At 41.3% G+C, this 288358-nt stretch overlaps 2 protein-coding genes across 10 annotated transcripts; one reads left to right on the top strand and one right to left on the bottom strand.

The window, feature by feature from the left end:
* Positions 1-98328: 98328 nt before the first annotated feature.
* LOC121332756 (aldo-keto reductase family 1 member B10-like) lies at positions 98329-106181 on the top strand. Its single transcript, XM_041398504.1, has 10 exons — positions 98329-98496; positions 99172-99339; positions 100350-100466; positions 101121-101198; positions 101659-101781; positions 103010-103116; positions 103323-103404; positions 104346-104429; positions 105263-105345; positions 105688-106181. The coding sequence occupies exons 1-10, from the start codon at positions 98428-98430 to the stop codon at positions 105728-105730; spliced, it is 954 nt and encodes a 317-aa protein (XP_041254438.1). The 5' UTR covers positions 98329-98427; the 3' UTR covers positions 105731-106181.
* Positions 106182-106914: 733 nt separating this feature from the next.
* On the bottom strand, positions 106915-281704 carry CALD1 (caldesmon 1). Of its 9 annotated transcripts, XM_041398500.1 has the most exons (18): positions 281529-281696; positions 244648-244732; positions 209578-209671; positions 190446-190557; positions 135125-135271; positions 133542-134144; positions 133235-133457; positions 132547-132621; positions 127886-128013; positions 123252-123501; positions 121383-121523; positions 114904-114947; positions 114728-114806; positions 113281-113409; positions 112218-112313; positions 109940-110020; positions 109675-109708; positions 106915-108593 (listed from the first exon to the last, which is right to left on the bottom strand). In XM_041398500.1, exons 4-18 carry the CDS (start codon positions 190514-190516, stop codon positions 108562-108564), a joined length of 2133 nt encoding a protein of 710 aa, XP_041254434.1. In that variant the 5' UTR covers positions 190517-190557; positions 209578-209671; positions 244648-244732; positions 281529-281696; the 3' UTR covers positions 106915-108561. The 9 variants fall into 9 exon arrangements, with proteins under 9 accessions (XP_041254434.1, XP_041254429.1, XP_041254432.1 ...); XM_041398495.1 differs by having other exon boundaries at positions 133235-134144; positions 281529-281697; XM_041398498.1 differs by having other exon boundaries at positions 106915-108590; positions 133235-134144.
* Positions 281705-288358: the final 6654 nt, after the last annotated feature.

Genomic DNA, 288358 nt, shown 5'->3' with positions numbered 1-288358 from the left:
AAATCACTTCCTTGCCAAGTGAAAAAAACACACTTTTCAAGAACTTACCACAGGAATTCCTAAATCAAGTTCTTTGCAACATAAGATTTCTTTTTTTCCCCACATATTCCACCCAGTGTTGAGCAAATAACTATCACCACAGCAGTAGCACTTGGCACACCTCAAATGTTGACCTCTACACAGAAAAAAAGTCTAACAGAAAAACTCACTGTTGCTTGTTACTTCTCTTTTTATTTGAAGAATTTTCCTGTGATGGCAGCGTGCACACATTTACACCACTGCATTAGAAAGGGTGACTGTTCCACTCACAATAATGAGAAGTTATATTAAAAAGGGCTGAAGAAAAGGGTAACTGCATAATTAGCATTTCTTAGCACTATATGTGGAAAGGTAAGGAGATGAAGACAGAGAAATAATTATATCCTTACTTTTAATGGCAGCTATTTCTGGTAAATAGGAAATCCAGAAGCACATCAACCCTTTCATCTCCAACCCCTAGCTTTGTTTCTTCTCCTCTAACAATTCCTCCTTGCCCATAGGAAATCAGCTCACCACCCTGAAAAGATCACCTTGTCCAAGGCCTAGCACGATTCCATATTCAAGCAGGGCAAGAGAAATGAATTTTTGAATACAGGATATTGAATCTATGCTTTGTAGCTTTTTCACTGTGATCACAGTCACCCCAATGTTGTTCTCCTGTCCTCAGAGGATGTTTGCCCCAAGAAAAATCTTCTCCCAGATGCAATGCTGCAAATAGAGAATAGAAAATACAACCAAGAACTGCTGTTATAGCTGGCAGTGCTGGAAATCACACAAAATTAGAGGCACAGGTTCATTATAACAACAAGAACGGTGGTTGCCCTAAGGAATGGCTGATTTATTTATTTTTATTTACTTGCATAAAATTATTTAGTACATTAAGTACTGCACTGATGGTTTGCAGGGACAGTTCCTCAGCTGCAGGGAATTGTTCTCTCTTCAAGCCCCACTAAGAAACATTAAGAAATGCATCTAGGAAATGAAAGATCAGCAGTCTGGTCTGGGCTGTGCTACAAAACTTCTGTCTCTGTTGGCACCAAGCTCTGACTGCTCATTTGGAAACCCTTATGGGTATTCCTGAGCCTGAATTTATTCACGGGGCTGACTTGCTTGGTTCAAGTGCACCTCAAGCCACATCCTCTGGCATCTTCTGCTATTTATTTCAAACTCCCTCTCTGCGCTGTGATAAAAGCCATGGGAGCTCACCCTGGAAGGCGAGCAGGGGCTGAGCAGAGCCTGCTCTGGTGGGGCCAGCCTGTCTCAGTGAGCAGACCATAATAGGAGAGTTTATAGTGTGCTTCCACCCTCCCAGCCACGCAGCTGGGTCACCAGAGGTGAAGGTAAATGGGAAAGTGTCTGGGCTGTGGCTCCCCTGGCATCTCCTTTCGGTACACAGGGCCTTGAACGTTTCACTAGGCAATAAAAGAATGTTAAACAGTCCCCTCCTCTCCCTCCTCAAGGTCAGCTGGTGGTTTCATAACCCCTTGAATCCCACAGAAAACTGCATTGTTTCCACCATGCCCATGTATTTAACCTAATTTAATCCCTCTAAACAGAGTGAAATGTTTAAATGGTTAATAAAGGGGACCTAACTTTTTGGGGGGAAAAAAAAGACCCAATACGTTGTGGTGAACAGCACAAGAGCCCTGGCCTCATTTTTCTCTATGATTTTGCTAAAATCGCTTCAGCCCTCTGAGCCTGTTTTTTATTTCTAAATGGGGCAAAGGACAAATTTTCCTTATTTGAAATACACATGGGAAATGCTCTTGATGACAGGTTAGAGGTATTGAGCAGAGCCACTCAGCAGAGATAAGAACTTCAAAGAGAAATGGTGGATGATAACTGGAAGAGTGACAAATATCTAGAATTTCAAACTTTTATCTGCGAGAAGTCGTGTTTACCAGATGTATTTCCAGACAATAACAATTTTAGTTTTAGAATACCATTAGAATAACAACAGCAACAAAAAAAGAAAAGTAGAACATTTTGAACTTAAGATACTCACTCCCAAGGATCTTAATGAACTTGGAATTTTTTTTCTCCCAAGCTTTTCTCATAGAGAAAACTATGCAACCATGGTTGCATCTTTTAAAAGAGTAGAATATCATGGCAAATTCTTTGATGTGTGATGGAATAGAATTTACAAGAATTCCTGTCATCTTGAATATTTTCTAAAGGAAACAGCAGGAAGAATTATGACTTTAAGAAGATGCTGACATAATCAGCTTTCTCTCTCTTTTGAATTTCAAAACAACTATGAACAGACACTCTGGGGCCAGCATATAACTCCTGAGAGGCTTAGAGTGCTGAACACACAGAATTTGACCAGAAACATGTTATTGGTCAATGCAAAATGCAATTTTGATGGGTTGGTGTGAGTTTCAGCTGTCTATCAATGCAAGGTTCATATACCAATCATGCTTGTGTCTATGTGGCACCAAGGTGGCTAAAGGAACAGTTGATGATGTTTCTTTTCCAGTGTCCCTTTGCTGGAATTTTATTATTGTCAGAGAATGGTTTAAAACTGTGGAAAGTCATTGGGGAATAAACAAAGTTTCAAACTTTGCTGCTGGAATGTGCGTCTGCCATGAGGTGATCTCAAACCCTAGGTCTGAATATCCCTAAAATCTGGATCCTTTGCAGATCTAAACTCTGTATTGAGCTCCAGGTGGAGCAATACTGATATTTGATTCACCAGCCAGCAAACATGTAAACTAAACAGAGTTCCAAGTCCAGGTCAGAAAATTTCCACACTCCCCACTTAACCAAGCCCTTCTCTGTCTAAGCAGCCCTGAAGATTGTTTTGCATCGTTGAAGCAGCACAAAACAGCTCAGAGATAAAATGGACTTGGTGCAGGGACTGGGGTCAACAGGTCAGTTTCCAGTCTGAAGAAAAAAACTCTGGAAGGAAGGAGAGAAGAAATGGCAAGCCCTGAAGAAAGTAACTGGTCAAGAGAAAGGCTGGGTTGTGGGAACAACCTAAAATGGCTTTTCCTTTGGGATCTCAGCTGCAGTGACATTGCTGGCTGCTCCAGAGGGCTCAATGTGTTTGGGTCACGGAGCTGCCTTCTGGAAAACAACAGCTGGAACCAGAGAGCAGGATGAGACACGGGGAGGGAGAAGGTCCTAAACATCCTGCTTGCCACTTTCCAGAGGGAGGCAATGCAGTGCAGCTCAGCAGAACACATAAATTCAATTGGTAATTTCAGAGACCAGCATATCAGAGTAGATTAAGGTAAAAAGTTTCACTCTGTGTGTTATCAGTAAAAAGAGAATGGAGCACTGCACAGGTGGACTGGATGAAAAGGGGATGGAGAAGAGAACAGTCAAACACTCTTGGAAGAAAAGGGGAAAGAAAACCGACACTTCTTGATAAACAGTCTCAGGACTCAAGATGCCTTTGTTTGTTTTTTTTGCCAAAATATGTTAAATGAAGTAGAGCAGTCTTTTCCCCCCACAATGATAATTTTTTTTAAATGCAGAAAAGCCCATTTACATTCCCACATGCCCTTATGCTGAGTGCTTTCAGAGCCAGTTCTCAGCAAAGAATACACTGGAACAATCTATCCCTGGTACGCACCCAAAGTTAATAAAGCAGACCAAAAGAAGAGACTTTTTCCATTTGATGCAATCTGAAATATGTAAAATAACCTATTGGAGAAAATGAAAAGAGAGGAAAGACCTTCACTTTAGATAGTCCATTTAGATTCCCTGAACAAATATTTGAATATTTTCCAGTGTATCTTCAGGATTTATTAACTTAGAATGAGTAATAAAATAAAATTGAGGGACAAAATAATACTCTGCATAATATTTTTTTTTAAATTATGTTACTTGAGAAAGCAAACTTACAGATATATTCACTGACATTTGACTAGTCAATGCATTTTGAAGATTCAGAATATCACTTCCAAATTTAATAGGGTTTTCAACATGTAAAGTGAAAAAAATATATTTAAATCTTCCTGAGGCACAGCATGTTGATGGGATATTAAAAAGAATATACTTAGTTCAAAAAAGGTGCTACACAAAATTGTGGTGCAAAGTTTATGGCCCCACAGTCCCAGCTGATTTTACCTGGATTTCCACAGTCCCACAAGAAGACAATGCTACATTTCCTGTCATCATCAGATCAGACTACAGTGGGGAAACGTTCATGAACTTCAAATTTCCAGTTTTGTTCTGGGATGCTCCTGCCATCAGCTGTCCCCATCTTGGATCTGACCAGCACTACCATCTAGTGGCACCACAACCTCCAAACCCTGCAGAGCACTCACACCCAGGTCCAAGCTCCAGGGTGTGCAGCACTGTTCCCTCTGTTGTCAGCTGGCCCAGGGACATCATTTGTGGATGATGGACAAAGATGATCCACATCTGGATGTGGACAAAGCCCACAGTGCCATCCCTTCCAGCACATCCTAGGAATAAGGTAGGTGGTTATCTTCCCAGAAGGAAGTGAAAGTGATATTTTTATCCAAAAGAGTGATATATGGCATCTAAACAGCAGGTGGTCCTCTAACAGGCCCACAAAACCTTCCAACATCCTGTGCAGGGAAATCACCGCCTTCTACATGCAAAGTATTCAATGCTGGAGAGCACAGATTGTGTGAAAAGGGAGGAAATGGTAAGAGGGAATTGCATCACTCTCCAATAGGTAAGTAAACAAATAAATAAATTTGGCAAGAAGCAAAAGAAATAATTGATTTAAAAGTAAACCAAGTAAGGTCCTCTAAGGGTGCATTAAACACTAAAATGCTACTCTGTTAAAGCTGGGAGGGTAGAATCTTGAGAACAAAATCTGAGCCAGAAACAAGGCTTTTTGCAACTCAAAATGAAAACCCCTCTAGCCAAGTGAGGAAATCCATGTGTGGGAACCCAGAGAAAATTCTGAATACAGGTACATGTCTGAGATCCACAAGCTCTCCACAGCACAAGAACACAAAGCTGCCTCCAAGAGCTCCTTAACAGATATTGATTCCTGCCAGGAGAAATGCAGGCTCAGAGCCCTCTGCTACTCCCCAGGAAAGCTGCTCTCCTCTCTAAAGAGGCTCTGAGCCTTAGAAATACAGATTTAGATGGGGAAATGCACAGGCCAAGTGACACAAATGGATCCACAGGGAAGGAGTGCACCCTGCAAACAAGTGAGAGATAAACGGCACCCCACTGATCCACACCATAACTGAGATGCATGAGCAAGAAAACACACCTCAGGGACTGCTGCCACTGAGAGATCCTCCCCAATGGTTGAGAAAGAAGCCAGATAATCCACTGCCAGCACTGCTTACATGTGGAGCAGAAAAAATCACTGGTACTTAATTCCATTGGCCTTTTGCTGCCATTCCCAATACCTTCCCTAAGATCCAGCTTTAGCACTGCGAGCCCCTTCCTCTGGATGGTTTTTTTTGGTCATCACACAGCTTCCCAGCACCCCAGCAGTGGGGAATTTCCACAAGCTGGAGATCTTCAGCAAGGTAACATAGTCTGAGCTGGCCAGAGAAGTTGTTCTCAAAGGCACCACAGACACATTTAACACAGTTATTTGGTTGGATTTAATCAGCTCACAGAAGGCTGGAATTCTGCATCACAATTCATCTTAATAATTAGAGCAAGGCACCCATTTTTCTAGGAATACAGCAAAATGTCACAGAGCCAGCCACTGCATGATGAGATAGATAAAAGCCCCTACACACATTTCAAAGAGCATCCAAGAGGATGTGAAGGTCACAAAGATAATTTGTTCCACAGCTGGGAAGGAGATCTGGTTATCTCAAGTTGTGACAAACTCCACAAATCAGGTTAAGTAAGGGCAGCATTAAAAATAAGCTGAGATAATTCCAGCTGAGCAGTAGGGCATAACCTAAGCTTGTCCTGACCTCTTGCTTTTTAAAAGAAGAGTATGCAAACAGAAGATAAAGCAAATTAAGGTACAAAATACATCTCTAAACAACTGAGCTGGTTTAAGTCTGCACTGAAAACTGAGCTGGACTTTATGTACCTACTGGACATCAAAAGAAGGAACATTTTCTCTGGAGACAGAGCCAGAAAAGGAGATAAGAACCCACAACAAACTGGCTTTGGAAGAGGAATGGGAAGGATTTTAGGATAGCAAAAGGCTGCTGGTTGTTATCTCACCAGTTTCCAAGGGTCATGTCAAAACCAGTATCACTGATGCTTGCTACTTGAGGCAATGCTCACCTCAGTGAGGGCAGTTCCCTTGTTCAACCCCAAAAACAGAGGGCTGGTAATTGATATTACCATCTGGAAATACCATTGACATTGTCATCTGGTGTGGTGTAGATGACTGGTCAAACTGCAGCCTGCCTTTTTCTCCTGGCAGCTTCAAAAAGAGCAGCTGCCTTAACAGGGTCTCCATATACACAACTCATGCCGCATATCTGCAATCTCACTCTTCCAAGACATTTTACTCTGTGGTTTCTACAGTGCCAAGAGCCCAGAGAACAGTTCTGCTAATGAGACAGCCTGCAAAGTTTTCTGGAGAGCTGGGAAATGGTGACAAACCCAGGGAAATGAGGGGTTGCCACACACCTACAAAGGAAGTCAGGCTCATCAATCTTTTGCTATCAAAACACTCTCTCAGACATACAAATCTCTTTGCATACTTTTGTGAAGCTGTTTCAGTGAAGCATGATAAATGCTAGAGAGAATTTAAGAATTTAAGGATAACAGCAGGGACTAGGTGGTGAATTCAGATAGTTCACAGAGACCCCGCTGTAGCTTTTTTTGGTCTTTTTGCCTTCCCAGGATCAAGGAACACCTTATGGTGTTGCAGGCACTGCAGATACAACCACTTTCAAAGTACATGTTTCTATTTCACCCTATCATAAAATCTTAGACTGGCCTGGAGTGGAAGACACTTTAAAGCCATCCTTTCCAACCTCCTTGCCATGGGTGGGGACGCCTTCCACTGGACCATCCAAGCCTGACCTTGAACACTTTCGGGGATGGAGCATCCACAGCTTCCCTTGGCAACATGTTCCAGAGCCTCGCCATCCCGACAGTAAAGATTTTTTTGTCCTAATATCTGATCTAAACCTACTCTCTTCCAGCCATTCCCCCTTCTCCTGTCACTACGTGCTGTTGTAGTTCCTCTCCATTTTTCCTTTCCATTTTTCCTTGATATACTGGAAAGCCACAATGAAGTCATCACCCCTTTGCTTTGCTTTGGCTGGGGTTTACTGTTGATATCAGGAAAAAAACCCTCACCTTAGCATCTGCTGAGGTTTAACATTTACTAAGAAGCAGAATCTGCAGCACATTCAGCAGCAACAACCCTCCCTGCAGAGAGACACACATTAAAGCACCTGGGTTTTCCTTGGAGGTTTCAGCATCCAGCTGAGGATCAAACTCCACCTTTAAGATGTGATGAATTCCCCTGAAATGCAGCCTGGCTTCTGGGCAGAAATGATCTGCAGTTCTGCAATTTTGGGGACTAGACACTGGAGAGATAACTCCAGACAAGCCAGCTAAGGGGATTCCAGTGCATTCCCATTCAGAAGGAAGAGAGAAAAAGATAAATAATTGAAATACAGAGAAACAAGAGAGTGCTGCTGAGCAATAGTGACATTCAAGTGCTTTACACAGCATTTAGCAATACATACAATTTTTGCACATAAATATATATTAATATACAGTATTCAAATTATGAACTTATGCACACACATACATTTAAATGGTTGGCAAGATAATATTGGGAAAATTTCCCATTCATCCTCCCCCCAAAGGTTAATCTAATTCCCACAGATTTTTCACATATGTCATGTACATGAAGATTGAAGTATCACTGTGCTTGCAGCATGTTTGAATAGTTTTGGGAAAAAAAAAAAAGATTGCTGGAGAGTCAGGTATTTTCTAACCTTGGGGAAAACTAGTATTTTATACAAGATCTCCAATGCTGTGTCTATTACCACATCAAAAAGAAGCAATTTAAGACTTTTTTTTTTTTTTTAATAAGCCATGGCTGTTAAAACAAATGGAGTAATCATGAAGAGCTAGAATCACATTTTTGCTACATGTAGGTATGCACAAAGCAAAACTTTGTTAATTCAGCACTACCCTGGCAGCCTGCAGGATACAGAACAACTTCTGTCCCTCTGCGTCCTGACACTGGGTCCTTCTCGAGTTGTTAAAGAAACACGAGGAGGAAAACACAGAGCCAAATGCTCCCCAGCAATTCCCTCATGCATCAACAGCTGGAGTCAAGCTGAAGGAGGAAATTGCTGTGTTGTTTTAGGATGTGTGGTGAGAACACCTCAGGGCATCTCCAGGGTGCTGCTGAAGGATCCATCTGAGTGGGGAGGAGAGAGAACTCAGTGTGCAGGAGGAGGAGGACCCTGCACACAGGCAGCACTCATCAGTGGTGCCTCAGGTTTGAGCTTTTGTATTTTTCAGAATCTGTGCTGCTTTAGTGTGCGGTTCTGGGCTTCATATGAGGGGATGGTGAGCTCTCTGCACAGAGCAGGGAGAAAAAATTCCTGCTCCAGCTGGGCACCAAGGACAAATGATCCAAATCTCAGCCCAACAGCACAAACAGCGTGGGCTGAAGGGACAAAAACAAGCAGGATGGGATTTCATAACCTAAAGCTATAATTAGACAATGAACTCCAATATGCACATGGACCAGGACTTATAAAAGTGAGAGACCCCGTGACTGGGTGTCCAATTTTGGGACCAGTTGGGTTCATCTTGGGTGCAGCCCTGGCTGGGCTCCTGTGCTGCTCAAGGTGGATCCATTGAGGAAATCCTTTTAATAAATCCCTGCTTTATTCTTTAACTCTGTCCAGCCTCTGCTCTAGGTCAGCCCTCACAAGGAATCACCAGTCCTGAAAGAGCAGAATCCTCCACTCCTCCCCTCAAATCTGCTCCACTGTTCATGGAAGGCAGGACAAGGGGTATGAGGGTGGAGAGATGGACAGTGTCTTAGGTATTCTGTGGTTTCCGTGACCTTCAGAAGACTTACACAAAATTGAATGTGACATAGGCATTTGCAGTATTACTTATTCCCCATGCAGCCTAGGCTCTGGGCTCGTTTGGAATAGCATCCTTGGAAGGAAGAGATTGAAGCTGCCTAAAACCTACAATTATTTCTTTTCAAGTACACCCAAATGAATTGTTGAGCAAATCATCCATCCCTGACTCACCTCCATAGACACACACCAAGTTCCTGCCTCCACATAAAAAGGCAGCAGGATCCTCAATGATTAAATCACTCAAGCAAAGAACATTTCCACAATTTTCATTTGGAATCTCATTCTTGACAGTCAGTCTCTATTTTCCTTTTCCACTGCTTCATCCCATCCTGCCAAGGCTCACCCTTCAGACCACATCAGTCTCCTCTTCACTGCTGTTCTCAGATACTTTTGCCTTAATCACCACCTCTGCCAGATGGCCGAGAGCAGTCCTGATCACACAGAGCTCCCACTCCCTTTACCAACCACTGTGGAGAAGGCAAGTTTCTTTTTCTAACAAAAGTCCTCTATAATTTTAGCCTGAATATGAGCAGATTTAATTTTCTGCTCCTACAACTGAGGACTCCCTGGGAGGAGAAATGCAGTCTTTTCCCTCTGAGTCAGCATGTAATTACACGTGGTCCAGACAAGGCCTGCAGCATCTTCACAGTTATTTTTGTCCCAGAAAAGGATTAGGCTGAATGCAGCATCATATATTCTATGAGAGACAAAGGCGCTGAGCCAAAAAAGCACTGAAATAGAAGCCTCTGGCTACCCTGAGCTCTGACTCCCCTTGAAACTCAATGTTAATTCCTTAATGAGCAATAAACCCAACTGCTTCCACCACTGCAATGGAACCAGACTCCTAAACAGTTAAATCTTGTGTTTTCACGGGTGCTGAATTCATAAAAATAAAACAAACCATCCACTCCCCTGTCCCCTCACACTGAAATGATTAACCAGAGAGAAGAATGCTTGTATACAAAGTACATTTTGTGCTGCTCATGGATTTGGGCACAGATTTCAAGCAGTTCAGTCTGGGAATAGGGTCTCAAAAGTAAGTCAAAAGCTATAGCAAGAGATTATTAAAAGCAAATTGATAAGTGAGGAAAAATAATTATGGATTGCTTGAATTAGGAGAACTCTTATGATTCCTATATTCTCTTTTGTTTAGAAACTTTTCCATCTTCCACTTTTTCAACTTTTCCCTACATTTTCAATTTACAATCAGTGTTACATCCTCTCACGTGTTCAAAAATACTTTTCAGTTCTTAATATAACTCTGTTTCAAAAACTGGAGCTGGCCACTGGTATCAAGAACACAAAATCAACTTACCGCCAGTCTGGTGTTTACAACTGGCATGGCTAGAAAATCACTGTGTTTGTGTGTTTAAGTTACATCCTCGCTTAAAATAACAGCAGTGCAAAATTGAAATAAATCACATTTCCTCTACAAAATGGTTGGGGATCTGAACTGCTACTGGGGACATTCAGCTGTCAGGAGGACATCTGAGGATTTGACAACAGGAACAAAACTCAGCCCTGGAAAATAATAATATATGTATATTATGGGTCATAATTCAGGGCTATCTGCTCAAGCAGCAGTTTCATGAAGAAAAATCTATATGCTAAGCTGGTCATTGGTGAAGGAAATGTTTCTTATCTCATTACTGCTGCCAGGCTTTCACTGCCCAGAGGCTGCCCAGGTGAAGAAGGACCTCTCCTCTCAGGAGATCCAGCTGCACATGGGCTCCTGTGCAGCAGCTTCAGCAGGATCATGCTTCATCCTGTACTTTTTCAAATTATCACAGAAGGTGTTATCAATCTCAGGCCTGATAGCTTATTATTAGCTTTAGTTCTGGCCCACAGCAACACTCCTTTTGGAAAAAGGTTATGGATGGGAGTTTAGAACATGTTTCAAATCTAGTTTGAATTGAAATTCTAGATTCAAGAATCCACAACAGAGCAGTGGAGTGAAAGAATAATCCTCTCTAATGCGAAGATTTGTGCAAGAAAAGAAAATTATTCATTGAAAAGCCATGACAATGTGGTGTTTGGTGGCTTCTGTTGCTGCCAGTAGGAATCAGTAAAGTGTTCAAGGAGTTAAAACTCTCACAAGCCCTCTTTGCTGCTTCTTGTTGCCACTTTGCAGTGAGAGCTCTGAACTGAGAGCAAGAAAGGTCCAAAGCAGCTTTACAGAGTCATAGCTGAGTCACCAGTTTTCCCCAGAAAATAAGGAGCTATGCAGCCTAGGATGGGCTGGGAAATGCTGTTTGAATGCCATAAAATGTGCTTATACCAGGAGATAACCCACATAAACAGGACAAAATCCAGGCTGCCCTCTCTGGATGCTGGGAATCCATTCAACCACAACAGTTCTGTGGCAGCAGAGGCTCAGTACCCCCCTGAGGGTTGATCACTTATCCAAACTTTTCAACAATTGTGGAATACTAAACCAAAAACACTGTTCTATCCCACTCATTGTCATTTAATTCTGATTTCCACATTTCTAAACCCACTACAGCCAGAACTGCCACATCACTTTGATTTTTTATGCATTTTCTGCATGAAACATAACACAAGCCTTCTCACACAAAGTATTTATTAGTGATGCCAGGCTGATGGGGAGCTAAAATATTTTATCCTGTGCAGAAAACCAATCATGTTTTTGGCTAGGGACTTCCAGAAATTTGAGACTTGCCACAATTTTCTGCCACTATCAGCAGAACTATCAGCCAGTTTTTCTTTGCAAGACAACACAAAGAAAATGCAATTGTCACCATTTTCAAAAAAAGGCTAAAATCGATCATTCCTCCTCAGAATTTCAAACCAGATGTTTGGCTTAGCTCCCTTAATTCAATTAAATGTACAATATAACCAAGAGTACTGTTTCAGTCTATCCAAAACAGGCTGTACCATCAGAAATATAAGAGATATCATCTCTACTGCACAGCCACTGCAGCCTTCAGGGCAGCTCTCCCCCAGCTCCTCTAGATAAAAAAGGGGTGAGGATCAAAACATTTAGCACTCAGTGCTCCTCTGCAATAAAACTCCCAAAACAAAGTTCTCTGACTTCAAAACTAGTTAATAAATTTGCCACTTTAATAAGTTTGGCCACTTTTGTAGCCTCGGGTGAAGAGCACTCTGACACACTGAGCTCTGATCATTAGGGAATTAGCTCTGATTATTATTAGGGAATCTCTGATTATTTTCTCTCTCTGCCTATGGTTTGTCACACAAGGAGCCTCTCCTAGGCAGACTAAGATGTGTGAAGCTACCAGGTAGACTTAATATCTGAATCTAAGCAATCTGGAAGAGCTCCCTGAAATCAAAGCAGAGAATCTCAGAAACATGGGCATGAAAATCACATTTTGGTGATTTTCAAGGCAGAGGGATCTCATGATATGAATTTCAGCTCTTCTTAATGTCTCAAGCAGCTACAGATCAAAGTGCATTCAAAGTGCTTCAAACTGCATCCTGCAGTTCCAGTGGCTGGTCCTGACTTTGATGGAACTGAAAAATGTCAAAATTTGCTTTAAACCACCTTTTAAAGGTCAGTGGCATACCAATGACTTCACATTAATCACCACAAATCATCATGTGTCATCTTAATTCTAACATCTTCAAGGAGACTGTTGCAAAACTGCAATTGTAATTTATTCTTAAACTTTCTGAAGGGAGTTTTTGAGGAGATAAGTGCAATTTAAAAAGCTTGTTGATAAGGAGAAACATTAATTCCTTCCAGTTATTTGCAAAGAAATTATTATCCTCTGGGTACAGCAGGTGCTAAACAGGGGCAGGAATTTATTTTTCCTGTATACACCCACACCATCTGCCCAGAGCACAGTGGAACATTTCCATTAATTTCCCTGTAGGAGCTTTGCCACTACAACTGACACTGAAGTCACAGAAGTAATTTTGCATACATTTGATGCAGAAGTGGTAGAAATCAGGTGTATATTTTCATATCTTGTCTAACTGAAGCAATGCAGAAGGTCAGAGAGAGAAACTGAAGAAATAATGTTATGGATAGAGGAGGGAGGAGGAGGAGTTGTTTTAATAAGAGATGGAAAGACCAGACTTTGATCATACTGACAGACTTTGTCATACTGACAAATTACACAATCAGAGGTAGAAAAGCTGTCAAATAGCCCTTCATGCAAAATAAACAATCTCTGGACTAACAAATTCAACAGGCATTTAGAAAATGCCATCTCTGATGACCCACCTCAGTGACATGTAATTCAGCATCAGCTCTCCCCAGACTAGCCTCAAAATGAAGCTGTTTTTTAACACACCACCCTGTGCAAGCCTATAGTTTGTATTCCCATTATGGTCAGGAGATAATGGTGTATTTTGCTCTTGATGAGATATGCCACTCACATTTAATTTCAGCTCCAGCAACTAAATGCGTCAGTGGCTTACAACAGTAGTAACTAAAGTTTTATAAATGGCTCACTCTGTGGGCTCCTCCTTTTCCTCCAGGAGCATTGCTTCCTCCACTGCAGCTGCTGCCAGCACCCAGCCTAAACCCTGCAACAAACAATATCACTCCAACTGTAACCAACAGAATAAAAAAAAAACAAAAAACAAACCCAAACAAACAGCCACCACCTCACTGAGAACACAGAAGAAATAAATAAATTAATTTTCCAGCTCAGAGGCGAACTCATGCATTATTCCATGGCAGAAATAAAACACCTGAGTGGTCTGACAATACATACTGCCAAGGCAGGCACACATGCCAGATGGAAGAGGCAGAGAAAAGCAGTTTTAGAAATACGAAGCTTCTGTAATCAAGGAGAAAACCAGAGAAATCCAAAGGGTGGAAAGCAAAAAAAAAAAAAGAAAACTGGCACTAAATAGTAAATTCTAATGTAAACACTATTTGGCTTCTTTCATTTACTAGCATCTCTTTGAAATGTACTGATGCAAGGACACATCAGTCCTGGTCTGGTGGAAGGGCAGGAAGGTCTCTGAGGCTCTTTCCTGGCACTGCACAGTTTGCTGCAGTCCCCACACGTCAAACTGGGGGTGACATTAATGAAGAATCTGCTCTGCCCATCCTTCTCCACACTCACCTCACTAACTCTGCACCCACAAAGCTGCTTGGCTGCAAGGCAGTAAGGCTGGATACAAGTTTAAGTGAATAGCAATCACTGGTTTAAAAAATAGCTTAAATTATAAATGCTAACAAGCAGCAGATAGTTGAGTTAGAGTAGATGGAGGAATGTCCAAAACTGAATTTCTGAACTTTCTGACAGAAACCTAATACTGCAGCCTGGCTGCAACAAGTGCAGGCTCTTGCAGATTATCATGACTAAACAAAAGTGACACATCCCAAATCCTGTTAAAGAAAGAGACAGAACCACCAATTAGGGTGCTGACAACACATGGTGCTTCTTCACACACACTGTTTTGGATGGGAACAGTCAGGCATTTATAGTTTCAGCAAGGAGGCCAAAAAGAAGAGTTCCCACAGAGGAACCATGACCTTGGAGGGAAGAAGAGAGCCCAGAAACAGGAAGGTGAAGGTGCCATCTGGAGGAAGAAGTGGTGGAAGATCCAGGAGATCAGTGAGCGTTTGGGGAGGCCATGGGGAGTTGCCCAGCAGCACCAAAGGCTGGCACCATGAGTTTCTGTCAGCCTTCCCTGACCTACAACAACCTCACTGCTCCCTCTACCCTAGAGATCTCCAGCATACCAAGAGGGGAGAGGTGAACCTACAGAGGAAACACTCAGCAGAATAAAAAAAAACCAAAATCCCACACATTGCCCCATCATCTCTGGGGTTAGGAGCAGCAAACAGCAGATCTCCAGGTGGAATTTGTGTATTTGTGTATTTTGCTAAAAGTGGCTGAGGAACTTCAAACAGAAAATGCATCCTCTTTTTGTCCTTCCCTCCTGTTCCCCAGTGAGTCTGTAGCCTGTAATGGTCACTGTCAGTGTAATCCTGGGGAAAGGTGACATGTCCAGTCAAGGTGCCACAACACAGCTGTGAGAGGGCACTAACAGGAATGTGGACAGCTCTCAGTGTTGGAATGCCTCATCTCCAGCTCCAGAGCCAGAGCAACATACTTGGAAAGAGAAGACATGATCCAAAATCTCTCAGATGGGACCAGTTCCCAGCCCTCTGTCAGCTCAGATGGAAAAAAATAATAAACAAACACCAAAACTCAAAATGCATCTGCAGTGAACCGTCTGGTTACTGGTCACTTTGTCTGACACAATTTACATGGCATCCATAAACTGCTGCTTGTTCTGCCACGTTCCAAGACACCAAACTTACAACAAGCAAAAACCTTTTGATTTCCATGGAAACCCTGCAAGGAGAAGGGCTGCAGGACTGTGCCTCAGTTTACTGCTCAGGATGCACAAGCCAGGCTGCACGGAGGTTACCAGAGAGCACCCAGAGCACAATGAGCTTGTGGAACCCCTCATTTCCCAGGGAAGGAGCTTCCCAGATCCCTCACACCACGAAAGAGAGCATTAGGCAGAGAATAAGATCCTGTTTTCTGAATTAAAATATCACTGCCCACCTCCCAATCTCAAGATCCATTCACAGTGTCCATCTGCTGTAGGTTGGCCCATGGCCACAGCCTGCACTCCACAGTTTGGCTCAGGGCTCCTGAGCCACAACTTGGCCAGCTTCTGAGCCTCCCTTGGCTTGCTTTTCAACACAAATAAATCATTTATCCCCAAAACAAAAGCATATTACACTATCTGGCGTTCTGAAGAAGTTGAGCTACTGTGCATACACTACATTCTCTTGGCATAAGTTAACAGGGTGACAACAATAATGCTGAGCAATGAGATAGGCTGCACCTTGCTGGGAAGCAGGTCAGAAAAAAACTCACTTCAAAGCATATTTCTTCCTGAATGCAAGGTCACCTATTTAAAGAAAATGGCATTTGAATATTAAGAGATTATGAGTTAATGTGACTTTAAGATTACAGGCAATATACTAAGCCTGCAAAACACAGTTTTATAGATCCATTAGAGTTTTCTTCACTAAAACCTACTTTAGAAACTTTCTGAAGATATAAGGTTAGATTTTAAATTTAGCGTTGTTCTACAACTGTGGTTGCTTGCAAACTGAACTTGGGTATCATAACCCATTATTTATATCCTCAGTCAAAAAGCAAAAATGAAATATGGTCAGCTGAATTTCTTAATAATTCAGAACACATTTTTATATGGATTCCACAGGATTAATAAGTTCATAATTTCACAGGAGGTGCCAACTTGTTTGCAGGCAGTCCTGCTTTAACAGAAACAGAAATATTTTTATTGTTTTGTGTGCTTGTTTTTTAGGGAAGCTGTAACAGTCAGCAGGGAATTTAAATCCATCCGAATTCTTACCTAGACCAAATTTTGGAGAACCAGAGTCAATTCTTGGGATATCAGCTATAAATAAGCTGCTAAATAGAGTACAGTCATGGATTGACTCAAGACAAAGAAGTACTTTCTGATTTCCTCCCACCCAACTCATTGCATCACAGTAAGAGGGAGAGGGAGTAAAAAAGGAGTGTTAGAAATCACAGGTTTGCAGCAAGAACTCTCTCTTATTTAACAGTACACACATCCCCACGTCCTGGGACTCTCATGCTGATGCTCAGGCAGAGAGCATTGTCAATTTGTTTGTCTCTATTTCACTGACAATTCCTGTGCTGGCAATAGTGTAAACAGCAACAAAAATTTCTTTCAATATATGCCCACTAACACAAATTTCTAGGAGACAGAAATTTGCTGCTCAGCAGAATTCTGAATCAATGCATTAGATTTCCCAGGGCATTTACATCATGTGAGCTGAAGTATTAACAGAACAATAAATTTTGCGGAATGCCTTCAAGGGACAAGCTGCAATTTGACCACTGTTGCAAATAAAGGAATTGGCACTAGGACTTTAAGCCCTGTGCCATGACAAGGAGGGGAGAGCAGCTAAGAGCAGCCATCCTGATGGATTAAGAATCATTCATACTGTGAGTTAAATGTTATAAAACAACATTTGAGTCATTTAGAAGAAAATTTTAAAACCTCTAATGGGAGACTTTAAACCAAATCCCAACAAGAACAACAAAAAGCCAAGCTCATTCCAATTTTTTCTTTCCAATAACTGAATCAGGGCAAACTACTAACTCCTGGCATAATTCCATTTTATGGTCCATGCACTAATTTGTACTCTAAAACGAGATGAGGAAGAATGAAAGGAGGTTTTCTGCAAGCTGTTAGCTTTGCACTGTCAGAGTGATAATGGCATTGTCCTGTCCAGCTGCAGACACAGGAGATGATTTCCAGTTCTCCCTCAGTGCTTCCTTTAACTCAGCAGCCCAAAATATTAACGCTCACTCAAGCTTCAAACACAGGCAATGGCAAGGATACCACTGACTTTGGGGAGTGACTGAACCCTTAGAAAGGTACTCACTGCAGGAGAGTAAGACAGAAATCATAAATTCCCAGAAATTCTAAATTCTAAGACAGAAATTCTAAATTCCTGCTACATGGAGTTCCTCGGAGCTCATCATAAATTCAAACACTTCTGGAAGTGCTCAACTGCAATCCATCTAGGCTCCATTAAACAAGGGATTAATGGGAGTCAGCTGCTGGGAAGGTGTAGAAAGCTGCTCCTGTGAGCAGAGCTTCTGAAGGGGAGATAACAATTTTGCTGATTTACCTGAACTGTGGCCCTGATGCTCTTTGATGTCTCTGCTCTCTAAATACATGAAAGCTCTGGTCTTTTCCTGAAGGTGAAAATATGTGCTGTTGAGGCAATTATCTGTAAAACTTATTGGGCAACAAGTTCTTTCTCATTTTTTTGGTCCCAAACTGGACTGTTGCTGTCTCATGCATTATTTTAATGATTTCCTTAAAAACTGCTATGATCTTACCTTTTGATTTTTCTTCATTTTTAGCCAAGTATGACTAATTTAGCACCTCTTGTTCTAGAGCAGACAGGAAAACGTGTCACCTACGTAAGCTTGACAATTAGCTAGAAAAACTTATTCTCCTAAATTAAAAATAAATCCTGAGTTTTAACCTAGTTCCTGGTGATCACTGAATACTTGCAGCTAAGCCAACCAAGTCTGTAGTGTTTATAACAGCACCATCTCCTATAAAAAATTGTTTATCACACTATTTTGTGCGAGACAGCATTCAAGAGCAGTTGCATGAAAATATCTATGCCTTTAGCATTTCTTGCACTCAAAATTTTCAGGGCATATAGTTATTTTGGGGAGGGAGCAAAAGAAGGTGGGAGGTGCATACTCTTTATATCTTTAAGCAGATAGAGATAGATAGATAGATAGATTAGATAGATATCTAGGCAGGCTTAGAGGATGTGTTCATTCCCCATCAGACATCAGAGCATCACATAGGCACCCTCCCCCTGAAAGGCATCTCTGTAAAAAAGACTCCCCCAGATCCAAGCTCTTGTTTGATTTATAAATGCGGTACTCAGTTCATAATAAAACACTTCCTATCTATGTGTAAGTATTTCTCAAATTTTCCAAGGTAAATACCAAGTAGTTTGATCTGTCCTCCCCTAACATGTGCTGTCCCCTCAACGTTCAGATGTTAAGCCTTTTCTAAAAACACATCACACTTTCTGGATGTCTTTCTAAAATATAATGCAACCAGAAGCTACAAGCTGGATACAGCTATTAGTGGCTGAATTCTTTGCTTTGGGTTATGCAGAATATCTAATTAAATTATTATAATGGCCACTTTTGGCCTTAAAACAAAAATAATACAAAACAGCACAACATATAACATTTAATTCCCCTTTTCCCTTTCCAAAGACCTCAGGACTAAATTCTTGTCTGCAGAACAAAACCTAACAGAATATGCTGTGGTTACAGCAACCCATTCCAGCTAAGTAATCTCATTTGTTTCATCCCCGTAGTGATTGCAGAGCATTTCTGGGAAGCAGAGCTCTTGGCTTGGCTCACAAATCAGGACCCACAAATGCCATTCTTCCCATGGCATGAAGCTCTGTGGTGCCCAGGGTGTGCAGAAATTGATGCTGCAGGCTGTAACTCCACCTCACCTTCTACAGGGGGACATGAGCCAGCATGGGCTGCTTTGTCTGCTTTGAAAGCCAGCTGCTTTCAAGGCTAAGCTCAGCCATGATATAAAAACAGGGTGCCCCAATGTGTGGAATTATTGGCATCTGACCCCATTGATTCAGAATGCTGAACAAGTGCTTTATCAAACTATAATATATTACATTAATACTATACTATATTAAAAAGGTAATATACTATACTAAATTACATACTAAAGAAAACTCGTGACTGTCTCCCAACAGCCAGGACACAGCTTTGAGTGATTGGCCAAGGAAACAAAACAATCCTCAGCAGAATCCAATTGCCAAATCACTTCAGGTAAGCAATCTTCCTAACACACTCCACATGTGCAAAAAAACAACAGGAGCAGCAAGCAGAGCTAAGAATTGTTTTTTCTTTTTCTCTCTGTGCTTCTCCAGGAAAAAAACACCTGGGAGAGGGAATTATGTCTCTCTCTGTTCAGAGAATGTGAATGGCACACCATGACACAGCCAGGTATTCTGGGAGGAGAGCATAGAGTGTAAAACTTTGGAAGGGGACACCTGGGAGAAAGGGCAGCTCTTCTTTCCTGACAGCCCTGCTGAAATGATGTGTAAAAGGCTGCTACATTCACCTGCTCTCCTCACTGTATTTTCTTGGTTTAGTTTTCATTAAGTCTGCTCATAGACTCAGAAACTTCCTCTGCCTGGCATTATTTGTCATCAACAGAATCATTCTTGCACAGGCTGTGCTACCTGGGTATCAAAATGGAATATTGTGCCTTAGTGCACACTCTGTGCACATTGCATCCCAGCCATAAGCAGGAAGCCAAGTTTACAGAGCAAGGCAAAATTTAGCCCTTGTGCAATGCAACTGGATGTCTTGATTCAAATAGCCAGATTTGGATTGGGTAAAGGAGATCAAACAATGCCCAAAATCCTCCATCTTTTCTCCTATCTACCTCCATACTAAAACCCAAAAATTCTAGTTTATTTCTATGATAAACTACACTACTATTTATTTCACACACTCGAAGATTCCAATTCATCCCAAAGTCTTGGAAGCTTTCTCCAGAGATGAAGGTTAAAAGCAGTGTTCTCCTGGGGATGATGACTTCTCAGGACAGGCAGAGAAATATTCCCTGTGCCCTGGGTTCCAACAGGCAGAAATCAATTAAAATTTACTTTCTGGCCCAAAGCTTCCTAAAGACAAAACCTCATTGATGCATTTGTCTCTTGATACAATTGAAAAGTGCACTGAGCAATTGTAGTGCTGGAATAAAGCTAAAAAAATCTCTCTGAGAACTCCTCACTTACTCCAGACACTGCAGTTACTAATCAATGCCAGTTTGATCTCACACTAATATCCCAGTTGATCCTCATGATTTCAGTTGCTGCAGTCTCCAGTTACAAATCTCTGGTGCTCACACAGTGGCTGCAGAGACACAAGATTAATAACAGTGGAGGATAAAGTCAGAGGTGGCCATTTATTCTAATTTGTCTTGCCACGTGGGTAATAAAACCCTTCTTGCCAAAATTAAATGTGCATAGAAGTATGTTTTATATATCTTGCAGCTAAGTTTTCCTTTGCTAAGTCTTATGATCCAAACCAACCCACACAGAGCACATTTATTACTAACATTTGTACCACAGGATGAATTTCCTTCCTTAAACTGGATGCTGACTAAAGGAATTGCAGGGGAAGTTAGGAGTTGAAATGTTACTTTTTGTAGCACCTTTGGACCCAACACAGCCCTTTGACTGACAAACACAGACAATTCTTAACTCACTTTGGTCCTTGGCACTGAGAAAAAAAAAAAAGAATCTGTCAGGTTTATGTAGTCAGGAGAATAGATTTATGTTACAAGTGTTCATAAAGAAAAAGCTCTGCTTGCCATCCTTCCCTCTGTTTCCCTTTCCTGTTTCAGGATTTCCCAAGCCATATAAAATGTATTGGAGAATGCACTTGCCTTTTACATGCCAAGGTGCTGTTGGACTCTAGGCCTGATCAAACCAAAGATGATCAACTCACAGCCTCAGAGAGGGGAATGAAGATATTTTTCTTTGAATCACAGTGGGACAGATCAAGGAACTTTGATCTCTTGGAGAAAAGTAGTGATGCAGAATACAACATCCAAGACCAGTAGGAAAATTAAGTGGGCACCTGGAGAGAAAATAGAATTTAAAAAGGTACCTGTTAAGCATTCCTTGTGTTAGCTAGTCACATGAAAAGAAAGGAAAAAATAGAATATATGATTAGAAAGGAGAAAGCTTGGATATAAAGTCCTTCAAGGTGTCTACAGATTAGCAGCAGCAGATCAAGTTGCCCTTTTACATCAAGCAGAGTTTGTTTGCTCAGCTCTGACACACAGGATTAGTTCTGTGCCAGAATAAGAAATGGTTAAGTTGCCTTTCATCTGAAGTTTCCCAGTTGATTTGCAGTACATACATTAGGTTAAGTCTCTGCTTGCAGATCATCTGGCTGGTCACCGATCTCTGGTAGTTGCATGGCTCCTATGGCATACGTTGATAATTTGTTTATTTGGCCCTTCCAAAGAGTGCTGGCATACTCAGACCAGCCTAACCCCAGGTCTCTGTATATAATCTCTGTTTACTGGGTCAGTTGCCAAGATAGCAACTAGAAAGAGAAGCCATCTGCTGCCAGGGAGTCTAAAAAGTTTAACTTTTTCCAAGGTCACTGATGAGAAAAAAGCCCAGTTCTCTGGTGCTGAACCTGTTGATGTTTGCAAAGTCCTAGGAATGCCTGAAGCTAAGCAGATAGCTCAGGACTGATCCATCCTTTTCCTCTTCTCTTTCACAAAATCCAGGGCTTGGCAAGAGGGACTTTGTTATTTTTCCCCACACCCTTTTAATTTTCACATGCTTCTCTGGTTCTTGGCTCTGGCTGGGACCAGGAGCAAGGGCAGGATGCTCTCATCTTTCCAGCCTGACTAGAAAAGGGAAATATTAGAAATCTAATGAAAAGCATGTCCTCTGGAGATTTCCAGCCCAGTTTGGCAGATGCAGCAGTAACTCAGATAATCAGCAAGACTTCTGGGTGCTTACTTGATGGGAAATATTTGGTTGTTCTGCAACACTACTTAAAGCATGCATGGAATAGGGTGGTTGCTGTGGATTAATGGAATCTCTCAACCTAAAATCTGTATTTTCAGCTCAGTTTTATGAGGTGTTAGTACTCAACATACCGATGTCCTCACCACTCACCAGCATCACTTATTTTCTAAATGATCTGACCCCTGGAGAGGTGCACTCAAGTAAGTTTATTTTGCTTAAACAGCCCCAGCACTGAGAGAAATTGCTCTTTAATTTGCAATCACAAAAAGGCTGTTCATCAGCAGGCATTTTTAGTCTATCCAGCTTGTGCTTTGCCACAGCTTCCCACTTCCCTGTCCCTTTTCCTCTTGCCAGCTCGAGCAGCATGGCTGGAATGTGCACGAGAGGCTTCTCCAGACACTTCCCCCTGGTGGAGGTGTCCAGGTCCAAGAGCTCAGAGGTCATTGCACAGCCTGTGGCTGCAGAGGGCTCCCAGTAAAACCAGCACCAAATGCACTGGAGAATTTTGTCCTTATTTAGTGAAAAGGTCTTGGACACATGATGAACTGATAAACTCAATTAGATGTGTAGCAAATAGTCCCAGGCATTTGCCAGGCTTTATTTAACACCCTTAGTTAGGCTTTTTTTGTTAAAGCTGAGCCAGTCTAAAGCCTTCTGTGTTGGGATGCTGTGCAAAATCAGCTCTAAGGAGAGGAAATCCATACAAAGTATTTCTAAATGGGTACCAGGCGATCCACGATTATTTAAATGGATTTTTAAACACATTCTTGCATGACATAATTAACTGTTCTTGTTATTCTGTTATGCTACAGTAGCCAGCCATATGGTAGCTCGCACATTTTTGGAATGGGATGTTTTAGTTACTATTATTTTCAATCCTTTTTTAATCTAGTGCAGAACATACATTACATGATAAATTACCAATATATTGCCTTAATAAATTGACATTTAGATCTAGCCAACACAGAGTAATTTTCCTAATTAAATGTCAATATGTGCCCCAGAGTACAGCTCTTCAGCATTGCAAATGTCACAAATTAGCAAACAGGCAGAACCATCTACAACTCTGTTTCCCCAGACACCAAGGAGAAATTCTGCTGTTCATCTCCCATGACAAAAATAGGGAGAGAGAGGGGAGAGCCAGCAGGTGTTAGGTGACCCACCAGAGGAACAGCAGCAGCCACGGGGCCCAATTCCTGCAGCACTGCACAAACACTCACTTCTCCTTCATTATTCCCTGCTGGAAAATTTACAGCACACAGTGAGGGCAGCTAAAACTTGAATAGCAGCATGTTGTTAAGAGGATGTCACCTCTGAGCTCAGACACTGAGATGGTCCAGCACTAATGATCCTTAACTATAGCCAGCAATCTTAATCCTAGCGGGTTTGAATGAATCCTTTGGTAATGTTTCAAGTCGTTTTGTCAAAGCAAGTTTCGTAGCAAAGAAAGAAACCTTCTCTTCTCCCTCCTCTGAGAAAGAGAAGGGATTTTGCTAACAGGATTCAGTCACCCTGTAGAGGGGAATCCATCAAATGCTGTGCAAGTAAAACCTGCTATTTCTCTAACACACTTTGTGGAAACAATTCTAGTCCCTCATCTTATAAAGATGATCTGATCTCTGTCCCCTTGGGGCCATTCAGCTCCAGCAGTTTCTCCAGCTGTTCTCTTTGTAACTCTTGGTCTTGAGCCCCTTGAATCCCATTTTAATTCCAGTTCAAGATGATCTATCAGCCCCACAGAAATGAATCAATAAAGATGCATTCTGTTGACAGCCCTAATCAAGTAAATTGATACAGTGACTTACTGCTTACCCTGTTGTGATATTGGACAGATTTTTCACTGCCATTACTGCTGAGTTTCTGCTGGTTTGGGTTTTTTTTTTTTTCTCTGTCTTCATCATACCTGTAAAACACTATTTAATTTTTAATTAAAAAGACTTGCATAAGAATAATTTTAAGAAAATGTAATTTCACGCTGTGGCTGCAGGCAGTTTGCAAGTTGTCCACGTCTCCAGACTGATTCTGAGGAAAACCAGGAGCCTGAAGTCATGCAGAAATCACAAACTTCGGGAGAAATGTGCCCTTGAGGGATTCCCAAGGGCTGTAGCTGCAAACCCACTCTGCAGTGCCACCTCGTGACAGCCAAGGGCTGCTCGGGCAAGTCTGGCTTCTTGGGCTCAAATCCAGCACAGCCGTGGCTCTGCAAAGCCATGCAGGGATATTTGCTGTGGACATTTCTAATAAAACCTCTTTTTTTGCCTATTTTGAAGAGACAGGTCTTAAAGCTCTACAAGGAAAGGTCCCACCTCATTGCAGTATCCTGCTAGGGCATTCAGAGTTATCCTGAATGGTTATTGGATGTTACTAATTAACAAAAATGAATTTGGGGGAGTCACCTTTGACTGTGTCTGCCTCCCCAAAAGGTCTACTCCAATGGACATCTCTTCAGAATCTTTCCTCAGCTGTTGCCTGGTCCTGCAGAAGCTGAGTTCTCCAGCCTCATTCTTCCAGAAACAGTTCATCTGCAAGCTCTGTGTCCATCAGACACATCAGTTTACAGAAAACAGGTTTTCTTATATTCCAGGAGCCTGCTGGTCTTTGCAGAGCACACAAAACATTGAGCTTTGTTTGAGAAAGAGGCAGAAGATAATGTTATTCCTCTTTCCTCGTGCAAATCCTGAATTCTCCCTGTACCCTCTTTAAACATTTTTTCTCTTAGTTATTTGCTGACACAAAGAATGAGCATGACTTTCACCCAGTGTTTAGAGAACTCACTTGGTGCATAGGAGGGTTGTGATGTAGTTTCACTAAATAATTAACCCAAAATAGTGACAGCAGAAGTCTGAGAGAACCACCCACACAAGGCAGGATTTCAATCATTTTCCTCAGATCTAATTCAAGATAGAAAAGAAAAAATCACTTCTCTAGCTCTCATGTAGAAGCAATTTTTCTTCATTCTTTTAAATGAAGCTATTCAAATCCATCAGAGTGGCTAAAACTAAAGAACAACCCAATTCACAAGTCAGGGAGAAAAAAGCACCTAATCTTCCAAATATCCATGAACACAACGACCCCTATCCAATTTCTTGTACTAAAACAGTAGTGATCAACTGTTAAAATTAATCCCTATTTTTGTAGGGAGCTAAAATGCACACCTAATTCTGGGCTGCAAATTCTGCTAGACAGCCCAAATAATTAAGGAGTGACCATCACAACGCTTCACCATTTTTGTTACATTTGTTCCCCAGCTACAGAGATGATCTAGTAATATTTTCTAACCACACAGGAGTATAATGAAACTCACATTCTTGCTCTAGCAATTAAAGGACTTGAAGATTTCATTAAATGACACTGTCTAAAGGCAAGTTGCTCTGCAATGTACGAAATCAAAATTGGATTTTATTAGGAATTATCTTCGGTGGGAAAAAAGTATATGGGAGAAGTGCTTTAGTGCTTATTTGGAATACAATAGCAGCAAAATAATCATGGTTTGTCCTTTGGAAGGCCTTTCTTGGGAAAATCATGCTACACAATGAGACTGAATATAAAATACATTTGGGGATAAATACTCATTTCCTCATTAGGATTTCAGTAGTTTCAGGAAATAAAATTATTATTGATTAAGTAGACTGATATAGTTTAATAGCTTCTCTTTTCAAGAACAAAAGCCATCTAACTCTTCCTTTGTCATAATTCTTTGAATAAACGTTAGCCATCTGTACTCTGGAGAGAGGGAGATCCATGAGTGTGATTAAAACACTCTTAAAATACAGTAAAATAAGAACTGCAGGCCTGACACTATTGCTGCAGGAAATAGAACAATTCTGCTGAAAACTTTATACCACGTCAAGGGCTGCTTACTGGAAGTCATCAGTGCAAATTATTTCTGGCTCAGAATCATCCCAGAATTTCCCATTCTAAATATTCCCAAAATTCTCAAATCCCGGAATTCCCAAATCCCAGAATTCCTGAATCCCAAAATTCCTCAATCCTGGAATCTCCCCAGCCCAAATATTCATCCCAGAATTTCCCATTCTAAATATTCCCAAAATTCTCAAATCCCAGAATTCCCAAATCCCGGAATTCCCATATCCCAGAATTCCCGAATCCCAAAATTCCTCAATCCTGGAATCTCCCCGGCCCAAATATTCCCAAAATTCCTGAATCCCAGAATTCCCATACCCCAGAATTCCCAAACCCCAGAATTCCCAAATTCCAGAATTCCCAAAATTCCCAAAACCAAAATTCCCAAATCCTGGAAGTCCCAAATACCAGAAATTGAATTCCCAAACCCCAGAATTCCCAAAATTCCCAAATCCTGGAATTCCCAAATACCAGAAATCGGGATCCCAAATATTCCTGGGAATCCCCAAAACCTGGAATTCTCCATCCCAAATATTCCCAAAATTCCCAAATCCTGGAATTCCCGAATCCCAAAATTCCCAAATCCAAGAATTCCCAAAATTCCTGAATTCCAAAATTCCAAATCCCAGAATTCCCAAATCCTGGAATTCCCAAATCCCAGAAACCGGGATCCCAAATATTCCCGGGAATTCCCCAATCCCAGAATTTCCCATCCCAAATATTCCCAAATCCCAGAATTCCCAATCCTGGAATTCCCCAATCCCAGAATTCCCAAAATTTCCAAATCTTGGAATTCCATATCCCAAATATTCCCAGGAATTCCCAAATCCCAGAATTCCTAAATCCCAGAAATTGGGATCCCAAAGATTCCTGGGAACTACCAAATCCTGGTAGAAGGCAAGCAAGTAGCCAGGACAGGAAAAAACAAACCTTTCCTTTACTCCTATAAAACATCCAGGGGAATCACAGAAAAAAACAATTTTTTTTGGTCAATGAAATTTTGGATGTAAGAGAGACAATCACGGCAGAAACATTTCCTCTTGAGCAGGTGAAAATGTAAAAGTTGTGAGGCTTGCCTCGCAGGTTTTAGATTTAGTTACCTTGAACATAAAACATGACTCAGTCCCCAGATTTGTGTCCACCTAGGTAGGTCCTGACATTATTCGCATCTTAAATTCCACTCATCATGAGAGTGTGGCAGTCTTAAGCCAGCACAATCTCACAGCAGAGTGGAGCTGGATAAAGCAGCCACGATTTGTGGTGCTCACTGGGGGCAGCCAAAACCAGCTTGCTGAGCAGCACAACATAAACAGCCTTTAAATCTTCTTTACTAATAATAAGTGGGCAAAGGCAAAGCTGGGCGAAATTTATCTGCCTTCTTTTTGGTTTATAGCAAAAGAAAACTCAACTCACTCTCTGGGCAATGTTGGCAACCTGAGAACTGCACGTGTAAACAAACAGAGCACAAACAGCTACACAATTCCATCTCTTAAAAAAAAATGGAAACTATGACATTCACATCAGTATGCCTGAGAGAAAATTCTGCTGCAGGTGAGCTTGTGTCAAACCAGCTCAGGTTGGACTCAAACAGTCCAGCAGCAACACCCTAAAGACAATAAAACTGATTCCAGCATCTCAGAGCCCCCCAGCACTGCTTCAACTCCGTCTGCTGCTCTGTGGAATTTCCCTCCACCTGTGGAAGAAATTCCAGATTCCTCCAGCTGAATCCTAAAGGGGACCATGTGCCTGCCCATTGCTCATCCGAGCTTGTGGAGGCTCATCAGGGTTTCCCCATCAAGGACAAATGATCCCTAACAGATCTGCAGAAATCTCTAACAAAACTTCTGTAAATAATGCCAATAAGATAACCATGTATGCATTCTGTTATCATTTTGATATTACTGAAAATTTTAATATAGTTAAAGTTATAGGAAGGTTAATCCTATATTTAAAAAACAGCAATCTACATCAATCCTATTAATTATTTCATTTAATACTTTTATTTTAGACTACTTCTGAGAAGATTTCAGTGGAAAAATGAAAGGCAGTTGGCAAAAAATATTACCTTTTTTTTTCAGAAGCAGAAAATAGCCTTGCTTATCCATATTGACAATCCAGACTTCCATAAAACCATGTAATAATGTGGAAAGTTGTCATCTTGTCATAATATCAGCAAACAAAAGAGATGTTAATCCTCTTTGCAGTCCTTTCTTGTCATTTTTTTTCAGCAAAGAAAGGAGAACTGGAAAAACGAGCAAGGTTTTAATTTGATATCACCAGGTTTAAATTTCAATAATTGATTTAGCCACACCTAAATCCAAAGATTTACAGTTAGGAATCTCTTAGAGGACACACCTAAGGGATTTCCAGCCCAAAATCGAAATTGGCAAACTCAATATTGAGTTGCCACCCTTCAGAACACCAAGACCTCTGAAAAAAACTAGTAGGGAGCAATAGAAGTACAGCAGGATATATTTATTAACACATTCAAATAGGCCCATTCTGTAGATAACTTCAAGGAAAATGGCAATGAAATGTTTTCACCCACACTTTGCCACAGAGAGAAGCTTTGGTGCCCAGATTTCAGAAAAGATTTTTCTAAAAACACACTCTCAATCTGCAATATCTGGTTTCAGCTCATTTCAAAACCAGAAGCCAAATGAATGCAGCAGGTTTGTCTGGAGAACTTCTGCAGCTTTTGCATTCCTTTAATTCACTTGGACTAAGCTTCGATACACATAATTTTTTTTATGTTTTCTTAAGCATTAGGCTTTTGCATATAAGGTTTTCTACTTCATTTGCAAGGTCAGAAAAAACATTTGAACAAACTTTTTACTAATGCCACAAGTAATCTGAAAGTCACCAAAAATAAGGGGAAAAACACTGTGGAAAACAGAAAGGAAGGAAAGAACATTACAGCCATTAGGAAAGCCTAAAAAACAGGAAGAGTAGCAAGCCTGTTTTACCTGAAGATTGAAAATATAAAAACACATTCAAGGGATTCAAGGATATTCAGATTGTGGCTGCTTGAAGGACACCAGCCTCAGGAAAGGTATAATTGCTTTGCACAAAAGCTGACATTAAAACTAATCTTGTATTTTCCCATCTCCCCCTCTCATAAATCCCTAAATTCTTTCCTTTCTTTAAAATAATAATGATGACAAAAAGACTTCCCAAGCACAGCCACGTGCAAAGTATCACAATTTCCATCTGAAACAGCACTGGCTGATCAGCAAACTGGAAAGGCTCACCTCTGGCTGGGAAAAAGCAGATTTTCTGTGCAATCACATTTCTTTTCCGCCAGAATTCAGTGGGGTGGGGATTGCCAGCAGCTCTCTCCTGTCTGGGCTGTGGGAGATCAGCTGTCCCTGGAAGGAGATGCTTTTCTGCCAGTGACCAAGGTGACAATAATGACACAGAGGATGCACACCACGTGGCCCAGTTTTCCATGCCAGTGTCCCAGCTTTCCTTGCTCCCAGAAATCTGAAATCTGCTGGGCTCTGCCTCAAACCCTGCCATGCTCACTCCTGCTGCCACAGGATTTGATAATGGTTTTTTTTTCCTTCACTTTCCCCACACTGAGACCCAGGTATTTCCCATTTATTTCTCCTTCTGCCTGTGCTGGAAAAAGCTCTGCTACTCCCCTTGTTTTTCCCAGAGAGAAAAAACAAATATAACAACAAATACAAATGGGATTTCATTTTAAAGGCCTCTCACTGGGGACCAGCCTTATTGCCTTAACACCTTTTCAAAAGTTTTGCACATCCAGAGAAGATTCTTCCTTGGCTCCAAATGCACACGTTTCATTAGCAGGGTCTGTTTGCAGCAAAATTGACATTTCCGAGTGCAGATCCTCACTGTAAAGCAGGGTCAAAGCTTACACTAGAGGAGTTAAAAGCTACACAAGAGGAATTAAAAAGAACCTCTTTATTCCCAAAAATAATAATTTAAAAAATTAATAATAAAAACTTTTTCCTTTAAACAAGTCATCTTTAAAACAATACCCCATAAATTAACATAACCCATAAACACAACTATTAAAAAGTACAAAAATAGAAGAAACTTCATAATTACAGATTTCCCCAAAAAACTACTACTCATTAAAAAAACACCACAAAAAACCTATATTTTCATATAAAGAAGTCTCTATAACATTTACAAAAAAAAACCTTCTCTCCCTAAATTAACTAAAAAAACCCTATTCTAAAAATAATGAACTGAATAAAATTTTAAGTTTTATTTCTTTACATTAACAATAAGAAAAAGTAGGAGGAAGTAAAAGTCAAAATGGGAGAAAGAGCAATTCTTTGGAGGTGGTTCTTGGTTTGTTTCATGGATTTCAAGAAAAGCAGGAATTATAGTTACTCTTTTTTCTCTTTTCAGTTGTCCAAATAATAATTTAAATCACTTAAAATACTTATGAAATGCCCATATTATATATATTATATGTATTTATATGTTTTATTATATACATTTCAATATATTATATATTAACATTTTTTTTCTGTTTTAATTTTGGCTGAGACCTCTTGATAGCATCCTGTTTAAGCAGAGAAAGGATTTTGTTTTGAGACTTCTGAGTTCAGTGACATTTTTGAGGTCTGTGCTCCTTCTCAAGTTATGCTCCAAAGAATGTCTAGGTTTTGGTGGTGAGAGTGTGAAGTTTGAAAATATGAACAAACAGCTGAGGAGAAAAGGAGAGGCGGGAGGATTAGCTATAGAAATGATTCTGCTAAATGAGAGCCTGCTGCAGTCCAGGGAATTGAAAATTACCATGGAAAAACAAGCTATAGGAGAGCTAAAAAACAACTTTGAAAAAATTTTGTTTACTGGAATAGAAACTCTTAAGAATAAGAGGTAAAAACTCCTCAGGAGAAAAATTAAAAATGTACAGGCTTGCTCTGAGTTAGAAGAAAGTAAAGTGCAGGAGCTGTGAGTTCCAGAGAAAAAGGTAATTCTGTATTACTGTAGCTTCAAGCTGAGTCTCTTTTTCCAAGTCTTTGTGCTCTTAAAGCCTCAGCCCTCCTGCATCTCTGCTTTTGGTTATTTTTCACTGGTGCTCCAAATCTCTGAATTAACTGGTGAAATCAGGGAGGACAGGCCAGCACCAGCTCAGCAGAGTACCGTGGTAATTTCCTGATTCGCTCTTTTTAGACACAAAAATGCCATCACCAACACCCACTAAAGATTTCAGATCTACTGAACCTCTGTCCAGCTGTAATCAGAGGCACATTGAAAGAGAACTCAACATCTCACTAGGTAGGACACTGCCACCTCCTCACAGTGCAATAAACCAGCACCCAGCCCAAGAGAAAGAATAATCCCTGTTTCCTCTCTCCCTCCCTATCAGGTATTATATATCTAGATATATAGATATATAATATAGATAAATATAAAATATTTATATCATACATATAATATTATATAATCTATAATATATCATTATATAAGATATAATATATACAATTATATATACTATTATATACCATAATATATAATATATAAAAATATGTAATATATATATAATACATTATACATAATATATGTAAAAATATAATATATATTAATAGTACTAGTAGTACTATATATTACATATCGATATAGTATATCTAATAATATATAATATAGATTATATATTATATAGAATATATTATATACAAAAATATGTAATTCATATATAATACATTATATATAACATATAAAAATATATATTAATTGTACAAGTAGTACTATATATATTATATATAGTACTAGTAGTACTATACTAATAGTATGATATATATTAATAGTACATATTATATATAAATATATACAAAATATATATAAAATATATATATTATATATATATATATATCACTGTAACTCCCTTCAATATGTATTTGGCCAAGGAATCAAAAAAAAAAACCTCCCAAAAAATCAGTTTTCTCTCCTCCTGATTTCTCAGTTAAGAAAGAGCTTGGAGTGTTTGCCCTATTTCCTGCATCAGGGCTTTAAGAGCTTTTAGGACATGATCCAGAAGTGCATCAACATAACAGAAACAAAATGCCCACAGTCCTGAAGATGCTGACTTCTAAAAGAATAGCAACAGAGGTGACAGGGGGTTATTTACCTTGTCAGGAAAGCTGCACAAAATTCACACACTCCTTTGGTGCTGGTGGGGCTTCAGAGGCACCCAGCAGCCAAGCATATAATGTGTGTTCTGTGAGGAGCCAGGAACTTTCATTTCTATTCCAAAACTCACTTCTCCAAATTACAGAAAGCAGTGCCAAAGCAGGAATTACTTTGGCTCCAAATGTTAAGCTTATTAACTGTGGTATTAAACAGCATATGAAATGTGTGCAATGAGATTTACCACACAGCTCTTCAAATCACGAGAGCTTCTGGGAAGAGAAGTAACCCTCTCTCAAAATTATTCCCTTTTACAGTTCAGCCCAGAAATTCCAAAAAAGTTTCTATGGGATTCATCTTTGGATATAAAAATATATGGTTTTTGTAAGGCTATGCCAGAAAACAAAGACTTTCTGATTGAAGGAAAGACATTAATAAGATGGTTTAGAGTAGCTGTCTGTTACCTTTGTTGCAGACATCATTCCAAATTTAATCATTACAGTTCTTTCCTGAGAAATAATCCTTGATAAGTAATTATGGCTGTAAGAAAAAGATGTCACCTTACTTCTCCATATATATCTCAAATAGGATAAACCCAATGTTTAAAAAAAACCAAATAGGTGTGGCAAATTGTACAGGAATTTAAATAAAAAGGAAATAAAGCATTAAATTAAATAAATAAAAATGTTCATGCTTACATTTAGATCTTCTTCCAAGCCAAGGAAGAGGGTATAACCCCTAAATCCAAAGATAATCATGGTGAAACTTCAGTGACCTGAAATTTAGAAAATGCACCCAAAGACTGAGCCTGTTTCTATTCCAGGCATAAGACAAGACAGAGGTGATAAAGAGAGTAGCATCTTTTCACTTTGTTTGGCTTGCTTTACTTTTTAGGGATTCTGGAAACTTACTCTGCTAAGGTTTGGTACTTATTTACTGCTGGAAATGCAATTTACTTTGATGGGCAGAAGCTCTCCATACCTCCAGACTTCACAACAGCCACATAAACCTAGAAAAGTTTAAGGTTTGGCCCCATATGAAAAAAAACAAAAAAAAAAACCAAAAACAAAAAAACCCAAAACTAAACAACCAAAAAACCAAACCAACATAAACACCCCAATCAACCCAAACCAATAAACATCAAAAAAACTCTTGGTAGCCAGCTCTAGAGCATAATTGTCTAGTGATGGATTTCCTGCAGGCATTAATGTCCCACCAGCAGGAGCAAAGCCATCCCTCAGCGCTCTGGTTGGATTTTAGACCAACAGGAAGCTCAGTCCCTCAATTCCTGCATCAGCTGGGGCAGAGGCAGCGTTTCATCCCTGGACCTGTTTGCAACATGTCTGGAGAAAGGAAATAGGAGAGTCAGGAAGTTTTACAGGAGCTGGAAAATAGAAAGGAAAAGAAGTCATAGAAAACAGAGAGGAAGAACCCAAAGCACAGCCACAGTGCAATCAAAAAATGAAATAAATCCAACCCACCAAACCACTACATCCTTTAAGAAAAAGCAAATTTTTCCAAGTGCAGAAGAACTGAAGTAAGTCAAGTACAACGCTTGTGATTTGGAGTATGAAATTTACTACAGGCACTACAGCGCTGTGTAAAATGAAATCAGCATTGTCAGTAGTAAAATCCAACATGCATTTTGAACACAAAATTATGATAGTACTACTGGGCAGCCAGAGAAGCACTTGCCTTCTGTGAGGAATTTCATGAAATAAATTTAATTTCCTTGTAACTGAAAAAAGAAAGAAGTTGGAAGTTCATGATAACTACAGCTAGTCTCAATGCATGATGATTTTTTATATTTTTTATCTGAAAATATTTTAGTGCATGTGTGTATACCTAGGGCTGCAGGGCCCTCATGGGGTTAGATGCAGCAAGGATAGAAATAATGCCCCATTAGACACCAAAGACATTCTTCATCTCAGCACCTAAGAGCATTCTGGTTTAGAAATTACCAAATTATCAGTCCACATTGTCCTAAACTCCCCCTTTATCAAGTCATCACTGGATAAACCTACTGGAGTCAATGGAAATATTCTATCTGTTAAATTTCAGTTTATGGCTTTGACTTTGGTAGACAACCTTTTTTCTTGTGTCTTGAAGAAAATTGGCTCCAAAATTCATGCTTCCTTTTTTACTGGGTTGTTACATGCAGTTATTGATTTGCAATTACGACACTGAGATTTTTTTTTCTGCTGTAAATATATTCCCAGTAGCAAGTTGGGAAAGATCCACTTTAAAAGTTCACTTCTGGTCAGAAGATTGACATTGTGGAAATTTCTGGGTCTGGTGGAATCTTCAATTCTGAATTGCACGGAGTGAATCAAGTATTTATTTCTGATTCACTGCTGGGCCCTGGCCAGAACAGCAGAGATATCTAACACTGGGAATCATTATTAGGGCTGTCAGCAAAAGTCAGGCTGAATAATTCTTATTGAAGAGTGACACAGGAGGTGGAAGGAACACCTCTGGCATTTCAAATCCTGGATGGTTTAGGCTGCTAGAGATTGTCCTACACAATCCTGCTTGCAAGGCAAAAGACTGATTCACATAGGAGAACAAATAGAGCCTTTCACAGCCATTTCCACAGGGATGTTTTCTAACTCTTTCCACTGGGCAGCCCAGGACTGGCAGAAGTTTTAACTGATAGAGCCTTTCACAGCCATTTCCACAGGGATGTTTTCTAACTCTCTTTCCACTGGGCAGCGCAGGACTGGCAGAAGTTTTAACTGGCTGCCCAGGGAGATTTCCCAGCCTGTAACTGCTTGTGGCACTAATGAGTTTGGTCTTTGGGGAAGAAATCCAAATTTCTGATTGTTCAGCATGAATTTGCAAAGGTAAATGGGATGGCTCCCTCTTTTGTAAAAGGCAAAAAGAAATTTGAGTGATAGCTGCAAGTAACAACATTTTGATAAAGGTTAAAATATAAATCTGTTTTTTTTTCTTTCCAGACACAAAATGTTTGTAAATGATTGATAACTTGCATCATAATACTTTTGCTCCACTTGAAGCAAGTTCAAATTCAAGTTGGCATTTTTTTACCAAGACTCAATAATTAGGATTGTAAATGATTGATAACTTGCATCATAATACTTTTGCTCCACTTGAAGCCAGTTCAAATTCAAGTTGGTATTTTTTTTACCAAGAATGTGACTCATTAATTAGGGAAGGAGACTGGAAGTCAGAGAATCTTGCTGTAAATGATGCCAGATTCACAAATACACGTATCTTGATTTACCCAAGTTATGTTGCCTTTCTGGAATGATTCAAAGGGATAGGTATAGCAGTGGCTGTGAATGCTTACAAATATTTAAATATATGTTTACTAGACATATAAAACAGTCCTGCATATTTCTACAGACTAGTTTGCATTATTTCAGTGTGATATTAAAAAATCCTGTTCTGTAGATTAGTGACATCTTTGTTGCAACTGGCAAAAGAAAAAAAAAAAAGAAGAAGAAGAAGAAAACATATAGAAAGAAAAAGGAAACAACAACAAAAATACAACCAGGTTCAGAATAACTTTGGTCCAGAACAAGCCAGAATAAAGCCAAGGGTAAATTTTGTTTCAAATCATAAACTCTCATTTGACCTGCATTAGGATTTCAATGCTCAACCCTCACTACTTCAAATTCTGTCTGAAGCAGAGTGTGTGCTCAAAGCAGACCTGCACTGAGAATTAATCAGCCATCTCCAGACCCCAAACCAGTTTTGTTCACATTCTGCAGATGCCATCACAAGACCCAGGTACTTGGATACTGTCTGGAATTGCAGACAACTGTGCTTTAAACTGGTATTTGGAGTTTGAATTCTGCCACCAGCTGAGGATGTCCCAGCCTGGCCATCACAGCTGTGGGCAGGCAGGGACTGTGCTCCTTCCCAGGTTCCAGAGTTGGTCACTGGTATACTTGAAATATCCTGATTACTCAAGTGATTTTATCTCAGACTCTTGTATAATTAAAATATTTTAGGGGATAAGTTAAAAAAAAAAAAAAGAACAATGCAACAGAAGTTGGATAAAAGTCATATGTGTGGGGAGTCTAGATTGCAAAGGTCAAAATATTTTAAAGACATCAGTATAACAAATAACTTTTTTACAATGCTTTCAATCTACATTGAAATTTTTTTGGTCATTGTTACAATTTAATGAGCTTACCCAAATGTCAGTGAAGTCAGAGGGACTTTTTATTTACATTCACAGGCTTTGGATTCAGCCAACAGCTTGACAAGTACTCTGGGACAATTTGGGTGAAATCATCTGTATAAATGAAAGCTTAAGCACCTCTAATGAAGCAATACGGATTTCTGATTATATATCCCTGGAGGTGCAGCCACTTTTGTATTTACCAAAAAATGTTGTCAGGAAATAGAATAATTCTATTATTTCTGAAGCAGCTTTATCATAAATAGAAAACTGCAGTCACAGGTTTGGGGAGGAGGGAGACACTAAGTGACAGGTATCAGCACTGAAGGGCTTTGCTCAGCTCACTTTCTCAGATGAAAATACACTTGTGCAAATATAATATCCAGTAGCTTCCAGTGTGGTTGTGTTCCATTGTCAAAGGACTAACATGTTCCATAAATCTAAGCATGTTTTCATTATAAAATGATTTGGTGAGATTTGCTGAAGTTCTAAGACCCACAGAATTCAGTAGATCAACAACATCTTCACTTTGTATTGCCACTTGCAGTGAAAAAAATCAATTCCAAATTAAAAAAAAAAAAAAAGACCAAAAAAAGATAACTAGATAAAGAAATCATAGTTTCTATGACATGTTTTAACTGTGTTTCCTCTGATATTCATCCTTTCCCACAACTTAGAGGATCAGATCAGTAGAGGTTCTCATGTAGGAAGGCGCCACAGAGAGAATTACTTCCAATGTTCTCTGTCAACAGGCTCTGTGTCTCCTCAGTGCTAAATCAAACACACTAATGTGCACTTTCCCCACAGCAAACTCCACAAAAAACTCGGAGTTTCAGGTTGAGCAGAGCTGAATTGCAGAGAGTGATCCCAGGTTAAATTCCCATTAATGCACTGGAAGTGGATTAGGAGATCAAAGCAGCTGCTGCCAAAACCCATCCTGTGTGCATCTCAGGAGCTTTCCCCCAGAGCAGCTCCAGAGTGGGCTCTGAACCACAGCTCTGAACCACTCTGTGCATGCAGTTCAAAGGATAATTATGCTCTGAACCTCTGTTTTCTTGGACAGGAGGCTCTCAGTGGATCAGGGTGGGAAGCGTCATTCGGCCTTTGTCAGTCACAGAGAACGCAGCAAACTGCTCAGCCCCTGGCAGAGTCATCTGTTTAAGGCCTCACAGACATATGCAAGAAGCGTAATTCGGCCTTTGTCAGTCACAGAGAACGCAGCAAGCTGCTCAGCCCCTGGCAGAGTTTAAGGCCTCACAGACATATGCAGACCTCACTTCTGTTCCTGATTTTGCTCCTGTTCTATTTCTTTCCATCCCTACAAAATGAAAAAAACCAAAACAAAACAAGAAAAATAACAGCAATGAAGAGAGCTCGAAAGCAGAACATTCAGTATGTGCACAGAGAATCCTACTATACCAGTATGACTAAAAACATACCTGAAAAACTAGTAGGGTTTTTTTTTCTAATAAAATACTTCATTAGATACAAAAAAATATTTATTTTTAGAGCATACAAAATAGATTCCATGGGTTACCTGTATATTTGGAAATGCTTCTTAAACCACCAAGAATTAAATAAGGTATCAGCCCTGGGCAAAATTCTCAGGTCTGGAGAAACTCAGGCCACAGATCTGAGGGATCACATGAAATTCACTTTTTAATCTGCTGGCAAAAAGAGTTATTTATCCCACAAAAAATACCCTCAACGTTTGATGACAAAAGTAATTAAGTCAGGTAGTGACTTAATAATCCCAGTTACCACCACTTCCTCAGTACCCTGAAAATTCCAGAATTAAGACACTTCTAGGCCAATATGGAAAAAGAATGACCTTTTCCCAGTTCTTTGGCTTGGCTTTCTTTTCCTCCAGCAAGCAGAGGCATTTTGGTCTGCTTTTTCTGGAGAACAACTTCCTAACACTTCTCACATCCTCTTCCTCCTAAGGATTCCTACCCTCATTCTGCTCAGCTGGAGCAGCAAATCAGTCCCTGGTCCTCCCTCTTTAGAATTTCCATCACCTTTAAATTGTTTCAAAGAAATGCTGAATGTACAGTGAAATGTGTTTAGTCACATTTGGTGGAGACATTATCTAGATTAAGGATTTTTGCTTCCCATCTACCTCAGCAATTTTATCTGTGGCTTACCAGCCAATATTTGAAATTATGTGGAAGGAGCTGATCTTTCCAGCTGAAGACCAGATGGTGAATTCTCAAAACACCCCATGCTGAACAGAAGATGGAGAGGGATATTCAGGTAGCTTTTCCTGGCTAAAAAAAAAATCTGGAATTTTCTTTTTCTGGTCACCTCAGGCAGCACTGGCCCCACTGCCCCACCAGTGCTGTGCTCAGCTGAGACACGAGTGAACTTGAAAACAGAGCTCAGTAAACCCCAGCAATTCATTGGAAAACACTCCAGGGAATTTACAGACAATGTATGGCAACAAATCTTGTTTTCTTGCTAAGGGCAAAGCTTAACTATTCCTTCCCAGAATTTTGTGCCCTAAAGCATAACCATGCATGGCTACAGACACTGATTCAAGCTAATCCCAAGCAGTTTGGAAAAATAAGGGAATAAATAACAGGAAAAGAGCAGTGATTTTTGACTGCTTTCCTTTAACATCTGTTTTGCAGATTCTTTTTCTTGCCAGTGCTTTTAAACTTTTTTACCTATGAAGAGGGTTTTATATAGGTGAACTCAAATTCAAGGAGTTCAGGAGAGCAGAAGGGAAACACTGCACCAAGGAACTGGATATTATCAGACAGAGTTCAATAAATCAGGTCACCATCATTTTATAAAAGGTGCTCTTACCCTCAATATTTGGAATTTAGATCCGTTTGCTTTGATTATTGGAAGCTGGCCTCTGACCAAATACATTTTAAAGTGATTTTTTTTTTTTTTCTCCACATGAGCAGCAAGATAACCAAGGTCAGCTGCAGGTAATGCAAAGGGCAGTCACCTGTTGGGGCCAGCAGCAGGGACATGGCTCTGGTGCCCACTTTGTCCCAATAAAAATTGTATTTTAGCTGGACAACACAGAAAATTGCCTGAAACGTAGTAGAATTTTGTCTCACATGGCACCACATCCTAATAAAATCAGTATAAATTCAGACAGTATCTCTGCAATCACTCTGCAATCTGATGTGTTTTTCGGAACTTAAATCTGTGTTATTATTCATATTCTCCTTGCATAGCAAGAAATTGCTGCAGGTACATCAGAGCACAAAATCCAGCCACAGAAGGGACAGAAGGGTTTCAGGGACAAGGTTTCAAGCAACAAATCTACCCAACAAAAACAGAATGCTGAATGTTGATAGCTCTGCACTGAAGAGGTTTCTATTCATTCCTTTTCTATTAAGCAAGACTCCTTTTGTTTCCAATGAAAACCAATTGTTACCATAGCTGTGTAACACAACTGGAGAATGCAGAGGGCCTTGCCTTTCTCCATTTACAAATTAGTTATGTTCAGCTTTATTCCTAGCCAAGGTCAATAACACACCTCAAGGCAACAAAAAAAAGGCAAGTTAATCAGGGAGTGTAACATTTAAATCTACTTTACAAGGAAAGGGAAAGTCAAGGCAGAGGCACACAGCACACTCCTGCTGCCACCAGATTTCCCAAGGACGGCAGCATGATCCATCCCTGTCCTTTGTCAAAAATTTTGGCCAGAATCCCACCCTCTGCCCTGGTTTCCACACCAGAGGCTCAAGCAGAAGTGAGGATGAGGGAGCTGCACCCAGAGAACGCAGCCCAAGTCAGGGAGAAGCTCAGGGGGGAAGGGGAGAGCTCTGTGGGCTCTTTCAGGTCATGGAGGTGCTGTAAGCAAAGTTTCTAGAAACCCTAACTCTGGGTGGGCACACAGGTGTTAAGAGCAGGCAGACAGGGAGACAGATCTCTTTCATGACTCATTTTCTGTCTGCCTTGCTGGCAACGCCCTGTTGTGTTTCCAAAGATGCAAAGCATCCTCATGGATATGAGTGAGTGTATGATAAAAGATGAGTTGCTTTTAAAATCCTATAGATATCAGAATGTTGAGATTTAACGTCTTTTTTTTTTTTTTTTTATACTGGGAAATCTAATAAGAAGGCACGGAATTGAAGACAGGGCCCATACCCTACTTAGCTGGTGAAAGAAGTTAAATATATTTTTTTATATATTCCCTCCTTTTTATCCCAATACAAGGGTCACACTGACAATTCTGTGCCTGAAAAAATGCTTTTCATTCTTAACTCCTCAGCTTATAGTCAAATTCTAAAGCAAGACCAGGCAATCATTTAAAGAAATCCAAACTAATTTTTTTAAAAGATCAAAATCCCTAATTATGTTTCTATTATAATGCAGGGAAAACTGCTGAAAGGGGCAAAGGAAGCAATGAGAGAAGAGGAAGAGGCAAAACATAAGCACATTTCCCCTACCATTGGAAAGGTGACTGTGCTCTGAGAAGTTAGGATGCTGCACATGAATGTCAGAAGATTGTTGGGATTAGGCTTTATCATGACAAGAGAGCCCCTCAAAGTGTGCAACTGGCTCAAGATGTCACAGGAAACCACAGCATGCACCTGGACTGAGGTGTTCAAGTGGAAGCCAAGCAAATTGCAGCTTCCACACCACGGTTATGAGACTGAACCCAAGGTTTTTTGCTGAAATTTGAATAACCGTGTTACATTTGCTTAGAACTCAATCTCCATCCTTCGTTCTTGTTAACAAGTAGCTGCCTCTCAATGTTTTCTCTGTATTTTGGTGACTAATTTGTTTTGAATGCTCTCTCCAGTCCCAGTATTTAATGGAAAAAATGTGATTCTGCAAATTTCCTGCGAGAGGTCCTCAAAGTCAAAAGCTCTCTTGTCACAGCACCATCACAGAAGCTCCTCCACTGAATGTTTCAATGCCATTTCAATAAACATCTCGAAATCATTCAAATTCCCACAAACCATGCACTTCCCAAGCAGTTTTCCCTGGAGCTGTCATACAGAGGGCAGTAACACCACTGCTGGCTGACACCCAGAGGCTCAGGTCATCATCTCCCTCATCAAAGCTTATGTTTCACCTGAAGGTAACAACATCCTTCAATTTTACATTCTGCTTAAAGATAGATTCTGGGCAGACACTGCTGAAAAACAAGATTAAGAAGCAGAAGGCCAAAGAGCAGGGCAAACAAGAGCACCCTACACCCTGCAAACTAAACAGCAGCACAGGGATACTAAAGCAACATTCTGTGCTTATCATCACAGCAACTGCAAAAAGAAAATCCTGGGCTGGTCTAAACCAGGCTGCCGTGGTCTAAACCAGAGAGGTTCAACATGGACATCCAGCAGAATTAAATGAAAAAATGATAAAGGTGATGGTTTAGATAAGACAATGAACAAATCAACCTCCATTCAGAATTTCTCTATTTACAGCATGTAAGATAAACTGTGAGGATCACAGAGCAAAGTGACCCAGGGAGTTCCTTGCCCAGCAGAATAATTTATTTTTTTTTTCTCACATTCACTCTCCATCCCCAGAGCACAACAGCAACTTTTCTGTAAGTTTGGATTTTTCTTTGCAGCTGCAGAGATGAGGAGGATAAAGATTTCACACCATTTTCACAAAAGAGAACAATTTTCTTAGTATTTTTCTTTTAGGAAAAATACAAGCATCCACACACATGCATTGTAAATTACATGTGAACTAAATAAAGAAACTGTTCAAATGGTTCTTGTTATGGAAGCCAAATATAACAAATGCTGAAAGCCTCTGTAGCTAGAGGAGATAAAATGCATTGTAAACCACTGAGACAACAATAAGGAAGCCACAATATTTTGTACAAATTACGACTTAGAAAAAAACTCTCCCCATCTTATACAAGTAATCTACAAGAAAGGTAAAAAAATGCAAGAAAATGGAAATTAAAAAAAAAACACACAAAGAAAAAAAAAACAAATATGGAAATATTACTAAGCTGCACACTATCAATACGAGTGAATGGATTAACAGCAGTAATCCTAAAGACTGGGAAAAGAAATTAATTTTTCTCCCTCACAAACTCCTCTCCTGACATTTCACTTGTCCATCAGATAAAGTGATTTGCAGCATTCCCTCATTCATCTGGAGTCTGCTGAATGACCTATTGACAGAGTACTACTCCCAAAGAGCAGACAGCAAAGGAGTAGTGCTGAGCAATTTCCCAGATAAATGGCTTTTCACGACTTCCAGGTAACAGTGTCACAACTCAGGCACCTTTGAGTAATGACCTTGAGCCATCTGAAATTTCTGCAGGAAGGCAGGGCCACAGAGATTGGATACCAGGAAAAACTTCTTCACAGAAAAGGTTATCAAACACAGGAACAGGCTGCCAGGAAAGCAGCTGATTCACCATCCTTGGAGGTAATTAAAAGATGTGTCGATGTGGCATCTGGGGACATGGCTAGTGGTGGGTTTGACAGTAAAAGCTGGGCTCAATGACCTAAAAATGGTCTTTTCAGCCTAAATGATCCTGTGATTCTATAGAAATAGAAAGAGCAGGTTGCAAAGTGAAAGGCAGGATGAGAAATGCATTGCTCAGAGTTTCTCTAGAAGAAATGTCACTTTTTGAGAGCAAAGGTAGCTAGCATCCCTGTGGAATAAAGTGAGGTGATGAGTGTGAGGAAGAAAGAAAATTGATATGGCAGTTTCACCCTCAGGAGAACAAAGGGTGGTTGTAAAGATAAGTAAACGTATCTTCTGTGAATAACATGGGTTTTTATGTGCTATAAACCACTCAACATGCACATATTTCTGGAATCCAGTAGCAAGATGAACTGCAGCATCATGAATTGCAGCTTTTAAGCTCATCTTTGGTATTTTTGCAGCAAGGGACCAAGACAGGTCTGACCAGGACCAGAGTGATCACTTTCCACAGAACATTTCCTCATTGGCATCACAGTTTTGCCCTTTAGAGATTGCCAGTGAGAGCTCCTTCTGCTGCAGAGTGGTGGCTTAGCATCACACCTGCAGGAACACTTTGGGAAGGGCAGTGCAGAATCTGGGAATGCCAAAAGTTCTTCTCTGTGGGGAATTTGCTGTTGCAGAGTAGCAGACATAGACCATGGAGTTCTGTGTGTTTTTTCTTGGGCGTGTTCTAGGTCTGTTATGAAGGTTGCTTTGCTTGTACTCAGGGATTTGTAAGAAGTCCAGCACAAATTCTCGTTCTGGGCAGGTTTCTTTCAATACACAGCCTTCTCTAGTAAAGTTGTGAAGGCTTAATGGATTTCCATACAAGGACCAGAGAAAAATGGTGTTTAAGAGCTGTAAGACTACATGGACTTCATTCATACTGAAGCACTTCCTCATAAAGTGCAAGCAGCTCTCTCAAAAGCATGCTTCTTCCTCTGGAAAAGTAGCCCTTATGGGGAAAAATCACCTTCAGAATAGAATTTGATGACTCTTCTACAGATGCAGGTGTATCTGAGCCTCAACTATGACTTGATACCTCTCATTATGGTTGATGAATTTAATAACAGCAGTTGCACCAGCTGCAATTCTTCTTTATAGGTAGTTATCTATACTTACTCTTGACAAAAAACCCATTATTCAGCATAGAGATAAAATCAGAAACGCTCCTTTCTTCTTTAGTCTGAGGAAGAGGTTCCAGGGCATTGCAGCAAATTAATCCTGCAGTTTTACCTCCAGTTTTAGAAGGGATTTAAAATCAAAGTGCCAGTGAGAGGCACACCCATGTGAAGGCAGAAAGAAGGGATTTAAACAGAACCTGCTAGATTTTAAAGCACTGATTAGTTCAATAACAGGCAAGTCTAAACCTTGCACGCACTCCTGCAGAGTTCCAGGGGAGAATAGCTTAAGTATTTTCAAGAAACTATAGTTTAGCAGTTTAATGCTTTGCTTTCTCATCTCAAAGGATCACAGGCATCAGGCTGTGAGCTTCAAGCCTTGGTGTTTAAGTAGAAGCAGCTACCAAAAGCCAGATTTGAATCTGAATTTGAGTATAGAATCATTTTCAATAGCAGCATTCAATCTCAAAATATATTATTAACAAATGAGCTAGGAGTAGATTTTGTTCCATAATTAAAGTACATGAAGTGTTACACCCAACTGCCTCTTACCGAAACCATGACAGAACCAGACTTGACTGTTGGTGCAACTGCTCCAGCAATCACCAAAAAAATCACCAAAAAATATGACATATTTTAGATTTAAATGTCATTCTGATTCCAACTCTAGAGTGGTTTATTTCCAAGTTGCTCTCCTACAGCTGCATGCCATCTCTCAGCTAGCAATAGCTACACAGAAAGTGGATTCCAGCTGGCCAGACCAAGAAGGCCCTTCCAGCAAAGGCTGAACATGTTCAGTAAAGATGTGGATCCTATTAGTAAAAGTATCTGTGTTGGCAAATTTAGAAGATTTGGTCCAAGGGAAAGGAAGTGCTCTTATGCAGAGCATAAGACTCTTGGACTCTTAAGAGTCCAAGCTATCAGTTGTAGATAGAAGAACTTACCTGACATTCATCAAGCTATGCAGCAGCAGTGTCCACAATCATGTTGTTGATATTTGCCAGTTATTAGTTCCAATTCCTGTTTCCCCCATCCTCCTAATCTTTGCTACCCTTCTGCTTACCAATTCTGCAACAAATCAGATGAGAATATTTATTAAGACATCCTTTTATAACACCAAAAACCTTACAGAACCAGCTCACCTCCTTGTGGTTGCATACAGGCTGCTGGAAACAGATGAAAAAAGAATTTGAATTTCAAGGGTGTCAGTGTTACCTATGATAATAGACAGGTAAGCCAAAAGCTACCATGTAACATACTTGTCCAAATCTTCACCTTTTCTTTAACTAGAAAACAGCTACAAGCTTTTTTATTTTTTTTTTTTTTAATAATTTCTCCCTTTCTACCTGTGGCTACATGTCCTGTTCCTGACTCTACAGTCTCCCTTATGCTATCAGTGATCAATTTGGTGGTCTTCCCACTAAGATTTTTATCTTATATGTGACCTGGTCTTCCCCAAAATCTATCATTTTACAGCATGGAAAAAGCAGCTAGCAGTGAGGGCCCAGCACAGTGCACTTATGGGTTTCCAATAGTATCTCTTCTTGTCACACAAAGGGAACTTTTCTTCCCCAAGGGTCCTCAGATCTCAGACCACCAACACCAAGACCAAAGCCAGCCCACACAAAGGGAACTTTTCTTCCCCAAGGGTCCTCAGATCACAGACCACCAACACTAAGACCAAAGCCAGCTAGTTCACAAGCCCACAAGTATCACAGCCACTACCAGAAAACACACTTGGATAACTTTTCCATTTGCAGTGTTTGACTTGCATTCATTGCCATCAACATGAGATGAAGGAAATTACCTTATCAGGCCTTTGTTGAAGAACTGGCAGATTCTCCTGCCTGCTTAACAAAAGCTAACTGTGCTTGATCTCCTTAGTAACCGTAGCAAACAAATATGCTCAGAAAGGGGGGGACAATCTACTAACATGGAATCAGGTTCAGTTTATTTCTACACTGTCGACACATTTTAATGCTAACCAAGTCACAGCTGGGCAACAGCAGCTATAAATCTATATCCTGGTGCTGTGCAGTGCCATTCTCCTGACTTTCCCTCTTCTTGGAGCTTAATATCTGTTCAGAAGAACTTCCACAGAGCATTAGAACTCATCTCTGCATCTCAGCTGGACATTTTCACCCTGTTTCCAAGCAGGCTGCCTAATCCAAGCCACGACCAGGCCTTAGCCCTTCTCCTCCCTCTCAAACACTTGCTGTGGAAAAAGCATCAGCCACATCTGCCAAAAACAGCATTATCTGAGACAGAGTGCTGCTGACCCCACCCTTGACACTGCACATCTGAGAAGGGGTCCATCAGATCCACACTATGAACATTGTTTACTGAATGTTGTGTGTTCTGTACTTCAGCCAGTGTTACACAACCAAGGACAGCCAACAACTACCAAATTAACAGCAGAGCCTTGGGTGCAAAGCACTGTTTTTATGGACAGAGATTTCTGTCAGGGATAGTTTGCATGCTCCATGGGCTCGTGAGAGTAGAAACTCAAGAGCTCCTTATGGAATTATTGTGGGGCAGGTTTGAGAAGTTCATCTGACTACCTAAAATACAGCAGTGCTTTCCTGTGCAGAGAAGGACAAGGCAGCAAACAAACACTGAGCAGTCTGCACCCATGGCAAGAGGCATTCAATAGCACTTCCCTGATCAATCTGCCCCCCATTTTCAGATGAAAGCCTGTGCTTTTCTTTTCCAGTGTAATTCCTCTGAAAAAAAAAAAAAGGTGAAGTTGCAAACTGCAGCCCTTCCTGAAGGGATCTAAAATCACCCAGTTGGGGCACAAGCCATGCAACTTCTTTTCAGCATGGGCACACTTTGAGAAGTTATTTTTAAGGAAGCAGCATCAGTTTTATAACTTTAACTTGTGGTACTTTCCTCCAAGTGGTGGGCTCTTACCTCCCCTTTTATTTTCACTTCTGCCATTGAAACATCTTTTCACAAGTTCAAGATAAATAAAGAAGCCAAGTCACATAGAGAAGATGACATTTTACAAGAAACACCAACACTCACATTCAGCTAAAAGCCAAGCTCTATCCCCAGCTAAAGGGAAATAAATTGAGAAAAGACAATTTCCCAAAGTTACCAAGCATTGTTCTGGCTGAAGCTTTTCAACAATGTGACAGCTACATCAGATACACAGACCACTGAACACAGCTTAGAAACAAAAACTGTTCCTACAGCTTCAATGAAACTAACTCCAAACTCTTGGTGCATCAGTCTGATGTTTTGTTTTGTTTCTAACTACTAATTCAGTTTATATACCCTTCCCAATGACTGACAGAGATAAATTGAAGCCACCTCTTGTTCTAAGCAAAAAGAGAAAGTAATTGGAATCTCTTTGTAGACTTCATGGCTTAGAGAGAAGCATTTCACTGTGTCTGATTGTAATTAATACCTCTGATTCTTCAATTAGCAGAAACATGTCAATAGGATGACTTCACTTGGAAATCAACATTTTGATAGTTAACAATTGTGAAAGAAGGACTTTAAATCCAGCTGGTTACTCTTGATCCTGCATTGGGGTAGTTGAAGGAGGGGTAGGGAAGACAGGGGAAAACAAAAATAAATAAGCAAATAAAATAAAAATAATAATAAAGAACCCCAAACATGGAACAAGTTTTAAGTCTAACTTGAGTGTTCTTCCAGGAAGAAAACCCAGCCTAATGATAAGTCTGTCCTGCTTACTTGCAAATGGGCCATATCACAGCTTTATGTACCCTGGGGAAATCCTGCTGCCTTGTTTTTTTTCCTCATTGTAAAAGTAGATACAATAGTGCTGACTTGACTTGTGAGCTTTGAGTAGAGATAAAACTATTTCTAAATGTAGACAAGCTCTTCAACTTTGATCACAGACTTTAGGGCAAAATGTTAAAGCTTTTAGTTGGAGCCAAGAGCACTAGAAGCAAGGTGGTAAAAAAAACCCAAAACAAAAGACAAAACTCTAATGGCATCTCAAATGGCCAAACTTTAAACATCTAACCAGCTTCTCCTCTCACTCAGAAAGTGAGAGAACTCTGTTTTTTTAAACTATTTTTATTCAGAAATGAAGAAACAAAGATGAGGAGGAATAGACAGGAGAAATATCTCAGCCCTGGCACTCAGAGCATTCTGAGCACTCTTTGTAAGTGACACCCTCCCATCATCCCTGTTGATTCAAGTGATTATGCATGGTGATGTGACACAGAAGAAAGCAGGGTTTTGGAAGGGACTGTACACCACAGCTCAACAATCCACCAGCCCACGCAGCTGGAGCAAAATTAGGAATTAATCAGCCCAGTTAAGTCTCCTGAGGAGCACAATGACCCTGGCTCTGTTGTGCACAGGCTCTTCCACATGCCTCTGTGATTACCATCCAAAACACACAACATTTAACATGCAAACCTAAAGGAGCACAAACGTGTCTCTGATGTTCCACAATCCAGGAGCTGGGTGCAGTCCAGCATGGACAGCAAGCCCTGTGCAAATGCAAATTAAGTGCTGGCTTGAAAGTTCCCCTCTCTGGCCTTTCATCCACGTTTTGGTGGGAGCAAATTGCTGTGCTTGCAATGGTGGCACTGAAGCAGTTCAGATTCCCTGGTGCTCCCTCTGTATCCAAGCTCCTCAGCTGGGCTTTGCACATGGAATCTCACTGGTGTTCCTGGCCTCTGGAACACCTTAATTTGCCACGGCTTTCCCACAGGTGTCTAATGAAAATCACCACAGACCCAAGGAAGTTTTAAAGTGCATCTCTACCTGTCTCCACCCTGACAGCCCTGGAACCACAGCACAGACACCTTCCTCTCCAAACCCAGCGCTCAAGTCACATTGCCAGTCCATGCACATCCCTGTCTGTGAAAAGGACCAGAATTTATGGCAACCTTCCAATCTGGGCTGGATCAATGCCTGACTCATCCCAAACACACAAATCCTCCTCCTCCTCTTCTCCCACAGCCGGAGATTTTGGACAATAGACCTTAATTCAGCAAGACATCCACAGAAAAGGGGAAGGTGTTGCCTGTATTCCCCACAGCCACCCAGATGCCAGGATGAGTTTTGGGGGCACTCCTTGCCCCCAGGCTCCTCTAGAAGAGTGAGGCACCAGATACAGCTCCTGCAGAGGTTCCTGTAGGTATCCTACAGATACCTCCTGCAGGGGTTCCTGCCCTCCCCATTCCCACCTCTGGTAGCCCCAAAATTCCACCATGGGTCACCACTGATGGCAGAGTGGATCAGGAGAGAGGGCACTGTGCAAGAAAACACATTCAGAGATATTTTGGGCAGAAAACAGAGTGCCTTTTACAAAATCTGGCATCAAATATAGTGAAAAGCAATTGTGCAACAAAACACATTCAGAGATATTTTGGGCAGAAAACAGAGCACCTTTTACATGGGTCTTTCAAAATCTGGCATCAAACATAGTGAAGAGCAATCATCGTTGTTACACACAACATTATGTATAAGTTCAAGAGGCATATAATGTTAGAGAGATTTTTAGGGGATTATTTAATGCCCTTCATAAGTTTTTACTCTTGGTTAGAAAAGTTATCATTGACCTTCAAAACAAATAAAAATATGCTTCTGATCCTTGTTTGAATTGAAAAAATAGCTTGAAATCTGAGGGGTTCTGGGCAAAAGACTCAACACCTCTGTGAAAAAAGACAAACAGCCTAGGTATGAAGTCCTGTTTCCTATCTCCTGCCTGGCTCCCCAGTAAATTACTTCAAAGAATGGGAGCCTAATTTATCCTCACTTAAAGTCACACCCATTCCTGAAGGAATTATTTTATTCCCATTGCCCATTTGAAAAATCAGAATGTACTGCACTGCCTAAAAATGATCTATACTTGCAGCTTAAGAAAACAGGTTTTGAAACAGATCTAAATTAGGTTTAACCATCTCTCACACATCCCAGCCTGAAGGAGCACCCTAGCAACAACCTTCAGCATTTTGCAAACATTTGCTACTAATTATGGGTTCTCAGAACAATAATACAAGGCCCCATGCTTTACAGAAAGAGGCCAAAAGCAGCCTCTAAAGTAAGCCTTAGCCTTTAATTTAAACCAGTGCCATACAAATTCTCAAATATACATTGCAAGAGCTTCCCAAAACACCACTCTGATTAATGGCTCCAGAAACTTGTAAAAGCTCAGCTGTCAAGCATTAAAATGTAGGCTGAGAAAAAGCTCATGTAGAGCAGCTAAATAAAAAAATCCTTTGAGACAGCTTTTCCCTGCACCTTGAGCAATGGCAACACAACAGAGCAGCCCACACAGGAGAGATCCCAAGAGCTGTAGGTCTTGCTCAAGGGCTCCCATACCTGCTCAAGCCATTAATCAGACCCTGGGATAGGCCAGGCTGCCCCATCCACCCCCATCTCTGACCTCCCAGCCAGCCTTCCATGGCTCATGCATTCACATCACCAGGCACTCCCTAAAAGCTCCTCTGTTACTGCCGGAGCTCCTTCCAGCCTTCAAGTGCTCTTCTGCTGCCCTTGACCCTAAGCAGGAGACAGGCACAGAAGCAGCACTATCCTCTCCAGGCCCCTCTTGTTCTCATTCTCAGGTCATCTTGCCTCAACAAGTGGCCAAGCAGTGTCCAGCCCATCTGCTCCAGGTGACACCACTTGGCCAAGATGGTGTTCTGAGGTTCTTGCAACCTTAACCCTTCTGTGATTCACTTCAGCTGGGCTTGAGAGAGACATTTACCACGGAAAGCTCAGCCATAACCCCTGTAAAGATGTTCTGACAGAAACCCCTTTAGCATGAGACTCTGGAAGATGCAGCATCTGCTCAGGATGCACCTGGGTCTTAAGAGAAATTAGCATCTGATGGGGCTGCTCCTTGCTGAGAAAATAAGGGGTCAATTGTTGTGGTTATTTTTTATTTATTTTCATTATCTGTTCGACGTTTAGCTCTGTGAGTGGTGTTTAACACTCACTATTTAGCAATTCCTGGGTAATTTGTGGCCACAGCCTCTGTGATGCATTTTGGATTTTCTCTATGACAGGAAAAGGAAGGTGTTATGAAACTGTTCTGTTTGTCTTTAATGCAAGAATTGCGTTGACTCACAAAATTCAAAAGCCGAATGACAGAAGAGAGTAAACACAACAGATTAAATAAATAATAGACAAATAAATAAACAATAAATTAAATAAACAATAGATCAAATTACTGGCATTGACTACCACATATTCCAATGATTCAAATGATGGCAGAATTGCTTTTACTCATAGAAACTGAGAATATGAGAAATATCAAGGAATAAAAAGAGCTTTATAGTTTGCTGAAGCCGGAGTTTCCTTCCATGGTGGAAAGGAAAACGAAAACAGCAGCATGGTTTTAGCATGCAATACATTGGGGAAAGAATGTCCCTGCAGTGAACCAGCTACTTTGTCCTGTGAGACTGAAGCCTGTTCATACTCTGCAAAACTGTTCCTACAGCAGACAAAACTGCCCCCAAATTTCCCTGGGTCTGACAGCTGATTTACTGCCAAACATCCTCCACGTCTCGCAAAATTCCCGTCTGCCCACACTGTGGAAAGGGGAGATTAAAGCCTTTCTCTCCCACTCCCCTGGCTACTTTATAAACTTATTGGAAATCCACTGTCTGTGTGAGGGAGGAGAAGAAACAAGGCGCCAGTGGCCTCCTAGAGACACAGGTTTTGATATCCTTATAAAAAAAAGCCCAGGGGTTTTTCAATGTTTCATCAAAACACTGAACCTGCAGCTGCTGGATCACAGTCCTGTTGTGTCTTATGGTTTTATTTGGAGGATTTGGGTAGAGGTGAAGCAAAGAAAAAAAAACCACCATTGCTGTATCTGTTCTTCCCCCAGGCATAAAAAAAAACCCGAACAACAATCCTTGAGAAAAAAAAACCACTGCTGTATCTGTTCTTCCCCCAGGCATAAAAAAACTCAAACAAAAAACCCTCGGATGTGAGTCTTCTGGAAGTTTGGGAAAAGCTAAACTCCAAGTGCTGCAGTTCTGGACAGTCCTCACCTAAAACTTGCATTATATTGGATACTCAGAGGTCTGGGTTATCATGAGATCACATAGATATTGAATTAAAAACTGCTGGATTTGAAAAATTTTATAGTGATGGCAAAATAATGGTTTGGGTTTTTTTCCTTGTGCTTCAGGGGGGGAAATGTGTTCCAACAAAAGTAGGCTTCTACCCAAAGGCATCTCAAGATTCCACTAAATTATGGGTTTGGTTTATGAAACAGAGGAGTCTTTTTGAATGGCAAGGACTTTTGCTTCCACAATATGTCACAAAACCAGAATATACATTATACAACAAAGTCCCTTGCTGAATTGTTTGGAAATGGCAGGTTTGTGTAACTCTCTGAAAAAACCTGGTGATAAACTTCTTGCATTATTATCCTTGCGACAGACATAAAATTGGCCTTTTAAATGAAAATTTTTATAAATTTCAGCAGTAAGTGTACTATGTACTATGATTTTACCATTAAAGGCTGAGATGACACAGCTGCTACAACGTTGAACAATCCAACTAAAAATATGAAAGGGGACAAAGTTTGCCATCAGATCTGAAATTAATGATAAACATACCTTTTACCAATGCATTATTTAAAACATACGTGGTGGTGCTAATTTTTGGGAATACCCTAGTAATTGTTTGAAATTTTGGCTTTTGAGGGGCTGAAACAACAGCAGGGCTTCCGCTACCCAGTCTGCTCTGCTGCTCACCCACATGGCCACCTGGGATTCACAAAGAGCTCCTTGTCCATCTCTGCCATCTTTCATCCTCTGTGTTTGAGAAGACAGCGCTTCCACACAGGTCAATATTCAAGCTGTGAGGCTTCCTGTTGTTTGTGGCTCTTTGCAAGTCTCCCCCAGCAGTTCCAGGGCTTTTCCTAATTAACCCAGCCCCAGCCTCAACCCCTGCAGCAAGCACTGGCATGTTTTCCTGGTGTGATTCATGCCTGGCTGGTTTGCAGAGGACATTAAGACTGGAGCTACAGACCATAATACTGAAGCCAACTGCAGAGCAGGACAGGTGCCGTTAAATTATCGGGAGCATGAGTCAATAAAGAGGGATGGGACACTCCTGGCTCTAACATCCCCCTAGGAGGGAATGAAAATAAACAGCCCACAATGGATGACAGATAAAAGCAAGTGAAGGCACTGAATTATTTAAAGGGAATGGTTTCCTATCTGCTTTCCTTCTTACTCTCTTAAGTTTTGAAGCTGTTCATTCCCAGAGGTAATGGCTCCTGTTGCAGTAATGCAGCAGGTAAAGAGGAGAGGTTCTTCTGTTTGAAACAACTGAGTGCTCTTTTCTCTTGCCAGCCAGGGCTTAGGGTGCAAATCAGGGCTCGTGTGTTTTCTGGGTCAAGTCCTGGCTTTCAGTCTCTCTCAAGCCTTCTCTTGCCAGCCAGGGCTTAGGGTGCAAATCAGGGCTCATGTGTGTTTTCTGGGTCAAGTGCTGGCTTTCAGTCTCTCTCAAGCTACAGAAAAGTTTACATTTCACCCCTTGCACTGATGGAGAGCCATTGTGCTAAGGAGGTGCACTGTCAGAAGCATGAGAAGAGCATGAAACAGCAGCACCTATTACCTATTTTTGGGTCTAATTACCACCCATTACCATGTCCTTTCTGCCTTCTTTTACAAAGAGTTTTTACCTGAAGAAGGGCCAGTGGGGTCAGCAGATGACTCATGTAACTCTACTATGGGACGTAGGGCACATCCCAAAGCTTCTAAACATTCAAAGGTCTACTATTTTAATTATAAAACTGTTTTGACAACTATTTTACAACTCTGTGGGAGCTCAGCCCTACGGCAAGGCTCTCTCTCCTAGTTTTGATGCCCACACAGCAGCCACTTTGCTTAGAATTGCGTGGCATTCAGGTGTGCATCAGAGTGGGGAAATAAAACTTGTTAATCCTACAGAAGTTCAGCACCAGCAGTCAACAACTGAGGTAAGCAAGAAAAAATAAGCAAAACCCTTGGACCTTGGTAAAAATGCACAGTGGAGCACTTTTTCCTTTGGAGTGCACATGCTATTCCATATTTTCCACAGGTTTTCCATTGCTGGAAATACCTACCTGGCTTGGCCAGTGGTTGAAGTCTGCAGGTAGATAAAGATCCTTGATATTGTCAGGTCAATGCATCAAAACCTGCTCTTCTTTATTTACTGGGAGAAAGTTACCTGTAAATAAACATCTTTTGGTCAGAACTTTTCCCTCAACAACATATATTTATGTTCAGAGAGAGGCCTTAAACAAAAATATATTTCCACAAAGTTTTTTTTTTCAAAGTTTCTGCAGCAAAGGTTTTAGTCTTACTAGCTGGAGTATTTTGAAACTTATTTTATGTAACAATGACAGGATAAAAGGAAATTTCTCAATATTATTAATTAATGTGAAGTTACTGTAATATTTTGTTGCGTGAAGTTATCTCAATGTTTTGCTTAATATTTAAAATTTGAAAAAAGGAGTTTGGGTTTGGAGTTTTTTTCCTGCCTGTTGGAAACTTTAAGTTATCTATACTTTGAGTAATTTACATGAAGTGATTTTGTCAAGGCAGGGAGACCATGGAGGTCTGTATCCATGGGGGATTTCCAGATTCCAGAAGCAGCCTTCGACCTACCAGCTCACAGACACTAGAATTTAACAACTCCTTAGAGCCCTTAGTTAAAAGGGAGAGTAAACAAGGCTTATAAATATGTACTTATTTCCATTTTTGGCCCCCTCAACAGCTTCTATGTTTTTGTGCTACTATTTACTATGTATTTATTTCCCCCTGTGGAGCTCCTCAACTCGTTTCAAACATGCTTTTCTTCATCACAAATATTTAAACAAACGATCTGCCATATCAGAATCCCTAATAAACCATCCATCACCAGTGCTTAGTGTTACTTTGACAAGTGAAATTCAAATAAATGGCAATACGAAAAACTTACAGGTAAAATGAGTCTCCTGTAGATCTCCTGCCAGTTCCAGCTGCAGCTACAAAGCTGGATTTGTTCTCTCTGTGAGGAACCACCCCACACCATAAATCTGCAGCATTCCCAGGTGGATCACAGGGGAACAGGAGCACTTTGTGAGCACCAGGCTTCCATCAGCTTCAGTCCCACGGCTCAGAGGTGCCGTCTTCCAGCATCTCTGACAACTTTTTCTGAGCTGTAGCAAGACACAAAGGAAAACTGAATATAAAAGTCAAAGGTTTCCAAATATAAGTGAGGTGAAGACGCTCAAGTGCTTTTTTAAAACAGCAGGACAGGCAGACACAAAAAATGACCTTTTCAGTGTATCCCCTGTGGATGCCAGATTATTCTTCTCTGCATTTTCCTTATAGTCAGACTTGAAGAATAAGGCAAGATGGATTATACAAGAACCTTTTGGTGTTAACTCCTCGTGCCTCTTTGTCTCCAGCATGCAGAGGTAACAGGACACCAGGGGGAGATTAAAGAGCCATCAGTCTGAGCAAATGCACCTAAAACACAAAGGGATGATGAAACATGGGAATGTCAGCACAGATTCAGAGTTTGGTGCTCAGGCAACAGAGTGGGGGAGCAGCAGGGGCCATGCCTCACTCCTTGGTCACTGTTCTCCAAGGAATTCCAGCAAAGGGGCTGCTCTGTGGGGAATTTGCAGGACCTGCAGGCGCATGGAAAGGCCTGACCGCACAGACCCCTTTGTAAGAGGGGGCTCTTGGAGACAGTTTTGCACCCTCTGTGCAAAAGCAATTCCACCAACTCCCAAGCAGAAATGACCCAGCTGAAGGTATTCCAGAGAAAATAACAGCGGCCAGATATTTTTATATAAAATATCTAGTGGTAAAAATAAAAGTAAAATCAAAGAGCAGATTGCCAGAGGTGTGCATTGCCATGTCTTCACAGGGGCAAAAGAGCTCAGAGAAGTCATGCAAAATAAATCTCTGTCCTGACAGAACAGCAAAGGACTTCAAAGCAGAACTGGCAACACACAGAGTGGGTACAAAAGGAGATGAAAAATAAAAGAAAGGTTGAAAGTGGTGCAAAAGTTTGAAAATCAAAAAGGGGAGAATGCGCTGAACAACAATGCAAGCCTGGAAAAAAACAGTTGAATTTAGGTCTCTGAATGATGGGGATGAAGAATTATCTTACAAAGCTCTGTACCACAAACTCGATGAAAAATTAGGTCCTATCTTTGTATTTTCTCAGGATCTCTCTGGGTTTGGGAAATAAAGTTGATCTGTGACAGGTGTGAAAAAAGAAAGTACAATCTTCCTCTTAGTCACAATAATGGGTTTGGGAAATAAAGTTGATCTGTGACAGGTGTGAAAAAAGAAAGTAGAGACAATCTTCCTCTTAGTCACAACAAAGAGCCATTAGACAGGAGGACCTGCTACACATAATGGTCTCTATTTAGTGTGAGGAACTGTTTGTAGATTTGGGGGTTTTATTGAGTTGAGTGTGGATTTTGTTGTTTTGGTTTTTTAAAGGTGAATTTTTTACCAAAAAAGCCCACAAAACCATAAATTTTAATGGCCAAAGGGATGTAAGTAAATAAATTTAAATAAGGTTAAATAGAGAAATTTGGCTTGATGGATTCCACAAAAAAAATCAAGCTCATGTGATCTTCCTGTGAAAAGGAAATCTGTTTAATGGCTTTATAGACTTAAGCAAATTAGAAATTTGCTGAGTTATGCCTCTCTTGAACCAGCACTTCCCTTCTCTCACCCCTTGCTCACTAATGGCAAAATGTTTAAAACTGCAGTAAACTGAGACACTCTTGAGCACAGAGTTGTCATTCCCGCAAAATGCAACAATAAATTCGAATTCTCTTTAAACAAGTCATAACAGAGCCACTAACACAAAGTACAAATCATAAAAGGAGTGAGGATAAAACCATCTGCAAATGTCTTTGCGTGCTGCAATGCCTTTCCAAGGGTTCAGGCCAGACTGAAGAGTGATAACATCCACTTAGAGCCGTGTCAAACTGCTGAACACACAGCCCAGACCCAACCTGCCAGCAATCCAAGGGAAGGCTGTGTTTTATTCTGGCTGGACCATTGCTGTGTTTTATTCTGGCTCACATAAACATCAAGCACTCAAGCAAGATTCCACAATACATTTCCACACATTTCCACACATTTAATCCACAGGTAAAATAATGAAGGTAACAGTGCAGCAGCTAAAAAACCACTTTAACCAGGCACAGGCAGCTGAGGGCTCGAATGGTGGGAGAAATCCAAGCAGAACTGGTTGGTTCCAACAAAACTCTTTACAGTCGGAAAGGTCTCTGTTATTAATTTCAGGATTTCAGAACAAAAAAGCCGTGGATATTTGTGCAGTGCATCCTGGAAAGAACATCTAACAGCATTTACAGGATCAGCAGGTGCATACATAGAACAATTTGGCTAAAAACCATAAAGACTCCTAAACACCAGATAAAGATTTTTGTGGGAATGTCAAATTGAAATTTCACCTTGCTTGTCTACTGCTTTTTCCAAGAGAAAGAAGACTCCAACTACTCCAGCATTTTTTTTTTCTCCTCTAGCATGGATCCATCATCATGCACACACTTTTCCCTCCCCTCCCTGTTCCATGTCTCCTCTGGGGCTTAAGCATCTGAAATGCTTTTATAAATCCACCTCTACTCTGATATTCAGTTATGGAGTTCATTGTTTAGAAATAACCACCAAAATCCATTTTTTGATGGCCAAGTTTTTTTTTGTTTGGCTGTTTTGTTGGGGTTTTTTTGGGTTTGTTTTTTTTTTTGGTGGGTTTGCTATTGTTGTTTGGGTGGTTTTGTCTGTTTTGGGTTTTTTGTTTTGTTTGGGGGTTTTTTGCATTTTTTTTTTTTTGACATCTAATTCATCCATTTGCTTAGGAGAGTCAAAAAAGTACAAATGTCTTTCTTGGAATCACAATTATATTCCCCAAAATAAAATATATTTCAGAGCACCCAAGATGCTTTCCTGTGACATGTGTAAAGGGTTGGGGTACCAAGTACTTGGTTGGAGATGCGAATTCTGAGGGACCTTCTCCTAGTTTGGCTATCTCATTTCTACTTTACTTTTTCATTTTTCTCCCTTGTAAGAGGAGAAAACACAGTCCCAGCCCCAGGGCTGGTGTGATTAGGAACGTTAATAATGTTCAGCCTAACTACAAAGGTAAAGTCTGAGTTTGTATGGCATTCTGAGGATGTCAGACATCAGTTTTACATTCAGGACAAATGTATTTATATCTGCAACCACTAACTAGGACTATCCTGAGCCATTTGCCCCAATGAATATATCACAAATTCAATTTCATTACATAGATAATGCCTCGTGCCTGCAAAACAGAGGTAAACCATAATCCATGGCTGAAAAATACATGGTGGTAGTGATGGGGCTTGGAGAGGAAGCTCATTGGGTTGCATTAAAAGATGCATTATTAAATTAGCATCCCTAGCAATCCATTTCAGTGCACTGGGCAGATTTGTAAACCATTTTACTGCATTTGAGACTTAATCTTCACATCTGTTTTGTTGTACACGTTAGCTGTGAGATAAAGCATTGGAAGAGTGATTATGGAGAGTTTGTGCCAAAAGCAGGGTCTGCTGCCTGCAGAACCATAAAACCACAAACCATGCCTGCCCCTTTCCCTCTGGAAAGCTCATCCTGCACTCACTGGTTCAGTTTCCAGATGTCATGGCCATCAGTTCAGTTGTTATTCCCTGCTCTCCTCCACCCTGGCCCTGCCTGAATGGTGCTTTTTTTAACACTGTCAGAGGATTTCTTGTGGATGCACTTCCCACAGGCTCCCTGCACAACAGCTGTTCCCTGAGATGTTCAGTAGTATTGATGCCTTGTGAGGGCTGACCTAGAACAGAGGCTGGACAGAGCTAAAGAATAAAGCAGGGATTTATTCCAAGGATCTCCTCCATGGAACCACCTTGGGCAGCACAGGAGCCCAGCCAGGGCTGCACCCAAGATGAACCAAAATGGTCCCAAAATGCACGAGCGCTCACGGGGTCTCTCACTTTTATAAGCTCTGCTCCATTTGCATATTGGAGTTAATTACTCAATTACAGCTTTAGCCTATGAAGTCCCATCTTTCTTGTTCTCTCTCTCCAGCCCATGTTGTTTGTGCTCTTGGGCCTGAGATTTGGATCATTTGTCCTTGGTGCCCAGCTGGAGCAGGAATTGTTTTGTCTCCCTGCTCTGTGCACAGAGCACACCATCCCTCATATGAAGATCAGACCCACACACTAAAGCAGCACAGAATGTGAAAAATATAAAAGCTCAAACCTGAGGCATCAGTACAGACACAGATGAATCTTCACTCTGAACAGCACTGACCTGGTCATTTCACTCAGTAATGTCAGCTCAGCTGGGTTCACACCACTTTTCTCTGCAGCCATGGGTGATGGGATGGGGAGGCACTGGTGGCAGTGCAGCACAGAAACTCACCATGCTCCACTGAGGGAAAGGTCAGCTTTCAGCCTTGCAGGGGCTTCTGAGAGCAGCAGCAAAGTTAAAACAAAATCCGGCGGTTTTTAACAATAAAGCTGAGTGAAAACGTGCATTTGAGCAGAATTTGGGGTGACCATCCATAAAGAGGGTCAGACACACAACTACAGCAATCCACATGGATGTGGGCAGCTCCCAGACTCATCAAATGGTGACATTCCACCTCTCCTCACCCTTCTCTTAACTGGCAATTCCCACTCTCAGAGGGGCACAGCCAAAAAGTTGCTTCAAGTCCTAAGACTGCATTGAAAAGTCAGGTTTCTATGCACCAGAATAACTTTTTAAATACTTGGGACAGACCCAAGTCAAAGAAGGCTGGTGCCTTATTTACCTCACCCCTGTGGAATTCTGAAGTCCACCGAGGTTATTTATAGACAAATATTCATTTTTCTATTGTTCAGCATTTTTGCAATCCAAGTGTTCTCTGGTAGTATCCCAGCTTCCAAAATCCTAAGTGCCATCCTCACAGTTAGATTTCTTGACAAACACAACCATGTAATTTCGTGGTGGCAGTTATTCCAAAGTATTTTAAGGACCAGAAAATGTGGGAAAGACATAAAATAAATAGTATATCACAGAATAATAATAATAATATGAATCACACAGCACATTTTTTTTAATGTTAGCAATGTGTAAATGATCCAGCTTAAAGTTTAGCTGAGGCTGCTGCAATCTCTTCCTTTTAACTGATCTGGAGTTCCACCAAGAATAACATGTCCTGACTGTAAGTCAAGGTGAGACAACTTATGTAAAGCCCTAGATGTTATTCCTGTCCATGATTCTCCTTTTCTGCTTTTCATCCCCTGCCCTTTTGGATCCTGGGATTTGTTCTGGCCGAGGAAAAGTTGTCTTTTCCCACAGCCTGCACTACTTGGGTGGGGACTGCAGTGTCCTTGCCAAGTAGCCTGAACTCTGGGGGTTTGCTCCAAGTGCACCAAAGCTTTCCAAGAGAATATCACCTCACCACGAAGCTGTTTCCAGAGCTCTGTAACACCAGAAGATAAAGGATTCTCACACAACTTCAGCTCCTAAATATGATTTGAAACAAGCTTTGTTCCAGAAGCCAGACCATCTCAATTTAGAATATTCTCAGCAATTCAGTCACTTGTTTTTCAGCAATTCAGTCACTTGTTTTAAACTTAAGCTTGTTAGAAAACAAGGCAACTTAAAATATCAGTATTTGGAGTTGGTGGATGAACAAATACATCAGGAAAAGAGGAAGTGGTCCTAACACTTGCTTAAAGAACATTTGTCTTTGCACCATGGCTGGAAATACAACACAGAACTGTAATCTTTAATGATAAAAAAAGGTTACAGTCTTGCAGGATGCTCTTCCATAATTTGATTTTGTGAAACCCATGCTCTAAGACTCACCTGCTTTCTTTCTTAGTGCACAGCACCCAGCACTGCTGGACAGGGGCTGGTGTCCCCCTGTTCCATCTTCACTGCTTCCCCACATGAGCTGCAGACCAAAACCAAACCCTGGCTCCTGGCAGCCCTTAGAGGTATAATCTTCTGGGCATTTTGAAAGTCAGAACACCTACAAAAGATAACTGAGGGACGCTTGAATCAGGAGACAAGGAGGTGAAAGAAACCTTCAGCTAATTCACCTCTGGCACCTCTGATACCAACCATAATATCTCTTAATTGATGCTCAAGAAAAAAAAGTCAGTTCAGTCACTTGTTTTAAACTTAAGCTTGTTAGAAAACAAGGCAACTTAAAATATCAGTATTTGGAGTTGGTGGATGAACAAATACATCAGGAAAAGAGGAAGTGGTCCTAACACTTGCTTAAAGAACATTTGTCTTTGCACCATGGCTGGAAATACAACACAGAACTGTAATCTTTAATGATAAAAAAGGTTACAGTCTTGCAGGATGCTCTTCCATAATTTGATTTTGTGAAACCCATGCTCTAAGACTCACCTGCTTTCTTTCTTAGTGCATAGCACTTTCTTAGTGTCCAGCACTGCTGGACAGGGGCTGGTGTCCCCCTGTTCCATCTTCACTGCTTCCCCACATGAGCTGCAGACCAAAACCAAACCCTGGCTCCTGGCAGCCCTTAGAGGTATAATCTTCTGAGCATTTTGAAAGTCAGAACACCTACAAAAGATAACTGATGGACGCTTGAATCAGGAGACAAGGAGGTGAAAGAAACCTTCAGCTAATTCACCTCTGGCACCTCTGATACCAACCATAATATCTCTTAATTGATGCTCAAGAAAAAAAAGTCAGAGATGCTTGAAATAAATCATAGACTTTTTCTAAAGTTTACCCTGTAACTTTTTGTTAAATATTCAGCCTTAATGCTGACCTTATTCTTGTCCTTGGTCTCCATTACTATGAGGACTTGGCTCTCTTTTACCTAATTACTTGCAAATAGACACTACAAGCTGAAAATTATCAGCTATCAGAAGATTAAATGAAAAATACAATAATTGTCTATTTTATACTCTCTTCCTCTTGTTGCTGTGATAATGTTTTATTGGCAACCTTTTACCAGTAGAGAAATTAAAAAGAGCTTGTGGCAGGATCTCAGCTGTGGAATAAAGGGAGAGAAATGTCCCTGGAAGCAGCAGGCTCTGCATGCTTCAAATTACTCAGAGACACCCAAAGGGAGTGGAGGAGCTTCTTCTGACACCAAGGAACACAATCCACGCTGGAGGAATTATAACTGATCCTACTGCTCCTGCAAACAAGAGGGGAGCTGATGAATGGAGCTGGAGCTCAGCAGCAGGCAGGATTTATTTTCTAGCATAGTAATATGTCAGATGAAAAAGCCAGGCAGACTCTGGGACCTATTACAGTGCCAAATGTCACAGACAAGCTGAGTAAACAGGGTCAGAGCAGGCATTTCTGGAGATAAAGACTCCTCTCCCTCAACTTGTATATAGTGCCAGAGTGGGGTGGATCCAGAGCTGCTCTGCCTGCCTTGGGACAGCAAAACCTCCCACGTCTGCTCTTCCCACACCCTTAGTGGGTCCAACAGGCTGCTTCTCAAAACTCCCATCACAAAATCCAACCTCTCAGTAAAGCACAAGCAAAGCTCACCAAGTGCTCACAGAATCTCTTCATTGTTCCTGCCTCCAGTGTTAGGACAACTTCTTTTCTCTACCCTCTTTACTTTTCTGTGAGTGAAACAGAGAGGCCCAGATGAACACTGAATGTCTTTTGAACTGGGAGGTGGAGAGAGAATTTAATTTTTAAGAAAGGATTAAAAATATTACATAGAAAAATTACATAGAATTAAAAATATTACATATTTTATTTGAACCTTGAGGTTCCACAGGATATTTTGTAGAACAAGATAAAGATACAGGAAAGCAAGCTAAATTTGCTTAGATGATTATACTAATTAGTGAACATAGTGGGATAAATAGCACATGTAACAAATATCTGAACACCATAAAATGGCAAATCTAAAGTATAAAGGAAAAATACCTTAACTGTTGACTTTTTAATTTTACCTTATTTGCTGGGTCTATTTCTAACATGAGCAGCTCTGAGTTACTCATTCAAGACAGTCATACATTACTAAAATATTCTTTGTTTTGCTTTTTACTCTTTTGTCAAACCTAAAGCATGAAAATCTTTTTGTTCCAGCTGAGAGCTTCATTTTTACTGTTCACAGCTGAGCACAATGTCATGGGCACATATTTCCCCAGAACCAAAAGAAGGATCTAGTAACACCTGCAGCTCTTCATGGAGCAAATCAAAACATGAAGAGCACAGATGGAGATGCTTCTCTGTACATCCACAGCACCAAACAAATTCGAGCCTGTTTTGGTTGGCTCAGTGCTCTTGAAATAAAAAGCAGCTCTAAATTCAGATCTCAAGTTACAGACAAGCATTCAAAGATGCTCAGACTGTGACGAAGTTTAATTTTCTGCAGGGAAGGTAAGGTGGGAAATAGGGTTTCTGGAAAGAAAGGAAGTCATGAATGCTGAATTAAAGATGTGAGTCGGGGAGAGCAAGAAAGGAACCTTAAACCCAGCATCATGATGGATTGCCAGTCTGGATTACACACCCAGAGTATCTGAAATGCTGCACAGTATCAGGGACACGGGGAAAACCAAACCAAGGGGCTGGGGGATGAGCCCTGCTGCAATCTGAGCACGGAGAACGTGGAAAACAGGCTCCCAGGAAGGTGTGGGATCATTTTGAGCATGACAAAGAACATAAGTACTCCAAACTAGTTACTGCAGGCAACTCCCTGATAAGAATGAATATCCCACTGCATTTTTGGAAGGATTTATCCCTTTGCCAAGTGAGATGCACACAGGTGCAGGAGGGGAATTCAGATGATCGAACTGCAGCTGTGCAGACTTAGTTAAGCAGACCCCACCTGACAGCAACCAGCTTGCACAGGTTTTTATCTGCAGGACAGGGCTCAGCCACCTGCCCCGAGGAGAGGTGAATCACCTTGGGGCAGGGAGTTCTCATGGCTCTTTTGCCTGCCAGAGCAGGCTGCATGGGTGGGTGAGATGCACCGTGGAGAGGTCTCAAAGCACTTGCACTGTCATGTCCCATTAATCCGAGCACTAACTGGGTGGCACCAGCAGCATCAGAAGCCAGGGTGGGCAGGACCTTTTGTTTTCCTCTCCAGGAAAACAGGAGCCACCTCCCACCCCAGTCAGTGTAGCTGTCAGCTGCAGAAACCCAGAATTATAGCTGGCTTAAAATAACCCCCCTCCTCTCAGGAGCTGGTGCAGCATCATTCCCCACTCAAAAGCTGCTCAGCAGCTTTGGGAAAAGAGCAAGGCCTATTTGCATCAACTTTCAGAATGCAGTTTATATAATGCCTCACCAGCCTTTTTGAGAGCAAGGACAGCAGCTGTGGAAGTTCTGGAAGTGTTTTGCAGCATGCATCAGGTTGGGAACAAGCATAAGGGAAAGCTCCTCTTTCAAGAACTCTCTCCTTCCTTTCTGCCACAGTGACCATGTCAGCTGAAATCAAATTAGGAAGGTGTGAGCCAGCTCCCACAGGTGGGGATGTTCAGATCTGAGATGATGATGGGCAGTTGCAGAGCTAAAGTACACCTACAAAATCAGAAAAAAGATTCATGCAGCAGCATCCATCCATTTGGCTTACTCTGATCCAGGCTGCTGTCTGGGATGTCTTTAATTTGTAATCCTCATTAGAGATTGCAAGGAAAAAAAATAAAAGAGAAAAAAGGAGAAAAAGAGACAAGGCAATCTTCCCCCAAAGAAGCACAGAAACAACCCAACCCATCACTTCAATCCTTTCTACACAACTTACTGCAAGTCTGAACTTCTTTGGGTTTTAAATAGAGAAAAAAAAAAAAAAAGGAGAAGAAAAAGAATCAGTATGTTTCCATATAGCTGTCTTTTGCTCCTGTCTCCATTCTGTTCTCCGCTGAAAGGCTTGGAAGATGTGCCAAAATAACACAAAATTCCTGTTCTTCCTCCCATGCTCCCAGCAAGACAGGAAACACCAGGGCCTCATGAGAATATTTTTTAAAAAACAACTGTGGCTGATCCTGCACTGAGCTCCATGGAAACAACAATGGAACTCATTGCTGGACTGTAGCCTAAATGTGGGGTTTAGCTCCATTTTTTTTTTTTGAGTTTGTTCTCATTTTGTCCAAAACAGCCTACACATCTCTGGTACAGCTCTGCTGATCCATCAGGAGCTAAGCTGAGCTCTCCAACTTCTTTTTAAAGAAGATACCAAGCAGCCATGAAATGGTAATGACTTGGAGTACTTAGCCCAGTAACCCACAGGAGGAAATGCAGGTAAAACCTTGTTGACTAATGCTGCATTATGTAAAGCCAGGATCAGATAAGTGCTGATATTTTTTTCTATGCTTGCCATGATGAATAAAAGCACACAAAGCTTTATTTCACAATATAAATGAGGTTGTGTTGAACAATTCCTGTAGCTGTTTTAAAAATTACGCAGCTGAAAAAGAATTGTCAATCAATTTTACAGGGAACAATGAATGCTAAACCTCATACAAGACTGTTTCTGTACTGGTCTTATTTTCCTAGCATAGAGTGCATTATTTTGATCCACATATCAGATGGTATCTTTATGCCCCGTTCTTTGAATGATTTCATCCTTTGTGCACAAAGCCACGAGACAATCCTGAAAGACCTTTTCAATTTGTTGATCTGAAAGAGTGTTTGAATACTGGAGAAGCCCAGCTATTTTATATCCTTGACTTCATTATTTTTACAAAGTACAGCTACATGTGTTCCACTTTAGCCAATAAGGATGCCATTGAAAAGTATAAATATGCCACTCAGTATGCAGGGCTTTTTTCCCTGGCTGCAACAAGATGTTCTGCCAACTAATTCACATTTGCATGACATTGTAATATTTCCATTAGTATGGCTGATAAAAGTTTTGAAGGTCTGGACATTTTGGCAACCTTCAACGTTTTTTAAGAAACTTCTGCCCTACCTCTTCTTGAGGAAAGGAAACAACAAAAGAGCCAAACTAAAGACCTAAACCAAATCATCATGACTTAGAAAAATGATGGGTTTAGCTTAAGTTTTATATTTGTTTTAGGTAAGAAAGCAATTCCATTTTTAACGTTCCACTGTTTTAAATGTTTTGAAGAAACTGGCATCACAAGCAAAACAGACATTGAGAAAAGTTGGGCACAAAGCCAGAACTGGTCACACTTGTGAGTCAATGCAGTTCAGAATTCTCCCATGCACAAAGACATGAGTCAAACACTGAAAGCAGCCAAAGGCCAGAAGGATGAGATAAAGGATAGCAAGGAGATAACTTTGAACAGTTCCTACTTTATAAATCTTAGGAGCAGTTGGCAGACCTTGTCCAGAGAAACCCAACCTTGGATGAGCAAACAGGAACCACAAAAAGGAGTCGACTCCCTCAAACAGCAAGAGGCCAAAGCACCAGAAATTCATGCAACACAGGAAGCAATAAATAAGGAAATAGACATTTCTGATGGAAAGTAAGCAGCTAATCAGGATGCTAAAGCCTCTGCTGCTCTAAAAGCAGGGGTCAAAGAAATCACACAGGGTCACGGGTACCAGAGCACTGCTCTGTCTGCATCCTCAGGCTCAGGTGAAGTGCAAGGCCCCCTCATCTCACCTGAGATGGGCTCACAAATCCTGGAAGAGGGAAGTTATTTTTTTCTTCTTTCCATAAATAAAGCCAACTAAAATACAAAGCTTTAATAAATATGGCTAAAATAATAAATTCAGATCAAGAATATTGGACAAGAACCCAGGCAAAGAACACCAAAACCTCCTTTCTCCTCACTCAGAGCTTAAGACCCTGCTGCTGGGGGCAAGGGGAAAGAACACAACCCCTAACAACCTCACAAGTTTCCTGTTGTGAGGCAACATTAACTACCTCCTTTAATAGAGATTGAGGCACTCAACTCCACAATTAATTAGCTCATCAACATCTTGCAATCAGTAGTGTGCAGCATAAACAATTCCAGCCCTGCTCCACTCAAAGCTAACTTAATTCTGATGAGTATTTTGTGCATCACTGATTGTAAGTGTGAGCTGTTTTAAGAACTGATAATTGAAGTCTCACTAAGTGATAGAGCTGGAGCATTAATTTTTCTGGAGTGTTTCACAGGGGTAATATTTGTGGCTTCTAGAACCATCCTAAAGATGAGGAATTCAACCTATCCTCTCAAGACAGTATTTCATGCAACATGGTAAGAAATACACATTCACAAAGTCTTTAGTTAAAGTCTGAGCACACAGTGCTGCAGGACACTCATTACCTGTAAATTCTTGTGCCCATCTACTGCCCCATGTAACACAGCAGAGCAACTCAACCAACTCAACCAGGCCCTATGTAAGGAAATAGAGCCCGAAGACATGTTCCAATTTAAGAACTTTAATGTTCTGAAAAGTTCCCTGACCAGTGGAAGAAAGCTGCTTTTACTTCTTTTGCACTTGGTCTTCAGTGCAGACCTGGCACCCGTTGGAACTCCTCAGTTTTCACTGGGATCATCCCAGGGATTACACTGCTGTTGCTGCATTAAATCCTTTCTCAAGGAGCAGGAAAAAAGGTCTTGAGTTTACTTGGTTAAAAGCAGCACTCTCAGAAGGAGCAGACTCCAGCAGATCTCTAATTTGTGGCCATGCAAAAGCTCTGGTAACCAGGGAGCAGCTCAGAGGCCCACGTTCATCCCCCCACTGCAGGGCAACACGATGCTCCTGTTAATCTGAGTCCATTAAACCTTTGGGTTTACACTTCCTCATGATTTTGCCACTAATTTGTTCACACTGTTTTATGAATTGAAAACAAGCCTTCAAGGGACCTTTCCAAATGTCTTCACACGTCCATACCATTAACTCGGGCCAAGAATAGTTCCAGCCTAACTAAACACAGCCTTTAACATCTCCAACAGCAGTGGGTGAGAAAGAGCTACGCCTAATGAGCCTCAGCCCACCAGAACATATGTTTGTCAGTACTGCAGATTGATGCCAGGATTTATTATGTAAATTATTACACAACCATTTCTTGAGTCTCCGGTGCTAATGACTTGCTGTGAAAATAGATCACAAGCAGAAAAAGAAAACCAAGAGAGAAACCACATTATTCATATCTGAATGGTTTTACTTCTGCCATCCATTCCCCAGCCAGAGCAATTCTTGAGATAAATCATTTAATCCACTAGAGACTGTCAATGAGTTCCTGTGTTTGTGTCAGCAAAGGGGCCTAATAATAGTACAGACAGTGTGGTACACACTGAGAACCAGAAAGGGAAACAAAAGGACCTCTGACTCAAAAGATCATCTCACTTTGTACCCTTTGGACTCCACAAGGATGTTTGCACAGCTCATTAAAGATCTAAATTTTTTTACAGATGCTGGTGCCATCCATCCACGGCCTCTAACATGGCCTGATGTTTCAATGACAGCTGTTCAGAAACCTTCCATTTAAAGGTACAAATTCTGCATTATTTTGAAACTATTTGCCAGAAATAAAGGGTTAAAAATGTATGCTCACAGCATGCCAACATGAACCACGGAAAGAATATTTTATGGTGCCTCAGCTCCTTGCTGTGGAGCTCACCCTTTCCAAAACACCAGTCAAAATTCCACATAAGTGAGCATTTACAACCAAAACCCTCTTTCTATTGTTTTGATTTCTATATCTGGTCCAAGTCCCACCTGCTTTTTCCTTAGTTAAAAAAAAACAAAACAGATTCATTCTGACCTCTGTCAGAAAGAAACATATTTCCAGTTAACAAGCTACCTTTCAAAAACATCCACGCTGCAGTCTTAAAAGTGATTGACAGATGAGCAGTTCCCAGTCCTCTGCTGACTAATTTTAGACACTTAACTGCTGTCACCCGAAGTACTCTAGGAAACAGCAAGGCACCTCCTGACAGCAGCTGAGATCATGGGGCACAAGCTGCTCATTTCTCTCTCTGACTACAGGGGAGACAGCACAATTATTTTCTTAACTGAAGTGCATTAATTACATACCTGAAGTTATCCAGGCTTATGCAGACATAACATTTACAGAGAATCACGGCACCTAAAGCACTTCTGTGGAGAGCTCCTTCTTTTTGAGAGGTTTTTAAGCCCCTGTTATATCTTAAGGTACCTCATTCCCACTGAATTAACTGGGAGCTGGTGAATGTTACTTAATGAAGATATTTCCCCAAAGCACCTGTGAAAACAATTCCTCTGGTTTTCACCTGCTTGGGAGTCTGGGCACAGCAACAGAGAGAACAGCTAGCAGCTTATGGGAGGAGGAATAGCTGGAGAAGAGAGAAAATTGAGTTACCTTGTAGGCATTTCCAGCACAACCTGGAGAGTCCTGCTGGTTTTGTGACTGATGTAATTCATGAAGGGCAAGAAGGCAGCAGCAGCTGTGGATGCCACAGAGGGGCACAAGGCAATAACAGCAAGCAGAGTCTCCCTCCGTGGGATGCACCACTTTAACCCTTCATTAAAGAGTCCTAAGCAAGGGCTTATGCATTTATTTGCAAGATAAAATCAGCCTTTTTGCAAAAAAAGAAGCTGTTACAGTCCAAACAAAACTTCTGTTGAAGGAGGAGAAAAACTTTTGTTCTCAGAGGAGAAAAGCAGCACACACACATGAAATTGGCCAGGCTTATTTAAGCCTGCTAAAATAGAGTTGAGGGTTTACCAGAGCAGATCTGATAACATCCCATATGTAATTAAAAAAAGGAAAACAAATACATCCTACTGTATCTAGCACATCTCCATTGCTGTGTGTTTTGGGAAAAAGTGCAACCTCCTCCTCCCTGCTGAAATGGGCCATTTAAACCAATAATAAAATATCAGCTGGGTTTTAATGTTCATTTCCACATTAATAAGAAGCATAATACAAAATACAGAGCGGTGTAGGCAAACAAAATTAGGAAGGAACATCCAGCTCCACAGTTCCTACAGCTTCCAGCATGCAAATAATAAGATGCAATACCAACTTAATCATGCAGTCCCAGCCCACACTTTCTCATTAATGACTTCAGAAAAAAGTGTTACCCCATTGGTGTGAACTTCAAATACACCTCCACATGATCTGATCCTTAGCTCTAAAATGCCCAGGGTTCCAAATGCCAGACCCTTCCCTTCAGATACAGCTGACAGAATTTAATCTTTTGCTTTAATACTAGGACACACTACAAAGCAACGTGCAACCTAATGTGAAAGGCTGACTTGACAACCTTGGGTCACTGCTGCCAATATTTACTTGTGAAAGTGACAGATAGAGGTTTTCCATGGAGGAAAGCCAATTCTTCATGAAATAATTGGTCACAAAGTGTAACATAATCCATTTAATTTTTCTAAGACACAGCAAAATATGTTGCATTGGGCATGCTCCTAAATGGGGTGAATGGTGGAATGGCTATACCCTTCTAGCTTAAATTATATTTAATTATGTTCTTTATTCTGGCTGAGCCAAATGCCTGCATTCAGCCATGAAAAATGCTACATAAGCTTCCTGATCCTGCAGCTGCAGGTGAATGTGGTTTGTACAAGCTGAGGTAATATTGGAAACTGGTGTCAGCACTTAGCTGCAGAAAAAATAGCACTTCAGTGCAAGGCTGTTCATTGTATTAAATAAAGGCTGGATTTTAAGAAAGCTGTGGTCCATTTTCTTCATTATAACGTATCTGGTAGCTGGGCCTGCAAATAAAAAAGCTTTAAACAATCTCTGGCCCAGAGCAGATTATTGCTTCTACAGCAAAAATTAATAATATCTAATAATCCCTGCAAGTCTCTTAAATTCCCTGGACCTAACAGCTTCCCTCCATGAAACAGATATGACAAGTATTACCCCCACAAAAGTCACCATGATGATGAAAAATATTTCTTCTATCTAACCCTTCCTTCAAGGAAAAGAAAGTCCTTAAAAAAAGATTTAAAACCTGATGGATACATGAGCTTAATATAAGCTCAGGCACGTTTTCCCTCGTTACAGAAGACACGAAACACATGCTCATATGGGACACAGTAGGGCCTTCTGGCTCTCTGCTGGAAATTAGAGGATTTTTAGCTCTTTGTCGAGGCTTGCGGTGGCCTCTAGTGGTGTCCGTGGGAATGGGACACTTCCCTCTCCCGGCTGCCGGGACATCCGAATGAGATCCATGATCCCAAAGCATCCCTGCCCTGAGTTCTCCCATTCTCTCAAACGGGAAAGGTGTGAAAGAGCTGATCAGGAAAATCAGGAAAGCTCTTCCACAGCTTACACTTTGGGATGACAAACACAGGCTCTTTGAGTGTGAGGAAATAACTTAATTTGCCCTCTATTTCTTTGCAACAAGCTCAGCAAATCCTTACTTTATATTTCTAAACTTTTTATCCCGGTGCCTCGAATTAGTCCTTTTCCTTAGAGTTTCCCCCAAAGTCTCCAGGGTCTATGGTCTTTAACATGTGCCTGAATTCACCCTCATTCCAGGGATAAAGAAATCTGAGGATGGTCTTTCCTGACCAGAGAAACAGAGACACAGATGAATTCCCAAAACTATTGGGACACAGTCTGACCATGCTGCAATAATGAGCAATGATAAGGATAGTTTTAGGATCTGATTTGCTCCCAGGTGAAATGTTTTTGAGCTTAAGCTGTCTTTTAAATATTCCTCAGGTTCATTTCAGAAGCAAAACACTACCCTCTGCTGAGAGAAGTACACACATTTTTCCTCACACCATGTGAGGAAACATTTCTGCATGCCCTCTCAGGCCTCAGTGACTTCTTTGCCAGATGTCATTTATTATTTCTCTCTTATCTGCCTTGAAATCATCCTCACAAAAAGAATTAATCACCGAAACCCAAGTCTCTGCTGTACCACTGCAAACATCTTTTAATGGTTTTGCTTTTTCTCCTTCCTCACCTCGGACCTGCAGCAGTGTGAGAGGCTCTAAAACCAGCAGGAATTTGTGGCTGCCATGGCAGTGTTCACTTCAGCCACCACATTATTTAGTGGCTCTGAGACAGTTTATTCCCAAGGCACTTGCTAGCAGAAATCAGGATCACGGAATGCTTGGCAGAGGTGTTTGAACTAGGTGTGCTGGGGGGGAGCCTAATGAAAGGTGAATCTGTCCAAAACACACAGAGCTTTTTTTTTAAAAAAAAAAAACAAAACTCTTATTTCTTCAAGGGCTTGTCAGAGGTGTTTGAACTAGGTGTGCTGGGGGGGAGCCTAATGAAAGGTGAATCTGTCCAAAACACACAGAGCTTTTTTTTTAAAAAAAAAAAAAAACTCTTATTTCTTCAAGGGCTTGCACAGAACTCATTCCGTTTGGCTTTTCATTTCATCTCAAACATAAAACATTGAACAGACAATTTAATAATGATATGCTGTCTTTCAGCAGCTCAGCTGGGCTCCCAGGAGAGGCCAGAAGCCTCTGTGGAGGAACCCAGAGATCAGCATTGAAGTGAGGACTTTGTGACCTGGGAAACTGAGTCACAGATGGCAGAGCACACAGATAGGACGTGGCAAGGTCAGAAATAAATTCCAATTTTCCCAGTTCCTAGGATCCCATCCTAATCCCTGAACACATTCCTTTCCTTGGGAGGGTTATTTCATTGCGAACCCTTAAATCCCACCACCGGTTCTCATCTTCCTCTGGCCGAATGATATCACATGTTGCTTTCATTATTGCTTTGTGCTATCCTTTGGCTCTCCTGCTCCACTCCAGCTCACTTGGCTTGGCCCACGATCTTTCCAGAAGCACAGTGCAAGTATTAACTCTGTTCTATGCAAAGCTTGCCCAAATTTGTGGCAAGGAAAAGGCTGCAGAAGAACTGTATCGTGTGACTCCCAAATGAAACCAGCTGCCTATGATTCCCATGACTGTAACTTTAGACCAAATTCTGTGAGTTGGAAAGCCAATCTTTGGCCACCCTTTGACAAAGGGAGAGTTTGTAATTATTTTTATTTACATTTTGCACTGTTAGCATGGAAATTTGATTGCAAATGTGACCTGTTGTCATCTCCTCTCGCTCAGCCAATTTTGCTGCTGAGCTAATTACAACGGTGTGGAAAATTTGCCTTAATGGGTTGTTACATTGTAGCTGTCAGGTCTCCTAATAAGAGAGCAAAATTCAGTGGTACCACCTCCCATAGGTCATTGACAGCAATTGCAAAGCTCTCCTGCATTCTTTGCCCAGACTTCTGCCAAACTCCATGCTACCACAGACCATCCCTGTCTGGTACCCACAATGACTGATCTAAAATTAAATTTGAGTTATTAGGTATAATATTGGACCAGAGAAGGATATTGGCATCATGGGATCTCTGAGAGTAGATGGGGGTCGCTGTTGTTACAATCTTATCTACAAATATTGTGTGTCTTCCAAACAGCAGCTCTCACTCTCAATAAGAGAGTTAATGCAGGAACTGTCCCAGGAAACATTATTGGCCAGAAGCCTGTAAGGTGTAAATGAATAACTTAATTCTTCGTTTGGTTGTTAAAGCACATTGTTTTCTCTTGAGCCTGCATATTAATTAGCTCTCTTTCAGATGCTAGAGTGCCTTATTTCACCTCAAGCATTTCAAAACTTCCTTCTCCAAGCTTCTTTATTCTTGTGGGGAGGCAGAGATGAGAAGAAATGGGTATTTTCCTCATTTTTCCCCACCTTACTTTCTGTACACTTACTCTGTTCTTACTCATTTGTGAAATGCAAAATCTTGTTCTGGTTCTGATTATGATCTGAGCTGTTGTAAAAATTGTTTTTGGAGATCCATAGGATAAGAAAATCCATCCAGTTATCAGTGAAAGATCTCTCTTTGAGGAGTCCCACTGAAATGTAAGATCATACAATTGCATTTTTTCTCCTAACACTGCAAGAATAAACAGCTGTGACATTGCACAACGATGTGCTTGTCTTTTTTGAAGAAACTTTCTCAAGGGCTTCTCAGGCCTCAGGTGTGAGGGGTCTGGGTTCCTTCTGCCTGAGGTCTTGCAAGGACTACATCTGAAAGTAAAATGACACTGGTCCCAAAAATCACACTATTTCCCAAAGTCAGGCTCTTGCAGTGTGAAGGTGAAGACATGAAATCAGCTACAACAGAGCCCTACCTAGAGGCTTTAACCAAAATGAAAATGTCAGCACATAGGAGTGCATCTCTTAAGGCCTTGAGCACCAAAACCAAGCTGTGATTCCCATCTCTTACCTCACTGCAAATGGTCTGTGTCTACTGCTCATCTGATCTGCATGGGCTTCTATTTTTTTGTGCTTTTTCACTTCTCACCTTTTCAAAAGCCAGAGTTCAGAGACCCACCCAGCCAATGCTCAAAATGCCTTCTGCAACCCAGTGAGAGAGAGGTAACATGAATGAGGCAGCAGACAGAAATAACAGGTGCCATGAGATACCTTCTTCCTTCTTTGGAATACTGTGCAGTAAAGTATCAGCCACTGATATTATGGGAAATGTGAACATCCAAAAATAGAAGGTGGTGGAAGCAGAGTGACACCTCAGTGCCAGGCCTGAATTGCTGTGGTCCGTTCACAGCCAGCACCTTGAGGCTCAGAGTAAATCCTGCAATATATTTCCTTCTAAAAGGAATTTGTGGACAGGAAGAAAGCTGGCTAGTGGTATGAACTCATTGTAAAACAAATACATGCACAAATCCTGGTACTCTTTGAAGGGTAATAGATTCAAATTGACTTCCATCCAATTATTTCTTCATTTTCAGAGGGCACAGTGGAATGAAAGTATTCAGAGGAATGAAAGTAGTGAAGATTTATCTTAACCCTGCCAGATCTGCGTAAGAGAATTTGGTTTATAGCTTAAGGCAAAAACACAGTTATTTGTAGAACCTTTGGCTTCCTGGCTGCATATCCCACAGGCTGTGAGCATCCCACATCCTCATCTGGTTCTAAGTCTCCAGTTCAGCAGATCTCCAGCAGAACATACCAGAGAAAGTGAAAAACTCTCAGTTCCCCAGCAAGCAAGGCATGCAACAAGCTCACCATCTCCTCTGGTAACTTGAAAGTGCAGAAGATGTCCTTGGCATTCCCAGAATAATTGTTAGCCTTTAATTTCCAGAAAAATAAATCCAGGAATAAAAACATCTAAGTTGAGAACAACAGCAACAATGCCCAGATGTGAAAATCCTAGATCCTATGCCCACAGATTTTGCCTTTCAGAGAAAACTCAGAAGAAATTTCCCAACTCTTCATGGTTCTACAGATTTCATTTTCTTGCTTAGCTTTGCCAAAGTTTTAGGGTTTGAATGCCAGCACATGACTCTCTGAAATATGCTATGTTATGAAAGTCACCCTTGTAGTTCTAAATTAATATATGCACATATTTCTTAGATATATATTTACCTAAGTATCAAGCTGATAAATATGCTAATAAATAAGCTTATAAACATGTAAAAAAGTCCTGGAGAGTGTAAATTATAGCATGCTTCTGGCAGAGTCAGCAATCATTTGCTTTGCCTATTGATTTTCAGCCCCTTGCTTTCTCTTATATACTCACTGCTTCTAAAAGCTTGCTTGCATTATTATCAGCACTGATGGCTGTTATACTAGCCCTTGCAGACTAAAGCCTCTTACATCTTGTGTGTAACAGACAGAAATGCTCTGTGATTGGTTTTAGAGGTGTCTCTGAGCTCTTGACGTGACCATAATCCCACTGAGCCACGTGGGCTCAGCCAAGACCCAGCTCAGAAAACCCTTCCCACTGACTCTGTGCCCCATGCAAGGGACAGGGGCAAAATCTTGGCAGGATTTTGGCAGCTCACAGTACCTAGAATACACAGGGCTCACAGATTATTGTTAAGGCAACTTCCCATATAATTCTGCAACTTCCCATATGATTCTTCCCATGTGAATCATGATTCTGTGATCTTCTGACTACAACATTTTCAATCATTTAAGCTTGATTACACTTAAAATTAATTTTCTTCACATATAATTTTATTTTAGTCTTGAAAAAAAAAAAATATCATAGCAATTCCTTTAGTTAAGCAATCAACACTAAAGTGGCTGAAGCAAAGGTATTTTTTATGGAAAATTTGCAATGAATAAACAGTTTGAAAACACCTTCCCTCTTTCCTGCCAGCTTTTCACCTGGGATTGTTTTCTACTGTGGAGCCACCTTCACTTTATCCCATTGGATATGTCAGGTCAGACCCAAAACAGCCAGGGAGACTTTTGCAAAAATGAAATAAAGAGAATAGAGGCAGGCACAGAACAGGTAAATGCTGGTGTAATCCAAAAGGCAGAGCTTCAGGAATAAAATGTAGCCTGAAAATATTTCTGGTCTTGGTGGACACAGCCATTAAAAGGTTCCCAACACTGTTACAATATTTCATAGGGAAAAAGAAGTTCCCAACAGATCTGAAGTTTCGCTCCTGTGTCTAACTCTAGACACTACTCTTGGATTCTCTTGCAAACAGCTCGCTCCTCAGAGCCTGCCATTTTGTGTTTTCAGTCCTGCATTTTTATTATTCCCATTTTATCCTTTCAATAAAGTTAATAAATAGTAACGTTTAAGAGTACAATAAATTTTTCCCTCACTTCAGTTAGTGTCTCTTTAGCCAATCTCTATATACAAACTTTCTATAACCAATGCAACATGAATGGAAGCTTTTATCCTTTCAGTGTGCCCATTTGAACAGCAGAAATTTTAAACCCAGTAAGACTCTTTATAAAGGTCTGGGAGTTCTTTTTTTCTGTTTTAGAACAAATGCAGAAATTTGCTCCACTCTTTTCAGAGTCACTGTGACCAGGCTCAACATTTCTGGTCTGTCAGGCTGCAGGAGCTGATCCAGTTACTAGGATAATTTACTCTGTAAATAGACCTAATTTCTAAGCCTTAACTCACCTTTGACACAGCAGATTAAGTGCTAGCAAGTGCCAAGCCATGTGGTGCTGTGCTTTGCTGCTCCTCACAGCAGAAGCATTTATTTTAACTTGTACAACATTCAGAGTGATGATTACAGGAGGAAGCTTCTTATTATATGGAATTACAGGCTGATGATCCAGACTGACCCTACCTTTGTCTACATGAAAAGAAATCGAGTTCAACTTGGACTGGGTCACACTCCAAGCACTCAGAGGGAGCATTTGACCAATATTGACCACAATAATTCTTAGTCTGCCCCTTCTGACCTTGCCCCAGGTATCCCAGCCACAGTAACATCTCAGAAGAGACAAATATACCAGTTTAACAGTTTCATCTAGCAATTTGCTGCAAATCATTTAACATTCTCAAGCTACAGTGAGGCTGAGAGCCTGCAAGGCTTTGAACATTTTATTGCCCTGCATCCAACACCGTGTTGGTTGTGATTAAAAAGACTCATTTAACTTGAAAATTAAAATATTTATGAATGATATGCTACCTCATTAAAATGATAAACAAGAGTGACAAAATAAGCCTCTTTCACTGCTCTTGTCTGTAAGTGAAATAAGCTGGAAAAAGGATGAGGCTCTGGTTGAAACTTCAAGGCACCTGAAGGCCTCCACTGTCTTAATAAGGCCAAGTATTTTCTCATTTCCAATTTCTTCCTTTATTATTTTTTCCTACTTCCCTTTGAGCACACAAAACTAATAAGCATTTATTTTTATCACAGAGAAATAAAGTAGCACTGCTGAAATCTGCAAGAGCAAGTGGGCATGGAAATGTGGGGTTTTTTTCTTTTTTTTTAATAAAAGCTCTTTTTTAATAAAAGCTTTAATAAAGATGTATGTATAAGCCTTGAAGCTCTTCAATAAGAGGTCTGTAGCATCATGCAGGCTCAGGCTCAACTTCCCCTGAAGCTGGCAAACTATTTCACAGGAAACAATCTTGTGCTGGTCCCAAGGCAACGAACAATATTGTCTAATATATCTTTTCTATCTTCAACCTCTGTGATTAGGTTCTTAATTATATCAGTTGGAGACTATTAGGAACACAGGAGAGTGGATATGCAGATCCCAGCTATTTTTTCCTCCTGGTGCAAGAGGTGGGGGACACACTGCCAGCCTTTCCCAGTGGGTGCTGGGGAAGGGAAAGCTCCCAGGGTCCCCATCCACTCTGCCATGCCCAGCCAGAGCCCCTGAGCTGCAGCAAAAATGCCTCAATTGCAGGCTCTGCTATAGGAATGTGGCAGCCAAGGCCTTGGTGGCCAACAGGTCCTGCTTCTGCCAAAGGTGTGAGCACCCAGGAGCCATGGATCCATTAAATTATTTAGGTTGGAAAAGACATCTGAGATCACAGAGTGTGATTTACCCCAGCACTGCCAAGCCCAGCACTAAACCAAGCCCCCAAGTGCCCCATGTACACTCATTTTAAATCCCTCCATGGCTGGGGACTCCACCACTTCCCCAAACAACCTGTTCCAGTGCTTGACAACAGCTTCTGTGAGGAAGTTTTTCCTAATATCCAACCTAAACTTCCCCTGGTGCTACGCTTGTAGCATTTCCTCTTGTCCTGCTTCTTTTTACTTGGGAAAAGAAACCAACTCTTAGTTGCAGAATGCAGTGAATGTGTTCTAGGAAGAGTATCTCGAAAATAATTTTGGAGCCAGTCATTGATATTTTTTCAAAGTAAATGAATCAATACTGGTAGCAAGAGATTTCTGTTTCAAAAGGCAAGACCTGATAAATTGCAAGCACCAGTCAATAAAATGAACTAGGCTAGTCAACCAGACAGAGAAACCTGGGGATCTGAATGCCTGCCTGCAATTTCTGCAAGTTCATAAAAGGCACATAAACTCATAAATTCACAGCAAGTTCATAAAAGGCTTTATAACACACGCTGCCTGTGAGAGCAAGAAAGCTCTTTCCCTCCTCCTCCTCCCAAACCATCCCTCATGCTCCAGCCTCTCAAAGGGATTCAGACCTCACTGGTGTCACCAGCTCAGGCACAGGTATCCTCAGCACAAGGAGCAATTCTGGCTTCAAGCCAGAGGAAAAGCTGGAATAAAATTTTGTTTCCCTTGTTCATGGCTTCGACACGCTCTACTCAAAATGGAACTCCAGAAAATTCAACTTACATTGGGTTTTTTTAGAAATGCCTTATTTGTGTTTGTATCCAAAATTGTGCTCAGAGTTGATTTACACTGTAATAAAGAAGTAATTTTCCTCTGGCAAGTATTGCAGCTACTTAGATATTCCACTGACAGCATTGCTTTAATGAAAGCAGAAACAGTAAGAAAAACAGACAAACAAACAATTTTCTCTGCCTGTTGAACTGTGACAACTGTTTTACCTCTGATCAACCTTCATTAACAGGGGAAACAACTTTATCCAACAACTATTTACAATAAAGGCAGTTCCAAGTTTGTGAAGATCAGCACTTTGAATTTAATTGCAGAGACTTTTTAGTACAAAAAAAAAATTAAAAAATTAAAAGTTGTGTGCTGCAAGACACATCCAGTTAAGGAATAAGCTGATCATTATTTACCAGAATAAATATTTTGTTTTAAGGCTAAGTCACAATTAACACCAGTATAAAGAGTACAACACACAGATTTGCAGATTTGGGAGGCCAGGCTGGAGCTGTGGAATAGAAACATCTGCTGAAAGGATGTCTCCTTTCATGAATCACTCTGACAAAACAGAGAGTTCTACAGCCTTTTACTGTCATTCTTTTCAGGTTGCAGGCATGCTCAGAGGGGCAGGGTATATGAAACTGAGACAATGATGAAAATGGATTTTAGTAGCAACCAGCCCAGACAAACAGCCACATTTGGGTTCAGGTATAACCAGAAATCTGCAATTCAGTACTTGAACAAAAGTTAAATATAAGGTATTGCTGTTAGAGCCTGATAAAAACCCTGGAAAAGTTACAGAAAATTTAATTTCTGAGACTCAGGCATATAACATGTCACAACACATCTCCCCCACTTTCTCCTTTGTGTCTCAGTTTTATCATTGTTACCAAAATAGCAAAGCTGCAGAGTTCTTCAAACCTGGATTTAATCCTCTCTTTTGACACTTACAGAAACTGAGCCAAATGTGAGCACTTCAGAGTACTGGCCAACAGGATAGAAGGCACAAAACCTCCAAAAAAATCTCGTGATTCTCCAGGTACTTAGTGCCACTTGGAAGTCCAAGAGGGAAAATGTACCAGCAAGAAAATGACAACCACTAAAACACAAAAGCTGGGAACAGAAGCTCTCATACATTATATAATATATATACATTATATAAATGGCATAATAAGCAGCCACAGTAATTATAGGCCCTGAAATGTATAGAAAATATTATTTGTAGGTATCACACTATAATTTACTTTTCTCCTTAAAATCCAGATTGGATGCAAAGAAATCAGGTACTCACATAACCCTAATCTTTACATGATCATCATGTTATTGCTACAGATTGTACATAAAAACTCAAGTATACTTAACTACAGGCCTTAGGAATAAAGTGGGGGGGAGAGAAATAATTAAACAAAAAAGAAGCTGCCTATGTCTTTTATCTACCTTGATCTATGCAACAATTAAAAGCCTTGTGAAATTTTACGAGCACAGAAAGCTTGCCTACCTTATGATTTTGGGATTTCCACAGCTGGATTTGGGGGGATTTTTTTTTAAACACAGTGGGTCACAGCACAGAGATTGGATTTTTGGGGGGGGGGGATTTTTTTTTTTTAAATACAGTGGGTCAGCACAGAGTATAGGAAAGTTACAGCCATTTTAGAGGGGGAAAAAAACCAAGCCACTGAGTTATCAGTATCCTGATGGTATCAGCTGAACTCACTTTGTCTGATGAAGGTAAGTCTCCATATGCTCCAACAGGAAGTGTAAGAAAGGCAGGTGAGGCTGAGTGGAGTCATTAAGTCATCCACAGGGTCCTGGCTCAAATATCTCCAATGTTCCTTTCTCCCCACATTTTGCTTATCTTAAGATAATTGCAAAGAAACAAGCAGTGTATTGTCTTCCTGAAATGCAAAATTTGTCCTGTGTTCAGCAGTGAAATCCAGGTGTTGTCCTGGGCCAGGAGTTCAATTTAGTGTCACAGTTGGAAAGGAACACATTTCCACTTGTGCTGCATCAAAAACAACCGTGACAGGAGTCACTTTTACAGCCCTGGTGACTCGCAGCAAAGGATGCATAAATTGAGGTAATCTGGCTGTTCAGGGCCACAGCAACCAAATGCAAGGAAAACTGTGCCCACTGGACACCCAAGCAAGTGATTTATGTTTAGAAACATTCAGCTTTTCAAATAAATTTGAGCTAAAAAGCAGCTAATTTCTCAGGTGTTGTCAGGAGTGCAGAGAGAAGGAGAACTTGAATGTGCCAGAAAAGAGGAGAGGTCACTGGCTGCTTTGAGCAGAAGGACAAGGATTTGACTCCTCCAGAATCAAGTTCTACCAAGCATGGACCTCTCACAGGCAGGCTCATGGCATGACCATAACCTACTGTTATGTTTTTTTTTAATTTATATGTGGTAGAGTACCTGCCCTTGAGAGTTTAAAATGGGGAGCTAGATAATAACAACAGGAAAATAGAGGGGAACAAAACCCAACAAACAAACAGAAACCCCCAAACTACTGTACGCAGTTCTGGCATTGCTGCTTTGAATTAAATCAGGGGAAAAGTGCTACACAAATTATCATTGTGGGCAGAAACAGAAGGCTGACTCCATGACCAAAGCATTGGTTTGATGCCACACCATATAAATCTCAATTTAACCGTGTTTGTCTATAAAGGTAAAAGAAGCAGTGAGTCCAGAAGCAAATGGGACTTTAGAGGAGATGAATGCAAGCAGCAGGAGAAGGAAAGGGAGAGGAGATGCAGAGTGAGCCAGGGGCAGTGTGGTAAAAGGTAAGAAAGCCATGCAGCTCATGGGAGCTGACTGCAAGTGCAGGGAAGAAACAAACTAATTCTAAAGGCACCTCGTCCAGCCAGCTGAAAAGCTCTTCATATCTGCTTTGGATGCCCCATTGGGAAATCCTCTACACATAAATTTCCTTTGGCTGGAGAGTCCTTTCCAGTTGTAGCTGTGGCAGCTTTCAAAAAAAGCTTCTGGAGAAAAAAATAAAACCAAAAAAAAAAAAAAAAAAAAACAAACAAAAAACCACAGAAGCTAATCATCTCATGGGACATAAAGCAGCAAGGAAGAGCCACACACAGCTGTGGGTCCAGGCACCTGCCCACCCTGATCACCTTCATGTAGGCAGCACCCTACATGAAGGTGATCAGATTGAATTTTGATATTCAGATGAAATTATCAAGCTCACAGGACAAAGAAATGCTCTGTATCTAGCCATTAGCAAACCAGACCAACAGTTCATTCAGCACTGGGTGCAGTTTCCTCAGAGCAGTTACAGGCTGCACCTCCCACAGAATGCTATTACTTAACAGAAATTACAGATCACAAATCATCCTGTTTGCTTTGCTTGCAATCTTCACAGCAGTATGCAATTAAGAGCATGAAGTAAAAGCAAAAATCAACAGGAAAACACGATGCTACAAAACCAGAGTGAAAGTAGCCTGTTGTAAGTGGCAAGGAAAAGGTTTGTGCTCCTAGCCAAACATCTCTGTTCCCAAGGATGTTATAAAATCAACCCTTCCCTCAAATTAAACTTGAATATTTTTGAGGGGGAGTCTCCTGTGTAAAATTAAAATGTTTTGCATGGAAACTCTAGGCAGAGCTGTATTATCATGGGTCTAGAGGTCAAGAAAGACTCTTACTGACTTCAGCTAGTCAAGAATCATTTTCTTCCTCATTTTTCTTATCCACCTGCCACACCAATAGTCATCACCCCTGCAAATAGCTGGTAGTTGTGTGGGGTAGTACAACAGAGGTTGTCATCTTCAGAAACGAAAATGCACAGATTTTTCTCTACTCTCTGTGGACCTGATTGCAGCCTGTAAAGATTTGGATGAGATGAAAAAAAAAAAAATAATCACATTGTGGCACATATTATGAGTTCTTATAGGAGTGTTGGAGAAACCTGACATGATTTTCAATAGAGAAGTTAGCATTAGAGAAACTATTCTGAAGCTGACAATTTTAAGGAAGACTAAATAAATATTACAAGGCTACTTTATGCCATTGGGTCAAATAAATATGAATTAGCCAAGAGAGAAGATTTGTAGTGATATGATTAGGATTTGAAAATCCATCAGAAAGATGGGAAAGGAAGAGAAAAAAAATAGCAATTTCTAAAGTTTCCATAAATTAAAAATCAAAAATCTTCCTTTGTGACTATGAGGAGGAATCAACTACCAAGGCCATAGGAGCCAGTGAAATGGCAAATGCAATAACGTATTTACAGCTAAGGTACAACAGCAGAGTAACAAGCACAGCTGTGATGGTGTGCTCAGAACTTCAGAATCACATTAAAAGGGACTCCATGCCCAAAATGAAACACCAGTGTCTAACACACCTGACTGTATGGATGTCTTCCAGCATTTATAATAAAACACTTGGAAGCAGTCAGGTGTTTTATCTCAGCACGTTTTCCTGTCATCTCATCTGGGTCAAATTAGCAATTGGCTTTGTTTGCAAATCAGCAGCACAGGAGAAAAGAATTCCACACATAAACCCAACAATGTGAAATAAAAGAGACAGTAAAATAACAAAGCTATTATAAAAATAATATAAAATATTATAAAAATAACAAAGCTTTAATGAATCTGAATACAGCATTTGGGGACAATAATTATTTATGGAGAAGAGAGAGGAGCTTCTGCTCAAGAAGTCAGCAAAATAACATTTGTAACGCTCTGATAAAACACGAAGAACCGTGTAGTCTTCTTTCAGCCTGCTGGAGTGTAAAAGAGCAACATTCATAAAAGTCATTAGAATTTCAGAAGTGGATAGTTAAGGAGACTTGTAAGTGATTTTTTTTTTTTTTCCAGTTGGTGTAAGATGTTAAGAGCAAAATAGAAGTTCTGTAAGTTTCTGTCTCCACAGAAATTCAGCCAGAATCATACAAAGAAAAACATCAGAGAGTTTGTGATGCCAGCCTACAGCAGCAGCTCAGGAGAGACAAATTCTTCTCAGCCTTTCCAGAACACACAGCTGAGATCTCCCATTCAGGTGGATCTTCTGACTACCAAGGAGATCAATCATCAAGACACTGAGCAAATCTAAGTATTCAGATCATTTGCAGTAGGCACATTGTGCTTATTCTCATTGCCTTTTGGTATTCTGGTTCTTGGTCTTTTTCCCTGCTGCACAAGAAGTGACTAAGCAAATGGCTTCTCTTTTACACTTTGGAATTTCTAGAGTGAAAGGGAGAAAGATGATTGCTCTTTTAATAACAGAAATCTATTTTTAAGATGTGGTGAATGTTCAAAGCCCAACAGCCATGAGCTTCTGTTATTCAGAGAGGACACGAAGTACCTGCACAGGTAATGGGGGTTGCCTCCAATAGCTCAAGTTTTCTTAATATTTTTTTAAGAAAACATCTCAGTGGGTACTAGTACTACTTCTGCTGGGGGGGAAAAAAAAATCAATCAGTGTGACACTTAAAAATAAACATCCCAAATGTCCTTAGTTAAAGGCACTACAAAGAGCTTATCTCCATGGAGTTATAAAATATGTTTCATTCTAGAGAGTTAATTCAGTGTAAAAATTCAGCAAAAATTAAAGCCTGTGTTGTTTTTATGTGAGCTATTTAGTTAGGATAACATCTATAAAGGACTGACTGAAGTGAAAACTACCATCTGCTCTGCATTAGCATCTTACCACCCAGTCTTTCTGAAGTTACTTTTTTCTTTTTTGAAGTTACTTAGCAAATCCAGCGCCAAAGGATTTTTCTCTCTCCCTGCTCTAATCCAGTTTACTTCCTCCCTGTCAAATCTGTCAGGCAGTGAAGGGTTGGTACATTTCTGTGCATGTTTTAGTTCAGCTGGTCATGGCAACTGAGCAGACACCTACCCACTTTTGGGCTACTCCCTTTTTGAAAGAGCTGCTGGGAAAAAAAAAAAATACTTTGCTCAGAAGCTGTCCTCACATCAACTTTGAATTAGCTCTTCCTCCCTCCCTGGCATCAATTGCTCCATTGGTTTTGTTTTTCTCTGTATTTTTTCAAAAATAAAGGCTCCTTTGGTAATACAAACTGAGTTTCCCCATGTCTGCTCCAGTTTAATTCCACTTGGAGTCCACTTTTCCGAGCACAGTTGACTGGCATGTAATGTTTCAGATAAGGGCTTGCTGCACTTTGCAAAGGCAGTATAATCCCTCAAACTTTAATGAAAATGCCCCACCCAACACATCACAGCTTTCATTTAAAGCAAAAATGTATCAGTGAGCACTGTCCGTAGGGCAAAACTCACATGAGAGCCTTCCAAATTAGCAAAGACTTGAGGTGGTGCAGCCTACAATTCTTCTTTGACTAATTTCATATTTTTACATTTAGGGAAAAGGAACTGAAACCAAATCTAATTTTTTAAATTTTTTTTTTTTTTTTTGAGTATTCATTTCCTCTAAAGCTTTCCTAGGCAAAAGTCAAATTGCACCAGGGTTGACACATTATGGACACCAACACGGGCACTGGGACATAACTGAGGAACAACACGGTTTTTGGGCATTAAGAAGGACCAAAATGCCCCAGGACTGGGCTGGTTTGAACCACCTTGGATGCTGCAGTCAAGGAGTGAGGGAAATTTCTGGGTGTGTTCCAGTGCATACTCAACACAGTGGAAATATTTGTCCTGATTTTCACAGGGGTTCAGTCAGGCCCAGGGGAAACTGAAACTCAGAAAAGCCTCACAACAAACACAATGCAGGTGTTTAGGAGCTGTTCTGTTTCAGCTTCAGATACCTGTGAATCTGTTTTTCAATAAGTATTTCAGAGAACATCCTGGATTCTAAAGTTAAACAAAAATGAAAGTTTTGAAAAATATTATTGTAGCTCTGATGAGAAACCCCCTTAAATCCTTTTTTTAATTTTGTGAAGATTTGAATATCCTGATATTGTTAAAGTTTGTGGGATTGTTTTGTGTGAGAAGCACCTTACAAGGATTTCAACTCCTTTTTATAAGGAGTTATTAGTTCACTTAAATAGCCAGGAAAGACTTCTGTATTTAGAAAAGGCAAAATCTTCCTTTCTCTCTCCCTGCCTGTCTCCAAAAATAAATCAGGAATTTGGTTCTCCTCTATACTCAGTTATTTTCTGCAGAAAGAAATCTAATATTTAATATTTAATTTAAGATGGTGCCTTCTTGAGTGAGAATTTGACAAAAGCTCTCATCTGTATTTGCAAAGAACTGCAAAAAGATAATGCCTGGATGCTTTTCACCAAAACAGCATGAAATGGTACCAAAAGAAATGTTTAATTTTATCCCATGTGTGCTGAATTCCCAAAGGACAGTGGAGAATACACTTCCCTCTGCTGATCAGGTCACTGTGGTGATCTTCTCCCAGATTTAACTGGAGCTCACACTGGGGATGACTCAATGCTAATCTGAAGCTGCTGAAAGGATTTCAGGTTCTTAGGGCTTTCAATACAATTTTTTTCACAAACAATGAAAGCTATTTACAAAAAAAGGGAGAAAAAAAAGGAAAAAAGAAATAAGAGAGGAGAGGAAGAATTAAAAAAGAGTTTAACAATCCACATTGCTCCAAGCCTGTGGTTACAGCTGCCATGGAGAACTCCAGGGCTCCAGTGGCAGCAGCACCTGCCTTTCCATAAAGTTGTCCCTCACCATCTATAAAAAAATCCCTTCCCTTCACAAACACAAACACTCCCCGTATTTTGAAATGGTACCAAAAGAAATGTTTAATTTTATCCCATGTGTGCTGAATTCCCAAAGGACAGTGGAGAATACACTTCCCTCTGCTGATCAGGTCACTGTGGTGATCTTCTCCCAGATTTAACTGGAAGCTCACACTGGGGATGACTCAATGCTAATCTGAAGCTACTGAAAGGATTTCAGGTTCTTAGGGCTTTCAATACAATTTTTTTCACAAACAATGAAAGCTATTTACAAAAAAAAGGGGGGAAAAAAGGAAAAAAGAAAAATGAGAGGAGAGAAAGAAGAAAAAAAGAGAGGAGAGGAAGAAGAAAAAAAGAGTTTAACAATCCACATTGCTCCAAGCCTGTGGTTACAGCTGCCATGGAGAACTCCAGGGCTCCAGTGGCAGCAGCACCTGCCTTTCCATAAAGTTGTCCCTCACCATCTATAAAAAAATCCCTTCCCTTCACAAACACAAACACTCCCCGTATTTTCAAATGGTAAATTCATTGCAGGAACACCACTGGAAGTACCAGAAACTTTCCAGGTTTTATAAATAATTTCTTGCAATGAGAGATTTGTTGCCTAATAAAGTCCGTTGGAGGCAGCATGGTTGGAATGGATTATTATTACTTAATTAATAATGCAAATTAAGACCTTTATTTTCCTCTGCCTTTCTTCAGCAATCCCTCACAGGTCTAGTTTTTATTTTAGAATTCTTATTTATCCCTGTTCCCTATTCCACTTTTGATGGATGTCAAATTGCCTAATTCATATGAACCTCTATCAGTTTCTTTAACTAAAGTAAGTTTTTAATAGAAAAATGAAAGAATCAAAGACATCAGCAAAAAGGACTAAAATTAGTGGGCTTTTTGTTCTCTCACCAAAGCTCTCTGTCAATTCTCATGCCCTAGGATACATGGAAAATAAAATTAACACTGCAGCCAGATTTCTAAAAGTGTGAGCTGATAATAAAGAATGTAATGACAATATCTGGAAACAATAAATTGCCCTACATACAGAGAATATTACCCAAGGGTGCATATAACCCCCCTGGCTTCCTTCTTACCACTCTGAGCTTAACAAAATATTACTTATTGCACTGTCAAAATAATTGCACATTAAACTTCTCCACTAAGGCCAGGCTGGCCTTAAAATTCTGGCCTGGAGCTGTGTCCAGCTGAGCTCTCAGCATCCCAGCATCTCACAGGTCCGTGCCAGGTCTGCTTGTGGCACCACTCCCCTGCCACCCACACCTGGGGCACAAAGAAAAGAAAGCCCTGGCTGCTCAGGGGGGTGATTCTCCCCCATCCATGCATATAAATAAATCTCAAGGCACTGTTTTGTCTTTCATCAGCTCTGTCTGGGCTCTACAGAGGCTCTCTCATGCACTCTTGTGTATTTTTAATTAATTAACAAGGGAGGCTGCAGAGTAATTCCCTGATCCTGAGGCCTCCATCACCCAATGTGCCATGGACTGCAATAAGCTCCAGCACCAGTGTTTTCCCTTGCCCTGCATGCCCCTTGAGGAACTGAACATTTTTGGAGCTGGGAGCCCCCACCTTTCCCGTCGCCATCATATTTTCTGGAAAAATCTCTTGCCCAGGATTCTTCTCCTGAGAAGCCTCAGAGATAAATGAAAACAATGATTTGCTGATTTGCTTCTCCTGTGTTTTGCTGCTTTGGAATGTGGTTGGAAATTGTTTACCAACAGGTGATTGTTTCATTGGTTTCATGTGAATTGTTTTGACTTAATGACCAATCACAGGCTGTGCTGGGACTCTGGAAGGAGTCAGAACTTGTCATTATTATTATCTTTGAGCCTTCTGTCTGTATCCTTTCTGTATAGTTTAGTATAGCATTCTTTAATGTAATACAATATGCTAAAATAACAAATTAGCCTTCTAAGAACATGGAGTCAGATTCATCAATTCCTCCCTTCGAGGGGGACCCCAGAAACTGCCACACTTTCCCACCCAAGGAAAGGCCACCCTGCTGCACAAAGAGCAGGCAGCTCCTCACACACTTCTCTCTAAATTATTAAAATATAAATATCATTGCTTTATAACAGAGCTGCAGATGGGAACATAATAGGCCCCAAGCCTTTAATCTTTCCTTTGTGAAAAGTAGCACTTCTCTTCCCTACCAAATTATATAATGATGCTGTGTTCTTCCTTGCAGGTCTAAACCTTGCAATTCCTGGAATCAAAGAAGACAACAACATTATCATTATGATGTTAATACAGCTCCTGCAATGCTGCCCTAATAATACCTTTAAATCAAACAACTTACTTACAATTAATCATTTTCATCTTAGACAACTGCATGCTCAGACTTAATCAGAGCTATTAAAAATCTCCAAATACAAATTACACTATCTAAGCAACTCATTTTGAAACTCCTGACCAAAAGACTTGCGCTGGGTAGGAATCAGAGGCAAGATGAAATTTTCCTACTGTCTTTCAGCAGGATCAAGGCCAAGGCTCCAGGAAGGTTTTCTGTTCTCTCCAGTATCACCATCATCTGCAGCCACAGAGAACATGAGGATCTGTGCTGGACCTTGGCACAATTTTGCCTCTTGACCTCCTTGGTTGATTTTGTATTTTTTGGTTGATTATTTTTTGGTTGGATTTTTTCCCCATCAACCCGAAGATGAGATAAAAGCAGATCAATGCAAAACAAGTTTTTGATACAGCCAGAAAACTAATGAGACTTGCTTAAAATGAGCCTCACAAAGAACTTTGACCAAATACAGAGACCTAAATTTAAATGCACATTCATTCCTACACAAAAGCTAATAATGCAAATCCTACCAATCTGGAAGGCTGCTGCACCTCCAGCAATACTGTAACCCAGCCCTGTCACAGCTGGTATGAAGACTATGAATTAAAAACAAAACACAAATTAACAGAAATAAACAATCTGAAAAAAAAATAAAAATCCTTGTTATGAAACATGGGAAGTTAAACAAGTTAGACAAGTTTTACCACCACACTCTAACAACTTTTCGCCCCTCCCTTGACAGGTATTTTAAGTTTGAGGGATTATTTCCCTAATAACACTGCTCTAATTGAGTGGTAGTGAAGCATTTGTTTTGATTTGCAGAACAGAATGGTTTTCTTTGAAAGCAGAAAAGCTTTATCTGAGAAATCCCTACACTTTAAAAGCAGTTTTTTTGCCTAAACATTGCTGTCACACTTTCTCCCATTGAAGACCTCTGCTAAATCACTGAAAATAAATGAAGTGAAATAATAATAATGTCTCAGATATTTTATTCTGTTGTTCTAGATAGTGCTGGAATCATGTGAAAATAAAATGTAACCAAAGTCAGGTAGTTTATCATTTACCTCCACTGTTTCCATGATATGAAAGAAACCACTTAAAGCTGGAAGCAAGAATTCCATCAGAAACCGTTAGCCAGAAGAAATATCCAGATTAAAATCAAACAGAAAGCAGAAAAACGGAGATGATGAAGAGGAAAGCATCCTGTTAGGGAAAGAGAGAAGATGACAAGGGACCAAATTGCACTGGGCTAGAGAGAATTGCTGGGCACTAGGTTCAGCTATTGAAGAACAAAACACTTCTGCCAATCAAATGGCAACTAATTTCAGTAATAAATGCTTTTATCTCCATTTTTGTTACAATGACATTTCTAGAGACAATCTTGGTGCTGATGAAGAGTTGCTACAAGTTACCAAAGAAGAAAAATGCACCAGGATGAATGAAATAATTCTTCTTCTTCTAAGCAAAGTGGAGATTTTGCACCCTCTGCAGGTCCAGGAAGATATAAAGAATCTAGAAATATACCCATCCTGTAGCAAAAATGCATTTTATACCTTATTTATTCTTATAAATGCATTTTATACTTTATTTATTATTATTTCAGTGCTGCATTGCTGTGGCAATGTCAGTTTCCCCCTTTAAGGCATCCCTGAGTGTTGTCCTCCCCAAACCAAGCCACACAGGATATTTCCTTTTCCCTTTATGCTTTGACTCCAGCTCAGAGCACTGCCCTGCCAGCTGGGCCCAGGGCACTTGCAGTGACCACGAGCCTTCTTTAGACAATGTTCTTTTCTTCCCCACTTGGAAATACTAGAAGGAAGGGGTTTTAAATGACCAAAGCCTATGGTACACATGGCCTCACCTAAACATGATGCCCTTGTACTCCACTGTGTATTGGTTTTTTTCTTCATGTTCTAGTTCAGATTCTTTGTGCTTCTCTGCATGAGACACTTTTGACCACACACAGACTGAAAAAACAGCAGCCATCACCCAATTCCTTGTAGAAACAAGATGATTTCAGGCAAAGCACACCTAAGGGTCACTTAGGGAAAAAAAAAAAAAAAGAAAACAAGAAGAGGGGCCAATTTTAAGTTTATATATATCAGTTTAATAATGTAATGAAAGTTCACTGTGTAAGCATCATCTAACCTAATACACTGTCACAAAATATCAATATAAATAGATATAAGGAATTCAATCAGTGGACTTTGAACTTTATTTCCTCAAAAGCAAGTAGTCCTCTAAAATATTAAAAGAGAAAAATCTTGACAGTGCCTGAGGAAAAAAAAAAAGAAGAAGAAAATAAAGAATGCTGTATTTAAGATGAAAGTGAGTTTGATGGATTTGGTAAATCCAGTTATATATTACTGGGCACCCTTATCTGATGCAGCTGCTCGAGTACATGTCCCACTGCAGCAAATATAAACAAAGCCAGCAATTGATGATTAAAATTTGTGATGAAAAGACATATTGGACTAGTCTCAAGTATATTCCAGGGAAAGACTCTACACCACTCTTCCTGATGACTTCAACATGTGTTTGAAGCAGGCAGCTGCTTTCAATTGCTTTTGAAACCTCCATTGACGTCAATAAGAAAACAATGTCAGCAAAAGATCTATGATAAAATAAGATGAGCTTTAAGAGCAACTGTGCTTTTAGTTATTTATTTTTAAAGTACTTTGTTGCTTCCAGTGGGACTCAGATGAAAAACACATTTACATTTACGAGTATGACTCCCCTGCTTTTCCTGCCTCTCTCCCTTCTGGAGCCCTCGTTTCTCATGTCTCATTTCACACCCTGCACCTCCTAGACAGAAACCTTCCCTAAGCCTTCCCCTGGTTTCCCTACCAGTTACAATTTCACTTTCCTTCCAATTTACTAAAGATCTGCCATAAATTTGTTCTCCTAAAGCATTGTTATCAGGCTTTACAGAATATCAGCCTAAGAACTAAGAAAACTTAGAAAAGAATATGCACTAAGTTTAAACACTGCAATTTAATTTTCACAATCAAAAGACCTACAAGTATAATATTTCTTATTAAAAGTCCACAGCTGACATCCAGGTAATGCTAATATTCAATGGGGGGGTCACATAAATACATTAGGGAGGTTGGAACATATCTCCAGCTAAAGAAATATTTTCAAGATTATGCCAAAACTGAAGGATGAATGGCAGTGTAACCTGCCCACAATTAGGGAAAGGTGGGGCCTGACATCTTCATTCTTTTATAACAGCAGACAGTTTTTCAAGGTTTCTTACAATTTTAACAGTGAAAAGGAGAAAAATAAAACACTTTTTTTTTCTTTTTATTTAAAACATGGTTAAGTTGGCTGTTTTTCCTAAAGGTATTTAAAAGGTGCACTCTGTGTCACAGGATTGTTAGCATAGTCCAGCTTTGCTGATAATTTAATTTTCTGATCAGCAGTAAATAAAATTGTCACTTCACCTGCCCTGAACTGGTTTCAGCACATGGTTGTCTTCTCTTGCCAAGGAAGTTACAAAATTCCATTTGGAAACTGATCTGCAGCCACTTACAGAACCCCTCCTTTTCACCCCTATGCACCAACCATACTGACAACTCTGCTGTAAGATACAAATAGATACGTGAGGAAAAAAAAAAAATTTAACTCTGAGTGTAGCAGTGTAATAAAAACAAACAACTCTGTTTACATAAATGTGGTTACTCGCCATTTCTGCATGTGTGAGTCAGCACAGGCAGCTGGGACTGCCACAAACTCAGAACTAAAACACAGAGAACGTTAATTTCTGTCACTTCACGCAGCAGGGGATGCCTGAAGCAGCACCTGGGCAGAGGGACAAGACAAAAAGCCAAAAGACAAAAAGACAGAAAGGCAAAAGACAAAAGGGGGAAATGCAGAAAGGTAAAAAGGCAAAAGGCAGAAAGACAAAGGCACTGTTAAACTCTGTCCATGCTGGAGGACCACTGGCCTGCTGTTCACACAGGTTTATCAAGAGTTATACCCACTGCAGGGTTACCTGAGCATTTTTACAACATTTTTACAGTCTTCTGCTTTTAGCTCACCCCTCCCAACATGAATATACCTCCTTCTTGCCACAAGAGCACCTATTTCAATAAGGCCATTAAATAAAAGGCTGACAATTCTCTTTGTAGCAGCACTGAGCCATCATCCATCCCATTTAAAAATCGACCATTCCCAGTTAGTAAATGTCAATATCTTCTCAGGGAGCCTGTTGGATGCCACCCTGGTGTATCTGTGAGTTCAGATTCACAAACAAGGGCCTCTATCAACACTTCAGAGTGCAGAGAGCTGGGCTGCTGCCAGACCAGTACATTTCCTCATCCATCACACCCTTCCTACACTCTCCTGGTGAGCAGCCACCCCCGCTTCCTTTGTATGGCTAATCTCAGGTGATCTGAGTTGTCACCGTTCTTATCTGGATCAAAGGTGTTGTCTCGGCTCTTTTCAAAAAACTGCAGTGGAAGAGATCCAAGATTCAGGGTTTGGGGAAAGGCCCTAGAATAAAGGAACAAGCAGCAATCAGACTGTACAGCTGGTGAACTGGAGAAAGCCCTTACAGGATTTAACTCAAGGCTCTTCTGAACACAGTTAAAGTGCGTGCTTATGGAGGTGGCAAATGAATGTCTTAGGCTGCTTAAAGGCATTAGTGAAAGCAGGTTTTAACATAAATTTGTAAAGATGTAATTTAACAGAGTTCAGTGGCAAGACCAACTCCATCACTTACCACACAGGTGAAGCATACAAAGGAAAATTGCATTAGAACCAGTTCAGAATAATTTACATGGAAACCAGAGATGCAGAAAAGGTGCAAAGGGTAATGCTGCAAAAGGGTAAGGTGCAAAAGGGTTTAACAGTACTTAGCCATTGACTAATTTAATATTTATAAAGTGATTAAATAGGATTTATTACAATTACTAGAATGACCTAGTTACAGATTCAAGATAGCACCATTGCTATTGTACTGGAGAGGGTATTTGAATTAATTCACAGAGATATCTATATCTATCTGTACAAAGCTACCTGTTAAAAATTCCCCTTGAGTGCAGGGGAATACTCACATTTGATGCCTTTGCATCTCTCAGTGGGTGGAGGAATGGAGTTATCAGCCCAAGCTCTGTCATCAGCTTTTGGCAACAGCCCTCCAAGGATCACAAACTTGAGGGCTCATGAGCTCCGAGAGAATTCCCACTCACAGCGAGGTGCTGGCATAGCCCACTGTGGTCCAGGAATGCTCAAAAGGCCTCACTTAGGACCTCACAGGAATTCCAAAGGTTGTAGAGCAACCCCAGGGAGAGGGGAGCAAGTGCACCACCATACTGGAGAAACAGGACATAGCTCAGGATTCGGTGGACACAGCCCTGGTGATTCTTTCCAAGGAATTTCTAACCCTGCTCTCAAAGCTTTGGTGAAAAGTTTCACTTCAGTGTAACTAAAATTGGTTTCTTGCAACCACTCCAAAGGCAGCTGTTGCAGGGAAGTGATCTCAGTAAGTACTGAAAGTCCACAGCTTGCTGATACATTTGTGTACTGTCCATTGCACTCACCGAGGGGGAACCAATCAAAGCATTCTGCAAATGTTCCTCACACAAAAACTTTCTTCACTGCTGATGTACCACTTCCTACTGATGTTGTCAGATCCATGAGCATGATGTTGTGCAAATAAGACAGATAGAATTGTCCCAGTAAGAGCAGAACTCTCCTGCTCTAAGTCACTGGGGCTTGTTTACTTTTGTTTTTAGAGACAGGCTGAGAGCATTCACAAACACACTGAAGACTGTGACAGGGTATAGCACAAAAGGGAAAAAATTTGGGTGCCAAAGGCATCCTCCAAGAAGGTCCCCTGCAAAATGGTCATCTCTTGCACAGTGCCAGCTACACCTTGCACAGCAATGCCACTTTCACCCTGCCCACACCCACAGGCTGCAGTTTGGGGGGGGCACAGGGCTGGGTGCCCCGGGGGGGCTGCCCAGGGCATGACAGGGAAGTGACTCAGCCAAAGCACTTAATTAATTAATTAATTAAGGGATTAACTCCTCCCTCCTTTTAGGAGAGACTGAGAGAGCTGAGGATCCTTAGCCTGGAGAGCAGAAAGTTCAAGGGGGGGGTCTTGTCAATGAATATAAATCCCTGAAGGGAAGGAGCAAAGAGAACAGAGCCAGGCTCTTTTCAGTGCTGCCCAGAGCCAGGACGAGAGTCAATGGGCACAAAGTGAGACAGAGGAAGGTCCCTCTACCATTACAAAACACTTGTCCACTCCAAAGGTGACTGAGCATTGGCAGAGTTTGCCCAGAGGTGTTGTGGTGTCTCCATCTGGACACAGCTCTGAGCAGCCTGATTTCCCTGCTTGAGCAGGGAAGAGGTTCAAGATGAATTTTAGAGGTCCCTTCCCATCTCAGCATTCTGTGGCTCTATGCTCTCTCAATCTTCACCCATTGCATATCCTGAAAAGATGCCCAGTATGCTTCCTTTAGACTCACAGGAAAAAAAGAAAAACACCCCCACATTTTTACTGAAATGTAAATAGCAATGCTTACCTTCTTAACAGTTAAAAAAAATCACATTTGTTGTTTCAGTATTGTTGCAATGAATACATTGCCACGTTTTGTCAGCTATGCAGGAGTACACACTTGTGACAGGCTCCTTAGCATTAGTTCAGGAAAATAATGCAAATTGTTTCCCCAAGGAACCCTATCAGCCAGGTTGGGACTTTCTGCCTAAAAACTTTCATCTATAACAGCTGGACCTGATGGTCTTGGAGATCTTTTCCAACCTTAACGGTTCCATGATTCAGTCTAGACAAAACACTCCCATTGGACTGCCCACATGAGAGATTTGCAGTTTTTGCCTTTCAGCAGAATCACGAATGGGCACCATTGCTCTCTGGAAAAGTCACTCCCAAGGAGGGACAGCTCCGAATCAGACACTAGTACATTTCCAATCAGGTGGTAGCGACCCGTGGGTGTGATTAACAAGGTTATGGACAAGTCACCACCTGAACCTGCAGGCTCTGACTCATTAAAGATCATGGCAGGGTGCCCCAGTGAGTTGCCAGGCTCTGCCGAAAGTGAAATCACAGTGACTCAGCTAAAAAGTTCTGGTGAACGGGTCCCAGCCACCACCCATACCGCATCCAGCAAATAATAGCAGTTGGAAAATAATTAAAGCCTTTTAAACCCTCATAAAATCAGGTTTTATGTGGCTTTGAATGATGAGTTGCCTTCCTCGATGCAGATAAAGAAATCAGAACAAAAATGCTGGAACAGAAAAGCCTGTACACGTAACAGAGTCTTTCCAGCAATTCTCCTCTGCCAGCCCGTGCTGCGGCTGAGTTGCCAAAATCTCTCCCTGCTCCTCCCTGGCCTGCAGGAAGTTCACTCCAAAATCATTAATGTCTTCAAATAAAGATTTATAGGGAGGAAAATTGTTGATGCCTCTGTTAAACAAATGGAAAAAAAAAAAAAAACCAAAAAAACCAAAAAACCAAAAAAACCCACAAACAATTATGTGGGGTTTATACCTTCCACACCAAGATTTATTGCAATTAAAGCAATAAATAGCAATTAATAGCTCGATCTCAGCATTTCCTAGGCTAATCTGAACATAATTTTAATCAGTTCCTATTGCTGTAGCACCCAAGTGCCTTTAATAAAAAATTAAGTAATATGGATATGACACAGGCTTGCTATAAAATCTTTTCAATGCAATTGGAGATTAGTGTAAGAAGAATAGTGTGGTCCTTTCTGGCCTTAAAAACAATGTATCATTACTAAATTTATAAAATCTCAACAGACTTTTCTCTTTTCTTTCCTTTATTTTTTAATATCTTTCTTTTCCATCAGATTCATCACATCTCTCACAGTAGCTTTGCCTTTTTCTCGTTTTGGGTGGGGTTGTATGATCTATGTGTTTTTTCATGTTTATTTTCAATAGAAAACACCACCTCTCACTGCTCTAATTTGACCATACTGGAATTATCAGCCACTTTGAAAAATCTGATTCCCTGCTTCTCTGTCTCTACTTCATATCAGTTTGGGTTTTTTTTCCCATTCTGGAATGTGTGATGACATCCAAGGCAACAAAAGATGAAAATAAAGCTTGGTTAAGCCAATGGCTTAGAAACCAGGCCAGGGAAACCAGGAAGAGATTTTGTTTATATTTAAACCCAGAACACACATTTGCTAGCCAGCTGAAAATACTGTCCCTTAAAAGCAGTTTAAATAATGAAAATGCACAAAAATTTTAACACATCACATCCAACAACACAGTTAGTGGCTCAATAATTCATGGTTGTTCTATATTTTGGTAGGCAAACATTAAAATCTAAGTATAAAATATTTAATTCTCACTTACAGCATACAAGTCACAAGAAGACACCAGTGGAACTTCCACAGCATTTAAATTGGTGGTCAGGGATCAGCAGGGAGCAAGTAGGAGTTTATAGCAATATAAGGAAAAGGAAAAAAGTAGACTCAAGCAGCAAAGCATCCTTGCTGTGACACCTAAACACAAAGTGTCTGTGACATATGAGATGCCTAAGGTAGGGTGTTGAACTTACATCACCTTCATGGTGTGAAGCATCTTTTCTTCCAGAGAGCTGCCAGCCAAGCAGCCCTGTCCCTCCAGGCCCTGCCTCTTGATTTCTGAGGCACTGCACTCACACAGAGTCTCCTGCCACCTTTAAATATCACTTTTTGTGGAAGAGGTTTTACAGCGACTTCCGTGAGCCAGAGAGAAGTTTGATAAGAGGATCCATGTTTACCCCTGGAAGAATTTTCCAAAAAGTTCGTTGACACAGAAACCAAGAAAGAAGGAAGGATAAATAAGAGAAAGTTGCAACTGCCTGTTCCAATAATCACTTTGTCTCTCGTGACCAATGAGTAAAGTGTAAACTTCTGAGTTTTGTAAGAATGTATAAAAATGGGTTTGAAGCCTTCTGAAAATGGGAGTGTTGCTTTGTATTGTGACTGTCCCAACTATGACAACTTTTTACCCTATGCAAAAACCAGGGGGGTGATTGGACTAAAGCACCCCGTGTTGACAAGCTGTAATCACAAATCCCTTGTGCAGCATCTGACACTCTACCAGCGCTGGGTGAAATTTTAATTGGGTGAAATTTTAACTGGGGGTCAGGGAAGAGATTCCTTCACACACTCTGATGGTCCAGCAGGGAGCCCAGCCCTCTGCAAAGACAGGGAATGCAGAAATGAGATAAAAGGCAAGGACACGTTCAGTTTTAATGAATTCCTCTCTGAACAACAGGCGAGCCTAATATTTTTGAGGAAAAATATGAAAAATTCAGTCCATTTGCCACCACTGGAGAAAATCCTCCAATGGGCACCCATTGCCTCGGGCAGAAATTCTCCTGGCAGCCAACAGGCTCTGCCAGCTGCGGTACCATAGAGCAATTAGGGTTGGAAAAGACTCCAAAGTCATCGAGTCCAACCGGTCCGCACCACATCAGCCACCAACCCACGTCCCCGGGTGCCACATCCATCCATCCATCCATCCATCCATCCATCCATCCATCCATCCATCCATCCATCCATCCATCCATCCATCCACCTTTTGAGAGCTTCCAGGGGTGGGGATCCCGGCCCAGCACAGCAGAACGCGTGCAAAGCGCCAGGCCGGCTGCCGATACATGGGCTCTGGCTTTGCTGAGGCATTTCCAGCGAAGATCAGCTCGATCAGCACCGAGCGCTCCCGGCTGACGGGCATCGCGTGTGTGTGACGGGGCGGGGAGGAGCCAGGCGGGGTCGGGCCGGCTCCGAGCCTTATAGCGGCCCCGGGCAGCGGGCTCCGAGCGACGGACGGACCGACGGACACCGGCAGCATGGCCATCCCCTGCGTGGAGCTCAGCAACAAGATGAAGATACCCGCCCTGGGGCTGGGCACCTGGCAGGTACCGGAGCAGGAGGAAGGCGGGGAGGGACGGTGGGGATCCGGGGGGAGATGCCGAGATGAGAAATAGAGTTGAAAACAAGGAAATAGAGAAGAGCCCCCTCTAATAGCGGGATCCGTGCCCTGCGTGGGCAGGATGGCGGCCGCTTGTGTAACCGGGCGGGATGCCAGGAGCGGGGGGGCGCCGGGAGCAACAGGCAAGGGGGAAAAGGCAAAAAAAATATATATAAATTAGGGGCTGGGGAAGGTGGAAGGAGGCACAGAATAAAAGAGGGGAAGCGAAAGAAAGCGACCAAAAAGAGCGAGCAGCGGGTGGCAGCGCCGGGATGGGGTCGCGGTCTGGGGGGTCTGGGTACCCCACCCTGGCGGGGAGGATTTTGGGGAAGGTGATGTGGCGAAACTGCTTGGGCAACGCAGGGAGCAAAGAGGGGAAATGACAGTGGAGATTGCGCTGCTGGCAGTGTCGGAGGTCTTGCAGAAAAACTCCTTTCTGCTGCGTGCGCGTTCCCTGCAGAAACGCCGCTCTGCCTGGAAACTCCGCCGGCTTTCAATCAAAGGCAGGTGATGAGCAAACTCCAGGAGCAGCTGGAAAAGGGGACTGTGAGGAGCTGTCACAGCACTGTGACCTGCCAGGGGGACATGGCAGAGCTCATGGTTGGCTTCTGTTTGCTTTCAGGCTCCTCCGGGAAAGGTGGAAGAAGTGGTAAAATTTGCTATCGATGCCGGCTATCGCCACTTCGACTGTGCCTACTTCTACCAGAATGAAAATGAAATAGGGAACGCAGTCCAGCAGAAGATCAAGGAGGGAGCTGTGAAGCGGGAGGACCTGTTCATTGTCACTAAGGTACAAGGGTGCAAGATTATTGGGGCATTTAGCTTTTCTTGCAGAGAAACCCTTGTTGTAGCTATAAAGTAACATAGGGACCTACTCCCTTCTCTGACATTCACTTCGTGGTTTTCTTGTTGTGTCCTAAAAGTCCTGTATTTGCAATTTGGACTCGGCTTTATCAGGAACTGCTGACAACTTAGGAAAGATATCACAGCTATTAGATTAATTATTATTAATCTAATAATTTCCTGACATCGATTAAGTCAGTTATACCGGATGTTCAATTGGACATACCCAAGATAAAGGGGGGAAAAAAAAAAGGCAAGAGAGTTGTCTGGATTCATCAGTGCTAAGCAAGATATTTGAAAACTCTGTCATGTACAAATAGTAATCCTGAAAGAGAACAGAAATCAAAGCATTTTATAGGTGTTTTCTTCATTCATTATCTCGTCCACTTATCCCAGATGTGCTCCTTAACAAAAAGCAGCTAATAAATTTGGGGGTTTTCACCAGCAAAACCAGAAAACTTTGAGATTAACTAAGATTTCCCACATTAAACTTTGTTTTTTTTAAAGAACATGGTTTCTTTTAATAATACTTGTTCTTCTATTTAAACAACTTGAATTTTGATTTCAAAAATGAAGTAAAATTGACAACCATTCTCCATGTGGACAGTTAAAAGGAACAGAAAGAAGGTATCTATGGCTCAATAGTCAAAAGTTAGGCTAAAAAAAAAAATTGTAACACTAACAGCTTTGCTGTGTCAGATGCACTTGCCAGATTGTTACATTTGTACCTGAGAATACCTTCTCATAAGTGGGAATCCTGACTCCACCTTCATGACTGTTGGCTTTGTGGTATGTTTGGCCTGCCCTAACAGTGAAATATTACCTCCTCATCTTCAGCATGTACTGACTTCAGCGGGGAGGGAGTTTTCCTCCCAGACCTCCCAGTGAGAAGCTTTGTCCCCTGGCCTGCCCTGTGGGAGCTGTGAAGTGACAGTGGGGCTTGTTCTCTCCCCACAGCTGTGGAACACGTTCCATGAGAAGCCCCTGGTTAAGGTAGGATTCAAGAAGAGCCTTGCTGCACTCCAGCTGGACTACCTGGACCTCTACCTCATGCATTTCCCCATGGGGTTCAAGGTACTCCTGCTCTCCACACCTTTCCTCCTTACAACACACTGCATCCTCTCACCTTTGCTGTGGCCATCACACAGCTGGGATATGGGGTTCATTTGGCTCTTCTTCATCCCTGTGGCAGCAAGAATTTGGTCACTAAAGCAGTGGTGTGTTTTAGCACAGGGGTCTGGCTTTTCATGCCTTTTGGAAGGAGATGTAGGTGTGAGACCCCTGGGTCTTCTGGGAACCAGCACAGGATGGTGGTTACAGCATGGACATCTAGGTTTTTGGGGATGTTGGCTTGGCCTGAAGTAACCAGCAGTGAAAAATGAAGCATAGCACAGAAGGAATGTGTTTCTTCCCCCAGTCTACATCTGTACAAAATAAATAAGAAACTAGAATAAAGGGGCTGTGGAGTGTCAGTTCCCTCCTCTCCAGGTCTGCCAAAGTTACATAATTATTACTAATCCCCACACTCTTTGCATGCAGGGACTGATTTTGCTAAATATGGCCCTCGTCCAAAGAGAATATTAATGGACAAGCATAATTTTTAGTTATGCAAGGTGTTTGAACAACCTGCTAACTTGCTGCCTGCAAATGCAGTCCAAAGTGCTGGCACTCTGTAGGAAATTCAACACTTAAAAAAAAATCTGTGTATTATCTGCCTTGATTTGACAGGCTGGTGAAGAGCTGCATCCTCTGGATGACAAGGGTCACAGTATTCCCAGTGACACAGATTTTCTGGACACGTGGGAGGTAAGCCAGTAGCTGCTCTTCAGAGAAAGTATCAGCTCTAAAGATGGAGCAGAGATCTGTGTGCAAAATGAAATTGAGGGATATGTTGGGGTATGAAGGACAGCCACACAAAATTGTATTTCAGCCTATTTGTATCTCTTGTTTAGGGGAGCAAGAAGGGGATGGTTTTAGTAAGGCTAAAGGGAAGGAATCTACCAGCACTGTAGCTATTGTTTCTAAAATATTTGGATACACACAATGGTAGGACCAACCCTTCAGGTTAATCTAGGTGTGGCTGTTAATTTACTGGGTGTTCATACAGTTAGGATTCTATTTTCTTTCATGAACTGAGATACTTTTATGTAATCTAATCTAGCCTGAGTTGTTTGTTCATTTGTCACAAGCTTGAGAGAAATAAAATAATGTAGTTTGACAGTAATACCACTAACTCACACCCACCTTGGTTGTCCTTACTCATTAGGCCATGGAGGAGCTGGTGGATGCTGGCCTGGTAAAAGCCATTGGTGTGTCCAACTTTAACCATGAGCAGATTGAAAGAATCTTGAACAAGCCAGGACTGAAGCACAAGCCTGTAATGAACCAGGTGAGAATTTTGTTCCCCCTCCTCAGCTAACCTTGCAGTCTGGAATCGTAGAATAGATGAGGATTGGAATCATAGAAGGGATGAGGATTGGAATCCATACTTTAAGGATTGTCTAGATCCCCTTTCCATGAGGCTGGAACCTTCCACTTAAGAAGCATTCCTAAATATATTTAGAATGTGTGTATGTATATGTATATATAACCAGAGTATACCTAAATTCATATAACATATAATATAGATGTTCTATATAAATAATATGTCATATATATTTAGAGTAATCTTAAATATATTCAGCAAAATCCCCACTGGGAGTTTCTGCACCAGCATGGAACTATACAGGGATGCACAGCATTTACTAATTTTTTAACATAAAATAAACCACTCAGCTTCATTATAGAAAGGAGGTTGAAGAGTACAATTACATAACAAATTCTCACCACATACCTCATGAATGTAATCACAGGACAGCAGCAGCTTGGGGAGCTTCTGATTTTCTTCCACATGCAACTTTTTGCACGCAGCCGAGGGTGCTGAATGCCCACCTCTTCCAGATGGGGAGTATCCAGGGGAATCCCCACACTAGCTCAGGTGAAAGTTAACTACTGCACACGTTTTTCATGTCACCATGCATGGTAGAGAAGCTCCAGTGTTCAGAGACAGCTGGGTATGTGCACAGGGCCATGTGAAGAGCACAGACACAGCCCTGTGCTCATGCCATGGCTTGTGGCAGCTGAGCAGCATCCCCAATGAGCTCCTGTTGCTTTCAGGATGTCTCACCCAAACATCTAATTGCAACATCAGCTTGCTTCCTTAGGTTAGCTCAGATCCTCTCCCCAAGCTCCTTCAGGAATGAAAGAGGCTCCTTGAGGCAAGGAGAGGTTGAATGCATCAGAGCAGAAAATGAACTTGAGGCATTCTGAGCTGCCCCTCTGACGATGCAATCCTGCCCTGCAGTAGTCCAGGAAGGCTCATTTCCCACATTCCACACAGATAACACTTCCACTCATCTATTTTTTGTTTTCTGTGGGTAACATGTAGCATGAGAAAGCTCTGTTCTCTGCTAGGCCTCTAGATACTGCTGTGACATTAACAACTTTTTCATAAAATAGATCTGAATCATGACACTTGAAGTCTTCACATTTTCTTTGACCCAAGAGGATTTAAAATGTAATGCTCTGCAGCTCAGAGAAGTCTGCCTCTTTTATCAGCCATCTTTCTGTGCCTGCAGGTGGAATGTCATCCATACCTGACCCAGGAGAAGCTGGTCAAGTACTGCAAATCCAAAGGGCTGGCTGTGACTGCATACAGCCCCCTGGGCTCTCCTAACCGCCCATGGTAAGAGAGCACTGCAGCCTTTCTGCACACAAAACACTGCAGTTGAACTAGAACGATTATTTATTATTATTATTGTTATTATTAGTGGTAAATGATACAGTTAAAATGAGAAGTTCTGTTGTCTTGATGCAGATGATGTCACACGATGTAGGGCTCCTACAGGGAAGCCATCACCTTTCTACGACCACCATCTCTTTTTTTAACAGGGCTAAGCCAGGGGAACCCACACTGATGGATGACCCCAAGATTAAAGACATTGCAGCTAGACATAATAAAAGCCCTGCCCAGGTAAGTTGCCAGAGCAAACCATTCCTCCTCCTCAGATGTCTTACAGGCCAGTCCTAACAGATGTTACTTTCTCTACAGATACGTTATAATGGGACTGAACTTGACTCTTCATTCTGCCCAAGTGTCTTAACAGCATTCATAAAAATTATCAGCTATTTTCAATGAGGTCTTGAGTGCCAAATTTTGGGTTGGACTGATCAGCAATCATGCTTACCTTAGGTGTTCACCTTCCTAAATTGCTATTCCTTCTTCCAGCTAAGTTATTTTTCAGAAGAGTCCTGTAACTTGGAGACATATTTGATTGCCTCCAATCTGCTTGTGTTCACAGAGAATTATTGAAAGCCGCTTGAATATTTTTTTTTCTCTATTACTTCGTTAGTCACACAAATTAGTGGTTGCCTGGGGTGTGCAGAACCTGCACTCCAAACAAAGCCACATGTTCACATGCAATCAAAGACAATCATATTTTAAGACAGGAGAGCAGGATGAAAAGATTGTATGCAACAGTTGGGGTTTTTGAGGGGTGGGAACTTTTAAATTCTGTAAACACATTTTTCCTTTGATGGACTTCCAAAAGTTTAACCTTCCTGAGTACTTACCTGTGAGCCCAAAATAATCTGTAGTGTTATTATGCTCATGGAGTCTGAGCACTCACGTAATACAAGCCAGAGCATCATAATTTTTTTTTTCCTTACAACAAAAACAAATCCTGCAAAAGCCACAATGTAGAAACAACATAGGCTTGAAAAAAATTAGGGTTTGCCAGTCTTCTGTCAAATACACGAGCGAATCCTGGCATATCAAACTCCTGTGTGCAAAGTGGTAATCTTCCCAAAAGTGAAAAATAAGTTGTAGAATAAAAGAAAAAAAAAATCCACAAAATGTGTTTGAATAGATTTCCTGGGACCTCAGCGTTCATGCTCCTCCTTGTTCTTTCCTAGGTCCTGATCCGCTTTCTGGTCCAAAGAGGCATCATTGTCATTCCCAAGTCTGACAAGCCACACCGTGTTGAGGAGAACATGAAGGTGAAGTTCCCTTGGGAAATGCTGCTGCCTGGTTTTGTGCAGGATGGGCACCCACACCCACAGCCCCTCTGTGTTTCCAAGCAGCACCTGAGGCACTGGAAGTGGGGTACAGAGATTTGAAAATCTGGGGAGAAGCATTTTGTGCCTGCTAGGAGAGAAATGGTTACACCGGGGCTGTCTGAGCCCTGCTGCTGCAGAAAGGGAGCCCCAGGTTTGGACTTGCCCTTGGGGAAAAGGTTAGTAAGTCCTTAGGGTGTAAAGGAACAAGCTGAGAACAAACACCAGACCTGTTAGAGTTTGTCTCACTGTGAGGCTGTGGCTCCCCTTGGCAGTGAAGTTCAGCTGGATGTTTGCTCATAAGGTGTGGCACCTTATACAATACCCCTGGTATTGCTTTCAATCCATGGTGGGAGGGTTTGGAGTTATTTTTCCTATGAACCCCTAGCAAGAACTCTTCAGATGATCAACTGTGAGGCAGCTATTTGCAGCTGATACCCAGTAGCCCTCTCTCGTAGCAGAAAATTTACCTCCAGTTCCAGTATTTGTGACACATCCTGAGCACTAATAATCTCTGTGAGCATTACAACACAAAGGGCAGTGTGCTGGGATTCAGCCACCCAGAAATTTAAGACCTTGCTCTGAACAGCACCTCAGAAACAAAACTGTCTTAATCACTTCAAGGGTTCTTACTTGCCTGAGAATGAAGAGGATTGCTTAACTGTGCTTGATGCATTCCTACCTCAAGTCCTAAGTGCATGAAGCACACTTAGGAAATAACTACTCACAAACCTAACTAAAAAGCGCCTTTTTTTTTTCCCCTCTTTCCCTGCTAGGTGTTTGACTTTGAACTGTCCGAAAAGGAGATGGATGTCATCCTCAGCTTTAACAGGAACTGGAGGGCAGTTCCAGTGATCCAGTACGTTCCTTATTATCCTTACTGTCCATTCGTCCTCTTTCTGTCTGTATTTTCACAAACCCCAACTTGAAAACACACATGACCCAAACCAAAACTTTCAACTTGAATGAGGCATCTCCTGGATCTTCAGGAGAGAGGTTCATTTGGAGTGTTCCCTCCAGCATATTGCTGTTCCAGGGGCTTTCTCCAGTGTTCAGCTCAATGACAGCTGCAGAACCTGAGTACCCTGGCAGTAGGGGAGGGGGACTGCAACAGGGAAATCCTGCTCAGGATACTTTCTGCACTGCTTGAATAACAAGAGTTTTCTCTTTCTCTTGAGTAACAAGGTCTTTCTCTTTTCAGAGCTGTCAACCACAAGGACTACCCATTCAAAGCAGAGTATTAAATGCAGGACCTCCATTTAACTCCTTCCAGATTAGATGTGCTCTGCAGCTTGATCTTAATTTCTTCTTCTGCACTTGATAATCATTATGAGCAGTTATTTTTTCCTGTTTTAAGGAGGAGACCACTAACTGATATAAGAATGCAGCAATAAGGGTGGGGTTTTGTAAAGGTGATTAGCAGAAATCTGGTTTTTATTAGTAGTAAAAAGACAATGTCTTTTCCTTTTTATCTGGTCTTTCTTAATTAGAGACATGCTTAAAAAAAAAAAAAAAAACAAACAGGGACTTAGATGGAGTATTTTATATGTTACTCCCAGTGTAGTCAGTCATACTGGCTCATGAGTCACTGTCAAAGAATGCTCTAATTACATTGCTTTTTATATATTTGTGATTTTCATAACGTGTTTCTAATGCTTTAACATTTTATATGAATAAAGTTTATTAACCACAAAAGTTGATCAGTGTCCTTAAATCTTTTTATATAGTTTTTCTAAAGTCTGGGGTTTTACAAATTTTAACACAGAATGCTTTAACATTTTATATGAATAAAGTTTATTAACCACAAAAGTTGATCAGTGTAGTCCTTAAATTGTTTTATATAGTGAGGTTTTACAAATTTTAATACAGATAGAAATAAGTTTCTATAATTTCTGTACAAGGACAGGACATACAGATCACTTTGTGGCTTATTCTTCAAAACAGGATTTAGCTCTAGCTAGGACCTAAAGAACAAAGCTGTAACTTCCTCTGAACACCTAGAAACTGAACTCCTGTGTGATTTGTGGGGAAAGTCGAAGGCAGCATCATGGCAGGGATAACTCACAGTAAAACCCAGCCAGCTGAACATAGGGGCTGCCTCCAACATCAGACTGGGAGTCTCAAACATAAACTTAGATTTTTGCAGCTCTGCTGGCAGCACCCAGAATATTACACTCAGACACGGGCTGGTTTTATCTAAGGAAAGCACGGGGAAAACTTCTTCAAAATCACCAAAGCCCCTGGGACAGCCTCACAGTTAATTGCTCTAAAATATTTTCAGACAGATTTTTCTAGGCCAAAGCCAAGCTGGTTTGTGGCATCAGGAGGGCCATCCTGAGGGGTTCTTCACTTTGTCTCACAGGGACTTAGCACAGCTCTTATCTCTCTTACAACAACTGGTCCATTCCTGCTCATTAACAAACGGGGCTGCTGCTGGAAATATTCCATTTATTGCAGATGCAGTTCCAGAATACATTGTTTGAACAAACTGTTTTTATTGCAGCTATCAGATGTACTTGAAAGACTCAGAGGAGCGCTTACAAAACCCCCAAACAAAAACCACGACAACCCACAGACAATGTCAGGCACAGCTTCAGCCCCTGCAGACAACTTTGAGCATCTCTGCATGTAAACAAGATGTCTCAGCCAAGCAGGGGAGCCCAGCTTTGGGCTGGAATAGAACCTTTAGGAAGAAGCCAGATGCTGTAAGACATGGAAGTGGTAATAAGGGAGGTCCTGGGCGTTCTGGTGCTCAACAAAGCTGTTAACAACGTGCTCGGGGCTGCTTGAGTTGCTCAGTTTATGCCACCCATACACTGTAGGATGTAAATGCCAAACTGCAGGGCACGTAAATCCAAACCAAGCTGACGTCCCAAAGCCATGTGTTTACTATATACAAATGAAAACGTCTGTAAATAAGATATTCAGGGGAGAGAGGTAAAAAGAAGCATCGCAAAGACAGATGTTTACTTCATTTTTGGTGGACCTGGTGTAGGGCACTGATGGATGGCAAGATTTAGTGTGCAGTCATTTGAAACAAGCTCCAACTCTGTTTACATTTTTTTCTTTTTAATTATGGTAGTTTTATATAAATTAAACTACAATGTTTTATACAAGTGACCTATTTTTGACCCTCTATACCCTTACCTTTTCCTCTTTTAAAAACTATACTTTCTTTTTAATTACCCATTACTGGGCAACTGACATTTAAATTTTTTTTATACTTATCTCACCATACCTTTAATGACAATTATGAAATCTTACTATAGAAAAGTGTGTGATTTTGTCTTTATTTTTTTAAGCTGTGATATTGGCTAATTATGTATGTTTATTGCTAAATATAATACTCTAGCACATATTAAAGCATTCTACCATTAGTAGTGCCTTTAGGCTAACCTTTGTAAAGCTATGTGTGTATATATATAGATTGCATTCAATTACTAGTCACTAACAACAAAAAGAAATATCAGTACCGCTGTCAGCTAACATAATCATCCAAATTTAGGTATTAACTTAAACTAGAATGGAAAAATTGATACCTAAAAAAAAGTATAAAACAAAAAAAAAATTAAAACACGTTATTGATGCAGTATTTCTCATGACATGGGCAACTTACAGAAAATATTACATTGTCAACTAAAGATATTTCTTCCATGCCTTAGTCTAAAGTGCAGAAAGAAAAAGACTTCTGTATTACAAAAGTAACCATTGGTTTTATAGGTTTACTGCACACCTTTCCCAAGCAACTTCACTTTACATGTGTTTTGGGTTGACCTCTAATGCCAGCTGAAATCACTGTTCAGATACATATTTATGACTTTCAGTAGGAGAGTCTATATATTTCACAGCATGGGTTTCTTTCGGAATAAAGGCTCTTGTGCAAAGGCAGTACTATTCTGATGAATGTCTAGACTGATTATTAAATACAGTGCTAATATACATGGTTTTAACTGGGATAATGCAAAAAAAAAAAGACATTTTGGTAAATAAACATAAATATAAAAAGAACAATTTAGCACTTTTTCCTTATTTTTTTTTCCCCCAAACTGATTGGTCCAGCGTCTTTAGTGGCCTTCTACGGTTCTTTCTCAAATTGTCTCAAACCTGCTGAGAAAGAGACAGATTAAATATGGCTTGAAGCAGCCCAAACACATCTCTAGAACAGAAAAGGCACAGCCCTCTAGGTCAACACGTAAGAAGGCAGCACACGAGCTGGGTGCTGCTCTACTTCTACTGGGGGTGCTCTGAGGGGGTCCCCAGGAGGACAAAAATCAGGATTTCATTCCCTGAGGAGAGGCTCAGCAGTGTCCAAACCCCTCTGCTGGGACTGCTGCTGTGGGTGGGGAGCACCTTCCGTGGGAGCATGGTGCACTAACCCTGAGCCAGCCCAAAAACCCCTCTCCTGACACTTGGGTTTGAAAAAGGACAAGAGGAGCAAAACAATTCTGCTTTGCACAGCTCTCGACCAACAAGGAAAGTTCACAGGCAAAACATACACCTGGATTTACAGAATGTGTGGGCACACATTCAAGTGTAGAAAACCAAGAATTTTTCTCTATTTGACCATTTCACTCTTAGCAAAGAATTGGTGATGTTGAAAAGCATCCTTAAAGCTATTAAACTGATCAATGATCTTCCATTCTTCCCCACTGGTTCTTAGCCAAACAATTAGTTTAATTGGCTTTATTTGGAGTGCTTTAGGTTAAAATAAAAATAAAAAGCTAAGAGGGCTATTTTGCTGATTTTTTTTCTGTAAAATTAGGTCATGTTTCACCAACCAGTGGTTTCAAAATGACAATAGCAAAACTATTTTTGCCTTGAAAAGACACCAGTGCACAGCTCCAGCAAAAGCAGTTTCTCAGCCATTCATGGTTCAATGATATTTTAATGGAGTTTTTGAAAGGCAAAGGCAAGAAGGGGTTTCTGCATCAACGTGAACAGCTGCTGAATTTTAATACACAGGTACACCTACGCAAAAATGTGGCAATGTTTCTGTATAATTATAGGTATTACAATGTTTGCATTGTATTATATGTACATCATCAAATGTTGTATGTATTATTTTATTAAATATGCATATAATCGTGTATGTTACCATTATATGCATAGCATGATTATATTATAAATATGTAATAATATGTATTAAATTATAGAAAAAGGTGCAATATATGATTATGGCATTACTTACCATTAGTCTCTGATTTTTTTCCTGTAGCTGATACCTGTTTGAAAAAGCAACAACACATAATTAAAATCCCATATAGGAGAAAATTGCTATTTATAACAGGGAAAAAAAAATATCAACAGATGTCCACACATAACACAGCTCTGACAAACAGGAAAATAAAAGTGGTACACTACTTTCTGAACCTCATTGTGCTTTCTTTTATAGATAAAAAGGTGGGTTAGTAACAGAATATTATCCTCTAAACTCTGCCCAGAAGTGTTCTTACCTTAGAAGCAGCAGCTGGCTTCTCCACTGACTGCTTCTCCCAGAGATTACGTTTGCCAGATACATCTCCTGGTCTTAAATCCTGCATTTTTAATGTCAGAGAACAGAAACCAACATGAGTTCAGGTTTATTTTCACTTGTTAAAGAAAAAGTTAGAAAGCAGCTTCCTCACAAGAGAAGCTGAGGAACATCCACCAGCAGTAAATATTAAATTTTCTATCAGTTATAAAAAATTATATTTCACAAAATAACTCGACACATATCCATGTTTTAAGACAAAAGCCAATCATGTTGCATCAATTTCATATGGACAGACTGGTCTTAACTCAGTATGTTCAACTTAGGAAGTGTAGTGAAAAGTTACTGCACCCTTGGATTTTTACAAAAAAACCAAATCCAATTTTTTGCGGAAAAAATTCCACATTTTTTAGGGAAAGTATTTCTGCTAGGGAGGAATTCAAAAGTAGCTTTTCTTGGTTATTTTAGATCAAAATAAAAATATTTTATTTAAAAGAATATGTAAAAAACAGAGTTGGAGTTTTCATACAACAGAAGAACAGATCCTGCTCTACATCCTTAAATACAGATTTCAGCACTTATCACTGTACTCCTTCATACCATTTAAATTTCCATTGCATCCTTTGCAGACTTAGGATATGTCAATCACCAACTTGATAAAAAAAAAATCCAAAACAAAAACCCCCCACCTACCCAAAAAAACCAACCAAAACAAACCAGATGAGGTAAAGTGATTAAAGAAAAGTAGAAATCTCTGAAAATGAATGTATTATTGAGACTTTAATCAAAACTCCATAAAAAATGTCAATTAGCTTCTTGGGGAAAAGGAGGGCTGCAAGTGAAAATGGCATCTGCTGGGCAGCTGGATTGATATCCACCTCTGTGCTTGGCAAACAAGAGACTCAAACAATTTTGGACATAAGTACTCTCCTTTTCAGGAAGAATTCAAGTCCTGCATGGCTTCCAGGATTTTGTACTGGCCATCTGTAGGGAGGTAAGTTTTCTGCAAGTGAGAATTTCTACCTGTGAAATTCATTTCCATAATCCTGAAATTACTTGGGATCTGTGACTTCAGTTCACTGTAAAACTGAAATCTTTGCTGTGCCCTGAATTCAATATTCTTCCAAAACCCACAAAAATTTTGATGGTCACAAAAACTTTGAACATTTCTTTACTTTGGTGGAATGTGATGGGGGTGAGAAGTTATTTGCTTAAATAAGAAATTCTAGGCTTCCCTTTGATTTATCATGACAGAAATAAAATCACACATTATAGACGTATATAAGACTTCATAGTCAATTATAAACATGTTTACCTGACCAACTTAGCAAAGAGACCCCCAAAGAAGAAGAATAGGAGGAGGGCACGTTCCTTCAAGCAGAGACATTGAAAGAAGAAAGAATCTATTGAGAAAGAGGGAAATTAAGACATAGATAGAAACAGCTGGCTGAGGGAAAAACAAGAGATTAGTTTTACATTGTCTAAAAGATGCAACTTAAAAGAAAAGAGAGAAAAATCTGGTGGCAGATTCTGTAGTGGACAGTGCTGCAAATTTCAAACTCCTCTTTAGGACAAACAGGAGTGTGAAATGAGAAAGTGTTTTTCACTTTTTATAAAAGGCAGGTGAACTGGCAGAAAAACACTGCACAAGGATACAGGAAGAAACCAGTTCTTTACCAAATTCTGAAGTTGAATCATTAACATCACAAACAATTTTCCAATGTGGATATTTATGTCCCTCATCCTTTCCCTTCCCCACCCCACAGTTACCTCTTCCTGCTGCTTCCCACATTCCCAGTTTATTACCTCAACAGCATTTTCTGCTCTGATCCTTGCTGAACTAATGGGCAGACTAAAGGCCCTTCATTAGGAGTTACATTTAGGCTCATAAAGACCTAAATTATATCAGTAGTGTTTTAAAACATACTTGGAAGATTTTTACAGGGCAGGAGCCAAACTCCAAGTGTCTGTAAGTGTGCAGTCTGGGCTCTGTGGCTGGTCATTTCTAAATTAATGGTAAGCCTTTCACAGGTGGTAAATTAAAGCCATCCTCTGCCAGAGAAGTGCTCCTCTGAGCTTTAAGGTGAGGACTGCCCTGTTTCCTCTCCCCATTTTCTGACCACAAGGATTCAGCAGCCAGGGGGCTGTGAGCTGCCAAGAGGACACAAGGCAGAGTTCCTCCAAAGGCTGGTGGAAGAAGCACCCCCTGCCCCAGGAGAGAGCCCACCTACTGAAGAGATAGTTGTTCCAAGTTTACTTACAGAAGGTTTTGGAGCAGGGGATTTGTTGCCCTCGGGGGTCTTGGTCAACCACTCGTTGATACGACTGGAGACACCAACCTTCAGTCCAGCAGTTTCCTGCAAAATGATAAAATGCAACCAGAAGAGTTTCAGAATGGCTTTTGCTCTGTTTGCCACGGCTTAGATTTAAAAGCAAAGCCAAGCCTGGGTTTAACAGAGAGGTCCTCACTGAGCCTATAGCTTGCTCAGAGACATCCTGTGTGCCCTGAAGGTTTTGTCCCTGTGAATTACACAGTGCTGCTGCCCTCTAGTTTTCGAAAATTATATACATGGACTGACAAAAACATTGCCACTTTACTGCCACCCCAGCAATAAATGTCAGACATAATTATGCTGCTTCTACCACAAGCCCAAACTCCAAAAATCTTCAGCTTAATAGAAGAGACATCAGTTTGAATCTGCTTTTTTTTCTCTTGTTAAACTAATTTTTTTTCAAAAGAGGTACACAATAGAGAAGTGGCCTAAAATTTAAAACAGTAAATCTTTAAAAGGCTAGAACAAATTAGTAAAATTTAATTGCTATCTGTAACAACCCACTTCAATACATGGCTCATCTTTTTGCCTATGATAAATGCCCAGCAACTCGCATCAATTTATAGAAAGAAAATGTTGCCTTAAGGATTTACACAGAAAATATAAAGGTCTCACAAATACTTCTATGAAATATCTAAAAAATATCATCACTATCCTGCCTATTCAAAGCTCTTCTGCTCTCCAAAAGAATTTTGCCCTACTCAAAGAATTTCTTTGTACTCTGCTTGAATGACCCAGATGTATTTTTCTAAGATATCTGATGTGGCTCTGGAATGTCTCATAACTGAGCTCAGTAGGTCACTAAATTCTTCCATTATACTCAATATTGCAGCCACACCATCTTGTGGCTTTCTGAGGCCTTCAGGATCCTTTGGGATATTCTTCACCAGTGATGCCAACAGGAACAGGCAGGCTTACTCCCAGGAACACGAATGCAAGGCCAGGTCCTGAGCACAATTCTTTATAATCACTAGGATAATTAAACACATACCTTATTTGGTGTTCCTGTCCCAGAAGGTGATGAGAAAACATTCCCTTTCTCCCACATGCTCTTGATATTGCGGACGCCCTCGGCTGGAACGTGAAGGTCGGAAGCTTTAGGTCTTGAAGCCTTCGTGCCCTGGGGAAAAATTTGGGACCAGTTGGTGTTTGGCACTGAGAGCTGGATTTGCAGGGTGGTTTGACTCTGGGGAATGCAGCATTCCTGTGTGGCTCTAGCAATGACCATGCAAAGATGAGAAGGAGCACCCAGCTCAAGAGGTGCCACTGAGACTCTCTCCCCTTCTCCATTTGCAGTTTCACCCTTGGTACAACCGGCTGTAAAACTGGCACTCCCTTATTTTTGTATTGATTACCTTTCTAAAACCCATGGAAAGCCTTAGCTCTGCACACAATTGCTCCAAGAGTTTAAAATCTTAGCTTATGCCTGGCTCCTGGAAGCCTGATCTAGGGGAGTCCCTTTGCAGAGGCAGGGCTATTCTGTCCTTCAGCATCAGACTGCTCCATCTGCCCCAGACAACTGAACCTCAGCATTCCAGGGGTAAATCTCAGCAATTGCATTATGCTTGAAACAAAGTGTTCTTTCGAAGAGTGGAGAATTGAGTGGGAGTTTTTGGGTGATTTTTTGGGCCAAATGTGTCTTTTACATGGTTACCAAAACCACTGGCCAAATTCGTCCTCTTTCTTCTTTTCAAAATTCTTGCACATTTTACATATCATAGATTGGATAAGAATAAGAACCTGTATGAGTGATGCTTTGCCTCTCTAATTGCAAAGCAAGGCAGATTTGGCAACTTGTGGACAAATCAGAAACTCAGCAAAGGAAATATTTCAAGTCAGATGGCAGCTGGATACAGTGGTATCAATTTCCTATTTTACCTTGGACTAATGGACAGAAAAAGCCCTCAGTTCTGGCTCTTAGGCACAGCTGTCAAAATCACCTGGGGTCAAGTTCTGCATTTTAAAGTGATTTTGATTTCCCTTTTGTCACTGCTTCACTAGCTCTCTGCAGAGTGTGTCTTTGCCAAGGAATTTCACTGTGGGGTGGCAGCCAGCAGGACAAAGCCAGCTCCTTGTTCTCCTAAATAAGCTGCTAGGCCAGCTCTGCTCAGGATGACCATCAGCTCTGTGCTGACCGGTCTCTAATCAGCCAAGCAGAGGATGTGACTGTCACTGAAGGTGCTTTGAACCCTCCAAAGCCACTGCCAGCTCACAAAACGGTAAATTGCAGCATGAAAGGGAAGACCCAAATCTGAGGTTTTGTTTAGATGCATCTCTAGATGTTGGCTACAGATGTGCCTCAAGCATTTTGTTCTTGAAGTCTCATTAAAGAAGAGTTTGTGATCAAAAAACCCTGCAATCCTCGAACAGCAAAACAAAGGCTGATTAAAGGCCCCAAAGCCATTAGTAACTAGATCCATTTACTGGAATTAACTTACCCCAATTGCACTAGTGTATTGCTCAAGTTTACTGTCAATCTTTGAGACAACTGCTGTTGTCTGGGTGGGCTTCATTCCACTGTAGGAAGTAGGGAAAAAAAAAAAAAAGCAAAAATTATTATTCCCTCCACTTAAACACTGCTGTTTGAACTGAACTTACTGTTTCTTTGCTTTACCTCTTTTGAGCAGATTTGTTCAAAAATTCTGTCCGCTCCTCTATCTAGAAAAGAGAGGAACAAAAGCTTTAAACTTTTTAATTTAAAGTTAATCAAGAGTCAGCCTGTGCACAGCCAGCCTGAAATGTCATTTTAAATGTCAAAAAAATCAATCTGAAAAAGATGCATTCCAACAGAAATTTCACAGACACACACAAGGGTTTTATAGACAGGAGCCCGTTATGCTACAGATTCATAAAAGTGGATATATTTTCTGCACGAATGTTTGCATCCTACACATTTCTTCAGTGCCTCATACGTAACAAGAGAATAAAAGAACAACACAGAAAGAAGAAAAGGGGAGAAGTCTAACTCAAGGAAGGGATTGATAGGCACAAAAACTTATGTCATCTTCACATCTCCCACACAAGAGCAAGTATGTGTCTCTTGAGAGAGACAGCAGATTTAATAAAGTTTTTCTGAGCTGAGAGATCAGACTAGGCCAGGTTTGGAGCTCAGCCACAAAGCCTCCCTTACACATGTCTTTGGAGGACATGATCAATTTAAATTTGAGCTCCAAAAACCCCACCAGTGTAAACCCTGCTCATGTTCAGGCAGGGTCACTGCTGAATCAGTATCTACCTGTTATTATACGAGCTGTATGTGACATTGCATCATTATTTTCTACTCTGTAAATAGGAAAATATTGTGACATCTCCATGGAGGAAGACTCATGAAATTCTCATATGGATTCTGTCAAATCTCTCAATACTTTGAAAACAAAAAACTCCATCCCTGAATAAAGTTTTAAAACATTTCCCTTTTGGGGGTCTGGAGATGGGGAGTGTGTGCACCTATTTGTATTCAGGGTCAAGAAATATTTTCATCAAACTAAATACTTTCATCAAACTTGCATCTAAAATGCAAGTCTTATCAACATTGCATTGTTCCACTTCTCATGCCAGGCTCCACGGTTTCACTTAGAAGTAAAATACATGCAAGAAGCTCCAGGGGATTGAAATTATTATTAATCAGCCTGGCTGGATTCCTGGGGATTCCCCAGTCTCTGCAGGGGCTCTCCATTTTCAATTTAGTTTAACCGTGACTGCTCTGGCATTCATGCCTTTAAAACAAGGCAACGACAGCCATTCCTTTAAATGGTTCTCTTCAGTGCCTTCAGCATCCAAGGCTTTCCCAGGACACCAAGTCCCACAGCAATCCCATCAAAGGGCATGCACAGTTTATTTCTCAAGCCCTTGCAAGCAGGCAGTTCACTCGAGTGCAGAATTTGCCAAAGGAGCTCACTGGAGGAGCTCCAGCTACCACCCAGCCAGCTCAAAGGCACCTCTGAAGCTCTAAAACATACATACAATTTACAGAGTCATTTCCATCGCCAGTTTCAGCTGCCAAAACACGAGCTAAAAGCAGTCCTGAGTGCAAAGATGGGCTTTGCCAGGACAAATCCCCTGTTTCAGTGGAAGGATGTCACAAGGTGGCAGCAAAAGACCGGCAGGAGCAGGAGCCCTGCACACCCACAGGGAAAGGGTACAGCTCTTCCCAGAGGGGGTTCAGCTGGCAATGCCACAAAACAAGCAGTAAATGGTTCAAAAGTGACCAAACAGACCAGGGATGGCCACTTGAAACACATCACCTCACTTCTGCTATGGTACAGTACAAGTTTCCCCCAGTGCTGATTTCTGGGTCATAACCAGCAATGCAGCAAAATGATGAGTTATTCCAGCAAGAGTCTCCAGTTTATCCCCAGATAAACATCAGTGAAACCCTGGTGGGCAGCAAGGACAAACCGTATGGACTCTCTCAAAGAACCAGGACCAAAGGCAACCGCCTAATAATTAATTTACAGGATCTTCACACTGTTTTATGTGCAGGCAGGAGGGATGCTTCTGCAAAGCAGGAAAAACAGGCTCGAGTGGGCACTGGTGGAAGAGGTGGGAAGGAAGAGGAACATTTTTCTTGTGGCTATAGTAAAAAGGCAAAAGTGGGGTTGTTCTTTACCCACTGGTAACAGATTCTCACAGCACCAGGTGTGGAATCAGGAAAAAGTCAGGGGCTGTTCAGAAGAGGAAAATGGAAAAGCAAAACCAGAAAATAAACAGGAAAGAGTTAGGAAGAAACCCACAGCGCTGAGCAAGGCCCTCTGGCTAGGGAAGAGGGTGCATGGCATGAAGGGATAAAATATTTCTGCACATTTATGTGAGGATTTATTCTAGAATAAATCCTCAAAAGATAGCAGAAGCAGACATTGAATACACCCAGAGCAAACAAACCTGTACACACGTGTATTCAACATAGAAGTCAAACACATTTAGACTGCACAGCAACAGCTAAAGGTCATTTACCCACTGCACATCACACAAACTCCATGCAAAGAATTTAAAACGTACGGCACATACAGTGAACAGTATGACAAAATAGATCTGTAAAAGAAACAGGCAAAGCAAGGTGATTAACATAAAATTCAAGATGTTTTCTCAGTTTTCAGGAAAGAAGAGTAATCTTTTTACTGCATTCATCTTACCAGGATCTTGTTAAATAGCTTGGACTATATTTTGTGACTATGGAGTACTTTCAGAACACACACATACTCAAAAAAGTGAACCTGCCAGCCTCTAATTAAATTATGACCAGAAAAAATGAGTTAACACACAATATTAGACCATGACTTGGGAAACAAAAACTATTGGATATTCCCAGTAAAATCTGTTTCATATAAAGGTATTACATTGATTCATAGGAGTTTTAAACTGTGTATTGGATATTATGCAACAGAAACTTGTCAACGGACCTATCTTCAAAACAAATATGTCAAGGAGGAAGTGGAATAAAAAACAAACACAGAAAACCCTGTATTTTTATTTTGCCTCATATCCAACATGTGGAAGGACCTAGTGGAAATCCACTGGAGCAGTAGTTCCTCGGAGAGGCTTCTCCTCATCCTCCCTGAGTGGCTCACACAGTCTCTTGCTTCATTAAGCACAATTATGCTTTTTCCTGCTGTCAGCAGCACCTGAGCAGAGGGTGCCAATTTAGCTCAGTTTACCTACCAGGCTCCAGTGCTGCCATCACCATCAAAGATGGGGGAGAACAAATGTCACATATCCTGTTCTTAACCTTCTGTTTTCCCTCTGCCTCAAGAATAGCTCATCTAGGGAGAACTGATTGTGTGGAGTCTAATTCTTTCCAGTCACTGCCCCAGCTGTCAGGTACTGAGAGCAATAATGAGATAGGACAAGACAGGTCTTTAAAGAAAAATACGTTTCTGGAAAGTCCTGTCTTCTGGGTTAGCTGTCAGCCTTGCAGAGAGTGCTGCCTGCCACATCAGCCCCTGTTTTCCAGGAGACATTTTCTCCAAAGACAGGGATATTCCAGCCTCCAGCCATTGCTCCCTTCCCTCAACACCTAACTCCTTTTACATTTCTCTAGTGGTGCTGTTCATCCCCAAGAGGAGACTTAGTACTGTTCTCTCCTGATTAACCCAGAGAATAGAACACAAGGACTCAGTAACCTTCCTTTGCAAAGAAAATATGAGGAATGAACTTGTCTGAAAAGCAAAATGATCAAAGATTTTCCAGGAAATGTCATTCTTTGAATGCATCATGTTTTGCATTAACTAAATTAGGGAAAGGACAGATGAGAGAGCAGATGGGAGAGCAGCAGAGCTTGTTCCAGGCTTTGTCCTTATTTTACAAAAATAGCAATATACAGGACAGAGGTTGAACAGAAGTTTAGTACCCCTGCAGCCCACAGGGTGTCCACCCAACCCTCAGAAATCCAAGCTGCTTCTGTCCCTGAGCTAGGGATGAACTTGGCCTGCATTTACTTGGCATGTTTTCTTTTCACTGTCCCCTCAGAAGGAACCAACCCTCGAGCTGTCACTGCGAGGACTCCACACTGAGGTAGCTCTGCTGAAGTGTTGTCTTAGGTTTGAGGGAAACACTGTATTTACACTTTATTTAAAACAACAGGAGCTGTCAACACTGTGATTTTTTTAGAGGCCAGACTAGACAACCACGGCAGGTTTTTCTAAATATAAGCAGATCTGTATCTTTTGTCCATGCTCATGTATGCACATTTACATTTGGGCATCCATGAGCTGTGTCATACGTGAAGAGGAGCTGCACAACTTTGTCTCTCAGTTCTGAGTCTGCAAGCCAAGCTAGTCCATGGCTTCCTGATGGACAGATGCAGCATCCATGGGACAGCAATATGCCTCACTGCTGCTCAGTTAAGCTCCCTTCTTTCCTTTGCTCTTGCAGTTCCCTTGGCAAACAGCACACCCTACTTTCCTCATACTAGCCACTTCTATGAACTTCTTCTTCTTCCCAAAAGCTTATCACATCAGGAAGGACAGGGAAGGACTAAAAAAGGTGCTTTGCCAGATTGCAACCCAGGAGAAGTCAGAATGTGCACATGTATCATATGTTATTTTTACACTGAGCCTCCCTTTTTTCACTATTAATTCCAACCACCCACCCACAACTGTGCATTTGGGATTCTCACATGACTCATGGCAGATCTGAGATGAGACATCCATCACGGGAGAAAACCTGTGCCAGATGCTTTACAAATCAAAAGATAACTTGTGCAGTGCAGAGCAGACAGCCAGAAATCTGCATGCCAACCAGCTGAGACCAGCCTGGGAAGTCAGTCCAAATCAAAGGTAACAAAACAGACTCTCTTCCAATAACTGGATTTTGACATCAAGTTTCACATCAAGGTAATAAACTGAGAGTAATAAACTCTCCCCTCAACTCTTGACCACAGAAAGCCAAGAAACAGTTTGGGGTGTGAACTTCTACAACATTACACATCTACACTGGCCACCCAGAGACACTGGGCTGGAATCTCTAGAGTATCACCAATTTCTCAGAGAGAGAAACAGAGAAAGAGGAAAAAATGTGCAGAGCTCCATATATCAGGGTTTGTAGCAAACAACTTCTACCTAACAAGACACAAAACCCAGCATAAAAAAAAAATTGTACCTTGGATCCTAACATTTTAAAAATGTCAGCTTTCCTCTGAAAATACACTTAGAATAGTGTAGCATCAGTACAAAAGGTATCTGAAAGCTTTCAGCCTCCTGCCAAGTCCAGTGTTTTTTCACACTTTCCCCAAAACTAGGATCTGTATCCTTTTTACTTTTTGTTTTCAAGCACAATTTCCTCCATTTTGAGCCTTCTGTGAATTACAGCTCCAAATGTATGTCATAAAAGGCATCTCAATAAACAGAAGAAAAGGAAGCCCTCCCAGGAGGGCTGGGAAGAAGCTGTACATTTATAGTGTCTGTTATAGACATCATCTTTAGCAACCAAAATGGCAAGACCAGGTTTCACTAATGGAGTAAGTCATGAAGTTTTGCAGTCTTTGTTTACAACTGTGTGCGTTCTCTCCCAGTATTTCTGTTTCAAATGTTCAAAAACATTTGGACTCAGTATTTGCTAGAACTGGACCCAAAACAGACCCAAATCTCCAGATTGGATCAAAGCGTAGCTAAAAAGCTAATTTTGTCCAAATGCAATTTTTCACTCACCAGTTAAAGTTTTAATCTCATAGAGATCCAATGCATGGTTTAATGAGCTCCTACCTGGTTCTTTTCTCTCCTATTTCCCACTAAGAGCCTTTTTGACAAATGTTTTGGATTTTTAAATGATTAATGACACAAAATGAAAAAAGGAAAAGATCTTTGAAAACATTTATAGATCTGCAGTTTGAGCTTGAGCTGAGAAAGCAACTGGACTGAATTCTCAAACAACACTCCCAATAATTTCAGTGGGGCCAGGATTCCTCTTCCATGCTGAAAGACAATTTAATTGATTTATCACACTTCTAATATAAAATAGGCCACAGAAGACCATTTAGAAATCCTGCAGCAATACAAGGGTGAGGTTTGTAATTTTTGTTATGTAAGAATATGAAATCCAGCCCAGTACTTCTAGATGTTATTTTTAGGGGGATTAGACATAAGCTAGAATTCCCACACAGGTCAGTCACAATTAATGATGATTAGGCTGAATATGCTTAAGGACAAAGTAATCTGGCAAGCAAGAAAATAACTGTGGATGTGGAAGGAGTGAGAAAACATTTGTGACTTAATGCTCTTAGGAGATCTTTTCCAACCTAAATGATTCTGTGATTCTACTCCAGTTCACAAAGCATTCCTATAATAAATTTAAAACAACGCATTATTACTGCTCTAAGTTTCAAAAATAATTTTCTCTTGGAGGTGAGGATCCTTTTTGGAGATTCTTCCTCAAGAAGAGACAACTGCCAGTCTATTTCTATTTCTAGGATGGAACTCTAATTTTCAGTCATCCCAAGGAATGAAGTCTTTCAGCTAGAGGTTTCAGGCTAAGTCTATCAAAGCACTTTCCTGGGTTTGATTACAAGTATTTCAACATTGTTTCGATGTTGGACTGTTGGTTTGGACTACAAACCCCACTACTTTTTATGTGCTGTATAGATGCTAGTGGGGAGGTTACCTTGAGAGATGAACCTTTAGGACTGAAACATTTAAATGGCTTCTTGTCTTCAGACACACCATCTTCTGGCATCTTTTGGCGTTTCTCAGCAGCTTCAGCCCTTCTTCTTTCGATTTCTTCCTTCATCCTCCTCTTTTCCTCCTTGAAAAATATCAATGTTTATTCGTTCTTTCAGAATCTACATCACCAACACAGGGCTGTGCAGCCCTGTAAACATTTACAGATTTTCTGAGAACAGTTTTTTATGCCAGTTGAAATAGTTCAGTGATCTGCCTGAAATGTATAAAGGTGTTAATGCCAATCCATAACAGAGTTAAGGATGCCAGGGAAACAATTAATATGTGCTGCTCTAGTGTCTCCTCAGAGTAAAGCCATCAAATTTATTGTCCTAGGGTTCCACTTAAACAGAGAAAAAAGGCTCAAGCTCAGTTTCTCTGTATTCTCATGTATCACATTGGTATTGTTCTGTCCCTCTACTCTGACACTTATTGTGCCAAGGTTAATATTTAACATGGAAGAATCAATAGGTGGCCAAGAAACCCAAGATTAAACGCTTGCAGATCTCTCTCCAGAGGTGAGTTTTGCTTCACGAGCTACAAGTCAAACCAGAAGCCCTCAAAGCAGCACCAGTGTGAGCACTGGTCACTGGGGCCTGACCAGCAAGGTATGGTGCAATCTTGGCATCTGCTGAGTTCTGCTGCAAGGAGCTCAGTACATTAAAGGAATTGGCCTTCAGCTGCCAGATACTATCAGTATTATTCATTTACCATTTGTTTTCCAAACAACTAGGATTCCTAAATGATGCACCAGAGACTTGGAAATCCTATTTGCAGAGTCCCTTGGCAGAGGAAGTACAAGAAAACAGATGTGTTGGATACTCAATATTTAAATAGACAAGAATATCTCCCTAATGAGATCTAGCCCGTTGTAACTATATATAACATTAGCATTCCAGCCCATCTGCAGCAGATAAATTTTGACATGCACTTTGTAATTCAATCTGTATAATGTAAAAAAAAAAAAAAAATTCTGTGGCTATAGCACTGCCCCAAGATTCTGAATCCACAAGAAGATAAGAAATTTGCAACTATCACAGAGGAAATCCTGACTTGTGAAAACAGATTTTAGAGCCCTGTCTGTCCTAAGGCTAGAATTAGAACATTTTCTCATACCCTGGATGATGCAGTGTGTTTTTACTCCTAATGGTATGTTCTATTATTGCCCAAGTTAATGGTTTGGTCCAAATTATACTCCCCCACCCCACTTTCAACCTACCCTGAGTTCCTCTTCAATCCTACCTTGTTCCTACCCCCCTGGTTGCAATCCCCCTTAGTAAGACCTCCCATTATTCCATGTGACCCAACCCCCTCCTCCATGTCCATGTGGGGTCCATGTGGCTCTTCCCTCATTGGAAGATGCTTTTGGGAACCCTGCCCTTTACCCCTCCCCAGAATATCTCAGATTAGCTGCTGATTTATCCCCCCCACCTTGAACCACCCTCGTTTGAAAACCCCTACACATCTCTGTTCTGTGTCTTTGGTCCCTGACCCTTCCATAGAATGAATCCTTTTGCAAACCATACTAAAATCCTCTCCCTTGTCCTTGCTCCTGCTCTTGAGGATTATCAACCTGTGCTGCAGAGATAAAGCCCTACAGCTGTATCCCAGACTGTGCTGCTTTCTGGGATCAGCCCACTCTTGGCATGGAGCTGGAGGCTGGCTGGGGAAAAATCCAGCACTGCATCACCTGGATGCTGTTTTACCTGAGGTCTTCACTAGACAAAGAGCTGTTGACTAATGCGAGGAGAGTGGAAGTAAAACAGTAAAAATGGAATAAACCCAAGTGCAACACCCCATTCTTCACACTCACCTCCTCTCTGATTTTTCTCTCAGCCTCCTCCTGCTTCTTCTTCTGCTCCTCTTCCTCCAGGATTTTCCGGCGCTCCTCCCGCCTTTTCTTCAGCTCGTCCAGCTCCGCCGCCGCCTCCTGCTGCTTCTCCTTCAGCTTCTCCAGCTCCTCGCTCTCGTTCTCGCCCCGGCGGCGCCGCTGATCCTCCAACCTCTTCAGCGCCTCGGCCGCCGGCTTCGCCTCCTCCGCGGCCGCCTTGACACCCGAGCGCCTGGGGAGGCAAAGAAAGGGAAAATGGTGCCATGGGGCTTTCCAGAGCCCCATGGCACCATTTTTCCTTTTTTTCCAGAGCCACCTGCTGCCTCGTGCTCAGCAGCACAGCAAGGTGCTGCCTTCTTTTTGTTCCTTGCAAGCTATGGCTGGCCCAAAATGTTTCCATCGGGAAAACGGAGAAACGGGAAAAAACGCATAGAGCTCCATGTATCAGGTTTAGTAGCAAACTTCTACCTAACAAGGCACAAAACGCGGCATAAAAATAAAAAAAAGCGGCACCTTGGATGCCTAGCAACATTTTTAAAATGTCAGCTTTCCTCTGAAAATACACTTAGAATAGTGTACCTGTACAAAAGTACTTTTGTACTTTTTGTACTGAAAGCTTTCAGCCTCCTGCCAAGTCCAGTGTTTTCTCACACTTTCCCCAAAACTAGGATCTATATCCTTTTTCCTTTGTGTTTTCAAGCACAATTTCCTCCATCCTGAGCCTTCTGTGAGTCAAGCTGCTGTTGGGCTGGGATATTACAAGGAGCACCTCTCCCATCCTTGCCAGTCAGGAAGGTGTCTCTCCCAGATGCACTGTGCCTGAGGACTTGTGCCACCCCTATTTTATGTTCTGGGTCATAAAGGTTGCACTAATCCTTTGCTTTCCAAGGCAAATATTTTTATAAACACTCTAGAAAAAGACAAGCATCTTTGGGGATAGAACAATTTACTTGACTTGGGGAAAACAGGAGGAAATAAGAGAGGAGAGGGAGTTTCCCAGTTTCAACAGTGTTTCCAAAAATCCCCAAAACTAAAAAGATTCTTATCTCAGCTGTAACACCCATCACTCTAATTCCACCAGCATGTATGAACAGAAAGGTTCATCAGGTCTTTTGCTTACATTTTCTGGGTAAAATATGATTTCTTAGTAAGGAACTGGAAATTATTAATGGTAACTTTCCACGGGAGAAAAACAGGAGTTTTCCAAGCAACTGTAATACATGTGGCAGAAAGAAAGAAAGAAAGCCAAAAAAAAAAAAACCCAAAAAAACGCCCAAATCTAAAGAATTTGCATAGGTGAAGTGCATGCTTCCAAGAGAGTCAGATAGCATCATCTTGTTAAATAATTACCACACCAGTGTTTAGACAAATGTCTGCTCCTTAAGTGTGTTTAATATTTCTGCTGACAAGGAGATAGATACCTAAGATTTCTAAGTGTGCTATTGACAAAAAGACAGAAGATTAATGTATTTATGGAATTTAAAAAAAAAAAAAAAGCAAACAACTTTTTTGTATTGTTGGCATCTAAAAAAAAAAGGATACAAATGACTTCATTAATGCAACCAGAGTGTTGCAGAGCATAATGCCACAAAACAGTAAAAATCAAAGATTCCAACAGTAACTGTTAGAGAGATGACAACATAAAAAACAATCTCCATATAAATTTGCAATCCAGTCAATCAGGTGCAATCCTGCAAAGATGCTCTTCATTGAGACAGAAGTCTCATGCAGATGGAGTCAGCCACATAAAAGAGGACGTAGGACCAGAGCTAAATTATATGCAATTTCAATATTGTAATAAAATCTACTAACACAGAGTTCTCTGCCCCCACATGAACTTACCAAATTGAAAGAAATTTAGTTCTAGCATGGCATGCATGATTTAGGAATTGTATCACTAAAAAAACATATGACAAGTTAATTTAAGTGGCCACAAACAAGGTAGTGATCAGGTGGTGATGCCAAATTACAGTAAGGAGCTCCTGCTTTTTTAAATAAAAAACACATATACAATTGACCAAGTATTGTGAGAATACATTGGAAATTTAATTTGAAATTTCATTTAGCCTTTCAAAAACAAGGTGAAGAGCAATACCTGAGGTGTGATTTTGAGTGGGTGTCCAGCCTGGAATACGTCTGGTTCAGTTTGCAGAAGTACTGAGAACCCAAAATATTCCACAAGCCTCTACAAGGCACTATGTAATTTCCAAAGGTCCAATGCACCTAGTGCTGCACAGGACAAAAGAAATCCCTGGCTATCTTAAGGCTTTTCTGTTTCATTGCAAGGTTGTAGCCCCTCCAGCAAACAAACTCAGGAACCTCAATATTTTTTTCCTTTGCCTCTTGTTCTCTAAATCTGTGCTGCCAACCCACCAAGACCTGCAAGCTTTGGGCCCAAGGAAGATGGAAGAAATCACCTCAGACAGACAAAATTATTCCCCTGGCAAGGGCAAACATTTGGCCTTCAGAATGAAGAGAATGAAGAAAGTTTGCCAAGATTTTGCTGAGGAGGAGCCACTCTGTTCCCCATCAGCACAGAAGGAAGGTTGGCCCTCTGTGCACTCAGCCTCAAGGAAATCAGCAGCTACACAGCTTCCAGCTGACTGAGCCAGTGGCAGAACCTAGTCTGAACATTCTTGCTTGTAGACCTTGGGTGATTGCTTTGGCCTCCTTAAAAAGAAGGATATTTAAAGTTTTGAACTTGCTTTACTCTTATGTTGCTCATAGGTCTGCCCTGGCTGGTTCTGCACAATCCAAAATAGCAAACAATACACTGGCAGTCATTATCCTTATTTTCCTCCACATCCAACTCCTCTGTTTTCAACAGATTCTGGGAAATCTCTGTTCTCTGCTGTCAACATTGGGAAGTTAGCATTGAGGGTTTGGGTGGAAAAAGAGTTTTGTGAGCACCTCTTTGGTGTTAAGAAATGAAGCTGGTTGCCAGATTTCAGACAAGGAGGAAAAAGAGAGAAGTGCCCTGTGGGAGCCAAAAACGTCAGAACAATGTGAAAAAACATGTCACATCATATTTAGGACTTTTGCAATCCCGTATGAGAATAGGGAGGAAGGCAGGTGGGAGGGGAGATGGGAAGGGGAAGCCATAAAATGGGATTTTATTCTGTGTTTCTCTTACTGACTGACGTAGACCAAAAGAGAGATAACATTTTTCTTTAGCCTCCACTACCCTATTATGTTCTCAGTTCTCACCACTGAAAGTTAGCCAAGTTATATTCTTTCTAAATAGAATCTAATGTGTGTATTTAAAAAAAAAAAAAAGAACAAAGGGCAGTTCCAGACAGAGCCCAACACTGTGGAGGCAGTTCATTAGAAAATAAGCCAAATTCATACCTAACAACCCAACAAACACTGGCACCTCTGCTGATGTTACCAACCCAAATCTTCTACTCAGCTGATAAAAGGTTGTTGAGTAGGCTTCTTCACAATGTTATGAAACAAGAAGAAAAATAGAAGTAGAAAAAAAAAGGAGTGGAAACTCAAATCTACATTTTGCCACTAATGCTTGTCTCCCACAGGAAGCAAAGAAATGAAAACACATCAAAAATATTTTTAGAAAATCATTCTCGTTATTGATGATGTGACCCAAGTTTTGAGCAAGGCCAATTTCCTGCTGTTCCATCTCCATCACTGTCTGTCTTTTGGCCTTAGTTCAGGGTGTCTCCAGGGTCTTTTGAACTGCATCTTATTTTGAGAAAGTTTGTTTTTCCCGGCAGAATCATGAGGGGAATGCTAAGATACAATAGCAAATCCCATCTGCCATGCTCAGATTTCTCAAAGTGCCTGGAGAGCTTAACCTTTCCTTTGCCTGTGTCATCATAAAAATGGAAGAGAGATGCAGAAGGAGAAGAATTTTCATTTCTAACCTACTCATTCCTAGTTTCCTGTGAAAGGAAGAACTTAATTTCTATTTCATGTATCCCATGCTTTTAGCAGGCAGGATCCTTTTAAATTAAATTATCACTAAAGCTGTTACCTTGAAAATTGTTACCTTCTTTGAATTTCCCAACAGAACCACAAGCCAAATATTTCCTTTAAAAGAAAAATCAAAATCAAACTGTGACACAGATTATAAAAAGGAAGGGGGGAAAAAATTTATTTTGGCTAGGAGAGGTTTTTACCTAACTGGAAAAACACTTTGCTACAGAAGGCATTAATTTCAATGTTTGCTTTGAAATCAAGAGAGCAGCTCTTTCTAGAGTTACCAACTGGACTGTGCTTTAGTCTGCTAATTAAAGATAGGTGGGTAATTGGAAATAGGTTACTACAGTAAAAGTTGAGATCGGGCTAAAAAATTAGAGAACACAAAATCTAGGGTTTTGTCACTATTGGCCTCTGTGTAGATATTAGAAATTAGTAAGGAAGCAAAGTTCCAGAGGAGCAAAACCAAGCCTCTTGTCTCTCCTGGGGGAGCAAGTCCATTTCCAGCTGCTTTCAGGATTTCGTGTTGCTCCTGCAGCAGAGTGGGGACAGCTCAGAAACTGCAAAGCCACAACCCAGTGGTTGATGGTGCCATCAACCATCATCCACTCATCTGCCACAAGCAGAGAGCCAGAGATGGCCCCTGATCTGCTGTAGCCCAGCTCTCACTTGGTACTCACCCAAAAGCATTCTCAGTGGGTTTAAGTTTGGAGGCAGGGGGCTCACGTTCTCCGTTCTGCGCCTTTTGTTCGGGAACGCCCTTCTTACGATCCCAGGCACCTTTCATTTCTTCTTTGTCATCTTTTACCTGCTCAGAACACAGCACAAATCACAGAACAAAACACAAGACACACCAAAGGAAAAAAAAAAAAGTCAGAATGAGGCATTCTAAATAACAGCTGAGAAATACAAATTCCTTGGCAAGATTGGGAAGTGTCTTCAAACTGCTTTGTGTTGTAGGGCAGAAGTGGCCTGCAAAGCTCTAAACTGTGATCAACTGGCACTTTGCTGTCCTGACCTGAATTCCACATCAAAGCATCTTGAAAATAATGTTATCAGTCTTCTGTGAAAGTTGTCTGTGGCCGTGGGACTATGCCACCACAGTGCTCCACTCTGCAACTGCACCCCCAACTCTTCCTCCCATTGCAGCACCATTCCCCTCTTGCTTCTTAAGCTTGTGGGTTGCAAACTCTCTGGGACTTGCCAGCACATTTTTGGTACCAGGTTTAGGGCATTGGTGCAATAAAAATAACACATAACCTCCAACAAATGCCAAGCTTGTTTGACAAAGTTTATGCTCTTTTCAGTGTCACAGCAGAGGGATACTTCAATACTGCAAGAATAATGGCCAAAACACAAAATCATTTTGATATCAGAGCAAAACTTTGACAAAAAGGACAGTCCTTCCTGGAGTTGCTCATGGGTAGAATTATCAGACATGAATATTTAAACCTGTGAAGAATGAAATGCTCTGGAAAACACGAGTAAAAATTCCCTTTATCCTTAAGAAGTTATGTCTTATGATTCTTAATAGTAATCAAGAATATTTTGTGCATAAATTTCATTTTCCAGTATTTCTTCAGAGTTATGAGATTGAAATATTTATCAATACCACAAATGGCCTGACCCCAGCCTGCTGAGTCATGGCTAGATGCTGGTAAAAGGAGAAACTGATTTAAGTTATGCTTCCTCAGGTAGAAATATTCTCTGTTAGTTAAGACTACCAGCCAAAACAAACTTTCAACAGCAGCAGATGAAACGTTTACCTCCAAAGTATTTATTTGCTTTCCCCAGCTCTGTGCTGAAGGAAGGTTCTAGCTGGCAAGCAAAAAATACCTTCTGTGTAGAATTCAAATGGAGACCTTTAGAAAATAAACACTTTGGAAGCCTGTTGCAATCCCATTTGCTAACTAGAAAGATAAAGAACTTCTGTAACTGTCCTGTCTGCAACACAGCTGCTCTTAAAGGTGTCTTAGGATGCACCCTGAAATGAAAAAGTAGAACACAGCTTCACAGCCCAAATCAAAAGAAATTTCTGTTCTTCCTCATCAAAGAGGAAGAACACCCATCCATCTCAGCTCCTGGAGAAGCAAAATCTTGACCTACAAAGGATGAGTTCAGAGTTCAAAGCCAAGATCCTCCTAAGGCTGGTACAGAGTGAAGCCCCAGAGTCAGAGCCTGACTTCACCTGAGGGCAGTTTGCTGCTCAGAGAAACTGAGCAATGGGTGCCACCATGGTGGCACACATTAGAAGTGAGCACAGGATGCTTAAACCATTTCAGCAAATTTGCTGCTGCTGTGGGAAGTTGGGCACAACCACAGAGGCATTTGTCTCTGCTCTGAGAGCAGACTTTCCCACCCTCTCCTGCCAACAAGGCCTGGCAGCAGCTCCCTGAGGGACAAGAGGGGAGCTCAGCTTCCATGGCCCTGCATTCTTTGGCCATGATGCTGCAAGAGAGGGCCTCAAGGAATGGTCCTGCTGGGCTGGAACCAGCAGGGCTGTTCATTTATCCTGCTGAATGCCATCAGACAGCATCATCTTCTGGGTTTTCCCAAATCAAATTGGTGATCATGTTCACAGCAGCAATCTCCCAACCCTTCAGCCCCAGTCAGGGTGATGCTGAAACAGGCTGTGTTGATTGGTGCAAGATTTCTTGTGCCAGGATGTCTGTCCTGGGGTTTTGAGAGCATAAGATTTCCTTAGCTGAGATTTTCATCAAGACCTTCCTAAGTCTTATTTAAAAAGCCAACACTTCCAGCTGCCTTATGGATTCAGGTCCACTGGGGAGGGTTGTATCTCTTACATCTTAATTGAAATCACCGAGAAAACTAATATTAAAACAATATCATTTAAAAATTAACAGGTTAGGAAATAGCATTTCAGAAGCCAGTATGATTTATGATAATGTGTCTGTGTTTGAGAAAACCATTAACACAGCTTGGCCTCTTCATTCAAAAAGATGGTAAAACAAGATATTACAGAAACATTTCACATCTTTTGGGCTCAATCCTTCTCCTGCTAATTTTTATACCAAAGCAGAGAAAGAAAAGTTTCTGCTTCTTTGCTAATCAATCTCATTCCAAAGGCAGGCAACAAAATAAGTTCTTTGCCTTGTCTGACTGCTTCCTTAAATTACAGACTAATTCAGCTTCTGCTGAATTCAAAAAGGACTCCACTTGGAGCAGGCAGGTGATATTACCTGAAATGAAATAGCTCACATGTTCTCACATATGATAAATCTCACAAATCTTCATATCAAGCTAGAACATGACCAAAGGCATGGTTAACAAATTTCCAGCATTATGTATTTATATTTGTATCTCTTTCCGTACTGCCTGTTTTCTGTTTGATTTTTATGCTATTATTTGAGAGCTGAGATTTCTGAATCTTGAGTTTGAACACCTCCAGACTGAAGCAAACCAATTACTGAGGCTGGGGCCCATCTGGCAGATCTAATTCCTTACTTGGGCTCAGTTATTTGGGGAGTTAAAAACCGTGGGCATCTGGGTCTGGGGTCCCCTGTAGAGTCAACTGCCACCCCCAAACACCATGAGAAAAGCAATGCTGCATCATGTCTAGCCAAACTGGAAGCAGGAAATACCAGGAGTCTCACATCATGAGAAAACTTGGTCATATGAACTTCTCAGGTCACTTTTAAGAACGAAAAACTGTGCAGGAGTTCAGAAAAAGAGACAATTTTTTTTTCTTGCCAAATTAATCAAAACCTGAACTCTGAGGTCCAAAGCAAAAGCAAAACCTGATTATATAGATACATTCTGTTCCCCCAGGGTCTTGTTCATGGAACGCTGGCATCCTCTGAGCTGCATGCACACTCAGAAGGAGAGACCTCACTGAATTTGTATGTCCTGGAAAGGGGGGGAAGAAGCTGAGATGGGAACCTGATCTTGCCTGATCATCAATTTTTGTTCACAAGTAAAGAAGCAACAACTGAGGTTTTCAAGACATTTTGAATGCTCAGGATGAGTATTCAGCATTGCACTAGAAGTGGGATTCTATTAAGTTGTCTCAGCTTCAGCATCCAAAGATGGAAACACTAAAATCACAAGTAACTTTTATAAGTCTTGCCAATTTCCTGGAATAATCTAGCCCAGTGGGTAGGGTTTAAAAGCATGATGAGAGCTCCAGGGAGAGCTGGCCGAGCTCTACATAACAAGCAGCACAACTGTGTCTCAAGTTCCCACAAATCAAAGTTTGTGGCCAGCTACAGACTCCTCTTTACATTGACTTGCAGTATTCAAAGACTGCATGCAAAAGTGAATAGTGGAAATTGGTTATTCCTTCTTCATATAATCCATCCCTCTTTTTTTTTTTTTTTTTTTTGTGCAGCTGTTTCCTCACTGCTCTCTGAGGGTGAGCTAAGCATGTTCCAAGCTCATCTGCTAACTAAGGACCCTGGAATGGACCCTCCACAACCCTCAATGGTCCCAGTCCACCAGGCAGGCAGAATTCTGTGCTGTGGCTCCCTTTAAACCACACAGACCTGCCTGAACCCAAGTGAGTCCAAATTTCCAAGGCTCTGACCATCTCTGAGCAGTCTCCCCTAATGAGAATCAGGGTCTGTTTTGTGAGCTGCAGCATTGAACCAAAACCCCTGCACAGCACCGAGTGTGGCACCCTGTGTCCAGCTGCACCCTGAAGAGTAAATGGTCCCCAAATCTTCTTTACTTACCATACAGTAAAACACCATGGCACCAGCTCCTGTGTTTACAGTGGAAATGCAATGCAGTAATTTTGGTGGATTTTCTCTTTAAAACAAAAGGAGAATCTTGGGTATGCACAGTTTACATCATGGGGTGTTGCAGCTTGCAGGGGAATTATTAGTTAAGGCAGTCTGCTGGCCAAAGGGCCTAGATTATTATTATCATTATGATGATTATTATTAATTATCATGATAAGGATGATGATCATGATGATGATTATTATTATTAGAGTAGGTTTTGTTCATAGGGAAAAAGTTCACAGTAAAGTGAGAGGAAACCAGAGAAGGATGATTAGTTGATACTGTCCTCAAAAATTCATCCCCAGAGGGAAAACCATTACTTGTGTTGTTGACTGAACTGAGTTTCCTGAAATATTTGTTTTAAGACAAACAGGAATTGGTCCTAAAGCCCCAAAAGAACAAACTACTTAAGAATTTGCTTAATTTTAAGCACTTAAGGAGCTTCATCCCTATTTATTTCAGCAGGGTTACCCATATTCTTGAAGTGGAGCACAAGCTTAAGTACTTTGCTGAAGAATCAACATTCACTTATAGGTGCCTTATTTGTTTTCATACCTCCAGTTTCCCTATCACATCTAAATCAGTGGTTTATGAGTTACCTGATCTTGTATGGAGGTAGCTTGGAGCTTCTCTTCTGGCAGCTTTTCCTTTTTAGCTTCCTCCTTTTCTTCCTCCTTTGGTTTTTTGGGTTTTCAATAATTTATTTTTTAAGACAAAAACATCGCACCTGCTTGCATTTTTTGTTTCTCCACGCTGTGTTCACGCACCAATCCAGTGTGCAGCCACAACTCCACCTCTGTGTGAAGCTGTGCCCCTTCCACCCTGCCCAAATCCTCCCAAATCCCCCCCTTTTGGCCTTTCTCCCTGGCATGGCATCATGCTCACGTGTCCCAGTACAGAGCCCTTTCTTGTGATTGCATTTAGCACACAGCATTCCTCACACACTTCAACAGGTGCTCATAATATTTGCTGCCAAGATGTGCCTGCCTCCACCTCATGTGTTACTGCATTAGGCCAGTTTTTATAGCAGCTGAGGGGGAAAAAGGCAGCAAAAGCACATGCAGAGGTCTGAACATGCAAGGTTTTCTTTGAACGATGGAGTGGGGTCAGGCCTGTTGTGCACTGAATTATTGGTAAGCAGGAGGGATTTCTTTTTGGAAATTGCACAAGTGTTAGTAACTTCAGTACAGGACTAGATCTGTGAGGAAATTCCAATTCAATCTGTTGTTGCATTACATTTCACACAAACCACAGGTGTCTTATTTTGGTGCAAAATGTTTACTGTACCTGTTTTTTTATGACAGCTGCTTGAGGTTTTTCGTCTTCTACTTTCTTCTCTTTTACCTGTATATCTTCTATTTTCTGTTCTTCCATCTTTTGTTTTTCCTTTAATTTCTCTGCTTCTAGCTTAGCCTTTTCCTCAGCTGCCCTCTTTTCCTCTTCTGCCTTCGCCCTCTCCTCAGCTGCCCTCTTTTCCTCCTCTGCTTTCTGTTTTTCCTCAGCTGCCCTCCTCTCCTCTTCTGCTTTAGCCCTCTCTCTTTCCTCAGCTGCCCTCCTCTCCTCTTCTGCCTTAGCCCTCTCCTCAGCTGCCCTCTTTTCTTCCTCTGCTTTTAACCTCTCCCTTTCTTCTGCTTCCTTCCTTTCTTCCTCAGCCTTTTCCTCATCCCTAAGCTTCTCTTTATCTACAGCATCAGTTACACTTTGTGTCCCTTCTGGCACAGCATTTGCATCATTCTCTGCTTTGTGTTCCTCTGCATTTACAGTTACTGCCTCTTCTTTATCAGTGGATTTTTCTGCTGTCACATCTACCTGATTTTCCTCTATGGGGAGCTCCTTTGGTTTCTCCTCCTGGGCCTCCTCCTTGTCTTTTTCTTCTTTTTTCCCCTCTTCTTCCCCATCTTGCCTCCAGTTGTTCCTTTGGTAGGATTTGGTAACTGTTTCTGTCTCCTCAGTCTCATAGCGTCCTCGGCGCGTCTCAGCCTTTTCCTCTTTGCCCGTGGTCTCATTTTCTTCCACATTGTTTACTTCTCTCCTGCTGGGCACTGACAAGCTCCCATCTGTGATCGTGGGGTCAAGTTCCTTTTGGCGTTCCAGGGCTTCCTGCAGACGTTTCTGGCGTCTCTCCTCCCGCCTTGCCAGCCTCTCCAACAGTGCAGCTTCATCATCTGTGGAGCGCTTGCTTTCCTCTCCTGCCACACTGTGTAAAAGAGACAGGTTTGCATTTTAAAAAAATTCTTTCTAACAACATGTGCACTTCACTCTTCCTAGGAAAAAAGCTTGTATCATCATTCCACGGCTGGAAAACACAACAGGTTACAGACTTGAAAATTTAGCTGCTGTTTTGCTGTCTATATCCACTCTTCATAAATAAATTGCTTCTTGTGCTCAGTACCTCTTAGCACTTGCCATCACAATTTTGCTTTTTTCTATCAGTTGTGTTATGGCCACTGGAAATCTGGGTATAGTATTTATATTATTATTCATGTGAAACTAAACAAATGATGGACAGATAGGAAGGCAGCTCTGGACAGACAGAGAGGCCATTCAGCTTGTGACAAGTGGGTGGTGATAGGAGTGATATGGTGTAATGCTTTAGGGGCTGAAGGGGCACTGCTGGACTGATGCTTGGACTTGATGATCCTAAAGGTCTCTTCCAACTTGGATGTTGTATGATTCCAAGTGTCACCGCCTTCCATGAGCTTTTCTCTTCTTTATACCTGCCTGACACTGGCAATGCCAGGTGAGTGCTTGCTCTAGAGCTCATACCCAGAACTTTGCAGGTGTGTTGCAGCCACAGTTTGAGAACTGGGTGTCCCCCAGTGCTTTGCCCCACAGTGCCATGACCCCTGTGAGCAGAACAAGAGATGTGGTGTTTTGTGAGGCCAGATGCACCCACGCCTGAGAGAATCTGAGAGCCCCCATGAGCCACAGCTGAATTACCCCACAGACAGCCTTGAGGACACCTGGATATGTGCCATGAGCCAGATGTGTGATGCTCCCATCCTACCATGTAGACACAGCCAGGCTGATCCTCACTGTGTGAGGTCCTTCAGTTTAAGGATGGCCAAACCCAGCACTTCAAATTCAAGCACCAAACAAACCTCTTCCAGACAGACACTTCTCTACTCTGAACAAAAACGACCCTTGGCTTGTCAGTAAACAACATCAGACATTTACCTGTTCTGGGCATTGACCTCGGATTTCTCTGTTCCTTCTCCTGAGAGATCTCCTTCCTCCTTCTGCCGCAGCCTCTCCTGCCGAGCCCGCCGGCGCCGTTCCCTGGCGGCTTCTTCGTCATCATCATCGTTCCTCTGGTAGGACAGCCTGCAACAGGGAGAGGGAAACATTGGTGCTATGGCATACTGGACACTGAAAAAAATCACAAAAAGCAGTTTTCTAGAGCACAGTAAGCATGGCTACAGCGGCTGCTCCACATGCTGTCGTGAAAATGAACCGTGAAATTGAAATGCGTCATTTCCAACCCTGGTTTTCTTTTGGTTCTCAGAAGCAGAAGAGAACTTGAGAAAATAGTCCCTGTGAAGGCAGCAACAACACCACACTATCATCTGGCTTATAGAAAACACCAAATCCATAAAAGCCCAGCTCTGTAGCTGAACAAACATCCTCCTAGCTGCACCACGATCCTGTCGGAGCAATCACAGCAGCATTTGAGCAGACTTGATCAAGCCCACGTAACTGAAATTGGACTCAGCAAAGCAGCTTTTCATTAGTCTCCTCTAAATATCACATGCTGAAAATGGTGACAGTATTCCACATTTTAAAGACTAGAAAGCAGGGAGACACAAGTATGACAACAGCTCTCAGTGGTCGGTTCTGAGTGCCAAACATCTGACACCCACAAAATTTTTGTGGGCCCAGAGCCGTGCCAGGCCAAATCACACAAGATTCTCTGCTGTGATGAAAGCCTACAGCTGAGAACCCATTGTATTCATCTACCCCAACAGATGATTACATTCAGTTTCATCCTGCTTGAAAAGGAAAGCAAGGCCTTAAAATCCTAATAATCCCGTGTCCCATTCAAATCTTTGCTGAGGTTATTGCTGTGTGAGATAAAGGGAGAGGCCTGCATTCCTCTTATCTTTTTGAGCAGGGAAAGTGAATTAGGAAGCCAGCATGTGCCAGACCCAGTCAGGACATTCATTTACTTTGCTTCTGGCAGTGGTCTGACACACCATGGTTAAGAAGTCTCCCTTCTTTATATAGTCACATATTTGCGTTAACAGTGCAGCCATGAACATGGGAAAAAACAGAGTTCTGCACCGACTAAAACCAAGTACAAATAATGTTCATATTGCAAATATTTAAATATTAAAAGCAACTAAATTTTGATTTAGCCATCAGTCAGACTCTTTGGGGCCAAGCCTCTCCCATCACCATGTTGTGATACTATTTCTCTCCTTTGCTGAAAGAAGGATGAAAGCATAGGTTCAGCAGGGGTTCAGTTACCCCAATTTCACTTTAAGAATTTAAGGTGTAAAACATGGCTGAGCCACTTGCCAGACCTAGAACAGTATTTTCTTCCTCAGTGCACCAAAGAATTTAATTTGCTACTTTCATGCTCTGCTTCAAGAGGTTTTTCTTTATAGAAAAAAACTCTTCTAAAGAGAGTGCAAACCATGAGCAACATGGCCAAGAGGAATCACAGTGGAGGATGAGGAAGAAAGGAAGGACCTGAATTAAAAGCACTAAAGGTGTGATGAAAGGAAGGCAAGGAAAAACACTTCCTGCCATTTGCAAGCAACTTCAAGGGGTATCAAGAATTCATTTAGGTCTAGAAAAGAAAGAATATGAATACAATAATAAATCAATAGGGTCTTTAATTTCCATAAGAAAGAGACTCCGGAATAAAACCGCACTAGCAAACTGACCATGGACACCCCCCCTTTTTAGTAAGATGTTGGCTGCAAGAAGCCTATGATCTTTTCAACTCTGAAGTCCAGCTGTAAGGGCACAGGAGAGGACACACTGCTCCTAGCCTGTGGCAGCTGGACCATGGCCACAACTGAGTCAATACTCAGTGTCTATAGCTCAGGACTTGTCTTTGCACTGAGACCACACAAAGATGAAGAAGTTCATTCCACTCTCTGTACCCACACAGAACACCCCTAACACAGCAAGGAGAACAACTGCTTTTAAAAGTCTCTTTAAAATGCCTTTTTTAAACCACCAGTTGCTCAGCAAACCAAAAAAGGAAATAAAAAGAATACCCTAAGCAAAAATTCCCACAAAATCTTATCCATTAAACAGCTATGTATTTCCTGTCCTTGGACACTTATCACATAGATCATCTGTTAAGAAAGCTCAAAATGTTTCTTATTATGATTCTAAACACATCCATTGCCTTACTGCATATCACAGCACTTTCTGACAGCAAGCAATACAACAGGTATTCCATTCATGAGAATCACCTTAACTATTCATTTCTGTTCACCAGCACTCATGCAATCTGCCCGGTAATCAGGGAACAGTCATAAGACACAACGAGTTGCAGTTTTTTAAGGAGATTTCTTTCTTGTTTTCCTTACAACTGTGTTACACTGCTTTCAGTGTAAGGGGTGACCCTCATTCTCCCACTGCTACAGATCTCTGTAGCAACCCACCATGAGCAAAATCAATCTGGGAGCTCTTCAGAGCTTATCTTCCAATTGCTTCCATCTTTTGACATCCTTCAGACTAAGAGTAAATAAATAATAAAAAAAAGGTCTCCAAGATTTCAACTCTTTTTATCAGACAGATGGAAATCTGATGATCCACGCTGGCCCGTGTTGTTTCTCCACCCTTGGAGAACAGCCTTGCTGACCAACACACCCTAAATTTTAGAAACTAAATTAAACCGAGCTTATATCCATTTGTCACCTTCCACATGGCTTTGCAGGAAAACATCTCTCCACAACCAGCTGTTCCAGCTGTCTCAGGCAGTGAGACCACAACACAGCACAATCTCCAAGAGGTGTGCCAAGCCTGCTGATACAACTCTCCTGTGGAATAATCAGATCAGAAAATATTCTGATTTGGAAGGGACCCACAAGGATCATCAAGTGCAACTCTCAAGGACTGAAATCCCAGAGCTGAAGAACTCAACAACAAATCTCATTAGTATCTGAGTAAGTCTGAAAATGTTGCCCTCAGATTGAATGGGGGGGGGACTTTGTGTGAAAAAGAAATCTGCTGGATTGGGAATACAGGAGATGTGGCCATCTGCTTCAGACTTTTTTCAGAGAAATACAGCACTCTGTATTTTACACCAAACACTGAATTTATGTAAAGTTATAACCCAGCAAGAAACCTGGTAATAGCTGGGATGATCATGGGGCTGAAACCATTTCATACAAGCCAGCTTTAACTGGTTTCCACTTGAAACCTCAAATCAGCCCAAGCATTATCTAAGGCACTTTGGGTTTGGAGCTCCTTGCCCAGTACTAGTACATTATTATTACTGTCTGAATTATGACAGCACTGAAATTTCCTGATCAAGCTCATGGGCTTCTACACTAGGCAATTTATGAAGATAGGGCAAAATCTGGTCCCCAATCTAAACAGTGTGTATTCTGATTAAAGAGAAACCTTATAATTTGTAGCACAATCTGCCCTCAGTGAGTCATAAATAAACCTGATGAATCTAAATTCTTTTTTCATTTTTCACAGGAATAGGAAAAAAAACCTGCCTACTTTTAGCTGGATCCCACTACTCCATTCTAGAGGAGGCAAGGAGAAAGAATTGCTGTGGATCTGAACTCTGACTCCATTTCAAGAGTCAAATACATGAAAAAATTCCAAACAGAACAAAAGCCTTTAAGTTTTTTAAGCAGGCAGCTCATATCTGCCTCTTCTTCCTTCCATGGTTCACCCAAATGTCAGTCTGGTTTTTATGCCTGCAGAAACACCTTGCATTCTTAGCAGTGCCCTGACAACATGGACTCAATTAGACACAATTGCACCTATTCAGCAAGCTCTTTCCCACACTACTTTGTTATCCTGAAGCCTTTACATGTATTACAGATTGATTTTTGCCTGTGGCCCACCCCAAGAAATGAGATCATCCTTCCTGTACCAAAATGCTGCACCTCCAACTTGCAGCCTAACCTACTTCTAAGACCTCTGCCCTTTATTATGTAAGAGCACAGCAGCTGAAGTGATATCTGCTGATTTGTGACTCCAAATTTATGTCAGATGGAGGATGTCAGTAAAATGTCCTCAATGACAGATTTCGCTGCCAGACTCAGCCTATAAAAGTTGAATTTGTTGGCCTTCTGTGCTCTTAGAAAGTCTTTCTATTTACCCAGGCTCTTCCTGAAAGGATGGGTGGGGTGAGGATGGGCTCTGTTAAAATACCCACTGGGGAGTGCTCTTTGTGTCACTGTTGATATTCAGTCCCATTTTATTTATGATGACATATGCTTTTAATCTTTTTATTGTTTGCTTCATTTGTGTTATGATAGGCACACTTCAAAACCTGAATATAAACAACTGATCAATCTTCACCTCAAAATAAGAAAAACCATAACAAGGGCACATGCTTCCACAGGGGGCTGTGCCTCTCTCAAGCTTTGCGTGTCAATCTCAGCTGTATTTCATTCAAGTCATAGCTAAAAATGTGCTGAATGGTGGGGGGCAGTTGTGGGGAAAACTGTTTCTTCTAATCATTCCTCCATCATTCAGTGAGGGCTGCCAGCATTCTGCTCAGACCTGCTCAAGAAGATTCATTTTTATGAGGGAATGAGCAGAATTTCAGTCCAAAATGTTCCTGCTTCAAAAAGATGTAGTGAGTGAAAACAGGGGGTTATGGTGGAGACATGCAGACATGCCACCACAGTTCTCAGTCCAATGTTGTGCATGAATGCTGCTATTAACACCCATATTTTTCACATATTTCTCAATTTGACATGCACCATTTTTTTTTTTCACATTGAATGTAGGAGAGACAAGTGGATGAAATTAACCCATGGCTGGAAATGAAACCCAGACAAATTAAAACTGGAAATTAAGCACATGTTTTGAACAGTGAGGATAATTACACGCACAAGAAATGATGGAACATCCATCTCTTGCATCTCTGCATTAAGAGGGATGCCTTTTTGGAAGTTATACTACAAAATAATACTGATTTTTGGGTTCATTGTAAATAGCTTGGTGAAATTCCACTAACATTTATGTATAGGAAGTTAGACTAGATTATATGGTGGCACCTGCTGGACTTAAACACTACAGCCCTCTATTTACAAACAGTACACATTTTCATTTTGCCCACAATTTACCTCTGTCTCAGAAACACTTTTACTCTGTTTATCCACCCATTCTCTACAGGTACACAGCCTGTACTTCTGAGCAGGCAAATTACCCATATATGCACACAGCTCTTGGGCCAAAACAGAGACTGATGCACTTTTCAGTGTATTATGTTCTCAGTCACTTCATTTTCATACTGTGCTTCTAATACACTTTCTTCTTTGGCATAACTCCAAAGATTTCAAGGATTATTGTTTTTTTTTTTTTTTTTTTATTAAATAAAAGAAGAATATTTTTTCTGTCTGACCTGGCATCCTTAATTTTCTACCAAACATTTAGAAGCATTTCTTCTACCTTAAGCCTTGATCTAAAATACCTAAAGGCTAAAACTTTTCGCATTTCTTCTACCTTAAGCCTTGATCTAAAATACCTAAAGGCTAAAACTTTTGGCCGTTTTAACAATGCTTTCTTTTGTTTCAGCTGAGCAAAACCATTAGGTTATGTACTTTGGTTAAGGACTTGGCTGGGTTTTTTTTTTTTTGTTTCAGCTGAGCAAAACCTTTAGATTATTTACTTTGGTTAAGGACTTGGCTGGGAGATTATTTTGTTTACATGACAAAACAGTTAAGAATGGGAAAGAAAAGGCCTTCTAAGAGGTTGAGTTTGTGACTTTTTTGGGATTTTTTTTTTTTATGCTTTTGACATTAGATTTTTTAACAGGTAAGGAAAAGAGGTTCAGTTTGTGACTTTTTTGGGATTTTTTTTTATGTTTTTGACATTTAGATGTTTTAACAGGTAAGGAAAGAGTAGGTGCATTCATCCCTCTAACAGTGTGATTTTGAAATCTACGGTGCAAGCCATGCACATTGAATAACGAAGGATAAAAAGTGATATGCAAAGTAGAAACCACAAGGAAAAAGGACTCCATAGTGACAACAAAAATCCTTGGTGATTACCAAGTAATTAATCCCAAAACCATCCAGAGATTTGATTTCTTTGCAGGGGATTGCACTGAAGCCTCTAGGAAAGACCCAAATTACCGAAATTACCAGTTTCCATTGAAAATGAAAATTTCAGTTTTGTAGATATCCAAGATTTCCAGTGCCCTGTCTTTTTTCTTTTTTCCTGCTCAGAACAGCACAGTTCCTTTGGTTGTAGATTCAAGCCCTAAACCTGGGCCTCAGTTAGACCCATCTGTACCAGCACAGCATCGCTCTGCACAAAGGCAGAATGACTCACGCACGCGCCTATTTTTCTTTTTTCTTTTTTTTTCTTTTCCTCCCTTTCCTCATGGCTTAAAACTGATGATCTGTTTCATAATATGAAATGCAAGCAGATTCTGCAACCACAGCCACATAGCTCTGGTAAATTGCCTCTGAGCACCTCAGCATAAATCCAACGCAGGGCTGCAAACACGAAGGGTAAAACCCTTCTGCTACTGAAACAATGTCAAATTTGCCTCCAACGTATATTATATTTAGATAAAAGTTCTTGCTGGAAATGTACCAGGGGGAAGCACATAATTCTCTCAATATGTGAAGCCTAATGCTCTGCAGTTTTACTGCATAACAATAGACATGGCATTGACCTGCCAGTGAGCAGAGCAGCATATCCAATCTGTTCCAATTTAGAAGTTTCACATTGGAAAAAAAGAAAAAAAGAAAAAAAAAAAAAAAGCAGAAAACAATAATTGGCCAAGTGCCTTCTACCTGATAATTTTTTACTGTTTTCCTCGAAGCTTGGTGGAGTTCACCCAGATCTCTGTTTCCCTGGCAGATGGCAAACATGCAAAAAAGTGTACAAAACAAGCTTGCTTTTCCAAACGTGAAAAAAGTGGGAGCAAAACCCAATCAGTGTGCATACCACTGTGGTTAATGTGGTATTTGTTGACTCCGGAGCAAATTACTTGCTGCCACCACCTCCAGCTTACAGTGCTTTATTGCATATAAAATCCAAAATAATTTATGCCACAGCCTTACCCAGTAAGTGATATTTCAGGCATATGATTTGAGAACAATGGGCATCTTGCCTAGCTGAGGCATAAGTTAGGCTTTATGGGATTTGCCCTAGAATGCACAATCCACATTTTCTACAAAGACAAATAAGAAGTTTTCTTTCTTGTGGTTTTGGGCTGCTATATTTAATATGGCTTTCAAGGCAATTTTATATGTCAAATTGCTAGTTTACTGATTGCATCCAAAATCAAAATCTAAGTCAATGTGCAGTTTAGCCCAGTAGCTGCAGCAGGCAATATTTTTGGAAAAAAAACATAGCTTCAACTTTAAAAAAATATATATTTCTGGTGTTATTTTTTTATTTCAAAGCTGTATCCTCAGAAAGAAGCAAACAAGAACAAATTGATGATGTCAGGAAAGCACAAACTGAGTTACAATAAATCGTGTGTATATTCCTGACCTGGAAACCCAGCCTTCAATTTCACCTGCTTATCTACTTTCACCCTGGTTACCAGCTCTGGAGGCTTCTTTAATGCAGCACTCTAGGAAATAGAGAGCCTCTTAACAAACCAATGCTTCCACTTCATTTCCTCCACAAAGATTAATAGGATTGCTGCATTTTAAGAGTGCTGTATTTTAAAAGGAAATACAGGAGCATGAGGATAAGGTCTCATATACATGAAGCTTCTTTAATTTCAACCTGCTCTTGCTCCACTGAATATCATGTAAAGACAAAGACTAACAAAGTCAGCTCAGAGAATCACTTATTTGAGGAATGAAACATGAATATCCAAACCAACCTCAGACACACACCCTAATCCTCCACCACCCTGCCCAATCTACTAACAATCAACTTCCAGTATATATTTATTCACCATCCACCCTGACAAAACCAGAACTTTGTGAAACTGGAGATGGAACAAGGCTTTGGTTTTCAAAGATGACAAATTTCTGAGCAGAACTGCCTTTTGCACTCCTGCACTTTCTTCTCTTTGCAGCGTATAATGAAGAACCTTTGAAAGCCTTTACAGGGTATAATGAAGAACACTGCCTTTTGCACTCCTGCACTTTCTTCTCTTTGCAGCGTATAATGAAGAACCTTGAAAGCCTTTACAGTGTATAATGAAGAGTCACAAGCCAAGTGCTGAAAGGAAGAAAATTCCCAGTATCCCATGGATGGATATCAAGGACAACGCCCACCAACAGTGCTGGAGCCACCCTGAAAGGAGTTTTTTCATCCATCACTGAAATGCTGCCATGCCTGGGGTGGATCAGTGTGTGGATGGCTTCATACCCAAACCAGTGGTCCCTGAAATTCATTCTGGATTTGGGACAGAGATACTAAATGGGGCAGGAAGGAGGAATGTGGAAGCAGGAATAGCAGATTAGGTCTGTAGCACAGGAACAAGAAATGTCCCTGGACTGTGGACAGGGAGAGAGGAGATCACAGCAAATGGATGAGGAGCCTCCATCCCTGCAGGGCTCAGGATGGGGAATGGGGGAATGTTGATAGAGAAATACTGGGAGAACAGGGAAAAGGGAAATAGATCCTTCCAGGACAGGAAGGATCCAGCAAGGACAGTGAAAGCAGCAGCACTGGGCAAGGGGCTGTCACCACCATCCAGCCAGCTCCAGAGGGCTGTCCAGGGCCTGGAAAACCACAGCCCTCCATGACTGGTGGAAGGATTGGAACACAGCAGGTTGTGACTACCCAGGTTACACATCACTCAGTCACTCACCCTGGACAGAAGTGTTCTGTGCTCTGAGACACCTACAAACAGCCAGAACCCAGCATTTTTGTTGCTTGCTCCATTGAAGGTATGGGTGTCAGCATTAGTCTGGTCTCTGTGAAGCATCAAAACTGCTCTGTCTTTCCCAGGATACTAGAGATTTTAATTAAATTACTATTGCTCAGAGCCAGACAGGTCCCTGGGGATGTCTGCTGCAGATTTCAGAAATACAGCAAACACTGTGCTGACCAACAAAGTACGAGGCATGTATCTGCACACAGGGAGTCTGGAAAAATAATTTTACAAGATAATTACTCAGATAATAATAGAATAATCTTTTTTTGTCGACTCCTCCCAGCATAAAATATGCACTAGGAGGACACAGCCTTTACATAGCACAGCAGACTACTGAAAAAAATGCCACAAACAGGGTAGCAGATGAAATGCAAGACCAGAACACGCACCAAAACAGACCAGACTGTGAACCCTTATGCTAACTGAAATAAACCACTTGAGGGGAAATATGGCATTACAAATACATCCAGTGCTACAACATGTGGTGAATGGAAAAAAAAAAGTTAATGAAAATCAGATGTCTGAACATTTTCTGGTACTGATTCCCCACGCACACAACTCACGGATGCTGTGCAGGTGTGGATTTTGTTTCAAGGGAAATTCATGGCTGTTTGCTTTTAGCATGGGCAAGCATCTCTCTCTTTCTGAGGTGTTTAAGAAGCCTACTGTCAACAGCCAGGGTGATTAGGAGACACTTTCAGTGAGACAGCAGAGGAATTATTAGTGCAGATCCCATCATTTGCTAACAGGATTAGGGGCAGATACATTCCATGCATCCCTGTGAAAGCTAATCCTGATGTGTCTTTCACCTTCATGAAAGGTAAAGAACCCTTCCATAAAACAGGTCTGTACAGACCTGCAGGGTCACGTCCAGCGCTTTGAACAGCACACTAATGTTACAACAATTTGCAGACATCGTATAACAGCACTGTGAAAATTAAACAGCTGGAAGTTTGAAATGTAGCCATTGTAACTACACCCACACAAACACAATAAAATATCCTGGCTTTATCCTTTCAATTAGTTTTCCCTTAGATGTGCTTGTTCTTCTCATATTGCTTCACTGTAATCCTTATTCCAGAGATGTTACTTGCAAGAAATTACCAAACTCAGTATTGGGGATGCTGTCTGGAAAGCTGACTGAGCTCATGAGAGCTGATTAATCACACTGAAAATACAAATCTAAAAGGCACTGTTCTTTAAAAAGGAGGGGAGGAGGACAACACTTTTCACAGAACTCTGGGAACAAACACCTCTTCCATTTCAGACTCACTAACAAATTATCCACAATTTTTAAGCTGTTCACAGAAGTATCCAGATAAAACCCAGGAATCACTAGAAAATCACAATTTGCTTGCCCTAGAAGTGCCCATAGCCTGGAGACTTCCAAAGGGACATAGGCAGCTGTAAAGAGGCACCTAACACAGAAACTGCCCTGTGGAGATACAGGGACAGGGTGCAATATCCAGTGTGATTTCAAACCACAACAGTTATTGTGGCACCCTTTTTGTAGTTGCTGCTGATAATTTCAGTTTCATTCTGGAAGAGCAGTTCCACACAGGAAGCCAGTCAGTAATTGCTGTTGCAAAATGCTTTACACAGGTGGGCAACAAGGTGGGAAGGACAGCAAAGAGCTGCTGTGATAAGAAAGCACTGCAGCCACTGGAAACAGACTGCAAGGGCAGCCAAAAGAGGATCTGATCCCAAAGGTGAGAGGAGACAAACCCTGATCGGTTTCCATCACCAAGAAGCAAAGCCATCCAACAGATTCAAGTGACATTTTTTACAGACAGGGTAATCGAGAAATTCATCATTAAATGTACACACCCACAGATGTTTAAACCAAGGCTTCTGGTATAATCCATTAGATTCTAGAAGTGAATGCATAATGATGGCTATTTTCCCCTTGTTATTATACTAGTTCTTGGCACTTGTTAAATTCTTTCCATCAAAAGATCTCAACATGTTTTACAAATGTTAAGCAACCCTTGCAACCCTTCTGACTTCTGTGTGGTGAGGACTATGGCTATTATAATGCCAGTTTATGGAATGGAAAAACAGATATATAGATGATTGTACTTCTTTTAGTCTAAACAGAGCAGACATGGCTCTTTTTTGGCTGCACTGCTTCACACCTGCTCCAACAACTTGAAGCTACAAGGAGCTCTTCCAGCAACTTCTGAAAGGGATGGTTGTGGGTATGTGGACTCTTCCTCCCAGCCCCATCTCCAGCAGCTGCACTGTGCTGACTTCCACTGCTGCTCTTGAAAGCACATGAAAGCCACTGACAGAATTATCCTGAGATGTCTTTTTCTGGCGTACTGAACAAGGAGACCTGCTCCCCTGAGCTCTCTCTGATCTGCTGATGGCCTGGCTCTTCTCTACATTTTAAATAAAGCCTTCTGTTGCTAGGTATTTCCAAGCCAGTAGTCTACATTTTTAAAAAAGAGGTGTGCCTGCTGGGAAATAGGAAAGGAAGGGCCAAAAGCAACTTGAGCCCAGGGGATCTTGTGGCCATGTCACTGCAAAAGCACCTTGGACTTTTCAGAGGGGTCAGCAGGGCTCAACACAGTCTGGAACCTTTTGGAGCACTTGGCTGTGAACTGAGATACACTTAAATGCCTGAAAGAATGAGAAATGGGGTACAGCATCATCAAACAAGGAGTGGAAACAAGGTGTGGCTTGCTGCCACACCCTTCTGCTCCTCAAGCTTCTACAGGTACAGAAAGCTCAGTAGGACTTGGTGAGGCAGGACTCCCAAAAGCTGATGGAGTGAGAAAACTGCAGCTCTACACCTGAGAGGTTTTAGTCCTAGAGAAACTGCAGGAGGTCACATGGGAATGCTTCTGTGAACCACAGCTCTCAGTGCTCCCTCTTTGGTCCCACAGGGGAGATGGGACTGACCTGAATGCCAGCCAACCCTTCCAACACCATCTTTTGCAGGACTTGGCCTTGATTCAGTCAAAACCTCTACCCTCTCACCTGGACTGAAAGACAGAGTGTTTTGGGGTGTCACTGAGACTCCTACATTTGCACAGCAGATGGATCCCCAGGAATAACACCAGAGAGCAGACCTTACACTGGATCCAACCAGGCACTGTTCATCCAAATGTTCTCTTCCCAGCAATCCATTGTAGCCATTCACAGACACACACCAAGTCCATTGCAAAGGAGATGCAACTCCATTTATCCTTTTATGAAAGTTCTCACTGAATTGAAGTCATGCAGCCTGAAGGGCACTGGGAGGGGCCAAAACCCAAGCACTGGATAGTAAATTTACATTTAATATACTTTTGTGAAAGTACAACATTTGTAAAGCGAGGATTTGGCAACGTTAAATGACAAATACTTGGCACAACAAAGAATTAGGACAAGTGTAAGAGAATTTAAATTCCTACTCACACAGAGTGTGGTCCAACATTTCAACCGAGATTACTGAGTAAACAAGAATATGGTCATTGTCTTTCTGAAGAAGATAACCTTTAGCAACTACAAGGTAACAAAAAGGTCTAGGGATCAGACTCTAAATTGGAAAAGTAACTTGAGACTGCTCTTAATTCAAGCTGCGAGTTATGTTCCTAAATACAGGGTTTCTAAGACTTCATTTGTCTCCTCTTGTGCTGCAGGTTCCTGTGTGAGGTCCTTAAACTCCCTTGTGCTCCAGTTCCCATCTGACTAACACTCAGAAACGTTCAGTGAAAAAAAACCCACGCATTTCAGGATCCAGAGCACTACCCACACCAAATACAGCTGTAACTCTGAACCCAAACACTTCCAATGCTCTGCCAATGACGTGCTCCTGGATGTACTTAGGGGTGTTTCTGCCAGCTCAAGGTGAGCAAGAGACAGACTGCCAGTGTTGGTGCATAGCTATAATCACAAACAAACAGGTTTTCTGGACATTTCACCAAAGTTTGCTCAAAATACCTCCACCCAAAATTGTTCAGGGGCAATAAACATAGGGCTGGGTGGGAGACACTGTCTCCTACCTCAGCACTTCACAGTGTGTTGGATGACTTTGAAAGAGAGAGAAGAATCCAAGAATTCAGGTAAGTAATTAACCCCCGTGGCTTTCCCAAAATGCCAAAGGACCAAATGCAGCTCTCAGACATGCACAAGAAAGGAATATTTGTTCTCAGCTGAATGGGCTGCAAATCATCACTAATGCACATGCAGTCAGTGGGAAGATTTCTCAGCCATATAGATAAGGACTATGGGAACACCAAGACAGCTCTGCTACAGCATCAAGAGAATTTTGTGAGTTTGGTAAGCCTTGAGTAAAAGCTATGTTTTCACAGAACAACAAAATGCTTTGCTACAGCCTTTATGGCAAATTTAACAGAGGAGCAAGGAAAATTAGTCCTCAAACTTCATCTTTCTAACTAAAGTAAACATTTAGCTGGTTTTGGAAACAGATGTGGCCTCTGCTAATTAGGCTTTTGGGCTTTTTGCAGTCCTGAGAAAGAAAACTGCTGACACGATGTGTCTGACCACTCCTGTTCCAGGAGGATGGAGATGACTAAGGCCAAGATGCACAACACCATCTTACACACCCAGAGCACGTGCCAGTGATTTTCCTCTTGCAGGACAAACAGAATCCTAAAATAAACCTCAGGCTTCACAGAGGAAAGATGAGTGTTACACAGAATACACACTCTGATTTAAAAATGGGATTCTTCTTTTATAGACATCACTGTGCAAGAGAATACAGTAAGGTCAGAACACACTTCATTTGGGCTTTGCAAAATAATCAAATAAAACACTATCAAGAAATGAGAGAAAGAGAAAAATAAAAAAAGGAGGGCAAAGGAAACACGTGACAATGGAGAATGTCTCTGTAGCTCATGGGAGCTGGAAAGCCAGGAACAACCTGAAAATAATCCCAGAGAATGCAATGGTTCCACCATGGCCATGTCAGCGTGTGATGATGGTAGCACACATCACTGAGTCTCAAACTGACACATCTGCTGATTCACAAACTCCACTAAATCAGGTGTAACAAAAGAAGTACAAACAAGCAAACAAAAAACAAACCCGAAACAAAACAACCAAAAAAACCCACAGTAAGGAACGAGCCAGGACAGCAAGAGTTGTGATGCTAAAAGGTACTTCTGTAATTACATCACAGCTGAACGAATTGCAGAAGGAATCTGGCAAGCCAAAAACCTCCTGTTCAGAAACATGTAATATATTCTTATGCTTAAAAAGGCCTGTGGGCAATTTGGCTTCAGCAAACCAAACAGAAGCCAGAATTTTACATCCTGTACTGTCAAGTGCGTTGGTCTCAAGGACACACCTCTAGGACAGGCCTCCACATTTCCAGAAGAATCGTGGGAAGAAAAACAAATGCGCATGGATGGCTTCTCCAGGGGCTGTTTTCTCAATTTTTTTAAATACTTAGCACACCATTTAGGAGATATTTCTCAATAATGTTCAGGCTGGAACCAGAATCATCTTTTATTTTTTTGTTCTGTAATACAGCAACATTTGCCTCGAGGACCCACATCAGGACCAGATCCTGCTAAAGACAGGTATAAAGCAGATTGAAACTGATCTGAAAAAGATTCAGAGTTCAGAGTAAAACTTCTTGCAGAGAGTTAATCCTATCCAGTTGGTAGGCAAGGTTCTGCTGGTGCAAGTCTTGCTCATGAGAAACTGAGTATTTCTCATTGTTGCTTAGTCAAGGTATGTGGAAAAGTGATGGATGGAAATTAAAAAAGAAGACAAAGTTAGCCAAGTCCCTGATCTTCAAGAGAAATGCTGCTGAGGAAGGGTCTGAATACAAACAGGCATCATGCAAAAAAACCCCAAACCCTACCAATCCCCCCAAAAAAGTTTGTTTATTAAAAGTTTGTTTAGTCCACACCTAATGGTGCATCCGTATATTTTGCTTAATGTGAGCTGGTACATCCAGCTCCTGCTACTAAAGCTGTTTATTTTCCTTTTCTGTTTTATTATCACCCATTTGTCTTTCACATCCTTTCCATACATTAAGATAACCTCAATTATGACAGGATATGTACTCTAGGATTGCTATGGTGGGAGCAGAGGAAAAAATTGCTTCACAACTGATGCCAGCAAATGTATAGTATTCAGAAGAAAATAAACAGGAGAGTGACAGAGAAAACTGGGTATTAGTGACTAAGTCAACCATTATTCCTCCTACAATCAAAGAAACACACCAGAGCACCAGGTGGAAAGGGGACAACCACTTTACATCAGTTTCAGTCTCCTGATGCAGCACAAAATTAATTTAGGCAGAGCCAATATTTGGCTTAGTATTCTTTTACCAAGAGACAAACAGAAACTAAGGAACAAAAAACCCAAAATATCAGCCTCTGCCCTCATTTGAAACTTTGTTCACCACAATTCAGCTTAAAAGTCAAGGAACTACATTGAGTTCAGATGTGAAGCCTGTACTTAAGCCTGGGATGTGCTGCTCATCTCTGGAATTCAGTATGCACATCCAAAGCAATTGGAAGAAAAAAAACAGATGAGCAATCAACTAAACCTTGTAGCTAGTACTTTGCTTCCTTAGTGGTTTTGGAGAAGAGAGAAATTGTATTGAAATACTTTGGCGTACAGTGTGATTTTTCTGACAGGTTCACAAACTGCTTAAATGCTTTAGAGGTTAAAAAAAAAAAAAAAAAAAAAAAAAAAAAAAAGCCCACATGGAAAACAGTTTTCCAATGTGCTCGCTGTTCCCCAAAAAGGTGATTACAGTATTGCACTGCTGGACTCGCAAAAATGTCTCGTTACCACATCCAGTTTGAGTGTCAGAGCGAGACTTCACAGCAGCAGCTGCACACTTGTGAAAAAGAGAAGGAAGAGGGGAGGGGAAGGCAAAAGGGGGAGTGGGGGAAGCCCTCCCTGTCTGCTCTGCAAAGGATTTGAGCTGCAGAAAAGAGGAACCGTGTCAGCAAATGCCAAACCAATGCGACACCTGCCAAACCGCACCTTATCCTCCTCAATCAGCAAAAAATTATCCACTGCCTGATTTCTCTTACCTCACCAATAAAGGGCTGGTTTTTTTCCCTTATTAGGACAGTCTCCACGCTGTAAAATTCCGGCTCTAATAAGTGCCTTTAACAATATGTGCTGCACATCAGCACAAAAAGAAAGCAGCTAATGAAAAGTAAAGCACAGAAGGAGAATAAAAGGGCTGAGTCCTAAATTAAAAGGACAACATCAGCTTAGTTTGGGCTCCAAAATTTGATCATAGATTTTATGAAATGGAGAATTAAAATTGGAAAAATGTATGAAGGCTAACATTATACAGATATATAATCATAAACTTGGCTCTGCAACATGCAAGCTGCCTTACTGAACTCAAGGAGACTTTTTCACCACATTTAAGAGCTTACACATCCCAAAATATGAATCAAATAGCCAGTACATGAAAATAGTGCAAGAAAGGGTTTTTCAAATGTTTTGGGGTTTTTTTTACAAAGTAAAACACGGATAGAGTGAAAAGTTGCAGTAAGCTGAGCCTCTGTGTTTCAATTATTTCAATGACTGATGGAAGTGTTTTTCTTGGTTGCATTTTTAAGCATTGGATTTAATTTACTGGACATAATTGACTTCATCTGCTTTATATGGAAATATATACATATATATGAACTGAGAAGCAAAGAGGGCCTAAAGTAATCACCAGAGAATTTCCCTGAGTTTTTCCTGTTTTACTGTGAATTGGGAACAGGGTGGATGGGGAGTGCAGGTTTGGCAGGAAAGGGGAAGGCAGGGGTCTGGAGAAGCAGGATAAAGCTCTACCACCCCCACCCACCACTGGCTGAACACCTATGCCAACAGTGTGGCTGTGGAGGAGCTATCTGGATTTAAGATCTGCACTAACAATGAATTTTCTAGTTTTGCTGAAGCAGAAGCAAAAACCCTTGTCAGAGTGAAGTGATATGGAAAATGTTCAGGGCTGGTTTTTTTGTTGCTTTTTTTTTAATTCAGCCTGGAACAAGAAAGCAAATCTTTCATGTAAGTTTTTTTCTTCTTATTTTTCTCTTTGAAATGTAGGTCAATTGGAATCACAAGATTTTTTTAAAAAGCAGAATATTTTATTTACAAAAACTGCAAAGGTGCAACTCAGTAATTTCTTACGTAGAGAGTGTAGAAAAATTCATTTAAAAAGAAAGTATTTCCTATTCTTTTAATTTACACAAAGCCAATTTCAGAAACCTGACATGAACTCATAACCAGCTCTGCTCTGAACCGTTCTGAAAGAGTTCTGGCCAAAACTCTCCCATATTTTCTAGGTTTTACTAAATTTACCTTTCATCAGAAGCAGTTCTCACAGCTCATTTCAGGCATTTGGATTCACAGCAAGTTCCTGGCTTGAACCAAGGCTTGCACAGGGCAGAGAATTTGGCTCAGAATTTTCATGAAACTCTCCCAAGTCACTTGTTCTCTGACAAAACTTTAGATGCCTGATGCTCGCAGTCTCGACCTAAGACTGGGGTGGATGCTCCAAACTCCACTCCAGCTCTGTGCTCCTGAGAGCTTTTCTTATGCTGAAAACAGCACCTTTCACTGAGGCAAGAAGGCTGCAAAATCCCAGATGTTTCCCTATAGAAACATCTCTGTCCTCTCTCTGCCACAGAAACTCCCACTCAAAAACGTTTCAGTTCTTCATGTAGACTTGTCCCTACTGGGGAAGAGCCACTTTCAGAAACTGAGACTGGGATCCTTTGCTTCCAAAACAGAAAAATAATCTCACTATGGGCAAATATCTTTGTATGTCTTGCCTGTAGTTACACTATGTCCTTCTTGTGTTACCTCAGCAATGTAAAAAGGCTTTTACAAATTAAGGATTCACTGGCAAACAGGAATGAAGAGCGTGGTCGAAAGAGAAGACCAGAAGGAGAGAGCTTCAAGTGAAAATTAACAGCATCAATTTTTGGAGCAGAATTAACCAGATAACACAGTGCCACCAACACCATTATCTGTGGAGGAGTCCTTTTCAACCCCTCTCTTCTCCTAAAAAATTAGCTGAAAGCTGTCTTGAACATCCAGACAAGATAACCTACAATACAAAGAAAATGCTGAAAAAAACTGAGCTTTCAACAACCAAACTGAAGTTTGAACAGAAGTTATCATTTGCTGGAAGAAAATATTCTACCTGTTGGCAAAGAGAACTTCTGCTTTCTCTAGGAACTTGCACAGTAAACACTTTAGTGTCCAGCACAGCGAGCCAAGCCAATCCCTATACATTTATTAAATAGACTTCATGTTTTCAGGCCAACTGGAATTTCTTGGCTCCACTGAGAGCTTCTGCTTTTAATTTCTAGTGTATCAAATGCTAACAGGATTATATTCAGCTATTTAGCAATTACAAAATTTTCTACAAATACCACAAGTCCACTGAAAGCACAGAAAATATCTTTAAACAACGCAGATGAAATGATCATATAAAGGGGCCATTAGAGGACATTTGCAAGAAGTTAACAATCACATTGTACCTCATTCAAAATAATGCAATAACAGACTCCTCCTTTTCTCTGGAGAGTCTCCAGACAATGAACTTATAAGGATTTTAATACTCCTTTTCTTTTCCCCTGCAATCTCCTGAGAAGCCATGAGCACTTGGAATGATTACGTTATGCCTCAGCCTGGGAAGGGCAGTATTTCATCACGTATTTGTCTGAGCAATGCTTTGAAGAAGCCTTTGTGGGTAATGCTAAAGGTGTCTTCCCTCTTTTGGCCTGAGGTCATGGAGATGTTTGTTACAAGGGAATAAATCACTTTCCAAGTTCTGGCCACACATTTGATTTCTCTTCAGAGTCCTTGCCAAAGAGAACTTTGCTTTTCTTCCCCAAGCATGCTACTGTGAGTCTTGACAAAAGAAACCCATGTCTGGTTTTCAAGGTGTGTCTGCTTTTGTTAGAAGCTGTTACAGGATCCAGGACTCTCAAGACACTGGAAAACAACACTACAGTAGCAACTGATACTTCAAGAGAAAAGGATTGTTTTTAAGGCATGATTTCACTGATTTTAGTTCTGAAATCAGTTCACTCTCAAGCTAAGGCTTTGCTACCAGCTTTTACTCCCCCAAAACATCAGGTATGCCAAGTAGAAAGGCAGCACACTGGTGGTTCCCTCTCCTGCCCAAAAGGGACTGGAGGAGAATATCACCCAGCAAGGATATCCAATGGCCCCCAGTATTTTAACCAAAACAGCCAGACCCTGACACACCTGACTAAACCAGGTCCAGCACAGACTAAAAAGGATCTCAAGGTCACCTCAGAGGTCCAGCCTGCACTCAGAGCAGCTCCCCACATCAGGTATCACAAGTCAATGTTTTCATCACTTATATAATCACTAAAGTGTCCAAATCTCACCCACTTTTCCCCTTCCCCTCTCTTGCTTTCCCCTTGCACTGAGTGCAGAGAAATTGGTGCTCCCCCGCGGCTGCTCCCTGTTCCCATATAGAAGTATGGGAGGGCTGGGTACTGTGCCTTGTGGCTGTATTTCACCACAGAACAACACACAATAAAATGTCATCTGACATGCTCTTAGGTTTTTTTGTTTGTTTGTTTTTTTGTTTTGTTTTGTTTTTTGGGGTTTTTTTTACCCAGTTTCTGAAATCACAATGAAGGATTTCAGATTCCTGGAAGGGACTTCTTGGAGGGGCTGAGTTTCGGAAATCCCTCAACTCCCTCTCCCTCCAAGAACACAGGATTTCATTCTGGAAACCCTAAAAAACAGGCACAGAAATCCCAGTTGCTCTTGAAAACCTCTCCCAAGCTTTAAACCAGACCCTTATATAAATCACAGCAATTTAGAAACATTGCAATGTCCTGTTTCCTACCCATCAACTCCTAAAGCGGACCAACAAAACAATACAGGACAGGAATGAAGCAGATTATATTACTGGAAATATTACACAGGCTAATCGATTTTCTCCTCTTGCTTTCCCTTCCACATTCAGGGATGAATGTGCCATGAGGACTTTATTTACTCGGTGAATTAAGCAATCTGAGTTATGAGAAAGCTTTCACACTAACTATGAAACTTCTGCAAACTTCCCACCAACAGAACTCCAGTTAGCAGCCCGTTCTCCCAACATATCCTTCTACAACTTAACAACTTGAAGTCTGCAATTCAGGTAAGAGAAATGCATTAATACAAATATTTTAGACAACAGAGAACAATATAGCAGAAAAAGAAGCAAAATAACCCAATCTACTGCTTATTCCCCAGTTCAACCAGCATCCCAGCAGTTCTGTTCCCCTTGCAATTTCCACCACCCCAGCACCAAAAGGCTAAATCCATACAGATATAACAAACTGGCAACTCACTGGGAAAGGCTTGACAGGTTCTGCCTGCAGTATGATCTGCTGATCATGTCTGCAGCGGATGAATCAGTGCAAGCTGCTGGCAGCTCCAGGGAGCAAATGGACGGATGATCAGGGCGTGGAATGAGATAATAAAAATGCCATTATCCTTTCAGGCATGCGAGACTCATTGGATGCTCTTTCCACCCCACAGGTTAACCATTTGGTTGGTTCTGCAGCTCCTGGAATGACACTCTGTATTTGCCTGTTGTCAAGCTCATTATCTCTCTTATATCCCCCTCCCCTCTGCTCTGTGATCATATGATTATTATTTTTTTACTGTAGTCTCTCTAATAGATCCTCCTCGTCATTTCTGGGCCCCCAGTTACAGAAATTCCTGCAGATTCCTCAGCTGCTCAAGCTGCCTGACAAACTCTTGCTTCCCGTTCAGCTTTCACAAGAAGGGATTTATTTTTGTTCAGCCTCAGCACTGCACAGAGGTGCCTTTGCAAGTACTTGCTCACAGGAAAGTCACATTCCAGCCTGCTGAGAGATGAGAGCACCCAGATATAAAATAATGGTCCAGGGAACAGTCCTCCCTTTTGATGGTAAATCACTGCCTAAGCATTTTGCAGGCACTTTCATCCAGTCTAACGTGTGAAAGGTCAGGCTGGATCAGACAGCTCAAGACTGAGGGTGATGCCAAACACAAACAAATCCAAGGAGGTGGGGAGCTGCTGCAAGCTCAACTGCAGTCAAGGTAAAACCATCTTTTGTTTAACAACAGGATTAAAACCAGGGCTGGAGCTGAATGCAGCCTAACAGACTGTCCTCAGTGTTCTTCCATGTAATCCAGCGAGCAGGGCAGGAAACAGAAATGCAAACAGTGATCTAAATGGAGGCACCATCAGTTACCAGTTCCACATGCTTGCCTCTCATACCCTTTCCCCTAAAGCCCAAAAATGTGAGCAAACTGAAACCACTTTCTGTGCAGTCCTGCAGCTCTTCCACCCCAGGCTGTGATGCTGTTCCCCCTCATCAGTTACCAGAGTGGGTGTGGATGGATCAGCACCCAAAGGGAAATCTCTACCGAGAGCTCTCCTGTCTGTGGGGAGGAAGGTGTGGGTTCAGCAGGTGGCACTCTGACCTTGGAGTGAGCACCCAGGCCACCCTCTGCATGAAGCCATGGACAACACTGCATGGCCAGGGGAGCATCAATCCTGACCTTTTTTTTCCTCAGAGCTTTCAAGAATCCAACAGCTGCACTTTGCTCAGGACACTGATATTAATTTAAGCTCTGCTTAAGTCCTATAGGCAATAACTGGATCTTTTTTAGTTGAAGTGTTAGGGCTGGGTCGAACTCAATGATTTTGAAGTTTTCTTCCAACCCAGTGATTCTGTGAATTCAGCTGGATGTGGTTCCAGCAGCTCCCCAAGCTTACAGCAGTGCAGAATTGGCTCCCATGAAAAAAGCTGAAACACTGTGCCACGCTTGCAACCCCTTGGAAAAGAAGTGGGAGCAGGATCTGAAGCAGCTATAGATCCTTGCACTTCATAATCCCTTTAATATTTGAAAGCCAAATGTTTGTTGTTTACTTCAGCATCTTAACCAAGAGGGATACCTTCAGTACACTGTGGCCCTGAGGTGAAGATCTTGCATATGGAGCAGGAAGAGGCAAATCACCTCCCAGATAATGTCAAAAATTCACATGGGCATCTGAAGCACAAAAAATGATGGGGCAGGAGACGTGTCTCAGCCTGCATTCCTTTTATGGCCTGATGCCTCAGAGATCTAGGACACCAAAACCCCTAAAGAAGACACTAGAAAGGAAAAAAACTAGAGCAAACAAATGCTAACCGCACTAGGGCACTTGTGAGGTGTCATTCATGCCAATGAACTCAAGGCAAATGGCTCTAGGAGAGTGTAAGGTATTGCAGCAATGAAAGGAACTACAGGGCCTTTCCTATTTTCTGAACATTAAAAGCAGTAAAATGAGGAGGAGGAGGAAGGAGACATGAGAGCTTTCCAAAAAGGAAATTATTACTGGGAGGTTCCAATGTCTACTCATACTAACAATAAGAATGTCCAGAGGTCATCCAGAGAGCCACTTAGTATATTGTTTGTTATTTTTACTTTAACCATTCCTGCAGGCAAGGCAGAGTTTTCAGTGAGCTGATCAAAAAAGCCTGTGAATATTTTTTGCTTTTGAAATGACAGTGAATTTGGAACCTGACAGAGGCATATGTCCAGACCATTACTTTCCATATGTAGATTATTCCTTTCTGTACCTATTTGTCAACAGGGAATTTGCTGTGATGCTCACTGTTCTGGTGCTGTTATTCACATACCTTCATGTTTCTTTAGCTGTTTGGTCCATGTTGAGGCAATTTAAAAACAGGCAACTTACAGAAACATACCTGATTGGATTCAGAGACAGTGAATAGCTCTCCCTGCACTGCCCCTTCTCTGTGCCACAAGTCTGAAATAAGCAGGCAGACTTGTAGAGAATTTTGCAGAGCTACTGGCATTTTGCAAGAGAACAAATGTTTTTTAATGAAAATCCATTCTAATGACATAAACATCTGCTCCTTATTTGAAGAATATTTTTAACTGTTCCCTCCCTGGGAAAATGGAAGATGCCACAGTCTCTTTCATGTTCTCACGGAGTAGACAAACTCTGCTGGTTTTTTTAAGGTCTGTTCTGAAATGCCCCAGTAGAGCTCACTGCAGGGAACTCAGTGCCTGCATCTCACAGGGCAAAAAGCATCTGCATTCACCATCCTAGGAGATTTCATTCTAGGACGCTGGCATGTGAACAGGGAATTTATTTCACAGATGAACAACACTTCGTGCATTAAATCACATGCTGAAGGTAAAGTCTGGCAGCTCATACATAAGCTCTTGGAGTGTATCTCTTGAGCAGTTATAAAAACAAGACTATGTACTTTGTCATCAAATAATGCTGAGCTGTCTCTTACTATGTATTTTTTTTTCCAAGTCAAGCTGTAAATATCTCAAGTAAAGGAGACTCTGCCATTTCCCAGTCGTAAGTTTTCCAAGCTCTTTCAGGATTCAAGACTAAGAATCAAACCTACAGCTATGATATCTATTCTTCCCTTCATTCTTTAACTCTATCCCATATTTACAACTACTTGGGTGCCTATAAAGAGCAGCAGTGTTCAAAAAATTTAGCAGTGTTCAATGAAACCTGTGAGTACCCAGCTATGTATGTGGATTTATGTATTAAAATACACACTCAAATTGAAATATGTAGGTTTGGGCATCTGCATGTGCAAATCATGGAGCCACACACAAGCAGAATTTGCATGTTCACACTGACACATTACCAGGTAGCAAATGCCTTATCAGGAGACAGAACTATTTGCATAGACAGGTTCTGCAGGATTGGGAGCACAAGCCTTGTACATTAGAATGCAAGAGCCTACAGCCCACAATTATAAACACCTCCAAAATATGTAGCTCCAGATAAGGCCCATGTAGAGTCCATGCAGCATTCAATCCTATCTGCTTTGCTGAGACAGGATGGACTTGGACAGTGTGGGCAGGAGTCTGGTCCTTAACAGGGAAGAGAACTTAATTTTCTCTGACTGTCCTCAGTTTTTGAGGTAATATTATCCTGCTTTTCACATGGAAAAGTTACTGACTGCATGTATGGCTGTAACAGTAAACAAAACAAACTCCAAGACAAGTGTTAAAATCATATTCCAAGAAGAACTATCACTGCAAATTGAAACTTGAATAGACAAACCTATTTGCTGCTGTTTGCATTCTCTATTGGTCACTTTTGGGGAAATGCACAATCCAGAAGTAAAGAAGCATCATATTCCCTGGGTGTGAGAGACCATTTCCACAAAAGCACAGCTTTTGTTTTATGTCATGTTTTCACTGCTTTCAAATAAACATGGAGATCCAAACAACAGTCTCCATATACCCACCAGGATACAGATATTTTTCTGGACCCCAGACAACTGGAATGAAGGAAAGTGGAAGGGGAAAGGAATCACAAAGGCTTTATCACTTCTCCCCATGCCCTGGCACTGCCACAGGTGAGGGACAGCCTCTGAGCAGGAGCTCATTTCTCTCAGGAAAAGCTGTGGTGAGTCTCCCCACTCAAATCCATGCCCATTCTTTTGTGTTTTATGCATTTCAGGGACACATGGCAGTTCTCACAGCAATAAAAAGCAATCTATTATTTCGGCTTTCAAGCTTTAAAATTCGCTGTCTCTCATTTATACCTGAATTATAATAGCTATTAATAAATTTCAGCTTTATCAGTGGGAAGGATAACACTCAAAGCCCAGACTTGTAGGACTTCCGCTCACAGCCATGTAGGATAATACTTGCAGAGCCCACAAAACAGAAATCTGCATAAAGCTGCCAGTAATGTAGATCTAATTTCTCTTTGCCCCAACAGCTTTTGGCAATAGGTAATTTCAACAACAGGCTTTATAGGAGATTATTGTTATTTTTAAAATAATGGAGGCATGCTGCAAAGATAACTATTCACTTCAAGCTTGGCCACAAAAGCCAGAAGGAGCCACAATGTGGTAGGTGTGATACAAACAGAGATGATAGATGCATCTCCAGGCAAAACAGGCTCTGCCTTGATTTTACTGCTGAGAGGGCATGGGTGGAGGACTCAGCTCCTTAACAGACAGATCAGTAAACAACAGCAAACTCACAGTGTGAAATGTTGGATCTCTTCACCCCTGTGTGCCACCACATGCCAGCAAGAGCATCCAGTCTCTTGCTCCAGTCTGAGCCCAGGCTTTGGGCTTGATCCTTCACTGCTGGGAGAGCTTTATATGAATGTGAGCACACATGCACACAGCTCTGGGAGGAGAAGAGCTTTTCCTGCTGGAGGAAATGCTGGAGAACATGGAGATGTTCCTGTTCCTAAAGCTCCTGTCTTATGATACTCTGAATTTTACTGGTGAGCAACATCCAAGCCCCAGTCAGGATCTCACTTCACAAACAACCCCATAAACTCAGCTGGCAAAAGCCATCCAAACTCCACCAAAGACAACAATTGTTCAACAGCTTATGCCACCTGAACAGCTCAGAGGTATTCAAAATGCAAACTTGACCAGAAACACTCAGTTTGGACCTTTGTTATCCCTGAACTGAAACTGGATCCTCAGACCAGGCCCCCTGCTTCATGCAGGTTAATGCTCAGTTATGCCCCTGTGTGACTGGACCAGTCATTTTTAATATCTGGTACTGGCCCTTAGGTGTTTTAGAAGCAGCTTTATTTCACTAGCTGCACAGGGATTACCAGCTAACCGGATGCTCCCAGGAACTTTTGGAGAGCAAACAGTGTCAGTTTATTTAATAACTTTCAAAGTGAAACTAAAATCTTGTCCAAATCATGTCTCTTCTGATTTAATTAAAAGGCACCACACATACTGCACTGCTCTGTTAATCATTAACAAAGTTAATTCAAGACAGAAGATGACTCTTTTCTTTCCTTCAAAAGCCTCCAGCCAGCAGAAAACTTAAAAAAAATTCCATAAAAAGACCAGTACAGTATGATTTTTGCTAGAATGGTCAACATTTCAGTATGCTTTTTCCCTTTCTTCTGTATTTCTAATTCCTACAGGAATGTATGTTAAAAGAGAGGGGTTGGGGTTTTTTTCTCTTGGTTGGCAAAATACCTTTCCTAAATTTTCTAAATATTGCCTGGTATTTGCGTCAATGTAACAGTCATTGGGTTTGACAGGAATCAGATTGCTAAACCCACACAAAAATGCTTTGGAAATTAGGAGCTAGTTATACATTCAATTTCATCCAAATCCACTTTAGCAAACTGGCAGAGGGTGGATCTGAACTGTCTCTGTTACTCCTTCACTTCCATGGTTCACAGCAGAGGTTTCTTCAGCAATCTCCACGCTGACTTTGAGACTCACAGCTCCTGCTGTGATAAATCTCCTTAGCACTCCCATCCCAACCCATTTTCAGGTTCCAAGATGAGCTAGCAATACATCAACATATTCTCCCTGTGCAGCCTTGCCAGCTTCTTCCATGGAGGAACCAAACAGGGCATTAAATGATTTTAGAAGCGCAACACTCCATGGACTAGTCAAGAAACAGGATATATCTAACACCTGTTTTCTCAACAGTTCTCCTTTCTTGAAGGAGACCAAAACATAACCACACACACACACAAAAAAGGTTTCTTTACTTTCTTCTCATCCCAGGGAAATCTAAACACAAAATCTTCCAGTCTCATCTGTACAATCTAATGGGATTTCCCTCGTGAAAGCAGCAAAGGGTAGGGGCTGAACACTTCCACAAGCCCTGTCATATCAGATCAGGATGGTGCTCCATCAAGGCTGGATTCTTGCCTCCAGCCATGGCTCATGCCTAACATTTTAGAGGAAAGCAGTGGGAAAAGGAAAAATGTCAAACCCCACTGCACCTGGCCCATGGAGCAGCGTTCTCCCTGCACAGTAGAATTCCTCTCTGCCCACTGCAGGCAGGCAGCTGGGGCTCTGCCACATCCAGGCCTTGCAGGCTCTCAAAAGAAGGAAAAAGTGATTTATTGTGTGGTTAAAGACACAAAAGGGCACCAAGAAATTAAAATTGAATCACCATAGCGTAGGACATATTCTCAAGCTGCGTCAAGGGGGGTTAGGTTGGACACTGGGAGGAATTTCTTCACAAAAAGGTGATTAGACCTTTCTGTGATTAGACCATTAGAAAGGTGATCAGCATGCAGGGAGCTGGTGGAGTCACCATCCCTGGAGGAGCGTAAGAAAAGGCTGGATGTGGCTCTCAGTGCCACGGTCTAGTTCACTGTGGTGTGTGGTCATAGGCTGGACTCAATCTCAGAAGTCTTTTCCAAATTAATTTGTTCTGTGACAAATGTTCAGTAATTGCATCACAGCATGTGCATCAAGGGCATAATGATCTGAGAGCTTAAATTACTTACATTTAGTGTAATAAAAGACCCAACTATATTTTTTCTCTGTTATTTCTCAGCATAGCCAAGTGTTAGTACTTGTTTCTGCACTGAAGTACCTGGAAGCCGTTGTAATTTATAAAAACACCATGTGAACAACTCTAATTTTAGGCACTCCATATCTACTTCCTAGCTTCTGCTGGAAAATGGCTCTCTGGCCACACCTTACACCATCAGGGCAGGACAGGTCTGAGCCAGCTCTGGAGCCCATGGTTCTTCCCACCTGCAGTGACAGATGACAGCAGGAAAAGCAGCTGTGAGTGTTCACCTGTGTTTAAGGGAAACTGGAAAAATGCTCAATTACTTCCTTCTCACCATCTTTGGAACCCAGCAGCTTGACTACCTCACAAGGATCAGCATCCCTGTGCATCTCCTGGGTCTCCCATGTCCCTGCACAGTGTTCTTAGGGATTGGAGGTGGGTATGAACACAGACCTTTGCCAAACTTGCACCACCAGCCTGTAGAGGTTTCTGGCGTGCTGCAAGAAAGGGTCTGAACCTCAGCTGTTCTTTTGCTCCTCAAAAAACAGGAAAATCCCCTTTGCCACCACTAAACATAAAAGAAATCCTTGTCAGCTCTCACTGGCTGGGATGGGTTTGCATTCTCTGCAATCTGCCACTAACCAATATCCTCCCTTTAAACTCAGCTCCTCAAAGAAACTGAGGAAATTGGAATAACTGACAAGAGGCTTAAGAGAAATGTAGCCTTCCCCAAAAGAGCTGACAGACTTGTCTTCAAGGAGATTTAAATAAAATAGCTATAAATGAGTCAGCAGCAGACCAGTATGCAAAGAGAAATATCAACCATTGGCTACAAAGAAAAATAATTTCCTTTTTCCAATGGCAAACCTCCCCTTCAAGATCTGCCAAAAGCTGCAGCCTGAGTTTTAGAGCTGTGGCTGTACTTTCATGTCCTGATGATGTTTTGTGCCCTGAGACGTGGCTTCAGAGTGTCACATTTTATGAATAAACCTCATGGGATGGGAAGGATTCCAGGAACTCCTCCTGCAGGGGCTCTTACAGGAGTTGGAGGTTCAGGAGAGATTAAAGCATATGCAATATTACAAACTTCCTCCCAAAATTAGCCATTATAACAGGAACTTACCCTTCCAATCTAAACAACTTACATCCAGAAAGTGACTTTTCTATCATTCCATGGCACAGGCAACTGAAGACAAACCTGTTCACAGGGCATCACCTTCGCACCTAGAGATCTTCTGACATTTCAAGGTTTCCATGAGAATAATTAGAAATATCTCACTAAAAGGGCCACTAGACATTTTAGTTCATTAGAGCTCTTCAAAAATATTAAAAACATGTTTAAAATAAACATTTCAGTAAAGTCTGAAAGAAAGAAATTAGAGGCATTTTCAAAAACTTGGCAGGATTTCAAGCACTTCCAATACCTGAAAGCAATTTTTTTTTTCTTTTGGGAAATGTTTGCAGCTTTTTCCTCAGTGTTCATTTATTTACACTGAATCTGCTGTGAAATTCTAACCTTAAGACTAAAAAAGGATTTCAGAATACAAAGGAAGTAGAAAAATCCCTTCAGCTCCAAATGCCAAGGTAGAACCAAAAAGCAGGATGGAAGCATTAAACCACTTGTTTAATTCAAATTCAATTTGGTCTGGCAACAGGTAAGCCAACAACTATTGATGTGATGTTCTGTGATTTAACTTAGCTCTTTTTTAATGTTGGAAATACACAGATGGGAGAAACTGGAGCAATTCCCAGAGGAGATGCCACCCCTTTGACAGTGGGAAGGGATCAGCAGCAGGTCCTGCCTCTCTGAACACCACCACGGACAAAGACTCCTGCATCACTTGATGCAATTTTTGTTAACATCCACAACACTTAGGAACTTATACAAAAACTTCTGGCCTGGACCAATTCTGAACACAAAGATTAATAGGTAGTAGATGTTTTGGGAGTGTAAGAAACTGTACAGAAAAGAAACAAGTGTAGATCCTTTGCTGGTATTTTATTCCTATCAGCATTATTTAAAATGCATTCTTTTTAAATACAGTCTTTTTCCAAAACCCAACTTTGTCCACACCCTTCCATTTGAATCCCAAACACATTTTTTAAATGTGTACTTCTTAAAAACACAAAACCCAGACTATATACGTCTGAAATAACCCAATCAAATTATGGGATGTTTTCTTTCTCCATTCTTCCTTAGTAGGAAAAAAACGAATAATAATATTCACTAGACAGGAGACTATTTTTATGTTTACATTTTTATAAATTACAAAAGCAAAATAGGGACAATTTCTCAACCATTATAACCTTTTGTTATATTTTTTCCTCTAAAATATTCCCTGAAAAAGACTTTTCACCTGTGATAAGATATGACATGCAGAATTTCAGGCGATACAAAATTCTTTGGAGAAAGTAAAGAGAAATTGGTTGAACTGGGAAGATAAGCCCTGATCCTCAGCTGTAACTTAGTTACTCCTGGTGCACAAAACAAAGCTTAAGAGGTTAAATGTGGTTGTGAGAGGAGCATGGTGCCTTTTTGTTTTTAGAAACTCCACATTTAATTGAAACTGGAGATAAAGAAAATGATCCTTTGATGAACGACGAGCGGGGTCTGGCTTTAGGCATTTTCTTATCAAGATGGACATGTTGAGAACCCACCCACCAACATACCAGAAACCACAGTTGGCAAATGCTACAGCAAAGGCATTTCCTGCCTTCTGACTTTTAGCTGAGGGCCAGATGCTTCACAATCCTTCCTTAAAAGCACAGCTAAAGGAGTGGGAGTGCAGAGCCTTGCCCAGTCTTGCATGGTGTATGGAAGGGCCAGGCAGCATCCCAGCCATGCACTCAACATCAAACAGGCCATAGTTCCTTCCCTGATCCTCCGTTCCCTGTCCTCGTGGGAGGCTGGGCCAAAGGACTGCTTTTCCTACCCCATCACCTCCTAAGTTACAGTTTACAATTTAAACCTGTTGAATTAAGTAGTAATTAACGTGGTCCCCATCCATGTGATGTGCCAAAACACCGCAAAGAAAGGAAGAGCAAACATTACTAAACAGAGGAAAACAGAAGCTGAAGCCTAAAGAGAGGGCTGTGGTTTGCTTCAACCTACAGCTTGCTCTACCTACACCACTTCCAACAAGTTCCTTTTGGTTTTCTTTCCTCTTATCTTCAATATATAATAGAATAATTACTTATGTGAAATTCTTCAAAAGCACGCACCTCACATGGAAGTGAAACACTTCCAAAAGTAGGAGTTAGAACTTTGCAAAAAGGTTTTCCCAGTCAAAAATTACCACAGATATTCTGAAAGTTATAAAAAAGTATTCAGTTCCTGCCCAAAAAAAAAAGCAACCAAAACAAGCACAGGCTGGCAATTTCAAGCCTGTAAATACTGAATAAAGGAGAGTAGCTTCCATCCAGAGGTGAAGAACACAAAGCTCAGGTGCCATTTGTATGTGCAGCTCTCAGACAGACCAGAAATAATTGTAGTGTGTCTGGCTAGAGATACAAGCAGCTCTTTTCATGGGCACAAGATCCATGCTTACCATGATAACCCCTACTCATAAAATCCATATTATTTTATGTCAATCCAACACGTGCCATTGGACATGACTGTCTACTAAAATCAAGCACAAAGTAGAGGAGAAAAACCTCTTACAGGGAGAATACACCTTCAACATGCCAAAATCAGATTGCCAGGGCATCCCTAATTCTGCACACTTGGCCTTATGTGTTACAGTCCTTTGCTGCTTGATGAACCCCAATGTATGCAGCATGATGGATTGGAAAAATCAGTGATAAGGGAAAATCACAGTTGCAGACATGGTTCCTCTATCCATTGTCTTCCTGTGGCAATGTTATGTAGGGTGCTTCTTTTACACTTACCTCAAATTTTTCCTATTTGACTTTCGGATAGCTGGGATCAGAAAATAATGCATTTTAAACTGTGGCAGGAAGATGTAGAAACCAAACAGGGAACACCTACCAAATTCTTTAACAATACAATTAAATTTCAGGTAAGGAAACTAGGAACTCTGCGTGAAAGAAAACTGATTTGTTCCCATTTTTTTAATGCATCTAAACACCAAGAGTTTGTCCACATATGTTTACAACCAAGCAGAAGATTTAAGGGAACTGCCTGAAATGAAGAGGTCAGTCATTACTTGAGTGTCTTCAGTTGTAGGAATTGTGCTACAGAATCAGGATTAAAGGAGACAGGACCAAGTTTTAAACACTAAGCATAATCTCTGGTACCTTATGCTGTGTCACTCCACTTGCTTTCTCACAAGAGGCTTAGAGAGGTCATGCAAATTAAGAAAACATCCATTATTTAAAGTGATTTAAAATATTTCTTGATATTCTGCTTTATCTTTCTTCATTTGTGACCAGATGGCTCACAAACACAGGTGGGAAGAGACGCTGCTTGACTGAATCAGCACAAATGACCAGCCACACCCTTCCATGTGCTGTGATTCTTCCCCAAAAGGATAACGGCATTTCCAGTCCATCTCTCCACAAAACCACAATAATATCAGATGCTGTGCCCTGTTTCTACATGTTTATTACACTATATCTGATGAGAGCCCCCTTCAAGAAATCATAACCTAGCAATTAGCAAATGAATAACACATTTCACAATTTCACAAGAGTGTTTGTTTGCACCACTTGCCAGCTGAATCAATCTATGGCACTAAAAGATTGGGACAAGTTTTGTCCCAACGAGTCCCAGAGCTCACGGGTAGAGCTACTGCCCACTCTGCAGACTCAGACTGAGGTCTAAGAATAGGAGCCAGGGTTCCCTGGCTCTTGGCATTTGTGGCAGGAAGAGCAATGATGGCTGCTGCTGCAAAAGGTAGCAGAGGGATGGGCTCATCACCCACAAACGTGTGCATCAGCTCAAGTGCTACCAGCAACGGGATGGCTGAGAGCACTCTCAGGTGGATCAAGTTCTTCTGGTTTGGGTGATAGATGTTCCCACCTTCCCAAGTGTTGATTCTTTAACTTTTCTGCCTCTGTCAAGGTCAGGATTGAAGCACTAAGAGACAGTATTTCATATTTGGGCTCAGATGTTTATTATTTGTTATCTATATCACAGTCCTACAGTTGTGAGTTCTACAGAATTCTACTAATTGGCTACAAAATGGCTAACTATTTTTCCTGTTTATTATTTGTTATCTATATCACAGTCCTACAGTTGTGAGTTCCACAGAATTCTACTAATCGGCTACAAAATGGCTAACTATCTTTCTTTACAAGGTCTTTTAAGGCTAAATTATCCAATTAAGAAATGACACCGAAATTATTTTTACTTTTAACCCAGTAACTAAGCCCTCATGCTCTGCAATGCAGACTTCTCTGTCCAATTACAAAACACCACCCAAACCCATGGAGAAGAAGGTGAAGAAGGACCAGCCACTGCCCTAAACCCTCCATCTTAGCTTCATATATATTACTATATTCTAAAACCTTAAACTCTAAGTTTTCCACCCTGTGATATTTCACACTTCTATTCAAACTACACATCCATAATCTCCGCTATCAATCAATTTTGGAAGCCTTCTTCATGGCCTCAGGTCAAATGTAATGTTCTCTTGAGGGTCTTTGCCTCTCAGCACAGAAAGTTTAAAATTCTCAGCATCCAGGGTTCCAACATCTCCCCCAAGAGCTAGCCCGAAACCACACACAAAGAATTTTGTTAATTCTGTAATTGATGTCAGATCACCTTGCAGTTAAGAGGTGCTCTAGCCCTTGCCTGTGGGTCTATTTTAGCCTCTTTGAACCAGATGTGCTCCTCTGTTTATCCAGGGAGCCAGGTACAGTCCACACACCCAGCACACGTGATTGCCACCTCCAAATGATGTTCTCAGAAACAAACATCACTTTTTTTCCCCTGGACAGAGCTTTTTTCCCCTGAAGAAGGATGACAAATGTCCCCAAAGGAAGTATGGTGAGAAGTGAACCCAAACCTGGGATCAAATTACCCTCTTGTAGCAGCAGAGGAAAGAAAATCATCCTTTCTTCTTCCTGCTTTGGCTCTTTTTTTCCTTTTTAGCTAAAGTATTAGGCAGGCAAACAGAGCAGGTTATGATGGACAGGCAGATTTTATTATTGGTTTTTTGGCCATATTTGCCCTATACTGATCTTGGCTCCAGCCATGTTACAGTTATATTAAAAAGAAGGGGGAAAAAAAAAAAGGAAGCAAGAATTAAACAAAGAGTCTTTAAGTACTAGCAAAACATTTGGATTCAGGCTCTCATTCATGCCCTTTAAAGCCATTATTTTAAAAAGAGTTTATGCAGCAGGGGCATTTTCTCCTACACATAAAAATTCTTGAAAAACAGGAAAAGGAAATTAACAACTATTGGAACAATCTTGGGTCTCTTACTGTGATACTCTGTGGTGTCCTTACCTTTGTCCATACTTACAAGAGCTTGTGTTTATTATGCATCTGAACATTTTTACTGATGTCAAACACTTTTCCAAAATTATTTTTAAATTACCACCAAATTACAGGAACACTATAAACAAACTATCCTACTTTCAGAATTAAAGGCAGAATTTCAAGGAATTTGCATTGTCTCTAGGACAACACAAATCAGGCATCACTTCAACACAGACCAGTTAGCAACATTTTGTTGTTCTGGCAGTGTTTTTCCTCTGTAGCAATTTCCATCCTCTGCAGACACACTGTCACCTTGCTGCATTATTGGGAAGGCTCCCCACACCTCAGGTGACCTCTAGCACACCTGTGCACTACCAGAAATCACATGCCCTCCATACTTTCACCGGTGGAATTAAACAGGGCCTGTCTTGATGGAAACATGCTGAGCTGAATAAAACTCGAGTCTAATCCTGCGCAGATTTCCTGCAGAAATGCAAGGGGGCACTTCTGAACCATTCAGGCTGCAACACAGCAAAGCTCTTCAAAACTTCCTTAAATCCTGCTGACAGCAATAAGTGCATACAAGTCCAAGTCTTGTAGCCCACACAGGTGGATTAGAAGCCACCACATAAATTTTGAAGGCATCCTTACCTAGGGAAAACGTGGCAATGATATTGATATTCTGTGACACACTGCAGCCCAAGGAAGCACACGTCTACTTCTGCTGTTAAAGTGCTGGTATTTTTACAGCAGTCAGAAGCTCAATCTCGATTAACAACAGCAATGAAAATCTTTCAGCAGATTGTGCTGAAGGGAGCACCTGCCATGCTGGCAATGGGAGCACAGGGAATTGCAGAGATAACCCCTCGAGCTCTTACAGCTCATCCTAAACACCAACAAAGGAAAGGAGTCCTCCTTGCTCCTCCCCATCAAGAGTGGGCACAGAAGAATGTCCGCAGCACAAATTCTTACCACCTAAGTCTTGTATAAACCATTACCAGGTCCAACTGCTTTGGAAGACTTCAACAAAAGGTTTGATCAAGCAGTGGCTGTGTTTCAGCAGTGCCTATGTGGTGCCTCAGGTTTTAGCTTTTATACTTTTCAGATTCTGTGCTGCTTTAGTGTGTGGGTCTGAGCTTCTTAGTTTGGGATGGTGAGCACTGTGCCCAGATCAGGGAGACAAAACAATTCCTGCTCCAGCTGGGCACCAAGGACAAATGATCCAAATCTCAGCCCAAGAGCACAAACCCCGTGGGCTGGAGAGAGAAAAAACAAGCAGGATGGGAGTGCAGGGGCTGAGCTGGAATTGGACACTGAACAGCAATGTGCACACGGAGCAGAGCTGATCCCAGGGAGAGACCCCGGGAGCGCTCGTGCATTTTGGGACCATTTGGGTTCATCCGGGGGCAGCCCTGGCTGGGCTCTGGTGCTGCCCAAGGTGCATCCATGGAGGAGATCCTTTTAATAAATCCCTGCTTTATTCTTTAGCTCTGTCCAGCCTCTGCTCTAGGTCAGCCCTCTCAAGGCATCACGTGTGTCTGCTGAAGTCACCTCTGGCAAGGAGCTGTGCCAGACAGCTCCTGACAAAGATCAAGCCAAACTCCATCTCAGAGCATCTTCACTGATGACAGGGCCCCAGGCAATCACATCCTGTGTTTACTTCATGGAGGGGAGCCCATAAGCACCAAGTGAGTGGACACATCTCTTTGTTTACAATAAACTTTTCAATACTGAGGGCTCAGTTGAATTTTCATATCAGAAGACACTTGAAGAGGATATCCCTTTGGCAACGAGTTCTTCTTTCAGTGAAATTTGCACCAAATTTCCTGTCCTGATATTCTCTGAAAATTATCACATATAGCCTCACAGTTTTCAAAGAGCAAATATATCCCCAGACATCCGGGATAGAGGAAAAAGAATATCAGAAATAGACAAATATGAATGAAGAAAATTACACGAGTTTTACAGCTGGTCAGCTTCCCCCTGGGTCACCATTCCTCCACCCACAGTGAAACCACCACATTAAAGCTTTTCCTCTGACATGAACAGTTCCTGTGGGGATGATTGTGAGCTAGAGCTGAGCAAGGAGAACACAGAAGCAACACAAGGAATAATAACACAAAAGGACTCTGGGAAAACCCTGTACATCTATAAACATGCTGATTTTTAATAATAAGACACTTTGGATTCAACGGCATTTAGTGTGCATACAACAGCAATATCTAAAAATTCTGTAGTTACCAAGTTTTTCTTTCCTTAGACTCTGGGAGAAGAAGCCCAAAGGCTTTTTACTTTTACCTCACAACTAAAAAATTTAGGATACTAAACAGCTCAATGCAATGGGCCTAAAAATGGCGTCATCTTTCATGGATCAAGTCTCATGAATTATGTGTGCAGTAGCAAAATCCTGCAAAAAAAAATCTTCCCAGGGCATTTTCATTTCCGTGACCACAGTCCTAATAAGTGAGGTAGATTCTGTTATGATTAGCATGACCTTGAATATTATATAACTACAGTCTGGGAGAGATTTTATTGTTGAAAAAAGCTTCATGTAGGGAAAAAAAAAAAAAACACCTAAGCTACTAATGGTCATGACAGAAGAGAGAAATTTGATCTAGTCACATTCTAGACAACAGAGAAAGGAAAAAAATACTGAGATTGAATAAAGCCACAGTTTCATCAGATAAGAAAGGCAAGGTAGCAGTGAAAGAAATCATTTGACTGCATCCCATGAAGTGGGAATGTAAGAAACTTGGAGGTCTGCAGCCAGGTTTTACTGGGCTCATTGCACCTGGCACCCTTGCAAGCTCACTCAGCAAAGCCACCTCTGAGTCAAGGCTGTGGCACATGCAGAAAACTTCCATTTGGAGCACACCTTTGGCTCAGGAGTCAAGAGATCACTGTGGCTGTATCCATTACCTTTCTTCTTGCTGACCTCCAGTGGTTTCTGGCCTCCCTGCTGGAATAACACAGCCAGCACTGACTGCAGCAAGGCACAGCTCCAAGTCCTGCTTCCATCTGGTTGCTGCTTATTCACCTGGGTTTTGCCTGCACAGGGTAGGAGTTCCCCAAGAGTAGCTGAGCTGACTGCTTATTTCATAGTGTTCTTATCTTTGGGATCTCACCCTGCTGAGATTTTTACCTCGGATGCTTTTACAGGGGGATTTGGCCATAAACCCTGGCAGGCAGGGCACTGAGGGGAGGGGACACCTGACCAGGCCACACTGGGAACTGTGGCTTCTTGGGAGCCATTGTGTTAATAAAACCTTCCTACATTTGGTCAAGTTGCCACTTTTCCTTCACTGTTGGTCAAGACCTTTTTCTGGTAAGGTCATGTTCTAAGTTCACCTTTCTGATGGATCTGTGTCCCTGCACCTGGCTGGGTTTGCCCTGCCCCAGGGTCTTTAGGAATTCAGTCTCTGTACCTACACCACGCTTGTTACTTTCCATTATTAAAGTTTTTATTTTCTGGCTAGCTCCATCATGGCCAGCTCCTCCCAGCTAAGCCCAAGCAAGGGGATCACAGTGAGCTTCAAAGCTTACTCTTATCCAGGTGGGTTCTTGATGATTTTCAGCAGGGAACTTCCAAGACTACAAAAAACTCCCTGGGGGAGATGATCAGCTGCCTTGGGCAGCAGGTCCCAACCTTTTGCTGGTCTGCTGAGCACAGATCAGAGTTTCCCCAGGGAGGTCTCTGAGCACTCAGCCTCTCTCCACCCACCAAGCTCCTTCCTCTAACATTTTCATGGCCTGGAAAGTCAGATTTTCGATTTAGTAGTCATGTTTAATAACCTCTGATCTTCAGGCAAACAACATTACAGATGGGAAATTAAGCCCTGATCTTTGTGATCATGACATTGCTCACTCAGCAGGCCAAACAGAGGTCCAGTCTGCAGTGAAGGTTTTTTTTTTTTAATTTTTCTGTCCTCACAATTCATTTTCTTTAACTATTAGTGCAGCAAATGAGCTGTGTGGCCACCAGCCCTTCCCTCCAGCACAGCAGCATTTCAAAGCTACAGGCTATGTGTGCACCTACATATTTATGTGGCAAACACAAATTAAATAGTCAAATTAACAGTAACACAAGCTGTCAAAAAGACAAATACAGCTCCCATGAAGCCATGAGCAGGTAGGTTACAGGCCACAAATCCTTATCAACTGTGCAGAGAAAGAGAGGCTTAAAATATCTTTCATCTTCTAAAAAAACACCAACTCCTCATACAGGCTGAAAGATGCTCCAGGGCTGCTGGCAGTAGCAAGGAGCTTGGGTGAGGTTTCCAAGAGCACACAGATTATCTTTAGTGCAGCCCCATGAGATGAAAAGAGATTTCAAATGCAAATCTCAAGAGGTATTGAAATACCTTTTAAAATCTGACTATGTACAGGACAGACCTCACATATTTTTTGCTGTCAAATAAATACTGACAATCTAGGTTTCCCCTGTCTAGAAGGGGAATTAATTCCCATTAATTGTCAGACTTTGCATGTGTCAGTCTCTTTTAAAGATAAAGAGAATTGTGAAAAATAAAAAAGGTCTGACTAGATTGCATCACACTTCTCTCAAAGGCTGCACATCAAATTATGTCAAGTTTTACCTGCTTTCAACCTGGCCCACAGTCTGCACCTCACTTTCAATTTAACACATATTTGATGATTTTGTAGATTGAAATTATGGATTGGCTTGTGTAAGAACAAGCTTTGTTATGGACCATATTTTTAAGTTGCAAGTCTAGTTCAGTGTAATGCCTTTATTTTTTTTTTTTCTGGTCCAGCATTAAGTATTGGTACAAGTAGCAGCTCTCACAAACTTGCCAAAATAAAGTGGAATACTTTCTGTGGGAGTATAAAATAGATTGGCCCCTGTTATTCTAACAAGCTCATGAGTTCCATGCAGGAGAGAAATAAAGTTCTCATTCATTACCCAATTTACGGGGACAGCCTGGTGAGATACCCCGTTTACATTCTGATAGCCCCACGAAATGAACTGAATTCCCACACAGTCACAAAAGGCCAAAGTTAGCATTTTCCTTTAAAAAAAAATAATAAACTCAAGTCTGCCTCTGGAACAGATTGGCTGTAACCTTGAACCTTAAAGGAAATAAGAGGGAGAAAGAGCGAGCGAGGCACACATCATAAGAGGGGGTGGGGAAAAGCTAATGGCACTGGGAATGGAAAATGTGGGCATTAAAAGAATTTCCTACTCTAAACAATGTGCAAAGTTAAAAATATCTTCTCCTGAGATTATCCTCAGCATAAATACTCACGACAGCTATTTATAGCTGTCTGGTAGCCTCCAACAAAGATTTTTATTCCAACAAAGGAGCTACATACAAATGCAGGACCTGTTTAAAGAGTTATTAAAATGGAAAATAAACCACTCTTGCGTCAGCTAGCCGTATTGGTACCCCTTTCCAGCTCAGTCTAAACACAGCTTTCCTGAATGCTGACAATGGAGCTTTAAGTACTCAAGGGAGGGAAGAAAAAACCCCTTAGTACGTTTATCACAGGCCAAATGCCCACTGCCATAAAAGCTGGCACCTGAGCACTGCAAGGCGAGGTGCTGAGCTGAAATAAAGAGTGTGCAAATTTCCCAGCCCTGCCTTGACTGCCCAGGAGTCTGGAGGCAGGATTGCCTGGGGCAGCTCAGGAGGACCCCCACACCCTGGATATGATCCTGTACCACTGGGCAACCACCTGCGCCAGAGTCATCAACACAACTCATGGGAGATGCTTTAAAAAATTACTCTTCCTAATCTGTTCTTCCTCTTTTAAATCTTTTAAGTAGCATTGGTCTGATCACTCCCAGTACTTGCCAACTTCTTATTGTTTTGGCTGCCTTCAGCCTTGAACAAGGAAAAATAAAATTGCTTGGAGATATACTTTTAAAATCCATGGGAGGCTTCATTTAGAGAACTCATGGCAGTGGATTGCCATGCCTAAAAATGCCTAAAAAACCATACCAGCCACTGCTGGTATGGTTTTTTAGGACAAGGAACACCTGTGATCCAAGTGGGGTGAGGGATCCCCACACCTGTATAAAGGGCACGTGTCCCATTAGATGGCTCTGACAGGGTCACAAATGCCCCACATTAACTCCCCCAAGGAACTGTGTCCTTCCTTTTTGTCTCAGGTAAGCAGTAACATCTTGGAGTGTAGAAGTGAGAGATTTTAGTTTGTTTCTTTCTAAGTCTTCCTATAGAAGTCATCCTTCAGTGCAATCCCCATGTCTGGGTCACATTTGCCATTGACTCCACAGTCAGTCTGATGAGTCATGACCACAGTTTGTGTTACCTGTAATTGCCTGGCTGTATGTTCTGCCATTCCACTGCCAATCAGCTGTGCACACCCTGTGTTAATTAAGACAGCAAGAATTTCAGAGCAGAGGCCCTTCCCCTCACTGCACATGTGTAAGAACTTTGCAGTACAACTCTGCTCATAAAGTTCAAGCTTTTTTTCTTTTTTCTTCTTTTCAGCTCTGCTTTGGTTTGGTTTCAGTTTGGCTCCTACAATTCAAGTTAATATTTGAATTTTAAAAAAAACTTTTTAAAGTCACTATTTGGGTTGAGTTGCTGTTCAGGAAAAGAGTAACAGTTTAAACAAGTTTCAAGGTCACATTTAGTTTAAGTTTTTGATGTTGGTTTCCAATTTGTGACTCCAAATAGTACTGAAAAACACTGATTTGAAGTACAGCAAAAGAGGAGTTACTAAGCACAATTTAGGGACACCAGGCTCACAGCTCAGTGAAGGAAAGATCTCTATCCTTATTTCTTAATGGAGAAATCATCAGAGAATGTTCTCCATCTGGAGAAAACCAGAGCTGCTCATTGTCACCTTGCAGGAAATTTGTCCCCGCTCCCACTCCCCTTCAACTTCATACACGAAAAAGGGTTTGGGGTGAGCATTCCCAGTTTTCAGCACTCCTTCCTAGCTCCCCACCAGCCATCCAGGTTTTCATGAAAAACAAGCCTACAAGCATTTAATCCCGTCTTTGTAACGGAGTCACTCAGAATTTTGCTGATAGCAGGAACAGCAAACAGGCACCTTGGAGTGCCTGAGTGATAAGACTCTCTTCACTTGCATGCAACTCTCAGTGGAAGCAAAGTCTGTGCAGCAAAATAAGCTGGTTTGAGACATGGAATTTAAATGGCAGGGTAATCTATCACACACAGTGTAGCAACGTAATGAGGAGCCTATAAACCCCACAAGTGCTCTAGAGTGACATCCACATTTCACTCATACTGTGTGGTTTCAGACACAGCAACAGCCATAGCTGGATAGTGCAGTACATTCTGTTCTACCGATGGCAACTCAACAGCATCATCTACATCTGACTCTCATTCTTTCTGGTATCCATATTGTAGCTTTTGGAAGAGGATAACTATTACCCCACAGCCCTCCTCCCCAATTTCGTGGTCAGCAGCTCACTACTCTCAGCATATTTAATTGATAAATAATGGGGAACGAGGCTAGGGAGGAGGAAGTCTAACAAATAGAGTTGGGTTACATAAGCAACCTTTTTTTTTTCACCCCTCAATGTTTTAATTTATTATCTGTTCCCAAGATTCACTAAATGCACAGGCTCAGCTGCCACAGACTCTTCTGCCTAAACAAGGCTGCAGGCAGTTCTGTGCCCTTTGAGCCTCAGACTGCTCTTTGTTACCAGGTGAAGTGGCATTTGCCCCAGTTTATGAGACACAACATAGAGCTTGCAAGCAAACTGCAGAGCAGGCTGTTCTCTAAGAAAGCTCCCAGTTCTCTGCCAAGAGGAGAGAGGAGAGAGGAGGAAAATACTATCTGATATGGCCATAGCTGCTGTCCCAGATGATGAATCCAGTTCACAAATGGCAGAAGAGTACCTTCAAAGGGTCTGGTATTGCTCCTGCCCTAGTTTCTGATTGCTTTCCCAAAGATGCAGCATCATGTTTGTTAGTTTTGGACAGAATAAGTCTCCAGATGTCTCCCACATCCTCCTCTCACACACACACTCAGCAACATTAAAGTGCCCTGTCCACTGACCATTCAAGATGTGACTCTACAGCTCACACAGGCATTTGAAAGACCCTTCAGTCTCCTCGAACAAAACCTGCAGAGGTGAAATCCCACAAAGCCCAGTGGAAAGGGGTTACAAGGAGGCATTACTCCTCTCCAGCTTCTGAAAAGGTTTATTAAGAACACAGCTGCTCCATAAAAGCCCTGCAGCCCATGCAAATCACCTCATGGCATCTAAGTGCCAGCCACCCAACAGCCAGCAGGCCCAGCATTATCAGGCTGTCCTCCTTATCAGCCTCCCTTGCCAGGAGAAGTCATCAGCAGACACACCGCAAGATCTCCCTACCAACATCCAGTGGCAGAGATAAGCAATGGCTCCACATGCAATTTTCCCTGCAATAAAACATACACAGAGTCCTTATTAAATGTAACAGAGGTGAGCCAGCCTCCAATGACCTTAAAACTTCTGGACAATGATTCCTGAAGTCTATGACCAAGGCTGCTTTTCATGGCTTCTCCTTCTAAAAGTGGCCTGTACCAAAGTACAAGTGCTAAAAGCTGTGGGCCTGGATGATTTGCACATCATTCTCTGAATTCTGCAGCCTGGGGAAGGTGTGGTAAGCAGAAAGGCAAGCAAAAAGCACTACTACATCCCCTCTGATAGGTGCGTGGCTGAGACCCTCCTCATTCCCCATTTGGAAAGCTAAAGGAAGAGCACTACCCTGCTAAAAGGATTATTTAGTAAAAAATTGGGAAAATGCCAGAAGCTCTGGTTATTACAGAGGTTTACAAAGCAGCTTTCATCATGAGAAGCACTATGATTCCCCATTTGGAAAGCTAAAGGAAGAGCACTACCCTGCTAAAAGGATTATTTAGTAAAAAATTGGGAAAATGCCAGAACTCTGGTTATTATAGAGGTTTACAAAGCAGCTTTCAACATGAGAAGCACTACAGTGCTAAAATGAGGAGCAAAAAGCAGTAAAAAATGGCATTACTGTTCCCAATAGAAGGAATCACTGTCAGCCACCTTTCAAGCAGTCTGCTCTGGCCAGATTTCTTTATGTTTATGCTTACATCCTTACTTCATCTAATGCATTTAAGCTTTAAAGAGTCTGAATTCTAACCAGCAAAGAGGTTGTCCTAAGAGGAAAGTCTCAATTTTAAACCCATTCTGCAACTCTGTTTATCCTGTGCTGCAGAAGAACAACTTGAAGGCCCTACAGAAGTAGGCCATGAGCACAGAAACCCTTTCCTTCTGGAAGGTGGCAGTTCACATGAAAACACCTCACACTTGCAGAAGCATCTTTCATATCAAAATTGTTTTACAAACTAAAGATACACACATCTCCAGCAAAATGCAATTACTGGTGGTGGTGTAAAAAGGTGGCAGCCTACAAAATCACGCACTCCAACGGGACAAGGACATATTTTTAGCTAAGAACACTCCCTGTTGCCCATTAAAATGGCACATTCTTTACCTCAGAGGACTGAAGACCCCAACATTTACCATATGCAAGGCAAATAAAGACAGCATCCAGAATATTTTGATTAAAAACAATTGTCTGGAGTACAAACGGTCGAATTTACAACGTGTTGGGTTGCTGCCGGATGTCAAGAGAAAATGAACACATGCTGTAAATTCAGTGCTTGGTAATTAGGAAAATGTGTATGTTTCCCAAGCCTGCTTCTCTGTAGGTAGGACTAAAGGGCAACATTATGTCATTTCCCTTTGCGCAGGACTCCCTGTTGGCTTCCATAAAGAATTTGGCTTAGAAACTGATGACAGGGTACAGCCCAAGTTGAGGGAAGAACAACCAATAAATAAATGAAGATGGGCTGGTGATGGAAAAGTCATTGCTAGTCACCAAGACATCTTACCAGAATTTCTTCCAGCAGTAGAATGAGGGTGGGACAGATGAATCCTGCTCTCAGTTACCCCAATCCCTCAAATCCAGAGTAACTATTAAATATGCACAACCACCAAAAACAGGATTCAGAATGAAACAAGGGCAAGCCTTGAAAGAGAATGCAATTTAACATGGAATAGCTTTGAATGTATGACATAGCCTGTTAAATGGGTCCCCTGAGTTTAACTGGCAGCCAACCCTTTCCTCCTAGATCTACCCTGCTGTAAAACATTTTCATTTCCATTCACTTGAATTTCAGAATTCTTCTGTTATCTTCAAGCAAGGACAGGAGTTTAAAAGCTTTCATCAGCCAAACTGTATGTTTTGTGGTCTTTACTCCACTTCTGTGCATTTATGCCTTTATCTCCTCAAAGCAAGATATTCTATCCAGCAAAACCACACAGCCAACAGACTGAGAAGTCACATTTCCTCCAAAGTCAGCATAACCACGAGCATGCAAGACCTGTGGTGATATCAAAGGCAGTACATCAGGATCTCATTGTAAGTATGATGTGAGCACGATAGGTGAAATCAGGATGGAGCCAGCAAAGCAACAGGGAAACAGATGAAGAAAGTTAGACTTTCAAGATATGAGTCACCAAAACAACACCTTCAAGCACTTCTTTTTACTCAAACAGTGTCAGAGCTGGTGACACAGCTGAAGTCTTTCATTATCTTCATAGTTTATTAGGTACTAGTATTATTAGGTATTAGTCCATCTGATAATAATCAGTAAACTAAAAATTAGATTACAAGTCCATTGGATTTGCCTGAACATTTCAGGTTTGCCTTGAAGATATAATTTCTTCATTCAATTTATGTATATCCCCCACTTACATTCAGGCCTGAAAAAACATGATGATATTTTCATTACTTAGAAGGAGGTTTTCTCATATTAATTTAATCACCAGTATATTCTCGTTAGAATATTGAAATGACTCATCCATGCCATCAAAAATTTGGGTGAGAAATGAGAATACAGCCCTGAAGGAACTTAGTCAATCCTCCAGTCTAAGATGATTACATGCTAATGAGAGAAAAGACTAGCTTGTAGAAGAGAGAAGGGCAAGGGGGAGTGGAATTAAATCTTTTCCTTAAACAAATTCATCTTGTGGCATTCCAGCACAGACAAACCCTCCAGCTATCATAACTCACTGGTTTGAAAAGGTCATTAGCACTCTATCTCATTCTGCTGGGAGAACGAAGAGCCAAATTCATGGCCATGACATGAAAATTTGCCCTTGCTATTGCTGTGGGATGACCTGATCCCCTGAAATCCTACAGAGGACATTCTGAGGGACGTTTTTTGTGAAATAACGGCAAAACCCATCCATCATGATCGTCACAAATCCATCCATCCTGCAGCCCCAGTGAGCACAGCAATAGCATCAATGCAAAACACACAACTTCAGGCCCTGCTTTTTTCCCCCTTCTTTCTACACTTCCCTATCCAACAATGCCTTTCTCCTTCTCAGAACAGCCTGGATATGTGGCACCAGACACATGATGCCTGCACTCAAAAAATAAGCTGCAGTGGGAAGCACTTTGTTATCCGTGTCTCTGACCTTCAGAGGAATACCCCACTGTGCAAGCTGGACCATAAAAGGAATCCATGTGTAGCCAGTGTTTAGAAAATCCATCTCCTTGTCTTTCCCAGCTCTGGGACTGCCTTATTAAGACACTGAAGTAGTGGCTGCTGGAGAATCTCGGGAATGATCCGAGCAACAGTGCCCAGAACAAGCTTGTCGTTTTGTGTAGGCTGAAAATGAACTTGAAAAAGCTCTGAGGACTGCTCAGCTTGGTGATCACAGGTGATCTAGTCAAAGAAACCTATTCTAAAGAAACTAGGTCATCCTATTCCTGTGGAAATACACACCAATTTTTTGGTTTTGTTTTCATTTCTAACCAAACATTTTCTATGTGGGGAAAAGGGACAAAACAGACTGCAGGTTGAGGACTTCATCTTGAGGGATGGCATGATGTGACGTGCCAATAAAGTGGTATAATCATCTCATGAGGGGGACAAGGACAAAAAACCCCTTCTGTACATGGATTATGGAAAGGGCTTTCCAGCCTCTGCTGTGCTCTGGTCCTCTGAGGAGATGATAGCACTGAAAGTGGGAGGCATAGAGGCAGCCTTTTGTGGTGGTTCACATCCCAGCTGTAAGCATTTCTGGGAAAATCTGATGGCTAAGTTTTGAGTAACAGTTTTGGAATTCAGGTGAAGATCAAAAACAAATTTGTGAGGTTTCCTGCTTGTTGTTTTCCCCTACTCCCGAAAGGTCCATTTCATTTAAACCATTCCATTTATACCACCATATTTCTTTTCTCTGCTAAAAAACACAGATGGAAAAAGTTTTATTCTTTATATTAAGTAAGCATTCTGCTCTGGAGCCAACTTCAGCCCTATATCTTTCTCACCATTGTAATTACAACTCTGCCTTTCAGAAATTCCCAGGATTGATACACTGAGTATCTGATCTTCTCCCTATCACTAGAGGGCTGACAGTGTTATAAATGAAACCAGCTTGCTCCTGTTAACACTGTCTGCTCTTTGGAATTCTGCTCAAAAACAACCTCCCAACCTCAAAAGACATATTTCTCCAAATTAAGCTATTACACATAGGAACCTGTCTGGTGGTAGGAAAATGTGTCTTGTGAGCACATAACTGTCTGTGTTCTCAGTGACTTTAGAAGTGCATCACAACTACAGAGTCCTTGCTTGTGCAGAGAAATAGCAGAAAATTATCTCAAATCTGGTTTGAAACCAAGAGCATTAAATCTGTGCAAACCTCCCAGTGCAGATGTGACTGTGCTTATCCTTCCAAGCTGTTTCACAATAAAACCTGCCTTGAGAGAGGCTCAGCTAACAAGCAGTAAATCAAGTCATGGTGATTTGTTTTTTTCCTACTCTGTGCACTTAAGTGACTTTAAAATTTGTCATGATATGCATGCATCCGGTCAAAGAGGTCTCACTAAGAAGGGAATACTTGCTTGATTCAATCAATCAATCAATCCATACACCAAAATGTTGCCTACACAAATATGTGGTCTCAAGCTGGTGGCAGAGGGAAGTAGGAGTATGGAGCAGTAATTTCACCAAACCTTTGAAGAAGCTCTGCTTTTGGGCACCAATTTAGAGCACATCTTCTGGTCTCAGCACACAACCCAGTCCACCTAGAAGATAACCTTTGCTAGAGCAGTCCTTGCTGTCTGCTTCAATCATGTCTGCATTGAAAATGGGTCATAACCCACCTTAAAGGAAACTGAGGCATGTTTTTAGATAAATGTCAGAGAAAAAAAAAAAAAAACACAAAAAGCAAAAAATAGTCACAACTTGCTGTTGAGTTGCAGCCTTCCCTTGATTTTCTATGTCAGCATGACAGACTCGCTGGCCCTTTATTCAAGATTATCTAGCAAAAAACTATTAATAAGCAAGTTTATTTGGACCAACCAACAAGTTTTGACACAAAAAGGAGCAAAACAGCATCTATTTATATTTCCTTAATGTCAAGCAATGTGAAGCTAACCTTTAACTGTCACACACACTACCCACTGGTTTATACTTTCCAACAAACAAAAAGAAATGCATCCTGCTTACTTTTCCACTTCCCATCACCCTCGCTGCTGCCCAGGAAGAGAAGGGCTCAGCTGCAGCACCAACACAACTGCTGCTCCTAATTTGTAGCAGTATCACTGTGTTGAGCTGACCCTCTGGTCAGGCTCCGTGCCAGCGTTCCTGGGGGCTCTGATGTCACCAGGCTTCTTTCCCAAGGTCTGGCTGCCCACTGACCTTATTTCTGGCCAGGAATATTTCCTGAGATGTGTGCTGATGAATTAATTAGCCCAAGAAGCACAGCCACCTGATGAGTTCCTTCATGCCATGAAAGGCCTTGATCACACAAGGACAATCTGCTGGCAAGAGGGATTTTCCTCGTTTAGCACGAGCTAATTAGTAGGCTACGATGAGAGAAATAAAGCCACGTATAAACATTTATCTTCAGTAATTAAAAACTTGTTTAAAGGCACAAAGCCAAAAATGCAGAAGCTAATTGACCAAATGAGATGCTTCTGCAAGTTGAAATCAGTTTGGGGTTTCATTTGCAAATCACATTTTTCCTCTGTGGTTCTTTGAACTGAGCTGTGAAGGGATGGCTTTGCCCGGGCTGCCAGCAATCTGATAGTGTTTACATAACTCTGCTTATTCGTGTGTAAAACTTGTTAGCATTTGACTTCATTTAATCTGTTATCCCTGCAAACCAGTTGGCTTCAGCTTTTTAAGGGGAAATCTCATCTTCTGATTATCTGGTTTAATTTCAGATATTAGATCATAAAGACGTTAATAAAATGCAAACTCATATTGAGAAGCAGATGCTCCTAGAAATACTCTGGCTAAATTTATTTTCATCTCACTCCTTGAAGTCTCTTACAGCTGGGCAATAACTGCAATTGCTCTCATGTCAGATAATTTCTATCATTCTCACGCCAGAATGCCCTGAGTAATAGTAACATCGTTAAGCAACAAGTTCAACAATGTTCTTGTTCTCTTAGAAGAAGGCATTTAAATGTAATAACTAAGAGGTACCATTCCAAGTCTGAAAATTTGCAGTTTTAAAGGTTGACATTAGTTTTTCTTCTGTCCAGACCCTTGTAACACACAGATACAGCCTACAGAGCATGTTACTGCAGGAAAATATATCAAACATATTTGCCTGAAGAGTATTCTTTAAAACTTTTCCTAAGACACAGGGATGTTCAACCATCAGCTTCTTCTGTGTGGGAACAACACAGTATTCCCTTTGCTTTTCTTTAAACTAAATGACATTTGTTGCTGAGCATCACTATTAAATATAAGGCCTTATTTAGTCAAAAGAAGAGTTAATGGAGATTTTTCAGCCAACTCATTTGTAAGCACATGCATTTGTGTGATGAGGTAAATGTAATCCTGTGGCATGAGAATGCTTTATACAATGAATTAAATTAACCCTTAATTTGCACTAGTTGTGGCTATCAGGCACAAGGAAAGTGACTAAGCAGCTGAGAGCTCAGCTACATACTTATTGTCTAGGAAGAAATATAGGGATTTCCCTGCCTAAGAGTCTGACAGAAGCAGACCAGGGACCAAGAACAGAGTTGCTTTTTATTCTGAGTCAGTTTAGAACAATGCCTTTGTTCTCTGCCATGTGGAGTTCACAGAATTTAAACTCCATGCCCTGCTGTGGATGGCACAGGAAGCTTGAAGCCTCTGTGCCTTCACAACCTTAGGCCAATGTTCATTGACACAGCCTTTTTGCATTTCAAGTATCTGAAGTCTTTTGTATGAGAAAATTCTGGTGGCAAATATACTGTTTGAAGGGGCAGAGATGCAAGAGTGCTGCAGTCTGCCCTGGCTTAATAGACTGCATACTGCCAATTTGCATCTAAAATACTAAATAGGTTTAATTTTTCAACATAAACATGGCAGGAAAGACATTGAAACTTTTTTGTGCTACATCAGCTACATTTCTTCAGCCTCACTATTTTCTTTGTGCATGTACCTATGTTTTGGTCTAATCCTGAAAGTCATGATAAAATTCCATGTTATATTGCTCCTTGCATGGTGCTCTTTTAAGCAGACATGCTTGTCAGAATTATCAATAATAAGCACAAAAATCTGTGTCTCCATGCTTGTAGTTACTAGATATTTAAATAAGATCCAGCTCATGAGGGACATCAGTCCAGTTAAAGCTAATTAATTTACATTAGGAAACAAAGGGCAGGTTTTTCCACTGGCAATAGGTGGGTTACCTGACTACAGGATTGGAGGGGACTCTTCACCCAATAATTTCCAAAATTCCTTGGTGTTTCTAAGAGATGAAAGATGGGGCATTTTGCCAATTGTCTGGGTGCTAGATTGGAGCTGTTCTCCTAAAAGCTTGGCTGGTACAGGACACATAGTATCCAGATTAGAGTGATTTTAACATACTGTAATCCATAATCTGTTATCATATGAAATACTAAGGACCTGATTTTGTTGTCTGCTTAGGAATTGCAGTGGGTTCAGCTCAGTGAAGTCTGTACTCTGTATGTCTAGCTCTCGGGAAGAACAAAGCTGCTTTTATGAAACATTTCTCTTGCATTTTAAAGAAAATACAACCTAAAAAACACAAAAAATTAACTACTAAATTCTACCGAGCTTTCCATACATTTGGTTATTTCCTCCAGGGCATTTGAAATGCTGCAACAGCAAATATTGTTTAGTAGCCACTCTCACTTGAGACTGACTGCAGTAGAGAAGGGTTTAATGAGCCACTGGGTCATGCTTTTCTGCCATGGTTAAGGATGAACACCAAAAATTGCACAACAGAGATTGAGTGTGAAGGGCCAAACCCACCTCAACAACCCAAATATGTCCTGTCAGTCCTGGAATTCCAGGCAGCTGTGAAGACAGGTTAACAGCTGGAGCACTCTGCTTCAATTTGCTCTCAACTCTCACGCATCTCTAATCTTATTTATTCAATGCCTTGATATTTAACTCCTGGGCAGGAGATGTCATGTCTCAGCTCTAGCAAAAAGTGAGTATTTTAAAGAAAGACAAACAGAAATCCCCAAAATATTTGCAACTTCAGGATACATAAAGTTCGTGGAGAGATAAAACCACTGTAGGGTTCTTTCTAGTAGCAAAAGAGGCTTGGAATAGACAGGAGCACAGCCCTTAGGAGGCAGAGGCTTAACTAGTGGGGAAATTCAATTCTGAAATAAAACATGAACGCTGGGAAATGACATGGAACACACATGCAGCCAGCTTCTCTTATGTTCAAACATGCACTTATTGAAAACTTGTATTAAGATCATATTCTCCTTTTCTCAACACAAACCTGAATTGAAGCATAATCTCTGAAAACTCTTCATCAAAACATAACCAGATGCTTGAGAACAAGAAATGGGCAACTCCTAGTATTTCAAGAAAAGGGAAACCAGAAAGGAACCATTTTTGTGTAATTCCTAAACTCTGAACTGTTTAACATTTCTCACTAATGTACACCCCATACCAGGGCTAATCCACTGCAGGAATGAAAAACAGCTTCAAAAGTTATTTGTGGTCATTCACATTGATCTGACACAGACACATGCTTACCCTCACTGTCCTGGACAGGAGAAGGACATTTTTCACTTTCTGTGGCTGGCAAAGATGACCTTTCCTTGCTCTCCAGAAGCATTAAGATGCTATGGACACAAATGTGTCCAGTGTTAACCTCTCCAGAAGATAAGAAACATGCTTCTCACTGTCCTGCAATGATGTACCCTGCTGGTTTGACCTTCTTAACTTGGTGAATCAGTCCTTTGTGTGCTACCAGAGCTAAAGAGGCTCAACAGGAACAGCAAAAAGCATGTGAAATGTCTTTCTGGTTCTCTACACACCATCATGGATCTGAACTGAAATTCACTTGACTTCTTTTTCAGTTGTACCGAGTTGGTACATGTGTCTTGTTTCAGCAGAGGTTGCATTAAGCAATTTACTAACCCAGGAGATTTTTAGCCTCCTGGAGGCTGCTGCCATCCCTGACCTGTAGGATCTTAAAAAAAAATAAATAAATAAATAAAAGAAATCTTTAGCCATTGCCTTTAGAAATTAATGCTGTCAGGAAACATACAGCTTAGTGACAGTGTTTTTCTCTATGTCCTACTCACATAACCTTTTTAAGGGTGAATTTAGTAATATCTAATTGATCTAGTTAGCCCCTTCTCTTTGCCATATTTTCACAACAGGGTGACCAGCATCTCTCCTTCCCCACAATATGATCTGCAGTCCCTGAGGGAAGATCATGACACAGGGCAAAACTCTGGTTCAGATTCAAAGTTAAGCTTCAGCTAAATGGAGGTGAGCCTGACAATGAGCCTAAGAACTTCCTGAAGTCTGCAGTGGTGATGATGTGACAAGGGAGCAGATTGGATCAGCTTCCTAGTATAATTTTTTAAAAAGACCAACAAACAAATAAAAAGCAGATACAAACAAAACAACAGCCACAAATTAGAAGTGAAAATTCATTGCTGGTACAATGGCAAGTCAGCCAGTTGTAAAATTGAGGCTTAAGTGCTAGATAGATTAACCTGAGAAATATTCTTTAGAGAGTTCAAGGGGCTTTTTTGCTCTCAGTTATGCTGAAGTCAAGGAATTAGGTCCATTGTCATTACAAGAAGAATTTCACCTCAATTTTTCAGTGCAGCTGCAGCAGGCTGAAGTGGACCAGCAAGATACTCAGAAAGCACCACCCCTGCAGACACACACAGACTCTACCCAGCTCCAGGCTAAATTCTTCCAGTGTCAGTTACAACATCAAAATGACAAAACCCGATGGTTTTGTTCAAGAGAACATCTTTTACTGCCTAGGAAGAGGCACAAGCCAGCAGGTGGTATTTGTTTTTTCCCTTGCTGCAAGAAGCCAGTCCCCTGTGCTCCAATTCCACATGGGATTCTTCCTGTCAGTTACGTGCAGCTCACTTCTGTGACAGCCCTGACACTCCAGCACTGAATGCACCCTGGGGCTGGGAAGGCAAAGCCTTCACCCAGCTCCTTCAGGGCTGCCACTGCCCCATAAATCAACTGGCTGGAATAACTCAGGTAGGACTTGATCCAAAGGCCACTGAAATCAGTGCAAAGCTTCCCACTGGCTGCAGGCTGGTACCTCAGGGCTTTATAAAACCCAGGCACGGCAGCCCCTCTGCCCCTGGGCAGCAGGACAAAGCCTCAGCTTTGCCACAGAGCAGTTAAAGATGTAGCACATCCCATCACCCCAACAGCTGGAGGTTTTCCTTTTTTCCTTTTTTTTTCCTGACCTCACACCTGACCAGTACAAACCAGATACAGAATGCTGCCAGATGGGCACAAGTTAACACTGCCATACTTTGTCCTGGACTTCCCAGGCTGTGCCTGAAAAGTCTCCTTCCCCCCTGAGGTACCTGAGCTGCTGGGTCCCCGCCAGGCTGAGCACATGCAATAAATCTGACAGCCTGGGAGAAAGCTGGACAGAGTCCCATATGTCTGCTGTTGGAAACATGCCCCCTAGACAGGTCTGCAGTGCTGCTCCAAACACATTGATAGGCCTCCAGAGACCCAGACAAATATAAATAGTATTAAAAAAAAAAAAAATCTGGCTGGACAACGTTTCTGGGTGGGCACAGTGAGCCTGTGTGGGGAATCCAGAATGTCTGGATGTCTGGAGTACCTTGAAATTATAAGAATTTAAAATGCAAAAAAAAAAAAAAACCACTTTGTTTTTGAGTCAGTGTCAGTTTTTGCCTCTGCATGAACTGTTAGCCACAGCATGTACCAGGGGTGAAATGCAATGCTGGCCTTCAAGAGACCAAATGAGTCCTCAGGGTCAGTCCTAAGCATATGAACCCAAAATGGCAGGGCTATACAGCACAACAAAGTATCATTTCCAACAGATTCCTAATGGAAAAAAAAAACCCAAAACACAAAGCCTAATGCCAGACCTCAAGGACTGAGCTTACACTGAGCTTCTGCAAAGATTGAATAGCTGGACATCAGTGGCTCCAGCATCACAGACACTTGGGAATCTGAGAGCTCCTGTGTCCTCACCACTCCTAACAGAGCCTCAGGGTCCGATGAAGGCATGATAACACCAAGCCACTCGGGCATGTGGTGCAGGAGTCCATGCTGCTACATTTTCACCCCTCAGTCTTTCTTGGGCACAGCATCCAGCTAGAAAAACAGGCTTCCAATGGATGATTGTCCCAGGAAAGGGCAAAATGCTGAGTTACAGCACTGCTGATAGCATGGCTGCTGGCATTTCTGGCTTTACTGCTGCACTCAAACACTAAACAGTGCATGGGAGACCTGGCAAGCATGTTACAGCCTACACAGATATCCAGCTCTCCATCTCCCAGCAGAAATGCCTTCAAGCAGTGCTGGATTCCCCACAGCAAGGCCACAGCCCACTGATGGGAGGGCTGGGGAAATGGCCTCTGCCCAGAACTTGTGAAGGAACATTTCCAACCTCCATGCTGTGCTTTAGGACTGCACAACCCACATCACAAAACACCTGGAAGTGTTCAGAGGCAAGCATGGCAAGCAGATTCCTGCAGCTTATGACATGTGAACGTGTTGTGGTCGTATTATTAAAGGCAAAGATGATCCCCAAATCCCCAAAAATCTGAATTTGCCAAAACCAATGCAGCATCACATATTCATTTGTTAAGAACAGCCCCAGTGCTGCTGCCCTTCCCTTTGAGTGAGCCCTGCAGTGGGGGCAGATGCCCAGCTCAGCTCCTGCCCCACTTTGCCCTCACTGGGGCAGGATTTGGGAGGTCCCAGCTCCCAGAGTCACATCCCAACTTGAGAATCAGGCTCTGTTATTGTTAAAGCAAACCAAAAATAAAAAGGCCAGACTAAATTATTTTTAAGATCCTGAGATTTTTAAAGAAGTCTTGTGACTTTTAAGGGCTCTGACTCATTGTATTTGAATGCTTGAAGCTGGCAGCAGCAAAGGGAGGACAGCAAGATTTAGCAGACAGTAATTTATTGTTGAAAGCCTTCAACTGTGTGGGAAAGGGCATGGAGCACATCTGCAGTGATTAGGGAGAAAAAGGGATGCAGGCCCAAGCCCTTCTCCTCCGGCCTGGCTGCCACCAAGCTACCCTCCTCCATGAAAACACCACACCAGACCCCAACAAAGCACCCCAGACAATAAAAGCCAATTCTCATTGGCAGGTTATGACATGGCACCCTGGATTTCACCTCAGATTTCAGCTTTCGTTTTTACACATGACCCCCTGGATTTCAGCTCCGGTGATGGCAAGGGCAGAGCCCACTATCCCCAATCCCTGGGGCTGTCCATGCCTGCCCAAACCAGCCACACCACATGGCTGATGCCCAGGTCACCCCCCAGCTTCTGAATCCTCAACAAGAGCCTGGAGGTCTTGAAAGAGAAGTCAAGTGGCATTTTTCTACAGAAACTCCCAAACTACAGCCCCTAACGTCCTCCACAGAGCACCCAAGGCCTCTATTCCCAACAAACTCCAAGGTCTCTTTCCTTTAACAGCTTTGCTCAAAGAAGAAGAAATGAAAATGAAGTCTCTATTCAGAATTAAGTACATAAATGAGAACAAAACATACTTAAACCTAGCTTTTATTTTTTTTTTTTAAATCAGTGCAGAATTAATAAGCTAAATCAAATCTTTTTATCACTGAAGGCATTTCAAAAATAAATGGAACCTTTCTCCCTGCTTAGACCAGTGTAAATCATGAAATTTCATTAAAGCAAACAGAACTGTACAGGTGTGAAATGGGTTTAGTTAATGAAATGTCATTGCCAGTATTTTCATGGTATTTCTTTCATAAATTGACATCATCATACCCACATCAAATTCTGCTCTCATTTCACCAAAGTAAATCTGTGACAACTGACAGCAAACGCTGCTCTTGCTGCCCACATAAAGTGACTGTAAATGAATAAAAAGCAACAGGCAATACAAACACAACAGCAACTGCCCAGTAAGGACAGACAATTCACACATAAGCTATACTACATATACCAAGTGTATCCCACCTTTCAAGTTATATCTTATAACTTTACCTTTAGTAATATCTGATAACTTTATCTTATAACAATCTTTCTTAACAATCTTATAACTTTATCTTTATAATATCTGATATAGAAATATCTGGCAAACACAATCCCTTCTGTACATCTGAGGATGAACTTTCCTTTCTGTGATTTCACGTGGCCATATTCCACCACCTTCACTGTTTACATTTATCCATGTAGCAAAATAACTAGGAGCTAGACATTTACAGCAGTCTAAGGAAATTAGACAATACACACCCCACAACATTAGCTAAAACTGGTTTTTGGCACATCTTTAGCACGAGGACTCTTTGGAACATAAGGCAGAAATTCTCATAGCCACTGCTACTCAAAGGCCAGGCACCAGCACCATTTTCCAGATGCAGTAACTCACCTCTCTGCTTCCAGGCGCATTTCCTCACGCTTTTGCCTCCTGAGCTCTCTGCGGCGTTCAAAGTCATCCATGGTGGGCGCTTAAGTGTTCCAAGTTCTGGGAAGATCCAAATCTAAAAGGGAGATGATCACTTAGATGAGAGTGAAAACACAAGGGATGCATCTAACCAACTGAGTCCATTTAGTTTTGTTTTGCTGTATTAGCTTCGCTGTAACTATTTTATTTTTCCATCAAAAAACTCAACTTCCTCAGCATTGTTGAGATAAACAAGATTAATGAAATGTCTTGTAGGATAAACATAGCCCGTGCCTGCGTTTAGTTTCCTAGTTAAAATTAAATCAACATGCTTCAAGTAAGGACTGTATACATCTGCTAGCCACAGACTAGCTATTTGTAACGTCACAGGTCTTTTCCACTAACAAAAGCAACAATTCAGCAGGATTTTTAACTTTCAGCTTCCAATTTTTCACCACAAGCAATAAAAGCACTGCACAAGAGAGTTCTTATTTTCTTTAGCTGCACAGATAATTAAAAGTTCTGCAAAAGTTAGTCCCCGTCTGGCTGTTCCCACCCCCACCTTCAGAAAAGCATTAAAAAAAGAAGTGAAAATGAGAGAAGAAAGAAAAAGAAAAGAGAAAAGGAGGGGGGGAAAGAAAAAAGAGAACAAAAAGAGAAACAAGAAAAATCAGCCGCTGCTTTTAAATACCACCCAGGGGAAGTCAAACTGTGTAAGAAAACCTGCTCAAAGAACGAAGAGCAGCAATACTTTTTTTGTAGCTGAATCCGCGCATTTTGCCCGTGCCCTACCTTCTTCTTTATGATTTAGTCCATGAAGTATTTTCCCCTTTACAGTTCTTCATATACAAAGCCTTTCCAGCCTCGGTTTATATCCCATCAAGCCGACTATTACAGAATTCCCCTGCAGCCCCCAAACCAAAAATGACTACCAGAAAAGGGAAAGCTGTTCTCTTTTTGTCCCTGCTTTGTTTACAGAGCTGTCAGTGGTTAGTTAAACTCTGCCTGGAATCTGGCATTTAAGGCCTGCTCTAAGATTGCTTCCTGTGCAGGGCTGGAGGCCTCAGCTTCCTCTGCAATCCCAGCCCCAGAGCTGCACTCGCAGCATTTCCACCCCCCACGTCCCCCCCAAAATCCGCGTCTTCCCAGCCCGTCACTCCGCGGGGAAATCCACCGCGCTAAAAAACTTCCAAAGGTGGCTCGGGAGCTGCTGGCGGCTGGAGGCAAACCAAGCCAAGGTGCGTTTGGGCATTATTTGAAGCGCTCTGTTTGCAGATGGAGATCTGTCTGGTGGCTTTATTTATGCTCCCGAGTGCCCTCCCCGTAAAATCACTGGCACCAGCAAAGCCTTGCATGGCTTCGGGGAATTTGTGGCTTTTTCTTCCCCCTTTTTTGGATTAAAACACTGCTGAGGGCCAGGGTTTTGTGGAGGTTATTTTATTAGTTTACTTTCCCTGGGGGTATTTTTCTTTTTGATTTGTTCCCAGATTGGGGGATTTAAATTTTTGATGTTGTTGACGTGATTTTCCTCGCATTTGTCTGGGGTTGTTTTGTGAAGATTCAAGGGAAAGATTAATTTTGCAAATCTGATAGAGACACTACAATTGCTGCTGCTTACCTTTTTTTTAAATTCAGTTAGACCGTGCATCTAAAAAACCGAGTTGTAAAAAGATTTTTTGCCAATCTTATGTTTACTCTTAGCACCAGGTACCCCTAGAAGAACCCAGAAAAACAAATTTTCCGTTTTCTCCTAAGAAGTGTTTCCATCTCAGCCCACATGTGCAGCTCAATCTGGCCCCAGTTTCTTTACTGGAAGACTGTGAATTGTAGGGCTGATGTGGATCCCCCTGGCTGGGAGACAAGGATCAAAGGAGGAATGGCACACTACAGAACAGGATCAAAGCAGCACGCTGGGTTTCTGTGCAATGAGTGTCCTCAGGAATTAAGACTTCACCAGGCAGCAGCACTTTGTGAAGCACAGTCACCATCAGGGATTTAAACAAAGAGCTGGCTGTTAGGATGACAGCTCACATGCTAGAAACAAGAATCCCAAAGCTTTTTCCTGCTTTGCCTCACCAAAGCAGACGTGCTTTGATATCTGATTTATGTGCACCTTCATCACCTCCTACCCAGCCAGGCACATCCCTCTCTGCATCTCCCAAGGCACACTCTTTCCTTCTGGGCTGCTCAAGGCTCTGTGCACCAGCATTACCCCCATGCCCTCTCCACATGGTCCTCAGCACCACCTCTCATCTCCAAAACCTCGAGCTCTTCCTCACTGAGGACGCCTGAGGAGGATAACAACAAGAAGCCAGAACTATTTCTGTTCTTCCTCTCCTCTTTTCCTTCCCAGGAGCACTGGGGAGATTGCCCAGCGGTGATAAGGAGTTCCCTGATGCAGCAAATTTTCCCTATCCTCAGGATACTTTTCTGACATGCAATGAAGATCAGATGGATGGATGTCTTGGGAGGATGTCAAGGGTTTATCCCAGGGTAGTGTCTCAAAGGACTGAGGCACAGCCACTACATGACATTCAGAAAGCTTTTAAGCCAAACCTCTCTTTCAAAAATGAGGAAGCCACTTGGGAAACGGAGGTCAGGTCAACAGTTTGACCTTTAGCTAGCAAAGCCATATTAGTGCAAGAAAAGGAGTCACCAGCCAGAAGGTTCACTTGAAGAAGTCAACTATTCAGTACTGTTCAGTATCTCCCCTGAAATGACAAGATGTCTTTCACCTCTGAGAACCACTTGACAATAACACCTAAAAATTCTTCCCATTTCCACAAAAATATGCAATACATAATATAATACACATTTTTTTATACATGGTATAAAATCTAAGATTCTCAGAAGACTCAAAAATTGCTTTACTTATTGATGTAGGTATCAAATATTAGAAGTGTTTTCTACAAGCCATTTTTTTTTGAGCGCGCACAGTTTAATGCTTCTTTTTTAAGATTAAAATTATTCATGAGAAAAAACTTCCTGGGACAAAATGTAACACTCCACCCAGCTCCCCTCCAGGGCCTGCCTTCAAAACCACTTGGGAAAATGTCTCTCTGCATGACCTTCCAAAGTATGCAAAGACATTTCATTTTTCTACTCTTTGATTGCATATTTATTTTCCTGTAACACTTATTTTTAATAAGCTGGTGTCAAACCAAAAAAGTTTCATTTTGTGAAAAGAGGAAAACTGTCCCAAGGAAACTGTTTCGAAAGCAATGTTCCATTCAACCTCAAAAAGAAAAATTCCCTAGTTTTATTTGAAATATAAAATTTTGGGGGTTCAAATTAAAATGGAAAATATTTTTACATGTCTATTTATTTATTTATTCCATTATAATAATTCAAATTATTTCCAGGTATGATTTTCATTTAATTAACCTAGAAGACACAAATAAATTTTAAAGAAGCATAAATATATATCTATATATATATTTATTGAGTAAATGTGGGTGTCTGAAATTATTTGACCAGTTCTATTCCCTTGGCATCCACACCTATGTGAAAACTACTGGAACATGGGCTACTCTTAGAGTGTGAAAAGGTCCACCACTTACCATTTGGTTGTTTCTACTTCAAAACAAGACCCTCAGCATCTTTTCAGCTTCAACTCCAATCTGCACATGGAGCAGGACTTATAAAAGTGAGAGACCCCGTGAGCGCTCGTGCATTTTGGGACCATTTGGGTTCATCTTGGGTGCAGCCCTGGCTGGGCTCTGGTGCTGCCCAAGGTGGACCCATGGAGGAGATCCTTTTCATAAATCCCTGCTTTATTCTGCAATTCCATCCAGCCTCTGCTCTAGGGCAGCCCTCACAAGGCATCAGCACAAGGCTCTGTGCTGGCCATGCCTGGTGGCTGCATCACACAAGCACATTCCATCTTACTTCCCTCTTAGTGCAACAATTCCCGATTTCCTCATTCACCTGAAGGGAGGCAAGGGGATTTGGCCTAACTTTCTTCATAGCAAGAGAAATCTGCTGAATTTCCCATCGTATCTCAAGACCTCTACACCCTGTGCCTCACTCCCTTTCTGAGCCCAACAAGCCACTCAGGCTGGTGAATAAAGTGGGCTACCAGCACAGGCCCATCCTGCACAATCCCAGTTTGCAGGATCTGGTAGAAATTTCAGGACCCTTCCAAGTCCAGCTACACAAACGTTTCCCACTGTCATGATTTGGCATGAGAGACATTTAGGGAAGAGAAGCAAAGCTTTGCATCACTTTCCTAAATGTCTCTTATGCCAAACTATGACACCCATGTGCTTGCAATTAAACATTTGATTTTAAACATCTGACCTGTCCTCACTGCAGGATAAGGTGGTGACAGAAATCCTAAGTTACTGCTGTCATTGCCCTTTGTATTTTTCTTAATACTACCACCAAAATCATCAAATTTCTCATTAAATTTTGATTTAAACCAAGACTGCATGCAGCTTTGTGACTTGCACCTTATTAATCCAAGTGTCCCATTTTTCCATTTGTGGAAATAGGAAAATTTCCATTGTGTGAGCCACCTCAGGTGGCTCAAAGCCCTGGTGTCAAAGCATGGACCTTCCAAATGTCAGCAAAGGACTGGTCAGTGAGAAGCATAAAGAATATTTCACATTAGCTGGCTAAATGCCATGACATGTATCCCTAAGACTACCATTGCCCTTTTCTTTCTAGCTCCTCCACCTCAGAAGTGAAAACATAACCTCTTCACTGCCCCTTTTGAAGCTAAAAGCAACTCAGCCAGCAACACTCATTGTCTAAATGTGACTTGTTTAGTCTGGCACCCGTGAAATGCAGGTATGACAGGCATTCTACTGTAATATCTGGGAGAATTAGAGTTCCTTAATCTATCTTCAGTCAAAACAAATAAATGTGTTTTTTATTAAAATCTGTCAGAAAACATTTGGAAATTATTTTCATTGCTCCCCTATTAATTCTGCTTTAGAAGCATTCAGTGCCACTCAGGTCTTCTAGAAACAGGCATGACTTCATTGAAATCAAAAGGTGGAGTTCAAAGGATTGATTTCTCCTTTGTCACACCTCATGCATGCTCCTTCTTTAATCCAAAATGTTAGATATCACTGGAATCATATATTACCAACAGTAAGGCTCCATAAATTCATTTTCAATGCTCCTTTCATGCAAAACCACATCTGCAATTGTTTCTGTAAATTTGGCCAAGCATTCATGTTGACTGCAGAAAATAAACTCTTGTACATATATACACACATACCCACAAACCCCTATCAAGCAGCTTTATTCCTTCCCAAACAGAATAGCTCATTTGGGATTTGAGGCAAAATAAATATACTAGGTCACATGAACACAGTTTCATTCCAATGTAGCTGTTCCTTTTTTCATCTGACCATGATTCTTGGGACTTCCAAGGGCAATTCATCAATGGCAAACCAACCTTAGCATAAGAAAATCAAACTTTGGTGTTTTCTCAAGGTCCCTGTTTCAGTTCTTCGAACATTTCACTTACAGCTACCTGAGTATTTCCAAACAACTGACTTTATGAGAAGAAGGCAGTGAAATACAAAGAATTTTAACAAGGAAATCAAACCACACACCCCCCCCCATCTGCTAAAATATCTGCTTTTGATATGAAGTACATTTTCCATCTCATCTTCCACAGGAGCGAAAAAAGCTCATATACATTGGTGGGCCATTTGCAAACCTGGTGAACAGATTAGATTAGTGAACACCCCTGTGGCACCCTGAGAAAAATCTGCAGTGATTACACAGAATAGAGATTCCCAGCTGGTGCTTTGCAAGCTGCTGGTGGCCCACAGGACCAGGCCATGGTCCAGACCCTGAAATGCAGTAGGTGTTGAACAGGCTTCACCAACCCTGCCTCCAGCACAGGCTACCAAAGTGTACACCACAAATGTTCTGGAAGGTGCCAGGCCCTGTGACAGCTCTACAGAGCCCCATGAAAATATTGACAGGGAACTTTTAATAGAACTTTGTTCCTGCCAGAGTTCACTCCTTGGGTTGATGCCTTTTCAGGACTACCTACAAACAGAGGCCAGACAAAATTAAGGGAATAAAAAGCAGTTCTATTTATTGAAGGGCCTTCAGGTACATTTCGGGTAGATTAAGCCCACGCAGGGGCTCTGCCCGAAAATGGATGACAGATCTCAAGTTTTCATGCTTTTATAAATTTGGTCCATTTGCATATTGGGGGTTAATCTTCCAATTACAGCTTCAGTGAAGTAATGAAGCCATTTATCCCAAGTTTGCTGCCTGCTCTCAACTCACTTTTGTTTTCATTTCTTGGGGCCTGACACAGTGAGGTGTCCTTGATTCCCAGGCCTAGAGAGGAATTGTTTTGTATGACCAAAACGGGAGGACAGTAGCTAACACTCTATATGGAGTTTAGAGCTATACACTAAAGAATTGCAGGATTACAAATATACGAAAAATATAAAAGCTAAAATCCTAAGGCATCAGAGTCTGCCACTAAAAGACCCATGGTCCATTTCTTGTATCCATGATTAATTCAGCACTGGGGCAGGAGCTGCACTGTCCCAGAGGTGCCAGCAAACATTGATACTGCTGCAGCAGCAGGAGCTCTCATCTCAGAGCCAGTCAGTTGCAGTGGAAAGTCTCCATTTATCTTTACTCCCTTAGGCAGGCTGAGTGCCATTTCCACTCCTCCTACTTCCTTCCTCTCCTTTCCTCTACTGCACATTGACTTAAGGGCCAGGCAGAGCTTTCTCTTGACATTTGGATTTGCATGTACTGGTCCCAACCCTGATCTCTGTGACATTTATCTATCATTTCCCACTAGCAGAAGGAGGAAGAAACAAGACATAGCTGGAAGCTGCTGGCACAGCCACTGGTTCTCATGGTAGGAGGATCGACCCTTGACTCTCCCCTCCAAGTGTCCTCTGAATTATTTCAAATATGCTGTCCCCAAAGATCAGAAGGTACTAAAATATTATTCATATACAAGCTAGAGTTGAAATCTTGGTCCTGTTGGAATTCTTGGCACGCTTCCCAGAGACTTCAATCAGGACTGGATTCCACCCACACAGGCCAGAATCATCTCATATGCACAATGAAAGTTCCATGGGCATACTCTGCATGCCAGAAGCTGGTGTAATCTCAAATTTTGCCAATATAGGCTGCTTCATCCTCTTGGACCTTTATGCACCCACATGCAAAGGCAGAATTGCTTTTACTCTTGCAATCCTTACTTGTGGGAAATTAGTTATTTTCACATGTACCATTACCACAGAAGAAACACAGCCTTTACTGTAGACACAAAGTGCAGTGAAAGCTTTGTTGTCCTTTACCAATGTTTAACCATAAGTGAGAATAACCCAGGTAAGGACAGTGAAGCAAAACACAAAGAAATAGAAGGGATTTTGTAGTCCACAAAACCATTTGTAAAAGTGTTTCATCCCCAAATGAGCTCTGACTTGTGTTCACTTTTTCCTGCAACCAAACACTTGGAAGCAAGCTCAAGGGATATCATCCACTAGTTACCCTTGCCTTTTATCTGCCTCTACCAGCAAAGATCTTCATTTTGCTAATTAATCACAAGACTAATGCACTTCTTGTCCTGTGAAATGACAATGCCAATTTCCCACCGATTTCTGTTAAAAAAACCTCAGAGAATGGAAAAGAGTAGCACACAGGCAGAAGCAACTGCCCAGCTGTGGAGAAGCTCCACCAATATATTTTCTGAACGTATTTGTTTCCAAGCAGGTTTTACAAATGTTTCAGCATTCTATTTACACACTTTCTCTCTATCTCTCAGGTCTTGAACTAAAAGGCTGAGGCAATGCCATTAAAAATAATGAAATGTTTGAGCAAATCTTAAGGTGAGGTTCCAACAGCAATATTCACTCAGCCAGGCTTCAGACTCCACATGTTTTCTGGAACGTGTTTCAGAAAAGAAAATCGTGATACATTAAGCTACATAGTCAGTCATAAAACAGTAATAGAAAATAATATGAAGATACAATGCAGCCAGCTTACTGTGGCTTCACTTTTGTGTTTTCAACCCTTTTTCTTTTTGTGCTAAAACATGCAGCTCTAGGATCAACTCTAATGAGAGTTGAGGGAGTCTCTGTTGCTTGCTCTATTGAGCCAACACTGAGCAACAATACTAAGTTTTAGACATCATCTCTGCATTTTTAAAGAAAAAATAAATATGAATTAAAAAACCACAACCAAAGTTCTTTGGTCTGATGGTGCTTAACTAGTTTTCCCCTAAGAGACACTGAATACTTTGAATTCAACAAGTTCCTTGGAAGAAATGAATGATAAATTTTCAAGGTGTTGCCAGTTGCTCCTAAACTTCAACTCACCTTCCATCCCAATATCTTTATACTTAGACCAAAAAACACATGTCACCATGATAGACACACTACAGCTCAAAAGGCCAGTTATTCCATGGCAGAACATCATGGAAACCTGTGGAATTGCACCTGGCATGGATCCAGCTGCAGAAATTTCTGCTGGGCTTTTCCAGCTCATACTTCTGGGCATCTTGACCCAGATTGTTTCCTGCCAAGTAGGTCTGTTAATTTATCTCTACTGAGCAGCAATTCCATGTCATTTTGGTTGAAAGTTGAAGCAGGAGCTCAGTCCTGGCTTTAAAGAGGTAAAGCAGGGCAGCACAAACACAAAGCCTTTCAACATGACCATGCAAACAGGGTTTTACAAAATAGATGTATATCCCTGAAGGTCTGCACCATACACCTCCAGTATAGGCTGAGTTTAGCTGAAAAGAAGGAAACAAACAATGTCACCAAACCAGAAGACCCAACAGCAGTGAGGCCTTGGCCTGGCTCAGAGACAAATAAAGACAGGTGAGACCTGGCAGTGTCCTGTGTGCACACCGACACACAAACATGCTTTGTATTAATGTGAAAAACGAAATTTACACTTGAGCACTGCATAAAGCAAATACATTTTAAAATTCTTTCATTTATTTAAGAACAGTGCCTCAGATATCTGTGTGGTCCAGAGGCAAAAAAAAACAAAAACAAAAAAAAAACCAAAAAAAAAAAAAAACCAACAGCACCCACAAAAAATTAGTTTGCACCCTTAAGGAGACAAAGAAAATAAAATCCATATTTGAAAATCATAAATAAAGAGCCAGATTTTTCAATGCTTACCTGAACCAAATAAAACCTTTACAACTTGTAAATACTGACAAGTGTCACTTCAGATCCCATTAAAGGTGTCTCTTAAACATAAAATACAGGTTGTTCTCTAGTTAAATCCTTTCTCTCTTGCTTTTCCACTACTGAAAGTAATTGAAAACAGAAGACATGCATCTTGGTGCAGCCTAGCTTTTCAGGAACAGAAAGTGTAAATGTAATTATGTACATCACACTGCACATCAAGTTTGCTCTCAGTTGCACCCATCTACCTTCACACAAAGCCAATTAAAATCCAAATGCATCAACACTTAGAGTCATGTAAAATAAATGAACCTATTAGGTGATACCATTTGCAAGGCACCTCAGATAAAATCCACATAGAGATAGGACCAGTTCTCTTAGCCAGGGAGTGCTGCAGAAGACACAAATTCATAATGTGGAAACTCAATGTTACTTCAGAGAAAATGGTGTCTCAAAAAGTATTAGAAAAACACTTCCCAAAGCAAGGTGTTGTACATGGAATACATGTGATTTCCAAGTTTAAAGGATGTGTACATATTTCAAAGAGGGCACACCCAGGGAACAGATCTGAATTTTTACTATCTCTGCTACTGCCTTAAGTCCATATTGTTTTGGTATTTATATTAAAAAGGAGACAGGAATATCTTTGGAGATGACTAAGCAGTTTCTTGATTTCTGTTAAGTACCAGAAAGCAGCCTTGCCAATTTATCCATATTTGAGTTTCTACAACTTAATATAAACTCACTTCCAAGAACTACATAGGTCTTCTTAAAGTATGTGCAGCAAGAAGTCAATGCTGTGCCAGCTGGCAGATTAAACAAGCCATTAAATAGGCTCCTACTGAATTTAAAGGATTGTTTTTCATCTTTTCCCTCTCTTCTCCTCCACATCCAGATGTATTATTTAGGGGATATTTTCCAGTACCGGTAGAAAAAGTCAAAGAAATGCCCTTGGCACATAATGAGTTTTCCCTCCAATGTGGTCTCCTGCTGCACTTGGAATTTATTCCATTACTGTATGGCTTGCAATGGTCCCAAAATACCTCTGACTATATGAAAAGATGGGGGAAATGTGTTTGGGGTAGGTGTGAGTCTTCATTTGAAAGCAGGGACAGTCTGGGGTGATGATTTCACTGGGACCATCGCTGTCCCAGTGTGCATCCCACAAGGCACATTCTGCAGCCCCCTGTGCAGGAGAGCAGTGCTGTTCCCTACACATTTATAGCTCAGAAAGGCACAGTCCACCAGGATTAAGAATAAAGCCACCAGCCTGTCCTTAGGTCGGCAGAGGAGCTCATTTCTCTGCAGTCCCTGCAGCACTTCAGTGATGAGAAATAAAACCGGCTGTGGTAAAACCCTAGATCATCATAGAATAGAGGTCTTCAGCGTTTCATTTTCCCCTCAGAGGTTCAATCTTAAAGTTATCTGATGTGGAAGAGGTTTTACAGCAACTTCTTTGAGCCAGAGGGAAGTTTGATTAGAGGATCCATGTCTGCCCCTAAAAGAATTTCCTACCAATGTCGTTGACAGAGAAACCAAGAAAGGAAATAGGATAAATAAGAGAAACCTGCACATGGCTATTCCAATAAGCATTTTGTCTTTCTTGACCAATGAGTAAAGTGTAAACTCCTGAGTTTTGTAAGAATGTATAAAAAGCATGCATGCTACAATAAAACAAGGTTTGAAGCCTTCTGAAAACGGAGTTGCTTTGTGTTGTCACCATCTCAACTACGACAATTTCAACTTCCTGCTCCAGCAGGATTCAGAAGATCAATGAGTCTAGAACAAACTCCGATATTAAACCAGCCCTGATTTCATCTACAAAGAAAAAAAAAAAAAGCTAAATAATATTATTTCAGATAAAAATGCCCATATTAAAATTTTCCAGATAAAACATCCCAAAAGATCCAAGCTGCATCTGCTCCCTGTGGCCATTTCAGGCTGACTGGAACTACAGGCAACTGAAGGAGAAGCAGTGCCAATCTTACAAAAACTGAAATTTTCAGGCCTCTCTCAGTATTTCAATTCTTGGGTAATAAAAACAATCTCAGCCCCATAAACTTGCTACTGAACAAGAAAACCAAGAAGGGCCTAAAACCAAGTACAGGCACACAGGCAGGGGCTGAGATAGCCAGCACTGGAGCTTGCCATGGCTTGGAGCATCTCCTTTCCCAGGACAAGAAGCCCCTCCAGGCTGGCCCCACAAGGGGAGTGAACCCCTTTGCCTCCAGCCAGCCCCACAGAACATCCTGGCCCAAGGAATCACTTCAGCATTTGGCTCCAGCAGGGTGTGATCTGCCAGAATTGTTCTGGGGGTCACAAACATTCCCTGCTCCCTTCTTGAGGGGTAGTTTGGTTATTAATTGCAAGAGCTGAAGTGTAAAAAGCTGTGTTTTGCATGAATTCTTTGTTTCTAATCCCCAGTATCCGTAAGGGGACTCCCTCTCTTGGCTAGCAGTCGGGATTCATTAGACCTTTTATGATGATTCTTTCTGTTGTGCAGATATATGATGAATCTCAGATGTTTAAATAGCATATAACAGTGCTCCATTGACCTTGTTGAGTACAGTTGGAGGGGAAAAAAGGTAATTTTCCTCAAAGAAATGTTAAAAATGTGTCTCCACTATAGCACAGATGCAGAGGATAAAGAAACTCCAGAGGGATTAAAATATTTTAGATTAATTTGGAAGAAGGCCACATTGTGTAAAGCCTGGTTAGTTTGGGCCTTTCCAATTCCACGCCGTATAAACAAACCCATTTAAACTGCATTTGTTAGAAGGAATGTTTCAGAAAAAAAAAAATTCCCCCAAAGCAGTTGTAACTCAAATGACCTCCAGTTCTGTATTCTCTCCTTACTGCCTAAAGAACAAACATATGTACAATATATTCTAGCCAGGGTTTGTGCAGTTGCTGCATGATTCATACTGCTTGAAAATTAAATCATTTAAGTAAAGGGATTCTGGCTCCCTCAAGCAAGGTTTTAAAAGTGAAGCAAGGTTGGTTTTGGAGCCAGCTTCCATGCTTTGAACAAGACCATTGCTTAGAGATTTTTGCTTTGGGCTGGGTGGAAGAAATTAAAAGATGAAAGTAAATTGAAAGCAAGAGATGGAAAGAAAGAGAAAAATGGGGGGGAAAGAAAAGAACCTGTAAGTTCAATAAAGATATATAAGAATGAACCTAATGTTCAGCATGTCACTGACTGGCAGGAGCAAATCCTTAAATGCTTACTCACTTTCAAGGTCAAATTTTGCCCATTTTACTCCTACAGAACAGAGTTTTTTCTCCCTCCAAAGGGAAATATCAGATTCTAAATAATCATACCAAACAAAGATTTGCTGACCCTCACAAATTAATCAAGTTGAGACACAAATGAACATGAGGGTAGCAGTGCACCAGCCAGAGGGGTAACAAAATGAAACACACACAGTTGAGTCATTTTGCATGATCAGCATCTTCAAGACAGCAGGAACTTAAAGGGATTTTCCTTATCATCAACCATAAATCCCAGAGTAACTCAACTTTAGGCATAACCTGTCTGCCATGTGGATAAAGAAGCTTCTCCAGAAGCCCCAGGCCTCCCTGTGCTGCTGAAATGTCACCCAAGTACTTCACTGCAACCCAATCACTGCCCAAATTTCTCATCCCAGAGGATGGGAGGCAGCTGGCACACCTGAGTACAAAATGTTGTCTTCCCTCTCCAAAACACCCCAAAGAGCCAATATTATTTATTATTTCTCCACTGAATGTCAGCTTCTTGGGGAGGAATATGGCAACTTGAAGCTCAGAACAATACAACTCAATAGTTTAGAACTCAAAATGAAGGGGAAAAGTTGTTTTCATTAAAAGGAATGCATTTTCAGATGATAAAAAGATTAAATTCTGGGATTTGAGGGCTAGCATCCCTGCTCATATCTTACATCACGGCCGTAAAAATCTACTGGGATGGTGGCTTCTGCAGCTATCACACCTTTGATAGCACACAATTTTCTTGCTAAATGCTACCTGTTTAAGCTCTCCATGTCATTTTTCCTCCTGGCTGTTTCTTCACATTTGTGATTAACACATTTCTCTATCATCTCACACACATTTTCACTTTGGCTGCTTCTACAGCCAGCCCTGTGCTCCCATACTCAGCCTCCTTGCATGGATGGAAGGTATATATTAAGTTCTCCTTGGAGATGCTCCAGGTTTGCAAGGATATAACCATAAGGAGAAAGCTGGCTAAGAGGACTCTTACATCAACAAAAAAATCAAGACAGAATGTGGAACTCCTTGTGGTTGGGTTTTGTTCTTCAAATGTCATGTATGGACCTTTGTTTGTTGACATACCACTCTACACACTCATGAAAACAAGATGTTCTCTTGTCACTTAGACTATCATGGTAAGACATTTTAAATAAATACTTCACATAATTTCAGAAACAGATGTTAGACAGTAAAATTGGATGTTTGCAATAGAAATGGCCAAGTCCTATTTAGTAGTGCTTGGAATTTTCTGTTTTATGCTTCATATTATCACCAGCAACGCATGAAAACTCAACAGCTATTACATCCTCAACTTTTCTTTTGAAATGTATTTATCTTTAAAATTTACTCCAAGAAGTTTACAAGTAGAAGTGAATATTTTTCAATACACTTAAGTCTGCCCTTTCACTCACGTGCCTGCTGCAATTCTACATGCGTGTATTTTTTATTTTCTGCATCTTCAGTAGGAGGTGGGTTTGTTTGCTCTACCATCTCTCACAGTGGCTAAGAAAGTGTGAAAGATACTCAGCCTAAATTTTGCTTCTCTGGGCAGTTTTAGCCTCAGTGTTACTCCTTTTAGTACTCCTGGTTAAGTATTTGTGTACTAATAACATAACTCCGTTGTTAATATTGCCCCTTCCCTGACTGATTCAAATGGAGCATGCCTGGTACCTGTAGTAATAAATGTTGAAAAATTACTGGCTCTTAGTTCAGTGGCAGAAGTAAGATGAATTTGATTTCTTCATAAATCCCATTGTTTCTGTTTAGTGACATGCTACAGCCAAATTTCTGTGGCCTGAGTTAGCCCTGGTCAGTGTGGTGTAAAGGTCAGAGATACAGCAGGGACACAGATGTACAGTGACATCTCAGTCAGTGCTCATTGTTACATTTTTAGAGACTACATAGACCTTTTATGGAATAAAAAGCCCTGAAAATTCTGATAAGAAAAAAAAGATAGAACAAATAATAAAAATAACTATTTAGATTAAATTTTACATTGAGATTTGTAGACTTTCCTCAGGTTTTGCCGTTCGGGATTTTCTTTGTACGTGTAAGGAAAACAGCCCTTAGATTATCCTCACTTTTAACACAAGGGGAAAACATGACAGAGATTTGTGTCTCAGTGATAAAACTAGCAAAAATAGAACACTTATGATAACCCAGACTTTGAGAAACATCAGTAAAAAGCCCCCGGAGCTCTATGAACATGTTGCAGGCTGCACATGTCACATAACTACGGACTATGATTTCTTTGCCTGAGGCTCCCACATTTAACAAAGGGAAACACTGCTTTCAACAAAAGATGCTATTCTAGTTATGTGCCCTTTTACCCTGTCAGAGAAACAGCTGGTATCATAAAGTCACAGCTAATTTGTATCATATCTGTACTAACAGTCAGATTTAGTTTGTATCAAACTTTCAAAGTTGGACTTAATGCCAGTTGATGGATGACAGCTTTTCTTGCCTCCCCCTTCTCAAAGCATATTTAAACATTGCCTCCCACATAAAAAAAAAAAAAGCCCTCCCAATATTCAAAATACAGAGTCTTTAACATGTTCACATAACCAAAATACATGTTAAATATAAATCATTAAAACTAGCCAATTTAAAAAATCCTAAAGAAGGGTGAGAATACTATACCAGCAGTTCCGAAGTTCAGTGACAAATAAATAGTGCTTCAAGACAGACATGTGGGTACCAAGTGTAATGGAAAAGAATTTTCTCCTAAAAAGAGGAGCAGGAAAAAACCCCTGCCTCAGGTAATCTCTTGAAGTTTGGGTTATCTGTTCTCCAGATTCCAGTCTGCCTGCAGAGACTGTAAGCGTTTTTTTCAAGGTCAGCACTCAACAATTTAGGGAAGACCAATCTCACTTTTTATTTTAGGGGACCTGTTTCTCATTTAAGCTATTAAATGTCATCTACTTTCATTTTAAGGTCCCTGTAGCAGGATGCCTTAACTGTGTAAAGGGACTCCAGTGAAAGTGAGAGTCAGGCCAAAGACTCAACAGTTCCAAACCCACAGAGCTCACGTGAGAAAAAGTTGCAAAAAAAAAAATCAGTCTCTTGCTGGAAAACAGGCATGGGGAGCTTCCAGAGACTGGGAGTTCAAGCTCAGTTCATATCAACATCTAACAGTGATGGTGTGCTTCTGAGGCTACCCCAGCACAACACCTGAGTACACAACATGAGCTGGAGACAAGACACTCTTTTAAAATTTCAGCTATTTCTCACTTCCACATTATACAGAAATATTGGGCCAAGGCTCTTGCCTATCATGATCTGAAAGCATCACCAAACTGTAGGCAAGGAAACTCTGTGTAATGCTGCACAGTGTAATTATTACCAGGGCCTCTTTTAAAATTTCAGCTATTTCTCACTTCCACATTATACAGAAATATTGGGCCAAGGCTCTTGCCTATCATGATCTGAAAGCATCACCTGTAGGAAAGGAAAGTCTGTGTAATGCTGCACAGTGTAATCATTATCAGGGTTCTGAACAATTGGCCCCATTTATCAGAGGGAGATTGGTGTGGTCTGTGAAGTTACACACACCAAGCCAACAATGGCCCTGGGAAGTCCCAAGCAGCAGCGACAGAAATGCAGCTTTAAAGTGACAGGAGAGCTTACTGTGATGGAGCTGAGAAAGAGCAGTTGTCAATGAAGGCTGAAGAACCCCAGCTCCCAGCCCATCTTTCCCTCAGCACAGGCAGTGCCTGACTTGGAAGGGCAGTGTTGCACAGAGGACAAAGTCACAGCTTCTGCTGTGCCCAGACTGTGCTTGTCACAGCTCCCTGAGGGACTCCCTGTGAGCAGAGCCAAAGTGCAGCATGCTCCTGCCACCTCCTCTCCAGCGAGCTGCATCTGCTCCCTGCCTACTGAGAAGATGCAAATAATCAGCTCCACTCCCTTCACTCTGAGCACAGCAGTGATTCTGCCCTTGCACATGATCTTTCTGCTTGTTCAGAATTTTTTTAATATTTTTTGTTTTCGAATGTTTCTAAACTTCTGTCTGACAAGGCATGGTTTAGCAGAAGCAGATTTCTCTTCAGCTACCCAGTGTGTCCATTTTACAATTCCTAGGTGCTGTAATTTCTGGAAAAATTCATCCAAAACTTGGGATGAGTCACAACAGGTTTACTTGTTTGGGTTCACCCTTAAATGAAGAATAACTTTCTATATCTAGATGATGCTCTGGCTTGCTTTACAGCCATTCCAGACAGTTGTAACACCTCCTCAGCAACCCAAAACCCACCAGGCTCTCATCTCTCACAAAAGAGCTTTTCCCAAAAAGTGCCCCAGCTGTACTCAGAGGTCACTTGAGGTCTCAGAAGTTACAGGAAGACATGGGCAAGATTGACCTCTGCCCCTCCTTTTCCAAGAGTAGAGAGGATGGATGGGAGAAGGAAGACCCTATGTTCATCTAACTTTACCTCATAAAGCCATAGAAAATATCTTCAGAGACTCTACAAAAATGCTTTTCTCCTAAATGATTATTTAGGAGAAAAGCTGACTAAACCCATTCTTACACAATGTTTCCTAATGGCAAACATCTTTCAACAAAACAAACACTTCCAAGGAAAAATAAAAAGCAATCATCCCTATCCAGTGACTCTGAACCTTAACCTTTGAGGGTAGCACTTCTTCTTGGAAGTAATGGATATAAGCATGTCAGATTTCCTTCCAAAGTCAGGTTTGACTGTATTGCAGAACTAACTTAACAGGACTGTCATGATAATACTAAACTGTTGCCTTTTATATTCAGATAAAGAGATGTGGCTCATTTCCATTACAGAGATAAGACTGGTTGTTTAACTTTCCAAATGAGTGTATTGGTCCACAAGATTTGTTTCAATGATTTTCTAAAGGCAACTAATGGCCTATTCCATGGCATTTTCATTCACATCCCCTAAAACCCACCGCCCTCTTCAGCCAGATTTACCATGTGAAAGTGAGGGTTAAGTATGGAAAATATCAGATTTTGCCTTTACTTCCTTGTGACAGAATTCTTTTGTCACCTTGACAAGTGCTGAGCAAGAACAGAGGGACTTCAGGATGAGAGAGGTGACATTTACTCTGCACTTGGAGAAGATGACCGAGTCCCTGGAGGATGGATTTTCAGATGCAATTCATGAACTAAAATAAGGAACCAGCCCCAGCTCAGCCTCAGTTTTGAGGGACTGAAGTAAGTGCCTCCTTCAACACCACAGCCTACATGCTCAGACCTGTCTACAGATACTACTCCAACTGCTGAGGTATCAGAAACGCTCTGGGGGCAGTCACTGCTCTCTTTGAATATCCAATCCTTAGCACAGGGAAAAAGGACTCCCATTTACGACCCCACTTGCTTTTGGACAGTATGGCCTCCTTTGCCTGGATTCATACTTTTCAGGAATTTAAATACCTCATAAACGCACTACTTGTGGAAGCACGTGGGAACTTAAAGCTAGACATCTCATGGGAAGAAATGTTCCATGGGAAATTCCAGAACATTTTGGCTGGTCCTGAATCAAAAAGAAATCCTAATTTCGAAACATCAGCATTTCCTACAACTGGAAATACCAGATTGCATCTGGCTTCAGTTTTCAACACTCCCCACACCGAAGGCTCGAAAGTTTTAAACACTCCCCCCACCAAACACAGCACTGCAAAACAACAGCCAGGGCAGAGAACAGCCTGCAATGATTATCAGCCCATCCAGCACTTGCACAAACCTTCTCAGAAGTGTAGACAAAGTTTAAATTTGCTTCCCCAAGGATGATGACAAAACCAGCTGAGATGGGCTGGGACCCAGCAGTCCTGATGGGGAGGGAAGGCTGCTGGAGATGAAAGGCAATGCAAGCAGTGCCCAGCCTTCTGCTCTGTGTGTTTCTCCTCCTCCACACTGCTCTTGCCAAAAAAAGAAGGGCAGAGGTACAGAGGAGGCCCAGGCACAGAGAGAAAGTGGTCCCCCACCAGTGACAAGCTCATTGTACCCTGAATTGACTGAAGATGATGGTATTTAAGGGAGCTGACTCAATGCTGGGGCAATATTTCTGACCCATCATTCTGCTGTCACAGGCACTGCCTTTAAACTTTAGAGCCACTCCACAGTTTGTCTGCAGTCTGGAATTTCCGTATATTGAGGGGCTAAAGTTTACACACGTTATAAACACTTCCTTTAAATGGTTTGTGAGCCCTCACTTGTTCTGGCAGTGAAAGAACAATGTTTGTAAAAAAAATGTCTAAGTGTTCCATGTTGTAAATAGTCAGTAAACACAGTTAGTTGGTCTCTCACATACTTCTCAGAGCCTGCTTGCTCTAAAAAGAAGACACAACAGGATAGCAGCACTCCAGCATATGATCATAACACAAATAAATACGATTTAAGACTCCCACTGCAAAAAAAAACCTGCTAAAATCCAGTGGAGAATCAGAACTTTTAAAAGAATGGCCATACACTGACAAAATTATTACTGTAAAACACAATGATTTTTGAGTTGAAGGTAAAATTCCAGTGAAATGCTTTAAATCCACTCTAAGTTCTGAACAAAGTAATCAGTGGTGTCAGTGACACCAGAGACACAGGAGCCAAGGGTCTGCTGCAGGGATCTCCACTGATTTTCACAGGAATTTGGATCAACCTCCAAAGAAGTAAGAAAACACACAAGAAAAAAAAAAGCCTCAAATAAAACCCCCAGCTTCTGAATACCACAGGAAAGCAAGTCTGAGGTAACTTCTTTGATCATACTCACAGGAAGGCAATCAGAGGAAATATTCTGAGCTTTTCAGTAACAAACCAGCTGCTTGATGAATCAAAATGATGACTCCAGAAAAACGAGGTGAACGCTATACAAAAATAGAAAAAAAAAGAACCTTATTTAGCAAAGGCACAATTACTCTGCATTCTTGATTTTTCTTTGGTAAAGTCTTCTTTAATGACACTCCTAGAAAGCCAGGGGTTTTTTAGGTATGAAATAAAACTTTAAAAGTTTTAAGACATCAAGAAACCCACTGCCAAAAGCTCTAGAAATTAGAATTTGACAAAGGAGATGTTGATTTCCCAAGATCTCTTAACCAAGTCAGTCACCAAAACATCTTTACGTCTGATACAGACTCCTGTTGTTAGAACAAGGTGAAACACACTGTCTGACCAGCAGTGAATTTTCTCAGCAAAACCAGGTTTCCAGCACACCCCCCTAAGGATACAGGATATTCCCTGCAGTATAAAACATGTTCAAAAGAGTACTCTGCAAAAGCAGATGAACAGTAAGATGGCAGTCTGTAGATGATACAAAACTATTCAGTTTAATCAAACTTAAAAGGCAGTATTGCGAACTGGGGAAAAAGTTCATAGCAATGAATTTCTACAGGCAAAATTCATGAATCCATTTTTCAGAAGTAAAAGTACAGGAGGGACAAAAGAAACCCTGAGATCATTATACAAACAGCAATCAACTCTAAACAAGCCAGTGACACTCAAAACTTCTTGGAAGGTGAGGAAGAGTCCTCTGAGAATATTAGGTGGCCCCTGAAAGGGTTGTCATGCTTTTGAATGGACTTCCCACCCTGAACAATCCCTGGGTGACCTGGTAGAAACCCACCACGGGCACCAGGAAATGCAGAAAGAACAAACTTCAGTGAACTGGGGTATTTTTCCTTCTGCATTCAGCTGCTTCTTTGGTAGTATACAAACACACCAGAGTAAAAATAAAAACTGCAAGCTTTATTCAGAGAGCCTCTAGTGGTCTGTTCTCTTCAGAACCAAGGACATTCATGTTGAACATCTGCTGCCAGCAGAGGAAATGGATTATTTAAAAACCAACCTGTTTCCAGTCATTTTAAGGTAATAGCATGGGGTTGGTACTTGCATTCATTTCTGGTTATTCACTGGAAACTCGGACTTTTGAGGACTCAATACAAATGACTGTTCTGTAATTTCAACAACAATTTTACAGTCTGGTCTCTAGGTTTTAAGACACCTGTCACTGACTCACATAACTGCAAATACTGGGGTGGCCAAAGGCAGGAGTTTGATCCAATGTATTGGGAGTTTCAGTACTAGATTCAAGAGATCTCAACCCCAATTTTATGCTGAGCATTACTGTGCATATTTAGAAAAAAGAACAATCTAAGAAAACCACCCTGATTTTCAGGGTACAAAAATAACAAAAAGAACTTTAAATCATCTTCTTCCTCTCCCTGGTTACACCTGCTAACAGCAAGAGCAGTCCAGAGCTTCAATCATGAATAACATGGCCCTTCCAGGTCACTGAATTAATTCCAACTTTTCCACTAAATTGAAAATCTTACTTTGCTCATTTCTATGGCTTAGTTGTGCCCCATTTGACTCTCAGCAGGAATAACTTCAAGACATTCAGATCATGCTTTTGGAGAGTCCTGCGTCCAAAAGCCCTTTTCTGCTTCAGACCATTTGTTCTCTTGCAATCCCTTCAAGATTTCTAAAACTGAGACAACCCCCAAAAACATTTTGATTTTCTTTCCCACAGTCATGAAGACATTTTCTGCTGCTCTCCTTGTATCTGCTCTGTTCTAAATCAACACTTTTCTGAATCAAGTTCAACATAACTTGTGATATCAATAAAACGACTGAAATATTCTCTCACAGTGCTTGCCTTCCAAAAGAGCTTCTCTCTCACCACAATTCCATTTTAAGCTGGCTATGAAGAGTTACAAACTATTTAACAAACAGGTAACTTCCATACAACTTAAGCACGAAGGAAGTTCAGGCCCAGGTCAAAAACCAGACTCCATAAATCCAAACCCTCCAATCCAATAAACATCCCTCAGGTTTGGACACACTTTGGGCTGTAATCTTCAGTGGTAAAATTGGCACCATTTTTACTGATTCTTCAGTCCTTCGAATTCCCCTGACCATAATCTTTGGGTTCATGTTCTGCTCTCATTTGTGCAATGGCATTAAAAACACCCCAGACCTTGGCACACACCCAGCACTGCACATTCAACACTCAATTTCCAGCTAACAGGGGCACTAGATTCCCAGTTAACAGAGGACAGTAGCCATTAAACACAACTTTAGTAACTGAGATGCTTTTAACAGAAGTTCTTAAAAGTGCTTGACCAGAAGTACTTTGTGGCTTAAGAAGTTCAGGAGTTGCTGCTCTCTTGATTATAGAAACTAGAGAAAACAAATCACATCCAAGGTCATTCAGCAGCTGACCTGTAACATTTAAATGTGGTTGGGGAGGGCCATTAAAAATATATGCATACACACACAAAGAAAAGCATGGTTTCACTCCCCTCTGCTCTGTTAATGAATTTGGTTCCTTACACCTGGTAGATTTGAATGGAAATAAAGTTATGGGGTCCAGTTATCAAACTCTGTGTTGCAGGTATTGCATTTTATCCAAGAGATCCCAGCAGTGATCAATATCAGATGTTCAGAGTAGAACATAGGGACAGGGAAAGGATATAATGGTGCTTCCCGCAAATACTCTACAGCAGCTTGTGACTTCCAGAATGCCTGAGTCAAAGGTGGAATCCATATATTTACTGATCTCCATGGCAGCCTTTTTCCATTAGGTTCAGCAGCTGCCAACACTGAGAAAAAATCCTGTGACAGAATCCTCACTCACCTAGTGCACAGTTAGCTCTGGTGTGCACACAAAGTATTCAGCATTGCTTCCCATACAATGGAGCAATCCCAAACCTGACAGCAAGGTGTTTAAAAAGCTGTCTTGGAAATAGCACACCTGGGTTTCAGTCCTACTCACATATGTAACCACTTAGGAAAATGAAATTAAATCACTAGGAGAGAGTGGGAAATTGAATAGTTGAAAAGCGCATTTGAGCATTCTTTGTGACAAAAGAGGTAACTCAGCCTACCTGCTGCACTCTGAGTTAGTAACTTGCGAGACAAAAGGACTTTTCCTCTAGTCTGTAAAAATAGCAAATATTTCACAGAATCACAGAACAGCTGAGGTTAGATGACACCTCTGGAGATCACCTAGTCCAATTCCCTGCTCCAAGCAGGCTGCCCCAGCACCATGTCCAGCTGGGGCTTTGTTTAGCTCTGGTGTGCACACAAAGTATTCAGCATTGCTTCCCATACAATGGAGCAATCCCAAACCTGACAGCAAGGTGGTTAAAAAGCTGTCTTCACAGCCACCTGTGTCAAGGCTGTGAGCAGTCACAAGATTTTGTTATCATTCCATTCCTGTCCTTTCTAGCTTTCTGATGGAAATTTCTCTCTAATCTTTTTAGTATAGTTTTAATATAGCATTTTAATATAATATAACCTCATAATATAATAAATCAGCCTTCTGAAACACAGAGTCACAATTCTCATCTCTTCCCTTGTCCTGGGACCCTCGAACACAACCATAGAGTTTGAGTATTTCCAAGGGTGGAGACACCACAGCTTCTCCTGGAAATCTGTTCCAGTGTTGATCTCTCACAGTAATAGTTCTTCCCTACATCTAAATGGATTTTTTTTTTTTTTTAATTTGAATTTTTTGCCTTTTCCTCCTATGCTTTCACTGGCACCTTTAAGAAGACTCTGGTTTGGTTGGTTTTTTGTCATCTGTCCCCACTCCCATGGTGACACAGTCACAGTGTGTGACAGCCATAGAGTGTTAAGCTTGAATCTCACCCTGGTGACAGCTAGGATTTTTTATCCATAGACTTCAATATGGGCTAATGTGTAAATTATTTCTTTTCCCTCAAGTCATGAAAATGACAACAGCAAACCACCTTTTTTAAAAAAAGTAATCTAGGTGAAATATTTCTTTGAATACCCACTTCTTCCAGACCTTTTGATTTTTGTCACTGTTGTCATGTAATTTATTTACCTGGTAAGACATTACAGAGGGAGCAATTACAACTTTTCCTTGGACATGTGCAAGAAGACATTTAAATGTGGTTGGGGAGGGCCATTAAAAATATATGCATACACACACAAAGAAAAGCATGGTTTCACTCCCCTCTGCTCTGTTAATGAATTTGGTTCCTTACACCTGGTAGATTTGAATGGAAATAAAGTTATGGGGTCCAGTTATCAAACTCTGTGTTGCAGGTATTGCATTTTATCCAAGAGATCCCAGCAGTGATCAATATCAGATGTTCAGAGTAGAACATAGGGACAGGGAAAGGATATAATGGTGCTTCCCGCAAATACTCTACAGCAGCTTGTGACTTCCAGAATGCCTGAGTCAAAGGTGGAATCCATATATTTACTGATCTCCATGGCAGCCTTTTTCCATTAGGTTCAGCAGCTGCCAACACTGAGAAAAAATCCTGTGACAGAATCCTCACTCACCTAGTGCACAGTTAGCTCTGGTGTGCACACAAAGTATTCAGCATTGCTTCCCATACAATGGAGCAATCCCAAACCTGACAGCAAGGTGGTTAAAAAGCTGTCTTCACAGCCACCTGTGTCAAGGCTGTGAGCAGTCACAAGATTTTGTTATCATTCCATTCCTGTCCTTTCTAGCTTTCTGATGGATTTTTCTCTCTATTCTTTTTAGTATAGTTTTAATATAGCATTTTAATATAATATAACCTCATAATATAATAAATCAGCCTTCTGAAACACAGAGTCACAATTCTCATCTCTTCCCTTGTCCTGGGACCCTCGGACACAACCATAGAGTTTGATATTTCCAAGGGTGGAGACACCACAGCTTCTCCTGGAAACCTGTTCCAGTGTTGATCTCTCACAGTAATAAAGTTCTTCCCTACATCTAAATGGATTTTTTTTTTTTTAATTGCAATTTCTGTCCTTTTCCTCCTATGCTTTCACTGGCACCTTTAAGAAGACTCTGGTTTGGTTGGTTTTTTGTCATCTGTCCCCACTCCCATGGTGACACAGTCACAGTGTGTGACAGCCATAGAGTGTTAAGCTTGAATCTCACCCTGGTTACAGCTAGGAATTTTTATCCATAGACTTCAATATGGGCTAATGTGTAAATTATTTCTTTTCCCTCGGTTTTTTGTCATCTGTCCCCACTCCCATGGTGACACAGTCACAGTGTGTGACAGCCATAGAGTGTTAAGCTTGAATCTCACCCTGGTGACAGCTAGGATTTTTTATCCATAGACTTCAATATGGGCTAATGTGTAAATTATTTCTTTTCCCTCGAGTCATGAAAATGACAGCAGCAAACCACCTTTTTTTAAAAAAGTAATCTAGGTGAAATATTTCTTTGAATACCCACTTCTTCCAGACCTTTTGATTTTTGTCACTGTTGTCACGTAATTTATTTACCTGGTAAGACATTACAGAGGGAGCAATTACAACTTTTCCTTGGACATGTGCAAGAAGAAGGCTTTCAATACAGGATTTGGCAAATAAGTGTTGCCAGCAGCAGAGACAAGAAGCCTGAAACTCATCCATCACCAGGATACCCAAAAAAGGTGCCCAAGGAATTCTAGCATCACCTGGAAAGGGGAGGTGTGTTCACACCTGTGAGCTGCTCACCCAGACACTTGCACACAGCTTATCAGTACAAAACAGCAGTTCAAAGCAAATAAAACACCTCACGCAGCACTATGCTTGAGTTAAATTTAAAAACCACAGCCAAATCCCACTGGCTTCAGGCTAAACACACATTTACATGCTCTGCTGAACAGAGTTGGCTGTACCTGAGCTCTGCCTGCCAGAAGGGTACAGCCACCTCCTGGGGGAAAAGTTTTGAGAGGGAGAAAGCTCTTCCTCTTCCCTTCTGCCACACTGCTAAGATCCTCTTACTGAGAAACTTATCAAAGCTTCAGAAAATGACAAATTTCCCCTCCACCATCATAAAATGCCAATTATCCTTACACTGACTTGAGTAGTACCTTGACAGCAGCAGGGCACATTAATATTTAGGAGGGAAGTCACTCCTCTTACATTCACAATGATACTCTCTCGACAAAAGTGAACATCTCTCAGATAACATGACTGCCCCACATACAGGGTTTCATTCTGCACATCCTGGCATGGAACAGGAAAGAAAGCCAAGTGCTTCCTGAGGTTAAACACACCCAAAAGGAGGACTTGGTACATCTCACACCGAGTGAAAGCAGATTGTGAGATCTCTGCATGGTAATTCCTCAAAGTAGAGGCTAACAAATAAGCAAAGCATGTGTGCATCCGAGCAGATGTGGGCTGGAACAGCATCCTTGGCCATGCAAATATAGCACTTGCTTCCTTCTTTGGCCACATTTGTGCTACTAAGCAGAACCCATTTGCTAACCACACAGCAGTGGCATTCACTTTAGCAGAAAACCAGACTCCTCGTCTCTTCCTGCTTTGCTCAGCACTTACTGACCACAGGAGCAAACAGAGGGCTGTGCTCCTCAGCAGCTCCATGCAGGATCTGCTGTTCTCACAGGGACATCAGGGACAGCAGGAACAGCCCAGACCTGCTGCAGAGCAGCCCCTTGTCCTCACGTAAACCTTGCTCGCCAGCGGAGGAGCGACACGCACAGCGAGGAGAAGACAGCTGAAACAGAGAATTCCCCTCTCAAACTGTGTGTTTGCTCTTGCAAACACTTGAAAATTTAAAAGCCAAAGCTGGTGATAGCCCTGGTTTTAATCTGGAAATTGAACATGAGCTCCCCTGCATCACTGGCAGTGGATACAGGCGTGTCTGCTACAGAACGTGCTTCTGAGGGGAACTATTTACTGCTAATAAAAAGTCCCAAATTCCTTGCAAATTCGCTGTCCCTTTCAGAAAAGGGTTCCAGAAAGCTTAGAGCTCTAATCCAAGTTGTTAATAATCCATAAAAAATACGCCATAATAATTCAAAAAATAGTCTCTTCCAACAGACAGCAAATGGAAACTGCCTGCTTTAAAGCATATTTTGACAGCTGCTAGCATCATTCAACATTTCAAATTAAAGAATCTGCTCAAAAGAAACAAAACAAGCCAAAAAATTTGAAACAACAAAAAGATCTCTTGTGAAAGCTGTGATTTTCTCCTCCTCTGTGTCATCTTCAGCTATTGAATGGAAACACACTAATGGGATGGGTGTTGGAAGAGAGGGGGCTGCAGGGAAAATTCTGTGAACTGTATCCTTTTCAGGGAAGTTTAATTAATGGCATTTCTGAGAAGAATTTTGATTGACAGGATTAGTGCCAGCACTAAAAGTTTCTATTTGTGGATCCTGGAGCTCACAGCTCCCATAAAAATAAAAAGAGTTCAGAAAAGAGCTTTGTGCAAATGAAGGCATTCCCTCAGCAGGGAAGGTTCATGTGAACCTCTTCTGTGGCTTCCCTTCACATGGGTTTTTCTGTGGAGATAGGATAGCAGCAAGTCCCTGGAGAACATCCCCTCCATGAGGCAAAAAGTTTGCTTCCATTTTCTAGGTTAGTCCTTGGGGAAGGTTTCTAAAAGGAGTCAAATTTAAACCCTAAGAATGAGTGTTCCCAAATTTTGTGGAGGGAAACATTTGGTTCCACTTTCTTTTCTTTTGGATTTATTTCAGCTTGTAGCTCAGACTGACTTTTACTTTCTAAATTCCTACCTCCTTCCTGCTAAGACAATCTAGTATTTTCCTAGCAACACTCAGCTCAAAAGATTTCAATTCTCTAATCACCTATAAAGACTTGGGACAAATGATTAAGTTGACCACAAGCATTGTGCTTTATTTGATTATTGTCAAATCTTTAAGTACTATCTCAAATAAACCATCTTTACCAGAGGTAATGCATTACATGCCAAAACACGAAATTGGAAATGAGCCAGTGCTGCTCCATTGCAAAAACAAGGGAAGGACACAGCATTCCAGTTCCCACAGGAAGCACTCACCAGTTTGCTGAACCATCCTCCAGAAACTTTGAAATGGAAGAAAAAAATGAAAAAAATTATTCTCTTCACTTCCTACATCCCTTCTCTACCACCTTCCTCACAGGATAATCTAGGTCAGATCCACTTAATATCCCAGAAGTTTTCATGCATCTTATTTGCATCACATCTTGATGGTTTTGCCCCATTTTTTCCTCTGCTCTTCTCCTGCTTTCCCTCAACTCTACTGTTCTCCAGCTTATTTGCTCACTTCTGTTCACATTCTTGCTATACCAAACTTAAATCCATGTTTTGGCCCAGATCCTTTTCCTTCTATTCCTTATTGTTATTGTCCTGATGTCTCCCACCTCTGATCCTATCAGTTTTGGGGGTTGTTCCCATAAATCTCCCATCTCTCCCTTTTTGCACCTCAAAAATTCTTCAAATTATAAGCATTCATATGCATTTGGGCTTGCAAATTTCTGCATTTCGACTGAGGCAAGATGAACAGAGCTAAACTTCCACAGAGGAAAAGTATCACAGCACACCAGAATGATGCCACTTACTCAGGAACAATATAAAAAAAACAATGCAAAAAACCCTTCTGAGTGGCTTTTTTAGGTATGGAAAACTTGCAAATCAGGCATCACAAAGAATGTCCCAGTAGTCACATTATTGGTGATTGATACGTCTATCTTCCTCCATAGGCTGCTTCCAGTGACCCAACAAACCACTGCTTTTATTCCAGCTACTGCCTGGGAACAGCTGGAGGTTGGATGCTTTCAGCTCCCACTGCTGCTGGCAGTGTTTAATAGAGATCACTGGTTAAGTTCAGATCCACTTATTCTACCCCAGAAGTTTTCATCCATCTTATTTCCATCACATCTTGATGGTTTTGCCCCATTTTTTCCTCTGCTCTTCTCCTGCTTTCCCTCAACTCTACTGTTCTCCAGCTTATTTGCTCACTTCTGTTCACATTCTTGCTATACCAAACTTAAATCCATGTTTTGGCCCAGATCCTTTTCCTTCTATTCCTTATTGTTATTGTCCTGATGTCTCCCACCTCTGATCCTATCAGTTTTGGGGGTTGTTCCCATAAATCTCCCATCTCTCCCTTTTTGCACCTCAAAAATTCTTCAAATTATAAGCATTCATATGCATTTGGGCTTGCAAATTTCTGCATTTCGACTGAGGCAAGATGAACAGAGCTAAACTTCCACAGAGGAAAAGTATCACAGCACACCAGAATGATGCCACTTACTTAGGAACAATACAAAAAAAAACAATGCAAAAAACTCTTCTGAGTGGCTTTATTAGGTATGGAAAGCTTGCAAATCAGGCATCACAAAGAATGTCCCAGTAGTCACATTATTGGTGATTGATACGTCTATCTTCCTCCATAGGCTGCTTCCAGTGACCCAACAAACCACTGCTTTTATTCCAGCTACTGCCTGGGAACAGCTGGAGGTTGGATGCTTTCAGCTCCCACTGCTGCTGGCAGTGTTTAATAGAGATCACTGGTTAAGTTCAGATCCACTTATTCTACCCCAGAAGTTTTCATCCATCTTATTTCCATCACATCTTGATGGTTTTGCCCCATTTTTTGCTCTGCTCACCTCCTGCTTTCCCTCAGCTCTGCTGTTCTCCAGCTTATTTGCTCACTCCTGTTCATATTCTTGCTATACCAACCCTTTAAGGCTACAGCATTACTAACTCAACTTTTATTAGCTTAAAAATGCCTGCAGAAAGGAGCAGATACGCCTGAACACTCAAGGGCCTCTAGATGTCTACACAAATACTGAAATTTTAGTCCTCTCAGGAGAGCAGACTGGTTGTCACAGATGGGCACCATCAGCTCCACTACAAAAGTCACCAGCTTTGTCACCACGGGCTGGAAAATGGATCATCACCCTGACTTCTTCCTGTTCTGCCCCATGGATGGAGGAATGGAGTCACAGAAGGCATGGCAAGCATGTCTATTTTTTAACTTTTCACTCCATGTGCAAACACAAAGCCTGGCAGTTTGCAATCCATCATCCAGAGGAAAACCACCAAGGCTGCCTGTCAGCCCTCAAACACTACCTGTGTGCTCAGTGATACCTGGGCTTTGCCAAACCCACTCCACTTATTTTAATGAACTACAACTCATAACTTCAAAATGCAGTTTTGAATCTCTCCTCATATAAACAGCAAGGAATGTGCACATGGAAAAAAAGTTATCCTGGTCACACCTATAACTTTTCCAAAAGGAAGGGCATGCTCAGGTACTGTAGATGAGAATCAAGATGACTGAGCCCCAGCTACTTGTTTAGACTGTTAGTCTTGCTTTCAGTGGTAGGAAATATTACATAAAATCCATGTAACACATACAAGCTAAGTGCAAATGATGAAAGAAATCAGCAAGGGAAAAGAGGCCAGAGAGCTGTTGTGATGGAAGAATAGCAGCTGGGAAAACTGAAGTCAACCCAGCTATGTTATTTTTTAATTAAAAATAAACATAGCCTTTGTTGCCAAGGGATTGGTTAGCATTCCATTAAAAAAAAAAAAAAAAAAAGGAATTTTGTTTTACTTCATTCTCATTCCCCTCCTAACCTCGCTCCCCTCTCTGTCCCCTCCTTCTCCCCCCCCTAAAAAAAGTATTTATAGATTTTGCAAAAAAGAACTTGGTCATAAAGTTTAGTTGAATCTGCAGCATCACACAGAACCTCCTATTTTTAAGGCATTCTCTCACACCAATGTCTCTTTGATTAAAAACAGCCAGACTACCATGTTAATTTTGTTCATTATTTTGTCTTCTGCTGCTGAGGTCCATGCTAGCTGTACAAGTATGCATGACTAAAGTGCATGTGTGTGAAGGATAAAAACCCTTTTAATGGAGGTTTCAGCAGAGCCATGTTAATCCTTCCAAGTTCAGCCTTGCTTCTCTTTGACACTAAAGCAGATTTTGCTCACATCTGGTTAGGGGTTTGTCCTATTTTTGAATGAAATTTGTTTGTGTCCAAGACCAGTGAAGGCCTTGCATTTTCTCTTTGCAGTCCTTGCTTCACAAACAGGAGTGTGGAGTCACTTAACAGAGAAAAACCAAAGCATCCAAAGACTCAGTTGAGGATTTTCACACATTCCAAGGACTCAAAGGTTAACTATTTTTAAAGGCTGACTACCTCATTAACCTCTTTACCCATAGCTTTTCATTCATTCATCTTACACATTTCTTGTGTGCTTTTATTATGCCTGACCTCAGAGAAGGTTTCTGCTACCAAGCTCTTCTCTACACAGCCTCCACATCACATTTCAAAAATCTTATCAGGCGTAACCAACTCCTATTTTCTCATTCACCATCTGCTTTGCTAGTTACATATTTTATTTAAGATGTTTTAGGCCATTACTCATATGAAATTCATATCCAGAGGCAGTTGCAATTGTGCTGATAAAATACACAGCAGTTGATGGGGCAAACCTTCCCAAACCAGGTCAATGAAATGGATGTTTTCTGTAGAAATATCCATCTTCAGCTGTGCAAATACAACAGTTCTAACAGAATCAAATAAAGATTTATCTAATAATTAGGCACTAAGCTAAGTGGTGAGAAAAGAGAATTAAGATGAAGTAAAAATAACTGCATGTACATCCTGCATCTCCGGTAAGTACCATCATGTCATCAACCTAAAGGGTGTTCAGGAGTGGGATTTTTTCCTACCTGGACTGTCTGGAATTACTCCAGCTTACATTAAAAGAAAAGGTGAAAATAATTATTTAATTATTCATTCGGTGCAGAGCAACTTAAAGAGAGTCGTGAGCAGCAGCACAGTACAGGATGGCAAATGCACCCACATTTTCACAAGAGAAAGCCCCAGTATTCAGCCCCAGCTGCACAGAAGGGCATTTCAACCTTCAATTTGCAAGGAGATCTGAAAATAGATTCGACTGGAAGTGTCTCTTTCTGCTTTTCTATACAACACGCTCCTTCTATGGATCCCAGTCAGTTTCCAGAAAGATTCTGAATTCATGAAAATTTAAGGACAGAAATAATTTTTCACCCAGCTCTGGTCAGTATCTGCTGACTCACACACAGATTCCTCCAGTATTTGAATCTTCCATTGACTCCAGAGAAAATTTGTGGTTGACCACAGAGCAAAAGCTTAGCTAACTAAATACCATAACGCATATTATTTGCCATGCAACAGTAAACACAGGGGAAAGAGGATACGAGGCTGCAAAACATTTTTCTTTATGCTTTGCATATTTTTTGGAATAGGAAAGATAACCACATTAGGCAAAGCAATGTGTTTTTTTTGTCTCAAGGACACTGGCTCACAAATAAATGTTACTGCAGCTAGTCAGAGTTCAAGTCATCGGTGCCCAAACTATAAAAGAAAGAAAAAAGAAAAATACAAGGCCTTTGGAAATGAAATGTTATTCCTCATCCCAACAAAATATAAATAACTCAACAGTTTAGTGACCAGCAGTACACAAAAGAATGAATTCTGGGTATCCAAGCATCAAAGCATGACGCTGAAACATTCTATGAACATTAACTCTTATGTGGCAACAGAAAATTGGATTGGAAAAGAAGATAAACTCAGTGAGACAAATAACTTGGCACTGGCAGACCCTACCCATGCTAAGCTTCAGCCTCCTTGGATTTTACACCATTTTCCCTGCAATAATTTATTTTAGCTGAATTAAACATGATTGGAGGGATGGTTTTATCTTTCAGATAGTCACTCGCTGCCAAAGTCCAAGGGTTATATGAACATGGAGAAATCAGAGAGGCTTCTCAGTTAAACTTTCTTTTCCACGTAGGGTGACACTCTGACTACCAAATTAGAAACTTCCTAATTCTTCCTGCTGAGGAGGATTCTGTTATCCTTCTCACAGTGTTTTTGCTTTTCTTCAAGATATGCAACAGCTCAGTCTGAAAACCAAACTCAAGAAAAAGCTTTGGGAGATTCCTTCCATTCCCTTTCTAACAGGAGAGAGGGTACAAGGATGAATCCTGAGCAGGACAGGGAAACCAAATAAACCTCAAAATTGCAAGGGGAAGACAGACTATCCTGTCTAGAGGGAATGCTGTCAGACTTTTTATTCAGAAAAAACAGTCACAGCAGCAAGAATAACAGCGATTTTAAAATGCTGAGAGGCTTCTCTCACCATGTAACAGCACTATTTTGTCTTTTACATCTCAGACCAAGCAGCTAAACCCAGTGAAAATGCAAGCATGTGCCAAAATGGGCAAAAGATTCAAGACCATCCACATGTCCCATCTTCATCTGGCAAACAGAAAATGCAATGCTATTTACAGCCCTTTGATATTTCTTTGTTTCTCATGGGAAACTAGTTGATGTTGTCTACTGCCAGCTCTCATTGTTAGCAACACTCATGGAGAGTTTATTAATTTTATGTCTTGATGTCATTTGTCCAAAGCAACCCTTCTATATGGGTCACAATAGATTAGTAACTGCAAAAGTATCATATGGACATCAGAACTCATTCACCAAATGGAATTCAAGAAGACTGACACTTCAATTTTATGTATTTCTTATTTAAAAACAGAACCCTCTTGTCAGGCAAATCAGGATTTCCTTGATCTTTAAGCTGTCGAAATGTACAAAACTAAACAATAGTCACCCACTCCACTAATTTCTCCCATCCTGTAATACACAAAACCACAGTTCAAAGCACATTTCTATTTGAATACTCTCCATCTTCCTTTCCCAGCCCTGCTGAAAATCTGTGAATGAAGCAGAAATGCTGCCTGTATTCATCCACGCTGTGGGTGCCAAGTTAACACTTCTCCCAGCTGAGAGCAGGATCATTTTAACTGGAATGGCAGAGCCCTGCTCCATCAGAACTGCCACACTGTGGTAATGGCATGAAGGTACCACCAGTTTAGGTTCATTTCTTTTGGTCTAAGTCACAGAGAGGATCTCTGGTCTCTACAGACCCCAATGCTTTTAAGTTTATTAGGTCTCTCTACCTATCACAGCTTACATCTCCTTTATGAATACTTAAAATAACATTAGCACCTGTAGATCAGTGGAAAAAGCTGTCAGGAGGAATAGCTGTAGAAACAAATCTGCACTATGCTTCAGATAAAAACACACCCAGAACACACAAGGATGAAAGAGAACCTGGAAAATTAAACCAATGGAAAGAATATGTTAAAAACAAAGAGAAGCAGTGATACACAGGCATCAAAGGAGGTGAAAAAGATGGGCAGAATGATTGGAACAACGGGAATGAGACAGATTTAACAATAGGCTTGCACAAGTACATTACACCAAGGCCCAGAGCAGCTCCTACAGCTGCTGCAGCTGCATGGTGTCACTTCAAGGCATTATGACATTATTCTTTTATATTTAGAATATGTAGTATCCACAGTGGTGCTCATCCCCTCTGCAGACACCAAAAAGACAGATATTCTGTGCTGCATGGTTTTCTGTCTGGTAGAGAGGCCCACACACCAGCAGAGAAGGAATCTCTGTCGATTAACTGTCAGATAGAAGGAGTGCAAAAAAAGCCTTATGATAACAAATACTTCTTGCAACAGGGCTCATTCTACCTGTGTGTCCAGAAACATGAGATTAAAAATAGATAAAAAGGGAGAAGGAAAAAAAAAAAAAAAAGAGAGAAGAAAGAGGGTTTGAAAAGTTAAATGGCTCATGCTGTAGCTCTTCGTTTAATCTACAAAACAGCTTTCATCAGAACAATTAGATTGTTCTCCTCTGGGCCATTCATCATCTCTGATATTTTTCTAATTTTGACTTCTACTCACTAGAGATCAGAAACCTTCTAAAAAAATTATCATCTAGGGATTCCTCCGCTGGAATTTGGACTGGCCTCCATCATTCCTCCAGACAGTGCTCCTTGACTTTTTCCCATCGAGCTCACTGCTGCAGTGCAATGCCTGGAATGGCAGCTCTGTGCTTCAGAAACTGGGCAGCACTCAGGCTCAGGGTGACTTCCAGTTAATGTCTGAATACTCTGAATTTTCCATCCAGGGTGGCAGAACTGGATTAGTTTTTGTGATCCGCCGAGTAGCAAATCCCAGTCCCACTCATGGCTATGTATATTTGTGGGAAATGAAAAGAGCATGAGGAAAATACAGCTGAAACTCCAAATAGAGAAGGCTTCAGGTATTATTATCTATATTCATATAGGTAATAATTATTATATATCTAATTACAATAATGATTTTATATATAATAATTATTATATAGAATATAATTACTATATATATTTATTATCCCTTCACCTGGCTAAATCTCCATGGTTCCTTGCAATACACAAGCACAAATGTATATCTCCTCACTTTTTGTGAACTTTCAGCCACATTGCAGTTTTTGTTTCTGTCTGTGGTATGCATAGGATTTCCACTGCAATAATGTCTTCACTCTCACAACAAACCTGTGAAGGAAGGATTAATTTCTGTTCTCATTTTACAAAAGGCTCATTATAAAGAAAGAAAACTTGTACAGCCACAGATATGTTCTGTGAATGAAGACCTTACATGGGGGCCTCCCAGTGTGTCAAAGAGTGAAACAGCTTTTTTAGTATTATTATTATTATTATTATTTGGTTTTCTTTACAGGGGAAAAAAAGGATACATGGGGGCCTCCCAGTGTGTCAAAGAGTGAAACAGCTTTTTTAGTAGTATTATTATTATTAGGTTTTCTTTACAGGGGAAAAAAAAAGGCCACTTTCTCTGAAAGAAACAAATTATTCATTTCCTAGAAACACAAAACTGGTTTCTGTCAAATTCTTTCAGTGGTATGTTCTGAAAAGGGAGAGAGGGCAGTGACAAATGTGGCAGAAGAGGATGAACTGCTGCCTTCTCCAGAAACAGCGAATCCATTGGTGTCAGCTTCCTTGCTTGAGCCAGAACCAAACACACATTTTACACAGGCTGAAGGGCCTCTTTATTCAGCCATAAATGACACCTAAATCATTTAAAATAATGGAGGGAAGAGGAGGCTGTAGAAAACAGAGGAAGCTTCAGACAAGTCCCAGCTATTGTCTCGTTCTAAGCCTACACAACAGCAGCAATATCTTTGGTGTCCCTCTAGAACTGCAACAGGATCACCTGTGCTTGACCAAAATCTCTGAAGGTAACACATGAAAATCTCCATGGAGTTAATGCAGACACAGGGATTTCTCAGCCCCCAAAGAGTTTGCCATACTTCCACCTTCAAGCCAGATCTAATAGAATTTCAGAGAGACATTCATGAGAAAGCTGTCTATAATAAATTTCTACTCATGTGACAGCTTTGTCTCCATTTTTAAATACCTGCCTCAATACAAAGGCTGCCTGGTTGTACATAGCAGTGTTGGGCTGGTTTGCTGTCTTTGGTACCCTGCACACCACCTCCCTGGTGACATATCCACAGCCAAACAATAATGGATCACACCATCAATGTAAACTGCAGAGCAGAAAAAGGGGAAAAAAAGAAAATACAAGAAATAAAAAACCCTAAACCAAAAACCTCACACATACCATTTCACCAGTTCAATCCTGCTTTTACAACTGCAGCTTTGGCTAATACACAAACAGCTTCTTCTAGGAAGAAAAAGTTGCACTACTTCAGTGAGAAGTACAATGCTGAACAGATGCAGCTGAGCCCTGACAAATCCCTGGGCAGATATAGTTATTTCAGTTTGAGAGCTTGGAGTGTGACTGGAAGTCCAAACACTTTGAAGATGACATAAATCAAAGTAGCTTCTCCTTCAACATGGTGACTTCCTCTGCTTGGAGTCCCTTCCACTTCGAGAGAATGGATATAAACTGTTCTCTCAAAGCAATGCACACTCTTCACTATGGATTATGTGAAGTACTTTTTTCAAGAAGAGAAAAATGAGGTTTTTTCCTCACATTTGCTTGTACAGCTTAAAATCTCATTATAATGACATGGTGCTGGGTGACTATTTTGGCTGTAGAACAATGACAGAAAATCAGCTTTTCTCCAACTTCATCTCAGTAATGGCATGATTACCATGCCAAAAAATCTCAGTACCATGGCATGAGGGAAGTGTGGTGACACAGGACAAGTCCTCTTGCAGTCACAAGCCTGTGCCAAGGGGGGTTTCAGTACCTTTTTGAGGACTACAGGCTATGGGATCCATGGTGGATTTCTGGTTCTGCAATTTCTCCCACCTCCACATCAAGATCATTAAGGCAACCAAATAATTAGCTCTGATTCCTTTGGGATGTCTTTAGGTGTCCCATGTGAGGGTAGCCAGCTCAGTTATAGGAACAGAAGTCATTTCAAGAAAGTCAGCAGTGAGATTCAGCTGAAGAGCTGCTCAGTGTTACCAATACAAACTACCATGGCTGTGCCGCTGATCTCTCCAGCAGCAAAAATCCTGGGATCACTCTGTACCAGAGAGGAACTCAGAATTATACCTGGTCAGCTGGTCTGAAGGATAAGAATCTTCTGGATCTTTTCCTTGCAACAGTTTTCCCTTGCTTTTTCCTCTACTATGATATACCAAACACCACACAGACAACACAATAAGAGGCTTTTCACGTGCTTTGCACAATCCAAAGACCCATTTCCAGCCCCCAGACTATAATTTTTCCACAAGACATAAGCTGGATTTCATTCATATAGTAGCATCCCCACTGAGGGTATGGTGCTCCACTTATTATCACCTTCACCTCTAATAACTCCAGAGAAAAATCCATATTTAGGCCGACAGATGGTTGCATCAAATAGACTTTTATATACACTGATCTATCTTGCAACAGATGTAGCACAAAAATAGTATGCAAACATACACACCGTATACTATCTTCCATAGTCTAAATAATGGAAATTAAATAAAGTACAGCAGAACATTTCTTCAGGGAGGAACTTTTCTGGAGAAAATAGAAAAATATACCTTAATAAGGTTTTGCTCGAAAACAAAACCAAGTTTAGGGGAAATACACATTAATAAGGTTTTGCTCAAAAGAATAAACTTCAATGGTATGCTGATAAAAATGCATCTACTGGAACAATTATCTTTACAAACTCAGCATCTTAAGAGGAACTGCTCTAATTGCTGCCTTAATCAACATCATAACTTCTAATACAACTTGCAATTAACGTATGGTAAATAGCATCTGCCAATTAGACTATCATGTGCACTGTACATCTGATTCCTGTTTTCACTGGAATGCAGCTATTAGTGCTGGAACTTGTCCAGGGTCTCTGCTTTGGCCTCTAATGCTCTGTAGATGAGCAACCCTCAACTTTATGCAGCAGTTAAGAGGAAGACAAGATTCCTGCACATATGAATTAGGTCATAGATATGAACCTTGAAAGGAGGTTCATTAGTCATTTTTAGAGCTCCACTACTTTAAAGTAGAAGAAAATAAATCACAGAATACATCCACTTCATCACTGCACAGTGTCATCACAGACAGCAAAGTTAAAACTGTATTAATCACACACATCCCACCATTTCTCCCTTTCTTGCCTGACCATCCTTTCCCTTTTTTTTTTTTTTTGTTAAACTTCATAGACTGGAAAAATACCACATAGATTTCATTTTATTTAAGTATTCAAGATCGAATCTCTGCTGTTGTCAAGTGCCTTCTATGGATGGCTAAAGATTCACACTTTCCAAGACCACCTATATTTGCTCAGCATCTGTAAGGACAGTTTTGCTCAGAGCCCAGTTTTTGCTGCTGATGAAGCTGCAATTCTCAAACAGACAGTGCTTAGCAAGTCACAGAGGTAAGAGATGTGAAGCCCCCTAAACTTCTTTAAAATCATAAGATAATGAGAGATTCTAAGTAACTGCACGATCAAAGCATGAAGAAAAAAGAGAGCTACCTTAAAACTTCCATAAGTGCTGCTTTAACTTTCTGAAAGCAAAATCACTCAAAGGGGCATGTTCCAAACTCAAAAAAATAATAAAATACTAATACTAAATAATAATAATAAAATAATAATAAAATTTTAAAAAAATAATAAAAAAACAAAACATACCATGGAAAGCCTATGCTTTTACCTGTCTTGGTAACTCATTCTAGAGTGGCAAAACAAGCTTTATCAAAAAAATTCCACAGCTGGTGAGGGTGACAATTTTTGTCAGGGTTCCAGAGATAAAGCATGCTGGGGAGAAAGACACTGCCACAATTATCAGTCAAAGCCTACTAAAAACATCCTTTTACCAGCAGGAGAACGTTGTGACATGGGACTCAAGATGAGACTTCTCTGCCTAACTCTGTCACATGATTTTGGGGTGAGACTGGGGACAGGGGGTTACCTCAATGCTGCTTCTTCCCCTACTGCCCTTTGATTCCCATCTGATCAGATTTTAAGTCCTTGAGGCCTTGGAATGCTTTTCAACATAAACTGTGCTTAAGCTCCCCCTAAGTGTGGTATAAAACTATTAATACAGAAAATAGAAAGTGTTTTGGTTTCTTCTCCCTGGGATAGAAAGAATACCAATAGAAAGTCAAAGGAAGCACGCAAAATTTTCCACACTAATCTATTGACTTCATGCTGCAGAGTCAAGGTCCATTAGGAGCAATGTGGGCCTTGCTTCAGCCTGAAAGCCAAAGCTCAGCTGTCATTCCCACCCATGCAATGTACACAGCAAAGGTTTCTGTGCACCATTCCATCATGTGCTCCTGCTGCTCTCAAATGCAGAAAGGGAAGAAAATGGAAACACGAAGCAATGAAGTAATTTTCCTTCCCACACACAACCTCAGGCTGAGATGATGTCAGGTTTCACAAGCAAAGCCAGTTTGAATGACAGCAACATTTGAGAGGAGAAAATCCAAAGGAAACCTATATATTTTTCAAAAAGTGCTTCTGCTGATTCAACAGGCAGCATCCCTACTGCAAAGTCTGAAATGAATCAAGACTGTGTGTGACACATGGATGTCACTTTGACTTTCACAGAATGGGGAAAAATTGCCTAAAGGCTACACTGTCTCCTATGCCAAACAACTCCTGAAGGGATTATAAGGCTGGTTACCTTGATTCTCAAGATATGCAACTTCCAGTTGAACCATAAAAAAATCTTATTGGTCTAGTAACCACTGTAATTTCTGAGAGCTCTCAATCATCTCTACTAAACTATGAATCATACAGAAATAAAGGTAAAGAAAAAGCCCAGGTCCCTTTGATCCTTTTACTGGAATAAAAAATGAGAAGGGTGGACGTGGTGGGAGAGGGCAGTCATGCTGGCATTACTATAGCAGCACTTGAGGTGCTGCTCCTTCCAGGGAATTTCTCTGCAGGATAGCTGTGGTTGAACTGCATCCTTTTCCAGGTGCCAAAGAGGACAATACTTGGTCTGAGCACATAACCCTCACTCTTGACCTTTAGTCACTGCTGAAAATCACACTGTAATTTTTACAAGAGTAGCAGAAGCACTTGGGAGAATTATAGAGTGAGGGGAACTTGAATTTTTCTCCTCTGTAGATTAATATGCACAAATACTCTACCTAGACTTATTAGATCCTGCATACCAGGATTCATCTGGCTGTATCAAAACATGGATCTGCTGCCTTCCTCCTCATAGCCAAGGAGCCTTTAGCAAAAACAGAGATTGGAGAGAACAAAATGATCAAGTGGAAGCTGCTTTCCCCACATTTCACTGCTCTTGCTCCCGGCTTGCTGCTATTTCACACGCTCGACTATTCAGGACAGTAGCCTCCATTTGAGGTAAGATTTAAAAAAGATGAGGGGAAAATTGACCCATTTTTCCCCCCTTTGCATATGACTATTTAGAAAGACAGGTGAGGAAGGTACATGACACTTCAGCTGATGTATTCATGACTCCTGTCATTTCGGGGCAAACTTAGACTTGGAAAAAATGCAGCAAGCTTGAATCACATTAAAGCCCTGATTTAGCAAAGTGCTCTGAAACACATGCTTATAGTTAAGCCTGTGCCTAAATGCTTTGCTGAATTAGGACCTATGTTGGTAAAAGGGGCAATTGATTAATGGCTTCTGACAACCAGCAGAAACTAATGAGCCACAGACCTCTGTTTTTTCCTCCAAATGACTGTACTTAAACCCAAAGGAAATTTCATTATGGAAACAGAAAACACTTATAAATAAATCATACGTGTCTCCTTCACAAATATTAATTTTTATCTGCAATTAGTGGTAAACCCAAAACTTCCTTTCATACAGTAATCAGAGACAGTGCCATTTGCCCTACGAAGCTGGTTATTCTTTCAAACCCATAAATTTCTCCCTAAAACTCCATGGTTTACAGAAAGCTCTGTGAATCCAGCTAAATCAACCATGAAATATGCAGGATCCAACAGAGGAACCAAAAGGTTGCCTGAGACAAACTCCAGGGTGAATCATGCCAGCACTGCAAACCCCACCTAAAACTGAGAGAGCGCAGCAATACAACATGCTGAAATGTCCCTCTGAGACACATCAAATCCCAGGGAATTCACATATTTGCTAGCTCCCACATGAGGGATGAAAAAGCTATATAGCAGTGAGAGGATAACTTCAACCCTCAAAGATCCAATCCAGCTATTTGCCAAGTGTTCACCATTGTGGAGGTTTTCCGAGTGGCCACGTGTCTTAGCTTTTACTCTGGTCGTATTTAGGGGCAGGAAAATCCTCTGGCACATCTACAGGACCCATGACATTCAAGCCTAATGTCAGCCTTACCTAAATCTCGTTAAACAACTGGCCTTGCTTTGCTTAGCAGCATCTCTACAGCACAACACTGACACCACTCCCAGCAGGATGAAAGGAATCACTTTTTTAACACTAGAAAACCTACCTAGAAACCTCAAGGTAATAGGTTACTAAACAGGGACAATAATATCTGAGGTCTCGTTATCACTCATAAGGTATGCAAAAATATTCTCCCTTTTTCCCTTTTTGCATTGGTATTTTAGTCATCTAAATCAGATTTCAAGAGTAGGTAAATGTTATGGAATGAAAACACAAGAAATAAAAATTGATGCCATACAGAACTTCAGTGGGTGTTTACAGAGGTTCCAGGGCAGAGATGGAGTGGCTTTCATGCCACATAACAATGAGCAGTTCATTTCCTTCATTCACATCCTCTTCTTTGAAAGAACACTACTTCACCTGTAATTGTAAGGATAACCAACTCTGAGCCCTCATGGACAATTTGTCACTGAACCATGACCTACTGATGAGATGGAGACTTTAGCTGCCACAGTTTTATTGAAATGCTTCTTGAATATCCATTATGGCCTTTGTAACAAGGAAGAACTCTTAAAGGCAGCTCTGAGGAAAGAAAAGTGACATCACTAGCATTCCTGAGCCTTGGGGAAATGACCAAACCCAGGTTTTGTTGGGTTTTTTTTAAATCCAGAAAAAAATGTTTCAGCTCCCTAGGTTTGGATCACATCTCTATGGATCAGATACACTTTAACAATGCCCCAGAGGAAAGGGTGGGGAGGGAAAAGGAAAATACTTACTTTTTTTTTCCACAAATCTACAAAAATAAGATATTACTTTACTAAGTAAATGCTCCGTGTTTACACTTCTGCTTCACTGTGAAGAGGAAAACAAATATCTACCTTTGCACAAGTGACTTATCAATATGCTTATTGTAATTCAGATCAGGATCTGAAACAGTCTCAAAACATGCTTAAAAGTCTATTTCATGTTTCCATGGATTTCAATTCCCATTTGTAAATACACAAGCAGAATTATATAAACAATAACTAGCACCAGCTAAGGTCTACATATTCACCATGGCACCATGCACAAATTATTCCTAAGGTTCAGATAGAAAACTTCCAGCAGATTCAAAAGGAAGACAAGGTGGTGAGTTTAAAAACATATGTCCCTATCCACACAGTGCATGGGAAAGTTTGAAACAGCAGGTATTTCCTTTTCCTAGCACTGTGAAAATCCACAGGGTATCAGTTATCCCCCTGAGAGGTAAGCTTGGATATTTCTGAAGGTGAATGCTGTGGCTGGGAAGTCACCACAATAAATAACATAATAAATAACAATAAAGCTCATCCCTTTAGGAAGTCTCTTCTGAGAATCTTGGCCAGATTCAGCTTTGCCCACCCTGAACCCATAGATTTACCCCACTGATATCTGGCCCTATCCATCACACTGGGCAAATAATATAAAAAAAACCCTTGTAATTTTTAGGGGATTAGAGCTTTTCCTCTAGTTCATCATAGCGACAGATCCATTGTGAATTATCACCATTATGCTTCATGACAGTAACGAGTCCAATCTTACATTTCCTAGGCCTTGTATTTCCAAAGCTGTTTTCTGTACTGCATATTTCCACTGACAGGCACTCTTTTTCATTCCCCTCTCAGTGGAAAAATCTGGCATGAGCTTTAAGAACAGCTTGGCATTAAAGGACAGGGATGAACCCTTCTCTCCAAATGCGCTGTTGTGAATTCAGCAGGCTAAAACCTTGGCAATTGGGCACTAGGAACTGACAATCTCACTGCTACAACAATGTAGGTGCTCTCAATTTACATCTTTGGGGAATTTATAAGACCTGCTCTCTTCATTAACAACCATCTGAGCATTTAGGAAGCCTCTGGGAAGCCAGGCTGGAGGAGATCAGGGTGATTCTCCCACTGCTATGGGAAATTTTCTTCAAAGACTGCCAAGTTTGAAGTCATGGTGTGGCAAGGAGGATTAGAGGAGCAAGCACCTTGTTTTAAGCTTTTTTTGCATGGAAGGAGGTGGCTTCCATTTTAATAACATGATGTCTTCCACAGGACTCACTCTACTTTCAGCAAAATATGTTTGTTCTTCTGTCATGGCATTACCTCTTCTTTCTCAAGATTTCTAAAAGCAGATATTAAAAATTAATGTGAAGCACACCCATAGGTGTTGAAGAAACTTGGCTCTAGACACATCCTACTCTCCCAAAGTGTTTCTCTAATTGCTTTTCTGAGCACTTGCAAGAACCTCACTGAAGCATTTCATGCATGCATTTTCATTGCCCTCATTGCTCTAGGGCTTGCCTCCCTATTTTAGTGTATTTTGTTTTTCAGCCTGACCTATTCCATGAAATCAGAATGTGGCTGAATATATCAGGCAGCCCAAGCCATTGACCAGAGAGATCACTGAAAATATTCACTGACACGAACTTTGCTATTAATAGCTTAAAAACCCCATGAAATTTAAGAATTACAAAGGAAGGGACAAGTAGCCAGAACATGTGAAATTAGGTCATTTTCAGCTTGAGCATTCTCAATTTCTGGGTGAAATCTCTCCAAAAAATATGATAGTGGCTTGGCAATTGCTGACTTGCAAGAACCTCACTGAAGCATTTCATGCATGCATTTTCATTGCCCTCATTGTTCTAGGGCTTGCCTCCCTATTTCAGTGTATTTTGTTTTTCAGCCTGACCTATTCCATGAAATCAGAATGTGGCTGAATATATCAGGCAGCCCAAGCCATTGACCAGAGAGATCACTGAAAATATTCACTGACACGAACTTTGCTATTAATAGCTTAAAAACCCCATGAAATTTAAGAATTACAAAGGAAGGGACAAGTAGCCAGAACATGTGAAATTAGGTCATTTTCAGCTTGAGCATTCTCAATTTCTGGGTTAAATCTCTCCAAGAAATATGATAGTGGCTTGCTAATTGCTTTCACAAAGACTAGGTAATGATTTACTGAGGCAGTAATTGACAGATTAAATTTAAAAAAGGAGTCAAAAAAATATAACCCAGGGCTGGTGGCAAATCACACTCGTAATATATTTGGATACACAGCAGCTACAAGCAGCACCCCTTCCCTCTGGGGTACTGGTCAGTTCCTGGCTGGAAACCTGAATATATCCACAGGTACACATTGCTTCAGGAAACAGGGGAACTGTTGGAAGAGAGCAAGAAAAGTTTCCAGAGCTCTAGGAAACATGGTGTCCATGGAGAATTTGGAAGGGTCAGGCTTGCCAATCCTAAAAAAACAGTAATTTTCATTCATACATTAGAGAATGATAAACCCTTCACATCCCCTGAGTGCAGGAGAAGATGCAATGTGCTTAAAATGGAGCAACAGAGAATGGTTTTATCCCTTGACACCAGCAATTTCCCTACCAATTAAGACCCTTGGGAAAACTGTGTGAAGGGAAGGATAATTAAGCACTGTAACAGGTCAAGTGAGGCAAACTGCAAAGCTCTGCACAGGACACTTCCAGAACAAAATACATCACTCAAAAATCAAAAATTTAAATAGTAAACTCTGCTCTGGGCCAATAGAATGAACTGGAGTAGACACCAATTTTTTTTTTCCAGTCTATCTTCTATATTATTTAATATATTTTTAATACTACCTGCCAGTTTCAGCCTAATACTAGGTTCAGCTTCAGCTACCTGTGTGTGTTCAGCAAGAGCAGCAGGAAGCTGCAGCTCCTCACAAGACCACAGCACGGAGGAGGAAGCACATGGTCCTTACCTTCTGCACAGAGACACTTGCAGACAAAGGTTCCTAAGCATTCAACTGGCAAGACAGCAAATCCTCAGAGCCAGAAGGTTTCAAAAATCAAGTTCAGACGTAACAAAACCAGAACCCAAGACATTTTGGCTATGGACATTGTTAACCATAGATAACAATCGACCACCATACAAAATCCCCATCTAAAGCCAGATTGGGATGGCTGTCTAAGTGTAATGAACTCAAGATGCAGATTTTCTTTTTTTTTTTTTTTGCCAAGCATACAGTTTTAAAGTCCATTAATTCAATTCTTTTTCCTTAAGGTAAAATAATCTGAATCTGAATGCTCAAAGAAATACAATTGACAGATACCAGCTTTGACTTGCACTGAATACCTTTTTCCTGTCCTTAAAATTCTCCCCTTAACCACTACTGCTTTTACTTGAATTTCCCCACCTATTTAATTTGTTTATGAAATTCCTTTTCCTAGTATTATAGAGTTCTGATCTGTTACTCTTGTTTGGATCACAAGCATGACATGAGTTGGTATCAGCTACAGCCGCCACTCTACCAGTATCAACATTCCACCTTCAAAAATGGCTAGAAGATATTTGTTAGGAGATGAAACAAATCCACAATTTACCTATCAAATCATGCAATTAAAAGCAGGATAAAACAGAAGTTATTTTGCTGTATCCCTTAGCATTCAGCTTACAATCTGGAGCATGAGACGCACTTTTAACTTCACGTGCGCATCTTTATATCTAAACTACTCTATCAAAATCTTGGCAGGTGGTTAAAATTCTGAAATACAAAGGACAGGAAGTGGGGAATAGGGGAGAAAAAATAGCAATAAGGAGACTTTTCTCTTCAAAACACAAGTAAGTGTTGTAGTAACTCTTGAGCTGACTGCTACATGCCACAGGCACATGGAAGGAGGCACATCGGACCACTCTACCAGTATCAACATTCCACCTTCAAAAATGGCTAGAAGATATTTGTTAGGAGATGAAACAAATCCACAATTTACCTATCAAATCATGCAATTAAAAGCAGGATAAAACAGAAGTTATTTTGCTGTATCCCTTAGCATTCAGCTTACAATCTGGAGCATGAGACGCACTTTTAACTTCACGTGCACATCCACACGTATTATTAAGAGTCATAAAAATCTTTCTTTATATCTAAACTACTCTATCAAATTCTTGGCAGGTGATTAAAATTCTGAAATACAATGGATAGGAAGTGGGGAATAGGGGAGAAAAAATAGCAATAAGGAGACTTTTCTCTTCAAAACACAAGTAAGTGTTGTAGTAACTCTTGAGCTGACTCTGCTACATGCCACAGGCACATGGAAGGAGGCACATAGGAAAAAAAAAAAAAAGACATCCAAAGCAACACCATTATTCTGTCCCAAGGGCAAAGGTGGACAATAATTTAGCAGTGCTTCAAAATAGCTGCCTTTTATGCACATCAAATAGGAGGCAAGACCTAGAACACACCCAGATGTATTCTTTACATCTAAGAAAACAAATCAAACCCAAAAATCTCCTACTGGGTTATTTAGAATTCCACTGAAGGCTTTGATGTTTGGGTCCAAGCTATAGCCAGCTCATCCAGACTTGTGCTTGGGTTCCCTGAGTTTGGGTTCTCTGTGAGCCCAGCCACACCATCCTTCCTGCTCTCACAACCACATTCACAGTCATAGAGGTGAACCCTTCAGCAAAGTCACCTGGCCTTCCAGGCCACCCTCTGCAAGGGTCTGAGACCTCCTTAGCTCCAATCAAAACTCTTCTGCCTGTAGCAATGCCATTAACATTTAGACCACAGCTGGATTTAGCAAGTCAGCCACTGGAAGCCTTTTCTGGAGACCAGGCTGCAAAGCCAGCCCTCTCCTAAAGAGGATCCAAGACAAAGCAATCCACATCTCTGCTCCCTCTCTGCCCAGGCCTATTGTTGGGTAAGTTGGAAACACTCCCTTGGGCAGGAATTTAATTTAATTAAACATTGATCACTTGTATGTGTTGCTGACATCCAAGTACACCTCAAATAAGCAAATTCATAACAGAACCCAATCTGGTTCTCTCAGGTCAGCTTGCTCCAAATGAGAAAATTGAGGTACAAAAAAAGCCCAAAGCATCTTGCTGAATATTTCTGTATCTGCCCACAGAGCTCAACCCAGTCCTGGTGGTTTAAGATTAAATCTGGGAAAGGTCCACGTGCAGAAGCCAAGTAATTCAGTAATAAGTGAATTAGCTGTGGCAGAAAGAATTTCTGCTAAGGCTGCTCAAAGCCATCCAAACCAGGCTGTACTTCCCACAAGTGCAGTGTGGGTCACCTTTGTTTCTGTGCCACGTTCCCCTGCCACAATCTCCCCTCTCCCTGTCCTCTGCTCCTGCCTGTGGTTCAAAATATGCCCTGGTCTAGTCAAATACAAGTTCTGTACAACCTTTTATCTTTCATATTCTTTATAAGGGGTCATTTGGGGGGGTTGCTTGGTTGGGCTGTGCTTCTGTTTGAACATTTTATGTGCAAGTTGGACAGTGTAGAGAGGAGCCATTTAGATCCAAATCAGAGCCTCCTCTGTTCCTCTCCTAGCTCAAGTTGGATCAGACCTCAGATGAAATAGTGCCAGCATTTCAAACTGCTCTCAGAAGGTTTTAGCTGGAATATCTTCTGGACAGTAGCTGTTCTTGGGAAGTCCACCTAATGCCAAAATTCCATAGGAATGCTTCCTGCATTGAACTACAGCCCTACAGCAGTCCTTTTTGTAATGGATCTGAAACGGAAACCAACAGAAATGCTTCCTTCTTCATTTCCCTTAAGTGGATTCAGTATTGAGGCTGCATTTCTATTTATTTTGTTTTAGTGTGATAGGGGCATGAAAAAGTCATGCAAAATCCCTTCCCTCTTACCCCAAGGGCTCATGCACCTTTGCATACCCTCCTTACAATTTTTAAGTATTTCATGAACCTTTCATGAGGACCATCCATGGCTCCAGAGAAGCCTCCACCTGGCAGTCACTTTCACACAAGTAGTTTTGTAACCTTCCAAACACCAAACTCTACAATGCAGTGGAAAATTGAACTATCACTAAGATTTCTTTCTACTGCTTATCCTCGGCCACCTCAGAGTATTCACTTGCAAATACAAACTTTGCTTGGTAAAAATGTCAATGCAAGGCTTTGCAAACCTCAGGGACCATCACTGCAAATTTCTCAGCTGACATTAGTACCAGACCTGGTGAAGAGAATGCCCATGAGTGAGCCTGGATTTCAGATATGTTACAATACTCAGACCCCTCACCAGGTACATATCACTAATAAAGACCTGGTCCTCACAAATTAACATCAACTGAATGCAGGTTCAGGTTTTTTTCACCTGGTAAATCCATATGCTGTTCCAGTGAGGGGATTTACCAACCTAGATTCAGAAGAATAATTTGTGATGTGCCTTAATTTACATGAGTTCAGAGTATATGTAAAAATAATATTTTATTCTCTCCATGCCCCACTCCTAGCTCTGTTACAATTTTATGATATTTCATTCATTTTATGCTGATATAAACACACCTAAATAAAAGACACGCTTACTTCCCCTTCCAAGGCTGTCAACCAAATGTATTCTTGCATGTGCTGGTCTCACAAACTAAAAATTAACATCTGAGTAAAACAACAAAGGAATCTTGGATGTGTTCAAACCATATTCTCAGTGGGTCTCTAGTGAACTTTGCAGAGGTTACACTCAACAAAGTTCATCATTTTCATTTGATTCAGATCCCCTCTTCTTTTAACAAATAAATCATTATACAGAAACAGGATTTTTATTGATGGTCCTCCTCAATTTCCACAAGCCTGGACAGCATAAGCTTATAGGTCATGTAATGGTTTTCTGCAGCCATTTGCCCAAATATTTTACATTGCCACTAATTTATATTTTCCCAGATCATGCACAAACTTGAACCAACCCTCACAGCTTTACTAAACACAGACACTACATTGTTATTACCCACTAACACAGTCATGAGGGTCAAGTAGCCAAAAGACCTGTATAAGATCATACAGACCATCAGCAAAAAGCTGAAAGGTCAGAACTGATGTGGTGATTCCAGCCCTCCTGGCAGCCTTGAGCTATAAACCACAGGCATGGATTCAGCCATGTTTGCATCTTTGAGAAAGGTTATCAAAATTTATAATTGAAAAGCTTAAATTTGGCCTGGGTGGGGTTTTTTTGTTTTTTTGTGTTTTTGGGGTTTTTTTGTTTGTTGGGGTTTTTTTGGTTTTGTGTGTTTTTGGGTTTTTTTTTTGTTTGGTTGGTTGGTTTTGGGGGGGTTTTTTGTTTGTTGGGTTTTTTTTGGTTTTTTTTTGGTTGGGTTGTTTTTTGGTTATTTTTTTTTTAATAATAGGCTTGATGTGGTAGCAGAAAGGGTCCATGCAACATTAAATGAAACACACAAGGCAGAAAGGTGATATCCCTAACACAGCTCTCTGATGATCACACCTGGAACACTTCATTCAGCTCTGGAGAGCTCATTTCCTCACTGACAACAACAACCCAGAGGACAATCACAGGAGAGCCATAAAAGTGTTCAGCAAGGAGAGAGAGACTGACTTACAAAGAGATTAAAAGAGCTGTGGATGCATCAAATAAGTTTTAAGTAGGGGATGTGACAACTGTTTGCAAGTGTTAACAATTACATTAGAAAGGACAGAGAATCATTTCAATGAAACAAAAGTTTACAGCTACAGGGAGCAGTAGTAAATTAAAAATAATGAAAACATTTACTGATCTAAAAAAGTACTTTTAATAGCAAAATCTACTGGAGTATAGGGTAGACCTGATAATCTGCTTAACCAACACTTCTGCTTGACAAATTCTCAACCCTTAAGAACCTAAAAGTTGTCACTTAAATACTGAAGACTTTGTTTTGGAATTTCTCCAGTGGAATAGTCTATCCCTTGCTGGGGAAGTTTCAGACATTATTACCTCTGAAGCAACACAGATAAGTCAAGCCCCTTGCTCTTGCAGGGGAGTTTGGCTCCATAAACCAAACTCAAGCAAGCCTTGAGAGTCACCAATGCAGTGTTTTGCCTTCCCCAGCCTTGGATATTCCAGCAAATGCTCACATCATAGCCAGCCAGGCTCACTTCACTGTTTTTTCACCTGAATAACAGCACACTAGATCACTACTGGGATCTGATTTAGAGGATGATCAAAATCTACACATGAAATGCACAGGGGAACTGCAAACTTTGTTATAACAATGCCTTTTGTCTTGGGAAATGCTCTTTTTTTTCCCCTACCATACTTCAATGACAACTTTAAAGGGTTCTATTTGTGTTATTCTATCAAACCTGCTAGTTTTTAAGTAAAGCAGTGGCTGCCTACTGTATAAAACACGAGCACAAGCAGTAAGTCCGTCGAAGGCCTGCTGCTGGCTGGCCAATTTCCACGTACCCTAATATGGTGAAGAAAATGTTTGACTGGAGCCCAGAGCAGAGTGCCAAATTTAACAACTCTGCAGCGAGCAGAGTGCCACAGAGCCCTCTGCTTAGGCTCACCCTAACTCCAGCCTGCTGGTTAGGCAGTGAGTTCAGCCTACTGACATGGGCTAGACCATAATTGTACTTGTGCAAAGAGCCCAGAGCCTTTTGTTCTCCCTGCCCTGCCAGGGAAGGTTCAGGCTCGCTGCCCTACAAGGCTCTCAGGGACAGCAGCTCATTGGAGTGTTTCCCTTCTTGGGCTAAATATATTGAGGAAATCCTGGGTATCCCGAGGATATAAAAACATGGACTGCATGAGGCACTCTGGGTTTGTGTAAAGAGCAAGGTTTTCAAGGGCTCCAACACAAGACTTTTTCTTTCACTTTTTTCACTGTCTTTTTCTACTGCTAATATACACATGAGAGGTTTCCCAATGTCAAAACTATATAAAGGGCAGATATCTTCCTTGCAGTTTTGCTACTACTGCCCTTTATGAAACTTGGCAAGGTGCAGGCTGCTTACCTGCCTCTGAGCCCTCTGCAAAATAAACTTTGCCCACTTGTGTTATGTGTATTTGCATTTCAGTCTTCCAAATTTCACCGAGTTTAGGATTTTTGAAATAGCTAAGAGAAAGGGTGACAAAGTAGATGAATGACATTGAGGTCAGACTTCAAATTACACTTCAGTCTTCCCAGTTATTCTCTTTTGTAATGCAACCAAAATCATTGCAAAGCCTGATAATAGAGATTTGTTGACAGAAAAGAAGGGAATTGTTGAGTTTCTATCAGTGAAACAACTCACTTTAGGCATTAAAAGAACAATGCTACCTTGATTATGCAAAAGGGTTAGCTGGCCTCTCCCAGATCATTTCCTATGAGATCATATGAAGACTTGGAAACAGAAGGGACTGGTTTCAGGAAGTTTGAAAGCCTTTTATGGATTACATTAACAAGGCACAGGCTGTTCCCTAAAACTGATTGTACATCAAATTCCATTGCAGCCACATGCCCTTGGTTGGAATGCTTCAGCATATATGATAGTACCAACAGCCACCAAAAAAAGCAACAATTCTGTCATTTAATCCCTGTGTCTTTTTCCTTTCCTTTTTTTTTTTTTTTTTTGGTGTACAAATAGCATACAACAGGTTATAGTGGGAAATCACTTTGGTTCGCAAAAGTTTCAAGTATCCTACAGAGTACAGATACAACTTTTTACATAGTTAAATACCTGTCTTACATCAGCAGAAATAAATGTTCAACTGCAAGCTTTTGGAATTATACCTAATAGCTCTTAGAAGTCAGTTTTACTTTTTCTTCTCTGGTAAGTACTAGCAACAAAAAACCTTTGCACAAAAGCATATCAGTGTCTGAAAAATACTTTTCCTTGCTATTTGAGGTGTCAGCTACTACCAAACATTTATTATTTAGTATTTACTACCAAACACTTTCCAGTCAGTTCAGTTACTGTACATTTACTCTTGATACAGAAAATTAGAACGCAAATGAGAAACTGCATTCCTTTTCCAAGAAATAACGCTGCACATCTTCTGATTTTTTAGAATATAGTTGTCCAGCAGACTCATGAGTCTGTAAAGACACCTCAAATTCTGTGCTTCTGTTTGGAAGTGCCACAGCACTTCTGGAGGCTCTGGCCTTCAAGCTCCTTAGCGAGGCTCATGTCTCGTTTGGGTTTCATGTTAGCTCTTTGGTGATGCATAAATTCCATGCTAAACTTCACAAGATCCACACTGTGAGAGACTGAGTTTCACTGTGGGAGGCAAACTGACCTGTTAATGGAATTAGGTAACACTCACCTCTTTATTAGCAATGACACCAAGCAGATCTAGCTTTCAGTGGACAGTAACTACATTTTCAAACAGCTTCTCTCTAAGTTAAAATCTTCCCTCCTATTTACAGATGGGGGAAGAGAGGAGTGCATAACTGAAATGCAGTTCCCTGTCCAAGCCCAGCACCTCTTGCAGCCCAGGTAAGTTCCTTCCGCGTGGGCTTGCACTTCCTCCTGCCACCTCACTGATGCCATGGCTGGAGAACCAAAACATTCAGCATGAACATTTCCCCGCAGCATTAAACTGCCACCTCTTACTGGAAATAAAATACATTTTGGTTCCTCTTGGGACTGGAGACGAGGAAGAGAGGAGTGAAAACCTCACATTTATTATAATTATTTGCTATCTGTTTAATAATGGTGTTCTCTGTGCCAAAGAAGATGGAACAATTAAAAGACAGCCACTGCCTTTGCTTAGTTTGGGAAATAACTATCCCTGATACAATCTTCTAAGAATCCATCCTTAGAGCCTTGCCCATTGCTATTTATAACTGAGTAAATATTAGAGGATTCACATCTTTTGCCCTGAAAAAACAAGACCTTTGGCCTTAACATTTTTTGGAAAGTGTTTCAGAGAAGGCTGTTGCTCTGCAGCAATGTTTCCTTCCATTAAAATTCCCTCTTAAAATATATGGCCCAAAGGAGGAACACTAGACCTCAAATATACCACAAATATGGACAAGTCTGCCTGCAGGCATTTGGAGGCTGGGAATTTGCCCAAAACATTATCCTTCAAGAATTAACCAACTCTCTGTCAGCACAGTTAGCAGCCTCCCAAAAACCCCAATTTACTTTGACATGCCTTGGTCAGGGCAGATCACTAATTGAATATTGCACTGTTTATCACGGCTTAAGGTTTAATTATTCCCAAGGACTGAAACTGGAGCCTTTATAGATCCACATGCAACTAAAAAGATGTGTTTGGGAGCCTCTGTTGCCCAACAAATTCACTTTTAGGTTTCTATCCTCCTGGCTTCAGCCCAGCCTCTTCTTTCCCTCATCTGCTGACACAACCGGTGATAGCCAGGGACCAGAAGAGCAGGCAGGGTGACCACAGGAACTCTGTGCTCAGGATTTTGCTCTGCTTGGCCACTTAAACCTGGCTGTGAACATCAGAAATGAGAAAAAAAGGTACTGAGAAAAGAGAACTCAGAGGTAGAAACTCGTTAAAAGTGTATGCAGACAAAAGAGCTGTCAATTCTGCCACGGGCGTGGCCATAATTCCTTGGGATTATCCTTTGTAAAGATAATTCCTTACAAACCTTGCCCTTACAGGACAAGTCAAGATCAGATCATGCAAACACAGCCCCTGGTAGTGACAGTCACTCCAGAGTGGTGCTCAACAGGCAGAGAAACCCTTCAAGGCAAGCCCTTTCCTCACCTCCTCATCAAGGCTGGCTGCTTCACTTAAGTTTTGAATCCTTTTTGTTTTCCTTAGTTTCCACTCCTGAAACTCTGCGTTGTGTTACTATTTTACGTAAATGTTCCATCCTTTTCAATCAGTGAATTTGCTACACATGACATCATAACCCCCACCTGTGTAGCCAGAATGATGGAGTGTCCTCACTCACAGCAATTTGGGCTAGACAGCAATTATAAACCAAGTGCAGCCTGGGAACATTTATTATTATTACCATCATGGCTTAGCAGGCCTCCTATCAAGTGCTGAAGCAACAATCTTTTGAAAGGTAAATTTTCTCCCACCTGGCAAGCAGAAGTTCTGTTACGTGTCCCTATCAAACTACAACCAGAACACCTGGGGAACAGAGAGCCATTGACTTCGCTGACACATTCAGCAACATCATTATCTTAATGACACATAATGGTCTCCATATTCATAACCTTTCACCAAGGGAAAGCCCAGTGTGGCTCTTGGGCTGACCTCATTACCTCAGTCTGTAGCCTGTGTGTGCAGGGATGGCTACATGTAGGGTTAATGACAGAGACACAAGAGCTCAACCTTCCCAAGGGAAAAACACCTCCTTCCCATTCAGGTAATTTCCAGGAACCAGGAGATTAATATGGAGCCACAACGTGGAAAAATTTCTCAGTGTTTTAGAGAGCTAAACTACCATGCACATACTTATCTATAATCCTTTGCATGCAAAACACTAAAAAAAAAAAAAAAGGAAGAATTGGGGTGGAAAATTCCCAAATATACAAGTAATTTCTGGCAGTCAGTTTCATCAAGGACTACCACAAATTGTCTTCCAAATCAGGCTGATCACTAACCCAAAACAACCTTTTCCCATACCAGACTCTGGGTTTCAAAGGAAGCTAATCTAACACTGCAGTGCAGCTCATGATACAAATTGTCTCAACTGAACAAAATATAGCTCCAGAAAAAAAAAAAAAGGCATAAAAAGCATATATCTCACCAGATATGATGCCCCTGAGCCTGGAAGATTCTGCCTCTTCAGCTCCCAAGGGATTCTTTGAGTAAGCCAATGGTTATCACAGGCACTGCAAAGACAGAAGTGTTTACATGGGGGGCTGAAGAGAGCACCCAAGGCAGAAAAGACTTTACAGTTAGATTGACCTAGAAAGCAAAACAGATCTTGATCCTTGCTGCAGATTCTAGATACAATTGCATCACTGACTAAACTGATTTGCTGCTCCTTTTCTTTTTCCAGTGACGACTCTGTGAGGAAGAAACTCCCAGGCAAGAAAGGACAGACTACTCTGCACATCTGAGCCCCCATTAGGGGACACAAGAGTGGCTTCCACTTGCAAGGAAAACTGCTCCATTCAGTTTTCCTGCTGAAAATGCTCCTGCTGCCATGACTGTAGCCCAACCACAGAGCAACACAATCCTGAGAAAATCCTGGGAAGCATCAGCCACAGAACTGACAATTTTAATAGCCAAACTGCACCAATTAATATGGAGCCAAACCTGATTATGCCCTCATTAATCACTTCAGAGGAAAAAAAAAAAAACACACACAACACTGAGGGAATTCCCTATTTCTTTTGGCTGTAGACCAGCACAGTTTCTTGATTGCTGGCTGACTCCAGTCAAAGATGCAAAAAACTTCTGGCTATTTGTGCATGGCTGCTGGATTGCATTTACATGGGTTTTAGTGACAGGTTGTTTGCCTGCCTGTGCGTGTACTTTGACTGCAACAGTGGTAGAACAGCCACCTTCAGGCAATGGCTGGGATAAATAATAATTTATTTAGCATGTGGTGAGAAAAAATTGCCTCTAAGCCGTGCCTCAGGGGGAGAGCTGGAGGCAGCTCTTGGGAGAATAGACTCAGACCTCCAATTTGGAGGAACCTCAGCCAGCTGGGAAAGCTGCTCAGGGGGGTCTGGTGGCTCCCATCCACTTCCATGTACAGAGGCAGTAAAAAAGACAAAACTTTCATTTTTCACATACTCAGAAGTTCACATACTCAGAAGACAAAAGGCTGAAATTGGAAGGTTCAGAGAAATTCTTTTATCTGTTAAACCAGGTGAAGAAAGATAGCAAAAGCAAGATTGCTCCACAAACAGCGTTTAATTAGACAAATGAGTTTACCTTCCCACCTAATCAACCAATCAGCAGGAGGGCTCAAGAGTATTCACTAGACTCGCTGTCTTAAGCAAGAGATTTGACTAAGTCCTGAAAAAAATACACCATTCTTTTGCAAGTGGCAGTGCAATTTTACAGGATTTCTCCTAAATCCATAAGCAGTAGTGTCAGGGGCAGGATTTGCTCATCTTAGAGAATCTTGAGGTGTTTGTTTCAATTTTATCCTGCCAGCCAAAGGGGGTTTTTGAAGGTAGTGTGTGATGAAATGAAGAGGGAGTGAAAGTCTCCTCCACATATGCAGCACTGTGCTCCACCATGGGTAAACACAACTGGTACCCTGTTGCTTTACAAAAACAACAAACACCTACTGCCCCAAGAGCTGCCAGGACTCAAAATCACAGCTGTGGCCAGCTGAGATGGCAGTTCCTCCAGGAAACTCCATTCTGAACTTCCCAAAGGCTGTATCACAGTAAACACTGAAGAATGCAGGTTTTCCCAGATCCTGGTGAGAGGAATGCAGGTCCTCTTTGTGCAATGCATAAATCCAGGTTACAGGACTATCTCAGCCTGAATAAAACTCCCATTAAAGTCAATTGCAGTTACACATTCTAACCCAGAGAAAATCCAGACCTATCCTTCCATCAATAAAATGCCAAACTACCCCAACCACTAATAAAATCCAAGGACTGACATGCCCTTCAGGATTCATGTAGCTACATGAAGTGAGCCAGGTCTTTCAAGCAGAAACTCTGCTTAACTTGCTGTAACTGAGAAAAAATGCCTCATCATTTACACCCAAAGAAGAAAATATAAATCCAGAGGTACAACAGAGTACAGTGAAACACCTTTAAGTTGTGTAACTTCCTGAGATGTTTTGCAGATAAAGCCCTGAAGGTGGACATCAGTGTTAATCAGAAGAACATCTTGTTTTCTTTCTAAGGCTTTCACTTAGCCTTGTTTCCTGTGATACCTTAACACCAAGACGTTCCTGAGAGCTCTCATTCACAGGGTACTTAAGTGTTCTCCTCACCAACCAAACAAGATTACTCACCTTCTGTAAGTTAGGCTCAGGTTTGTTGAGGCAGAGCCAAAACACACACACACACACATATTCCTGACCAAGGACATGTTTTTCTTTCGTGGGCTGTTTTTACTCTGTAGTCCTAAGCACGGTACTAAAAAACTTTTTAAAAAGGAAATCATTTTGCCAAATATCTTCAGGAATGCCTTATTGAACCAAAATCCACAAATATACTTCAGACCTTTTCCAACTCACACAACTCTATGATTCTATGATCTATCAAGTGAAATACCATGAATGAGCAAATGCTGACAACTCTGAGCCAGAGGAATTTTTTAATCTACTTGCTGATATAATTTTATAATGTTTCATACCATATAGCCTGCAAAATATCAAAGTCAAGGGGCACCAATAACTAAAAAGCTTCTATAAAATTAATTTGTTTGGTTCATACTCAAGAAATCTCTGGATGACACACACAAAGGAAAGCTGAGACAATTATCTTGCACTTAATTCTTAAAAGGAGCACTAAGTTCAACAAAAATGAATTTACATTTTTATTTACTTCATTATTTCTTCAACCTCCTATAGATCATTTCATCCCCATACTTACTTGCATATTAATCAACTAATTACCAGCTGGGAGAAACTGAGGTTTGAGTACCAAACCCAAACAGTTGTGGAAATACTGTCTTTCTTTCATAACTTCATATCTAGAGATAGCTACTTCTAAACAGAGCGTAGACAGTTTAGCATTTTATTAGCAAACTAAATTGTTTTTCCATTGTAAATACTGTCTGTCTTTCATAACTTCATATCTAGAGATAGCTACTTCTAAACAGAGCAGTAGACCATTTAGCATTTTATTAGCAAACTAAATTATGTTTTTTCATTGCTCTTTTCCAATGGGAAATTCTGTTCTCTGTAGCAAAGGGAAATTATCATTTCCAGAAATGTTTCTCACACAGGGCAATCCTCATGGCCCTGTTCTGTGGGATTAAGTATGGGAACACTTAGATGGTAAAGCCTGCATTAGCAAGCAAAACCAAAAGCACTGAAGGCTACCTATTTCCAATCTACTGGAAAAAGCTTGATCCTCCTTTCCATAACCTAAACAAAACCAAAATGCCTTCTTTCATTGAAACACCCTGAAAATGGCCAAGTCTGTGAAGTTTTGTTTGACCAAATTGCTGAGGACAACTCTCCCCATTATGGCACAAACATTTAAAAACCTGCAGAAACCAAACCAGGATCTCAGAGCATCTTTGGAGCCCTGGCTATTAAAGGGCTATTACAGCAGGAGGCATGAAAACCAGCCAAAACACCCATTGAAACCATATCAAGTATGCCGCTGATTCAGAGGAAAGCATTAGATGTGCTGAGTTTCCCTGCTTCCTGCAATTCTGGTTGCAGAAGTCCCCGGGGATTACTTGGCCTGGTTTTATTCAGCCCCAGGATCACAAGACATGACTACCCAAGCAGATCTGGGCTGCAGACATTTTAAAGGAGGCAAATGGCAAAAAAGAGAAAAAAATAATCTTTCAGTACAACCAGAAACATCATTCTCCATTTACAATCACCTGCAGAGGCAACATGAAAACCACCACCCATCACACCCAGCAGCACCTCCTTGGCATCCTTACAGCAAACAACCCACACATCTACAAAAGCACATCTGAAATTCTCCACGGGGTCATCCTCAGATTCAAATTCCCAACTCTTCCAGCCGACCAGGCTGAGGACTGAAATGTGACAGAAAGGAGTCACAGCTTATAGACTTCTCATGTGCTCCTGAAAATCTCCCTTAAGGTGTCTTTTCATAGGACATAGTAAGGAAGAAAATTCTAGTGTTTTACCAGGCTGAGGACTGAAATGTGACAGAAAGGAGTCACAGCTTACACACTTCTCATGTACTCCTGAAAATCTCCCTTAAGGCGTCTCTTTTCATAGGACATAGTAAGAAAGAAAATTCTGGGGTTTCAGCAAGATCACTTCTTTTACACTTTCATTTTACCTACAAAAGTAAGTCCCTGAGTTTCTCCTCTAAGAGCACTCAAAAACAACCCAAAGCAGTTTTTTCTGCTACTTGAACTTATCCAGCAGTTGTTTTTCCACAGTACTTTTCACGACTGCCGAGAAAAAGCACAGTTAGGCACAAGCCTTGCTCAAAGTACAGCTTTAGTCCCTTTCATGACTCAAACATGAAGCTGAATTTCTGACAATTTGTGTTAACAGCAATTTGCTGACAACCCAAGGTGTGATATTCCATTAGGTAACGAGGAAAACAGCAAGGCAGGTTGTGTTGTTTCCTTGTCAGCATCCAAAAGCAGTGTGCATGTGAATGCTGCATGTGCAGACAGAACCCTCTTTTAAAATCTTGGTTTAGACATTTTTGGGTAATACTTCCACCACCCACCTGTCTATCCTTCCTCTAATCAATTCTGGAATCAATCATCAACATAAACATTGGCATTTCAATTTTTTGAAAAAAGGCTTGTTGAGAATCCATTAATTCCTCCTTCCAAAGAAGGTCATGTCCAGTTTTACTTATTTTTTTTTTCCCCCCAACATTTTTGCTCCATGTTTTTCTTTACAGGAGACCAAAAGATAGAGATTCTGTACATTTTTGTGGGACAACTAAATTGGGCAGACATCCATTTCCTCAGCCAATATCAGCAGTGAATTTATAGCTCAGAGAAAACTCTGAAGAGACAGGGGTTTGTGGGACAGAGGTTTTATTTGGTTGGTTTTTTTTTTCCCTAGACCTGAAAAACTCTTTTGACAAGTTTGTCACAAAGAAAAGCAGAATTTAAAGCCTCATCTGCTCTGAGGGGTCTCTGGTACCCAGTCAGAGCATGCTGAGCACTCACCTACACTCCAGACCCTGAGGTGATTAACTCCAGCTTTGGTACACACCACAAACCTACTGAGTATTCCCTTGAAACTATTGGTAGCCTATGTCATAAACCACATCATTTTTATTCCACCACTCGTTTTCTTAACTTAGTTCTCTTCATTTTCAATGTGTGAGGATGTAAGGAACAAAATACGAGCCAAACAACTTTTCACCCAGACTGAGACTTTGCCACAAGGCTAAAATTGACCTTTTTTCAAAAAAAAAAAAAAAAAGTTTTTGAAACAAAGGCTTTCTGGCAGGCATTGGGAGGACAATCAGAGTTCTATAAGTGGGAAATGTACTGAGCATCAAATACTGAATTTTGACAAATGCTGTGCTGACAGCACGCACCCAGCACAGCTTCGTGACAGGCTGAGAGCTGGATGGGACTGAAGGTTGTGTGGCAGTGTAAAGGCACAACACAATCCCAGAGCTGTCAAGGCCACACATTTAGAGATAAACCCAAGATAAGGCAGCAAACAACCAAAAAACTGTGTGTCAGAAACATGGGAGAGAGGAAAACAGAAACAACATTAATTAACGAAACCTTAACCCCAAACCCCAAAACTGTAAAAAGTTTATTTTGAGATATTTTTAGTTGAAATATGTTTGGGAAAATGTTGGAATGAGCCACTTGAATAAAACACAGTACCAACAAAAAATACTGTGTCTTTTTCATTTGGTAGGAGTCCACTTTATTCCAGAGATTTTGAGATGTGTTTAAGACTCCATAGGTTTGGTATTACGTCAGTGACTGTTCATAATGAAACTCCAGGCAGTAGCAAAAAAAGATGTAATGATAGTACCACTCAAGGTATGGATATGGGGCCCTTTGAGCAGATTTACTGACAGGAATGTTGAGCATGGGTTAAAACAACAGAGTTGTCTGGCTCACCTGTGCATGCTAAAATGTCAGGTGACAGGGCACAAGTGATGCTATTTCTTGAATCTCTCTTAAGAAGTTAACCTAATTCTAGCCTTTGCTGGATTTCTCAAAAGATTTGTCATTTGCTACAGCTCTATGATACTGTCAGCTGTTTTAAAAGTATATTTCCTGTTTTCATATCCCATCTATCTCCTTGGGGAATAATATTTTGATGGTTTTAGTAACATGTTGGGTGTTATTTGGACTGGGAGATCAGTGTCCTTCAAAGCACAGCATGACACTGTGCACAAAGCACTTGGCTGGCATCAGCTCCAGTTTGGCGCTGTCACAGGAATCATTTTTCTTTTTTTGTGCTTCATTTTGTCAGAGTGACAAAAGGGAAAATGATGCCAAACTCCTCTGTAAAGAACTTAGAGATAGACACAGAATAAGCAGTTCTTGATCATAAAGCCATTTTACACTACAGAAAGAAGATATCTTTTAAAGATTTCTTTAAAAATAAGTACCAAGAAAGCCTCTTGACACCTTGCAGCTAACACAGGATTGACAGTAACTCAGAATCACCACCTATTTTCTACAGGTAGATAACCTGAGTCTGGGAGAGATGATCTGCTGGAGTCCAATACAATATAGAGAGGCAATCTTTGTACGGGAAATTTTATGAACTCCAAACTTCACTGTAACAACACTTGCTTTGGGACTAAAAGAGAGTTTGATAGAATATCTCAAGCTGCTGCTTTCACAGTTGCCCAAGAAATAATTCTGATTAGAGCTGTTCAGTTTTGTGGTTTTTATATCAGAAGTAGATAAAGCAAAACAATGCAGAAAAACCAAGTGTAAAGGGAGACTTCAGAACAATATATTTGAAGAATCACCTTTGAAAACACAGGACAGGACTGTGTTGTTCAAGACATGAATAATCCCAGGCTATTTGAGGAACAGGATAAAATAAAAGGAACAAATGAGCTGTTGAAAGTGAACACAAGGATGTCACCTCTGGGTCACCCAGTGGTCCATGCCCCAGGCATCAGACAGACCTGAGCTCACAGCAGCCTCTCCCTTCAGGGTCTTGACAGCACTGGAGAAATTCACACCCAAGAAGGTGCTTCCACCCAGTGGAGCTGCTCCTCACCTCTGGAAGGCAGGGAAGGCCCAGCGTGGGTGCTGCAGCTCAGGCTCCCACAGAATTCAGCTCATAATTCAATTTTATGTGTACATAAAAGAGAAAGAAACCCAAGCACAGAAACAAACTTCTGCTACAGAAACGTGTATGGATGTGCATGAGAACAGAAAGGAGAACACAGCAGACTCCATCTTTTGCTCTTCAAAGACAGAAGATATGAGTCCCCTGCTAAGCTTACAATTAGTGCCTTGCTGTTTTGTGCAGCTGAACAAAACTGTATATTTACATGAATTTTTTTTTAATGCTTTTAATGATTTTGGCTGCCTGTATTAAGCTGCTGCAACATTTGACTTCCAGGGTAATGACAGCCAGGTCTAAAATATCCTAATCAGACATCCAAGAATCAAGGCCTTTCAAAAATAACTTGGAAAAAAAACCTACCCTTTCTTTTGGCATCTTCTCTTTGACAGAAAGCGTGTCCACTTGCCAACTTAAGGAGAAATATGAAAGAACAAAAAGGCCCTTGACCTATAGCCAGACTATTGTTATGCATTCCATGACTGTGTGACAGTGTAAAACAAGGATTTAACAGGACTGGCTGGGAGCTCTCTATTATGCATGCACACTCATTGTGGTGATTTTTATGAGGTTTTTTGTTCAACTCGTTCATTTCTCTCTAGAAGAATGCAGCAGTTACATGAAAACTCACCAGTTTCTGTGCAGAGTTCTTCCTCCTGCCAACAGTGACAAGTCAAAATCAGTAGGTCTGAAATATTTCTCCGTTAGAATTACTTGATGCTGCACTGATTGATGCAGCATTCAACTGGAATCAATCCAAAGCATCAGGCCTACCAAGATGTGGAATGAAAATGCTCTGCATTTGTGCCCTAAACATTCACACAGGATTCACAGACATGAATTAGCCAAAGGCACTGGACATCCAGCAAGCTGGTGTATTATGGCCAGAGTTATTGCTAAAAACAGTCAACAGCCAGAAAATCAGTGAGTCTGCCAGACCTGAGGGCTGCAGCTGGATAGGAGAGAAGCTTCAGCATCAGTTTCAGCAGGGCCAAAAAAAATCAGCATCTGTTTCTTACACACTAACTTTCACTTTTCTTAGAAATCACTAGAATGGCTTCATTTCTTGATTTAAAGGAATCAAACACTTATTCCAACCATATTCTTGAAGTCTTTTTATATGTACATAAAGAGCCTGGTTGCCAATAAAATCTATTCCTAAATCTAAGTTCTGTGGTGCTTCGTAGGCAAGCTGTTTGATGATCTGATCCAAAACTCACTGAAAGCTTTCCATCAGGCTCTTCATTGTGTGGCTACTAAAAACAAGTGCTGCTAAATTACACCCTGACATCTTTGTTTCTGTAAAGCATCCAGAGCCATCCCTGTCATGGAATAAAGCTCAAGGACTTCCCTGCTCTGTGGAGCCTCAGACTCCAGCTTTATTAGCCTGACAACAGCTCCTTGGAGGACTTCTTTCCATTGGAAGTTATGAAAAAAAAATGTAAAATATATATGCCTGCACATCATAAAAGTGAGGTTTTGTTTCATTTTAGACTATGAGATTAAAAAAAAATTCCACTATGAAAAATAAAATGGAACTTACAAACCCCTGAACAATAAAGGGTTATGCACTATAGAGCTGTTTCTGGTGAGCCTCTCTCATAAAAATGAAAAAGGCATCAAAAAGTACAAAGTCAGCATCTCTGATATTTGTAAATGTCTTCCGAAGCAGTAGTTGGATATGTTAGTGTTGTATTCCAGCTGACAGGAAAAGACCCCAAAATCTTGTCAGGTAATCAACCAACTAGTCATGAATCAGGTTTCTAATTTGCCCTCTCCCATTTCAAGTGTAAATTAAGATCAACTCTTCATGCTCACTGTGCTTCAATTTTGGTAACCCAAGTGATACTTCCAATGAGCTTTAGCACAAAACTCACCTTTGGAAAGATCTTGGAGACCTTTCAGAGGAAGTGTTTTCACACGTGATTAATTATTAATGACACTTATTCAAATGTAAAAGGGCTCCACATTATTCCTTTTTTTTTTTTTTTCCCAATCACCAAACTAACCATGTACTTGAGAGGGTGGGATTATCTTTAATTTCTGATTCCCAAATTTCTGAGGATATTTACCAAGTGTCCCAACAAAACTCTTCATTACGTTGCACACCCACCATGGCACCAAATGACTTCCCCCAAATGATCAATAATGTGTCAATATTGAACTGTCTTACCTCAAAACCAGTGGAACCTATATTTATGTTATAATATATATTTTATATATATATATTCTTCTATAAATGCTAGCAGTTCAAAGAGAAGGAAAGCACCATTTCAATACATAATTACATCTCAGTTTACTACACAGTGATGGTCTGCTCAAGAGAAACTTGCATTCTCTGCTTATACACTGAGCAATCCCTTAAAATCTCCATCCTCAAGGTACAATAAGAGCTTTTCTTTCTTCTCTGCTTTTAAGCCAACACAGTCTGACTGCTGATTTTCATACTGGCTCCCTACAAGTGAGAACTTCCTGCACTGCAAGAAAAGGTCTCTCTTGAAAAAGGAGTTCTTGCTGAACTTTGTACAGCAAGAATCTCCCAACAGGCAATAGAGCATTTTCAAATTCCAGGGCCATGAAAGGGTTACAGCCATTATAACCATTCCAGGGTTATAATTGTGGCTCCATTTCTCTGTGTTATAATGAACCCAAGACAATGGAATCTCCGCCTTGGCAGGAAGGACAGGACTGCCCATGGCTGAAGGAGGATTCCTCACTGCTATCCCAGCTCTATGTCCGTGCAAAACAGAGCCCAGCTGGGCACGACAGAAACAGCACCAGCAACTCACAGCAGCAACTGTCAGTGTGAAACAGCAAAGGGACACTCAGCCAGAGAGGATGAAGCCACTCTCACTCCCTGCAGCCCTGGCAGATGAAATAAGTCACACAAGGTGGCCAGCAGAGTTAAAATTCAGCTGTCTCCTGGTGTCAGAGCTCAAGAAGTGGACTCCAGGAGACCTCTCTGCTTGGTGCCTGCTCCTCCAGGGCCATTCCCAGCAGGTAGGAACGTACCTCAGTAGAAGTGGACTCCAGGAGACCTCTCTGCTTGGTGCCTGCTCCTCCAGGGCCATTCCCACCAGGTAGCAAAGTACAGAGCCAAGGAAGGGCAACCCAACTCTTGTGTTCAGTCACACCCAAAAGGCCACCATCATCACAGCCATCAGCCTCAGACTTCAAACATTTTGAGTCCTAGTCATTTGCCAGAGGATACAGAGGAAAATTTGAAGGGAATGATGGCTCTGCCAAACTGTAGGCAGTACTTTACTCATCAGATAACCCTTTCTCTCAAGTCTCTTTGTTATTGCATCTGGGGGAAAGGAAAAAAAAAATTTAGGCAGCTTTAGTAGTACAACTCTGCTTCTGCTGTCTTAGAGATGTTAATGTCACACATAAATCTCCATGTTTTACTAATAGCATCATATATCTTCCCAGGCATTTCTAATTCACCCCTTGTTGTGCTATCTATGTGCTTTATCACACAGGGTTACTCTCTGTCAGGTATTAATATTAAGACACAGTGCCTTGTCTTTTGTAGGAAAGTACATGCTCTTATCTAAATTGCTGAGACTAATAATTTGAAATATTGTCCCTGCAAACATACTTGAATGGTGTATATACAGATAACCAGAGCTTTTTTTTTTTTTCCTTCTCCCCTTCCCTCCCAGTGAGTGAACATAAATTAAGTCTCCACAGGAATTAACCCAGAAATAATCTGCTTTCCCAATTTGGAGGCAGGGAAGGATGCTGTCCTGCACCAGGTAACTCATGTCCCACCTGACAGGGACCACACCCCACACCAGGCAGGACTCCCAAGGGTGGCAGTCCTTTTATTCCCCAGCAAACCCCTGCCTGCAGAAACAAGAGCTGGGAAAGTGAGCTGCTTTCCCCCTGGAAGTTTCTTCTTTGCAAGTAAACATTATTGTACACAGTCCCTGTTGCTTGATCCCTCTGGTGGGCTCTGTGCCTTGGAACTTGGATACCTGACAGCTGTTTTCCACTGATAACTGGCCTAAGGATGCCCCCTCTGCTTATTATTTCTTTGATCCAGATAAGCATTTGGTTGTTTAATCAATCACAAAGCTAAAGCAGAAAGAGAGAACATTGAAAAGCCTTACAACCCCACATACTTAATTTAGCCTAAAAGTAATTTCTGGGTAGAAAGGGAAAATTTAATTAACTCTTCTCTATAAAAATGCATAGTAAGATGTGTAGCAAGATCTTACACATTCCTTTGAAGTTTGTCATACATTCTTGAATACCTTTGACAGCCTAAGAAGTTATGTGTCTGCTTCTGATTAGATAATTGAAATAAATCTACACCAAATAAATTCAGATCTCTTAAAATAAACTGCAGAGGTACATGAACTTTGTAAAACGCATGTAGTACTTCAACCAAAAGGCATTTCTGAAAAAAAACAGCTATCATGAAGGAATTTATTTCTTTATTTTTTTTCATGCATGGGGTCTGCAGCTAGTGTCCAAATTTTAATCCAGCCTTAATTCCAGTCAGTACCAACTACTGTTACATGAACTGCAAACCACTGCAGCAGAGGCAAATCTTTTGCACTTACTACTTTCTGCACTTCACACCTATCAGTTAAATGCTCATTAAAAATGACAGATAGCACAGTGTCAGTCACTTGGAGCAAGTGACTCCAAGTCCAGCAAATATTTGCCTGCTATTTCAGCACTGTCAAAGCACTGAACCTGTAGAGAAGAGCACTGCTCCACTTGGTCCATTTCAATTCACTGCTTCCAACCCAACAAGCCATCAACCAATGCAGGTTGCAATACTGTTTTGGCCAGACTACAAAGCCTGGAAAGGTGTGTGTGTGTGTGTATATGTATGTAATTACATATTCTACAATGCAATGTAGTACATAGACCCAGACATATTACATAAAATGGAATAAAATTGCCTGTATTGCTTGGCAAGGAGAACAAGGAGAATTTGAGCGTACAACTGGGTAATAACTGGTTAAAGCCATGCAGCTACCTGAGACTCCAACAGAGCACACAGACATCAAAGCTTCCCAGCAAGCTGAGAGTGACCACACAAACCTGAGTCATGCTGAGCAGATGGATTTTATCAGACTTATCAATCAGGCAGCCCTGCCAATCATTGTGCAATGCCCTGCTGAAATCACAAAGAGGATGACACACTCGGGATTCCTGATGGAGCATCTTGATAAAAATCCTCATAAACAGTTTACAGCAAGATGACCAAACAGACACAAGAGCATGCTGCACTCTCAGCTGTGTGACTGATCTTGCTAAAAATGCTGAGATGGTATCACATTGCATGCAGCCAGAAAAATTTTTGGCAACACATTCTCCATCTCACAGCCATGGGGAGATAATATTCCCCTTGTAATTGATCCTGGGACACAGTCAGATCCAAAAGGAGGCAAAGAGAGCAAGTTTAGGCAGTGGGATAGCACAGAGCAAGGGGTGCAATCACTCAGCCATCTCTGCATTGCTCAGGAGCAGGTCCAGTCCAAAGCACAACTGGTGATGACAAGATAAACACACTTGTAGGATATCCCAGGCCACCAGCCCTGCATGAAGGTACATGAAGTCATGGAGGTGATGAAGTGCCTGACATTTACAGGGAGACCTCTGAAAATGGTGATGAAAGATGCAGCAGAGAAGCCTCTGCAAGCACTCATTTGGAAATGTAACGTCGAGTCACAAAAAGCAAGTTAGAAACGTGTCCTGGAATCTACTGAGAAGTCAAGACTCAACTCATGGGCAGAGAAAATGGAAGCAAAAGTACTGAACACACAAAAAAGATGAAAAATTCTACATTAAACCTGGGTCTGTCTCAAACTAACCCAAGTATTCAGGTGAAAATTTCCTTCTAAAGCCTCATGTGGTGGCAAATCCACCTTCTGTTACTTTCCATAAGGCTCACATTGAGCCAGTTAACCACAGTCAGAGCAGAAGTCTGATACAGTGCCATGGTATGTCCCACCCAGGACATCAACTCTGGAGCCAGAACCATAGAAACACATTAAACATTTTACCCTGTACATATTCTAATGCTTTTCAATGAAAGAAAAAAAAAAAAAGCACCATGCTCATAAGTTTCACAAAAACCAACAATTTTTTTCCTGTGCTTACCAAAAGAATAATAAAAGGTGGAATTACAACTAGACCTGTCACAGAAGACAGCAAGTCAATACTGCCTACATACAGTTTACAGAAGAACACAAGACAAACTTTTGTTACCAAAACACTGATGAGGAGTAGGAAGATTGTGTGGATAACCATCGAAAACTTCTGAAGAGCAGAGAATTATGCCAAAATATACATGTAGCATCATGACTTGCACTACTTTTTTGCCCTCAGGACTTTCAAGTGTAGTTATTTGCTTTTGGGGCATTGAAATACATGGGGAAGGGGGTGGGAGTGGATTTTCCAGTCACTTTTTAACATCAGATATGTGAAGTGTCCATGCTAAACAGGAAAAAATTATTTTCCACCAGATGGAGCAGTGCCACAATTAACAAAATTGCCACTACTAGTCTAAAATATACTGAATAACATCACACCTAAACGGAAACACAGCAGCCTTCAAAACTTGTGTTAAACAGTTTATCACCTCCAGCAGTGCCCAGAGCTGGTATTTCTGATTTCATGCCATGATTGCATCATTCCAATCACCTACAAATCTTCTGTTCATCCATTCCTACATTTTTCCACAGCATTATTTCAGACTGGTTCTTCAAAAACCTGCACCCATCTTCCTTGTTTCTGCCTGTCTTCTCTGTCACTCCTGACAGCTCTGCCCTCCTTCTCTCTCATCTCAAACTTGCAGCTCCAATACCATCTTCATTTCTTTCCCTCACATTTCCTCCCAATTTCAGGTTTCTTGCTAATTTACACTGTCATTTCTCAAGATTCTTTTCTGTTAGCCCTCCTCAAGAATATTAATTTAAACCTGGGGGAGAAAAACATGACAAAAATAATAATAAAAAGACTCTAAACCACAGAACTCACAAGATTTTCTGATTCTTTGAATATCTGCTTTACTTTACAACCTTCTCTGTTCCTTGGCTGTATAAACGCCACAGAAGAATTAGTCCTCTCTTTCACCCACACCCATTTTCTTACCATATCACACTTTTAAAAAAATACCAAAAAACTCATCCCCCTTGGCTTCTGCACAAAAATAAGCATGTAAATATCCTAAAAGGAATGGGGCTTGGTTTTCTAACTCAGGTCCACATTATCATATAAAACTGTTGCTCAGCTGTCACTAATTTGATCTCTTGATAAATACCTAGTGGAAGGTATTATTTCTTTATTCCTAAAACTCTAAAAACAAAACTAGCACGGAAGGCACAGCTCAAAGTAAATTCATTGCATTCTGCATGAGTTACACATAAAGAAAGCATTAAATAAAATTTTCTTGTTCTGTCACTGAGGTGCCTACTGTCTACTGCCACATTTAGTGACCCAAGAACACATTTAGTAACTATATTATGATTAATTATCACAACACCTTGCTCACCTTCTGGAGATACAGCAGAGCAGTACATCTCACTTATCTCATTTTTCTCCAGTGGATGTGAGTCATTAACGTGAAGTTAAATCTACAACAAATTCCAGCCTGAAAGAACTGGAATTCAGAAAAGAAAGAACCCATCCAGAAAAAGCCTCTAGAGTGTGTGCCTTGCTGGTTATCCCCAGCTTCTGGTTCCTTAATGCATGGGACCTCAAAAGCCATTTTGCAGTAGTCCAACCACAGCCTTGGTATTTGGTCTATAGGAGCTCATTTTCCACACATTTTATTTTGTGTTTCTTGTCTTTGCAGACAACTCTGGATCACTTTTCTGTGACAGCTCCAGACAGGCTCGATAGCACAGTTTATTAACCATTGTAACAAAGTTATTCCTCTTGGAGGTTTAATTAACCAAGCTCAATACTCCTGCTGCAATAGATTTGCACTTGAGGGGTGATCAGAAATTCCAGCTTTGTGTAATGGGACTTTTGACCCAGTGCACACAATCTCCAAATGAGTTTTTCGATAGAACTCGAGGGGACTTCTGAACTGCAAGGAAGAAGTGAAAAAAAACCCCAACTGTGGGCTCTGGGACATAAGGCAGATGTCACATTTTCTTACCACCACCAAGAGAAGAATCAACCAAACATTGTTCTTCCTGCAGTTCATCACCCTGAGCATAAAAATGTGTCTCTAATTTACTTGTCTGGTTTCAGATTCCAGCTATTGCAAAGGATTTTCTCTGCTAGAATCACAGAGCCCCTTAGTAGCCAATATCTGTCCCCAAGGAGGTACCAAGATTTGATTTTTATTAGAGCCTTCTACATTGTTCATACACAGAACATACAGTCCCTCATTCCATTTTTCTTGTTCCTTAATATATGATTTTGGTTTTGGCTGCATGACAACAATTTATCTGAACAGAGCCACTTAATTGAATGATACAGATTGCACTCTGCAGCTGCCTTATCTTCATCACTGCTCACTGTCCCCCCACCCTCCTGATCCTGGTATCCTCCGTGCTTTTTATCTGAATTCTAAGTAGTAGCAGCTGTAATATCACCCAGTAGTCACTCTCCTTCACTTCTGCTCCTCACTTCATATTTTTTCCCCGAGTTTCCCGGTTCTGGAGCTCTGTAATAACAACTGTTCAAAGAGACCAGCGTGTCTGATACACGTTTCCCAAAATCACATTGGAATTCCGCAGGGACCATCTGCCCAAGGATCACCAAACTGACAGAGGGGGCCAGGCCTCCCCAGCTGACCCATTCCTCAGGGATAATCCCAGAGGAGCTGGGGTGTTTTCATGTTGCAAAGGCGTGTTTATGGGAGTTACAGGAGTCCAGGCACAGTATATTCTGTTGACCTTGGAAATGATTCCACCATTGATTTTATGGACAAAGCTTCCAGGCCCTGCTTTTCCCACCACCCCCACACTGTAAAAATCTTTTTCAGTAGGGGACCTGGGTAAGGACTTTTTTTTCTCTCCTTGTTACAGTGTGTTTTCTTCTTTTTCTAATTAATTGTTTCAGAAATTTGAAAAGTACGTGCTAGATAAACAGCAAGACTTTTAGGTATGGGACAGGGCAGACCACAGAATTTCCACAACCTCTGAGAAAGTTCAAGGAATCTCTAAAATATCATTCTTGCATGTAATTTGCAAGAATGTGGATAAATGCAAATATTTGATAAGTACTTGTATTTTTCCCTAAGGTTTCAAACACAACAATGAAACTGGAAGCCTGGAGAACTTGGAGCATTCCCAGTACCAACTGGACACTCTTAACCTCTAAACTCTCCACTATATAAATGTGTCATGGGCTTGCTGAGTAGATGTTTATATGCACTTCCTGATTCAGTGCTAACTTTTTCATTACTGGAAAAAAAAAAAAAAAAAAAAACACTCAAAAAAACAGAAGCTCTCTAACCCCTTGGGAATGATTTTCCATTAAGGAGGCTTTAGATAGACTATGTTTTTTCAGATTTGGAAAGAAAACCCAAATGAATGTGTATTTTGAGTATCTTTACTCATTTTACAATAACAGTCCAGGGCTGTATGGCTGGAACAATTTGCAAATTTATTTTTACTAATCTACCTCATGACACCTGATGATGCTTTGCACCAATGGAACACAATTTCCTTAGACAGGACCCTGACAGTTTTTCACTTGCTCACACAAACAGTTGTTATAAATGAGCAGCCCTTCCAATAGCCTGCATAAAAAAAGGCCAACCATTGTGTGAGTATCAAGCCTGCACAAATCCCTTCCCACTTCCTAACAGCTGGGCTCTTTCAAGGCAGGAGAGAAGTTTGATAAAAGCTTCTGTTTGGGCTATTTCTTCCAGAAAGCAAATTAATTTCATTTCAACACTGCTCACCCAGTACTTCCAACAAGCCAGCTTCCAATAAATTCTATTTTTCAAGAAGCATAACATGAAAGATCATGCCAAGTACTGGGGTAGCTCACCATTAGCATGTTTTGTCATGATAGAAATCAGAGGACATGGGACAACCAGGAACTGAGCACAAGACTGGAAGCTTCTTTTTGTTACTGCCCTAGGCTTGACAGTAATGGAGAATCATTGCAGAAAGAATTAAAAACCTAAAAAGATACAGGAAGGACAACAGTAAATCAGCAATCTAAAATAACTCAGCAGATGCTGTTTTAAGGAAATATTCCAGATCACAGCATTCAGGAAAATTCTTAGGTGACCAGATTTAAAGGGAGGATAAACTGAAGGAAAAGAAGAGAAATTAAGACATGAGTTGGTGATTTAAGCATCCCCATCTGAACCAGTATTCTGTCTTTACTTATTTGACTACAGCCAGAGTAAACTGAGTTTTAAAGCATGCATCTGGATTTCTACCACTGAAAGCTAAAAAAAAAATGTCTGCTCTTCTGAAGTGTGATCTCTGAAAAACCCTGACTTCACTTCCAAAATGCCACTTCACTTTAACTGGTCCATGCTTTTAGTGGTGCTTTCAGGAATAACAGTATTAACTTCAGCTGGCTCACAGTGACACCTTCACATTTAAAAACCTGCACCAATCACCTATCAATCATTCACTGTAGCCTTTTTGCTGTAGATTTTCTTTACCCTGCCAGCCACCATCGTGCAATTTCTCAGCACCTAGGGAAAAGAAATATTTGAAGGAATGAAAGTCTCAGATAATTGAATATGTTTAGCCAAGTGCAGAATTTGTCCAACAAAGGCAGGTTCAGCATTTAGAGGAATTATTCCATGGAAACAAGAAACAGTAAGTTGCTTCAAAAGTAAAGAAGCCAGATGTCCTATACAACCAAAGCCATGTCTAAGTATATGCTTTATAATAAACTCTCTTTTCTCTCTGGGGGACCTTGATTTTATGTCACTGTTTCACAGCACCACAGGTTTCAGTCTTTCAGCAGAACATTGCAAACACCCCCAGTGAAGGTGACTGTGAGAGGTTACTGCAGCATGACAAACTGAGTGAATCCAGGGCTGATGAAAGATGCTGGGGATGAAATCCTCTACTTAGAAAAGGTTACAGCAGACACTAAGCAACACAGATTCCATTGTGCTTCCCTAAAGACACCACTAAGTCCTGAGCAGTAATCTACTAAAGATTAGAATGGCTATACACAGGTGTAGTGGGAAAATATGTCTTCAGAACTGAAGAGCATTTCCTGAACACTGCTGGAATACATTGCTTTGTGTGCCTTAAATCACTGTGAAGCTGTCAGACAGCAAGAACTCTCAGTAATTTCTGACTTCAGCTGGATTTGACCTTACAATTCTGCATCACACTGTGCCTTTCAGTGCCCAGAACTTCAGGTCATGTAGTCTCATTTAGCAGGTCTCTCTGCAAATGAATCATCAAGTAAAGGTAAGGAACCCAATTCAAGTTGAGTATCCAATCAAGTATCTAAGCTCCTGGTAGGTTTTAATAATTTTTATTTACCCTTATTACTTTTTCAAGATAAGAGTCATCAGAAGACAAAAAAATCAGGAAATTCTTTGGCTAGTGAGAGCTCTTGTTTCAAATGCAGAAGAAAAAAAAAACACACACACACAGCTTCCACATTATTGAATGTGCTACACTTCTTTATTGCTGCTCCTGGATCTTAAGGATTTGCTCCTGCTTTAGCTGAAGCCAACACAACACAGTGCAAGACAATTGCCCCTGTCCTTGTGAAATGGCTCCAGTGCAGTCCAGCTTCACCCTCACTGTGCAAAAGGAGAAAGAAAATGTTCTAGAAAGAAAATACCTCATGGCAGAGAAGGGCACACCATGCCAAGCAGCACTGGCTGAGCTCAGGGAGGCTGGAGAAAGCCACCCCTGTTAAATTCTCCCTGTAACTCATTTCACCACTGGCTTTCCATGCCTCCCACCCCTGAGGTAATGAATGGATCAATATGTGGCATTTAATTCAAATCTATTTCCCACAGGAGTTGTTTTCTCCTCTCATAAGATAAATAATTCCACAGTGGTCAATCTCACTCTGTGTGCAAACAGCACCACCCCAGCCTCCCCAAAAGAATTATCTGACAACACCTAAGTGGATTAAGAAAGACTTCCAGGGACAGATGAAACCTCTCAGGCCAACACACACAGCCATGGTGGGGAAGGGTGGTCCTCTGAGGTTTTTAATTACCAGCAGCTGCCTCCACACTGCAGTCAAGCATTTTGAACTGCATCCCTTATCAGCTTCAAGCCACTGTTCATTGAATCAAGGACAGACATCTAAGGAGGAAAAATATAAACATTCCTTCAAGTTGTTGTTTTGGATTTTTTTAAATCAATTGAACCACAGCAGTCCAAAATATCTATTTTAATAGTAGCAACACAGCAAAATATCTTCAAGATATTTCTATGAAGGAAAAACAATTAGAAATCTACAAATCTAAATATCATTTGTTTAACTTTTTAACACACCACATAACCCTATTAGGCAGTGCATACTGCTGTGTATTTACAGTCATACTTATTTTTAAGATACTCAGCCTGACAAACATTCTTATTGCAGCTCCTTCTTACTTTAAGAGTGCTTGATGTCTTTTACAAGTCAGATTTCTGAGGGGACAGGCAAAAGGGGAGTTCACCAACCAACAATAGTCCACTGTGTCCTCTTACATGATCTACATCATACTAAAGATTCCCCAAAGCAAAAGTTTAAGGAGAAGACTCCCAAAATGAGACTTGCTCAACTCCCTTTTTCAAAGCATTGCCAGTGCTCATATAAGATGACTGAGAACTTAAATCCCCCATAATTCTTTCACAACTTGAACCCCAAACCATTCCAACTTCTGCCAATTAAGTAGGCCAAACCACCATCCAAGTTCACTTCAAAGTCACTCTTCCCTGCCCTCGAGGGAAGCTGCTGCAGCCCATGCCCATTCTGCACTGCCTGCAAGTTTCCTTTAGTAACTGCAAAAGGTATCCCAAAAAAAAGGGATGAATGAGCATCTGTGTCACACCTCCACCTTTACATGGAGCCTCTCACTGGGATAAAAGAGCAGGACTGCACAGGATTCACGTGGAGGCTACCTAAAGCAGAGAAGAGGCACTTGGTGCTCCACAGCAGCACTTTTCTGTCTCCATAAACCCAAAAAGTTGCAATCCTGCAATAATGGGACTGGATCTACTGAGCTTCCTTCAACAGATATCGCAGAGTTTATCCTCCTTGCTGTTTGAATGTATTTTTCACATTCTTTTCAGATGGGAGGACCCAAAGGGCAATAAACTATCTGTTCTAATGTCACATAACTCGTAACTTCCAGTCTACTACCCAAAAAGTCCATTCTTTCCAGTCACACACTGGCATAGAAGCAAGATGTGTGATGAGCAAACTTCAGTGGAGCCACATCAGTGCAGAGAAATCATGGATTGATTTGATCCAGGTCAAGGAGGCTAGACATTGCCACAGTTGTTCATTTTATTTAATTTTTTTTTTTTAAGTCAATGATACTGACTACAAACTTTCATACACAGATTCCAAGCTACTGCCCATTAATATAACTTCTATTAAAACCCCATGATTTCATGCATCCAGAGAAATTAGGTTTGTGTAAAATAAAAACCAAAACAGATGCCCAAGAGATGTAAATCAGTAAAGACCTACTGATGTTACAATGATTTATGGAGCCCAGGAGTTCAGCTTAGCAAGGCTTTCTGTGTTTGGCATTCTCAGAGCTCACACAATTCTCTCCCTTCCCCTCCTCAGATTCCCATCAAATGCAGCCCTGTAACAGAACTGTTCTTTTCCCAACTTGGCTTCAAGTCATGGCTGCAGCTCTCCATAGTATATAACCTGTCAAGATAAAATATGTTTGGGGACATACAATCTCTACTGAGCATTTTATTGACTTAACTCCACCATTTCTGAAAGGCAGCCAAAATTCTTTAAGGTTTTTAAATTACTTTGTTTTCTAAATATTATCCATGGGCAGATATAAGAACACAAAAATCCTCAGTTGTTTGTGTAATTTGACTTATGTGCCGTGCATTGCCCATCATGATATATTAGTTTTCTTTTGCAAGCAAACAAAACAAATCTCAGCTACAAGTTGCTTGGGACATACACAATGCAGAGTTATCCTGGGAACCATTCAGAGCAGGAATTTTGCCCACATAATATCTGCAGGTCATTCAGAAACTACAGTTTTGCTTCTTAAAGAAAAGAGCTACCCAAAGCGGAAAAAAAAATTTAGGCTTTTACTACAACTTTTATTTCCAGATGCTGCATAAGGTCCAGGATGGTTAAGATCAAGATACACAGTTGTTAATGATGCCACAAAAACACTACCAGTAACATTTCACAGGAGAAAAATTGAAAAATTACTCTTGGAAAGACCAGAATATGTGAGAACAAGAATGGGGCCACCTCTCAGGAAGATCCCACAGGTACTCTCGTCCTGTAACATACCCTGGCTACTCAAGACAGTTGTTCCTAAATGCTAAGCCTCCCAGAAAGCAATTCTAAAAACCCCAATGCTCTAAATTGAGCCTGAAACTGTAAACCTAATAATTTGCTCCAGTTGTTTGAATTGATGATCCAAAAATCAGTTGGTCCACGTTACTTCAATAGGTGTTCTTTGTGAGGAGGAATTTAAAACTGCTCAAGTGGAAGAGCTAGAAACCTGCAAGATCAAAGAGCAGGAACAGAAAAGCTTAGCAGCTGATGATAGCCTTATCTACCACTAATTCTTGGTAGGCATCACTTTAGTTAATAACATCACAGTGCACTTATCACTTCCAGGGCACCTTTCATTAAGGGACCTCTAAACACTCTGTGGGCCCTAATTAAGCCTCAAGCCACAGCATTCCTGTGAAAAATAGCTGCTGAGATTTCCAAAAGGTCAGGAAACAAGTGTGCTCTTCTGGCAGATGAATAAGGCTCTATCCACAACGGGAAGTGACACCAAAGTCTGGAGAATAATGAAGAGACCCACACCAGTGCAAGCAGTGCTTGGTGCCTGTGCTCTGACCAGACAGAGACCTTGCACAGCCTTTCATCATCTTATTTCCACCACAGCAATCTCTGACCAAAGCTGAAGAGCTTTGCTGCAGTCAGCCCTTCATCTCTGTGCTACTGCAGAAATCTCAAACGTGTTTGCTAGATAAGTGACCAAGGGAAAATGGGAAAAAATTCTGCTGAAGCAAAACCAAAGCAGCAGCAGTGCTGGAGTGCAAGAGTCCCATCTCCTGCTCTAGCAAACTGCCACCTTGAAGGAGATGAATCACAGCTTCAGATGCTCAGGTGTTCTTCAAGATTTTACCAAGTGTTCAATTTTGAAGCTGCCCACTTAACTACAGTTTTGCCAGAAATTTTGAAATTAAAAAAAAAAAAAAAGCTGCTCTCACGAAGATGCTTTAAACTGAAGAAAATAGTAGAAAGAAGTGTCAGAGGTCAGATCTGCAACTCAGTTTAATTCACTTCAATGTACACACAGAAGAATGCAAAGCAATTTTTCTGCTCCATTCTGCCTGCAAAGCACAGCTCAAGCCATCACCTCTGTCTTCTGACACTAGTCAGCTATAAGAAACAGGTACCTTAATGTTAAACCTGGCCAGCTGTAACACATTTGCTAAAGTAATTACATTTATTTTTACAGATTACATGGGTTTAAGTTTCACTTACTGATGTACTAGAAAATCAGAAGTTTCAATTTTGCAGCTAAAGTTCAGCACTGTTATAATCAAAGACAGCACCAAGTGCCTAAAGCTGCTAACCATAGACACATTCTAAAAACTGAAATACTACAGCTAGCATGTACTACAGGATCTATATTTCTTATCTGATGGCTCAAAATAACTTACATCCTTTTCTCTTTTTCCTTTTCATATTACCAAGGCTATGATAATTAGACAACAATTACCTAAATGTTCAAATCTTTGGTCTCTGTCAAATGAAGCCTTTCTCAATCTACGTAAGTTTATACACAAGAAATTAAGTTATTCTGAGGTTGATGTCAACAGCTGAAGGTCCTAACAAAATCTGGTACTTCTGGCCATGGAGCAGTGACTGAGCTGTTTGAGGACAGAACAGCTTTCAAAAATGACATTTCAGGTCCCTTGCCCCTCAATGAGCACAACCAGAAGCTAGGAAATGTGAAGCCACTGAATGGGTTCAGATGGGTCAAAGGCAAGGGCAGGCACATATTTCTTTGGGCAGTCTCCATCCTCCACATTAGCAGGAGAAGAAATGCTAAAATAACATTGAAAAAGGAAAATTGACAAAATCCCCACAACAGCCAGAACTGCTCTTTCAGGAGAGTAACTCCCAATCCAAATGATGACAATTAAAAGTTTCTGAAAGCACAGTTTTGAGGAAATCCAGACTATATTGTGCATGTGCCATGGGAGAACCCAGAAGAGGAATGATTACTTTCATTCTGGGAATTTACATTTGCATTTCATTCAAAGCTGCTGGAAGTACCATGCCATGAGCACAAACAGGGGAGTGCCTACAACTTTTGATGTGGGGCTCCTCTAAAGGCATTTCACTGTCTGTAAGGGTCACCTCTGAATATTGTGCTGGGTGTTTCCAAAGCAGACATTTTTCTCTAGAACTCTTTATTTAGTACTCTAGTGAACACAGAAGCTTTTTTCAGTCTTAAAGGAGATGGGAAACTTGCTTTTTTTGGCACCACTTTGAGATATATTCTGTAGAATGACAAGTGGTTAGAAATTAACTTTACCAGAGGTGAACCTGGATATAGATTGCTTGGGTTTCAATTAAACAATATATGCTTATTAAACAATGTAATTGCCTAAAAGCTGCTTAAATAAATTGTCCACAAGCTTCCTATTGCTGTGATACTAAACCAGAAATAGCAGAGATCAATAAAGTAAAGCAAAAGACATACAAAATAGAACAATCAGGTAAAAGAGGAAGCAGTCTGGGACAGCACTGTCCCTCAGTTTCACACAAAGCAATGTGTTTGACACTCTGCCCTCTTAGCATGGCTGGCACACCCCAAAATTTTGAACTGGCATCCTTGCCCTGATAGGGAGAAATTGGAAGTGAGCACATCTGGCTCCCCAAAAGAGATTTCAGGGATTACTGAATGTAAAAGGTGGATTTTGGATGGTGAATTGACTTCATACTTCAGGATCTTCAGTTCAAGATTCAATCCCTTAAAGTTGCAGGATAGCAGCTTGCTTCTACTAGGTCTCCTTTGTTTCTAGAAAAACCTTTCTGATATCACCTAAGGAGATTAAGCTTCACAAAACTTCTTACTTTGAATATGAACTTAAATTTGGAAATCCTAGACAGAATTTGACTTACAATTGGAAATTGCAGTCAGAATTTGTTTGCACAATGCTTATTGTGGATCACATTAAAACAGCATGCAATGGACTGGAACAAGGTTCAGCTGGTGCTATCCATATAAACATTGTAAACCACTAATTGCATTTTTTTTTTTAACAAAAACAATGTATAAACAAATTCCACTTGCAGAATCAGTGATTTCAGCTGGGTGGAATTCTGCAAATGCCTCTCCTCACCAAGCAGCCAAGTTGGGTAGCCACGAGTGTCTTTATGAATACTCAATAGGGGCATTATGTCCACACAGAAAATGCATGTGGGAAAAGAGGACAGGTCATCTTTCATGCACACAGGAACACCAACACAAGTGGAGTGTGTTTGTTTTCTACTACTCATAGAAATGTCAAAATGTAATTTATATCCAAGATATAAATGAGACATTCTATCTCATCAAAATGGCCCTTCAGTTGAAGCCAATTGCACCTGTATAAATGCAAAGCCACATGCAGTACATAAAGATTTTCTTTCTGGCCCTTCAGAGATACTTTTGTGCTCCTTTGTGCAGCAGGCAGCACCAAAGTTGTATGAGAAGCAGCTGCTCCTTGGTACCCTCCTGCCATAGATGCGCTCCAGCAGAAAATCCTGGTTGTTCATTTCTGACACACTTGTTTCAGCTCTTGCATGCAGTCTGATCCCACACTGCATCCCAGCACTGAAGTCCAGCTTGCTCCCAGGCCATCTCTTCTCTTCTCCAGGCTGCACAAACCAAATTGTCTCAGCCCTTTGCCATAGCAGAGCTGCTCCAGCCTCTGATCCGTGTAGTGATCCCCCTCTGGATTCCCTCCAGCAGCCCCATGTCCTTTTGGTGTTGGGGACCCCAGAGCTGGATGCAGCACTCACAGGTGGGCTCTCCCCAGAGCTGAGTGGCAGAATTGCCTCCCTCCCCTGCTGCCCACGCTGCTTTGGATGCAGCCCAGGACACATCTAGCTTTCAGGGCTGTAAGTTCACACTGCCAGGTCATGCCCAGCCTCTCCTCCAGCAGCACCCACCCCCCAGCTACTGCAAAAAATTAATCCTGTCCTGGCCAAAACTAGGACACCAATGGATATTATTCCCTGGGATGACTGCATATTTACACCTAAGAGGAAGCAGAAGTCCCAACCTCTGCCCCTCTCTTCCTGACTTTCCACATGACCTTGGCCATTTTTGGCTCAGTTAAAGGACCCACAACATGCATGGTGTTGTTTAGCACATACAAGGCAGAATTGGAATTAGGTAAGTGCTGTTCAACTAAAGACAATATTAAAATAGAAATATGGGGTGGATTATAAGACAGAATCATGCTGGAAACAAGCAGAAGAAAAGGATTTCTGTGCTGTCTCAAACACGAGCTCTCCCACTGGAGTTTCTCTATCAGCAGCATTGAATTTCCTCAGGGGAAAGATCTAGGGAGAAGTAAAAAAACCTCATCTCAAATGCTTCCAGCAACAGGCTCTCTTACTTTGTGCTACCACTGTGAATCTGGCAGGGCCCTGCAGCTGGCAGGAGTCATTCCTGCCTGGTGCAGAACTGCATCTACGTGAAACAAGCTGGTGATCTCAGACAATTATGTAAAAACACATTTCAGCATCACCACTGGAAATAATTAGCAGTTGTATGAACCACAGGGACACCAGCTTCTGCTGTGCTTTTTCTGTGGACAATATAATTAGCTTTGGCTCAGACACTGAACACTTAGAAACCTGTAATAGGCTGAGAAGAGGCTTGTAACCCCACTCCCTAAGAACTCGCTTTAAATAAGCAGATAGGGCCATTTAAAACATTCCCTGTACTTTATTGCCTTCCCCCCACCCTCAATTTTGGGCTACAGATCAAGCTTAATTACCATCATTCTGCTTTCCTTCAAGTCCTCAAGGAAAGTAAAAATGAAAGTTAACACTACTGAATTCCATAGTCTTAAAACATTTTCCCTCCATCACAGGGAGTGCACAGCATCAGCTGCAAACCACATTACAACGAAACCTTACACCACACACCTGAAAACATCACTGCCTCAAACACTGAGTAAAGCAAAAAGCACCTGAAAGCAGTGTTTACACTGGTGGGAAATCCTGCTAAAATCAACTCTGCACCTAAAGCACAACATTTCAAAGCTCACACCCAAGAGGCTGCAGGCTCTAGTGCCAGGTGTGCCTGTACTCAGGTGCTGCTGTACAGGAGAGCAGCAAGCAGGGCTACCAAAACATAAGGAGAGCAACAAACCAGGACAACAAATCCCTCTCTTGCATCCCTTTACTCACTCTTAACCAATACCTTCAACTGGATTTCCAGTTGAAGTCACATCTTCGACTGCATTTCCTCACACCCAGAAAAACAGCAAAGCCCATGCCACAGCTGCAGACTTGCTGTAACACCAAAATATTCCTTTTAACTACCACCTCTTCTGGACCTGAAGAAGTTTCAGCTTCTTCTGCTTGAGACCATAGCTACGTTTTCAATAGAGCACAGCCACCTTCCTCCAGTTTTGCAAGGTTTAGCTGAGCTTGAAAGATGTAATATTGCCCAATTCTAAAGGGTTGACTCAAGAAATATACAGTTCTTATTTCACTGCTTCCTCCTGTATTCTCAAGGCAGAGTAACTGTACTGTACTTTTGTCTGAACTGGTTTCACAATCAACACAACTTTGTTTGATATGGTTAAAAATAAGGAGCCAAAAACATGAAGCTCCCTGAAAACAGTCTGATTTTGCTGTATTTTCTAGCCATCTGATCAAGGAAACCTGAGAAATCCAGTAAGAAAAATGCACTCTAGCACTCAAAGAAAATTAGATACTTCTTTGGTCCTCCCTGGCACATTTCCCCTGCAGTCCATTCTGGATTTACACAGGTGCTACTCAAAGCAGAACTTGGCCCCTTTCTCTCAGGTGGCCTGACACATTTACTGCAGTGTGCAGATATGCCCATATATTTTATACGTATGTAAAGAACATTTCCCAGACTAAAACCCTCTCCCAGAGAGTTTCCCTAGGTCTCTGTCTGATTCTGGCTTCATTTACTCCCTTGCAAATGAAAAGCATTTCCACTGAAGCCAGTGAGGTAACACTTGTCTTAAACGTGTGTGAGATCATGTCAGAGCCATGGTCCATAATAAAAGCAGCTGCTGGTAACTCTTCTGCAAGTTTCCACTCATTAAGGTTTTTGGGTTTTTTCTGCTTGAATTCACATAAGCAATATCCATGGGCCAAGAAACACATTTTAGAATGATAGCTATTTCCCCTTGCTAAAATCTAGAAAGTGCAGCAAACTACCCCAATCCTCACTGAAAAAAAAAAAAAAGAAAAAAAAAGAAAAAAGAGTTTATTGTATTTTGTTAATAAACAGAGGTGTTTATGGACAAAACATGTGTGAATGTACTTTTGGGAATTATCCTATACTGCCTACAGGATAGGGACAAGATGACCTACGTATGGCTTTCCCAGCTTTTTGGTTTTGTTGGGGGAGTTGCTGTTGGTTATGGGGTTTTTTTACACCTATAGCTTCTGGTATTTAATTCTAAATTGGGAAACACTGAGTGTACCTATTTAAATTCAGCCTCAGAGATCTGTAAGCATGGAAGCAGGAGCAATGAAACCAGCTCTGTGCCTGCTAATGCCAACAGCCTTTCCATCAGTGACTTTCCATTGCCTTGAAGGGTCACAGGAGAGACAGAAATAACGTGCTCAGATTATAATGTTTTTTCCAGTTCATCACACCAGTCTCCAGGCTTTCAGAAGTGTATAACTGTATTTTGTCATGTAAGTCAGATTCATAGCCTGTCACCACTTCAATCTGTTCATTTATAACAAAACATATTTCCTGCACATACAGTAAATTCCTTTCATTTTTCACTAAGATGAACTGATCTTTATCAGATACTCTGACACAGAAGGCAAACACACCATTACTCCCTCTCCACTTGTTAATAATAAGTTTGCTATGTATTGACTCCAAGAAAGGAGCTCACATCTGTTTACAGATGATAGTGAACAGAGGGGAGGGAAAAAGGCAAAACAAAAAATGCCTATTTTTGAAAAGCAACTAGGCCACTATGGCAGATGGCACAAGAATGACAAAGTAGGTTTTGGTTTGACAGGTGAAGCAATAAACATCTTTACTGACCATGGGGAGAGTGCAGAGCAGCAGAGTTAAACACCAGGAGCTGCAAAGCTTCTCTAGAGGCAGCCAGAATGAGACAGCACAAACACCGAGCTGGGACACAAATCAGTTAGGGAAGAGAAAAACCAAAGGAAAATTACTCCAAAACATGCTTTGTTTACATTTCCCTCTTTTAAGAGGTAAAAGAAAAACAAAGCAGTCTCTCCTCTCCCTTTGGAATCATGGAGATGGTAAAAATAGAAGAAATGAAAAGCATTTTTGACCACGCAATAACGCTTATTGCATTCAATGTGATTATTGCTCAAGGACCTTTTCCAAAGGCTCCAGATGCCATTTAAAAAGCTGATACAATGCAGAGTTTCTCCCAACCCAAATCCTGAATGAAAAAAAATATGAATGAGATTAGATAAGTAGTTATTTTGGTCTCCAAATTGGCTACCCCTGATCCTGCTAAGAGCTGGGAAACAGAATTATTCATGTGCTACTATTGCACTACCCAACAGTCACAACCTGACCGTGCTTCTTTTGGCCACATTAGAGCTCCTCAGTGGGCAGGTCTTGGCATGTCTTTGTGATAATGGTCAAATGCCTCCTCAGAAGCGTTGCTGGCCAGAGATGAAAAGTATTTGCTGGTTTCAAATCCAGGCAACAAATCCTGTGGCTAACACCCCTGTCAAACGTGGCCTCACAGCATGAGTGGTGTGGAACAAATAAGAAGTAGTCTGGGAAATCCAACTGATCCATCAGCCCTCCTGGCCACAAAGATGTGGGTTTTCAGCAAAATTACATAGGAGATATCAGAGAATCTCTAAATTCACCAACATGACACAAACAATGTATTTTGAAGATAGCCCATGCAAAGCAAACAACGAAAACTCCAGAAAATCCCCATCAAGGCAAAGCTCACCTTGCCTTAAAGTACATTAAGCCACTTAAACTACCTTTTTCCATGTGAAATAAAATCCAGCTACAACTACTCTCCATCAAGCAAAGCTCACCTTGCCTTAAAGTACATTAAGCCACTTAAACTGCCTTTCTCCATGTGAAATAAAATCCAGCTACACCAACTACTTTATCCCCATGATTTTGATGGCAGAGAGCACCAGCCCCCAAACAAAATAAGCTGAAAAGCAAGAATGTAAACACAACTGTGCTCCAGTGACTTTGCATCCCAGTGTTGTCTGTGTGGGGTTTCACTAAAAACTGATGTGGTGGAGTGCTCCAGTGACTTTGCATCCCAGTGTTGTCTGTGTGGGGTTTCACTGCCTAAAAACTGATGTGGTGGGAAGGAAACCCCTGAGAGCTGTGTGGAGCACTGGGGACCCCTTCTGCAGCTCCCACCCAAAACACATTGCTCCCTTCCTCCCCCCAAAACTCATTGCTATTTATACACACACATGTATTTGCTTCACTCCTGTGGTCCCATCCCTGACCCTGGAACACTGGCATTTAATCATTGCTTTTCTTAAAGTTAGTGCTCTATACCTAGTGAGAATGAGATTTTGTCCACTAATCCCGATTTTTAGTCATATAAATGCACACTAGGTGCACTGAAGATCCAGGAACTACGTTTATATATGTATGCACTGGTAAAGGAAATGTTCTTTTCTTGTTTGGGTTATATGGGGGGGAGGAGAGGAAATAGGCTGGTGTGTCTGGTTTTAGAAGGAGGGTTAAGTGGCAAACAAAACTGACTGAAGTTTACAGGGATCTAAATAAAGGAGCAAGAAAAAAGCTGCTCACAAACCTTCTAATAACACACAGCAGAGAAAGCAGACTACATACAAAAGTTTCTGCTTTTCCTCTTTATTGTCAATATGCTCCTTGACTGCATACTGTGTCCAGTGAATAAACCATTTACTATTGTGGTTGGAGTGAATGAAGCTCAGACCTTTCCCATATATGGCTGGGCCTTTTAATCACCAGGGAGTGAGGAGCAATGGAATTTTCCTGGCTTTCTGGGTTTGCAGTGCCCTCTCTTGTACGAAATATCATTTCCCAGTGAATGCTTGTTACTGGGATTTTGACCCAATTTCCTGCTGTCATTGTCCTTCAGGGGATGTGTAGAAAACCAAACAAAAAGGGCCAGCTTCTTGATAGCAAGCAGCTCACAGGGAATTCTGAATCCCTCTAACTCAAGGAAATCAAACAGACTAGACCCAATGTATATTTTAAAAACACCCTCAGTATCATTTACATCACTCAATGTATCCCAGTACAGCCACTGAAATGAAGTTCAGATCCAGGCCAGCTAATGCCCAGGTCCTCCCTCATTTTCACCAATGCAGCAAAAAAGAGATTAGTGGTGTTTTAAATTACTAGGACAGCAGTAGGGAAATTCTCAGCTGGCCTGCTTTTGTCAGTATAATATACATTAGCCACAGAAATGCTTGGCTCTGGATCATCTGGATTGCCTAAATGCTCTCGTTCATATTTACAGCAATTAAAATGCTGCACTTCAGTCTTTATAATCCAAGCTCTGTTTGAAGTGGCAAAGCAACAGCTGTGGCTTATCAGACATCTGAATGAAACTCCTCATTTTCATAGGAGGGGTGTGGCTCTGCACATGGGGATGAGCTGTTCCCAAAGCCAAACAAAGCAGCAAAACCTCCCTCCCCTCTGCAGAGCCAGGGCTGCAGCCCTCCAAAGTGATGCTGGCTGGAAGCATCCTGCAGCACCAGAGCAGGTGAAGCTGTGCAGGGAACTGAGAGCTGGCCAAACATTCTCCAAACCACTCCTATTTTCCACACATTTTAGCCAAGCTCCTGGAATTTCTTTTCCAAACCTGTGAGTTTTAACTAGGCCAGAGCAAAGCCAAATGCTCCCCAGCCCAATTACTGTTGAAATCACTGAGAGAAATGAGGTTATCATGAGGTCATTAGGAAGGTACACATAAAATCCTTTGCCTCCTCCCTCTGCAGCTGAGCCTACTCAGACTGAGAAGAAATTGTCCTCAGTACAGCCACTGATATTAGAAAGGAATGGTCTGGGCTATCACACTAGCACTGCTAGGTCCTCTGAAATTGAGAGGAATTACAGAAGGTCATGCCTTTGGTGCTTCTGGGATGAAAGATTTTTCCACGGTGAACGCTCTGGCTCAAGGGGGGGAAAAAAAAAAAAAATCAAGCAAGGGCCATTTCACCATTAGAGAGCTCCTTGTCAAAGAATGAAGTGGGAAAAGGGTAGTAACATGCCCTGTGGCAGTGAGAAAGGCAAGAAAGAACATCAAAGCCTTGCAAATAAGAAACAAACAATGGCCTGATCACAGACTGCTTCATTTGGGCAGAGCTGCCTTTGAAGATGACTGGAATCCAATGGGCACCAGCCTGCAGGATCTAACCTTGACTTCTGAAGGAGCCCAGGAGCTGTTGCTGGGTTTGTCCAGCCCTGCTTCTGCCTAGGCAGAGCCAGCTCCTTTGGACAAGGACACAAAACGAGCTGCCAGCACATCTCAGGCCCTTGGTTTGCACAGCTGCCACAGGTTCGGGCCCCTTAGCCATTTCACATCATGAACATCATTCCTCTTCACACCAAGCTATTTAACTTTGAGAAGTTAAACAGCTTGATTAGTTAGTTAAATAGCTTGACACTGTGATTTCCATACCACTTAAGTCTCCACAATTTTGGGGGAAGATTGGGAAGGTCACACATACATGCACATGCAGTGACACTGTCTTCCTGCATTTAGCAATACCTTTCCTCTTCATATCTCTTGGCCTACAAAGTTACCCTTCTGAATAGATACCAAACCAGAGCATTTACAGCAAAACTATCTCCACAAATCTATTTATAACCCTTCTATGAGCTAAATTCCAAAAATTTTTTTTTCTTTGCCATTTAAGGACATAAACCAGAAAATGTGCAAATGGGTGGGTTCCAGTTTGCTTCACACCCTCCACAGCAAGTCTCAAGGGAAAATGCTCTTTATTTGTATTCTGTACACAAGAGGGTGTGGAAACATGTAATGTTTCCATTGCCTGAAATCTTTCCCTAATATTTTCCCCACTGCAGCTTGGCCTGGCCCCAGGGGTTACAATTGCAACTGTTCTCATCAACATGAGCCTGAACAAGCAGATAAGGTCCAGCAGCTTGCCGAGTAGTTTTTTTCTTCCAAGCTCATGACACTATGGTGGATCTGTAAGCAAAAGCTGCCTTTGTGCATTTTTGGAGCACACATGACAGCTTCACAGGAAGGCTGGTCCAGATGTAGCACAAACAATTCAATCCTCAAGCACACAGGAAATTCCCTGTAGACATGACAGCACAGCATCACCACTGAGCCTGGTCTGCCTTCACCTCATTCCTTGGGCTTCAGTGGTTTTATACCCATAATCTAGAAATCTAACACATCTGTGTGAACACTCCAAGAAAATAGTCTAAGGTGGTCTGGGAAACCAGTCAAAAATAAGGTTTTAGGCAGTGCCTAAACTTGTCATTTTGGTATTGCAAATTCTTTACAAACACTAATGAACTAAGCCCCAGCAGAGCCATGAGCTAAATACAGAAAGGTACAGCTTATCCTTTACTTGGAGGTACAGAAACGGACACACGGCCATTAAGTGACTCACCAGGTATTTATGACCACAGGAAAAAATTCAAAGGAGAAATTACTCCAGTGGCTTAAGAGGTCGCTGCTTCTTTCCCTTTCTTTCACCTGCTTCCTCAGCTATTTGGTCCAGCCCTCACTGCAAGCCAGCAGGACAGTCCCCACAAGCAATTCTTCTAGCTTCAACACTGCTGTAGACAAGATTTTCTGCTCAGGAGGTGCCCCTGTGCTTCATGGACACTTTTCCCCTCTTGAGGGGCAGGAAGAAGGGAAGAGACATCAGTTTGTGGTGGAAGTTCCAAAGGAAAAATGCATGGAAAGGAACAACTTCCTTAAAGCAGGATGTAAGCCACCCAACTAACACACCAGCTAAATAACAGAGTTACACTCCCTAACCTTTTTGGTTGATCCAATCTGTTTCAAGAAATACAGGAGCAAGCTCCCCCGGGGGTGGGAGGGATCCCAAATTACAGAGTGCTGAGCGTCCTTCCCTGCTGGGCTAATTGAATGCACAAAAAGCACCAGGAAAGAAAAAAAAAAAAAAGGTTATATAGTTCAACAGTTCTGTGACCTCGGTGTTTCATCCAGAGAGGTCAGATCTTATATGACCTTCAGATGCCTCTGAGTCAAATTCCAGCCTTAGCCAAATCCTAGACAAGCAGCAGCTACACCTTCCAAGCAGGAGCAGCTCCCCAAGAGGAGGTGCCTACACATAGGGTAGGTGCCTTCCTTCCAGTACAGTGCCCCCAAATCCATTCTCCCCCATTTGGCCACTCAGCAGCTCTGCACAAAGCCAGCAAACCATCCCCTGCACGCACACCTTTCCTAAAGTAGCAAGGCAGCAACTTTCTCACTAGAAGCTGCCAGGGGGTAGTTCCTAAGATGAGAGTTTTTAAAGAATGAAAGCTTGCTTTGAATGCAGGCTCCCACTCTGCACTCACAGGCCTGAGTGCCTCAGGCTTTGTGCACCTGGAGCCCAATCCTGCAAACTCCCTATAAAGCTCCTCTCAAAGGCAACGAAATGCTCCCAGGACTGCACTTCCCCTGCTGCCCTGTTACCTTTTTTGGTGCTTTCTCCCACAGCCAGGAGAGTCCAGATGAGCCCTGCAGATGGACAGTTATGCTCTCTTGGCCCTCTCGTTCTTAGGCATATATGGTTTCCTGTCCCTCTGCACTCACACACTGGGATCAAATGTTCCAAGCTGCACCCTTGGCAGATAGGGGTTAAGAACTCCACTGATCTTCAACACAAAACTCAGGCAGCCTACAAGAACAGGTCTCATGTAAGCAGCTACTGAGAAATCAGAGTATTTTACACAGCCCCAGAACATTAAAGATCTATTTGTCCTGCAGGAAGGAAGCCCTGCAGGCTCTCACTTTTCTGCAGTGAAAAGATCACCCCCACAGGCAGGGCTGCTCCAGCTGTGCAAAGGGAAGTGTGAAACAAGGAGGATTTCCAGTCAGGCTCCTGATAGAGCCTCCCTGGCATCTTCATAGCACAGAAGCCATGTCCTAGCAGGCAGCCATGGGAAAAGCCTTGCCCTACACCTCTATGGTCTCCCCACCTGGAATAAGCAGCAGTGCTCCCGAATCCTGGATGGGACTGAGCAGATGCTGTGTCACATGTGGCCCCATGAATTATATCAACAAAAAACCTTCCCATTTAAATGCACTTCAGTTTTCCCTCTAATGCCAGCCAGAGGAACTTACACCCTTCCCCACTTTCCTTTCAAATCTTCCAGTGTCATTGTTGCATTGTGCATATCAGTGATGGACAAGAAATAAAAGCACAAGGGAAGTGACCCCTTTCTCTGATCCATGTCAGAACAATGCTGTGAGTAGAGGAAGAAGCAGTTGTAGAAAATCCCCCATTCTCCTAAAAAGTGCTGACATCACTCACTGTCAAATGGGATTCAGAGTACACAGGACTCCCCTTGCATCAGACCCTGAATCCATTAATGGTGATATTGATTTCACCAGGACTAATCCTGTGAATGAAGGCTGTGGAATTGATCCTCTTGCCATTGCAAGTATCAACAAAGAGGAGTTTTCAGGAAAAACAAATTATTTCAATTGAGTCTCTTGTTCACAGACATGTCATCTGGTATTTCTTCCCTCCCATCATGACATAGTCTACATTAACATATGCAGGTTTTATTAAGATTGCCTATCAAAGCAGTTTCTTCAGAAAAGGCAGACCTAGCATTTGTTCAAATGCATTGATAAAAGTTCTACCCTGCTTTATCTTATTATCAATTACCTTTACCTCATTGCCAATTTAATAAAGCAAATGGACTAAAAGCTTGGCTGCATTTGTAATTTGTGTTAAAAGAGTCTGTTCTGTTGATTTTGGTGTGTGTAGTTTTAGGGTCCCATCCTGTCTAAATGGCAGGAGGGAAAGATGAGACTTGCTGCAGATGAGGACTTACTGCTACATTTAATGAGACAGAAAAAGAATGGAGGCAGAGTCTGAGGGTTCTCCAATGGCAAATCATACAAACACAATCATTCACAGTATGGTATCTAAAATAGACAAATTATAATAAATACATGGTTCTTACAAAAAATCCCACTCTGCCTCCTTATTTTCTTTGAGCTGCTGCCAAGGAGGGAATGTGTTATTTTCCCAAATTATTCTCCTGCCTGCCTTTTAGCAGGGGAAGCCTTCTCAGGCAGAGTTGTACAAAAGCTCTGAAAAGAAATTCTACTCTGAAAACAAGTACTCCATAAAAAAAGTAATTTTAAAACAGTTATGTTTTCATTCTTCCAAACAACACTTGACATATGAGACCAATCTGTTCTACCCCTGCAGGTCTGGCCAGAGATTAGCAGCTTGGTCAGTGTCTGCAGCTACCAAGCATTCATCTGCAGCTAACTTCCTCCCTCCCTTCATTTTCCCAGCCCTTTTCCCTGAGAAATTCCCTGCTATGCAGAATATCATGCTATCAGCAGCCAGCCTTGCACAATGCTTTCCAACTGTCCCAACATGTCAAAGGAGCCGGGAAGGGGAGCCTGCTAGCCAGCTCTCCCCAGCAGCACTCTGACAAACACAGAGCCAGACTTCCAAGAGCTCCAGTCCCACCCAAGCACATTCTTGAATCCCCCCCCTTTTAACAGGAAAGGCAACTTCACAAGAAACATTCTGGCAAGGCTCTGCTGCGCATGTTGGAGGCTGAAAACAAAAACTGATGCCATCTATTGTCAACAATACTTCTGTGAAAGGCTGCCATGAGGGACATCTGCCTGGGCGAGTATCAGATCACTTACATTAAGCAGAGCTTCGCTGTGTCTGTATCAGTTACGCCCCGAGTCTGCCCTTGCAGTCGGGCTGCCCTGCAAGCCCACATATTAAGTTGCAAAATTAAAAGCAATTCACCAGACCTTAACGTACTAAAAGCTTTCTCATTGTAATTCCACCATTAAAAAAAAAAAAATAAAATAAAAAGGGGAGGGGGGAAAGAAAAAATAAAGGAGGGTTATTAGGTTATTGGTCCACTAATGAGCGCACCAAAGGATCAAAAATGGAGCGGTGGGACCAGCACAGATCCTGCCCTGCAGCTCCTCATCCAGCTCCAGCGGGGTGAGCAAACACACATCCCCCCTCCACCCGAGATCTCCCCCAGGAACATCTGGAAAGGGGGGGCACGGAGAGAGAGGAGCAGGGCAGAACCAGCCTGGGACAGCTCGTTCGGAGCCGCGGGCTGCTCCATCCGCAAGGCAGAGGCGAAGGCGAGCCCGGCTCGCTCCCAGGCAAACACGTCCCGTAAAGCCCTTCCTTACCTCTGGCTGCAAAGTTTCCAGCTAGTAGGAAGGAAATGAATAACTGGCTGCTCGGGCAGGAGCGCAGCGAGAGAGGCGCACCAGCAGCCTCGCACACACACACACACACAGCCCTATTCAATAAAAGTGCAGCTTTTCCTTGGCCCCTCCCAAAAGTCAATGCTAAGTGGATACATATCCCTTATGTTTACAATTGGCAGGCGGCGGAATGCATTGTCCTCGATTTATTCCGATGGGCAGCCAATGGCTGTGCGCAAGCCAAGGTGGGCTCAGCCTGCCTGCAGAGATGCCTGTCATTCCCCAGGCATGCTCAGGAAGCCACTCATCAGAAAACCAAGACCTAAAAAGCTCCGAAAATTCGTGCGAGCTGCCAAAACTGTCTTGCTACATGCCCTTTTTTGGTTATCCTTAGCAGGGCCTCTGAAAGTAAATCCTCTGTCAGGAACAATCATAAGAAATGTTAATCTTGGAGAAAGAGGCTGTCTTGTTGGACACAAACGGAGCTTAAAAAAAAAGGAAATGCGCTGAATGGAAAGGGATACAGTAAACATGTTTACTTTTTGCACAGGTTTTTTTTTTTTTTAATCGAATAATTTCACCACAGCTAAACTACATTGTATTTTTTTTTAACGAGGACCACATGTAAAAGGCAACAGAAACACTCTGCTGCGCAAGCTTGATTCTAGAGAGAGACACCAGTGGGAAAGGCACATGAAAGATGAGTTGGCAGGCTTCACAGCCTGATTCCATTTCAAACAGCACAATAGAAGTTGCAGATAGAATAGCCATGTTCTGAAAAATAACTTTTAGAGAGATTTGAAACTTCCATGATGATCCTTGGCAAGCTGGACTGTTTGGGTGCACAGGTTTAGTTTATAGTCCCACAACTATTCATTTAGAATTAAGCCTGGCTCATTTACTATGAGAGCAGCCCTACATCTCCTTAATATGACCAATACTTGCACTGTCATTGAATATTATCAATAAAGTAAACTTGGATTAATTTTTGTCTTTGTTTTGCTTTAGTGATCACACACTGCTGATAACTTTGCAAATTACGCAGGTATCTTAAAAATGAACAAACAGATAAAGGCTGGTCATGGAAACATACAAAGTACATAAACTAAGTGTGAAAATAAAGATGAAAATGCCTAGAAAACAGCACAGTACAGAGATCTCAACATGCACATGTACCAGCCACAGAGGAAGGCTGCAGAGCAGCTGACTGCTCTAAGGGAATGAGATTCCAGACCAGGAGATGTTCTGCAGATTCATATTCGACAGTAACATACACAAAACCAGTTAGAAGGAAACTATAACATACACAAAACCAGTTAGAAGGAAACTATGTGCAAGATGACTTTGCAGCTGAATGGGCTAAACTATTTTAATGCCTTTCTGGGTCCTTCTTTCTGGCCACTGGGCCCCACAGATTTAGTCACTTGTGTAATGCAAGAAGGATCCAGTCCACAGACAGTAAACCAATCCTTGTAGCATAAAAAAAATTCAGAGAGCCAAATCCATGCAGATTTACAGCAAGAAATCATGATTATTCTAGTGCTATTTTAAGTTTCACTGCTTTATTATATGAAGCAAAAAGTGGTGCTTGTTTTTTGAAGGCACTTTTTTCCCTTCATTTTAACAACCCTTTGGAAAATTCTTCTAATGCCACACAGCTCCCATGATGTGGCTACAACAGTCATAAATATTAAAAGTAATACCTACAGCATGTACATAACTTTGTTTGTGGGATTTACTAGACAAGAGAGAACAAAATCCTTGTTCTCAGTCCTTTCATTAACTACAGAAATTATTAGCCTATGTATCCATGACCAAATAAAAAGAGCTAATGACATTATTCAGGAAGGAATTACACATCTCTACTGGATCTTAGCATCCCCTAGGTTTTTAGGGTAGAAAACACTGCTAAGAAAAAAGCAGGGTTAAGGGATGTGGACTCTCAAAAGAGAAAACTGAAGGTTAGGAGTAGGGCCCCACAGATTTAGTCACTTGTGTAATGCAAGAAGGATCCAGTCCACAGACAGTAAACCAATCCTTGTAGCATAAAAAAAATTCAGAGAGCCAAATCCATGCAGATTTACAGCAAGAAATCATGATTATTCTAGTGCTATTTTAAGTTTCACTGCTTTATTATATGAAGCAAAAAGTGGTGCTTGTTTTTTGAAGGCACTTTTTTCCCTTCATTTTAACAACCCTTTGGAAAATTCTTCTAATGCCACACAGCTCCCATGATGTGGCTACAACAGTCATAAATATTAAAAGTAATACCTACAGCATGTACATAACTTTGTTTGTGGGATTTACTAGACAAGAGAGAACAAAATCCTTGTTCTCAGTCCTTTCATTAACTACAGAAATTATTAGCCTATGTATCCATGACCAAATAAAAAGAGCTAATGACATTATTCAGGAAGGAATTACACATCTCTACTGGATCTTAGCATCCCCTAGATTTTCAGGGTGGAAAACACTGAAGAATCCAGGCTAAGAAAAAAGCAGGGTTAAGGGATGTGGACTCTCAAAAGAGAAAACTGAAGGTTAGGAGTACCCTCAGGTTCTCATTGCAGCACAGCCACCAACCCCTGCAATCTCAGTGTCCACTGCAACAGGGAGCCAGAAGGGATGCACTACATAAAGCTGAAAGCAACTGGGAGTTTGGGGTATTTTAGCTTTTTTTTTTTTTTTTTACCATGACTTTGACACTCCCTTGCTAAAGCATCCCAAACTGTGTGTTCCAAGTCACGGTGGAAAACACTGAAGAATCCAGGCTAAGAAAAAAGCAGGGTTAAGGGATGTGGACTCTCAAAAGAGAAAACTGAAGGTTAGGAGTACCCTCAGGTTCTCATTGCAGCACAGCCACCAACCCCTGCAATCTCAGTGTCCACTGCAACAGGGAGCCAGAAGGGATGCACTACATAAAGCTGAAAGCAACTGGGAGTTTTTGGGGTATTTTAGCTTTTTTTTTCTTACCATGACTTTGATACTCCCTTGCTAAAGTATCCCAAACTGTGTGTTCCAAGTCATCTTTCCAACAAAATTCCACCAAAGAAAAGCCCAATTTTGCTATGGGGAAATTACATCAGGAAAAGTAAAGTTTGCATCCTTCTTGCTCAGTTGAATTTCATTGAGAGGAACTTTTGAATTCCCTTACTTGAAGCTTTCAAAATGTCACAGATCCCAGAGTTTTCCTGGAGATAGATACTGCTGGAAACCTGAGCTTTGAAGAATGCAGAGTTAAATTCTGGTGGGTGCTCCTCTGCATTCTATGACAGGAGCCTGCTGTAAATACAGTTATAACCTGCCTAAATCCACAGTTGTAACAATTTAGGGAACTCCCATGGTAGCCCTTGCCCTCACCAGGACTGCCAGTCTAGCCACAATTTTCCTTTTGCTTTAACAGGGAGAGACCCTTTGTGCCACAGCCCAGACCTAAAAATATTTCTGGGACTGGAATAACCCAAATCCTGGTTTATGATTGCACATGTAAGACAGAGAAAAAAAAAGGACATGCAGAAATTAAACCCCTAAATCAAGTGCAATTTTGATATCAATACCTTATCACAGTCAGGAAGGGCCCTGCAAGTGCTCATTGCTAAGCTCCAAAGTTTGATAACACAAGGCAAGGGTGGGACTGCTTGTGATAAGAGTCAAAGCACTTCTACATTTTGGATTGTTAGTGCATTCTTGGAGCCCTCAGCCTGCAGTCTCTCCCTCAGAAGAATCGTGTTAGAAGTACCTGGAAATCTCTGTCGAGACTGGGGCTCTCACAGGTTTATCAAATTTTCCTGCAAAAGTTAAAGTTTAAAGCTGAGGTAAATCTGTGGTCTAGAAATCCAGGGTTTATCATCTCCCTGGAGGGGCAGCTCTGGTTGCTGTGTGCAGACACTCTGAGCCATTTGCATTTTGGCACCACAAAGCCCTTGAGGCTCAGCAGACAGTGGTGGCCAGAGGGTCCACTCGGGTCATTGCTGGTCCAGCCTCAGAGTGCCTTCTTCCCAGAGCAGCTGGGATCCCTGCCTGGAAAAATCTTGGGGGTATTTATGGAGGGATAACATTTTTCTTTCCAAAATGAAGTCATTACTATCATTGAGCTTCCCAAAATTATTTCTCTTTTTATTTGCTTTGGTGCAGGTGATCGCTACTGAGCGGCAGCGTCCCACCACTGTCACTGCAATGTCTTCAGCTGCCATTCCAGAGACACATCCTGAACCATTCCAGAGACATCCTAAACCACTCCAGAGACACATCCTGAGTCACCCCACACCTCCACATTCCCACAATACAGCAAGATGCACATAGAGCATCAAATACACCACAGGAAAGGCCATTCTTCCCATCTGTACCAAACTGGTTCTTGCCTCTCACCCCCAAATTGTCAATTTTTGTTTTCTTTACAACTAACAGTAGGTCAAACTGTCCTCATGCTCACAGCAAAAACACAGAAATCTTTAAAACCTGACAGGTTTGGGTTCCCTTCACACCTCTGCAGTGCAACATTTCACTGTGAGACTCTGCCATCCTTTGCCTCTGAGCACAAGAGGGATGGGAAAGGAGTCCTAACATTCCCAATGACAAAATACATCCCTGGAGGGTCACATGGCTGGGGCAGAGCTTGGTCCTACCCTGTAAAACCTCTAGGGAGCTAAAGGAGGTCATTGGAGGAAAGATAGGATTCCCTTCCCTGGCAACATGAAACAAACTTCTCTTGCTCCTCACTACCTGCTGGAGTATTCAGCCCCTGAAAAACAAGGCACAACTGCACCATCCTTGATGTTCAGCCCTTCCAAAATAGAAGTGCTAAGTGGAACTTCACCATCAAAGATGAAGGGGACTTTTTTTGAGGTGACACAAGGCTAACCAGACCTTGTAGGAGGCCTTGTTGCCTGTACCAGGGTAGGTGGTACCTCTGTCACTTGCTTGGATGGAAGGAAGGAGGACTAACCTCCCCTGGCCCCCAGGGGACACAATCAGCTCAGGAGCTGGGTTGGGTGAGGAGCACACCCAGAGCAAAGCCAGCAGCAGGAGCACTCCAGGAGATGGCTCACCAGCTTATATTTGGGCTCTCCAGCAGCCTTGGCTTTTCCCTCCTTTGAGGAGCAGCAGGCAGGAATGAGCACCCCAGGCCTGCTCACACCTCCTCTCTCCCTCCAGGCCTGCTTTGGCTCTGCATATTTTCTCAAACCTCCTGACAGCATAAAGAGAGCCCAGTGTGGGTTCCCCCCGCCCCAGCAGACGTCTCCAAATGATGCTATGGCTGTGCCATTTCCACAGCTCATCTGAAATCAGCCTCGTCTCACACATGCCCCAGGTGCTGGGGCTCACAGCTGTGGCCCTCTGACACGGAGGTGAGGAAGCTGAGATTTGTGAGCCAGCTGAGAGCTGGCAGCTCTGGCTGGGGGATTGCTGCTGAGGGCATGAGGGAGAAGCCCACACACCACGAGCAGGTTTGATCATCCCCATAATTACCTCCTGGGCACAGACAAGCTGCTTCTGTGTCAGACAGGCAGAGGTAACTTTTTTAGGAAAGTTTTACGCGTGCTGCTTCAGGCAATATCTTTTGGCCTGAAACAGCACAACCCATAGGACTTCAAAGCCACCAGCACGCTCAAAGAGGGTGTAAAAACTACCACAAAAGAGAGCGGAGAAATATGAGCATCTCCTCAAACATGGGGCTGTGTGCAGCACAGTGTCAGCTAAAAGTAAAAAAAAAAAAAAAGTGTTTTCAGACACAGGAACAAGGTCTGGAATGTAAGGACTGAGAAGGGTGCACTTCCTAACCCAAATTCCAGCCTCAGTCTGCCTAGGAATCATTCATACCCAGTGGAAGAGCCAGAGCCCTGCAAGGAGCTATTCCCATCATGGATTTTCAGCACATACCCAGGGCACAAAGCTTCTCACTCCAAGTACCCCAAACCCCCCATGAATGGCAAGGACTGTGCTCTGCCTCTACCTGAAGAGCATCACAATTCCTCAGAGTGATAACAAAAGCAGTCAGGGAATAAACACTGGATGCTGTTGAAAGTGCAGGAATCAAAAAGCAGGTCATGAAAACCAAGCCAGGAATATAGATGGTACCAGTTTTCAGCTTTCCTAAAGGTATTGGGAAAGAAAAGCCCCCAGGCTACAAGGAAGAGGCTTGCCTAGCACCCTGAGAGTAGGATTTAGTCAAGTGTTTCCATGAGCAGCACTTCCTCACCTTGGATTAAAGTAATTAAAAATCTGGCATATAATTATGCCTCTTTGCCATTCGTTTTGGTGTGGTATATGTACCCATTTCTGCTAGGTGAAATATTTTATTTCTCTGAGTTTAGACAACTAAATTTGTGCAAAGCACATTTATACACAAAAAAACCCCATCAAAACTAAAAAGACATCCAAAAAATCTGCTGGAAAAATACACTTTTCCCACAACAAGAAAGAATTAATCATGGTCACAGTGACTTTACCTTACTAAAAGCAAAACAAACAACACAGTGGCCCATATTCCAAAGAAAACAGAATACCTGCACTTTTCCACTACAAAACTAAGCCTAGCTATTAGTACACAGTGCCCCCCAAAGAACAGAGACTTCACAGCACCTTCCCTCACCAGCAGAAAAGTATAAAAACAGCTCTTCTGCATTGCTTCCAAAAGTGGGGATTTCACACACTTTTTCTGCAGGTGAACACAGGCTAAGGGCACTCTGCTCTCAGGAATCCCTTTTTCAAAGAACGTGCCCACTTCTCACTCAGAGTGTAAACTATGGACAGCACATGTGTGTCATTTTCCAAACACCTCCATTTTCCACTGGCAGTCATGAAAAAATGAC

This window comes from Onychostruthus taczanowskii, unplaced genomic scaffold, assembly GCF_017590055.1.
Source record: "Onychostruthus taczanowskii isolate IOZ18803 unplaced genomic scaffold, ASM1759005v1 scaffold15, whole genome shotgun sequence".
Lineage (NCBI taxonomy): Eukaryota > Metazoa > Chordata > Aves > Passeriformes > Passeridae > Onychostruthus > Onychostruthus taczanowskii.
This window is presented reverse-complemented; position numbering and strand designations above follow the sequence as displayed.

Coding starts and splice junctions, on each gene's coding strand:
- LOC121332756 (XM_041398504.1), top strand. CDS start 98,428: ATGGCCATCCCCTGCGTGGAGCTCAGCAACAAGATGAAGATACCCGCC. Junction 103,405..104,345: donor ATAATAAAAGCCCTGCCCAG/GTAAGTTGCCAG, acceptor GTTCTTTCCTAG/GTCCTGATCCGCTTTCTGGT. Junction 105,346..105,687: donor AGGGCAGTTCCAGTGATCCA/GTACGTTCCTTA, acceptor TTCTCTTTTCAG/AGCTGTCAACCACAAGGACT.
- CALD1 (XM_041398496.1), bottom strand. CDS start 190,516: ATGGATGACTTTGAACGCCGCAGAGAGCTCAGGAGGCAAAAGCGTGAG. Junction 121,524..123,251: donor AGAGAAAAATCAGAGAGGAG/GTGAGTGTGAAG, acceptor ATATTTTTCAAG/GAGGAAAAGAGGAGGATGAA. Junction 113,410..114,727: donor AATACACTAGTGCAATTGGG/GTAAGTTAATTC, acceptor ATTTTTCCCCAG/GGCACGAAGGCTTCAAGACC.